Source organism: Pan troglodytes, chromosome 13, assembly GCF_028858775.2.
Source record: "Pan troglodytes isolate AG18354 chromosome 13, NHGRI_mPanTro3-v2.0_pri, whole genome shotgun sequence".
NCBI lineage: Eukaryota > Metazoa > Chordata > Mammalia > Primates > Hominidae > Pan > Pan troglodytes.
The window spans coordinates 117,523,280-117,811,637 of NC_072411.2; the positions used below are offsets into that span (position 1 = coordinate 117,523,280).

A 288,358-nucleotide genomic window follows, 5' to 3' on the forward strand; every position below is an offset into this window, starting at 1 on the left:
TTAAGGAAATACATCAAGTCTAAAAGGATAAATTACAACATTTTGAATTTAAGAGCTTACTTCTGGAATCATCTTCAAATATTTATAAAGTCTCCACACTACAAGATATATTATATTCTGAGCCCCTCTCTGGTGGAGATTTATCTAAGATGCTGATAGCATATTTTACACTTGTTATGCGAATATCTGGAAAAAAAATTTTGTCTTTCAAGTTATCTGTAGAACACCAGGTACACTCTGGGGAAAAAAAATAATATAGCATAAAGTGATCCTTAAATCCCAAGGATAAATAATGAAGATGTCAGGACTATGCCACGTGCTGCTAGCAAAATATTCTACAAATCTATTAATGGCCCGAGTGAAGAGAATCAAAATAATCAGACCAACTTATTTCACAGTCCATGTGAGATTATTTTGGATATACAGACATAAAATAACTATTATGAAAACTGACCAAAACACTTCTGTTGCCCCGCTTTCACAGCAGAACATTTTTAAAAATTCACCTGTTTTTAACATGTTTTAGTTGCTACTTAAAAAGAATTTTAATATGAGCCCTCCTTCCATCTAGAGAAGACCCCCAAAATATCATTGCAATTGAAAATGGACAATTTATGATAACTCTTCCTTACTCTATACTCCTTTGCCTTCAATTTCTTAAATGTATGGTTTCAGTAATCGGAAACTCTGACCAGTGAATAGAGGAGGCAGAGAGGAAATAATAAGAATAGGAAACTAGAGACAAGAAGTGAGCATTTGTATAATTTTATTCAACCCATGACAATAAAAGATCTCTCCCTAGCTCTGAAATATCATTCCCTCATTGCCAGATGACTGGCTGTTACTAACACCAGTTTGAAATTTAGGTGTGGTCTGAAATTACTAAAGAATTCAGCAATGGCCTATTAGAAGGCTTGAAACTCTTTGCTCTTTAAACCTGAACTGACAAAGCAATGACTTTCGATCTATGGACAGTCAATCCTTGTAAAAGGAGAGAGAGACTAATTGAAATCAAAAGGAAAATTTTGCTGAGTGACCAAAAAACAATTCTCCTTGTCAATTCACTAATCAAACATGAAGGTACTCTCTCTAACCTGGGATGTTGTATCTTTTAGCACAGGAATTTTCTCCTAGTTTGAAAAATACGGCATTTGTTTTTAAGGCATAATCACTATTTACATTAATTCTAAGATGGAAATTGTCTGCCTAATTATTATATTGATGTTTTCTTTGTCTAATTGGGTAGGTCAAGGCACTAATTTGATTCACAGCTGCAGTATGTTTTTATAGACTTTGGTGAACTTTAATTGCTTATAAATATTGGATTATAAGACCATGAGCCTTTACTAGAATCCTGTTTAGCTCCATATGCTTTCAAACTTGACAATATGTTGTCCATTTCCTGAGAATCTTTCATTCCAAATGGCCCCAAGGGTAAGAAAGCAAAGAATAACACATATGGTTCACATAGCTAAAGTCCATTAAGAATTTTGCTGTTGACAGACCTAATGAGTTATAGTCAGGAAAAAATATTGTCAGTTACTCCTTCCTTAATAATAAAATTGAAACACAAAGACAGCACAGCTCAAAGCCCTGTAGTCTTACTGTGAACGTTCCATTTTAATAATGTGCATGATTCCATACACTGCCCTACAGTAAATGCAAATGGAAACGTAGACAGGGCAGCAGCTTGGAGTGGTAGAGACTGACGCTAATGAAAATCTCCTGAACTATGTGGTCAAAGACCTAACCAGTCTCAGGCAGAAGCTGGTCACAGCCCTGTAGCCAGGCAAACCCTCCCAAGGTTGTGTCCTACCAATGGGGGCTTGTCACTGTCCTCTCAACTTCTCCAGTGCCATCCCCAGGTAGATAATGTCGGCCCTTAATGGGCTAGTTGAAACAGTGAAGGGTAATCGGAGGTGGGAAGGAGAACCACATTTCTGCTGCTGAGTTACAGCACGGGTTTCTGGAAGCCACTTATCACACCCCACCCCCAACAGGCACTCAGATGGCCCCAAAGACAGCCATGGTTGTCCTGAAAGTGTGTCTCATCCCACTTCCTGTACTTCATCCCACCAAAGCCATCCTGGACTCTTTGATGACTAGCACTAGGTCAGGTCAATGAGATTCCAATTCCTTCTTGTTGCTTGGGCCACTATTCTAACTCAGAGTCCTGACAGTCAAGAGCATAGATTCTTCGCTCACAAAGATGTAAGTTCAAACCCCACCTCTGCCTCTTAACACTGGTAATTGCATACAAAATAGAATTTCTACTAAACCAAGGGACACACATTCATGTAAAAATTTTAACATGAGGTATTTTGATACACATTTTATAACTAAATATTGACAGTTGAACAACTTGATAGGAAGAGACTTTTGCCTTGGTTCCAATAATTTCTCCTTTTTGGTGCTTGGCACATATAGACATTATACTTTAATTTTTAAAATATGACTCTGGTTGCTATGTGGGAATGAGCAGGAGTGGATGCAGAAAGTCAGTTAGGAGACCACTGCAACCACCCGGAAAAGAGATGACAGTGACTTGAGGGAGGCTTATAGATGGAGATGGATAGAACAGTGTTACCCATGGTTTAGAAACTATTTTCAAAGTGGAGTTGTGTTGATGGCATAGAAGTGAGAGTGAGGAAAAGTCAGTTAGCCACAATAGCCCCTGTAAGGCAGGAGTAGGAGCTGAGGCCCACAGAGCAGTGGACAGTAGCCATGCGAGATTGTTAAGAGCTGGTAAACCCCCAAAAGGCAGGCAGCAGCATAGACCTGCCAGGAGAATGGAAGAACTCAGGACTTCCTAGAAAGATTGAGGAAGGACAGGGTTGATGGTGGATGAGTAGGGCCTAGAGTTTTTATAGTAGGTGGAGTGAGGGCTCAACTCATTTTAACTAGACCCAGTGGTGAGCTGGAGCTGCCTCATATTGGCTCACAAGAGGAGATGGATAAATGTTCAGAAATTTTGCGAGTCCCATTGGCAGCTTGAAGTCACCCAGGGTTGAGAATATTTACACCACAGAAATTGGCAAATGCTACAAATCTGAGTTTTCCCTCCTCGCCATCCCCCACCAGTGCTGGTTGTTAAACATTTACCAGTACACCACTGACAAGGCTGGAAGGCCTAAGAGCTCCAGAAGATATTTAAGTTACACAATTAATTGACCAGTTCTCTCTTCCGGTGAGGCAAAGAACACTGCACACACTTCAAAATCTAGAAGTCTTTGGAAAATTATTTGAAATGCAAGCTCTATTTGTCCTACCAAACTTCCTAATTTCTAATTATATTTTTTTGAAGCTAATATTAAAATAATCATATTTTTGTGCACATATTGCATAGAAAATAAAACATCATAACTAGGCTATAAAAGAATATGCTCAGTATCCAAGGAATCAACAGTTGCCTTTATTTTAATATATTCTTCTGATAAAAGTTTTATAATATTTATGCGACCTAATCCTATTCGGATTGAATTACTAACAATAGTCTATCTTAATAATACAAAAAAAATAATTAAATGCTTTATTATAATTTCATCAAATCTTGTACTTTTATAAGAAATTTAAAAATGATCTATGACCTTGTGGAGAAGCAAAAACAACAAAGCATATTAAATCTAGAATTATAGCTCCCAGAGATAATCAATGTTTACAATGATAGAGCAGGGGTCTACAAACTACTATGTACCCCAGGGGCTGAATTCAGCTATGCCTATACTGTGGGCGATTATTTTTGTACTACAACTGAGCTGAGTAGTTGTAATAGGAACCATATAAAGCCTAAAATATTTACTATCTGGCTCTTCACAGAAAAAGCTTGTGGAACTCCAGTTATTCCTCAATTTATAGATATAATTTATAATAAAAATGGGGCGACATAATACATACTGCTTATCAACCTGCTTTCCTCTCCTACTTAGCTATGCAGTCATTAAATGTTGTGTTGCATCATTTTTCAGTTTTGCAGCATTCTTTTTTTTTTTTTTTTTTTTGAGACAGAGTTTCACTCTTGTTGCCCAGGCTGGAGTACAATGGTGCAATCTCAGGTCACTGCAACCTCCGCCTCCCAGGTTCCAGCCATTTTGCTGCCTCAGCCTCCCCAGCAGCTGGGATTACAGGCGCCTGCCACCGTGCCTGGCTAATTTTTTGTATTTATAGTAGAGACAGGGTTTTGCCATGTTGGCCAGGCTGGTCTTGAACTCCTGACCTCAAGTGATCCACCCGCCTCGGCCTCCTGAAGTGCTGGGATTACAGGCATGAGCCACTGTGCCTGGCCCATTTTCTTGATATAACAACATTTATTTAGGTTGTTTCCAATTTTTTTAGGTAACAAATACACTTCAGTCTAACTCTTTTCTCTCGATTTTTTAAAGGTAAATTTCTAGTTGTGGAATTGTTGGATCAAAGTTGGACATACAAAAGTTCAGATTTTGGTAACTTTTGCAAAGCTGACCTACAAAGAAGAATTTCCTATATATATATTACAACTGTCTTCCTATGAATTTTAAATGTAAAAGGATTGTATTTTCTGGGTGAAAATTCCCCAAGTTTCTTCCAAAATGTCAAGAATAAATATTTTTAAATATGTCTTTATAAAGTACCCTGTGTGAGAAAAAGTCAGAAAAAATTGTCAGTCTTCACATAGCTATGGTATGCTCCAAATTTTAGTCCCAAATGCACATTATGAAAATATATGCTTTGCGGAAATCTGTAATACTTACTATGCCAAAAAAGTAGTTTCAGCAAATAATTTCTCTAAGCTTCAGTTTTTGCACCTATAAAATGGGATCATACAAGCTCTTCCAATCTGAGAGACACATGCGTAAGAAGGAAGTATCAAATTTCGTAAAGTGCAAAAGGTCCGATGGTTTACATCATTTCAACATTTCTCTTTACTGCATTTTATTCTTAGATAGTAAAATTTAATTGATACTAAGATTTTTTTTTAAATAAAGCAAATCTGTGATTGATGCGGGGGAGGCAGTAGGAATGAGATAAATGTCCCCACCTGTTTTCTTTCAGAGGAAAATTTCCACAGTGCAAGGCCACTTTACCATGCTTCTGGGTGGAAGTTGCCTGAGGGTTGCAGAGTCTAGGCATGGAGCTTCACAGGCAGTTGCTGGCTCTTCTATCCATTCTCCTTTCTTTCTTCCTGAACACTAGACCCTCTTGGTCGTCCTGCTGCCTCACCGCTGATCCTTTCCTGTCTCCTTCACTGGTTCCCCCTCTTCACCTTGTCCTCTTAACATTAAGTGCTTGGGAGTAAGTATTCTCATGACGTCCAGTTGCATACCTAGAACACTGACGACTCTTGCACCTCATTCAGCCCAGTCTTCTCTCCTGAGCCCCAAACTCTCAAATCTCACTGCCTAATCAATTTCTTCACTTGCATGTCTAATAGCATCTTAAAGTTCATATATAAATCCACACTCGCCAGGCGTCGTGGCTCACACCTGTAATCCCAGCACTTTGGGAGGCCAACGTGGACAGGTCGCCTGAGGTCGGGAGTTCAAGACCAGCCTGGCCAGGATGGTGAAACCCCATCTGTACTAAAAATACAAAAATTAGCCAGGCATGGTAGCAGGTACCTGTAATCCCAGCTACTTGGGAAGACAAGGCAGAAGAATCTCTTGATTGAGGAAGCAGAGGTTGCAGTGAGCCAAGATTGTGCCTTTGCACTCCAGCCTGGGCAACAGAGCAAGACTCCATCTCAAAAAAAAAAAAAAAAAAAAAAGGGCCGGGCACAGTGGCTCACGCCTGTAATCCCAGCACTTTGGGAGGCTGAGGCTGAGGCAGGTGGATCACGAGGTCAGGAGATCGAGACCATCCTGGCTAACACGGTGAAACCCCGTCTCTACTAAAAAATACAAAAAAAAAAAATTAGCCGGGTGCGGTGGCGGGCACCTGTAGTCCCTGCTACTTGGGAGGCTGAGGCAGGAGAATGTCAGGAACCCGGGAGGCGGAGTTTGCAGTGAGCAGAGATCACGCCACTGCACTCCAGCCTGGGAGACAGAGCGAGACTCCGTCTCAAGAAAAAAAAAAAAAAAATCCAAACTCCTGGTCTGCACCCCACTGCCCCCAACCGCTCTACTCACGGCCTTCTCAGTTTCGGGCAACTCCATCATTCCAGTTGCTCAGGCCCAAAGCTTGGAGGCCATACTTACCTCTTCTCTTTCTCTCACACCACACGTTCAATCCATCAAGCAATTGAGTTGGCTCCACCTGGCAGCATATCTAGAAGCCGCCCGCTTCCCACCTCTCCAGCACCCTGGTCTGAGTGCCATCCCTCTTCCTCTGGATTGCTTTAATTATCAACTGCTTGTCTTCCTTGACACTTACCTCTCCCCCTACTCACATACACAGTCTATTCTCTGCAAGGCAACCAGAGTGATCCTGATAAAACATTTCTTCTAATAGTGTGCTTCCACTCTGGCCATCCGTTGAGCTCAGTAAAAACAAAAGTCCCCACAGAGGCCCATGAGTTCTCTTCATGAGCTGCCCTCACATGGCACCTCTCTGACTGCCTGCCCTGGTATTTTCCCCTCCATGGACTCCACCCCAGCCATCCTGGCCTCCTCCTTCATGGTCCTCTCCACACCAGCTTCCCTCTGACCTGAGGGCCAGTGTTCTAGCTGCTCTCCCTGCGTCCTCCCAGTAGAAGGCCCACCTAGTTAAAGCTGCAACCCCCATCCCTGACTCTGTATTCCTTATCCTGCTGTTTTTCTCTCTTTTTTTTCTTTTTCTTTTCTTTTTCTTTCTCTTTCTTTTTTCTTTTTCTCTTTCTTTTCTATATTTCCTCTCTTTCTTTCTTCTTTCTCTTTTTTTTTCTTTCTGCCTTCCTTTCTTTCTTTTCCTCTTTCTTTCTGCTGGTACTTACTTTCTATGACATAATATAATTTCCTTCTTTATTGTTTATTATGTGTCCTCCCTTCTCTAGAATGTAAGCTCCATGTAGATGGGGAATCCTTATTTTGTTCAATAGATTAAATAAATTAACAAATAGCTATATACTCACTTGGCAATCCTGAGACTGTATCAAGATCATGGTTAAGACAGAACTAGGCCAGGTGTGGTGGCTCATGCCTGTAACCCCAGTACTTTGGGAAGCCAGGGCAAGTGGATCACCTGAGGGTCAGGAGTTCGAGACCAGCCTGACCAATACGGTGAAACACCGTCTCTATTAACAGTACAAAAATTAGCCAGGTATGTTGGCACATGCCTGTAATCCCAGCTACTTGGGAGGTTGAGGCAGGATAATTGCTTGAGCCCAGGTGGCAGAGTTTATCGCACCACTGCACTCCAGCCTGACAGAGCGAGACTCCATCAAACAAAACAAAACAAAACAAAACAAAACACTAAAATTTAGGGGAATATAAAACAAAATAAAGAACATGAATTAAATATTTTTAAAGACCCCACACTATAGATTAAGCCCCCAAAAGAAATTTATTCAAAATGAGTAAAGAAGAAAATGGAAAAAGGGGTAGAAAAGACTCATAGTAAACTGGAAATCAGAAAACCATCAGAGAAGTCTCTACTCTGCCAATTCTTAACAACATTACCTAGTGGCAGCCAAAGTTATAAGTAGTCCACATCATGAAATACTTTAGAAGCATATGTTTTTTAATCCATAAATTAGAAATAACCATTTACTAACTTTCTTATCTCAAGGAGTTATTGTCAGGCTTGTAGGTAAACATTCCTTGTAAATTGTAAAGTGCTTTATAAATATGAGTTATTTTAATGTGCTGGTATTAAAACACTGGCTTAGGTTGGCCTTTTTTTTTTTTTTTTTTGGCTCTTAATTGGCAATTGGCAGTTAGCACATAAAAAGCCCTTGAGTAGTTTTCATTTAGGAGAAGGAAAATTGATCCCTTTCTACTTTAGCTCTCTCAGTAGACACAGAAAAGCAAGTCGGGGGTGGGAGGGGTCTCCCATGAAATAACTGCTTTCTGCCAGAGTCCCAGCAGCACAGCAAAATGCCTACAGCCTTTTTCTTAATTGGGAAAAGAAAAGCGTGAAACAGTCCCAAAGAGTGAATATGTACAACAGTTGCATAAACGATGACAAAGCATTTTTTAGTAAAGTCTTAAATGAAAAGCCTTTTTCTATGTTAACTCTTAAATCATGTTATCTATTTTTATTAATAAAGATATCAATTGACCAGCAGTTGATGTCTTAAATATTTAGCAATGACTAGATAAGGAGCAAGGATCTGCTGTAGTGTACTTCATTTATTTCAGGCTTGCTTTAAATTTGTTTTATGAGTCTGATAACATTAAAATAACTTGAACACGAACGTTTTAAAACATATTAAAAGCTCGATGAAGAAATCTGTAAACAGAGATAAATAAATATGTGAAGATCTTGTAAGCGGCTCCTCTGGCATTTATAGTTCTATACTCAAAAAAAAAGACACTCTTTGCAGTTGTGCCAGTGCCCTCTAGCGGTCAGTGTGGTCTCTACAGTTTTTTTAAGTCATTCCCGGCCTTCAAAACGTGCTGACCACCTCCCATTCTACCAGCCAGCCAAGAGGAAAAAAAAAAAAAAAATCAGCCAACCAATAGAATAATCAATTTTTTATAATGCTAGAGACTTAGAAAAAAACACGCAGAATAAAATAAAGAAAAATCATACATCATGGTTAGAAATACAGCTTTGTACATTAATGGAATCTCAAAATTTTGAAGAAAGAAGATTCCATCTCGTGGTTCTTTTCTTTTATGGTCAAAGATGGAGTTGAGAATTTTATAAAAGCTGTGGACTTTCTTCTCAGAAAAAAAAAATGTGCCACCTGTAATCTCAGCACTTTGGGAGGCTGAGGCACGAGGTGAGGAGTTTGAGACCAGCCTGACCAACATGGTGAAACCCCTTCTCTACTAAAAAATACAAAAATTAGCCGGGCATAGTGGTGCATGCCTGTAATCCCACCTACTCAGGAGGCTGAGGCAGGAGAATCGCTTGAACCCAGGAGGCAGAGGTTGCAGTGAGCTGAGATCGCACCACTGCACTCCAGCCTGGGCAACAAAGTGAGACTCCATCTCAAAAAAAAATAAAAAAAAGTGCATGTACCTATAATTTCAGGGGTTCATGTAACACCTAAAGGCCTTGCATCCTAAATTAAAGGCTTGGGGTTTTATATACCTCTACACATCCCAGGTTCCATAGGTTAAAAATCCTGTCTGAAATGGTGAGTCTAAAAATCAATTTGGAGAAGGACATGTACAGAATGACTGTATGCAAAATAATACTGTATAGTTTCTATGTATATATAGTAAAAATATGCAAACTATGGAATAATGAACATTGAATTCATGAGAGTTGTTACCCCTCAGAGCAAGAAAGGGTAATGAGATGGGGAAAAATGAAGGTGGCCTCAGTTATGCTTATACTGCATCATTTATTCAGAAACTATTGAAGCATATACAGCATATTATTTTAATAAAGCTTGGTGGCAGATGTATAATGAATTTTCATTATTTTATTTTCCATTCTTATCTATAAAGTTGGTATATACCCCAAAATTAAAAGGTTTCATTCAAAAAACTGAAATTATTATAAGATCTAATTCCATTGTCATGTAAAAAAGGTTATTTTTCCAAAACATCCAAATGTAAGTTCATGTTCTGAGAAACATATTTAATTCCCTCTTGTATAAAATCACCCAAGCTTATTTTCAAATACAAGCTAAAATGTTAATATTAAAAAGCAAACCATTGTTCTCTTCACAGAGTCCTCAAGTAGATAAGCCTTTATTTTTATGGCCATAATTTGATTTCTTGATAGGGAAAGAAGAAAAGGAGAAAATTCTTCTGAAACTAATGTTATATTGGAACAAAATTTATTATCGATCCATATTCATTCTACTACCAGATATAATGAAAGTTTGGATAAGGTATTATTCTTTCTGGGGATTTTATGTATAGCAAGGTCAGTGTGAAGCCGACTATGTCATTGCTTGAGAGTCTGAACCTAATCGCCACTTAATTGATTCATGCTTGTAGCTGCACTGCTGCATAGCATCCCAGAGTGCTCAGATGCTACCTGTCAGGTGCATCCCATCACAATGCAAAGCAGCAGGTCTTGTGCCTGCCTTGATTTAAACGGAATGCTGGAGGAATGAAGCAGCCCAGGCAATCTGGAAGGCTGGTAGGGAAGAGGATCAGCTTCTGTTTCACCTCCCCATTGATAAAACTGACAGATCCCAGGCAGGCCTGAGGAGGTAAATTATGACCATAACATTAGCTAACTGTGGGGTAATATACACTGCTGGCCTATGGGGTCAGATCAAAGCTCCAGTCCTCCCTGTCCTTGACACCTAAAGAGAAGCAACATTAATTTCTGAGGATCTTTTTTGGGCCACAGTGTTGAGGCAGAGAGTGGAACTTTTAATGTCATGGTAAGAAAAGGAGGCAGAAGCTTATTCTCTAGCTATGCTCTCCAGTTGGATTAGGGATTTTAGAGACTCTGTCATTTTGGACTTGTCTTATTAAAATGATGTCTCCACCAGCTGCCGCTCTAGCAATTAAGACAGGCCTGCTTTCCACCTAGTAATGAACTCCTCCAACGGCCTTTTCTCACCAACCACCCACACCCCACTTCCTATTGCCACAGGAAGGCCTGGCCTGGGGTAGAGTGTGTAGGTTTTGGGGGTGGGGAACCATCCCACCCATATTCTATTTTTCTTTGGATTTCTCTCTCTCTCTTTTTTTTTTTTTTTTTGCCACTAGAGTGAGATCTGGAGGAACTTCATTTAGGCCTCTGACAAAAGACACATAGGAATGTTTTCAGCCCTATGTAGTCCAGCACAATTCGCCAGGTCTAGGAATTCCAAAAAGGATTTTGGCACCAAACCCAAACAGTAATAAACAGTGTGCACAGCCCAGGCCTCACCATCAAGGCATGTATTGTGTCTCTTATGGGGAATCTAGTAGACATGGTTGTGACTGTAAGTGGTTTTTTAGGGATTTGGTGATCTTGAGTCCTGGCCTAATATCAACTCAGAAATGACTGGCATATACCCTTGGAACAGTGTAGAACTGGGGGAAAGATAATAGGCAAAATGAAGATGGAGACATCTTGTATGAATCACCATCTCACGGCGTGGAACTATCAACTTGGCTTTTCCAAATACATGATGTTTCTGAAACCTCTGAATTACATCTCTGAATATTTGGATATTTAAGCTATTTTGATGCCTTGCTTACATTTAAGCTACCTTCCCAAGCAAATTCTATCCATCCTAATTGCTTTCAAACCAATCTTGCCTTAAAAATATTCCTACAAATCAACTGGTGTTGAATATTGATATAAGTAAATACTCTCCTTTAGACTAGAAAACCAGCATGTTTCATCACCAAATTTTTAAAAAGCAATTAATCTTCTCTTACCCATATTGAATAAGAATTCACTTTAGAATTTCCTTCTCATGAGGCAGAGCTTGACATTTAACAATTCTCACGTTTCATTTTCAGAAGTAAATGAGTATGCTGCAGTTAACCTGAGAGTTGATTCATAGTTAGGAATACAGGGAGTAACGTGGGGGAAATACCTCCTTTCTTTAGCTCAGGGGAACACACTGAGTGGCTGTAAAGTTACCCACAGTGCTATCCATATCGACTAGATTGTTTGTAGTCAAGTAAGGGCATACGATCAAGGTGCCATCAGGACCTAAGCAATATTCATGATCTCTGACAATATGGATCATGCACTGAAATTCTACAATTGTCCTTAGAGAAAATCAAAAGTTTATAGCACCACTTTTACCATAGAACATTTTTTCTTTTGGAATGGGGACAAAAAAGAAAAAGAAAAAAAAAGATTCATGGAAAGGATTTGGTCTCTGAATGCAGGTGAACCTGAATTTGAATCCTAGTGTTTGTAAGCCCTGACTATGTAATTTTGCTTATGGCCTGGTGCCTAGCAGGTGCTCAACAAGTCTTTGTTTTCTCTGAAACAGATCTGCATTTGTATCCTTTTTTTTTTTTTTTTTTTTTTTTTTTGAGGTGGAGTCTCACTCTGTTGCCCAGGCTGGAGTGCAATGGCATGGTCTTGGCTCATTGCAACCTCTGCCTGCCTGGTTCAAGGGATTCTCCTGCCTCAGCCCCCCAAGTAGCTGGGATTACAGGTGTCTGCCACCACGCCTGGCTTTTTTAAAATTTTATACTTAGTAGAAACAGGGTTTTACCATGTTGGCCGGGCTGGTCTCGAACTCGTGACCTCAGGTGATCTGCCTGCCTCGGTCTCCCAAAGTGCTGGGATTACAGGTGTGAGCCACCGCACCTGGCCTATATTCAGCTCCTATTGTGGCTGTAACAAATTACCAAAAGCTTCAAGGCTTAAAACAACACAGATTTATTACATTTCTGAAGGTTAGAAGTCCTTCAGCGTCTTGAGCAAGGCTGTGTTTCCTCTGGGCTCTCCAGAGGAGAATGTTTCCTTGCCACGGCATGGCCCCACTACTATAGCATTTTGGACGCTATAAAAAGAAAAATCTCCTAGGCCAAATTGCCTCTACATTTCATTGTAGACACAATTAACTAAATTTATTCTTCTACAGCAGTGATTTTCAAACTTTTTGGTCTCGAAACCCCTTTATACTCTTAAAAAGTATTAAAGACTCCGAACGGCTGTAGTTTACGCAGGCTGTATCTGTCAATATTTATCATATTTGAAATTAAGATCGGTATTACAAGAATACACGAAGAGCACAGAAGCACACATTCCATTAAGCATCGGAACAGTGATATCATTACACGTTATGGAGCCACTGTAAACCCCATTCATGAAAGAATGGGAGTGAAAAAAGCAAATAACATTAGTACTACTATGAAAAGATCTTTTACCTTGCAGACCTCCTGAAATGGTTGTAGGAGTCTCTGGGCCACATTTTAAGAACTGTTGTTCAGCTGGTGTGAAAGAAGGCGCAACAGCTACAGAAATGCCAGTTCTAAATCTCTCAAAGCAATCATCATGCTGACTATGCCCAGAACAGCACAGCAGCCAGTGTGGCCTTCTGCTGATAGGAAAGACCGAGCAGTCAGACTCTATCCTTTCCCTAAAGACTCTGGCTGTGGGCAGCCTCCATTCCCTGTGGTGTTGGAATCAACCAATGAGGAGGGGCGAAAACGCTTAGAAATAGAGTTTGAACAAAACTCAGTGTCAGCAGTTATAGTTGGTTCTAACATATTTTTAAAACTGCATTGTTATGATTCTGATGATCATACACAGTGCGGGAACTACTAGCTATTTCACCTATATATGAGTAAAACATTTGGGGAAATTTCCCTCTGGTTCAGCTGGTTATGCTGTTCACGGAGGTCCTTGACATTTGCCCAGCGGAGTCATCACCTGAAACCACGGGCAGCTGAACCCTGGGAACTTGCCTCGGTGTTTATAAATACCTCAGTTGCATCAGGACCCTACAGGTGAAAGATCTTGATACCACACAGGTATAATTACAATCTCCAAACCTACTCAAGGGGAGTTGCAGGTGAAGATAAGGAAGTCAGCCTCATTCCATTCCCTAATCAGATTCTCAGCCAAAGACAAACAGCAACATATGGGACTTTAAGGTGAGCAGGGAGCCGACAGCAGCGCTACTCAAAATGTGGTCCGTGATCTGCATGGCTCTGAGAATTGTTTGTTATTGGTTCATGGCAAGTAAAGCACAGAAAATGAGAGTAAGGATTTAAAACATTTGGAAAAGTTTGACAATAGTTGTGTATCTGTTGAAACTAATCATTTATAAATGTGTTTCTATTTTGCATGACTTTTTCATTTTCCATTGTTTTGCTTCTTCAGTTTTATCAAAGTATTGGTCTGTAACAAATTGTGTGCGTTTTGTCGGGGACTGATCCATCAGTAATTTGTCAAGCACTGATCTAGAGGTTAAGGCCCTTTGGTCTGTTGGTTGAAATGTAATAACTAATTTTTTTAGACAAAAGAACTGATTTTACCTGGAAATGATCTTTCTTAAAGTTTATTTCAAGTTTGATTAATCTCAATGAAACTCTGAAGTCTAGATTTAATGTCAAGATTTAGATTTGGGCCGGGAGTGGTGGCTCACGTCTGTAATCCCAGCACTTTGGGAGGCTGAGGCGGGTGGATCATTTGAAGTCAGGAGTTCGAGACCAGCCTGGCCAACATGGTGAAATCCCATCATCTACCAAAAATACAAAAAATTAACCGAGCATGGTGACACACACCTGTAATCCCAGCTACTCAGGAGGCTGAGGCGGGAGAATTGCTCCAACCCGGGAGATGGCAGTTCCAGTGAGCCGAGATCGCACCAATGCATTCCAGCTTGGGAGACAGAGACTCTGTCCTCTATCAAAAAATATATATATATATACACACACACACACACACACACATATACATATATATACACATTTAACTGGGCATGGTGGTATACACTCGTAGTCCCAGCTACTCAGAAGGTTGAAGTGGGAGGATTGCTTAATACTGGAAGTTTGAAGCCGCAGTAAGCTATGATTGAGCGACTGCACTCCAGCATGGGTGACAGAGCAAGACCCTGTCTCAAAAAAAAAAAAAAAAGCACATTTAGGTTTGACAATTTCAGGGCTAAATAACAAATTAATTAGCAGTTATTATGTTCATCAGACATAAGGCTATTTAATATCATTTCTTTTGCCTGATTCAAGGTTTCCAGGCTTTCAGGAAGCAGTACTATTTAATCAAATACCAACGGCATACTTGTTTCATGCAATGTTATGTTCCATAGGCAATAATAAAAATGCTATCAAGGAAAAAGTCAAGAGAAGTGGCTGTGGTCTAGATAAAGGAAATACAATGTAATTAAGAATATGGATCAGAAAACTTAATTTTAAAAAAGCAATTTTCTCCTTTAGGTTTGTCCTATCTTTACAGTTCTATGTAAATTTTTAACATCCAGTACAGATCTCATAGTGTTATTATCGAAGCTCACAGTTGAAAGTGCTTGTTTACAAGTGTTTATCTTGCCAAACAGATAAACATTAAGGTGCCCTGTAATGGGTTTTTGTTTTGAGTTCATCCATTGATTTGTAAAATTCTGAGTGAGTAGATCCCCTGTGTAAAAGGCTTTTAAATTTGCAAGCACAGGAGTTCAATCAATTCCAATTGTTGGAGTGGGACCAACATCCTTAGGTGAAAGAAAACATTACTTGATAACTCCTTTTATCTTTTTTAAGCTGAGAAAAGCGGCAGTCTCATTCAAGTGCCAACTTCCCAATGAGAAACACACACTTTCTACTTTATCTCCAACATAAGGCAGAAAGAATAAGAGAATTCAGCAAGCAAGAGAATATTACTTTGTATGTATCTGAGTATCTGATAGCCATCATGTCAGAAACAGATCGCAAATTGAAGGTTTTGCACTTTGTTCATGGATACAGCAGTTATTAAATGGACTTATTTCTCTAATCATAAAAACCAAGTCTTTATATTTCCTCCCTCATATTATAAGTATTAAAGATTTCTGTTATCTTTTCCCTGATTATAAAAGTAATACATGTTCATTACAGAAATATGTAATAAGAAAGCAAAATCATTCATAATCATACCACATTTAAATATAAGCAATCCTAATATTTGTATATACTATTTCCCATTTTTTCTATGGGTATTCATATATGTTTATATTTCTTTTCTTTTTTTTTTTTTTTTTTGAGACGGAGTCTCACTGTGTTGCCCAGGCTGGAGTGCAGTGGCGCAATCTCAGCTCACTGCAAGCTCTGCCTCCTGGGTTCACACCATTCTCCTGCCTCAGCCTCCCGAGTAGCTGGGACTACAGGTGCCTGCCACCACGCCTGGCTAATTTTTTGTATTTTTAGTAGAGATGGGTTTTCACCATGTTAGCCAGGATGGTCTCGATCTCCTGACCTCGTGATCCACCTGCCTTGGCCTCCCAAAGTGCTGGGATTACAGGCATGAGCCACCGCACCCAGCTCATAAATGTTTATATTTCTACATAGCTGAGATAATAATGTATGCATTAGTGTGAATCTTATTTTTTTGTTTGTTTGCTTTTGAGACAGGGTCTCGCTCTGTCACCCAGGCTGGAGTTCACTGGCATGATCATGGCTCACTGCAGCCTCCATCTCCCGGACTCAGGTGATCCTCCCACCTCACCCTCTGGAATAGCTGGGACTTCAGGCATGTACCACTACGCCCAGCTAATTTTTTTTATTTCTTGTAGAGACGGAGCTTCACCATGTTGCCCAGGCTGGTCTTGAACATCTGGACTCAAGTTATCTGTCACCTTGGCCTCCCAAAGTGCTGGGATTACAGGCATGAGCCACAGCACCTTGCTTATTCTTTTGTTTGCTATTAAAATATAAGCATTTTCTAGTCAATAAAAATTAACCAAGAACATAATTTGCAATGGCTGCATAATATTCTGTTATATTGAAGTTATAATAGATGTGAGGAGTTTCCTATTGCTGAATATTTACTTTTTCTAGAGGTTAAGAAGAGCTTTTAGAGTCAGAAAGACTTGACTTGTTGACTCTAAAGTCCTGGCTGGTGGTGGGTGCAGTGACTCACGCCCGTAATCTCAACACTTTGGGAGGCCGAGGTGGGTGGATCACTTGAGGTCAGGAGTTTCAGACAAGCCTGGTCAACAGGGTGAAACCCTGTCTCTGCTAAAAATATAAAAATTCTGGGTGTGGTAGTGCATGCCTGTAGTCCTAGCTACTTGGGAGGCTGAGGTATGATAATTGCTTGAACCCAGGAGGCGGAGGTTGCAGTGAGGCAAGATTGCACCACTGCACTCCAGCCTGGGAGACAGAACGAGTCTTTGTCTTAAAAAAAAAAAAAAAAAAAAAAAAAATATATATATATATATATATATATATATATATATATATAAAGTCCTGGGCCAGGCGCGGTGGCTCATGCCTGTAATCCCAGTACTTTGGGAGGCTGAGGCAGGTGGGTCACTTGAGGTCGGGGTTTGAAACCAGCCTGACCAACATGGTAAAATCCTGTCTCTACTAAAAAAAAAAAAAAAAAAAAAAAAAAAAACATTAGCTGGGCGTGGTGGCATGTGTCTGTAATCCCAGTTACTCTGGAGGCTGAGGCAGGAGAATCGCTTGAACCTAGGAGACAGAGGTTGCAGTGAGCAGAGATTGTGCCACTGCACTCCAGTCTGGGCCACAGAGCAAGACCCTGTCTCAAACAAACAAACAAAAGAAAAAAAGTCCTGGCTGGCTCTGCCACTTATTAGCTATGTGACTTTAGTCAAGTTACGTACTTCTCTAAAGTGCAATTTTCTCATCTGTAAAAATTGGGTTTATTATACAAGCTACTTCATAGGGTGGTTGTGATAGTAAATAAAGATTATGCATATAAAACAGTGCATCACAGTGTCTGACTTTTCTCAGTAAATGTTAATTATTTTGATACTGTGATAAATATCTTAGCTCATACAGCTTTGGTCTAGTTTTATGAAATTATTTAATTTAGACAAATCCCAAGAAGACTTGAAATAAACATAGAGATCTATATTTTAAAGATTATTTTTCAGCTTTCAGTTTGACCAAGAGAATAACGACTGTTAGATTCCTGTAAGCAAACTATTAGGTTGCTGCAAAAGTAATTGCGGTTTTTGACCTTGAAAGTTATGGCACAAACCGCAATTACTTTTGCACCAACATAATAAGGCAGCCTGGAAAAGTTTGGATTTAAATGATGGAAGAACAAAAGCATTTTATGAATGTCTACTTCACTTGGAATTATTCATATTCCTCAGATGTGTTAAAAATTGAAAGATGAGGCCAGCGTGGGAGGCTCACGCCTGTAATCCCAGCACTTTGGGAGGCCGAAATGTGCGAATCACGAGGTCAGGAGATCGAGACCATCCTGGCTAACCCGGTGAAACGCCGTCTCTACTAAAAATACAAAAAAATTAGCCAGGCGTGTTGGCGGGCGCCTGTAGTCCCAGCTACTCGGGAGGCTGAAGCAGGAGAATGGCGTGAACCCAGGAGGTGGAGCTTGCAGTGAGCCAAGATCACGCCACTGCACTCCAGCCTGGGCGACAGAGCGAGACTCTGTCTCAAGAAAAAAAAAAAAAAAATTGAAAGATGACTGGTTCACTTGGTAAAAGATAGAAAAAAGGAAGGAGGGGAAGGAGGGAAGGAAAACGGGAGGAAGGGAGGGAAGGAAGGAAGGAGGGAAGAAGGGAGGGAGGGAAGGAAGGAGGGAAGGAGGGACGGAGGGAAGGAGGGAGGGAGGGGAGGGGAAGGGAAGGGAGGTGGAAAGGGAAGGGAGGAAAGGAAAGGAAAGGAGGAAGGAAAGGGAAGGAAGGAAGAAGCAAAGGGAAGGGAAGGAGGGAAGGAAGGAAGGAAAGGGAAGGGAGGGAGGAAGGAGGGAGGGAGGGAAGGAAAGAAGGAAGGAAGGGAAGGAAGGAGGGAAGGAAGGAAAAAAGAAAGGAAAGGAAAAGGAAGGAAGAAAGAAAGGGAAGGAAAGAAGGAAACACTTTGCACATGTCTTCCAAGAAATTAAACCTTTAGTATGCATTGCTCTGACCTGCCCAGGTTCACCATCCATTTTGACCTTTTCCCCTTTGTTCATCTGTTACTCCACAACTAACCTAGAAAAGTAGCTGCTGATGGCCAGTCTTCTGTAGAGGTGATGACTATACTGAAAAATACTTTCATATTCACAAATCTGTTTGTTCCTTATATCACCAAAGATGAGAGAGAGGAAAAGAGAGGAGAGGAGAACCTGAGACATGCTTATGCGTGCTATGGACTGAATCACGTCCCCTCAAAATCTCTATGTCGAAGCCCTAACCCCCAACATGACTATATTTAGAGACAGGGTTTTTAGAAGGTAATTAAGGCTAAAGGAGGTCATATAGGCTCCTAATCCCATAGAACTTATAGCTTTATAAGAAGAGAAAGAGAGAGGAAAGAGTTCTTATTTTCTCTCTTCATATATGTGCACCAAGGAAAGGCCAATGTGGGGCATAGCGAGAAGCTGGCTGGCTGCAAGCCAGGAAGAGAGTCCTCACCAAAACTCAGTCATGCTGGCATCCTGTTCTCAGACTTCCAGCTTTCAGAACTGTGAGAAAATAAATTTATGTTGTTTTAGGAACCTAGTCTGTGGTATTTTGTTATGGCAGCCCAAGCAGACTAAAACAACATATGCAACCAATTTTACAATCTTAAATACATGACTTCTGAAGTTCTAATCAATATTCTTATAAGTATATTTAAGAAGGCACTCCTTATATAGAGACAGGGGTAAAACAAACTATGATAATTATCCAAATCCATTTACTTTCAAAAACATCTGAAACACTAGTAAGCAATACAAGTTGCTGATCCTAAAATCAATTAATTACATTTTCCATTATTCCTAGTAATAAACTACTAAGAATTTATATGAATAAACTAGGAATAAACTAATAAATATTCCTAGGAGTAAACTAGGAATTTATTAATCCTAGTAATAAACCTAACACAAATATACATATGTGCACCCAAAAAAATGCACAAAAATATTGATAACCAAAAACAGAGAATGTATTCCATTAGAATACACATGTATTAAATGAATAATCTTTCTTCAAATTCATTCTTGATGGTAAAGAATTTTTAGGCTTGGTGCAGTGGCTCACGCCTATATTCTCAGCACTTTGGAAGGCTGAGGCGGGCAGATCACTTGAGGTTAGGAGTTTGAGACCAGCCTGGCCAACATGGTGAAACCTCGTCTCTACTAAAAATACAAAAATTAGCCAGGTGTGGTGGTATGCGCCTGTAATCCCAGCTACTTGGGAGGCTGAGGCAGGTGAATCGCTTGAACCCAGGAGGTAGAGGTTTCAGTGAGCCAGGATAGTGCCACTGCACTCTAGCCTGGCCAACAGACTGATTGAGACTGTCTCAAAAAACATAATTTTTAAAAAGTGTAATTTTCCTTCTATTTACATTTTTAAAAGAGCTTGGGCAATGAAATTTATAATGACAAGTGTAGCAGCTAATCCCCAAGATGGCCCTTGTGTAGTTTCCTTCCCATATTCAGTAAGGCTAACCTGTGTAGCCAATGGGATACTGGGAAAATGATGTAGTATGGCCTCTTAAGGCTAGGTCATAAAATGCATTGCAGCTGCTACCTTGCTTTCTCTTGGGCCACTCACTCTAGTGGATGCCAACCACCGTGTTGTGAGGACACTCAAGCAGCTCTGTGGAGAGGGCCATGTGGTAAGGAGCAGAGGCCTCCTGCCAACAGCCAGCATCAACTTACCAGCCATGTGAGTCGGCCATCTTGAAGCAAGTCCTCCAGCCCCTCTCAAATGTCCCAGCTGGCATCTTGACTGTTAACCTCATGAGAGATCCTGAGCCAGAATGACCTAACTAATGTGCCCCCAAATTCTTCACCTTCAGGAAATTTATGCTATCATAGATGTTTATTATTGTTTGAAGCCAGTAAGTTTTGGAGTAATTTGTTCTGTGTGCAGTGATAAATAGATAACTAAAACAACTGATGCTGGTACAGTTATAGCATAGTTCATCTCTCCCAAGTAAAACTTCACTTATTTCATGACGTATATGAAGAATTTAGAAAAATAAATTTAAAAAATCAACTTTGGGGTCAGGTAAGGATATTTAAAATCTAGCACTTCACAAGCACATCCCAAAAGAGGATATTCAAGTAGTATGTAAGTATATAAAAGGATACTCAACCTCATTAGCCATAGGGTATTCAAATTAAAACAACAATGAGGCTGGGCATGGTGGCTCACGCCTGTAATCCCAGCACTTTGGGAGGCCGAGGCAGGTGGATCACCTGAGGTCAGGAGTTCAAGACCAGCCAATGTGGTGAAACCCTGTCTCTACTAAAATACAAAAATTAGCTGGGCATGATGGTGGGTGCCTATAACCCCAGCTACTCGGGAGGCTGAGATGGGGGAATCACTTGAACCCAGGAGATGGTGGTTGCAGTGAGCCAAGATTGTGCCACTGCACTCCAGCCTGGGCAGCTGAGCGAGACTCTTGTCTCAAAAAAAAAAAGAAAAGAAAAAAAAAAAGAAAACAACAACGAGAAAAACTGTTCACCCACCAGAGGGCTAGAATAAAAAATAATGATAACATTTAGTGCTGGTAAGGATATGAGGCAAATGAAACTCTCATATACTGCTGAAGATTGTGTACAATCACTCTGGGGAATTATTTGGCAGTACAGGAGGTACTAAAGCTAAACTGCATACACCTTGTCACATAACCATTCCACTTCTAGTAATAAACCCAACAGAAATGTATACACATGTGCACCAAAAAAGTACAAAAATATTGATAGCCAAAAACAGAGAATGATCTGTATGTCCAATAGCAGTAGAAAGGATAAATTGGGATGTGTTCACACAAGAAATACTGTATAGCAATGAGAAATAAACAAATTACAGATATTTCCAGCAATAATAATAGATTTCACATATGTAATATTGAGTGGAAAAAAGCTGTTTTTTAAAACAAAAAGGGGGGGCCGGGTGCGGTGGCTCATGCCTGTAATCCCAGCACTTTGGGAGGCTGAGGCAGGCGGATCACCTGAGGTTGGAAGTTCAAGACCAGCCTGACCAACATGGAGAAACCCCATCTCTACTAAAAATACAAAATTAGCCGGGTGTGGTGGCGCATGCTTGTAATCCCAGCTACTCAGGAGGCTGAGGCAGGAGAATGGCTTGAACCCAGGAGACAAGCTGAGATGGTGTCATTGCACTGCAGCCTGGACAACAAGAGCGAAACGCCATCTAAAAAAAAAGGAGGGGGGGTACATAGTATGTAATTCCATTCATATAAAGTTCAAAAGCAGGCAACACTAATTTATGGTGATGGAAATCAGGATAATGGTCACCTTTGAAGAGGAGGAGGAAGCAACTAAGATATGACACAGGGTGGGGAGCTTTTGGATGTTGATAATAATCTATTTCCTCATTTGTCTGCTGGTTATGCAAGTGTGTTCACTTGCTGGATATTCCTTCAGATGTATACTTATGATTTGTGCACTTGTCTGTATGTATGTTATTCTCAGACAAAAAGTTTACAAAAAAAAAAAAACACCCAACATGGTAAGGAATAAACCCCAATTTTCTCATTTTCATGGTTGAACTCTCATTAGGTGGGAGAGTGCTCTTGTTGTTAGAAGCTACATACTGAATTGTCAAAAGGTAATAGGGCACGTTTGTAATTCTCAAATGGCTTAGGGGTAAAAATATAAAATATGTGTTATATATGAATATATAATATACATGATACATCTATGGAATGAATATGTGTGTGTGTGTGTGTGTGTAGAGAGAGAGAGAGAGAGAGAGTGCCAATGATGAAGCAAATATGTTTTTTTTTTTTTAATTGCCAGGAGCAGTGGCATGCACCTGTAATCTCAGCTACTTGGGAGGCTAAGGCAGGAGGATCACTTGAGTCCAGGAGTTTGAGACCAGCCTAGGCAACACAGTTAGATGCTGTCACACACACACACAAAAAACCCAAACAGGTCAGGTGCAGTGGCTCACACCTGTAACGCCTGTAATCCCAGCAATTTGGGAAGCTGAGGTAGGTGGATCACCTGAGGTCAGGAGTTCGAGACCAGCCTGGCCAATGTAAGGAAATGCTGTCTCTACTAAAAACACAAAAATTAACCAGGTGTGGTGGTGCGTGCCTGTAGTCCAGGTAACTGGGAGGCTGACGCACGAGAATCGCTTGAATCCAGGAGGCAGAGGTTGCAGTGAGCCAAGATCATGCCAATTTGATCGTTCCAAAACAATTGAGGAGTTTGAGTGAAGGGTATGTGAGAGTTTATTGTGTTTTTCTTGTAATTTTTCTGAAAATTTGAAACTCTTTCAAAATAATTAAAACGTATTTTAAAAACACCTGTTAGCTGGGTGTGGTGGCACACAACTGTAGTCTTAGCTACTCAGGAGGCTGAGGCAGGAGGATTTCTTGAGTCCAGAAGTTGGAGGGTTTAAAAAAAAATCCAACTGTTCCACTTACTAACTGTATTTCCATGGGCAAATGGTGAACTTCTCTATGTCTCAGAAGACTCTTCTCTTAAGTGGGGATATTAGATCAGGAATGCTGGCTCACACCTATAATCCGAGGACTTTGGGAGGCCAAGGTGGGACGATCACTTGAGCCCAGGAGTTTGACGTTACAATGAGCTATGGTTGCACCACTGCACTCCAACCTCAGTGACAGAGCAAGACCTCGTCTCCAAAAAAAAAAAAAAAAAGAGTGGGGATATTAATATCTACCTTTCAGGACTATTCTAATGATTTGACAAAATAATAGAAATAATAGGTAACAGTTATATAACTTGCCCTAGGTCACACACCTAGTTTTTTGTTGTTATTGTTAGTTAGTTAGATTTTGTTTTTGTTTTTGTTTTGAGACAGAGTCTTGCTGTGTTACCCAGGCTAGAGTGCAGTAGTGCGATCTCGGCTCACTGCAACCTCCCCCTTACCAGTCAAGTGACTCTCCTGCCTCACCCTTTTAAGTTGCTGGGACTACAGGCGTACACCACCATGCCCAGCTAATTTTTGTATTTTTAGTAGAGACAGGGTTTCGCCATGTTGGCCAGGCTGGTCTCGAACTCCTGACCTCAGGTGATTCACCCGCCTTGGCCTCCTAACGTGCTGAGATTACAATCGTGAGTCACCACGCCCGGCCCACAGACCTAGCTTTTATGAGCCAGGATTTAAACCCAGGAATTCTGACTCCAAAACCTACACTCTCATCTAATGCACAAATCAATCAAGTGAATGTCACATAGCAGGCCATTAGTGGTACCTAGAATGATGACAATGCTTGTATTAGTTTCCCAGGGTTGCTGTGACAAAATATCACAAACTGGCTGGCTTAAAACAATACTTCTGCAGGGCAGAAGTACAAAATCAAGGTGCTGCCCGTGGTATCCAGCCTTTGATGCTTCTTGGGAAGGATCTTTCCTTGCCTCCTACACCTATTGTAGTCTCAGGTGTGCCTTGGCTTGATGGCAACATAATTCCATTCTGTGCCTCTGCCTTGATGTGGCTTTCTTGTGTGTGTGTGTGTGTGTGTGTGTGTGTGTGTGTGTGTATCTCCATGTCTCTTCTCCCCTTCTTATAAGGACACCAGTCATATTGGGTTCTGGCCCTCTGTAATTCAGTATGACCTTGTCTTAATTTGAGTACATCTGCAAACACCTTATTTTTAAATAAAGTCACATTCACGGGTACTGGGGATTAGGACCTCAATATATCTTTTGGGGGAACACAATTCAACCAATAACAATGCTTACGAACTTTCTGCCCTTTTCTTGCCAAATAGAAATAAGTTTAACTGGAAGGACTCCCCGTGGGAAGAGAGGAGACGAAGCTTGGACATGAAAAAAAAAGAAAAAAGAAAAAAGAAATCGCTTCATGGCTCGTCCCTCTGCTTAAAGATGGGGAAATGAAGATGCTGCATTTTGTTCTCAGAAACATGGTCATTTCAAAGTTCATCCAGATCCTTCAGTGTTAAAGGGTACTGACCAAGGGCAGATGGCTCAACAGTGCTTGAAAAAGGCCCAGGTTAGAGGAATGATGAAGGGTTATCAATGACCACTCAGGGTAATAAATGTAAAGTGTCACATACACCTGAGCAGGGGACCCTGGAAAGTTATGTTATATCTAGGTAAAAGTTTCTCTTCCTCTCTGAAAAGTACCTTTGCTTGGGGGGAATATAAGTATCTATGTAAGTATTGGATTTGAGAGTTGGAAGTTTCTAATGAGAGAGTATATCGCCATTTAACATTGGAGCAGGGGTGGGAAAGACAGAATCAAGGAGATTTGACTTGGAGTCTAGTGTTCATCTTACACCATCATTTGGAAGCCCTCAGGGATGATATTCTACCTTCAATAACTTAGATTTTCAGAAATGTCATGTTGTGAATTATTATGTCTAGAGGAAGATCAGACACATCCCTGTGAAGAGGGAAGTGATTTTCCCAAAAGGGAATTCGAGGCTCAGTGTCGGTACGAGTAAGAAAGCAATTACTGAGAAATGCAGGATTGAGGGCAGGAGATCAAGGAAAGAAACTGAGTTTTATACATAAAGGGAATTATTCTCAAAGGTTCTAACTTTTGGGAGCTCTCCCTTTGGGCAATGGGAATAATGACATGTAGCATGCACTTTATTATTTTTTGCAAGTCATAATTCTGTTTACTCTCAGCATGGTAGGTGAATCAGATACATCTCTACAGTCTAGTGTGGGATGGGCATGGAATTAAAGGACGGAGTAACAAAGGGAAATGTGGTTGGATGTTGCTTCCTCTGCATCCAATCACGGGAAGCCTCTTTTCCGGGATAGGTAAGTATTGTTAGCATCAAAAAAAGCAGTGATCAGTCCCAAAGCAGAACAACACGAGATAGGGAAGAGCACAAGGCCAAGAAAGGCAACACTCACGGGGATTACCCAGGAGCTGGTGTAAAATAAACCCATTTCCTTAATATTCTATGAAAAAGTGATTTTAAGAGATCTATGTGTAGGGAAAGGGAGTTTGATGACATAAGTGTAAAAGCTTAGCCAAGAAAACCCCACCACTTCACCATTTACCGTTTCATAGCATATATTCACATTTTTATAACTTGTATTAAGAAAAATTACCAGGCCAGACACAATGGCTCATGCCTGTAATCCCAGCACTTTGGGAGGCTGGGGCAGGTGGATCACCTGAGGTCAGGAGTTCAAGATCAGCCTGACCAACATGGAGAAACCTCATCTCTCCTAAAAATACAAAATCAACTGGGCGTGGTGGCAGGTGGCTGTAATCCCAGCTACTTGGGAGGCTGAGGCAGGAGAATTGCTTGAATCCAGGAGGCGGAGGTTGCAGTGAGCCGAGATCACGCCATTGCACTCCAGCCTGGGCAACAGAGAGAGACTCCATCTCAAAAAAAGAAAGAAAAATTACCAGAAATTTTGAGAAAAGGAAAAACAATGATTCTGTTATTTTTAAATATTATGAAAATAAATTCACCTTGGGGCTATCTGACTTACTATTCACTACCAATTAGGATGTGAAATCTGTGAAGTTGGATGTTTAACTTGGAGAAACTGATAACTGCAAATGATTTGAAAGAAAGAAGAATCCACCTTTCTTTCCTTTCTTTATTCTTCAACTTTTCACTTCTCAAAGAAGAAGAGACAGACATATAATGTCTGTCCAAAAGAGAAACTAACTCTGAAGGTTATGGTTTATTGCCATGTAGAAACATTAATTAGATTTGCAAATAATTTAACAATCTAATTTCTGTTTTTATTTATTGTTTTATTTAACGTATATATCAGTCTGATATCCTTACTTGCACTGGTTTTGTTAACTTCCTGGTTAAATAAAAGTTTAATTCATGCTAACATCTTGTATACAAATTACACTTATATTTTGAAATTATACATTAATGCCTGCATAACTTGTAGAAAATCATATCAAAGGACATATGCTTTCCATTTTTAGCCTGGTTTGTTACAGATTGAGTGGGAAAAAGGAGAAGGGCAGGAAGAAAACATTTCAGGAAGTATATTTGTAGTTTGAAGAAGCAAACTTAATATTATAATATTTTAAATTTGACTGCCATGAATAAGCTTCATAGATGTACTTTAGCTGCTGGGAATATGTAGGTGATAGCAATGATTTTCAGTAGGAGCAGGAGAATTTTATGTTAATTAAAAAAGCAGTTATGGATTCAAAAAAATTGCAAAACATTCCTTTAGGAAATTGTTCAGTATTGTAAACCTGAAAGCATGATGCAATGTTCTGTTTATATTTGCTTTATTTTTAAAATGTAAATAAAACAAAATGTGCTTGCCACAAATTTACTTCAAGACTTTATCTTTTGGTGTACTATAAATGAGAATTTTGTAGTTACTGTGATGTGTGACCAATTAACTCAGCTTGTTATTTACTGTTCTAATGAGGCCAAAGCCTTGGATCTGATCCCCAAATGATCAAGCTAGTCATGCTGTGTCATAGTCATAAGAAGGACCTGATAAGTGAGAATCTCGATGAAATAGCACAAATCCATTGGCCCCAAAGCAACTGCAGTTGTATACCCCAAAGTTCACACGTTGATCACATTCTTTATCATGGTACGGCAGCTACGGAAACATGTTAAACCTGGAGCTGATGATAACCAATGATTTCTTTCTTGTGCTTTTTATTCTTTTTTAAAAAATGAATGAAAGATAAGAATGTTCATCATCAAATTTCATAGAATGCTTTAGTTTTAATAATCCATTCACCAGGATACAAGGAATCAGAGGTGTGTGAAAATTTAAAATAGGATGATCAGGCCCGGCACGGTGGCTCAAACCAGTAATCCCAGCACTTTGGGAGGCCAAGCGGGGGTGGATCACCTGAGGTCAGGAGTTCGAGCCCAGCCTGGCCAACATGGCGAAACCCTGCCTTTACTAAAAACACAAAATTAGCAGGGCATGGTGGCAAATGCCTGTAATTCCAGCTACTTGGGAGGCTGAGGCAAGAGAATTGCTTGAACCTGGAAGGTGGAGGTTGAGTGAGCCGAGATCACGCTACTGCACTCCAGTCTGGAAGACAGAGCGAGACTCCATCTCAAAAAAACAAAATAAAACGAAAAACAAACAAACAAACAAAAACAGAAATAGGGTGGTCAGAGCAGACATCGCCAAGAAAGTACCATTTAAAGAAAGCAAGTGAATTAGCCATACAACTGTCTGGAAAAAGCACTGTTTGACCAGAAGGGGCAGTCACTGTGTAGTTTTTAGGTGGGTGTGAGCACAGGGAGTCCATCTTTCTTTCTTTGTTTCTTTTTCTTTCTTTCTTTCTTCTTTCTTTCTCTCTCTCTCTTTCTTTCCTCCTTTCTTCCTTTCCTTTCTTTCTTTCTTTCCTTTCTTTTCCTTCCTTCCTTTCTCTCTCTCTTTCTTTCTCTTTTTTTGAGACGGAGTCTCGCTCTATCGCCCAGGCTGGAGTGCAGTGGCGCGATCTCGGCTTACTGCAAGCTCCGCCTCCCGGGTTTGCGCCATTCTCCTGCCTCAGCCTGCCTGCAATCCTGCCTTCCTTCCTTCGTTCCTTTCTTCTTCCTTTCTCTCTCTTTCTTTCCCTCCTTCCTTCTTTCTTTCTCTTTCTTTCTTTTCTTTCTTTCTTTCTTTCTCTTTCTTTCTTTCTTTCCTTCCTTCCTTCCTTCCTTTCTTTCTTCTTTCCTTTTCTTTCCAATGGAGTCTTGCTCTGTTGCCCACACTAGAGTGCATTGACATGATCTCAGCTCACTGACCTCATTCCTAACCTCAGGTTGTCCGCCCACCTCAGCCTCTCAAAGTGCTGGGATTACAGGTGTGAGCCACTGTGCCTGGCCTATAAATCTTAAATTGTCCTTTTTGTCCCTTTTTACTCATCTTTAGGAAGGTATAATTGACAAATAAACATTATATATACTTGTGGTATAAAATAAGTAAATAAAATTTGAAAAACAATTCACCAAAATATTAATTATTAATATCAGGTAAGCTAGATCTTCTCTTGTATAGAAAAATTGTTTGTGCTCTGTCACTTGTTATAAGTTGTAGCTTTATCTGACACTTACCTACCCTCAGGCTTCTTTTTAACTCACTCTGACTTATTTGTCTTATCCAGAGATTGTGGATTCCCTGTCATCAAAGCAGTCTAAAAGGTGTTAAAACACCTGCGGCCCTTATTTCTTTGCCATAGGCTTTAGGTGACTTAAAAAAAAATAGTACTGTCCTCTCACTGTCTAAGGACTACCTTCCTTAGTATCTTTACATAAGGAAGAAATTGGTTTTTCTGTTTTATCTGACAAAAGAGAGATATGAGGGAGAGACTGAATTCTTTCTTGAAACAGAAATATTCCTATCTCTTATCAAGTATTTTGATTGTTTAATTTCCTACACTAAGTCCAACAGGATTTTATACCAAAAGCAGTAGCTTCCCTAAAGTCTACTTGGTACTTGTTCTTTGCCAAAGTCTATTCTCTCTTAAAGAGATCATATTTTTTCAAGCAACATTTTATACACATTCAACTGAGAGAAGCTTCTCTCGGAGGCTTTGCGCATGTATCAGGCAATTTTCTCACTCATGATATGTGCTTCTGTGTGACACATGAAGCAAAATACTAATGTTATTCTTTTACTCTATTTTTTTGCAGTGCTTCCATGATTTTTATTTTTTTATTTCTTCTTTCTATAACTAGACTCAGATTCCAGAATGTCTATTTTTAAATTCATACTTGCTACATGCTTTCATGGTAGATTATTTGCATATCCCCAAGAAGATTTTGTCAAGGGATCATTTCAGTAATTTGTTTTAGAAGACAATAGGAATACTGCATTTAAAAAAATGTGTTGCCAAACTTCACCATCAGTACACCCACAGGATAAACACACTCTGTGTGAACTGGACATGCCCCTTGAAAATCTACACTCCAAATGAGTACATTACAACTATGGTGCAATGAGTGATTTTCCCCAAGGTACCATGCTCATTGGTTTCCACAGGACAGGCAACCTAGCAGGGCATTCCCTCCATGAGGTTATGAAAACACGCTGTGCTCCTGTAGACCCACACACAGCACCCTCCCCATTGTACTTATTGCCAAACACTGGGCTTCCTAATCACTTTGTGTTCAGTCAGAGATCCAGGAAATCCAAACCCAGCCAGAAAAATGCACAACAGCTCAGCAGAAGCAGCTTTAATAGGAGCTTAAGGAACCTTCCATTGCTCCCATCCTGGAAAAGCATGTGTTGTAGCAGAAAGAGCACAAGCTCTAGCAATGCACAGGCCTCAGGTCATATCCTGGATCTGGCTGGGTTGCTGGGTTACGTGCTGGGTTGTCTCAGATAAGGTCAAATCTGAGCTTCATTTCCATATTTTCTTCTCTTCATAAAATGGAAATTATCATCATACTATCTACAGTGGAACCCACTGGTCAAAAGCCATTGCCAGGTCTGCCAGTGTTAATTTCAAGTGGAAAGTCTGAAAGATTACTGCAGACAGTTTATGTACTGGAATCTTTTTGGCTTAAGCCACTTCCCCAGTGGTTATTAACATTATGCCCTATTTTCCTCTCTAGCTACAATCTAGAACCCAGGAACCTAGTTCTGCATCCTCTCCACCAAAGCATGTTGAGAATCCTTTTGTATTTAGCTGCTTGGATACTAGAAGAGGATCGAAATTCTAGCCCAGTAATTCTTTTCCTAGCTCTTCCTTCAATATCATCAAAGCGGATTCAACATGTAACGAATGTTCAACTCTGTTATTTTATTAGAGAAGATATAATAAGTTAAAATCACTTCACATATAAAATTTATAGTATGTCGGATGGTGATAAGGCTTTATATAGAGGAAATTGTGCAAGGAAGGGAAAGAAAATGCAGGAGAACGTAAAGTGGTTTTGCAAATACTTTAATAAGTAACTCTCTTCTTCAAGTCTTTCTTTAAATATCATCTTAATGAGGTCACCCTGATAACCAGATTTTTTTTTTTTTTTTTTTTTTTTTTTTGAGATGGAATCTTGCTCTTTCGCCCAGGCTGGAGTGTAGTGGCGCAATCTCGGCTCACTGCACCCTCTGCCTCCCGGGTTCAGGCCATTCTCCTGCCTCAGCCTCCCGAGTAGCTGGGACTACAGGCGCCCACCACCACGCCAGGCTAATTTTTTGTATTTTTAGTAGAGACAGGGTTTCACCGTGTTAGCCAGGATGGTCTCGATCTCCTGACCTCGTGATCCACCTGCCTCGGCCTCCCTAAGTGCTGGGATTACAGGTGTGAGCCACCACGCCCAGCCAACCAGATTTATATCAAAAACCATTACTTGCGCAGTGACTCACGCCTGTAATACCAGCACTTTAGGAGGCCGAGGTGGGTGAATCATTTGAGGTCAGGGGTTCAAGACCAGCCTGGCCAACATGGTGAAATACCGCCTCTACTAAAAATACAAAAATTAGCCAGGCATAGTGGAAAGTGCCTGTAATCCCAGCAACTTGGGAGGCTGAGGTGGAAGAATCGCTGGAACCTGGGAGGCAGCGGTTGCAGTGAGCCAAGCTCACGCCACTGCACTCCAGCCTGGGCAATTAAAAGAGACTCCATCCGTCTTAATAATAATAATAAAAGCATTACTTCTGGTCCTCCATAATGTGCTCTACTTTTTCTTTTCTCCTTATTACTTAGGGCCAAATTTATGTCTTTATGATGTTTATTGCCTATTCTCTGTCTCCACTTGCTCCATGAGGACAGGAATATTTGTCCGTTTATTCCTAAGTTTCTAGAATATTGCACGGCACAGAGTACTCAATAAATATATATGGAATGAGTGAAAAGTGTAGTCGAGGACAGCCTCTCTGAAAAGCTGACAGTGAGGAAAGATGTGAAGTTGGTGAGGGAGTCAGCCCTGAAGGAGGAAGCATGGCCAGGCTGTGCAGGCAGCAGAGAGTCTACTATGGTCGCAGTGGGACCAACAAGATGGTGACTCATAGAAGAGGGCAGTGTTCTGTAGGTTATTATCAATACAAGTACTTTGGCTTTACTGAGAATGAGAGGGGAAGTCACTGCAAGTTTTAGAGCAGAGGTGTATTATGATGGAATATGTTTTTAAAAGGCTCACACTGGCTTCTCTTTAAAATAGACTGTAGTGAGTAAGGATAGAAATAGAAAAGCCAGGCCAGGCACAGTGGCTCACGCCTGTCATCCCAGCGCTTTGAGAGGCCGAGGCAGGCAGACCACCTGAAGTCGGGAGTTAGAGACCAGCCTGACCAACATGGAGAAATCCCATCTGTACTAAAAATAGAAAATTAGCCAGGCGTGGTGGTGCATGCCTGTAATCCCAGCTACTCGGGAGGCTGAGGCAGGAGAATCGCTTGAACCCGGGAGGCGGAGGTTGTGGTGAGCCTAGATCGCACCATTGCACTCCAGCCTGGGCAACAAGAGCAAAACTCCATCTTGAAAAAAGAAAAGAAAAGAAATAGGAAAGCCATTTAAGAGGCCTTGCAATAATCCAGGAGGGAGATGCCAATTACTTGGCCAGGCTGATGGCAGTATATAGTGGCCAGAGTCTGTACACATGCTAAAGGTAGAGTTGATGAGATTTGCTGACAGATTAGACATGGAGTATGACAGAAAGATGTTTAGGGTGACTTCAAGGTATTTCACAGAAGCAGTGGTTGAATATAGGTCTCATCAACTAGATGTAATGGCTGTGGGAGGCATTCTTGAGGGAATAGAACTAAGTGTTGGGAATCAACACATTTCTTCCAAATTCCCCCAACACACACACACACACACACACACATCCCACATCACCTCTGTTGAGGAGTGAAGCTGCAAAGGTAAGGATTAAATTCTAGACCCCAATATTTAACCATCCTTTGAACTTAGGCTGCTTGGCAATAGCATTTCTCCACCTTTTTCTATGTGCTTGTTTCCCTAGACTGATAACATTGAGGACCTACAGCAGTAATAGATATTTCGAGCTAAATGACCCTTTATAAATCATTCTAGCATGATACTTACCACACAAAATTGAATTTCCACATCCAATCAAAGATGCCATTGATTGTAATATGCACCATTATTTTTTGCATTGCTAAGAAGGAAAAAGCAGCCATTTGAAATATGATTGATATTTTCTTATTTATCTGTGACTTACTTGGACATAGATTTTTAAAAATTCATATACTTTTATGCATACGTAAAAAAGAAAATATAAGCAAAGTAAATTAAAGTATTTCTAAAATGTTTTCCTTTATTAGGTTATTAATTACATTTTATTCAATGTTATAAAGTCCTCACTTACACAACTAGAGTTAGAACATTATGCCCCTAATTAGTATTTGTTCATCAATTTCATCAGTAAATTATAGGAAACATGGATTAGACAAACTAGTTCAACCATTGTGGAAGTCAGTGTGGCAATTCCTCAGGGATCTCGAACTAGAAATATCATTTGACCCAGCCATCCCATTACTGGGTATATACCCAAAGGATTATAAATCATGCTGCTATAAAGACACATGCACACGTATGTTTATTGTGGCAATATTCACAATAGCAAAGACTTGGAACCAAACCAAATGTCCAACAATGATAGACTGGATTAAGAAAATGTGGCACATATACACCATGGAATACTATGCAGCCGTAAAAAATGATGAGTTCATGTCCTTTGTAGGGACATGGATGAAACTGGAAACCATCATTCTCAGCAAACTATTGCAAGGACAAAAAACCAAACACCACATGTTCTCACTCATAGGTGGGAATTGAACAATGAGAACACTTGGACACAGGAAGGGGAACATCACACACTGGGGCCTGTTGTGGGGTGGGGGGAGGGGGGAGGGATAGCATTAGGAGATATACCTAATGTAAATGACGAGTTAACGGGTGCAGCACACCAACGTGGCACATGTATACATATGTAACCAACCTGCACCTTGTCCACATGTACCCTAAAACTTAAAGTATAATAAAAAAAAAGAAAAGAGAAAGTAGAAAATAGGCAAGAAATTGAGAGAAAATAGAAAACAGGTTTTGCCTCTCCTGCTACCAAATTATGTTTAAGTCTAAAACCTATTTTAGATCCACCATTAAAACTAGATAGACTAGCTTTAGTCAGTTTGGGTTGTAAATAAAGCATGCATAATTGTATGAAAGCCTTTGGGCCCTGCAACTTCCTTGTATTCAGAGTCCGACTCCTCTGAAACACATTTCGTTTCAAACCTATATTAGCTGTATAACAAAGTACTCTCAAGTTCAGAAGCTTAAAACCACAAACGTTGATTATCTATTTCTGTGGGTTCCAAGTCCAGGAGTGGTTTACCTGGCTGGTTCTGGCTGGGGGCCTCTCATGAGGCTGTGTCTCACTGTTAGCTGAGGGTGCAGTCTTCTGCAGGATTGACCAGGGTTGGGGAATCACCTTCCCAACTCACCCACGTAGCTGTTGGCCGGCCTCAGGTCCTTGCTGGCTATTGGCTGGAAACCAGTTCCTGGCTACTCGGGCTTCTTCAGAGGGCTGTTCACAAAATGACAGCTGGCTTCTCCTGAGCCAGCGATCCAAGAGAGAGGGAAAGTAAGTGAGAGCCTGAGATGGAAGCTGCCCCATCATTTTCACAGTATGTTACAGGGCCCACCAACCAACCCTGCTACAACATGAGATAGAACCACCCAAAGGTGAGAAGATGGAAGGTGAGCATTATTGGGGACTATTTTGAAGGCTGGCTCCCACAAATTTAGATTTTTCAATTTCCATGTTTCTCTGCACAATAACTCCCAGTGTGCCATCAAGAGAATTGACAATATGGGGGGCACGGTGGCTCGCACCTGTAATCCCAGCACCTTGCGAGGCTGAGGCAGGCGGTTCATGAGGTCAGGAGCTCAAGACCAGCCTGGCCAACATGGTGAAACCCCATCTCTACTAAAAAAAAAAAAAAAAAAAAAAAAAAAAATTAGCTGGGCATGGTGGCATGCATCTCTAATCCCAGCTACTCAGGAGGCTGAGACAGGAGAATTGCTTGAACCTGGGAGACAGAGGTTGCAGTGAGTGGAGATCACGCCACTGCACTTTAGCCTGGGCGACAGAGCAAGTCTCCACGTTGGAGAAAAAAGAAAAAAAAAGAGAGAGAGAGAATTGACAATGCAATATTTGCTAAAAGGGTGTTTCACTAATACTTCCTTCTGTAACGAAGCTGGGAGAAAGGATTTCTGCTAAGCTACTGACAGCCATTTTGCATTTAATGTTGGCACTGTCTTGATCTTGGCAGATATCATTGGAAAGTTTTTTTTTTTTTGTCTGAAAACTATTTATTTACCTTAATGTTCCCAGAGCCAATCTATGTGCAAGACACATGGTAGGTATTGTATAAATATTTGTTGAATGAATGAACTTTTTAGATGATCTAATCTAATTTCTTCATTTCAATATTAGCCCATGGTTTCTCAATCCTTCAAAAACCCTGGCTATCAAAGCAATCACAATTCCTACTTACTAGAATTGCCTGGTCATCATCAGCCGGGGGAAAAATATGTAAGGCAAGAAAGAGGTAGGCGTAAGGATGCAACATAATAAGGGTGGAGAACATATCCACCCCCATAGCATTATTGAAAGGTGTTGCAAAGTCCACCTCCACCTTAATATCTTCTCTTTTGATACCAACTACCACTACGACCTGATCTAAAAATGGACATTGCCTTTTTAAAAGGAATAAGGGAGAAGGGAAGGAAATGAAAGGATTCTACCCTAGCTTTGCTAATGAATCAGGAGTGATCTGACAAGCATCACTTTGAAATTTCGAATGAGTATTGGCCCTAGGGCAATGAGATTAAAATGAACACATTTCAATAAGAACCAAAAAGAGGGAGCATTAGGAAGACACAAGGCCAAGGATGACAGGAGCATAGACTCACGGTCCCACTGTGCTGCTTTCTCTAAAAGATTGTCAACACACGCTAAAAAAGGATATTTGAATGGTTTATAGATACTATATTCTGAAGTTTATAGCGTGTTTTTTATTTTTTATATTTCAATTTTCTAAAATTAGAGTGCACCTTAATGTGGAATGTAATACCTCTCAAAAATAAGAACGGAATACCTATCCTCAGCAACAACAAAGATAGAAAAGCAATGGCACACATTAGAATTCCAAAATTCAGTGGTTTCTCCTTTCCAGGCTGAAATTTATGCTCCAGGAGGGTGTCTTTTATTTATTTATTTATTTATTTATTTATTTAGTGACACAGTGTTGATCTGTTGCCCAGGCTGGAGTGCAGTGGTACGATCTAGGCTCACTGCAACCTCCACCCTGTGGGTTCAAGTGATTCTCATGCCTCAGCCTCCCAAATAGCTGAGATTACAGGCACGCGCCACCAGGTCCAGCTAATTTTTGTATTTTTAGTAGAGGTGGGGTTTTGCCACATTGGCCAGGCTGGTCTTGATCTCCTGAACTGAAGTGATCCTCCTGCCTTGGTCTCCCAAAGTGCTGAGATTATAGGCATGAGCCACCGCGCCCAGCCCAGGAGGGTGTCTTTTAATCATTAGTTCTCTATACTTAATTAGCCCAAGCATCAGACTTCAGAGTAAGAAAAAGCAGTTTCAACTCTACCATTTCCTGGCCCTGTGACCTTAGAGCTTCTTCAGGTCTTCATTTTCTGCATCTCAAAAATAGGAGTAGGAATAGAATGTCCGTCTTTGGGTTATAATGAAAATGATTGATAAGAGCACTTCATTAACTGGAAGTCATTGTGCAAATGTAGTTGGTTGTCCTTGTCTTTGAAATTCTGAGTTGCTACTGATGCCCCAGGGAACAACCTTTACCGCTCCCTAGTGGTGGTGTGTTCTCCTGGGAGCACAGCTCCTAGAAATAAATCAACCTCCTTCATTACCCATGAGGAGATGCTTCTCTGTGGATTCGCTTAATATTTCTTGTGGAACAACTGCATGAACGCATTGCATAAAGAATACGTGGAGGCCGGGCGCGGTGGCTCACGCCTGTAATCCCAGCACTTTGGGAGGCCGAGGCGGGCGGATCACGAGGTCAGGAGATCGAGACCATCCTGGCTAACACGGTGAAACCCCGTCTCTACTAAAAATACAAAATATTAGCTGGGCGAGGTGGCGGGCGCCTGTAGTCCCAGCTACGCGTGAGGCTGAGGCAGGAGAATGGCGTGAACCCCGGGGGGCAGAGCCTGCAGTGAGCTGAGATCGCGCCACTGCACTCCAGCCCGGGCGACAGAGCAAGACTCCGTCTCAAAAAAAAAAAAAAAAAAAAAAAAAAAAATTAGCCGGGCGTGGTGGCAGGCGCCTGTAGTCCCAGCTACTCGGGAGGCTGTGAGGCAGGAGGATGGCGTGAACGCGGGAGGCGGAGCTTGCAGTGAACGGAGATCGCGCCACTGTACTCCAGCCTGGGCGACAAGAGTGAAATTCCGTCTCAAAAAAAAAAAAAAAAAAAAAAGAATACATGGAGAATAATCTAAGCAAGGAAAGGTTGGAGTGTTCTTCCGTGCTTGCACCTCCTTAACCTTCTCCGTTTCTCCACCCTTGTTAAGCCTAAATGTCCTCAGTGCCCTCCTTGCCTCCATTTCCATTACCTTGTCTTTAACATCTTTGCAAACATAAAGTTTTGGTGAGAAGGAGCAAGTCTATAAATGAATTTGTGCTATGGACACTTGAATAACTCACATTTATGTTCTGTTAACTGTAGATCCTCTCTCCTTTCTAGCTTGCACCACCCTTAAAAATGAAAGTATTTTTTAAATACAAAACGTTTATTTAAATGTAGCTCTTTCTAGATTCCTTTCCCTTTAGTCAACACAAAAGTTTTTCCTGAGGGCAAGAATCATGTTTATTCTCTCTCTCTTTTTTTTTTTTTTTTTTTTTAGATAGGGTCTTGCTCTGTAGTCCAGGCTGAAGTGCAGTGGCTTACTGCAGCCTCAACCTGGGCTCAAGCAATGCCCCCACCTCAGCCACCTGAGTAACTGGGATTACAGGTGTGCACCCACCAAGCCCAGCTAATTTTTTTTTCCTTAGGGACAGGGTCTCACAGTGTTGCCCAGGCTGGTCTTGAACTCTTGGGCTCAAGGGATCCTCCCACCTCAGCCTCTCAAAGTACTAGGATTATAGGCCTGAGCCATGGTACCCTGCCTGTTTATTCTTTATTATGCTGATTTAAGAACCCAGTCCTTGCCCCTGTACTCCTGCTATTCATATCCATCTGCTATTCATATCCATGCTGAGTCAACTCCAAAAGCAAATAAAAGAAACACATTCTTAAACGCTGATTGAAAACCTAGCATTGGCCCGGTGCAGCGGCTCACGCCTGTAATCCCAGCATTTTGGGAGGCTGAGGCAGGCGGATCAACTGAGGTTGGGAGTTCGCGACCAGCCTGGAGAAACTACATCTCTACTAAAAATACAAAATTAGCCGGGTGTGGTGGTGCATGCCTGTAATCCCAGCTACTCAGGAGGCTGAGGCGGGGGAATCGCTTGAGCCCAGGAGGCGGAGGTTGTGGTGAGCCAAGATTATGCCATTGCACTTCAGCCTGGGCAACAAGAGCGAAACTCCATCTCAAAAAAAAAAAAAAAGAAAGAAAAGAAAAGAAAAGAAAACCTAGCATTAAAGAACTGAAGTAAATTATGTTTTATTCCTTCAGAGTAGATATGGGGAAATAAAAGAAAAAAAATATATTTTTTAAAAGTATAAAATTATGTTAGGGGTTTCACAATACTTGAACTTAAAATTTGTATTTATTTATGGTTGACATCCTTTAACATTTATTGATAAAAAAAGTGATAATAAATTATACTGATGCTATTCCCAAGTTTTGCTTCTGCTTGAAAGGTCTTCTGACATCCAGGTTTGATAACAAATAGATGCAATGTGTGGTCTCTTGGGTCTGATATTTAATCTTAATCCTAAACTAGATTGTTGAAAGTAAAGAAGATATATGACAGATGACAATTGTGTTTCATCTTATAATTGAGCATATAGAGTCTTTCTTCTTACTCCTGAAGGGTGACACATTTTCTGCCCCAAGAAAAACTTCCAAGTATTTTATTATGCTCTTATTGTTCCAAGTGATCCAAAATATTTTTCTTTTGCTATTGATTTTTATATGGAGCTTTTCCAGATATTCGATGGAAGATTTTAGTTTAACCTTTGTAGACTGAACTTTTCTTTTGAAATGCGTAGGATAGTGGTTCCAACTTCTGAAAATATGATGTATTATTAAGGGTTTCATTTTTCATAAATAAATTCTAAGAAAGTACATCTGATTAAATGAATTCATCTATGTAAAGTGTAGAGAACAGTGTGTGGCATGTGGTAGTGATATATAACTGTTAGCTATGTATTTATAATGAACATTGTCATAGCCATACATTTGTAATGGGCATATATACGTTGCTAGACATCAGTATATTTTATTCAATAAAGTTGTATAAATAAATCCATACAAATTATTTTCCTTAAAACTTAATGCAAATGAGGTCTTTTGAAAATCCTTAAAATGTGGAAATTTACTTTCCCAGGTATTCAGCCATGATATATACTTTTAAATCCATGTATATATTCAATTATTTTACTTTGAAAATTACAAAATCGACATATTGGCAAGGAACCCTAAGATAAAACAACACTTTCACGTGGTGATCACTTTTCAGCCCTCAAGCATGTGGGAAAGCACACAGTTTGCCCACCTCCTCAGAGTCCTTTATGGAAATACAAGGATAGTCTGTATCAGGCTGGAGGTTACTAAGGCTTTACTGCGGCCGCCATAGTTTACTAGGGCTGCCATAACGTAATACTATATACTGACTGGCTTAAACCAGAGGAATAATTTTCTCACAGTTCTGGAGGCTAGAATTTCAAAATGAAGGTAATGGAAGGTTTGGTTTCTTCTGGCTTCTCTCTCCTTGGCTGGCAGATGGCTGCCTTCCTGCTGTGTCCTCACATAACCTTTCCTCCGCGGGGGCGCATCCCCAGTGGCTCTCCCGTTTCTCATAAGGACACCAGTCATTTTGAATTAGGACCCACCCCCATGACCTCATTTAAACTTAAGTGTCTCTTTAAAGTCCCCATCTCTAAATATAGTCACATTATCTCTCCATATAGTACTGCGGGCTAGTATTCAACATGTGAATTTGGAGGGACACAATTTAGCCCATAACACAGGCCCTGTTCTACTTTTTTCTAATGTTATTTACACTTTTATTCTTTTGGGTCTTTTTAAATTACACTTTTTTTTTTTTTTTTTTTTTTTTTTTTTTTTTTTTTTTGAGACGGAGTCTCCCTCTGTTGCCCAGGCTGGAGTGCAGTGGCACAATCTCGGCTCACTGCAACCTCCACCTCCCAGGTTCAAGCGATTCTCCTGCCTCAGCCTCCCAAGTAGCTGGGATTACAGGCACCTGCCACCATGCCCAGCTAATTTTTATTTTTAGTAGGGATGGGGTTTCACCATGTTGGACAGGCTGGTCTCGAACTCTTGACCTTAGGTGATCCGCCCACCTCAGTCTCCCAAAGTGCTGGCATTACAGGCCTGAGCTACTGTGCCCGGCCAAATTACACTTTTAAAATCAAGTTTTAATTTGGCTTTTCTTGTTATTAGAAACATAGCCAATCATAGAACTCAAAATTTAGGATTTTTAGAATCAAAGGAACTTACATTTCTGATCTAAAGATCCCTGATTATTACTTAGTAACATTTTTCCCTGTATATTACTTGGTAACTTAGACACAGGAGTAAGATATGAAGAATATATCTATAAGGGTCTGGTACCAAAATCCTGAATTTATGCAAACTAGATTCTATATAATCAGTTCTAAGTCTCTGGATTTTTTTTATGAATTCTGGCAAAACCAAGTATATATTGGTTACCACTTTTTAAATTTCAGATAATTACCAAAATTTGTAACTTATAGTTGAATCATGCTATATAAATAATATTTTAAAAGTGTTAATGTAAACCTTTTCAAGAAATTCTATGTCTTATCTCAGCTAGCAACTGACAGACAATTCTTAGATTCCATCTAGATCAGTGGTGTCCACTAGAAATATAATGGGGATGACATATGTAATTTCATTTTATTATTTATTTATTTGAGACAGAGTCTACTCTGTCACCCAGGCTGGAGTGCAGTGGCACCATCTTGGCTCACTGCAACCTCCACCTCCTGGGTTCAAGTGATTCTCTTGTCTCAGCCTCCCGAGTATCTGGGATTTCAGGCATGTGCCACCATGCCAGGCTAATTTTTGTATTTTTAGTAGAGATGGGGTTTTACCACATTGGCCAGGCTGGTCTTGAACTCCTGACCTCAGGTGATCTGCCCGCCTCAGCTTCCCAAAGTGCTGGGATTACAGGCATGAGCCACCGCGCTTGGCCGACATATGTAATTTTAAATGTTCTAGTGGCCACATTTAAAAACTAAGGAGAAAAAAATAAATTAATTTTATTAATATATTGCATTTAACCCAATATAACTTAAATATTGTCATTTTAACATGTAATCAATTAAAATTATTAGAAATATTTTATATTATTACTGTTCTTGTCTAAGTCTTCAGAATGTGGTGTTTGTTTTATACTTACAGAACTTGTCAATTCAGGTTAGCCACGTTCCAAAGTACTCAATAATCACATGTGGCTCATGGCTACTATAATACAGTGCAGGTCTAGATAGTTGGTCTATCTGGTCAGCAACACATTACGTTAGGTGCAGGTCCATGCTATCCTTTGCTAGTGTGTTTCTGAAACAAGTATATTCATTTATTTTTAAAAATCTTTTAGGGTGTTTTAAGTTACTTCTATAGATTTCAAATCAACTGCCTTCCACAAAAATGACATTGCTTACTCAAATAATAATGTTTGAAAGTAGGACGGCCCAAGATTTGGTTAATTCAAAGCCTTCATAATGGCATAAAAAACTCCAGGCTCCTCTCAACTTTCTTAAACCTCAAGATTCTCTCTCTTGAGGTCTCTACTAAAAATACAAAAATAGTCAAAGGATGGCTGTGATGATTACTATAACCATTTCCATAGAGGAAAAGGCATTGCATTTTCCTTAAGCTTCTTTCTAAGAGATAGGAAAAATTTCCCCAAAATATCCACCTAATACAAAAAAAGACATTAAAGAAGAAACAGAGGAACAAAAAAATTAGACATATAGAAAACAAATAGCAAAATGGCATAATCAAATATATCAATAATAACATAAAATGTGGGCCAGGTACAGTGGCTCATGTCTGTAATTCCAGCCCTTTGGAAGGCTGAGGTGGGAAGACTGCTTGAGCCCAGGAGTTTGAGAATTAGCCTGGTCAACATACCAAGACCTTGTCTCTACAAAGAATAAAAAATTTAAAAATTAGCTAGGTTGAGGTGGGAGGATTGCTTAAGCCTAGGAATTCGAGTGTGCAGTAAGTTATGATTGTGCCACTGCACTCTAGCCTGAGTGACAGAGCGAGATCCTGTCTCAAAACACCACCACCACCAACAAAAACCATTAAATGTAAATGGACTAAACAATCAAACGAAGAGGCAGAGATTGTAAAATTTGTTCTGGTTTGGACAATAAATTATGGTTCACCTAAAAATAATATATTTTTATTTGGTTTTAATGTCATTAATAGGTAAAAACTCATATTGAAATTCTAATTATAACAACATAATTATAGGACTTTCTCAAGGATAGTTCTAAGGAATTAACACCCACACATTGGTATTGATGTAAAGTATTTAGGGTATCTTTCTCATTCTTGGAATCAGAGAATCGAAATGCAAGGATATTCAATGAGCCATTGATGGGGATATTGACCTTACCAAAATAATGTAGGAGTTGAAGTAGAACACAAACACTGTGAACCAGGTCCCCAAATCTCTGTGAATGAATGTCTGTGTCCATGAATTGGAGGTGATGGGTACTAAGAGTAGAGAGTAGTAGAGATAGATCTTTTAAGTGTTTATAGTTGGTCTGTTATCTACTAGTTATTTTATTAGGCACTCAGATAAGCACAGAGAAAAAAAATGTAGTCCCTGCCCATAAAGAGGGGTTCAGCGTGAAGGGGCAGACAGCTTAAAAAGAAATGAGTGTGATCCTTTTGCAGTTCATAAGCATGAAGTTTGGGTTTTCACATGCATCTGTGAGAAATACCTTCCTCAAACCCTGTTACAATGGTGGCTCACATCTGTAATCCCAACACTTTGGGAGGCCAAGATGGGTGGATTTCTTGAGGCCAGCAGTTCAAGACCAGCCTGGCCAACATAGCGAAACCCATCTCTACTAAAAATACAAAAATCAGCCAGCCATGGTGGCCTGCACCCACAATCCCAGCTACTTGGGAGGCTGAGGCACAAGAATCACTTGAACCCAGGAGACTGAGGTTGCAGTGAGCCGAGATTGCGTCACTGCACTCCAGTCTGGGCAACAGAGCAAGTCTCTGTCTCAAAAACAACAACAAACAAACAAAAAACAACCTTGTTACAACATCAGGACATTGGCACATTATCTGTTTAACATTAAAAAAAGAAAAAAAGGGGCTGGGTGCAGTGGCTCACGCCTGTAATCCCAGCACTTTGGGAGGTCGAGTTGGGTGGATCACGAGGTCAGGAGATCGAGACCATCCTGGCTAACATGGTGAAACCCCGTCTCTACTGAAAATACAAAAAATTAGCCTGGCGTGGTGGTGGGCGCCTGTAGTCCCAGCTACTCGGGAGGCTGAGGCAGGAGAATGACATGAACCCGGGAGGCGGAGCTTGCAGTGAGCCGAGATCGTGCTATTGCACTCCAGCCTGGGTGACAGAGCGAGACTCTGTCTCAAAAAAAAAAAAAAAAAAAAAGAAAGGAAGAAAGGAAACAGACAAATGAGTGAAATTCAATGCTACAGGTGTTACAATTAAATAAACTCCTGGATCAAAAAAGGGGAAACAATCAATCCACCACATGGAGGATACAGCAATCAAGAAAGCCTTTAGAGACAGAGGTAACATAAGATCTATTTGTTCTTGGATTCATTCTGACATTTTATTCGTAGAAACATTGGTAGTAGGAGTCCAGGTGCTGAGAAAGCTGTAACAACTATTAATGCTGATGGTGGCTATTCAGCCAAGTGTGAGATATGATAGAGACTGGAGTTAAGTGGTTGACATAAGTAATCTAAAATAAGAGGCAGAGGCCAGGTGCTGTGGCTCACACCTATAATCCCAGCACTTTGGGAGGCTGAGGTGGCTGGATCACTTGAGTCCAGGACTTCGAGACCAGCCTGGCCAACATGGATAAACTCTGTCTCTACTAAAAATACAAAAATTAGCTGGGTGTGATGGTGCACGTCTGTACTCCCCGCTACTTGGGAGGCTGAGGTGGGAGAATCGCTTGAACCCAGTAGGTGAAGGTTGCAGTGAGCTGAGGTCGCACCACTGCATCCAGCCTGGGCAACAGAGTGAAACTTTGTCTAAAAAAAGAAAAAATTATTTCCTTGAAGAAGCTTTTCCCTCCCCACCCACAGTCCCTAGGTAGATCCCTCTACAATAAGACTTGCTTCTGTCTTGCATTATCGGATTTCCCTCTTCACTACTGAATCGATCAGTGTTATGGACATACAAATGTGATTATTCTTTCAGATTAAGAAAAAACAAGGCTGAGTGTGGTGGCTCACACCTGTTATCCAAACATTTTGGGAGGCCGAAAGCAGGAGGCTCACCTAAGCCCAGAGTAACATAGTAAGACCTAGTCTTTACAAAAAATTAGCCAGATGTGATGGCGTGCATCTGTAGTTCCAACTACTTGCTAGGCTGAGGAAGGAGGATCTTGAGTCCAGGAGGTCGAGGCTGCAGTGAGCTGTGATGGTACCACTGCACTCCAGCCTGGGCAACAGAGTGAGACCCTATATCAAAAAAAACAAAAACAAAATGTCAATAAGCTCCCTGGACCCACTTGTACCACCAGCTACCACCCTATTCCTCTACTCTCCTTTTAGAGTAGTGGTTCTCATCTGGGGGCAATTTTTCCCACAGGAGACATTTGGCAATGTCTGGAGACACTTCTGGTTGTCACAACTGGAGTAGGGGTGCTACTGGTATCTAGTGGTAGAAGGCTTGGATACTACTAAACATCCTGAAATGCTCACGACACACCCCCAATTCCCTCCCCCCCCCCCCCACACAATAAAGCATTATCTGCTCCAAAATGTCTGTAGTTCTGAGGTTGACAAACCCTGTTTAAGGGCAAAACTCCTTAAAAGTGTCATCTTTATTCCACATCTCCAATTCCTTCCCTCTTTCTGTCTCATTTTTTTTTTTTTTGAGATAGAGTCTTGCTCTGTTGCCCAGGCTGGAGTGCAATGGATCACTGCAACCTCAGTCTTCCAGATGCAAGTGATTCTCGTGCCTCAGTCTCCCAAGTAACTGGGATTACAGGTGCGCCCCACCACACCCAGGTAATTTTTGTATTTTTAGTAGGGACGGGTTTCACCATGTTGGCTAGGCTGGTCTCAAACTCCTGACATCAATGATCCGCCCACCTCAGCCTCTCAAAGTGCTGGGATTACAGGTGTGAGCCACCATGCCCAGCCCCTTCATTCTCTCTTGAACCTACTCCAGCCAGACCCTCATCTCTACCACTTCCCCAAATGTGTCCTTGTCAGGATAATCCAACATCTAGTGGTTACTCTCAGTCCTCATCAGACTTGACCTGCTGGCAGTATTTGACACACAGTATCATAGGTATCCAGTGTCCTACACTTAACCCTGTTCTTCCCCCCAGGGCTACTACATTTGTATCCTTCCCAATTTCAGCTGATGTCAACTTTATTCTTCCAGTTGTACAAGCGATCGTCAATGCCCCTTCTCTTCCTCTCAAACTTGGCATCCAATTTGTCAACAAATCTTATTGGCTCTTCCTTCAAAATATATCTGGGATTTAATTACCTCCTCCAATGTCCACTGCTGCCACTCTGGGCCGTGCCACCCTCATCTTTCACCTAGTGTCAAGGTCCTGGATCATTGCGAGAGCTTTCGTAGGGATCCCCCTGCTTCCACCTTTGCTCTCATACAACCAGAGTGAGTGTGTGAAAGAGGTAAATTAGATGTCACTCCTTCCCAAAACTCTCCAAGGGCTTCCTTTCTCATTCAGAATAAAAGCCGAAGTCTTTACGATGTGCCCACACGGCCTTATCCAACCCGATTGCTGACATTGTGTCTTCCTTCTCCTAGTGAAGTTCCCTCTGTTGCTACCATACCACCCTTCCTGACATTCCTTAGACACTACAGCCACACTCCCTATGCACGGCCTTTGCACTTGTTCCCACTGCCTGGAACTTTCTCCTTCAAATACCCTGTGGCTTGTTATCCCCCACCCAGCCCTCCAGTCCTCACTCAAATGTACCTTGTCAGTAAGAAATTCTCTGCCAAGCCTTCCTAAAGTTGCAGCTACCTCTGCCCTGTCCCTCTTCTCTGCTTTATTTTATCCATAAGAATAAAGTGTCTCTTCACCTGTGGTCCACAGTGGCTCATGCCTGTAATACCAGTACTTTGGGAGGCCAAGATGGGTAGATCACTTGAGGTCAGGAGTTCAAGACCAGCCTGGCCAACATGGTGAAACCCCGTCTCTACTAAAAATACAAAAATTAGCCGAGCGTGGTGGCATGCACCTGTAATCCCAGCTACTCGGCAGGAGAATTGCTTGAACCCGGGAGGCAGAGGTTGCAGTGAGCCCAGATCGCGTCACTGTACTCCAGCCTAGGTGACAGAGCAAGACTCAGTCTCAAAAAACCAAAAAACATTAAATGCCTTCCTGAATGAATTTTCTTTCTTTAGCTTTTTTTTGTCGCTCAGGTTATCTACTAGACCTAATTAAGCAAGCTTATCTTCTTCCAGGCTTCAACTACTACTTGAATTTCATTAACTTTCCACTTATTTATCTTTAACCTCACTTTTATTCCTGAATTTCATTTGTATTTCCAACAATTTGCTGTATGATTTTAACTGTGTCCACCAATTATCTAGACTTTAAAATCAATATTTAGAAACTCAAACTTATTTACCCAACCACTCACACTGACCTTAAATTAAAATAAACACATGCCACAACTGTTCTTTCTATTACATATATTTTTATATTTTGAGTGTTGCCTCACCAGCTACTCATATGACGAAGCTAGAAATGATGGAATCATCCCTAGTTTTTTGTGTCTAATATTTCCTATATGTCACTGATCCCTGCATGCTGCTAATTTTACCTATTTTGAATCGTCTCACATAGATCACCTCTTTTCCACCTTCTTATGTGTGAGTGGATGCAAAACCTTCCTAACCAGTTTCTCTACTTCCTACCATTCCAATTCATTCTTTGTATTATTGTCAGCTTTATATTTCCAAACATCTCCAGGACTTTCAAGAAAAATGTTTGAATTTCATAATGGGTCATAAATTAGCTTAATGTTCTGAACTACAGTAGAGAGGAATTTTATACCAAGCTCCTGGGAATCCCTTTATATGATAAACTACATCCACTTGAGTGGACAAACCCTTGGAGCAAGTCAGCCCAAGATGATGCAGCTTTATTAATCGTTAGAGTCCAATAGGAGATCCAAGACTTGGAAGGGAGATGGAGGTTTTTCAAAGAAAGTGATGAGCTTGGCCAGGTGCGGTGACTCACGCCTGTAATCCCAGCACTTTGGGAGGCCGAAATGTGCGAATCACAAGGTCAGGAGATCAAGACCATCCTGGCTAACATGGTGAAACCCTGTCTCTACTAAAAATACAAAAAAATTAGCTGGACGTGGTGGTGGGTGCCTGTAGTCCCAGCTACTTGGGAGGCTGAGGCAGGAGAATGGCGTGAACCCAGGAGGCGGAGCTTGCAGTGAGCCAAGATTGCTTCACTGCACTCCAGCCTGGGTGACAGAGTGAGAGCGAGACTCCGTCTCAAAAAAAAAAAAAAAAAAAGTGATGAATTTACACAAGAAACAAACAACATAGGGGCAAAATCAGATTATAACACCTTCAAAGAACTGAAACAATTCATGTACAATAAATATTTTAAGGTATATTACTATGATTTTAGGGTCTTCAAGCTTCTCTTTGGAGGTATGTGAAGTAAGAAGAAAAGAAATGAAAATGTAATCATTATAGTGTATACATGCCCTTTCTGTCTTTCTGAAACAATAATCCTGCGATAAACCATTGGTAAAAGATGCATTCTCATCTTTATGAGAACATCTCCCTTTTCTAAGACACTAGCTTGCTGGTGACTAGATCTTTGAAGACATACCTTGGTGCCCAGAAAGATACCTGATTAGCCAGACCAAGGGAACCAAGAAGATTACACCTCTATTTTACTCTTCTTAGTCTCTTTGCAGTTTGTACTTTCAGTAGACTACCTGTACTTAATTTGCTTCTCAAAATATGATGAGGACTGCAGAAAAAATATTATGTCCATATTACAGGTAAAGCAACAAAGGTCCCCAAAAGATGGAGTGACTTGGCCAGGATCACAAAGCTAGTAAAAAACTCATTTACTCTTTTTGTCATTAACATATTAAGTCCTATCAAGTCGGGGTGCTAAAACTATGGGAGAATTAATCAGAGTAAATATCTTTATTTTTATTTTTTGAGACAGAGTCTCGCTCTATAGTGCAGGCTTGAGTGCAGTGGCACTATCTTGGCTCACTGCAACCTCTACCTCCTGGTTCAAGCGATTCTCCCACCTCAGCCTTTCGAGTAGCTGGGATTACAGGCACCGCCACCATGCCTGGCTATTTTTTTGTATTTTTTTAGTAGAGACGGTGTTTCACTATGTTGTCTAGGCTGGTCTTGAACTCCTGAGCTCAGGCAATCCACCCGCCTTGGCCTCCCAAAGTGTTAGGATTACAGACGTGAGCCACTGTACCCAACTTACTTTTTGTATTTTTAGTAGAGACGGGGTTTCACCTGTTGGCCAGGCTGGTCTCAAACTCCTAACCTCAAGTGATCCACCTGCTTCAGCTTGCCCAAGTGCTGGGATTACAGACGTGAGCCACCACTCCCAGCCTGTTATTTTATTTTTTTTTAATTTTATTTAAGAGACAGGGTCTTGCTCTGTAGCCCAGGCTGAAATGCAGCCGTGCAACCTTAGCTCACTGTAACCTCGAACTCCTCCCACCTCAGCCTCTCAAGTAGTTAGGACTGCAGGCATGCACTATGTTGCCCAGGTGGGTCTCAAACTCCTGGCCTCAAGTGATTCTCCTACCTCTGCCTCCCAAAGCACTGGGATTACAGGCATGAGACACCACACCAGGCCCCAGAGTAAACATCTGTAAATGGAAGAGTCTGTAATGAAAGAGGCTCTACAAAATCAGTTTAATGCCGTGTTTTCTCTATTATTATTATTTATTTATTTAATTTTTTCTTCTTTTTTTTTTTTTTGAGATAGAGTCTCGCTGTCGCCCAGACTGGAGTGCAGTGGCCCGATCTCGGCTTACTGCAGGCTCCGCCCCCCGGGGTTCATGCCATTCTCCTGCCTCAGCCTCCCAAATAGCTGGGACTACAGGCGCCCGCCACCTCGCCTGGCTAATTTTTTGTATTTTTAGCAGAGATGGGGTTTCACTGTGTTAACCAGGATGGTCTCGATCTCCTGACCTCATGATCTGCCCGCCTCGGCCTCCCAAAGTGCTGGGATTACAGGCGTGAGCCACCGCGCCCAGCCTATTTATTTAATTTTTTGAGACACAGAGTCTCGCTCTGTCGCCCAGGTTGGAGTGCACTGGCGCAATCTCGGTCACCGCAAGCTCCGCCTCCCGGGTTCACACCATTCTCCTGCCTCAGCCTGCCGAGTAGCTGGGACCACAGGCGCCCACCACCACGCCCGGCTAATTTTTTGTATTTTTAGTAGAGACAGGGTTTCACCGTGTTACCCAGGATGGTCTTGATCTCCTGACCTCGTGATCCGCCCGCCTCCACCTCCCAAAGTGCTGGGATTACAAGTGTGAGCCACCGCACCCGGCCTCTATTAATATTTTTTAGTTATACTTCATGTGTCTACATTTTCATTCCATCATGAGCTCCTTGAGGACAGTGCTTAGGTGATATTTATCTGTCTTCTGACACTGAGTTTCTGCCATCCAAGCAGAAAAGGCTCAATAAAAATGTATTGAATCGAATAAATATTTGTAATTCACATGACAGACAAATGCATAATGCCGAAGCAACTGTTTATTTCCCCTTATCAATAAATGTCAGCATTGTTTTCTCCTTTCCCTGCTTTCAATTTCCTGTAAAACCTGATGATGACTGGCCAAGGAAATTTCCTTTTTAAATTCAAATTTGGCAAACATACTGAAGACATACGATAATCTTAATATATTCCTCGTAGGAATGTGAGAAGTGTTCAGAGCAAAGGGTTAACATATTTAGAGGTCAAAAAATTGATTCTAGGCTGGACGCGGTGGCTCACGCCTGCAATCCCAGCCCTTTGGGAGGCCAAGGCAGGTGGATCACCTGAGGTCAGGAGTTCGAGACCAGCGTGGCCAACATGGCGAAACCCCATCTCTACTAAAAATACAAAAATTAGCCAGGCATGGTGGCACGCGCCTGTAGTGCCAGATACTCGGGAGGCTGAGGCAGGAGAATCGCTTGAACCTGGGAGGCAGAGGTTGCAGTGAGCCGAGATCGCGCTACTGCACTCCAGTGTGGGTGACAGAGCGAGACTCTGTCTCAAAAAAAAAAAAAAAAAAAAAAATTGATTCTAGTCAATAGGTATTTATTTTGGGGAGTAAAGAGATGGGAAGAATTAGAGAAAGGAAGAGGAAAAACAAAAATAAATAGCATGCAGATAATGAGAAAATAGACTCATTTTTACAGCTGTGAGCTCAGACTAAAAGATAAACAATGCTATTACTTTGGAATATAATTCTAATAAAGAACATAAAAAAGACTCATAGACCACAATATGTATTTATTTTGTGGCAAAGGTGTCATTTTTAGAAAGAAACAAATGTGTTCAATTTTGCTTTCTCTGTTTTTAATGAATTAAGAAAGGTCTTCTCTTACCCTCTTTTGACTGTCATCATTCCTCTCATCCAGACTTGGGGCAAAGTAATATTTACAGGTTTGCAAGAAGACACCATCTTTAAGTAGTTTTTAGGCACTTTTACAATACTGACTAAATTTTATAAAATAGTATTATAAATTAATATTTAAATTATAATTTTATAACGTGAAAATCAACAACGAATGTCAATTTCACTTCGTTTTGACTGTCATCTGTGGCCTCTGAGGTCCCTCACTTAAATCATTGGGCCTTGGTTTTATTTTTTAAGCCTATTAAAAAGGAGGATGGGGCCGGGCACGGTGGCTCACACCTGTAATCCCAGCACTTTGGGAGGCTGAGGTGGACGGATCATTTGAGGTCAGGAGTTGAAGACCGGCCTGGCCAACACCGTGAAACCCCATCTCTACTAAATATACCAAAAAAAAAAAAAAAAAAAAAAAAAAATACAACAACAACAAAAAATTAGACGGGTGTGGAGGCAGAGGCAGGAGAATTTCTTGAACCTGGGAGGCAGAGGTTGCAGTGAGCTGAGATGGTGCCACTGCTCTCCAGTCTGGGAGACAGAGCGAGACCCTGTCTCAAAACAAACAAGCAAACAAGCAAGCAAACAAACAAACAAAAAACAAGTTGGGCATGGTGGCTCACCCCTGTAATCCCAGCACTTTGGGAAGCCGAGGCAGGCGGATCACCTGAGGTCAGGAGTTTGAGACCAGCTTGGCCAACATGGCGAAACCCCATGTCTACTAAAAATACAAAAATTAGCCGGGCATCGTGGCGCCTGCCTATAATTCCAGCTACTCGGGAGGCTGAGGCAGGAGAAACTCTTGAACCCGGGATGCGGAGGTTGCAGGTTGCACGTGACATAGCCGAGATCGCGCCATTGCACTCCAGCCTGGGCAACAAAAGCGAAACTCCATCTCAAAAAAAAAAAAAAACAAAAAACCCCAGAAAAACAAAAAAACAACAAACAGAAAGGGAGGATGGTAGATAACTGTCCAGATACTTTCCAGCTTTGCCGCTATATGAACTATTCCTTTTGTTTAGTTTTCAGCATGGGTGCTTCTGGCACTTTTACGTACATTCCAGCTTCTGGGGACCGGCTGCCTAGAATAACAAGCATTTGCCCCAGAGGCCGTGGAGTGGCCTCACTTTGGGGTCGTGGGCAGATCGCTGGCTCCCACGCCTGGACTTTGGGATCGCAAGCAGGATCCCTTCCAGCCCAAGCACTCCGCCCAGGCGCGCCAGGCAGAGCCCCGCCCCATCCCGCCGTTCCCTTCAGCCCCGGGGCGCGGATCTTACATCTGAAACTGAGCAGAGCAGGGCGCCGGGCAGGGCCGGCGGGCCACGTGACAAGCCCGGAAACAGCTTCGCCCCCTCGCTTCCTGAGCCGCCACATCCCGGCAGCCCTCCTACCTGCGCACGTGGTGCCGCCGCTGCTGCCTCCCGCTCGCCCTGAACCCAGTGCCTGCAGCCATGGCTCCCGGCCAGCTCGGTGAGGCCCTAGCGGAGCGGCGCGGTCTGCGTCCTCGCCTGCGGCCCCCCACGCTCCCGCCTTGGTGGCGGCCGGCGGGACCCGGCACTGCAGGGGCGGTGCTGCGGGATTGAAAGCCAGCGTCCCCGCTCCCCGGCCGGGCCGCAGCCCGCGTGGGGCCCGTCTTAGAGCAGCTCGCGGGTGTAGGACCTGGGGAGGCCCGGACCAGGCCTGCGAACGCAGGGTCCAGGTGCTGGCCTTGCGATGCGAGAATCTCCTCCCCCAGACCCTCCCAAGGCCTTGCAGAACACAGTGCAATGTGCTGCGAGTCATGAGAAAAAATGTCTTCTCTTTCAGCCTTATTTAGTGTCTCTGACAAAACTGGCCTTGTGGAATTTGCAAGAAACCTGACCGCTCTTGGTTTGAATCTGGTCGCTTCCGGAGGGACTGCAAAAGCTCTCAGGGATGCTGGTCTGGCAGTCAGGTAAGGAATAGCTAGTTCCGTCAGAAAGGAGTGTGATCACATTAACCAGGAAGTATTGTATTCCAGGCACCAGCAGCAAAACGCCTTATTTACTCCTCCCAGTAGCGCTGTGAGGTTGGTGTAATACTTCCCCACTTTATGGGGAAAAAAAGTGAGGCTCAGAGAGATTTAGCAACTTTTAAGACCCTGGACGGCCGGGCTAGGTGGCTCACGCATGTAATCCCAGCACTTTGGGAGGCCGAGGTGGGCTGATCACTTACGGTCAAGAGTTCGAGACCAGCCTGGCCAACATGGTGAAACCCGTCTCTACTAAAAATACAAAAATTAGCCCATTATGGTGGCACACGCCTGTAATCCCAGCTACTGGGAAGGCTGAGGCAGGAGAATCGCTTGAACCTAGGAGGCGGAGGTTGTGGTGAGCCGAGATGGCACCACTGCACTCCATCCTGGGTGACAGAGAAGGACCCTGGACAACACACTGGACAGATTTAGCAACTTCTGCACAAGTTTAAACAGTTGAGTAAGGGAAAAGTAGGATTGGAACCCGTGCTGTTCCTGATTTTAGGACACTAGTCTTAGCCCCTTCCTTAAACAGATTAACTTAGGTGGGCCACTTGTTATGCAAGGAAAACTTCAGTTACTTTGACTGGTGATTTAATAAAACTCGACATCATGAAGATTCCAATTTACCTGCCTTCCCTTAGAATCTCTGGTAACCATATGAAGGTGCAAATCATTCATTCCCACGTTCACAAGCCCTTCATTAGCTGACTAGGCCATGGAAAGAAGGGACTTAGAAATGATTAACCAGGATGCCATTGCTGATGTCAAGGAGTGGCATTCTGGGAGGAGAGGGAGGAAGTCTACTGAAAGGTAGAAAAATGAAAGAAACTATAGGATAGCTATTTAATAAACGGCAGTGAGAGTTGGGAGGAACGAGATGACCACCCCTGAAACATATTTTAGAATGAAAGAGATGAAGGATATCTGTCTGCTTTGTGTTGCCATGTGGAAAATTTGCTTCTTGGTTTCTAGATCCGTGTAGAGGTAGGTTATTACCTTTTCTTTGTGCAGTTCTCAGCTATGTGAGCAGTACACAGCTTCCCTAAGTTTAACAAGTTCAGATGGTAAGAATGCCTTACTTTATTAACAAATACATAACTGTGTATTTTCGGATGTCTTTTTGCGTCTTGTCTCTGTGGTTTTCATGGGAAACCTGTGAGAATCGTGGCAGGCAAGTTGGCTCTTTGCTCATCAGCAACCGAATGAGAATTCAAAGTCCAGACCTGCGTGCTTTCCACTGGGCCAAGTTGGGTCCTCCTATGGTGATGGAACCTTCGTAAAGCAAAATCCTCATCTGTAGTCTCTTTTTTTCCCCACCAAACTTTGTATTATGGAAACATTTCAGACACAATCAAAAGTAGAAAAGTATAGTGATCCCTTGGGTCCTATATCTGTCACCCACTTTAGGTACTTATCAACTGATTAGTCTTATTTCTGTACCTATACCCACTCCTCACTTATCTTCATTATGGTCATATCTTCTTTAAAAACTGGAAATGTAAATGTGTTTCTCTTCTATGAAAGGATAAGAAGTTCACCATGAGTGATTTATTTAGACCCCAGCACAGTAAAGTTCACTGAATGAAGTGTAAACAACTTGGAGCAATTGTTTTTTCTGCAACAAAGGCCACATTCAGTTGCAGTGGTATTTTATTCAGTTGCAGTGGTATTTTATTCAGTTGCAGTGGTATTTTATTCAGCTGCAGTGGTATTTTACATATATAAACTCTTAAAGTCCTTATAACAACTTTTTAGTGTAGGTAGTGTTATCCTCATTTTATAGGTGAGGAAACTAAGCACAATGTAGTCAAGTAACTTGCTCGAGATTACACAGCTAGTTAAGAGGCCAATATATATTTTTTTTTTTCTCTGAGACAGAGTTTCACTCTTGTTGCTCAGGCTGGAGTGCAATGGCACTGTCTCAGCTCACTGCAACCTCTGCCTCCCAGGTTCAAACGATTCTCCTGCCTCAGCCTCCCAAGTAGCTAGGATTACAGGCGCCCGCCACCAGGCCTGGCTAATTTTTTTGTATTTTTGGTAGAGACAGAGTTTCACCATGTTGGCCAGGCTGATCTTGAACTCCTGACCTCAAGTGATCGCCCGCCTTAGCCTGCTGGGATTACAGGTGTGAGCCACCGCACCCGAGGCCAAGATTTTGTAGGGGTGGAAAGGTGTGATCCTTTGCTCTCCATCATAAACGTCACGGCCAATATTTTTATAAGAGAAGACAGGTTATAATAAGAAAAAAGCATAACAAATTTATTTAACAAAGTTTTACATGACATGAGAGCCTTCAGAATGAAGACCCAAAGACAGAGGAAAAACCATCCATTTTTATGTTTAGGTTCAACAAAGAATGGACAGAAAGGTGGAAGTATGATTGGACAGCAAGGATATGGTGTATGCTAGTAGACTGAGGTGGAGAAAGCCAGGAAAGCCTGTCTGTCCAGATTCTTCTTGGCTTCTCTAAAATTCTTTCTCCACCCCCTAAGGATCTCCTGACCTACTAATGGGCAAGGAGATGAGAGGATTTCTTTACGTCCAGCTCCTAGACAGAAAGCCAGTGGAAAGTTAGAATCATAAGTTTAATTCTTATGACTGGCTTTGGGGAAAAAGAGTTCTAGTTTCTGTAAACTGCCCTGGGGAAGAGAAATTCTCATTTCTGTGACTTCAGGGAAGAATGAAGGGTGAGAGGCAAGAGGGCAGGAGAAAGCTATATATATATATTTTTTGAGAGGGTTTTGCTCTGTCGCCCAGGCTGGAGTGCAGTGGCACAATCATGGCTAATTGCAGCCTTGATCTCCCAGGCTGAAGCAATCCTTCCACCTCAGCCTCCTGAGTATCTGGGACTACAGGTGCACACCAGCATGCCTGACTAATTTTTGTATTTTTCATAGAGATGGTTTCACCATGTTGTCTGTCTGGTCTTGAACTCTAGGGCTTAAGCAATTTTGCCTGCCTCGGCCTCCCAAAGTGCTGGGATTACAGGTGTGATCCACCATGCCTGGACAAGGTCTTGGTTCTGGCTGGGCGCAGTGGCTCACCCCTGTAATCCCAGCACTTTGGGAGGCTGAGGCTGGCGGATCATCTGAGGTCAGGAGTTTGAGCCCAGCCTGGCCAACATGGTGCAACTCCATCTCTGCTAAAAATACAAAAAAGAATCAGCCGGGTGTGGTGGCATGCACCTGTAATCCCAGCTACTCAGGAGGCTGAGGCAGGAGAATTGCTTGAACCCAGGAGGTGGAGGTTTCAGTGAGCCGAGATTCCACCACTACACTCCAGCCTGGGTGACAGAGAGAAACACTGTCTCAAAAAAAAAAAAAAAGATCTTGGTTCTGAGGCTGCTTCTGAGCGTATTTTTGGGTGTTGTTATCTGCAATAATTTTATCCCAGGAAGTTAACCATTACCTTGTCATGAGGTAAACTGATGGATTTTAATTAGTGAGTATACAGCAGTGAGCATACATAGAATTATTTCCGGAGACTACAGCCATTATGTATAAATTCTTCAGTTCAAAGGAGTAGCAAGCTTTTTAATTACCCCAAATGTTTAATTCTAGAAATAAATCCGCCTTCTCTAAGTTTTAAGTGACTGTCTTCATTTGGAGAAAATGGATTTTATTTCCTGAACCCCAGGAAAAGAAATTTTGAATTTGAAAACACTTATGTCACCAGTTTGTGGATGTTGGAACTGTGTGTGTCATTGGTCAAACACCAGTCATTTGCAAATGGCTCCCCTTAACAGGAGAATCTACCCAGGAAATTCCGTATCTTACTGGCAGAACTTGCTGCTTTAAAGTGTTTATTATAGTCTCAGCTACTTGGAGGATTACTTAATAAGCCCAGGAGTTCTAGGCTGCCATGCACTGTAATCCAGGCTGGGCAACACAGTGAGATCCCATCTCAAGAACTATATATGTTGATTGTAGAAAATTCGAAAATATGGACAACTATAAAGAAGGTAGTAAAAATGGATTGTAATTCTTAACATGCTAGTATATTTTTCTTCAAGCATTTTTATAAGCATGTACTTTATTTCATAGCGTACACAGAAGATAGATGCAGTTTTGCTTCCTGCTTTATTTATTTTTATTATTTATTTATTTTTTGAGACGGAGTTTTGCTGTTGTTGCCCAGGTTGAAATGCAGTGGCACGATCTTGGCTCACTGCAACCTCCGCCTCCCGGGTTCAAGCGATTCTCCTGCCTCAGCCTCCCAAGTAGCTGGGATTATAGGCATGCCCCACCATGCCTGGCTAATTTTGTATTTTTAGTAGAGACGGGGTTTCACCATGTTGGTCAGGCTGGTCTGGAACTCCCTTACCTCAGGTGATCCATTCGCCTTGGCCTCCCAAAGTGCTGGGATTACAGGTGTGAGCCACCCCACCTGGCCCCTGCTTTATTTTTTCTTATATATTGTGGGCATTTTTACACACCATTACAACTTATAAAGTCTGCCAGAGTGTTCGTGGTTACAACTTTCTAGGGGTCTGCTTTGTGATATGGATTAATATTTACTGTCCTTCACTTGCCCCTTTGTCACATTGTGTGATTATTTTTTCTAGTTTACTTTTTTTTTCCCATGTAAAACTTTTTATTTAACATTTCTGTAATCAGAACTCTCAATCTTTTGTTTAAAACTTGGAAAGCATTCCTCACATGTTTAATTTTGCTACATGCATGATTTTTTAAATGCTAAACCTTTGATTCATAAGGAATATATTTTTGTGTGGGTTTAACCAGTTATTCCAATAGCAACACCACTTTATTAAACAGTCTTTTATGTCTTCACTCACTTGATATGCCGTCTTCATGTGTTGTTGTTGTTGTTTTTTGAGATGGAGTCTTGCTCTGTCGCCCAGGCTGGAGTGCAGTGGCATGATCTCGGCTCACTGCGACCTCCATCTCTTGGGTTCAAGTGATTCTCCTGCCTCAGCCTCTCCAGTAGCTGGGATTACAGGTGCCCGCCATCACGCTCGGCTAATTTTTTGTATTTTTTTAGTAGAGCTGGGGTTTCATCATGTTGGCCAGGCTGGTCTCAAACTCCCCTCCTCAGGTGATCCACCTGCCTCAGCCTTCCAAAGTGCTGGGTTTACAGCCATGAGCCACCATGCCCGGCCAAGGATATTTTTAATGCTTTTTGTTACATACTGCCAAATTCTCAGTTGTATGTCTTAGTAATATTTAATGAGTATGGCTTATGATTCAGTTTCTGAATTCTGTGAAAGTTATAAAACCAGTGCTGTAATAGTTACCAATTATCCCTGAACATACACAACAGTTAGGAAATATATTAAATAAACTTTTTTTCGAAAGTAAATAGAATTTTACTTAAGAAATAAAATATAGTGAAATACTTTAAAAAATCAGAATTTTCTCATTGTTGAATTCAGGCTCAAAATCTCTTGAAATGAAAACAGTAGATGCTTTGAATAGTGAAAATTACAATTCAGCCACACCAGTAGTACCATTCTGTTTATCTGTTTTTCAGAGATGTCTCTGAGTTGACGGGATTTCCTGAAATGTTGGGGGGACGTGTGAAAACTTTGCATCCTGCAGTCCATGCTGGTAAGTGGTTGGTATCTTTAATGTAAAAACAGTCAGTGGTTTCCAGGAATATTTTAGTTGATAGCGTCCTAAAATAAAGGAAGAAAAAGGCTCAAGAGAAATTTACATATAAAGTTAATGTTATGAAGTTGCTGCCAGATTTCATAATACGTTAGAACTGGTTTAAAATCCGGCTTGTCTTACTACTTGATGAATTCAGATTGTTTTCCTCTGCTTGCTATTAGTCCTGACCTGATACCTAATTTAGAGTCTGGTGTTTCCTGCTCAAGTTGCTGAACATATTTAGATTTCATCGTATGAAAATACTTTTAAAATAGTTCAAACTTAGAAGAAAGCATCACAGCATAACTGACTTGCAAAGGAATTTTTTTTTTCAAAGTGCTTTACATTTGTTCGTTCACCTAAGAATGAATTGTATATAAACCAAAACGGCAAGAAACTGGTATCCTCCTAGTTTGTCAGTTGTGGTACAATTTGGTGAATAAAGCTGAATGGCTACAGATCATCAGACAAGCCATTGACTTACAGAAACGCATAGACTGTTCTGGAACTAGCAACAGTTTTGTAAAATTCCTTTTACCTTTTTTACATTTTATTGCTCAAGAAACTGGGATCAAGAACTGAAGAAAAAGATTTTTAAATATATCTGTTTTTTTTTTTTTTTTTTTTTTTTTGAGACAGGATTATATACTCTTGCCCAGGCTGGAGTGCAGTGGTGCGATCATGGCTCGCTGCAGCCTCTGTCTGCCCCCCAGGCTCAAGCAGTTCTCCCACCTCAGCCACCCAAGTAGCTGGGCCTATAGGCATGTGCCACCACACCCAGCTAATTTTTGTATTTTTTATAGAGACGGGGTCTCACCTTGTTGCCCAGGCTGGTCTCGAACACCTGGGCTCAAGCGATCCCCCACCTTAGCCCCCCAAAGTGCTGGTATTACAGACATGAGCCACTGTGGCCAGCCAAATATATCTGTTAATCCTAATTTTTTTGTTTGATAACTCCCCAACTACATGTTTGATATTCTTTAATTAAGAATATTATGCTGGGCATGGTGGCTCTTGCCTGTAGTCCCAGCACTTTGAGAGCTGAGACAGGAGAACTGCTTGAGCCCAGGAGTTTAAGATCACCCTGGGCAACATGGCAACACCCCCCTTCTCTTTAAAAAATTGAAAAGACCAGCTGGGTGTGGTGATGCATTCCTATAGTCCCAGCTACTTGGGAGGCTGAGGTAGGAGGATCACTTGAGCCCTGGAGGTCAGGGCTATAGTGAGTTGTGATTACGCCACTACAATCCAGCCTGGGCGATAGAGTGAGACCATCTCAAAAAAAAAAAATTTTTTTTTTAATCAATGGGATTTAATTTGATTGAAGACACTATGTTGAAAGAAATTCCTTAATCTGACTTGTTTTTTGAAGCTAATGACTTTGTTTAACTATTTTAAATTAGGAATCCTAGCTCGTAATATTCCAGAAGATAATGCTGACATGGCCAGACTTGATTTCAATCTTATAAGGTAAAAACCTGAAATTAAACTTTTAACACATTACGAACCAACGACAAAGACTATGCCAAACCTGGTGTCCCTGTGTTTTCTTACTCACTATAAACCTTTACTGCGTACCTTCTGTGTGACTTTGTATGTGTGTAAGCATTTTGGTTTGGCCAGATTTATATGCCAAAATACATACTTAAGTTTTTTAGGAAGTTACAATCTAAATCTTAGTATGTATAGGTTGAGTATCCCTTATCTGAAATGCTTGGGACCCAGAAGTGTCTTGGATTTCAGAGGTCTTCAGATTTTGGAGTATTTGCAGGTAACATGCCAGTTGAGCGTCCCTCAGAAATCCGAAATGCCTCAGTGAGCATTTCCTCCAAGTGTCATGTTGACACTCAGAAAGTTTCAGATTTTGGAGCATTTCAGATTTCAGGTTTTCATATTAGGAATTATCAACTTGCACAACTAACTGAGTTATTTGCATAAAGATACTGGCTGTTTCTCTTAAATATACGTAACAGCTTTATTGAGATCTAATCCACATACCATACAACTCACCAATTTAAAATGTACAAATCAGTGGTTCACAGAAGTTGTGCAACCATTACTGTGTTAGTCTGTTCTGCATTGCTATAAAGGAATACTAGAAGCTGGGTAATTTATGAAAATAGGTTTATTTTGGCTCGTGATTCTATAGACAGTACAAGAAGTGTGGTGCCAGCATCAGCTTCTGGTGAGGGCCTCAGGAAGTTTATAATCACAGTGGAAAGCAGAGGGGGAGCTAGCATATCCCATGAGAGAAGAAGCAAGAGAGAGGGAGAGGAGGAGTTGCCCAGCTCTTTTACTTTTTAACTTTTATTCTTAATGTAATTTAATTTTATTTTGAGACAGGGTCTCGCTCTGTTGCTCAGGTTGGAGTTCAGTGGCATGACCTTGGCTCACTGCAACCTCTGCCTCCTGTGTTCAGGTGATTCTCCTGCCTCAGCCTCCTGAGTAGCTGAGATTACAGGCGTTTGTCACCACGCCCAACTCATTTTTACTATTTTTAGTAGAGATGGGGTTTCACCATGTTGGTCAGGCTGGTCTTGGAACTCCTGACCTCAAATGATCCACCCACCTCGGCCTCCCAAAGTGCTGGGATTAGGTGTGAGCCACCATGCCCGGCCTGCCCGGCTCTGTTAAACAGCCAGCTCTACATGAACTCAGAGTGAGGACTCATTATGGGGAGGGCACCAAGCCATTCATAAGGGATCTCCCCTGTGACCCAATCATCTCCCACCAGGCCCCACCTCCAACATTGGGGATCACATTGCAAAATGAGATTTGGAGAGGACACACATCCAAACCATATTAATTGCCACATCCAATATTAAAACATATTCATCACCCCCACCCTAAACCCTATACCCATACGCATTCATTCTCCATTTCCCCAACGTCCTCCAGCCTCGGCAACCACCAATTGTTACGTGTCTGATTTGCCTGTAGTGGACATTTTCATATAAATAGAATCTAACAATATATGGTTTTTTTGTTCCTGGCTTCTTTCACTTAGCATGTTTTCAAGGTTTATCCATGTTATAGCATAGTATCAATAGTTCATTTCCTTTTTAGTGCTGAAAAATAATCCATTGTGTGGTCATACCCTGTTTTGTTTATCAGTTCATTTGTTGATGGACATTTGGGTTGTTTCTACTTTTTGAATATTATGAATAATGCAGCTATAAATATTTGTGTATAAGTTTTTGTGTGGACATACACATTCGTTTCATTGGGGTATATACCTAGGAGTGGAATTTCTTGGTCATATGGTAACTATGTTTAGCTTTTGAGGAACTGCGACCCTGTATTTCAGAGTGCTGCACCATTTTACATTTCCAGCAGCAGTGTGCTGGATGGGGCTCCAGTTTCTCCACATCCTCATCAACGTTACTATCTGTCTTTCTGATTCTAGTCATTCTAGGGGTTCTGAAGTGGCCTCTCATTGTGGTTATAATTTGCTTTCCAAATAATGTGGAACACCGTTGGACGTGCTTCCTAGCCAGTTGTGTACCTTCTTTGGAGAAATGTCTGTTGAGACCTCTTGTCCATTTTTAGTTGAGGTATTTATCTGTTTATTATTGAGTTGTAAGTTTATTTCCTCTCATTCTATGGATTGTGTTAGCCTTTCTTGATGGTTTCCTTTGATCATCACAAGTTTTTTCTTTTTTTTGAGACGGAGTCTTACTCTCGCCCAGGCTGGAGCACAGTGGCGTCATCTTGGCTCACTGCAACCTCCACCTCCCGGGTTCAAGCGATTCTGCCTCAGTCTCATGAGTAGCTGGGGTTACAGGCGCCCGCCACCACACTTGGCTAATTTTTTTGGATTTTTAATAGAGATAGGGTTTCACTATGTTGGCCAGGTTGGTCTTGAATTCCTGACCTCGGGTTATCTGCCCGCCTTGGCCTCCCAAAGTGCTGGGATTACAGGCTTGAGCCACCATGCCCGGCCCACAAAAGTTTTTAATTTTGATGATGTTGAATTTATTTTTTCTTTTGTTGCTTGTGTTAATGGTGTCATATCTAAGAAACCATTGCCTAATCCTCAGTGATGAAGATTTTTGTGTATATTTTCTTTCTTTTTTTTTTTTTTTGAGATGGAGTTTCGCTCTTGTTGCCCAGGCTGGAGTGCAGTGGCGTGATCTCTGTTCACTGCAACCTTCGCCTCCTGGGTTCAAGCGATTCTCATGCCTCAGCCTCGCAAGTAGCTGTGATTACAGGTGCCCGCCACCACGCCCAGCTAATTTTTTTGTGTTTTTAGTAGAGACGGGGTTTCTCCATGTTGGCCAGGCTGGTCTTGAACTCCTGACCTCAGGTGATCCACCTGCCTCGGCCTCCCAAAGTGCTGGGATTACAAGCGTGAGCCACCGCACCCGGCGTGTGTACATTTCTTTTAAGAGTTATTTTAGTGTTAGCTCTTATACTTCAGTCTTTGGTTCATTTTAAGTTAATTTTCATATACAGACATGAAATAGAAGTCTTATTTTATTTTGTATGTGGCTGTCTAGTTGTCTCAGCATCATTTGTTGAAAAGACTGTTCTTTGCCCAATCGAATGGTCTTGGCACCCTTGGTCCGTGTGCCTGCTGTTATGCCAGTACTACACTATTACTATAGGCTGGTAACAAATTTTGAAATCAGCAAGTGTGAGTCCTCCAACTTCATTTTTCTGTTTTTGTTTGTTTGTTTGTTTTGTTTTATTTTGTTTTTGAGACGGAGTCTGGCTCTGTTGCCCAGGCTGGAGTGCAGTGGCGCGATCTTGGCTCACTGCAAGCTCTGCCTCCCGGGTTCACGCCCTTCTCCTGCCTCAGCCTCCCGAGTAGCTGGGACTACAGGTGCCCGCTACCATGCGCAGCTAATTTTTTTGTATTTTTAGTAGAGACGGGGTTTCACCGTGTTCGCCAGGATGGTCTCGATCTCCTGACCTCGTGATCCGCCCGCCTCGGCCTCCCAAAGTGCTAGGATTACAGGCGTGAGCCACTGTGCCCGGCCCCAACTTCATTTTTCTTATTCAAGATGGCTTTGACTCTTCAGAGTCCCTTGCATTTCCACATGATTTTTAGAATCAGCTTGTCCATTTCTGCAAAACAACGCAGTTGGAATTTTCATAGGGATTCTGTTGAATCTGTAGATCAATTTGGGAAATGTTACCATCCTAAGAATATTAAATCTTCCAGTCTGTGAACGTGGGGTGTCTTTAATTTCTTTAACATTGTCTTGTGAAGTAGAATTGTTTTCTTAATTTTTTTCTCATTCACTGCTAATGTATATTTTAATACAATTGATTTTTATATATTGGTCATATATCCTGCGGCTTTGCTGAACTCATTTATTAGTGCTAAAAGGTTATTTTTGTGAATTTGGGATTTTCTGTATACTAGGTGGTATCATCTGCAAATAGATATAACTTCACTGCTTTCTTTCCAGTCCTGATGCCTTTTATTTTCTTTTCTTTGCTAATTGCTCTGGCTAGAACTTCTAGTACAGTGTTCAGTAGAAGTGGTAAGAATGGACATTATTGTTTTGTTTCTTTTTTTTAAGATGGCGTTTTGCTCTTGTTGCCCAAGCCGGAGTGCAGTTGCGTGATCTTGGCTCGCTGTGACCTCCGCCTCCCGGGTTCAAGTGATTTTCCTGCTTCAGCCTGGGGTTACAGGCATGTGCCACCTTGCCCGGCTAATTTTGTATTTTTAGTAGAGATGGGGTTTCTCCATGTTGGTCAGGCTGGTCTTGAACTTCCAACCTCAGGTGATCCATCCTCCTGAGCCTCCCAAAGTGCTGGGATTACAGGCGTGCGCCGCCTTGCCCGGCTAATTTTTGTATTTTTAGTAGAGATGGGGTTTTACCATATTGTCCAGGCTGGTCTCGAACTTCTGACCTCAGGTGATCTGCCTCGCTCAACCTCCCAAAGTGCTGGGATTATAGGTGTGAGCCACTGCGCCTGGCCTCTTGTCTTGTTTCTGAGTTTAGTAGACAAGTATTTTAGTCTTTCACCATCAAGTATGATGTTAGCTGTGGGTTTTTCTTACACTTTGTCACGTTCAGTAAGTTCCCTTCTATTTTTAATTTGCTGAGTGTTTCTATATGAATAGCCGTTGAATTGTGTCAGATCCTTTTTGTACATCTATTGAGATGATCAGGTGGTTTTTGCATTTTTCTGGATTCAGTTTGTTAGTGTTTTGTTGAGAGTTTTTGTGTGAAGATACCTAAGAGATACTGGTCTCTAGTTTTCTTGTGACATTTGTCTGGTTTTAGTAGGAGGGCAGTAGACTTAATAAAGATGAGCTGCAAAATGTTTCCCCTCCAATTCTGTTCTTCTGTTTTTTTTGTTTTTTTTGTTTTTTTTGTTTTTAATTAGTTTTCAGCAGTTAGGCTTGTTTGGAGCCTGCCTGTAGAGCTCCTCGAGCTACAGGCCTAGGAGTGGAACTGTACTTCACTGATTGTTAATTTTAGATTACTTCTGTATTTTAAATTATTCTTTTGGCATTCCTGTTACCATCATTTTTATGACCTCTCTGAAGGCAAAACAAATGTTTCACCCTTAGAATGCTCTGATATTTTTCATCATTGTGCCAATCCACTGAAAAAAGAATCTAAATTCTAATGTTCTGGATAATAGTGATCACATTCCAAAATGAGAATGTTATCTGTAATCTTGTACTTTATACTTCTATTAAATTTTTCATGGCTTGGTGGTTCTGGGTAGCTAAGGTTATGCAAGCAGCAGCGTTGCAGTGTGATGTGGAGAGAGTACTGTGTATTCAGATCCGGGGAGCACCTGCTGACTAAATTACCTCTGCTCAACCCCAGCAGGACACCCTGACTTTTTAACACACTCATTAGAATTCTAAAATGTCAGGCTCACAGTTTATATGTTAGTTCTCTATGGCTTTTGTTTATGTTAATAGTACTGACTTGTTTTTTTCCTAGATAGCTGTAAACCACATGAGTGGACTTTTTAATGACAGCCAGATTCGTCTTTGTTTCACAGAGTTGTTGCCTGCAATCTCTATCCCTTTGTGAAGACAGTGGCTTCTCCAGGTGTAACTGTTGAGGAGGCTGTGGAGCAAATTGACATTGGTAAGTCAGAAAAACCATTTTAGAAGACTCAGAGGAGAGGATTATTTAAATTTTAGTGAGATTTCATTTTGAATTTTATTACTGAGGAAATAGAAAATAGCTACTTCTGGATTGTGTTTTGGGATTACTATAATTCATTTATATTTTCTTTTTTTCATTTATATTTTCTAAGCTTTTTTTGTATGCAGAGATGCATCTGGGTTATTTTCCTGATTTATTTATTTATTTATTTATTTATTTTTTATTTTTTTGAGACGAAGTCTTGCTGTGTCACCCAGGCTGGAGTACAGTGGCACAGTTTTGGCTGACTGCAACCTCTGCCTCCTGGGCTCAAGTGATTCTCTTGCCTCAGCCTCCTGAGTAGCTGGGATTACAGGTGGACACCACCACGCCTGGCTAATTTTTTTTGTATTTTTTATAGAGATGGAATTTCGCCATGTTGGCCAGAGTGGTCTCGAACTCCGGACCTCAGGTGATCCACCTGCCTCAGCCTCCCAAAGTGCTGGGATTCCAGGCATGAGCCACTGCGCCCAGCTTATTTTCCTGATTTTTAAGTCAGGAATTAAAATGGAAGTACATGCACAATGACTTTATTTAAAAGCGGTTCATAAGCTGATAGGGACATACAAAAATCAATACGTCTTTTGTTCTTCAAAGGTGGAGTAACCTTACTGAGAGCTGCAGCCAAAAACCACGCTCGAGTGACAGTGGTGTGTGAACCAGAGGACTATGTGGTGGTGTCCACGGAGATGCAGAGCTCCGAGAGTAAGGACACCTCCTTGGAGACTAGACGCCAGTTAGCCTTAAAGGTGGGATGCACTTTCATGATATTGTAAGTTACATCCATGGAGTGCAGTGTTTGCCAGACCAAGCAGTATTCAATTCTTGGTAGATTGCATTACCTACCAAAGCTTTGCTTGGAGCTGCTATCCTTTTGTTAAAAATGGAGAAACCAGCTATTACAGAGGTGTTCTGTCAAAAGATTGAAAGAGAGCTGGGCGCGGTGGCTCATGCCCGTAATCCTAGCACTTTGGGAGGCCGAGGCGGGTGGATCACCTGAGGTCAGGAGTTTGAGACCAGCCTGGCCAATGTGGTGAAACCCTGTCTCTACTGAAAATACAAAAATTAGCCGAGTGTGGTGTGGTGTGGTACACCTGTAATCCCAGCTACTCGGGAGACTGAGGCAGGAGAATCGCTTGAACCCAGGAGGTGGAAGTTGCAGTGAGCCGAGATCACACCACTGCACTCTAGCCTGGGCAGCAGAGTGAGACTTTGTCTCAAAAAAAAAAAAAAAAGATTGAAAAAGAATTGGAAAGGGGTAATTTGTTGGGCCATTCAGTGCTTTGCTGTCATTCATGGTGTCATCGTGTTGTGCAGCCACCACATAGCACTGAATAGTGAGGAGATGTTGTTTGCTGTGGACGTAGAAAACCATCTTGTCCCCACTTTGGAAAGTGCTGCTAGTGTCTCACAAAACTTACGCTTTTTGTAGGCATTCACTCATACGGCACAATATGATGAAGCAATTTCAGATTATTTCAGGAAACAGTACAGCAAAGGCGTATCTCAGATGCCCTTGAGGTATGGAATGAACCCTCATCAGACCCCTGCCCAGCTGTACACACTGCAGCCCAAGCTTCCCATCACAGGTAAAGCCCGAGCGTTCTGTGGCATGGTTTGCTGTGCCTGGAGAGTGTGTGTTTCTCTGTATTGCATCTGATGTGGTTCACATTCAGAAGATGATAAATTCCATATTGCCTCTTGTAGCCATCTGATAACCATCTGGTTTGAGACGCCATTTGGACTGAAGAGCACAGAAGTTGAGTAGTCTGGAGTTCTGAAAAGATGTCATGGGGGAGATGGAGATTGGAATGTCTCTGCCACGTAGATCTTTTTGAAGACATGAGACAGGATGGGATGGCCTGGATTTTATAGAGAAGAGGGTCAAGAAAGCCTTGGGGTAAAGGCTTGGTAGGTGTACCGTGGAGGAACCAGCAGAAGAAAAGTTGTGAAATTCCAACCTTTTATAATGCATTTGAGAACAGAAAAGGGACTGTTTGTTTTGCAAATGTTGTAAGAAGCCGTTGCCTTGGAATATTGGATCTAGAAGCCCAATTGAAGTAGGCCAAAGCAGAAATGGATATTAAGAACTAACAATGATAAAGAGGTTTCTTGGAACAAGAAAGTAGGACTTCCCCTGGGTTTGTAGAGTTTAGAGAGGGTTTTTAAATGTGTGTCCTGTTCTGTTCCAAAGGTAGGCTGTGAGAGCCTGTCCTGCTCTGGTACAAGGGAGAGTAGGGGCAGGGACAGAGGTGAGAGTCCCAGGCATGGAGGCCTTGGAATCCCAAGCACTGCCAGGGCAGCTGGCCTTGGCTGAGAGCAAGGGCAGCCTCCTTCCTGCCTGGGGCGGTCAGCATTTGGTGAGGGGGTGCAGCCTGGGCTTCCTTTCCCTGTCATCAGCTGAGAGAGCGATGGGGAGGGGAGCAGCGTGCCAGGTGGGAGGAGAATCTGAAAGTTTCTTCATGTTTGCCGCGTTCTATTGTTCTGCCTCAGATAGATTTTTTTTTTTTTTTTTAATTAAGACAACGGAGTCTCGCTCTATCACCCAGGCTGGAGTGCAGTGGCGCAATCTCTGGTTCAAGCGACTCTCCTGCCTTAGCCTCCTGAGTAGCTGGGATTACAGGTGCGCACCACCATGCCTGGCTAGTTTTTCTGTTTTTAGTAGAGATGGGGTTTCACCATGTTGGCCAGGCTGGTCTCAAACTCCTGACCTCAAGTTATCTGCCTGTCTCAGCCTCCCAGAGTGCTGGGATTACAGGCGTGAGCCACCACACCTGGCCTCAGATCTCAGATACACTTTGACACTAACACTTCCCGAATCCCCACAGACACCCTGTGAAGTCCTCTAGGCTGAAGTAATCTAAGTGATTTGTTTTCTCTCGGCCTTTCTGGCCTTCACAGCACAGTAATCTTTTAAAAATGGAAATCAGATGATGTCAGACCCTACTTAAAGCCATTCCTTGGCTTTTCTTAAGCACCTTGCCCTGCCCCACAAACCCTGTGCTGCCTGCCTGCCTCCTATCTGTCCCCTCAGCAGCTCTCCCTGCCCCTGCTGCTAGCCCCTCCGCCCTGCGCCTCCAAGTGGGCCCAGCTCCTTCCACTCCAGCGCCTCTGGCTCCTTGTCCCCTTCACCCAGAATTCTTCCCTCTGCCCTTCACGATCCTGGTTTCTTGTTATTCAGGCCTCACCTCCTCAGAGAAGCCTTCCCTGACCGCTTAGAGCAAAGTAGCAGCCCATCATGCTTTCATCCCATCACCCTGTTTTGCTGCATGTGTTTCTATTCAATCTGTTCAAGTTGTCTTCCCCCATTAGGATGGCAGCTTCCTTTTTTTTTTTTTTTTTTGAGATGGAGTTTCACTCTTTTTGCCCAGGCTGGAGTGCAGTGGTGCGACCTTGGCTCACTGCAAACTCCACCTCCCGGGTTGAAGTGATTTTCCTGCCTCGGCCTCTCAAGTAGCTGGGACTACAGGCGCCTGCCACCACACCTGGCTAATTTTGTATTTTTAGTAGAGATAGGGTTTCACCACGTTGGCCAGGCTGGTTTTGAACTCCTGACCTCAGGTGATCTGCCTGCCTCGGCCTCCCAAAGTGCTGGGATTACAGGCATGAGCCACAGCGCCCAGCCAGGATGTCAGCTTTTGAGAGCAGAAGCTGCATCTGTTTTTGTTTGTCGCTGAATCCCCAGGGCTTAGAAGACTGCTTGGCACATTCCCTAAATGTTTACTGAATGAATAATTAGCAACCTGACATTTTGCACAAATTTTTCCTTGTAGGACTTCTTGAAACTGATTTGTCTGCTGTTATATCTGACCTATTTCCTGCTTATAGTTTATATTCTCCATTAAGATTCTGAGACAAAAAAATCCCCATGTACTGTCAGTTCTTACACTTTTCATTTTCCAAAGCATTTTCATTGGACTGTATAAAAGCCTTCGTTGTTCCTTAGACTGTGTGTGTTTCTTTTGAAGTTTAAAGTATTATTTGTGGTAAACATGGCAGAGGCGGCCCTGGACACGTAAATAAGCATTTCTTGTGCGAGATTCCCAGGATTTCTCCCCAACATGGGCTTATTTCCACAATAGAAAAGGCACTTTGCCTTTTCATGTGGTTTGAGTATTTGGCAGTGATGTTTTTACAAAGTGTCTGGTTGCGATTGTATCTAAAACAAAATTGAAGCAAGAACAAAGATGGGGTTGTGTGAGTGTGTGTATGTGTCTGAGATTTTAATGACTGGTTTGCTTATGATTGGAAACAAGAAAATTCCTATTTATTTCAGCTATTTACTAGATTAAGCAACTTTCAACATTTCTCTGGCACTTTCTATTTCAGTTATTAATGTCTTTGAAAATTTGATATTTGAAGGGGAACCGGATACTCTTTTTTTTTTGAGGCAGAGTCTTGCTCTGTCGCCCAGGCTGGAGTACAGTGGCATGATCTCGGCTCACCACAACCTCCACCTCCCAGGTTCAAGTGATTCTCCTGCCTCAGCCTCCTGAGTAGTTGGGATTACAAGCATGTACCACCACGCTCAGCTAATTTTTGTATTTTTAGTAGAGACAGGGTTTCACCATATTGGCCAGACCAGTCTCAAACTCCCAACCTCAGGTGATCCACCCATCTTGGCCTCCCAAAGTGTTGGGATTACAGGCATGAGCCACTGCACCCATCCAGATACTCTTAACTATGAGATGTTTCAGAAACCAAAAGTTTTCTCCCACTTATCAACCTTAGCCTAAACCATCTATGAGGAGTGGGAGGGAGATGGGGGAGTTGTACATATGGTGTTTTGTTTTATTATGCCTGTTGTATGCCTTAGGGGATATTTTACTTCTATTGTTTACTATTTATTGTCTAGTTTGTTTCTTCTGTGCCTCTCCCATAAATTTCATGAGGACAGTGATTTTATTTGACTTGATTTTTGGTTGGGGGAATTATTTTTTCAAGTTCTTTTTAAAACGGGCTTTATTTTTTTAGAGTAGTTACAGGTTTACAGAAAAAATACACGGTGATTATAGGGAATTTCCATATACCCCGCTTCCCCACAGTTTCTCCTATTAACATCATGCATTAGTGTGGTGTATTTGTTACAACTGATGAACCGATTTTGATTCATTATTAACCAAGGTTCATAGTTTAACATTCATTCTTTGTGTTGTACATTCTGTGTATTTGGAAAAATGCACAGTGGCATGTATCCCCCATTACAGTATCATGCAGAATAGTTTCAATGCCCTAAAACTCCCTTGTGCTCCTCCGCCTCATCCCTCCTTTCCCTTCTCCCCAACCCTTTGCAACCACTGTTATCTTTTTCTCTTTTCTTTTTTTTTTTTGGAATGGAGTCTTGCTATGTTGTCTGAGCTGGTTTTGATATCCTGGGACTCAAGCAATCCTTCCGCCTTGGCCTCTCAAGTAGCTGGGATTACAGGCATGCACCACCATGCCCAGCTATTTTTACTGACTCTGTACCCATTTCCAGAATGTCAGATAGTTGGGATCATACAGCATGGAGCCCTTTTAGGCAATTTCAGTTAACAACATGCATTAAGTTTCTTCCACATCTTTTTGTGGATTGGTAGCTTATTTCTTAATGCTGAATAATATTTCACTGTGTATGAATGTACCACAGTTTATCCATGGACATATTGAAGGGCATCAAAACTTCAAGGACAGTTTTTGGTAGTTTATGAACAAAATTGCTATAATCATTTGTGTGCAAGTTTTCAACTCATTTTGATAAATACCTAATATTTTCTTTTATTGTATACTATTTATTGCCTATTTTTTATTTGCCTCCCCAGTAAGCTCCATAAGGACAGTGACTTTTTTTAAGAGGGTTGCAGGGACGGTTTTTTTCACTGATGTATCCTGAATACCTAGAACAGTGCTTAACATCGTAGTAGGCACTCAGTAAATATTTGGCAAGGTCTTTAAAAACTATCTTAACCCATGAAGGACATGAAATTACACATTTTTGTTTTTTGGGTTTTTTTTGTTTTTTTGAGACGGAGTCTCGCTCTTGTTGGCCAGGCTGGAGTGCAGTGGCGCGGTTTCGGCTCACTACAACCTCCACCTTCCAGGTTCAAGCGATTCTCCTGCTTCAGCCTCCCTAGTAGCTGGGATTACATGCGCCCGCCACCACACCCAGCTAATTTTTGTGTTTTTAGTAGAGACGGGGGTTTCACCATGTTGACCAGGCTGATCTCGAACTCCTGACCTTGTGATCCACCTACCTCGGCCTCCCAAAGTGCTGGGGTTATGGGGGTGAGCCATTGTACCCGGCTCATTTTTGTTTTTAATTAGTGCTGGCCCACCATTTCTTTCTGTGTGCTGAGCTTCTTATGTTTATTCACAAGAGATACTAGCTCCTAAAAAAATCTGCCAATGTTAAGAAACTAGGTAATGGAAAACTCTGAAGTTGCAGCCTCCTTTTAACTACAGTTCTGCTTTAGGCAGAGTCTGTTGAGTTTGCCATCAAAGAAGAAAAAAAAAACCACATTATTTCTTCTCTTCTTCCACCCACAGCTGTTGCTTTAGCTTGTAATATAATTTCTTAAGTCGATAGGGTTTATAACTTTAATTTTGTACTGTCTCTGTGATTACCTCAATTGTTTAATCTTAGTTCTGTATTTACATGAATTCCTGACTGATCACTAGTCTTGTCATAGTTTCTCCCATCCCTAAATCTCTATTGTGGATTTATTTCTAGACTGGCTGGTTCTGGTCCTCCAGTCGTGTGTGTGGGGGGGGGGGGCGGGGGAGGGGGGGTGTACATTTTTTTTTTAAAGATGGGCTCAGGCTCAGTTGCTTTGTTCTTTATCATCAAGATTTTATGTTTGTGTGTATCTGTTTGGCTCTTAATTTTACTTAAAACATTTGTTTAGTCATGTTATTTTTTTGAGAAGTGTGCATACATCTGACCTTACTGATCCTGCTTAGTAATGTGCATGTATGTTTTTACATTTAGTTCTAAATGGAGCCCCTGGATTTATAAACTTGTGTGATGCTTTGAATGCCTGGCAGCTGGTGAAGGAACTCAAGGAGGCTTTAGGTATTCCAGCCGCTGCCTCTTTCAAACATGTCAGCCCAGCAGGTAAAGCTCTGTGCTCTGGAAAGCTCCAGAATTGTTCGAAAGGCATTTCTTCTTAAATTTTTTTGAATATTAACAAGTTCTAATGTGAATATAGACATGCTATGAAATCTGAAAGTCATCTGTTGATAACAATATCAATGTAATAATATAAAATCTGATACACAAACACACACAGAATTGTGTAATATTGTCAGGAAAATGAGGCAGGAATTTGTTTGTGGGGTGGAACCATAAAAGTTTAGAAAATAAAAGTGAAATGTCCTAATGCAATAGACTAAGTCTTGTCCCACATCTTTGAAAATGTAACGGAGTAAACATAAAGAAGTTCTTCTTTGGACTCTTTATCTGAAACTTCTTATAGTCGTTGTATGAGATACTTTGCTTCTGTGTTTAAATCATGAATTCCGCAATTGAGTTGTCTGTACACCACATCTTGCTGACAGTCCTCCAGCACATGATTTGTTCTCAGATGTTTATTGGATGTTAAAGTGATGTGAGTGGGGAAGAAATAAATGATGTGTGATATCAAAGTGATATCAAGCAGAACAGAGAGAAAGAGTGAGTCAGTAATGAAGTAAACCAGCTTCACCTACACGCTGGGTACTGTCAGGCTTCAGTGGCTCTGTGGTTTCGGAGGGCAGAGAGGAGATTTCCCTCACACTGCTCCCACAACCATATTTTTAGTGTTTAATTATCTGGCTTAATAGATTTCTGTTTAATTTAGCACAGGCACTAGAAAATGTGCTGCGTAGACTGGGTGTTAAGAAAACTGTCTTGATTTAGGAGTTGACAGGTAATAACTTTAGCTTTCTTTGTTTATGATTTTACTATTTTCTAACCAGGTGCTGCTGTTGGAATTCCACTCAGTGAAGATGAGGCCAAAGTCTGCATGGTTTATGATCTCTATAAAACCCTCACACCCATCTCAGCGGCATATGCAAGAGCAAGAGGTCAGACTCATAGGGCTTTTTGATTTGGGGGAGAAAGAAAAAGCAATATTTTATCCTAAATAGAATAAAGAGGATAGAATAAAGAAAAAATATATAGATATTCTGTATAAAATATAGATGAAATTAAGGACTTCTATCTCTATAAATATACAGTTATTCTATATATTATAGTTTGATTAAAGTAAAATACCCTTTGTTTCATTATAGGATTTCCTATTTGTTTTATTAATATTTGAGATTGATTCTGTGAGTACTTCAAAATAGATTTCTTTATAAAAGCGTACGTTAGTATTTTAGGCCGGGCGCAGTGTCTCACGCCTGTAGTAGCAGGACTTTGGGAGGCTGAGGCGGGCAGATCACGAGGTCAGGAGATCGAGACCATTGTGGCTAACACGGTGAAACCCCGTCTCTACTAAAAATACAAAAAATTAGCTGGGCGTGGTGGTGGGTACCTGTAGTCCCAGCTACTCAGGAGGCTGAGGCAGGAGAATGGTGTGAACCTGGCAGGCGGAACTTGCAGTGAGCCGAGATAGCGCCACTGCACTCCAGCCTAGGTGACAGAGTGATACTCCGTCTCAAAAAAAAAAAAAAGTATTTGTTAGTATTTTAGTGTAATAAATGGAAACACAATTGGAATTTGGTCAATGTAATTTTGCTAATTTAGGCTATTGAATGCATTTGTTATTGTTTAATATGTGACCAAAATTGAAATTACAAAAAGCTATTCTTTTTTTTTTTTTTTTTTTTTTTTTTTGAGACAGCTTCTTGCTCTGTTGCCCAGGCTGGAGTGCAGTGGCGCCATCTCAGCTCACTGCAACCTCCACCTCCTGGGTTCAAGCGATTCTCCTGCCTCAGCATCCTGAGTAGCTGGGATTACAGGTGCGTGCCACCACACCTGGCTAATTTTTTTGTATTTTTAGTAGAGACATGGTTTCACCATGTTGGCCAGGCTGGTCTTGAGCTCCTGACCTCAAGTGATTCACCTGCCTCAGCCTCCCAGGGGGCTGGGATTACAGGCGTGATTTGTGGCTCTTCTAACTTTACTACATTTGGTTAGAGTCATGTTTTATCAGAGACATTTACTTGTTGAATTTAATAACCCATGAATATTCCTTTAATATTTCTGAAAGTTCTTGAGAAACTATTACCATAGTTTATCATCTACAGCAGTGGTCAGCAACTTCAGCTGAATCCAGCCTGCCACCCTGTTTTTGTGAATATAGTATATATAAATTGGTCCTTCACAGAAAAAGTTTTCTGAGTGTCACTCTAGAGGGTAAAATTAAAGAATACTTTCTTACTGGTTACTTCAGTTAAATGACTTATTGATCTTTAAAATCTTACGTAAACAGTAAGATTAGCTTTAGAGAAATGAATTTTATATGACAGTGGAGAATTTTATTACTTTTTCTGTATCAGGATACTTTGTGATAAATACCTCATTTTAATTTTATTTACAGGGGCTGATAGGATGTCTTCATTTGGTGATTTTGTTGCATTGTCCGATGTTTGTGATGTACCAACTGCAAAAATTATTTCCAGAGAAGTTAGTGGACATTCATGTATCTTAATCTGTGTGTTGAATAAAGCTTTATTTGTTCATAATGTTAATTGAAACCATAACCTATAATATTTATATTTATAATATCTTTTAATTAGCTAAGTTTATCATTTAATGTTCATATTTTAAATAGAACATGTATCTTAAATTGTTAATTTTGAAATGTAGTGAATTATTGTTTCAGATGGATATTTGGCTGTTATGATGTTTTTTACTTATATATTTATTTTAAATTCTTTGTTGTCTTCATGCCAAAGTTATTGTTTCTGAAGAGCAGAAGTTGTAATTTTAGGTGGTGATGCGATATAATCCATCTTACTGCATAGTGGGTAAAAAACAGAAACTACATTAATAAACTTACCCCATCAGTTGAATACCAAACAGGTATTCCAGACAGGTGGGGGTACTGTTGGTAGTAGGAAGACAGGAAGAAAAGAGAAAAAGATTAAATAGCTCAGAAAGGGGAAAAAAATAAGCAGAGGTGAAGGCTGAAGGAGCATGTGGCTTGGCACTATTTTGTTGCTTTAGGATTCTTTCCATGGCCACTGCCATCCCTGGGTTACAGGTTACAGGAGGGCTGTGACAGTTGTATCTTTCGTCATGTTAAATCTCTGATTTAATCTGGTCTTGCTGTTAAGGAAAACGCCTTGCCAGAAGAGGTCATTTAACCATGTACTAGGAGAGTCAGGACTAGAATGTGCTCTTGCTCATTCAAAACACTCCCTGAAGAAATATTTCCTCCTGAGGTACATGTGTTAGAGCAAATCAGTCATATTTTCTTAGTTTAAACTGAAACGAACAAAAACTTGGAGAGGACAGAAAGTTAGGATCTGCTATACAGAAAGCTGTATTCTAATAGATTTCTCTTTTCAAGTATAGCGTTAGCATTGTTTGTTGGAGGCAGAAACCAGAATATGCTGCCACGTTATTTAAGACTGATAATTGCTGCTAGATTTTTTTTAAGAGGTGTTCTCTGATTTTTAAAAATAGAAATTAAAATTTAATATTTTTGCAGGTATCTGATGGTATAATTGCCCCAGGATATGAAGAAGAAGCCTTGACAATACTTTCCAAAAAGAAAAATGGAAACTATTGTGTCCTTCAGGTGAGTGCAATTCATGTTTGAAGCGGTAATTTGCTCTTTTATTCTGTGTCTCTTTCTCCCTTGTTTACTCTTTCCTTTATACTCATACCCTTCTAGTTTATCCTTATTATAGTTTATTTTCCCCAATCCTGCATTTAAAAAAATACTATTAACTTGGGGTTTTGAGATGAGAGTAGCTTTCTTACCCTCAATTTTAACTTTTTGCTGGTTGTGATGGCTCATGCCTATAATTTCAGCCACTTGAGAGGCTGATGTGGGAGGATGGCTTGAGGCCAAGAATTGGAGGCTGTATTGTGGTACTATGATGCCTGTGAATAACGACTGCACTCCAGCCTTGGCAGTGTAGTAAGACCATGTCTCTAAAATACTAATAATAATAACAATATTTAATGGAAAGTCTTTCCATCCTTCTGTTACCTTTTGAAAAGATAACTATTTTAAATTTCTTGCTTATCTTTCCTGAAATAGTCTATATATTCAGCAAATATTTGCATGTGCATTTCTTTTTCTATTTTCCTATTGACACAAGTGCACCCTGCTTCACCTTCTTGGAAGTTTATCCTGTATCTATGTATTTTAACTTACCTAGACAGTCACCAATCTTTAGCTACTACAAATACCCCTGCAGTGAATAACCTAGAAAAGTCCTGAGAGTGAAATTAAGGCTTAATAACAAGCTCTGTGTATATTGGTAATCTTAATTGATACTGCCCCTTTTAGATGTTGTAGGCAAATTCATTGTCCTAACTGAAATATATAAGGATGCCTGTTTCCCAACACTTTTGTCAGCATTGTGGTTTTATACTTTTAAAAAGTCTCTGCAGTTAGAAAATGGCATCTCAATGTAGTTTTAACATTGTGTGTGGTATGAGCATCTTTTCATGTTTGAATGTTTTTATTCCTTTTTATGAACTGTCTTTCCATATTCTTTGATGATTTTTCTACTAAGTTGTTGTTGCCTTTTTTTTTTTTAACTGATTTTTATGAGCTCTTCTGTATTGGGAAAACTAGCTCATGGTCTAAGATTATGCATTGATAAAGCAAAGAGTTATTTCAATTTAAAGTAAAAATTCCTAATGCTACTTTTCATAGTATTGATATCAGAACTCTGTGGAATCCTAATTCCTTACAAGGAAAGTTATTAAGTATATTCTTTTGATTGTAAAATACCAATAATTTTATAGTTCACCATAGATTCCATGTCAGCTATTTAAGGAAAGAAGAGGATACCACATTAAAGTTAATACTTATTTTTTTTAGCCACTTGACAGTCTGTTGCCCAGGCTAGAGTGCAGTGGTGCGATCTTGGCTCACTGCAACCTCTGTCTCCTGAGTTCAAGCGATTCTCCTGCCTCACCCTCCCAAGTACCTGGGACTACAGGCATGCACTACCAGGCCTGGCTGAGTTTTGTATTTTTAGTAGAGACAGGGTTTCACCATGTTGGCCAGGCTGGTCTCAAACTCCTGACCTCAAGGGATCCGCCCGCCTCGGCCTCCCAAAGTGTTGGGATTACAGGCGTGAGCCACCGCGCCTGGCCCCCAGTTTCTTAATCAAGTTTTTTTTTTGTTGTTGTTGTTAAGAGTGTTATGTACTTAACAACCGTTAGCATTTTCTTGTAGCATCATGGAAAATATTTTCCAAAACCTGAGTCATTGTCTTGATCTCTTTAACACCTGATAGTTGGAGAGTGTTAAAGGAATATCAGGACTTCATTGGTATTTTACTTATTTGAGATTTTGGCTTAGTTTGCACATTGGACGCATGATTATAAGCATGAGACAACTTATCCCTCTACCTGACTAATGATAAGTTTCTCCTAGCATCAGTTAATAGGAGAGCATATCAATTTTAGAAATTTTATAGTGCATAATACAAAGGAACATTTTAGAATTCAAGAAAATGTAGATTAAACAGAACTAATATTTACGGGGTCTTGCTTATAAATTATATGTCAGTGCTTTCTAAATCAAAGATCATCCAAAGCATAAAGAAGAAATAGTGTCAAGTTTAAAAAAATATCCAGGGAGAGAGTAGTGTTACACGTATTGTTCCACACACCTTAATGTTCTTTCGGCTCAAAATTTGGGAGAGGAAGATGGCAGTAAATGATACAAATTCCTTCCAAATAGCAAAGACACAGATTACAAATCCTGTTTTCTCACTTTTAGCTTTCAATTCATGGGTTAGCTGGGTATTTTGTAACAGATTTTTAGAAAGGAAAATTAGAATTTAATTTTTGTGCCATTGCTTATTTAATTAGCACATCTGTTTTACCGGCTGACCTTCCAAAAGAACCATATAGATAGTAACTTAACCAAAAATACACTCACTGGTATCATTGTTTTTTAACATGTTGTATATAGGTTGTAAAATCTATAAAATGCTATTGGGTAGTAAAACCTATAAAAGACTTTGGAGAAAAATATTAGCGCCTGGCTATTGTGTCATACCAGAATGTTGAATTGTATCATACCAGAATGATTTAACACATCATTTGTTGTGTGAGAAAAATTAGAAAATTAGAAAAATGTGTAAAAAATTAGAAACATGCATATAACTTTACTTACAATGAAATCTTCTGTATATAAATTAAATGAAAAATTTGAGGGAAGTGGAGAGATTAACTTTAACTTTTAAAATTTGTATTTTAGATGGACCAGTCTTACAAACCAGATGAAAATGAAGTTCGAACTCTCTTTGGTCTTCATTTAAGCCAGAAGAGAAATAATGGTGTTGTCGACAAGTCATTATTTAGCAATGTTGTTACCAAAAATAAAGATGTAAGTTGGGAAGTATCTGAACTGACTGCTAGTAACTTCCATTGGTCTGTTTTCAATACTTAATGAGCTTTACATTTATTAAGGTCTGGATTTGGAACTGGTCTGTATGCACACGGCTAGCTAGCTTATCTTTGAGTTGTCACATAAGCTTTGGAGTTTAAGAAATGAATCAAAGGCCATGTTAGAAGCTTCTGTGCGTATGTACATACTAGAGATAAGTAGCTTTAATCGTACATAAATGGGATCATGTCTTCCGTAATCTGGCTCCTGTAACTTGCCCTTTTTCTATGTGCTAGGCTACAAATGTGTTTTTATATCAATAAATATAGATGCTGGGTGCAGTAGCTGACATTTGTAATCCCAACACTTTGGTAGGCCAAGGGGCAGATCTCTTGAGGTCAGGAGTTTAAGACCAGCCTGGCCATGTAGTGAAACCTTGTCTCTAGAAAAAGTACAAAAATTAGCCTGGCGTGGTAGCTGCGCCTGTAGGTCCAGCTACTCGAGAGGCTGAGGTGAGAGGATTGCATGAGTCTGGGAGATCGAGGCTGCAGTGAGCCGTGTTTGTGCCACTGCACTCCTATCTGGGTGACAGAACAAGATCCTATCTCGAAAATAAATGCATATTCATATCTTTATCTGAAAGTCCATGTGGCAGTCAGTCCATGTGTAGATGTACTACGATGGATATTTATTTTTCTTATTTTTACCCTGATTGATTGATTTTTTTTTTTTATTTTATTTTTTCTGAGACAGAGTCTCACTCTGTCACCCAGGCTGGAGTGCAGTGGTGCGATCTCGGGTCACTGCAAGCTCCGCCTCCCGGGTTCACGCCATTCTCCTGCTTCAGCCTCCCAAGTAGCTGGGACTACAGGCGCCCGCCACAACGCCTGGCTAATTTTTTTTGTGTTTTTAGTAGAGACGGTGTTTCACTGTGTTAGCCAGGATGGTCTCGATCTCCTAACCTCGTGATCTGCCCACCTTGGCCTCCCAAAGTGCTGGGTTTACAGGCGTGAGCCACCATGCCCGGCCTTTATTATTTTTTTTTAAGAGACTTTTGAATGTTTTTATCCCTTTGAAGCTCGCTCTGTTTGAATGTTTTTATTCCTTTGAAGCTTGCTCTGTTGCCCAGGCTGGAGTGCAGTGGTGCGATCATAGCTCACTGCAACGTGGATCTTCTGATGGATATTTAGATTGCTTACATTTTCAGTGCTATGATCAATGTTTTTATATAGACAAGTTTTTGGGCTTGTGCTCTTTGTTATCTTGTAGTAAGGACACGTTCCTAGGATAATAATGGTGATTTTTTGTGTTTTGGATATATTATCTCATTTAACACTTAGGTCACTCTATGGGGGTGACTGCCATCGTGTCGATTGTGAAGATCACAAAATTGTACCATAAAGGACAATTAAGAAATTTGACCGGAGTTACACAATAAAGAATGGACAAGCTGACATTTATTTTTTGGAGTATCTTAATTGGGCCTTCAGTTTGAAGGATGTTTTTCCTAGGTCTAAAGTAGGCTGTGCTTGTTTTTCAGTACTTTGCAGGAATCATTCCATTGCTTTCTGGTCTGTCTGGCTGATAGCCTGGAATTTTTTATTGCGTGCTAGGCATTGGGTATGAAAAAACTGTAGCGATATTTTGAGGGCTGGATGGTGTTATTTTTCTCTCCAGAGTTGACTTGTCCTTCTTTTGGGCAGATAAGGTGTAGGAGGTATGTTCATTCTGTCAGGAATTGTTGAGCTTCCTAAAGGCTAAATGGGAATGTAGCCTTCAGTCTTTGTGAGGACTGGTCTGTTTATGGTTCATTCCTGCTCCTGAATCCCTAGGTATCTACTGCTGTACGCTGAACTCGGCTTTTGTCCCTTAGTCCTCTAAGACTGCCAAAAGTTGTGCTCAGCCAATTTACCTTTAGTTTATTGCATGCAACTTGGAAAATGCCTTGAGGAGAAAAGCATAGACTGTCAGGCCCATTTCTTACTGCTTCCATTTTCTCTGGGATCTTTGTCTGTTAGCACTTGCTGTCTGTCCGCTCTGCCCAGCATTTCTGTTTGTTACTAAAAGAGGATTGGTCTCTTAACAAGCTATTTGCTGTAACAGAAGGAGATGAGGGGCTGCAGCTTGCTCCCAGGTCTGAATCCTGAGGCCTTTTCAGTAGAATTGCTGGAAATAAGCCTTAAAATCTTTATCCAGAGAGTTCTGTCTGTTGATAAGCATACGGCGATTAACATATCTTTTTTGTTTGATTTAATGGATATTCTTTCATTTCTATCTTTGACAATTAATGGTGTCCTGAAGTAAAGAAACATGTAGGCATTATACATAGAAATATCTTTCAGCCCTTTGGAATCCACTCTGGTTGGTTCATGTACTTTGAAAAATACTGAATGGATATTGACCTAGATTCCATGGTACCATGTTGAGAATTGTGCCTAGCTACTGAGAGTCTTTTTTCTAAGGTTTGTAGATATTGGATTCATTAATAATTTAGTGATCTTGATAGGTTTTGTGCCTCTGGATATTTTTTATAAGAGTGGTAGGTATGATCTTAATCGTTTATCTAAACTCTCTCCTTGCTTCATATGAATTCTTAGTAGAAATTTGGAAACTTAAGGATGAGAGAATGATAGCTTTGTTCTCTTTCTGTTTTACCCCTGTCTTTTTAAGTGGATTTTTGTTAACATTCCAGCCTCAGAATTATTAGGTCTGGAACCATTTCAGTCCTGAGAGAGCCAGACAGGTGGATGGAATGTTTATTAATACTGAACATGTTTGAATTATTTCCTCTTCTCCCATTTTTCTTGAATAGTGCTTTAATTGTGTTAACTATTTGTAGCATGTTTCTAAGACTGGATTCCCTTACTCCCAGTCCACTGGCATTTCTCGTATGCCTTGATCCCAACCCAGGATGCCAAGTGTATTAGTTTTTATCACGCTGCTATGAAGAAATTCCTGAGACTGGGCAATTTATAAAGAAAAGAGGTTTAATTGACTCACAGTTCCACACGGTTGGGGAGGCCTCAGGAATCTTATAATCATGGCAGAAGGCACCTCTTCACAGGGTGGCAGGAGGGGGAATGAGTGCAAGCGAGAGAAATGCTAGACACTTACTGTCAGATCTCATGAGACTCACTCATTGTCATGAGAACTACCTGGGGGAAACTGCCCCCATGATCCAGTTACCTCCACCTAGTCCCGCCTGTTGACACATGGGGATTATTATAATTCAGGGTGAGATTTAGGTGGGGACACAGCCAAACCATATCACCAAGATTATCTTTGAAGGTCTAGACATCTATGAAGCTGGCTTTTGCTACTAAGTTTTCTGGGAACCAAAGGAATCAGATTTATAGTTGATGACTCAAATAGCAGATAAAGATAAAAGATATATAACATTAATAATACCTTAGAGTAATAAATTCTTAAGAAATCCTAATAGCTTTTTTAAATTAAACTTTTAATTTTGAGATAAAAGTTGTAGATTCACATACAGTTGTAAGAGTTCCCATGTAACCGTTACCCTATTTCTCCTAATGCTAGCATTTGTCACACTACAGTACAGTTCCACAACCATGCCATTGACATTGATAACAGTTAAAGACACAGGGCATTTCCAACACTGCAGTGATCCCTCATGTTCTTCTGTAGCCAGGCTCACTTGATACTGCTTCCACCCTCTCCTTACCCTTGGGCAACCACAAATCTGTTTTTCCTTTCTATAATTTTCATTCATCGTGCATTCATGTACAGTTTTTTTTTGTGTGTGTGAGCATAAGGTTTTTGTCTTTTGGGGAAACAGGGTCCAACTCTGTTGTCCAGGCTGGAGTGCAGTGGCACGGTCTTGGCTCACTGCAGTCTCCGCCTCCCGGGTTCAAGCGATTCTCCTGCCTCAGCCTCCCAGGGAGCTGGGATTACAGGCATGCGGCACCACACCTGGCTCATCTTTGTATTTTCAGTAGAGACGGGGTTTCACCATGTTGGTCAGGCTGGTCTTGAACTCCTGACTCAGGTGATCTACCTGCTTGGGATTACAGGCATGAGCCACTGTGCCCAGCCTAAACGTAAGTTTTTATTTCTCTTTGATAAATGCCCAGGGTTGTTAACTGCTTTGTGGTATGGTAGCTGCATGTTTAGTTTACTAAGAAACTGCTGAATTGTTTTCCAGAGTGGCTTGTACCATTTTGTATTCCCACCAGCAATGGATGAGTGATCCAGTGTCTCTGCATCCTTACTAGCTTTTGGTATTGCTACTTTTTTTTTTTTTTTTTTAAAGACATGAGATAGGTGTGTAGCAATCTCTCACTGATTTTAATTTGCATAATAGCTTATGATGTTGAACTTTTTTTGTGTACTTATTTGCTACATGTGTATCCTTTTTGGTGAAAATGTCTCTTTTGCCCATTTTCTAATTAAATTTTTGATTGTTACTGAGTTTTTTTGTTTTGTTTTGTTTTGAGATGAAGTCTCGCTCTGTCACCTAGACTGGAGTGCAGTGGCATGATCTTGTCTCACTGCAGCCTCCACCTCCCGGGTTCAAGTGTTTCTCCTGCCTCAGCTTCCCAAGTAGCTGGGATTACAGGAATGCACCACCACACCTGGCAAATTTTTATATTTTTAGTAGAGATGGGGGTTCACCATGTTGGTCAGGCTGGCCTGGAACTCCTGACCTCAGGTGGTCTGCCCCCCTTGGCCTCCCAAAGTGCTAGGATTACAGGCATGAACCACTGCGCCTATCCTGTTACTGAGTTTTTAAAGTTTTTTTATGTTTTAGGTGCTAGTTTGTTGTTGGATATGAGGTTTGTTAATAATTTTCTCCTAGTTTGTTGCTTGTCTTTTCATCCTCTTTATTGAGGAATCTTTTACAGAGTAAAAGCTCATAATTTTACTTAAGTCAAATTTATCAACTTATCTGTTGGCTGTAGCAAATATCCTCTGTCCATTTAGCATACAGACGTGGACTATCATCCTACTTTTCCATTTGTATTCATGCCTTATACTAAAGATAGTGATATTTTTGGCTGTTATTCTTGTTGTTCTATTTGGACTGGTAATTCCTAATGGTTTTTGAACAGTTTCAACTTAAATTATTCTAAACAAAAGAGAAAATGATCGTAATTTGATTTTTCCAAAGTCTTGGCTGTCTGTGTGCATCATAATGATTTGTGATGTCTATGAAACAATTCTCCGCATTGGTTCTGAACATAAATTTTACCATGTCTCCAGATATTTAAAAGTACTCTGGTCAAGAAAATATTGTTTGTCAGTTTTGGGATGGATATGGTAGTTCTTACCTCGTGTGATATAAAAAGGCTTAATCCACAATTGCTGCAAAATAACATGAGTTTGTGTCTATGGATGCATTGTGCTAAGTTCCACCACAAATGTGTTAAATATTTAAGTAAATCATGGTAGTGTGTAGGAGAACAGTTAATTTCCCTCTCTCATTTGAGTGGTATAACTATGTTGTAGGTCTTTTACATTAAATAGAACTAAGAAACTTAAAGTTGGCCAGGTGTGGTGGCTCACACCTGTTGTAATCCTGGCACTCTGGGAGGCCGAGGCACGTAGATGACTTGAGCTCAGGAGTTCGAGACCAGCCTGGCCAACATGGTGAAACCCCATCTCTACTAAAAATACAAAAATTAGCCAGGCATGGTGGTGCATGCGCCTGTAATTGAAGCATGAGAATCTCTTGCACCCGGGAGGTGGAGGTTACAGTGAGCCGAGATTGTGCCGTTGGAGATTGTCCCATTGTGCCTGGGAGACAGAGTGAGACTCTGACTCAAAAAAACCACAAAAAATAATATTTAAAAAAAGAAGCTTAAAGTTAAATGAGTTTAAAAGGCCCCATGCGATTTACCATTGTGTATGTGTTTCAGCTGCCAGAGTCTGCCCTCCGAGACCTCATCGTAGCCACCATTGCTGTCAAGTACACTCAGTCTAACTCTGTGTGCTACGCCAAGAACGGGCAGGTAAGTGGGCTGTTGGACTCGCTTTCGGGAGACTGTTGTTTTACGAAATGATATTTAAACATCCGTCTGCCTTAGATATTGGACAGCTTGAAAGGGAATATTTGCCAAGTGTTTCTCTTTTGTGTTTGTCAGTGTTTCCTCAGTACCCTGGTGGGCTGTTAAAACTAATGATGATCAGAAAATATCTTTGGAACCAGGTACTCAAATTAGTTGTGCTGCTTCTTGCCTTGAGTAGGTTGGCACATTTTGGATTAGTGAGACTCTAATAGCTGTTACAAAACTGGATTATTTCCTTTCCTTTTCCCCCATTGGTATTATTTCCAGGGAAGAGGAGGTAAGTTACGGTACTGCCACCCGCCGGCCTATATTTTTGCAGCCTGCAGGGTGTTTTCACATTATTTCTTATGTTGTCTTATCAAGAATCTGCTGAGTAGAAAGACTGCTAGACTAGGAGTTAACCTCATCTTTAAAAAGTCAGGTTCATTGAGGCATAATTTGTATACACTAGAATTCACCTTTTTAAAGTACAGTTTGACCAGTTTTCACAAATTTCACAGTATGTGACCACTGCCACAATTAAATACCAAACATTTCTCACTGTGTGATGTTAAGCAAGATATTACACTTCTTTCCTAGTGTCCCGAGCCTCAGAATACAAGATGGAGCTGGTTCATCTCTGAGGTCTCTGCTAGCCTTTCCTTCACACGGTGTCCTGAGCTTATCTCTTGGCATTTGTTAAATTATTTGGCCCACAAGTGACAGGGAGGTGGGTGGATATGAATTAGCCTATGGCCTGGAAGACCCCAGATTGCCAGTCTCTGTAGTAATAAACTCCTGGGAGATTGTGTCTACTGGTGTCAGGTTCTAAGAAGTTCTGTAAGTCCATGTAGAATGAGTGCTTCATTCCTGATGTTGAGGAGGCGGCGGCTGCCCAGGTATTTGTGGTCTCTTTTATTCTCTTGTAGCTGTGGGCAGGGTTGCCAGCAGCTGTGCTCAGAAAGAGATGGACTGTTGGGCAGACAGCTTAGGGGCTGTTCATTATAGGAACTAAAACCAGAAAACACACCTGTGCATTTAAGTCCTTGTTGCTTAGAATTCAACCCATAGAAATAGAGGAAGGAAGGAAGAACATTTGTACCCGGTAGAATTGTTTCTACTTTTAGCTACCCATGTCAGATCCTTATCTCAGTTTCTGAGAGTTGATAGTTTAACTGTAATTTATACACTGGGGCAAACAAAAGACTTTCAAGTAACCATAGTTATTTTTGTGGTCATTAGTTTTATTTATTTATTTATTTATTTATTTATTTATTTATTTATTATAGAGACAGGGTCTTGCTCTGTTGGCCAGGCCAGAGTACAGTGACATGATCATAGCTCACTGTAGCCTTCGACTCCTGGCCTCAAGTGGTCCTACCACTTCAGCCTCCTGAGTAGCTGGGACTACAGGTGTGTGCCACTACCCCTAGCTATTTTTTAATTCTTATTTTTTGTAGAGATGAGATGTTGCCATCTTGCCCAGGCTGGTCTCCTGAGCTCAAGCAATCCTTCTGTCCTAGCCTCACAAAGTGCTGGGATTACAGGCATGAGCCAGTGCACCCAGCATTGGTCATTTATTTTAACTTTTTTTTTTTTTGACCTCAAACCATCAGTTTTATTGAATTGTAGAATATTAATAGTCATATGTCACATATCACTGAAGAGGTATAAATAGTAGTTATAAACAAACCTCTTACTCCACCCCTTTTAATGACTTAAAAAGTACTTATATTTCTCTTATTTTGGCTTGATATGTTCTTCCACAAAACTAATAAATAGGTTTTGGAGAATGTGCACAAAAGATCCTTTTGAGAAGAAAGTGTCGTTGGAAGAGGTGTTCACTTTAATGTCTGTGTTGCTCAGGTTATCGGCATTGGAGCAGGACAGCAGTCTCGTATACACTGCACTCGCCTTGCAGGAGATAAGGCAAACTATTGGTGGCTTAGACACCATCCACAAGTGCTTTCGATGAAGTTTAAAACAGGAGTGAAGAGAGCAGAAATCTCCAATGCCATCGATCAATATGTGACTGGAACCATTGGCGAGGTGAAAGACTTGGCATTGGGTTCTGGGCTGTGTTAATATTCAGTTCATCCCTTTATGTGTAACAGATTTTAACTTCATCACCACACAGAGAAAAAGATACTTTCATTGAAATTCTATGTTGTCTAAAATTGATCATTGAAACTTCTTACACATTTCTCATGTTCTTCTGTCTCATGTAACTTTCTTCATTGTTTTTGACCCCTTTCTGAAACCACAGACCTCTGTCTTTTTAAATTGCAGCCTTGGTGTAGGTTTGTATATTTGTACTTCCCCTGTTGATTATAAGCTTTTGATGACAAGGACTGCTTTTCACCTACGTCGAGGTGCCTGCCACCACGTCATGCATGGTGCTTGCTGTCCGACGGGTCTGTATTCAACATTAAATACAAATTGCCTGACGGCAGGTAACCCTGGGGTCTTCTCCCACCACATTTTCTACATGTACCATTAATAACTTGATATATTTTGTTACATTTCATGTTCTTCTGTTTGAAGAAGGTATGTGGGAACATTACAATCGCAAATGTTAGGTAGGTAGCCTACCAGAAGAAAAGATCTAGCCCAGTTTCTGGACATATTGCATGCCTAACAAAATGCTGGATGGAAAACAGAAGCCTGCTAATCAAATACTAGATGGTCTTCTGAAGAGCCAATTGATTACCCTCAGTTTTTTATTCAGGAGCAGGAATCAACATAAGTGTCATTGAAGAGTGAGGCTGCAGAATGTAACTGAAGTCTTTAAGAAATCTTTTTTTTTTTTTTTTAACTTTGATACTTGGATTTTTCTGTTTGATATTACCAGTCAACCCCTGCTACTAGTCCTGAAAGAGTCCTGGAAGTGAACAAGAGTAAAAGTATGTCAAAGCTAAAACGTCACCCAAGATAGAAGCACCTTGTAAAATGATTAACTGTCTGTTTGTGCCACTATGACACAATACTGCAGGCTGGGTAACTTATAAACAATAGACATTTATTTTTCATAGTTCTGGAGGCTGTGAAGTCCCAGATCAAGGTACTGGTGGGCTGAGAGTCTGGGGAGGCCTACCCTCTGCTTCCCAGATGGCACAGCCCTCTCTGGAAAGGGCAAACATTGTGTCCTTACTTCACAGAAGGGGCATACTTCCCCTGAAGCCCTTTTATAAGTCTGTAATCCATTCATGAGGGCCCCACCCTCATCGCCTAATAACCTTCTAAAGGCCTTACTTCTTAATACTGTTGCATTGGGGATTAAGTTTCAACGTGAATTTTGGAGTGGATACACACACTCAAACCATGGCAAATATTATGAATTGTGTTTTGTCTACAACTGCTTTTATATTTAGAATTAATTTTTGTATAAATGTAGTTATAGAACATTCATCCTCATCTCTTTCCTAGATTGGATATAGAGGGTTTTTTTGAAAACCCTTGGAACACAATTTTTTATTTGCTTTCTTTGCTACAGTAGTACCAAAGTGGTAGATTTAAATTAGACGGTAGTCTAATAGACATAAAGTAGTAGATACGAAGTAGATTTAAATTAGAGATTTTAAAATGGTGCATTTTTATGTAAGTAGCTTAGCCAAAAATAAAAAAATTACATATGTACTTGGAATAAACTGATTTAGAAAGTAAAATGGTATTATTTTTATTTGGTAAACTTAGAATCACTTTTTTCCTTAATGAAAATATTTCTAAAAGCATCAAAGAGATTCTAGATATGTGAACTTCCATGTAAATAATTTATTTACAATTAAGAAATCCTGGCTGGGCGCGGTGGCTCATGCCTGTAATCCCAGCACTTTGGGAGGCCGAGGTGAGTGGATCACAAGGTCAAGAGATTGAGACCCTCCTGGCCAACATGGTGAAACTGTCTCCAAAAATACAAAAATTAGCTGGGTGTGGTGGTGTGCACTTGTAGTCCCAGGTACTTGGGAGGCTGAGGCAGGAGAATTGCTTGAACCTGGGAGGTGGAGGTTGCAGTGAGCCGAGATCGCACCACTGCACTCCAGCCTGGTGATAGTGCAAAACTCCGTCTAAAAATAATAGTAATAATAATAAAAAGAAGTCCTAAGAAAAATGCCCAGGTGCTTTCTGGCATGGTGATTTGCACCATATAGAACTAAAGACGATGTCAGACCAAGCTTCTTCCTTTCTCTCTCCCTGCATAGGATGAAGATTTGATAAAGTGGAAGGCACTGTTTGAGGAAGTCCCTGAGTTACTCACTGAGGCAGAGAAGAAGGAATGGGTTGAGAAACTGACTGAAGTTTCTATCAGCTCTGATGCCTTCTTCCCTTTCCGAGATAACGTAGACAGAGCTAAAAGGGTAAGTATGGAATTGGGTGCATTTGCTTAGAGTTGAGCATTATGTAGAAACTGTTTCAGAAATCCTGCTTTTGATTTTTAAAAGGTGTGGCAAAGTGATACAGATCAGTAATATTCAGAGAACCATTTGACTTCTCCATTAGGTGGATGGAGAACCCAAATCCTGTTGTTATTTTGCCTTTTTGACTGAGTGTATCTTTGTTAGCATATGCTTTTTAGAGGGGGATTTTGAGTTTTGCAGGTTTTTACATAAAATCGCGTTTTGAAAATCAATATACTTCCCCCAGAGTGGTGTGGCGTACATTGCGGCTCCCTCCGGTTCTGCTGCTGACAAAGTTGTGATTGAGGCCTGCGACGAACTGGGAATCATCCTCGCTCATACGAACCTTCGGCTCTTCCACCACTGATTTTACCACACACTGTTTTTTGGCTTGCTTATGTGTAGGTGAACAGTCACGCCTGAAACTTTGAGGATAACTTTTAAAAAAAATAAAACAGTATCTCTTAATCACTAAATCCATAGTTTTTGGTAGTTGTGTTTTATGTTAAAGATGCAGGCTCTTTGAACTGACACATGACATATAAATGAGGAATTCCAGAGCACCCCTGCCTACCGGAGCTCAGCCCATCCCACAGCGCTGCCCGTGTGAAACATAAACATTAACAGGAACCAAACGAGCTGAACAGCCAGAGGACATGGCACAAGTCACTGTGTACAGGCCACACGTAAGGACTGGGAGTTATACCCATCTTAAAGGTGGAGTATTGATGTAAATTACCTAGAATTCTTCTGCATGGCAGTTGTATGTTAAAGCTCCATGTTTCCTCCTAGGGGAGTCTTCTCATGCCATTTTTGTTTGTTTGTTTGTTTTTCATTTTTTTAATTTATTTTTTTGAGAGGGAGTCTCAAAAAAATAGCTCTGTCACTCAGGCTAGAGTCAGTGGCACCATCTTGGCTCACTGCAACCTCCGCCTCCCGCGTTCAAGCGATTCTCCTGCCTCAGCCTCCCGAGTAGCTGGGACTACAGGCGTGTGCCACCATGCCTGGCTAATTTTTGTATTTAGTAGAGACAGGGTGTCACCATGTTGGTCAGGCTGGTCTGGAACTCTTGACCTCGTGATCCACCCGCCCTGGCCTCCCAAAGTGCTGGGATTACGGGCGTGAGCCACCGTGCCCGGCCCTCATGCCATTTATTTTTAATCACACTTCTGAGAAGCTTGGTTGTCTGCTTTCCAAACAAACAGCAGATTGGCACCTGTGAACTGGAACCTTAGAGGGAATTGGTTTAAGTCTTGTTGACCCCCTGTATGGATAATCTGATGTATATTTTTCTCAGTGCTAAGTGAAATGTTTCCCAGAATTTCAGCAGCCCGAGATTCACCCTCTGGAGCTGCATAAAAATGTAGTCAATATTTTGTGCTCAGAAATTGTACCCAATATTCCAATTACAGGCTTAATCACTGCAGTGGGCACAGTGGGAGGGCAGTGCCTTCCTTCGTCAGGACAGACCTGTGCATCTGTGTGTCCTGCCTGTGTGCTCCTGACCATTCCCGTGCATTGCACCTGTGTTCAACTAAAACCCTTTGCCGTTGTTCACCTTTACCAATGAGTCCTACCCTCTTCCCAAGTCTTTAACTTATCCCCTTGCTAAATAAAAATTTCTGAAGTTTTTTCTTAATGGTCATCTTTCTAAGTTATTTCTGGTTCAGCTAATCTTCCAGCCCCGGCATAGGACCTGTCCACATTGAAACAAGGCTGACTTGTGTGATCAGTAAAATACTGCAGAAAAAATAAGACTTTTGAGGCTAGGTCCTAATACATTGCAACTTCAGCCTTAGTTTCCTGGATTACTTCCTCTGGGATAAGCCAAGACCACGTTGTAAGAGTTAAGCAGCCCTCCACAAGGAGAGAAGCCATCTTGCTTACACTAGTTGCCAGCCACATGAGTGAGCCACCTCAGAGGTGGATCCTCCAGCTTCAGTCCCAGGCAACATCTGGCTTCAACCTCTTCAGAGACCTGAGCCAGAACTGCCCAAAAGAGTTCTTGAATTCCTGACCCACAGATACAGAGAGATGCATTAAGCCACAAAGTTCTGGGGTAATTATGTAGCAGTAAATAGCTAATACAGATTTTGGCTTGTAAATTAAGTGTGCATTGTCTTTTTCATGGTTCTTTGGTTTGACCAAAGGTTAACATTAAGGGTATGATAATGGGAACAGGCTGGGCACTGTGTCTCCTGTCTATAATCCCAGCACTTTGGGAGGATTGCTTGAGGCCAGGAGTTCAAGACCAGCCTGGGCAACATAGCGACATCCTCATCTCTAAAAAAAGAGAAAATTTTAATTAGCTGGGCGTGGTGGCTCCTGTTTGTAGTATTCTTCACATAGATGAAGAATAAATAAGTGGAGAATATGCAACTCCCATGCAGAAGAATTCTAGGTAATTTACATCAATACTCTACTGATGGGTATAACTCCCAGTCCTTAAGTGTGGCCTGTACACAGTGACTTGCTTTCAAAGAGGAGAGTATAGAAATGGGAATAAAATAGTAACTACAGTGGAGAAAACTGACACTTTCTCAGCCAGATGATCAAGGTCAACATCGATAGTGTCATGTTGCTAGGAAATACCTCAAAATAGGAGAATGGCACTTTACCTTTTTGGTCTTCTTTCCAAAACCCTGTACTCTCAGCTTAATCATGAGAAAAACATCAGATATAACCTAGCCGAAGGACTTTACAAAATACCTTCCTACTGTCAAGATCATCAAAAAGAGAAACATGAGAAACTTTCATGCCTAGAAGGGCCTAAGGAGATGTGGTGACTAAATGCAGTGTGGTGTCCTGGATAGCATCCTGGAACAGAAAAAGGACATTAGGTAAAAACTAAGAAAATCTAAAGTGTTTGGTTAATATGTATCAATATTGGTTCACTAATTGTAATAAATGTACCATGCTAATGTAAAATACTAATAAAAGGGGAAATTAGATGTGATGTATCCTCACAATTTTTTCTATAAATCTAAAACTCAGAAAATAGGCCGGGCGTGGTGGTTCACGCCTGTAATCCCAGCACTTTGGGAGGCCGAGGTGGGTGGATCACTTGAGGTCAGGAGTTCGAGACCAGCCTGGCCAACATAGTGAAACCCTGTCTCTACTAAAATTACAAAAATTAGCCAGGTATGCTGGTGTGTGCCTGTAATTCCAGCTACTTGGGAGGCTGAGGCGGGAGAATTGCTTGAACCCAGAAGGCAGAGCTTGCAGTGAGCTGAGATCACTCCACTGCACTTCAGCCTGGGCAACAGAGCAAGACTCCATCTCAAGAAAAAAAAAAAATTAAACTATTAGAAAATAAAAAGCCTATTTTAAAAAGTATATAACCACATTCGAGTATCATACTAAAACGATAAGTCATTTTGAATATCAAATACCCAGTCACCTTTAGATCTCGCCCAATGGCTAATTTTTTTTTTTCTTTCAGTTTTTTGATTGTGCAGCCCACTCCTGGTACATCCATTGCATTTGATTGGCATGTCTCAAGTATCTTCAACACCAGGTTTCTCCTCTTTAGATTTTTTTCTTGCAGTCGATTGACTGAAGATTTTTGGTCTCATAGTTTCCCACATGCTGGGCTGTGCCATTGCATTCCTGTGATGTTTAATTTGTGCCTCTGCTCCTTTCTTACACATTGATAGCCGTAGTTATGTAAATTTTTTTAGTTTGATTTATTGAGAATTTAGAAAAAGGTTTTGAGACTTCCCTCCATGAGGATAAGTTTTCCAATTTCTTCCTGCAGGTTTATAAATGTTCACTTCCTGTATATTTGAGGCTAAAAACATGGACACATGTTTAAAGTTATTATTGCTTTTGGTTTTGAGTTTTCTTTAATGCATTTTGTGAACCTTTCCCTTTGCGCTCAGCCTATTTGTATTCAATTATTGATACATTTGAGGCCTATTTTTACTATCCTGTAAAGTTTGACCCACTTTTAATTCCTTCCTTGACATTGTTTTGAATGTACGGTTGTATTTCCCCCCTAATAAGCTAAAAGCTTTAACTCCCAGTTTCTCCCCCATCATCCCTACCTACCCCACCCCATTCCAAACTCCTGTTGATTCCTGGACTTGGGGTTACATTTTCACTTAGCCTGTTTTTTAAGACCAGACTTTCTAAGGTTTGTGTTTACCTTCACTTCATGTATCTATTGCAGTGCCTCCAGTTTATCCTCTTGAGTTAACTGTGTGCAGTGTCTGTGTGATGAAGCTTCTGAGATCTTATATGTCTAAGGTTTTGTTGTTGTTGTTGTTTTGTTTTTTGAGACAGATTTTCACTCATGTGGCCCAGGCTGGAGTGCAATGGCGCGCTCTCAGCTCACTGCAACCTCCACCTCCCAGGTTCAATTGATTCTCCTGCCTCAACCTCTTGAGTAGCTGGGATTATAGGTGCACGCCACCACACCCAGCTAATTTTTGTACTTTTAGTAGAGATGGGGTTTCAGAATGTTTGCCAGGCTGGTCTCGAACTCCTGACCTCAAGTGATCTGCCCGCCTCGGCCTTCCAAAGTGCTGGGATTACAGGCATGAGCCACTGCACCTGGCCAACTAAGGATATTTTTATCATGCTTGTATATTTGAATTCATTTTGGCTATGCTTACAATTCTGGGTTTTAAATTCTTTAATACTTTGAAAACACTGTTTGGTTTTTTATTGCATCCATTGTTTATTTAAAATCTGATGTCAATCTGGGTCTTGTTCCTTGTCAGGAAACTTTTTTTTTGAGACAGAGTCGTTCCCTGTTGCCAGTGCCCAGGCTGGAGTGCAGTGGTGTGATCTCCGCTCACCACAGCCTCTGCCTCCATGGTTCAGGCGATTCTCATGCCTCAGCCTCCTGAGTAGCAGGGACCACAGGTGTGCACCACCACACCCGGCCAATTTTTGTATTTTTAGTAGAGATGAGGGTTTCACCATGTTGTCCAGGCTGGTCTTGAACTCCTGGCCTCAGGTGATTTACCCGCCTCAGCCTCCCAAAGTGCTGGGATTACAGGTGTGAGCCACCATGCCTTCTCAGGAAACTTTAATTTTTTCCTGGGTATTTTCAAGCTTCTATAATGTGTCTAGGTGTGGGTGTTATTCGTATTTCCCTTTGTTGGCACTCTGGGTTTTTCATTCTAGGAAATTTATTTCTGTTCTTTGTGCTAATATTTCCTCTCTCCCATTTCTTCTGTTTTTTATCCAAATGTTAGCATTTCTAAGCAATTCCTATATCTCTTAGCCTTTCTTTTATATTTTATATTTCATTTTCTTTATTCGTCCCTCCAGGACATTTCTTTAGTCTGGTCTTCTAATTTTCTCATGAATTCCTACAATGTATCCATTCTGCTGTGTGTCCTGTCTATTGAGCCCTTTATTTCAGGAGTTTTATTTTTCCCTTCAAATATTTCTGGTTTTCTTTTCCAATTGTTGGTACCATCTTTCTAGCTTTGTTTTACTATTTCTACTTCTGTTAGAATCTGTAATCTAGTATGTTACTGTTCTTTTAAAGTCTCTTTACTCAAGTGTTGTGGTATGTTGGCCTGTGAGCTCATTTTCCCCGACTAACATTGGCTACCCAGCAGCGTGTGCTTGAGACAGCCCAGCTGATGCACTCCTCGCCAGCCCCAAGGGGTTTAGGAAGGACAGGATTGAATGAACCCTGGGGAGGAGCACCCGAGCAATAAGAGCAACCATTCTTCACTCTGGAAAACGACTCAGTTTAGGGCTGTCAACAGCTCCTTTCTCATTTTACTGTATTACTTCCCTGTGTTATGCCAAAAAAAGCGGTGTCCTGCCTTAAGCCAAAGTGCCACCCCTCACATGCAAGCTCACTCCTGGGTTCCTCATATTTTGCTCTGTGAGGTGGTGTTTTCCTTTATATGTACTCAAGTTAACCTTGGTGGAGGTAGCCAGTAACCAAGGAAGTTGAGCACTTTGGGAGGGTCTGGCACTGGAACCCCATTAACATATATATGTCCAGTATAATTCAATCATTCAAAACGTCAAGAGTGGAGTTTCACTGGTGTTTAAGTGAAATGCATAATGATCTTATGTCTGTTGTTTCCAGCAGAAGGACAGAAGATCCATAATGTAACAACGCCCTGACCAATACTGAGTGTATTTCTATTGGGGGATCCCCTGGGCACAGGGAGAAAACAGTCCATGAAAGGGATCCTCCATTCTTCCTCCCGTTGCCTTGCCCTTTGACACCTGCTTCTCTCCAGGCCACCTTTCTAAAGCCCAGCCTATGTCCCTTCCTCAGAGCACAGAACCCTGCAGGTCTTTAAGCTTGCAGTGCTTTCCATTCTTGGACATTTTTATACCTTATTTTTGCCAAACACTGTGCCAGGCACAAATTTATCTTTAAAAGAAATTGTAATGAAGTAGGCATATAGAAAAGTGCATGAAACTTTTACCATTTAAAGTATAATTTTTATGCAAACACCTGTGTCACCACCAACCAGGTCAAGAAGGAGATTTTGCTAGAAGGCCCCCACATTCCTGTGCTTGATTACGGCTCCATCTTTCCCTCGAGGAAATTGTCTTTGTGCCTCTTAGGATAATCAGTACCTTGTTTTGCCAGTCAGTAGGTGGGCAATCTTGGGCACACAGCTTAACCCTCTTGGAGTTTGATTCTTCTGTAAAATAGGGATGGATTCACTCCTCCAAAAGGCTGAATAGCTTCTGGCTGAAAGCACATATTCTGGTGCTAGTCTATCAGGTTCGAGTCCCACTTCTGCTACTTACAAGCTATGTGATGTTTAGTGATTCACATTGCCTTTCCCTCACTTTCAATTTGTAGAATGAGATGAGAACAATACTGACATCTTAGAGTTGCTCTGAAGAGCAAATGAGACAAAATATTGCGGGCACTTAAAATACCACCTGAGTCATGATAAATACTGTTTCAAAAAGATGCTGATTATTCTTTTCATAATGCTTTTGTGTATATGGAAGCATAGAAACTAGTGGAAGATAACCTATGGAAATTACTATGAAAAATGATGTCTAATTTATGGATGATTTTGTTTCAGGTTCCAAATTGGTAGCCACAAAGTTTCTGAGTTCCTTCAGCCTTCATCTACTCTTACCCCACATCTCTTCCTCATGAAGGAGCAAGAATTAGATTTTCTATAACTGAAGTGGCATTTTTTAAGATAAAATTTATGTAACGTAAAATTCACCATCTTAACCATTTTAAAGTGTATTGTTCAGCGGTTTTCAGTATATTCACAAAATTGTGCAACAATCACCATTATCTAGTTCCATAAAATTTTCATCACTCCAAAAGTTAACTCTTAGCCATCACTGTCCATATCCCCTTCGCCCCAGCCCCTGGCAACCATAAATCTACCTTTTGTTTCTATGGATTTGCCCATTCTGGACATTTTGCCTAAATTGGATCACATAATATGTGCTCTTTTGTGTCTGGCTTCAACTTAGCATAATATTTTAAAGGTTTATGTTGCAGCATGTACATTCCTTTTATGGTCAGATATTTCATTATATGGATATACCACATTTTGTTGATCCATTCGTTAGTCGATGGACATTGGGTTGTTTCCGTGTTTGGCTACTATGAATGATGCTGCTATGAACATCTGTGTGCAAGTTTTTGTGTGAACATATGTTTTCTGTTCTCTCGAGTATATATCTAGGAATGGAACTGTGAAGTCATATGGTGACTGTTTAACATTTTGAAGAGCTGCCAGGCTGTTTCCCACAGCAGCCGCACCGTTTTACATTTCCACCAGCGATGAATGAGGGTTCCAGTTGCTCCACCATCATCGTACGTTTTTGAGTCAAAAATAGCTTTCCAGCACTTGGCTCAGCATCTTACATCTGAAGCTGAATTACAGAGATGGGCAGGTTTCCTTGTAAAGTCTTGTCCAGCAGTCTCCAGGCAAAGGCAGTGCTTCATTCTAGAATGAAATGGCCATTTACAAAGTACCAAGTTGCAAAGGGCTCAATGGGAGACTCCTTGGCCTTTGATGTATCTTGCCTAAGGGAGCCTGCTCTGCTGGGTAGCTTCAGGGCACTTGACGCCAGCCCCAGTCCATCATTCTGGGCTGGCTGCCTCGTACAGCTTCAACTAATGCTAGTTTCAGTCCTTTGGGGGCTCCACACGAGCTATTTTAGAGATAAATTTGGCTCCTGAGATTGTCAAAACCTGTATGTCTCTAAAGAGTAAGTAAAAAGGAATTCAAGGAAATGTAAAACATGCTTTAATATCTCATACCTGACTCTACTGAGGAATGTTAAAAAAGGAATTTCCCATTTGGGACTTTCGGCTGAAGCCCTGTTTCTCTTGCTCTTTTATTACATCTTTTCTTCATTTGTAATTTATATAGGTTTCTGTTTGCAATTCAAATTGAATCTTTTATTTTAATGAGGATATGGAGTGAGACGATGTGATAATGAAAACAACGTGCATTTCAGGTATTTTGAAAAAACTTTCTTAGTTTCTGCAAGGTCATCTTTGTGTTTCTTCTGCTTTATCAGCCTTAATGGTAATCTTTAAATATTTCCAAACATGGGAAGTCCCAACAGCGGTCTTTTTTTTTTTTTTTTCTTGAGTTGAATTGTCTCCCTTGAAAATAGGATTTTTTAATTGTAACCTGCCACATTCCCTATCACAGTAATGGGAACTTACTAAATAGGAAGCAATTTGAGCACTTAAATGTGCTGATGTGATGTTTCTTAATCACTTTAATGAGTTTCATACCACTAGAAATGGAATAGAAGTTTCAATGGAAATATAATTAAACAGAAAAGTCTTTTCCTGTACTTGTAATTTCCCCCTGATCATTTCTTTATTCACCTCCAGAGAAAGGGTGCCCTACAGGTGTATAGTGATGTTATTATACAGACTTACTTGCATAATTCACTTAGATTATTAGAGCTGAAAACAATATAAAATGTAACAATACATTTTATTACAAATCAAGTGTAGCAAGGCAATGTAAAACTTTAAAACGATGATATTTCTTTTTAAAGTCTGATTAATATTTACTAGTTTTACCTAATTTTTCTTGCATTGTTGATTTCTTGCCTATAGATTTTTCTTTTAATAACGCCTTTTCAATCTTGCCCGCTTAAAACAATTCTCGGGGGAAGCAATAACCTGAATCAATAAAAATGGCAAAAGATCTTTGGAAATATTTGGTTCTCCTGTTTGAGATCAGGAGTAAACAAACTGTTTAGCTGGGAGCTTATCAAGCCATGCTAAAAGTGTCAGCTGACACAAAGTAAGACGTGTTAGATTGGGGTTATCATACAATGGGGTTTCCCCAAGACAAAACTCTATACTATGCTATTTGCTGAGAAATGGTCAGTACAAAAGAAAGTTTCATCATTCTTGCATTGTGATGCTAAAAGAAAAGGCCTTGTAAATGTGTTTAATTTGCTATTTGTTTACTTCATAAATTTAATGTATTACTTTGGAGAATCCAACAGACATGTTGGAAAAGGTGGCATTTTTCCTGACCTTAAGTGGGGAACTTGAGGTTTTTTACATTTCAACATAAAAGTAAAGGGGCTTGCTATCCATTTAGTTAATACAGTCCAACTGTATTTGCCTAAACTGCATTTTTTAAAATTTTTATTTTTGAGACGAAGTCTCACTCTGTCGCCCATGCTGGAGTGCAATAGCACAATCTTGACTCGCTGCAACCTCCGCCTCCTGGGTTCAAACGATTCTCCTGTCTCAGCCTCCTGAGTTATGGGGACCACAGGCATGTGCCACCATGCCTGGCTAATTGTTTTATTTTTTGTAGAGACGGGTCTCGCTATGTTACCCAGACTGGCCTTGAACTCCCGAGCTCAAGCAACCCTCCCACCTCGGCGCCTCAAAGTACTGGGATTACAGGTGTGAACCACCCTTCCCGGCCCTTACACTGCATTTTAGGGTAAATATTTTTAGGTTTGTAGTTAGGCAAGTGGTTTGAAGCATCATCAGTCTCAACCTAAAGCTGCTCTTTCCTTATGTTTTTAGATATCAAGGCTTTAAGCAAGATTCAGATGAAGGGCCTGCTTTACCAGCTCACCTATGAATATGGAAGCATCAGCTTACTTTTTGCAGCACATGTGTCTCAGGGGGTTGTCCCTTCCCACAGTGTGTAGATTGGCATCGAGATGACGTTCTCTCTCCAGGGTGCAGTGATGACCGACATATGTGAGACAGTCATTTAATATCACCTTTATTTTGTACTTTCTGTGATTTTTAAAACACATACAGAGCAGCTCTGTTTAGCAGCAGGGCTGATAAAGCTTAAAGATCAGTAATAAATAGAAGTCCAGGGGCTGGGTCTGTATTTCGCTAAGGAAACCTCATCTGAGCTTCATGCCCTGTAAAATTAAGCTCTAAAACCTCCCCTAAATGAGATAGCTAAATGTCAAAGCATTTTATACACTGTAAATCAATTCAAATGGGAGTATTTTTTTTTTCAAATGAAGATGGGGAAGTATCTTTCTGTATTTATTTTTAATATTCTTTGCCAGGTATTTATTGAAATACCTTCTTTCATTGTACAATAGTATATTTAAAAAGTGCTTTGCATGTCTTATTATGAACTACTAATTTTTTACTAATAATTACTTGCATTTCCACTATTTACTATTCTGAATGTCACATTTATTTATTTATTTATGGTTTTTGAGATGGAGTCTTGCTCTGTCCCCCATGCTGGAGTTCAGTGGCACAATCTCAGCTCACTGCAACCTCCGCCTTCTAGGTTCAAGCCATTCTCCTACCTCAGCCTTCTGAGTAGCTGGGACCAAAGGCGCCCACCGCCATGCCTGGTAACATTTGTATTTTTAATAGAGACAGGGTTTCGCCATGTTGGCCAGGCTGGTCTCAAACTCCTGACCTCAGGTGATCCATCTGCCTCAGCCTCCCAAAGTGCTGGGATTAGAGGTGTGAGCCACTGCACCTGGCCTGAATGTCAAATTTAATCCCAAAGTTTGTTTCCTCAATGTTAAATTGAAAAAGAAATGACCTTTACAGATCAGGAGTAAACAAACTGTTTAGCTGGGAGTTTATCAAGCCATGCCAAAAGTGTCAGCTGACCCAAAGTAAGACATGTTAGATGGGGGTTATCATACCATGGGGTTTCCCTAAGATAAAACTCCTCCATATTATACTATTCAAATACTTTTAATATCTTAGTCATTTTTATTTCCCTTGCAGGCAATCTCTTTGAACAGAGGTTTATTCAATAAAGGAAGGAAAGGTGGAGGGAGGAAGGCAAGAATTACAATGGTTAGAAAAGAGCAACTAAAGATTATTTCTATTATACTTCTGAAGGGTAAACTAGCAATTTTAATAAATATTTGGGTCCACTTAAATCTATTAAAGCAGAAAGTGTAAAGCTATCTCCATTAGTGAAGAGATGAAGTGACAAAAACCAATCAGTTTTTGTAGCAACTGACTTAGAAAATCTTGTACTGAAATCAACAATTAGAGAGACTTGCACATCATAGATTTTCAAATGTTTGCTGAATTGAAAAAGAACATTCACAGGAATTATTTCCCCCGAAGGTGTCTTATATCAAATAGATGAACTTCAAGTTGTGGAATGTAAATCTTTTATTAAAACAGTTGTCTTTCCACAGTAGTAAAGCTTTGGCACATACAGTATAAAAAATAATCACCCACCATAATTATACCAAATTCCTCTTATCAACTGCATACTAAGTGTTTTCAATACAATTTTTTCCGTATAAAAATACTGGGAAAAATTGATAAATAACAGGTAAGAGAAAGATATTTCTAGGCAATTACTAGGATCATTTGGAAAAAGTGAGTACTGTGGATATTTAAAATATCACAGTAACAAGATCATGCTTATTCCTACAGTATTGCAGGCCAGACACTTAAGTGAAAGCAGAAGTGTTTGGGTGACTTTCCTACTTAAAATTTTGGTCATATCATTTCAAAACATTTGCATCTTGGTTGGCTGCATATGCTTTCCTATTGATCCCAAACCAAATCTTAGAATCACTTCATTTAAAATACTGAGCGGTATTGAATACTTTGAAGCAGAACAGGCAATGTGCAGCCCTCATTTATGAGAAAACTCTCAGGAAACTCCCAGGGTGATGCTTGGAGAAGCTGTGAGTTGAGCTGAAGCTGGAGAACTTCCTCCAGAGCAAAGGGCTTAAGAAAGAAACAAGAACTCTAAGATGGGTCTGCTAACATCACTCCAGTTTAGATGGATCTTGGCAGAGAGACATGCTTGTTCCTCTGGATTGGAAAGATTTACTCTCGGGAATCTTCTCTGTCAGCCTGTACATCTAAAGGCATGAAGCACTCAATTGGGCAATTAACATTCTGTTAAAAAGGAAGAAGGAAAAAAAAATTAGTGGCAAATACTGTAAAGTGTACAGAAAAAAAAATGCGGGGAGGTGGGAACTCATGACAGCTGCTTATAGATAGGATAATATTTCTTCCTAGTTTCAAGAACCTAGCAGCATACTGGGCAATAGGAGATGTTCAAGAGTTACATAAATTATAACTTAAACTATATTATGGAATACAGTGTTTCACTTAAGTCATTTATGAGTTTTTTTTTTTTTTTAATTAATTAAAACACTTGGTTCATTCTGAAGAAAGATACCTGTAGAAAGAGACTGTCTAGTATGAGGGAACACACTTGTGCTGCTAATGCACTTACAGTGTTTGTTCTCTGATGGTATCTCTGAGAATACTGGTTGTAGGACTGGCCAGTAGTGCCTTCGGGACTGGGTTCACCCCCAGGTCTGCGGCAGTTGTCACAGCGCCAGCCCTGAGAGAGTAGAGGCATGAAGTCAAATGGGGTTTATGATAACCTGAGGACATCGTAATTTAGTGTTTGAGTTAAAGAAAAATGTCACATCATATGCACTGGCAAAATATAAGCAGTTAATCACTAAGCAAGCTTTGATGATGATTTCTTGCATTTATAACTCTTAGAATACATTTTGGCTTATTACCATGTCTTATACCTACATCTGTCTCTCTATGTTGTTTCTTTCTCCTGAAATGTCTCTTCTCTTCCTATTCAAACCTTGCCCATCTGCTGAGGCTCATTCCAATCCCAACTTCCTCAACAAGTTCTCTGCACTAGATGATAGAAAACGTTTTCAAAGAATCCTAGCGATTTTAAAAGGGACTTGAGATCACATGAAGAAACATTCTCATTTTATAGGTAAGGAAACAGAGACCCAGAGGAGAGGAGTGACTTGCTTAGAGGGAGCAGGGAAGTCACACAGTGGACCACTGGTGGAGTTGGGCCTGCCGCCCAGGAGGTGGGGTGACCTGGCCATGTTCTTTCTAATGCACCACTTTGCCACTCTCTTCCTAAACTTCCCTAGGCAGTGACATGGTAGCCTGTCACCTGGCCAGAGATGGCATGGGAGATGGAAACGGGACCAAGCTGAGCCAGTGAGGCTCCTGCCTGAAGTTTTTACTGGAAATGGGAGGACACACATGTTCTCTTTCACTACTGTTCTTAAGCTGGCAGGGGGTAAAGCAAGCTCATGGAGGTCAGTCATCAATGGCACCATCAGCAGAGACCCCGCTGAAGCACGAAGCCAGTGCATGGGAAGGCACGCGGAGCAAGAGGGAGTCCGGGCAATGGCACCATCAGCAGAGACCCCGCTGAAGCACGAAGCCAGTGCATGGGAAGGCACGCGGAGCAAGAGGGAGTCCGGGCGCCATTGCTGGAGCAGCCCCTGAAGCCGGTGGGTCCTGGGACTGTTCCATTGTGTGGGCCGTTTTTGCTTGAGTTGCACTTTTTTCTTACAACTAAAATGCAGCCCTAAATAATACAGTCACTTTTTTTATATTAGAATTTAAATATTTTAGACATATTTCTCTGTTTAAGCACATATGCCCCTTAATACCTAACACGATACCACTGACTACCTCCTTACAGAATCATTGAATCTTGCTTTCATATGAGAAAGTGAACAGTTTCCACTCCTGTCTTAAATGTTTCATTTAGCACTTGAGAATAGAATAAGTGTCACACATGAAAGGTTTCATGTGCATAAATAATGAGAAGATGCTGAAGTGAGACCAAAATCAACTTCCCAGCAAATTCATTCTCCACCACACAGTTTCATTCCAGAATGACTGAGTTCTAAGGTCATACAATCACAGTCGTTGTAAGTGTTAATGGGAGAGAGAGAGAGAGAGAGACAGAGAGAGAGAGATACTGAATTCAATCTAAATTCCAATCTCCAATTCTCCTCCATCAGAATTGGGAGCACCTCCCTCCCCATGTAATCACTGGGGGTGAAACAAGATCATAGTAGTTTCCATGGGCTGCCCCTGGTGGGGCCAAGACAGGCCCCTGAACACCCCTGCTGCCAGATTAATTTTCCTAAAGATTAATTTTCCCAAAGACTATTTTCCATCATGTTTCTTTGCATCTTGGATACCTGTAATTGGTTAATGCATTTGGCATTAACCAATGAGTCTCACCCTTGATGAAGCATGCCCCTCACCCACCAGGATTTGGGGAGTTGCTGAGAGGGCATGTCTTCGTTGAAAACAAAGCGCTGTCACATTCCATTGCTTTTATTTGAGTTACACATAATTTCATTTTGAAATTTGAAATCATATTAGAGAAAGGCTTATTATTTTTTGTTATACTGGGCATATTTTAGAAATGGTTGAGAAGTACTGGCTTAAATAATGGGTTGCCAAGGCCCTCCATAAGCCACTTCTTCCCATCTAATTTCTTACCAGAAGACAGCAGGCAGAGGGTTGGCTCACCAAAGCCCACCTGGGCCAGCTCCTTTCTATCCCAGGGGGCGTGTCTCTCTGCTTTCTCCCCTCCCAACTAAACCTTAGTCATCGTAAACCTCAGCCAGTTCATGCTTCTCCTTCTTGCTAATTCCAGCCTACCCAGAACTATATTTGTCAGACCCACTTAGAACTTAATTAGCTTGACTTTGAAATGTATGCTAATTTAACATCTTCAACTATATCATTAAGAGCCAAGCCATTTCTCATTTCCTCTGTTTTTCCTATACTACTTAGCACAGTGCTAGACCTATAACAAGCATCTGTTCTGAATCAAGAGAGAGGTTAAAAGAAGTGGCATTTTCTTACATCTGAGATATTATTCAAAATATTTAACAACGTTGCCATGGGGACACCTGTCCATCAGAATGGAGTTGGAGGCCTAGAGCTACACTGCACTTAACACTTTGCTGAAAAATAGAAGCAGCCTGAGAATAGTAGGGGAGGGGAGGGTCTCAGGCTGCCCAGGATGGGGAGAACCGGCTGAAATGAAACACATTCTATTTACCACTAATTAATTTGAATAGTATCTCTGCTTCACTTTTTTTCAGTGTAAATAGTATCTCTGACATGCTAGGGAGCTTAGGAAAATGATTCTAACATCATATAAATGACAGGTGTTGCTATTAAGAATGACTCAAGACTTGTGTTTTTGGTACTCTACATGCCATTCATTCTTTCTACTAAGAGTAATAGAAAGAATGAATGGCATGTAAGGTAGACATAGAGCTGCTCTAGAGCTCTATGTCAGCAGTTGTATGCCAACAGGAAATGTGGTATTTTAATACTTCCGAAGGGTCTCTGCCCCTCCTGTGTGTACGACACATCCTTGCAGGAGCCCACCCTTTATCTTATCTAACTTGCAGGGAGCCTGGCACATCCGGTCTTACCCGCTGGCCTCCAAAGCATGTGCAGGAGCAAATGGCACCGAGATATTCCTTCTGCCACTGTTCTCCTACGTGGTACGTCTTCCCATCATCATAACACGTTGCCTCATCTGCATATAGACACAAGACAGATGCACGCATAAGCTGAGAACAATACTGCAGACTTGATCTAGGGGTGGGTTCTATTTCTGTCCTAAATTTGTATCATCACAGCGCAAATACCACATATTGATGTGAATCATCCATAAGAGCAGTACTGCTATACAGATCTTAGGGTGGCATTTCCAAAAATTAGACCTAATACACTGGAAAGGGTCCAACGGGAAGATGGAAATCATTATTTTAAAAGTTGAATCTACAGACCAATAAAGCTTCTTTGTAGCATTTTACTGCAGATAATGGTCAAAATACTCAGGTTGGACAAGTGCTAAAGTGTCCTGTAATAACATTAAATCATGACTCATTTTTGAAGCTTGTCTCCACTTTCCCAAATCAAAAGATTAAGAAACCCACTGTTCACTCCTCAAGGAGACCTAAAGTCTCCAATCATTTCTGTGAATGAGAGTTACAGCCTGATAATGAAAGTGAGAATGCTTAATAAGGCACTAAAAATGATCTGTGATGACGTACGAGGGTCACACTTGAATTCTCCTTTTCCGTTCCCAAGACACGTGCAGCTCATCATCTGGCCATTTTCTCCCTGACGGTCCCACTTCTCTCCAATCTTGTAGTTCACACCATTGTCATGGCACCATCCTGTAGGGGTGGGGAAAGTCAGGACCAAAAAGTTATCTGTATATTCTGACTCACAAGACAGTAGGTGAACTGGGACGTGTCACAGGGTCTTCAGAACCATGATCTGGAAAAATAGCAAGTTAAAGATAAAAACCCCTATAATGGGCCATTTATTTTATTTATTTATTTACTTTTTATTTATTTATTTATTTTTTTTTTGAGACAAAGTCTTGCTCTGTCACCCAGGCTGGAGTGAAGTGGTGCAATCTCGGCTCACTGTAACCTCCATCTCCTGGGTTCATGCAGTTATCCTGCCTCAGCCTCCTGGGTAGCTGGGATTACAGGCACTCCCCACAGTGCTATTTTTTTTTTTTTTTTTTTTTTTTTGTATTTTTTGTAGAGATGGAGTTTTGCCATATTGGGTAGGCTGGTCTCAAACTCGTGAGCTCAGGTGATCCACCCGCCTCAGCTTCCCAAAGTGCTGGGATTACAGGTGTGAGCCACCACGCCTGGCCAATGGGCCATTTCTTTGGTTGAATTTTAAAATATTTTTTATCATTTACCATTTTCTAGGGCATTTTAAGACCCAATTTATTCTGCCACAATCATGTCATCAGAATAGTCAAATGAAATGACTTTCATTTGAATTCTCACTATTAAGATTTTAAATTGTGGAAAACTAAAGTGGGATTGGAGTAGACTGTTAGGAATAGATCCTAGATGAAAAATCACTTTTGGATTTGCAGAAACCCTGGATACAAAGTAGTTCAATTAACCATAAAACAAGGATCAGCTGATCTCTACACGCCACCACCTGTTTCATGTACATGGGAAGAGTAAAAAAATGAACCCGGATAAAATAAAACAAAAGCAAACAAAATGCTAAATCATTGGTTATTATCCACATCAAATAAGTCTGGTTCTGTGGAATATCTAAGTCACAGTTTTATGCCTTTAACTACTATACATAAGGGATGACTTTTTAACCTCCAGGGCTTATACAACAAAACACACCTCAGAAGCTTATATAACAATATACTACTTTTTCCATTTTATGAACAGTTCAGCCTGCCTTAAGCTACAAAGTAAAATAATTAGACAACTGTGACATCAAAACAAAGATTATGTAAGTTGAGCCAAAGAGTCACATAAATGAACTCGACATCCCCGCTCCCACAATTGCACCTAAGTGCTCAAACAGGTAATAAACATACAAACTTAAGCGTAGTTCGATTTCAGGAGTTAAAAACCATCTACTTGAAGTCAAATATTAAAATTTCCAGCTCCTAAACAGCATGTGATGTTTTTAGTGTTTTTCATTTTCAGATGGTCAAACATGGAAGTCTATATTGAAAACATTGGCTGGCTTTTACAACTTCAGTCTGGATTAAATGATTTCAAGTATACAAGTTAAGTAAAATACTTTGAAAATCTCTTTTACCAAGTCTTATATTCTAATTCCACAGGATATGATTTCTGTATGTCTATAGGAGGCTTATTTATAGGCATAACGGTCAACACCTATAAAAATGAACCAATTGTCAATAATCATCACATCTCCTAAACACAAAGAATAAATGAAAGGTTTATAAATTCTAATCCTAATCTCAAAGCATAATAGATATTTCCTAGGCACATTTTAACTTAAAAAATTTGAAAATTAAAACGTATTAGAATTTGAAAATCAAACATTTATCAATTCAAGTTGATTTTTAATGATCTAAAAGCAGATTATCTGTTTTTTCTTTTATATTTCTAGCAACATTCAAGCTACCTGGGCTATGTGTGTGATGCAAAAGTGTGTGCATGGGTACTATGATATGTGCATGTTTGGTTTATGTTGAAGGAGACTGTTTTTGAGTCTAAATGTTCACCTCTGATCTCATTCAACACTGAAGATTAAAAGAGATTTGAGGTTTTTCTGTGTCTCTAATACTCTTAAATAGACCTGGTTCCAAAAGTCTTTATCAATTTGTTTTCACAGAAAATTTCAAAAATCAAATTAGCACCATAATCTTATGTTTAATTAATAGTTGTATTGGCATATAACCCTTGAAATGAAGCAATGTCCAACAAGTAAAATTTCCCATCATTTTTCTATGATGCAAAATATTACTTTGAGTCAAACAGTATTCTCTTGTTTGCTTCATGTTTGGAAGAACCTGTGTCTTCCAAACATGCTTCCTTGGCACATGAGTGCATGCATGGAACTTGAGGAGATGAACACAGAAGTGGATGGACAAAGCAACTACTCACTAGATGAATCACATCTGAAATGACCACTTCCAAAGCCTAAGCACTGGCACAACAGTTTAAAGCCTGATTCAGACATTCGTTCCCACTCATCTCCAACAGCATAATGGGAAACTGTGTAGGGGTCAAAGCACGAGTCATCCGTAGGTTGGTTCAAGCCTTCGTTGACTATGAAGAAAAGGAAGAAAAAGCAAAAAGAGACATCTTATTAATCGATTTGGACCATAAGAAGAAAATCGAATGATTGTATACAATGACTTAATCTAAAACAAAAATTCCAGGAGGATTAAGAGGCATTCATCTGTTCTATCAAGGCATTAACTGCTCTAAAAAACCATGGTTAGATGTGACACCTGTCACAGGCACCCGACAGGAAGCCCATCTTTTATTTTTCCCTTGCTTCTAAAATAATTGCCATTTCTGTTGAAACTACTTCATAGAACATGGAACAGATCTTGAAGCAATTTAAGCTAGTGGAGAACTTTAGTGAGATGCAAAGACTAATGATGCCTCTCCATTGGTACCTGAGTGACCTTGGGCCAGCTATTTAACACCACTCTGCCTTGCTTCCCTCATCTGCAATACTAGCGTAATAATAAAAATATCTATACTTCCTGGGGAATCTTGTGAAGATTATATAAGGCCATGAATTCAAAACATTGACCCTTTTCCAAGACTTAGAAAATGTTCACTAAATAAAGAATAATTATTAAAGGCTGTCTTTTGCTTATAATGCAAAAGTCTTAGCATTTTAATATACCATTATAATGTAATTTTCACTTTTATTATTGTAATTTTTGCATAATAGTGCAGAAAGCCTAGATTTTGGACATTGTTATTATAGTGGTGAGACAGCTTTATCAGTGAGGTCAACTGTTCCAAATAAGAAAATGCCCTTGGAATACAGATGATTTAGGAATAAGTAAGGGAGTCTCTTCATGTTACCTAAGATCTTATCTATTTATGATTTGGAAAAGCTTATTTTAAAAAAATCTATGCAAACAAAGCATGCTTCAAATTATTCCCTAAAAATTAAATAAACTAATTTGACTTAAAATCCCACTGTGTATTTTTCTTTTTACAGTGCAAAACTCAAAAGCTCAAAAGCAGTAGATATTTGAGGTGCCTAATTTTTAAAAGGGGTCACCCTTAAAGAAAATAGCGTTTTGGAGAACTGGTAAGTCTGAGACATCTCAAAGCTGGGAGAACCTGGTTAGAATGTAGAATACTGCTGCTGGGAATAAGGAGTTTAAAAGAAAAATGGAAGGAACTTAAATTGTTACTAGGGGTTTCTATACTCAAAAGAGCCAGGAGTTCAAATTCCATCCTAACTAAAGTTAAAGAGATGGAATCTTTAAAAAAAAAAAAAAAATGACTTAGAAAAGCACAAAGACCTTTTTGCTCTTGAAAATTCTGTTCACGTGGCATTCTACTAGTAAAACCACAAAAGGCAAAGATAAGCATTACTGTGGATATGTAATACAACAAACACAAAATAATCTCCTCCCAACCTCTCTCCAGCCAAATGCTCAACTGCTTAATTCACAGGAATTTATACATGTAAAGTAGCACAGTCTTCTATCAGATGAGGGAAGAGGCTAAAATTAAACAACTGGCCTTAGGAATAAAATCTGTCACTTGGCATAGACAGGACTTAGCACTCTCTGTTGGTGTGGAGTAGAGAACTCTCCTGTTGGAAGATTCGGGATTCACGGTTTTGATTATCCCCTATCTCATGTGCCTTGGTGAATTTTCAGCTGCTGCAAATTGAGCAGCCAGGTGGCACGCTATTGATTTAAAAGGATTTCCCAGGTGCTACAAAGAGTAGTTAATGATCTTTTAACCTCTATAGAAGCTTTTGACCTGTATAGTCAGAAAAAAAAATGGAAATAACATTGGAAAAAAATGGAAATAACATTGGAAAAATGGATTAACATTGGAATAACATTCTCTGCAGACAGAAATGCACAATGTTGGTAGCATTTTATATCAGGAGCAAAAGCCAACTGTCCCCATGTCTGCAGAAGGGGTATTTTCTTTATAGGTAATCGTTTCAGTATTTAGTCACTCAAGAGGACAGCAGCATGGTGAGATGGAGAGGGTCTGGGAAAAGACATCAGGAAACCTGTGCCCTCTATCAACTCAGATACTCACAAGTAAGGACTCAGAGTGTTGTACTAAATAATATTTGAAATCCCTTCCAGATCTATAATCGTATCACCATTTGAGAGTCTGTCAATTACGTATGCATTTTGTGAAGACAACAGGATATGGCAGGAGGTGGGGGAGAGATTAATTTAATATAAAGTTGCTCATTTATTTTATGTTGATGTGTTGCATTAAATCCCAAAGATAAAAAGACAATGGCAGCAAAGGTACAGTCAACAGAAAAGCCCATCTCTGGTGTACAGCAGAGGGGAGCCTGTGTCTAAATAGTACGTGTTTACATACCAGAGTTGCCCACGGTAACAACCTCTTCCCGAACCTTATGCCTCTGCTGGTCTTTCAGTGCCTCCACTATGATGTTGTAGGTGGCACCTCTGGTGAGGCCTGTCAGAGTGGCACTGGTAGAAGTTCCAGGAACCCTGAACTGCAATTATCGGTACATCCAAAGCAGAGAGAAAGCATTATAGTGAGGAATGACACGGGCTCTCCTCTTACCAATAACCCTCACTGTTTAAACAAAGCAAAGGAAGACAAAAAAAAAAAAAAAAAAGAGGGAGGGTATAGTGGTCCTAACCAGCTGAGGAGAGAAATGGAACAAGGATAGGGGCTATTGTTCCTGCCAGATTTTCCTGCCAACAATCTACCTACGTGCTCCGTAGTTAACAGGAGCCCTCGACAATACTAGAGACGGCCTGCCATTGATCTTGCTTCAGTCGCAGGTCTGCATAAGCCCTCTGGAAGCCCTGGCCATGTTTGCTTCACATAAAACCTGGACACTGCGCTATATGGGAGACACGGTCATGCTCCTCCAGGTGACATCTGACCCCAGTGTGGAGTCCTTAAAACAGTTGGGTAAATCCTCAAACTCATGTTTCTAAGCTCATAAATTTCCTACAGTGTTGTCATTTTTTAAATTCTGCCACTTTCTAAAAGTAACAACACAATAAAAATTGATACTGTCAGTGGGCCGGGTGTAGTGGGTGGCTCATGCTTGTAGTCCCAGCACTTTGGGAGGCCAAAGCGGGTGGATCACGAGGTCAGGAGATCGAGACCATCCTGGCCAACATCGTGAAACCCCGTCTCTACTAAAAATACAAAAATTAGCTGGGTGTGGTGGCACATGCCTGTAATCCCAGCTATTTGGGAGGCTGAGGCAGGAGAATTGCTTGAACCTGGGAGGCAGAGGTTGCAGTGAGCCGAGATCACGCCACTGCACTCCAGCCAGGGCGATAGAGCAAGACTCCATCTCGGGGGGGTAAAAAAAAAAGGATACTGTCAACACAAATTAAATAATATATGTTTTAGAGAATCAATCACTTATCAGCTGCTATGCACAGCTTCGCCTGTTTTTTTTTTTTTCTTTAGATATGCTGTAGATAGTGGGGTTCTTCAAGGACAAATCATAAAGGTAGTGTTTTAGACTTCTGCACACAAATGGAAATTCAGGTAGAATATTTTTCTTTCTTTTCTAGAATCACTATCTTACTCAAAAAGGAACCTCAAATGTGTGAGAATAATAGAAATAGTTTCATTTTCTCTATGAAATAAAAGCTAGTGACTCTCTGGTATGTCCTCCAAAGTAGAGCCATATTGGGATTTAAAAAAAAAAAAAAGCAGGGCTTAAATGTGCCATCTTCTAAGAGGTTCTAGAAGTGGAGCCACTTTTTTTTTTTTTTTTTTTTCAAGAGACGAGGTTTCACCATGTTGGCCAGGCTGGTCTTGAACTCCTAACCTCAAATGATCCACCTGCCTCGGCCTCCCAAAGTGCTGGGATTACAGGCGTGAGCCATCACACCCGGCCATGAAGCCACTTTTTATTCGAGGGCTGGTCACTTCAGTTACCTAACTTATTCCTTTCTGTGCTGCCCCATGAGAAGTGAAGAGAACAATTAATTACCTGTAAGGGTTCTTCATCAGTGCCAACAGGATGACATGAAATGATGTACTCAGAAGTGTCCTGGAATGGGGCCCATGAGATGGTTGTCTGAGAGAGAGCTTCTTGTCCTGTAGAGGCATTTGGATTGAGTCCCGGACCGTGTGGGTACAGGTGATAGTCTACATCTTCCCTGGGGATGTGACCAATTTGGATTTCCTCACCTACATTCGGCGGGTATGGTCTTGGCCTATGCCTTATGGGGGTGGCCGTTGTGGGCGGTGTGGTCCGCCTAAAACCATGTTCCTCAAAGATCATTTGTTGACCAACACTGGGTTGCTGACCAGAAGTGCCAGGAAGCTGAATACCATTTCCAGTGTCATACCCAGGGTGGGTGACGAAAGGGGTCTTTTGAACTGTGGAAGGAACATCCAAGATCTCTGGTCCATGAAGATTGGGGTGTGGAAGGGTTACCAGTTGGGGAAGCTCGTCTAGCCGAGAGAGGTTAGAGCCAAAAAAGCAAAGCGCATTAAGCTCCAGGAAGTAGCAGCAATGATGATAATCGATTCAGGCAACAATGACTGTTCATCAATTTGATAAAAGCCACCAGAAAATGAGCAGTTCTGAGATCACAAAACACTTTTTCCAGAAAGAAATCTTTAGGATTTTTCTCAAAGGTTTCTTTATAGTTTAGAAAGAAAAAAGTGTTAGTATGAATTTATCATACACACAGCTTTAAACCGCTGAGCCCCGTAGAAGCTGCCTCTGCTCAAATTAAACCTAATGGAACTGAAATGTGCAGTCTTTCTCTTTCTCTCTTTCTTTTTTAAATTTGAGAAGCAAGTTGTAGGAAGTAGAATCCAGACTAATCATATCAGTGTCATAAGTATGAGAATTACAGAGGTTTGGCTCAACAGTTTTTCATGGTTTGAAATGGTAAAAATAGATAAAACACACATGTTCATTTTTGAAATTTTCCTATATCAGGAATACACATTTTCTTGAAATTAACTGAAACTGGATGCAAAAGTAAGACATTGTTTAGCTCTAAGTTGTAGAAACCAAATAAAGATAAATGTGAGAGGTTTCTCTCCTTCCTTTAAAAAAGGAAACATTTTAAAATTCAACAGAAGGTATAAAAGAAGAGCAATGATAGCACTTCTTTTACATTTTAACATCTTGTTTGAATTTTTAAAAGGTGAATAACAAGGCTTTATATTGAGTGGCTGTAGTAAAGAAAAAAAATAAAACCAAACTCTGCAGTGCATGTTAAATTATTTCTTCTATTAAAGAATACAATATATACACTATGCTGTTAGATAAAAAAAATCACAAGAAATGCATCAAAACATGGAGAACCTTTTCATATTGCAAGATTGCTCATTTGTTATTAGTTTTGTCCTAACTTTCTCCTTGTTACCTGCAAGATACTCTTACCTGTCTTTTTCCTTCCAATCAGGGGCTCACTCTTCTGATTATTCTTCAGGGCAATGACATAAATTGTATATTCGGTTCCCGGTTCCAGGCCTGAAGGGAGAATAGAACCATCACATTATGTCAATGGGCTCAGCTAGTCAAGTGGAAGTCGGTCTCACCAGCAGACGCTACTGGGAGCAGGCACTTCCTCTCCAGCTGGCTGTTGGCCTCTTGAAGGTAAAATCGACTTCACTTTTCCTCCATAAACACCCAAATATCCTGCATATAAAGTCCACATCGCAAATTAATTATCTTACTGTCATATCTGACGCCTGAATAGACATTTTTTGGCTAACTTTTCCAGGGTATTCTTTTTTTTTTTTTTTTTTTTTTTTTTGAGATGGAGTCTGGCTCTGTCACCCAGGCTGGAGTGCAGTGGTGCTATCTCGGCTCACTGCAAGCTCCGCTTCCCAGGTTCAGCCATTCTCCTGCCTCAGCCACCCGAGTAGCTGGGACTACAGGCACCCATCACCATGCCTGGCTAATTTTGTTTTTGTATTTTTAGTAGAGATGGGGTTTCACCATGTTAGCCAGGATGGTCTCGATCTCCTGACCTTGTGATCTGCCTGCCTCGGTCTCCCAAAGTGCTGGGATTACAGGCGTGAGCCACCGCGCCTGGCCTTTCCAGGGTATTCTTTTAACGTGGTCTTATTTGCCTTTTTGAATTTAAGAAAATCTATCAGCATCATATACCACCACTGGAATATAAATTTGAAAGAGAGTCCTGCAGATTATATACATGAATCTACTTAGGCCTAATAACCAAGCAGTCCTCAGTGGCAGATCAATGAAAAGTGAAACTAAAGGCAAGTGAAGGGTAGGAGAGATTGGCCAGTGTTTGTGCAGCCTCTGTGGGAAGTGTCTAGTTCAATTCCTTTCATGTCTGCTTCTATTTTCCTGTTCCCCCCAATTCTAAAAAGCCAGTGTCTCCTTCTAATGTCTGTATGTTCTGTGGGAATTTTAAAGTCCAGGTGATACTCTATACAGACTGATATGGTTTGGCTCTGTGTCTGCATCCAAATCTCATCTGGAATTGTAATCCCCATGTATTGAGGAGAGGAGGTGATTAGATCATGGGGTGGTTCCCCCAGGCTGTTCTCATGATAGTGAGTTCTCACAAGATCTGACAGTTTTGTAAGTATCTGGAAGTTCCTCCTTTGTGCTTCTCTCTCCTGCTGCCATGTAAGACATGCCTGCTTTCCCTTCCACCATGATTGTACATTTTCTGAGGCCTCCCCAGCCATGCGGAACTGTGAGTCAATTAAACCTCTTTATAGCAGTATGAAAACAGACTAATACAGATAGTTTAAATATTTCATCTCTTGGGCAAAAATAATACTAGAGGCTTATAGTCTTTCCCACCAAGGTAGACAACTCTTATTCCCCATTCCAGGCATTCTTCCAATGTGGGTGGTTGGGACTGCTCTGCCTCAAGAGCTGTCCTGTGATAGTGGTCAACAAGGTCAATGGCAGGTGGTGCACTGGCAAGTCCTGCAAGATTGCCATACCTATAGAGAGCTGAGTGTAATGACAGAATCACAATCAGCTAGTATGCTTTGAAAAATATCTTTTTCCAGGACTGAATTGACAGGTATCTGGCAAACTTGCAGCGAAAGGAAAACATGAGTCTAGTCATGCCATTAGTACAGTCTTGAAATTGCATTTTCCTTCACTCATGCCTTTTGGGATGTATTAGGCTCTACCACTCCTACACAGAGAATGCTTTTTGAGGTTATCAGGAACAGAGTTTCGCATTCTCATGACACAGTATCAAAGACGCTGTGGGAGTTTGCTAAGGACTTCTTGTGTCCTAGGTAGTAAGAAGGAAAATGACAGCATGGAAGCAGCAATACCAGTAATAGTAGCCTCTGTGACACCAGGGCGGGGCCGAGGGACCACTTCTCTGGGAGGAGACCGAGGCTTCTCATACTTGATGATGTAGCCGGTAATCCTGGCACGTGGCGGCTGCCATGATACCAGCAAGGAATTGGGTGTGGTGGCCAGGAAACGCAGGTTGGATGGTGCATCAATGGCTGAAAGAAAACAAAATTAAGTCTCTAAGAAGGCAAATAACCAAGAAAATTACTCCCACACTTTTCTCCCGAGCCGTTCTAAACACACTTAAAAGAATCTGAGAATACTGTAAACCGGAAACAAGATTCTCTGGAATCTATAATACAAAAATATCCGCCTCACATTTGTTTTTTGAGTTCCTGAGACTGATTGCATACAAGTCAATGGCATTTCCTCAGTAGAAGGTATAGTTACCAGTGGAGGCGTCGATGACCACAGGGGAGCTCCGAGCATTGTCGTTCAAGGTGTACAGGTAGATCTTGTAGTCAGTGCCTGGTTGTAAACCTGGGATTTGAGAAGAGATGATTTTTAACAGTTCTTGCTTTTTACTAGGAGAATTCTCAAGCTAGCCTGCAATTTTTCTGGGTTCTTCTATCATCCCATATTTATATAGACTACCAAAGTGGTCCACATTTGAACAGTAAAGTAGAGCATGCTATGGATGTTAACTGTTAACAAGAAACATATCTCGAAAGTGAATCACTGATGCAGACAAGGACACTGGCTAAAGTAAATTCTGGAATGCAAAAATGCTATGTTGGAAGAGGCCCTCTTGCAGAATGGGGGTCAGCCACTTATTGAGGTTTTCTCTTTACCGTAATCAGATGGTCAATAGTTGAGCCTTGGAATCACAATTTTAAAAAGCTAAAAAAGACCTCAGATATTGAATATTCTTTGGTCACAATTTTGGCCTTTATTAAGTGGTATTGTTTACTTTTATATTAACTATGCTTTTTAATGCTAAGATCTATACATCACTATTTTTTATTTCTTTTAGTTTTAAACCTTATGTTACAATTTTTTAAATAAGAAAGGGCACAATGATAGAAGATCAAACTTGTTGATTGACACTTATGCAATTTCCATGACAAATATTACACAAAATCAGGCATTCAAAGGACAAAACTATTTCTGATCATAGCATGAAAATAACGTTCTAAAACTGGGTTATGATGATAACACTGAAAATAAATTTTATCAGTGTCAGTCGTAGAACAATTAATAAGCCCGTTTACATTGTGGGTATTTGTTAACAAATGTGGTTAGTGCAATGAGTTCCCTGACCTGTGATGGTGTAGCTTCTGACATCTGGCTTGATGGTTCTCTGGATTGGAGTCTGGCCATTGGCTGGAACGGCATCAACTTGGAAGCCAGTGATCGTCTCAGTCTTGGTTCTCCAGCTAATGGTGATGGTGGTCTCAGTAGCATCTGTCACACGAGCCCTTCTTGGTGGGCTGACATCTGCACAGGAGCATAGCTAGAGATTAGTGCCTGCTTGGCTCATCCATGTAAGTTTTGGTATTTTAAAACGTTTCCTTGGTATATATCAAATTCATCCATTTCAAGAAATATATAACTAGTAATGTGTAGATTATCTCCTTTGGCATTCAGAGAGAAAGGTCAACTGTAATTAGAAAATAGGAAAATATCTACCTCTCAGACATTTTATTTTGAAGAGCTGAAAAGCTTTATAGATACTACCAGTGGTTCCCAGGGCTGGCTTTATAGTATCTACAAATACTTCAATAAATATTAAAATTATTAATGTATTATAATGTAAAAATATGTGTGGTAGGAGTTATAATAACATGGCCAGCTAACAATTTTGTGTGTGTGTGTGTGTGTGTGTGTATGTGTGTGTGAGAGAGTGTGTGTGTGTGTCTAATATTACGGCAAGTATTTTGTATTTTCTCTCAACAGGTACAATGCCATCCCTCTTTTATAAATGATAAAACTTTGACACTTTACCTGACTTTTGAAAAGGCATACATCAAGGTATTGATATAACAGAAGACTAGAATCTAAGCCTGATTTGGTCCAATGGTTACTGTGCTGTGATATAATTTGGATATTTGTCCCTGTCCAAATCTCTGTTGAGTTGTAATCTCCAATGCTGGAGGTGGGGCCTGGTGAGAGGTGTTTGGATCATGGGGGCAGATCCCTTGTGGCTTGGTGCCCTCTTTATGACAGTGAGTTCTCAAGACACTGGGTCATTTAAATGTATAAGGTCCTCCCCCCCAACTCTCTCTCTCTCTCGGTCTTGCTTTTGCCACAGCCATGTGATGTGCCTGCTCCCCCTTGGCCTTCCACCATGAGTAAGCTTCCCAAGGCCTCCCTAGAAGCCAAGAAGATACCAGCACCATGCTTCCTGTAAAGCCTGCTGGCCTGTGGGCCAATTAAGCCTCTTTTCTTTAGAAATTACCCAGTCTCCGGTATTTCTTTATAGTAATGCAAGAATGGCCTAATATGCATTGTTAAGATATAGCAGAAGCCAGTGGGGTCTCCCCAAGCTTAGCTCTATGAAAACAAATTCTAACAAGTAGAGCATAAACTAGATGTCAGTCACAGTCCATAATATCAACATTATAAGCTTATGAAGTGATTCCATTTTATGGGTCAGTAGACCCCTTTCTGAAGGAGTATAAAAGATGACAGTCATGCGTCAAAAAGGCAATCAAATTGATTTTCAAATTAGGACTCATTCCACTGTTAACATATAAATCTAAAAAATTATTTATTTTATTTATTTTAAGAGACAGGGCCTTGCTATTTGCCCGGGTAGGTCTCAAACTCCTGGCCTCAAGTGACGCTCCCGCCTCAGCTTCCCAAAGTGCTTGGATTTTAGACATGAGCCACTGAACCCCACTGATTTACCATTCTTTAATTTTTGTCTATACAGAAGGTTTGTCCATATGAAGACATTTTGTTACTTACTCTCCAGAGTGGTGACAACTCCCTGAGCTGGTCTGCTTGTCAAAGTGTCCTTAAGAGCATAGACACTCACTTCATATTTGGTGGCCACCTAGAGAAATAAGGGCATGGTGAGCTTTAGCAATGTCCTCAACTGAAACCCAAGGAGTTTCACTACAGCATTAGGTAAATGCAATGGTTAGAAAATAAAAAATAAACAAACCAGCAAAACCCACAACCTTGAAAATTCCTAGATTAATTTCATTCCTACAGTGCAGGTGATAAATGTATTTATCAATTTTAAAATGCTCTTAGCGGTTAAGCTTAAGTAAGCCATAGATTATATACTTAAACTAAGCTGGTAAAAAAAATGAGAAAAGTGGGTATTAGCGTATTTTTCTTTTTTATGATCTGACAGGTGTAAATCATAATTTTTTCCTTATCATAGAGAGGCAAAGAGAATGTTCCATTTTGTCTCTGAACCCTCTTTCTGTAGTTTCCCCTGAAATTGGCCTTATGTTAAGAGGTACATCAGTCCCCTAGGTTCCTAGAAGTTTTCTGCATGTATGTCTGGAAGGATTTTAACATGTTTTAATGAGGGTAGGCTCAAGGTAGACTGGTACAAACTGTAAAATATTCTTTATCAAGGTAACAGAGCTCAGAAAATGCATAACTAAGTCGATTTATGCATTCAACCAATGGATATGTAAATTGCCCCCCACAACCTTTTAAAATAAGCACAATACATCTAAAAGAGCTGCACAAAATCCAAAGCTATTTATAAAATTCTGTCCCAAGAGTCACCTGGAAAACTTAGGTCAACATAAAGGAATTCCGTTGATATAAAATTACAATAAGATTATTTGATGCAGAGGAAAAGAACAGTTAGATTTATTATGATATTATATTTTCACCACCTTAGAAACTATGTTAGAGATGATCTCCATCTTTATTCCAACGAACAACGGTCATGTCTTACCATAAGTCCTGATACAACCACGGATGAGCTGTCAGGAGCAAGGTTGATTTCTTTCATTGGTCCGGTCTTCTCCTTGGGGGTCACCCGCACTCGATATCCAGTGAGCTGAACATTGGGTGGTGTCCACTGGGCGCTCAGGCTTGTGGGTGTGACCTGAGTGAACTTCAGGTCAGTTGGTGCAGGAATAGCTGTCGAGATTGTCATTGGTTAGAGGTTATCTTATAGGAAATGGGGGAAAAGGAAAATAAAGTGAGTTCCAAGAAGTAGAATGGATTGTTCTTGTTGGGTTAGGTGGGTTCCCTGGTCAAGCAAAGATTCAGTACAAGAAAGTACAATAAGGGATGCAAAATGAAGAAAGTGTTTGCTGAGAAATGTGTTTTATATCCACCAGTTCTCAGAATCACTGAAAACATTTGGGTAAATGCCAAAACTCTAAGAGATTTTAGGTTTTACAAGTTTTGCTTTCCCTTAAAAAAAAAAGTTATATTGGCTTAGTGGCCATTATGATTTATTTTACTTTTGTATGGAAAAATAAGCAATGGCCCTTTCTCTTTCTTAAAAATTTTAATTAATTAATTTAGAAACGGTCTCTCTGTGTCATCCAGGCGGCAGTGCAGTGGAGTTATCATAGCTCACTGCAGCCTTGAACTCGTAGGCTCAAGTGATCCTCTACCTCAGCCTCTTGAGTAGCTGGGACTACAGGCATGTGTCACCACACCTCGCTAATTTTTTCATATTTTTTTGTAGAGACGGGGTCTCACTTCATTGCCCAGGCTGATCATGAACTCCTGGCCTCAATCATTGCTCCCGCCTTGGCCTCCCAAAGCACTAGGATTACATGTGTGAGCCACTGCACCCGGCCTCCTTTTTCTACATAAAGTATCTTTGTATGGATAACCATTTCATGCAGTATTCCATCCAAAAAAGAGAGAATAATGTTTTTATTGTCTCTTTATTTGGACCCTATGGCAGATATGGCTGCTAAATTTGACGGTCTCTCTGTAATGCGGCGTAAGAAGAAAACTGGCTCCCAACAGAAGCAGAAAAGAGAAGCGAAAAGCAATAATACAGACTGTCACCTCTAGGGTTTATGCTGTCACTAGGATACATCTTTAGCATTCTACTCTGCTTCAGAAATAAAGCACAAGAAGATAAAGTATTATGGAAAGCAACTGCCCTATTGATTATTTCCTAGGTGTCTAAATCACAATCATTTAAGCTAATTATACACCAGCATATGATATCTAACCAGAGAAGAAAGGTCTTACCCACGTGTGCTCAGAATCATGCTGCTATGAAATGCCCGAGTTTGGGTTCCTTTTTATAAGTAAGCTCTATAATGCCAAACTTCTTTTCTTTATACATAGTGAGGGTAATCACAGGGAGTCAGAGCTTAGGAAATAATCCACAACTTTAGTATCCTCTTCAAATGTCTTGCTTTATGGTCTTGTGTATAAGCCAGGATACTCCAAAATTTCTTTTTATCAGACTTGTTTCCTTAAATATCACCTAAGTTTTATTGTTTCTTACCATTCCTCTTTAAAGAGGATCTTTCCTAATAATTTTTTTTCACCCTTACACGGGAATCAATAGCCCAATGAAGCATAATTCATTCAGTAGGGCATAAAGCCGCTGCTCCCATGGGCACCTGGTGGTGCAATTAACCATATACCTGTGGACTGGGTTCCAATCAGGGGCTGGCTCTCCATATCATCGTGCAAGGCAACCACACTGACTGTGTACTCAGAACCCGGTCTGAGGCCTTGCAGCTCTGCAGTGTCTTCTTCACCATCAGGTGCAGGGAATAGCTCATGGATTCCATCCTCAGGGCTCGAGTAGGTCACCCTGTACCTGGAAACTTGCCCCTGTGGGCTTTCCCAAGCAATTTTGATGGAATCGACATCCACATCAGTGAATGCCAGTCCTTTAGGGCGATCAATGTCTGTTAGGCAAATTAATGGTAAGAGGTTATGTGAAAAGCAAGTTGTGAAATAAGCATTTTTATAACATGCAAAGCAGTTTTGCAGATACCATTTTCTTTGATGAAGTCCAATTAACCCACTATCAAAAGGAAAAATCACTTAAACACTTGCTTAATTTTTCTTGGTTTAGAAAATATGCAATGTTGCATCACTTATTAAAACATAGGTGTATGTGAGATAAGCAGATACCCTGCAAAATGTCCCCACAATGGGGATGTATTTATATTAATTTAAAGATATTCTACCACGATTTGATTTTTACAATGTGATGTTAGTCTCATAGACCTGGATTTTCTATACCTTGGAAGTGGTAAAGCTGATTTGCAATGTCAGATTCAAACTGTTATAGTTGTTTTGTTTTGTTTTTTTTTTGAGATGGAGTCTCACTCTATCACCTAGGCTGGGGTGCAGAGGCATGATCTTGGCTCACTGCAACTTCTGCCTCCTGGGTCCAAGTGATTCTTCTGCCTCAGCCTCCTGAGTAGCTGGGATTACAGGCACGTGCCACCACGACTGGCTAATTTTTGTATTTTTAGTAGAGATGGGGTTTCACCATGTTGGTCAGGCTGGTCTCGAACTCCTGACCTCGTGATCCGCCTGCCTCAGCCTCCCAAAATGCTGGGATTACAGGCGTGAGCCCAGCCCCATAATGGTTCTTACACTCTTCTTTTCCCCTCTCTATTAAGCATTTATATTACACTCTGGTCCAGCCATAGCCCTTCAAATGCCCCAAACATAAAGCTACATGAGGCACACTTCAATCAACTTTACCATCCAGTTGTAGAAAAGACGGTCTAGGAAAATTTTTTGTAGATTTGCTATAGGCAAATAAGATTTCGCTGAGGCCATTTGAGCAAAAGAAATTCAAAGCACAGCAACTAACTATGGTGGTTTCACAACTTCTTTCTCTGTAAATTCCTTGCTTGACACTGAGAAGGAGAAAAGATGTTCGTAAAGGGCTCAGCTCAAGACATAAACTAACCAACAAGTTCACTTTCCCTATGTGCAATTGCAAAAGACATGTGGTGGGCATTCAGACACCCAAGAACAAAATTTGACTTTGAAAATGGAAACCAAGCAGTGGTTACGTACTGGTTACTGCAGTCTGAACCAGAGGCTGACTCTCTCCGCTTGGATTCTGAGCATAGACACTAACCACATACTCCACTGTGGGCTGCAAGCCTTCAATAGTCATTTCTGTTTGATCTGCAAAGGGAGTGAAAAGCAAATGCAACATCCACGTCATCCACTATAAAGTCCTCAAGTGGCGTCTAGAGTTTGGTAGTAAACATATGGTGGCCTAGAATTTTTATTTGCAGAATTGTAACAAAAATATGGAGAGTCAGACTTTGATTTCCTCTTGGACAAACCTGTTCATTGCTAATACAAATTACCATATGGGAGTGAAGTCACACTCAAGGATAAGATCTAAAACTTAATATGATGCCCCCAACAATTAGTGATAGTGCTCTCAGAAAAAATGAAAATTAACTTGACTCTAATAAATTGCCTTAAGATCCTAATTTCACAAGTATTCTATTTAAAAACAAAGACAACATAGCTAAAAAGAGCTGAAAAAGTCAGTTAGGCCATTTATCTCTTCTTAGTGTGAATGATAAACAAAACCAGAAGGGTGAATCTAGTAATTTAAGATGTCCATATCACTAAATAGAACTATCCATGTAAAAACAGAAATGCACTTAAGACTTCTACTGTGAAAAGGGTTGATAATGATCTTGAGCCCTGAACTCATGAATGGGGACAATGATGACATAGGACAAAAAAATACATAGTACTCACAACAAGGTAGCCATTTATATAAAAAAGAATATTAGGTGGCCCTACCCCATCTATCCTGTTGTATATGAGATGCAGATTACTGTTTTTTTGTTTTTTTTTTTTCCTGAGATGGAGTGTCTCACTCTGTCACCCAGGCTGGAGTGCAGTGGGGCTATCTTGGCTCACTGCAACCTCTGCCTCCAGGCTTCAAGCCATTCTCCTGCCTCAGCCTCCTGAGTAGCTGGGATTACAGGCACGAGCCACCATGCCCAGCTAATTTTTTTGGATTTTTTAGTACGGACGGGGTTTCGCCATATTGGCCAGGCTGGTCTCGAACTCCTAACCTCAAGTGATCTGCCCGCATCAGCCTCCCAAAGTTCTGGGATTATAGGAGTGAGCCACCGCACCTGGCCGAGATGCAGATGATTCTTACCTGGACCTGCAGTTTTAGTTTTTGTTGGTCCTGGTCCATTTTTGGGAGTGGTGGTTACTCTGTAACCAGTAACAGGGGAACTTGAAGGCAGCCACTTGACACTAATGCTGTTGTCCTGAACATCGGTCACTTGCATCTGGGATGGTTTGTCAATTTCTACAAATAAAAGCAGGGAGAAACCAGTGAAGCCCCAGTCCTTGGAGACAAGATTGGACAAGTCCTCCTCTCTAGGTCTGGTACATATTCGAATGATCTCTTACATGAGAAAGGTATTTCTTCTTGAAAGAATACAGAGAGAGCTTTTAGAGGGATGGGGCAGGCATCTCAATACCATTTCCTATTTTTGAGATGGTTGCTTCATTCACAAAGAAACTACATTCCACAAGCAGGTGTCTGTCTTCCTACTTTATCAACTCATCCATTCTTTTCCAACGAATACTTACTGAACACTCTCTATGCCTGTCTTATTGCAGACATGCGGAATATATCGACAAAACTGACTGAACTTCCTGCCCTTGGGGTGCTTCCTTCTTTATCTGGCTCAAAACTCTGTTCGCTGCAGGTGCTAGCTGCAGGTTGTTGCTCATTAAAAAGGAAAATCTATTCTACAATTAGAAAAATACCTTGGGAGAACATTGCAAAAAACTATCTGAATAAATAAGCTGGTGTCACCCCAGAGTAGAAGTTTGTACCTGTTCGATAATTAATGGAAATTGGCTTGCTGCTCGCGGGGCTGTCTCCACGGCCAGTGACAGCATACACAGTGATGGTATAATCAACTCCAGGTTTCAGGCCACTGATGGTAGCTGTAGACTTGCTCCCAGGCACAGTGAACTCCTGGACAGGGCTATTTCCTCCTGTATGAAAAAGGGTTAGTTCAGAGTGTGAGGGGCTTAGAGCTACTTGGGTATTACTGATTAATTGAATTACCACATTTATAGCAGCATGTAAATCACATCTTCTTGCTTATTCCCTTTTAAAGAGCGCTATCTTGAACAGAAAGGGGTATTTATGCATGTAGCAAACCTTGGTAAGTGTATAAACACTGAGAGAAAATTACAGTTAGCGCTGTTTTAACATTTCAGCTTTAAAATGTCACTGAGTAGTAGAGTAGCATTAGAAGTGGGAGAAGGTAAGCCCTCAACCCAGGACTGCATGCATTGTGTCCTTTTTAAAACTTTTAACAGAATACATTCCTTTTAAATAAAATTTGGAAAATACAGAAAAGTAAAGAGAAGAAAAAATAAAAATCACTTATTTCCACCACTGATAATATGTTTGTGAATTTACAATCCTTTTATTTCCTCAGCTCTGCCGTTCCCCCTCTAGTTGTAGTATATAAACAACTTTTTATTTGGGTTTTAGAACAAATTATATCATCTATATCTTAGGTATTTTCTTGGAAAAAACAAGGGCTCCGTTGAATGGACTTGCCAAAGTTTCTTTAATTCTTTGTTCACTGTTGGGCTTTCAGGTTATCCACAACAGAAGCTGATTTAATCAGAGTGTAAAATAGCATTTTACTGCTGTACCTGTTTCTCCGTAAGTGATCCTGTAATATCTCACTGTGACAGCAGGAGCATCCCAGCTGATCAGTAGGCTGGTGGGGGTCGCAGCAACAACTTCCAGGTCCCTCGGAACATCAGAAACTAGAAAAAAAAGGGAAACTTTTCACATCCGTAATTTTCAAACAATATTCAGATTTACTGTTTGTTCATTTTCCAGATAATTGTCTTAATGATTCTTCCATACAATCATGTAAATACTATGTGTAATTAGCAGAATTTCATATTATGACGAATTCAAGATAAGGAGTTACAGAGCCCATTCAAATTGTGATAAAATGATTATTTCAAATTTGGGGAAGAGTTTTTTTTCCCTCAACATTTTATCTGGAAAAATTTCAAAACTACAGAAAAGTTAAAAAAAAAAAAAAAAAAAGTGATACAAGGCCGGGCGTGGTGGCTCACGCCTGTAATCCCAGCGCTTTGGGAGGCCGAGGCGGGTGGATCATTTGAGGTCAGGAGTTCAAAACCAGCCTGGCCAACATGGTAAAATCCCATCTCTACTAAAAATACAAAAATTAGCTGGGCGTGGTGGCGGGCACCTGTAATCCCAGCTACTTGGGAGGCTGAGGCAAGAGAATTGCTCGAGCCCGGGAGGCAGAGGTTGCAGTGAGCCAAGATCCCACCATTGCACTCCAGCCTGGGCGACAGAGCAAGACTCCATATCAGGGAAAAAAAAAAAAGTAATACAATGAACACCTATATACCCTTCCCTTAGGTATTTGTCTCTGGCTTGACGACTTGAGACTAAAATACAGATAACATGATGCTACTGTTCCCCTAAGTACTTCGGCCTCTATCTGCTAAGAACAATGACACTATTACCCTAAGATTATATTTTTAAAGGTACTTTGAAACAGTGTTCAGTTTTCCACCTTTTTTTTTTTTTTTTTTTTGAGACAGAGTCTCCCTCTGTCACCAGGCTTGAGTGCAGTGGCACAATCTCAGCTTACTGCAACCTCCGCCTCCTGGGTTCAAGCAATTCTCCTGCCTCAGCCTCCTGAGTAGCTGGGACTACAGGTGCATGCCACCACGCCCAGCTAATTTTTGTATTTTTAGTAGAGACGAGGTTTCATCATGTTGGCCAGGATGGTCTCGATCTCTTGACCTCGTGATCCACCCGCCTTGGCCTCCCAAAGTGCTGGGATTACAAGCGTGAGCCATTGCGCCTGGCCCTTTTTTTTTTTTTTTTTTTTTTTGAGACAGGGTCTTGCTCTGTCACCCAGGTTGGAGTGCAATGGCCTGATCTCAGCTCACTGCAACCTTCGCCTCCCAGGTTCAAAGATTCTCCTGCCTCAGCCTCCCGAGTAGCTGGGATTACAGGTGCATGCCACCACACCTTGCTAATTTTTGTATATTTAGTAGAGATGGGGTTTCACTATGTTGGCCAGGCTGGTCTTGAACTTCTGACCTCAAGTGATCTGCCCATTTCGGCCTCCCAAAGTGCTGAGATTACTGGCGTGAGCCACCCCGTCCAGCCAATTTTCTACATTTTCAACAAAACTTGTGTTATTAGAAATGCATAAATACCCAAATCAGGTGAGAAATTTCTTGAGAGGAAAAAAAATATCTTCTTTACTGCCACCACGCCCAGGCTTCTTTACCATATTCCAAGGAAGATGTTTCTCCACACATTTTCTCACTTCCCTCTCCATGTCCCATGACAATGATCTATTTTTTTTTTTTTTTTTTTTTTGAGAGCTGATGACAGACAACAGCAAGCTACTTTACAGAATCTACCAACTGGGTAGGAAAGTCTTCTGAGTTTCTTTGCAGACCAGAAAACAAGTTACCTGTTGATTGTTGGCCAATCAATGAGGGACTTTCCTCTCTGCCATTAAGAGCAACGATGCTGACCACATACTCTGTGCCTGGAGTGAGGTTGGTGAGGGTGATGGAATTCCGAGAAGGGGGCACCCGATCTTCTCGAGGTCTCCCACTGAGGTGCTCGGGATGATGGCGGATCCTGTAGCCAGTGATGGTGGCTCGAGGAGCAATCCAGTGCACAGTAAAAGAGTTGGCAGTAATATCAGAAAAGTCAATGCCAGTTGGGGAATCAAGACCTGTTTTTCCCACCCAGGGGAGGAAGAGAAAAAAAAAAGAAAAGACACCACCAGTTTAGGAAGTGAGGAAGGTGTAGGGGAAATTAACGTACATCCAACATTTCGTTCCTGTCTCATCAATACCATGATTTGCCATAAACCAAAGAGTAAGATGTACTGATTCTAAGCTACATATGCATTTTAAAATCTTAAATTGACTGAATTCAAAATAGCCAGCTCAAGCATTCATTTTTTTCTTTTGCTAGGTAATTCAAGCAAATTTTAGGGGTTATTACAGTAAGTTTCTGTGTCACATTTGGAGATAAGTGTTCAAGATCTTCTGAGAATTGACATTTTCAAATTCTTCAGTGTTCAAGTATTCTGTGTTTCTATCCTGTAAGTGTATCCTTCCAAGTAAAGCAAGATCTGCCCACTCTCAAAGTAAATGTTTGACTCTCAGAGAAGCCTCCTAAGCTCAAGAGGAAATTTATATGTCAACAGAGTGGTAATGATGCCAAAACTTTCTGAAACTAAAGACATTATCCCAGACTAATTACAATGCTGATAATTCCTCATGAATTGACAGTTTTGAAAAATGCATTTTTCAAAAATGCACAAAAATTCAGAGTTTGTTGCAAATTCAAATCACTTAGTCTCTGGGACTTCCAGCAAATTTCTGTTTCAGTTACAGCATTTACTAGTTCTTTTCAATAAGAAACCAAACTAAGATATCATAAGTCCTTTTGGGAGCAAGTAGACTATAAATAAATTAATGAATATACTAAAGTGTACCTTTTTAAAGAAAAAATTAAAAGAAGCATTCATATTTAAGTACATAATATTTATGAGATTCAATTCAACTTCCTTCTAGTAAATGCATATTTTATTAAGTAAAAAGAAAATGTAAACTTGCTGGCTTAGTAAAGGAAGAAAAATAGATGACAATGAGTGTTGGGTCAGCCATTAGACAGAGCTGCCTAATGAAAAGGAATGTCTGCTAAATCTAAATAACAAAGATCTTAGAAAATGTTTTTTAAAAGGACAGACAACAAATTTCTTAATTTGTTAGTGACTGAAAGTCTAGGTGACTGCTGAGTAAGGTATCTTTTAGTTTTTGAGACCAGCGATAAAATCATACTGTGATGACAAAGGTACACACACCACGACAACAAAAAATGGAGATGTATTTTTAGAAGTAGCATTTCATTTGTTATACAGAATTGATAGGCAAAAGCTACTGGATAGTCATACTGCCAACACCACTCACCTGTTTTCTGTCTTCCTCTAAGAGGTGTGCTCTCATGTTGTTCGTAGACACTGGAGACACTCACTACATATTCTGTACCAGGCAGGAGATCTGTAGGGGCAAATGGGGCTTATTTTAAAACTCTGCTCAAAAGCATGAGAAACTAAAGCACGCCCAGGACTATTTGAACTGATGAAATATCCAAATGTCCAGTCCTATAGCCTACTTACACCTAAGTGAACACTATGGCGAAGTGTTCAGTGAACAGACCTGGAGAAGGTCTGTAATTAGATGATAAGGAAGGGTCACCTTGCCCCATGGCCTCGCGAAGCCCTCCATTCCACCTGTGAGTGTGACTCAGCTGGATTTCGAGTGGGATGAAGTTGCTGCAACAACTGGATATTTCTCGCATCCACCTGAGAGTATGTCTCTGGAGGGCACATGATAATCCTTGCTGTGGTGCTGTGGATTGCCATTTATGCCTCACAACAACCCTGGAAGGTAGTTTGCTACTTTTAAAAGCAATTTCTTGTCATACAATGTACTGCATATCTTTAAAGTGATGGGTTTTTACATATGTGTGACTTGGGAGACCATCACCGCATTCAAGAAATGAACAAACCTATCACCTCTAAAAATTTGATTTACTACAATTATCTCCATTTTGTAAATGAAAAAACAAAAAACAAAACAAAAAAAACTGAGGCACAGAGAAGTTATCTTCTTTAATTTACTTGCCCAGGATCATACTGGGATTGACCCAGGCCAGGACTAGTGGTCTTAGCAATTAACCTTTACTGGAAAAAAGCCACACTTAGAAAGCAATTGGTTCTGCCATATTAAAATGACAGCAGAGTATTTTTTAAAAAATTAAATATACATCCCTGAGTATCTTGTTCCATTTATTTTTTATTTTTATTTTTATTTTTATTTTTGATGGGGTTTTACTCTGTTGCCCAGGCCGGAGTGCAGTGGTGTGATCTTGGCTCACTAAAACCTCTGCCTCCTGGGTTCAAGTGATTCTCCTGCCTCAGACTCCTGAGTAGCTGGGATTACAGGTGCCTGCCACCATGCCTGGCTAATTTTTGTATTTTTAATAGAGAGGGGGCTTCACCGTGTTGACCAGGCTTGGACTGGAAATCCTGACCTTGTGATCCACCCGCCTTGGCCTCTCAAAGTGCTGGGATTACAGGCATGAGCCACTGTGCCCAGCTTCTTCTTCCATTTTGATACACAGGCATAGCTTAATGGTGGAGATACACTTTGATAAGTGTGTGATTTGGTGATTTTATTGTGTAAGCATCATAGAGTGTACCTACACCTAGATGGGCTTGTAATCCCAGCACTTTGGGAGGCCGAGGAGGGTGGATCACTTGAGGTCAGGAGTTTGAAACCAGCCTGGCCAACATGGTGAAACCCCCCCCACCCTACTAAAAATACAAAAAAAATAGCTGGGCGTGGTGGCTCACGCCTGTAATCCCAGCTACTCAGGAGGCTGAGGCAGGAGAATCACTTGAGCCTTGGTGGTGGAGGTTGCAGTGAGCCCAGATCGTGCCACTGCACTCCATCCTGGGCAGCAGAGGGAGACTCCGTCTCAAAAACAAAACAAAACAAAACAAAAAACCTAGGTAGTAGAGCCTATAACACACCTAAGCTATAAGCTATGTGGTCTAGCCTATTGCTGCTAGGCTATGAGCCTGTGCAGCATGTTACTGTACTGAACACTAGAGGCAACTGTAATATATGGTAAATATTTGTATATCTAAAAGATACAGAGAGTGATGTTTCTAAATTTGGAACTCCTACTCACTAAACCCTCATTCCCCTGCACACCATTTGCCCTTCAGCGTTTCTATAAAGCCCCCTACAAAGTTTGGAAAAGTGCCAGACTGGAGGACCAGATGCCTGGATTCCATTTCCACCATACTAGCTGGCCAGTGGCAATTTACTTAACTGCTGGGGACCTCAACGGCTTCATGTTTATTTGTTTGTTTATTTTTTTGAGACAGGGTCTCACTCTGTCACCCAGGTTGGAGTGCAGTGGCACGATCATGGCTTGCTGCAGACTCAACCTCCCCAGGCTCAGGTGATCCTCCTACCTCAACTTCCTACATAGCTGAGACCACAGGTGTGCACCACCATGCCCGGCTAATTTTTGTATTTTTTGTAGAGACTTGGTCTCATTGTGTTGCCCAGGCTGGGCTCGAACTCCTGGGCTCAAGCAATTGGCCCACCTCAGCCTCCCAAAGTGCTGGGATTATACAGGCGAGAGCCACTGCACTGGCTTGCTTCATCTTTAAAAGAGGATAATAATGACTTTGCTAGGAGGGAGAGGGGCTACCTTGAGGTCATTTGTAGCATTAGGATTATAATAAGGTCTTAGAACACATGATTAACATGTGACAGGTCTACGGCTAAGGGACAGACATTGTGATGCAGGGGCTTGTATACTGGGTGATGCTGTAATTAGTGATTCCAGGGTGCTCTAGAACAGAAGCAACAGCCCTGGGGTGGTGGATATGCCAATATAAAGATATTCTTGCCCTCAGCCACAAAGTAAGAAACCAAGATTATGGTCACGCTGAGCTGCTCTTCTTTGTGTTTCATTATCTAAATTATGTTTGAAAGGTAGATGTTTTCAGACTAATACTTGGTAATGTACCTAAATGTAAGCTATTTTTCCCTTATGTAGAATGTTTTGCTGTTGTTATATATTTGACTATTACAGTGAAAATAATAAAAAGCACTGTTTATGTGAAACAGAGCACCATCTTGCAGCCTACTGTTTTATTCTTTAACAAAAGATGTCTATTTTATAATGGTTGGGACTAGAAAGAGACAATTTCCATAAATTGTTGTTATTTATTTAATGTCAGTTTTTTTTCTAAGCTCTCAGTCTTCTGAGAAATCCTTCTAACAGATTCTTTTTGAAGTACAAATTAAACTTCTGACTCTCTTCACAACAACATTCTAATCTAGACCAAACAATCAGTCACTTTTCTAAGTATTCGAATCCTAAATCAATCAACTGCTGACACTTTTTTTTATAAAAATGAGAATAAAGCACATATGGTGACACTATTTTCAGTTCTCATTTTTTTCTCTAAAGATTTAGATTTAGTCGTGTAATTTCTCTTGATATTCACTTATTTTTATGTGCTTATTTAGAAGCAGAATTTGTTTGAAGTCATGGAACTTTCCTGCAGGTGTTTTTCCACTATGATTTTTTAAAAGCTGTAGATATCAAAAGTATATTAAGATAGCAACAAACATTACATCTTTCAAAATTAATGGAGCTGTGCATTGAATTCAGAGTTTAGTTTGTAGCTTGGTTGCAGCTCTCTTGCTCTTAGCTCCTCCTACTTGAGAATTTAGAATTCATTTGCTATGCTCTAGGTTAATATTTATGGAACAGATACATTCAACTGCTTACTTGTTAAGACCACTGCATTGTCTGAAGGAGAAATTGACAACTCCGCAACATCTTCCTCATTTTTCACAGGTGAGTAACGCACCAGGAAGTTGGTCAAATCAATGGATGGGGGTGGAGCCCAGGTGACACGCATGGTGTCTGGACCAATGTTGGTGAATCGCAGGTCAGTGGGAGGAGGAACAGCTGGTTTCGAACAAGAAGGAAGACTCAGTTAATGTAATTTTAAAATTAAAGCTAACAAAGTAGCTGGAAAGGTAAAACCAATATTCCATGCATAAAGGAAACAGAATCATAATCATGCAAACAGTCTAATCTAAATCTATTTTAAGTTATAGTGTACTACTGTTAAAAATAAAACACTACACACAGTACTGTTAGGCCCCCTTTAACCTTTTTGCCATCTTCGATATATTAAAAAAATTTTTTAATCTACTTTCACATATGTTGACTTTATGTACATTATTAATACCACTGCAGATTATTTTATCCCAGGCCGAAGAGGCTTAAGTTGCCACACAGCAAAGAGAAACATAGCAGTACTTTACAAAGAAATACATGCACACAGACAAAAAGACAAGAGGGTCCTAAACTTCCCCCCATGTGAGATATCTAGAGCTACAGTTCCATTCAGTGAATTCTACTTACAAGTGAAAATGTTCATGCAAATTGGTTCTCAGCATGTTTCTTTTCCCATGCACAGCAGAGAACCTTTAAAATGTTGCATGCTTGTCCCCAGACTGTGGTTAAAGAGGTGTTTCTTTACCTAGTGACAGCAACAAAACCTAGAATGCTCCCAAGTTTACTTTTCTCCTACCTCAAAACAATGCCCATCCACTCTACCCTAAATTTTGATGGGTTTTTAGCTACAAAGAAGGAGCATGGTAGAGTTTATCAAAGGGTAGAAGGAAGAGCATGATGGTACATTTTGGTGATATATTTCTTATAATTAATTGGTACTTATGCAATTTGGTATTCGTGTTTGGTATTTAAGAAGAAAAATTCTAGGTCTCCAAATTGAATGAACATTTGCTATTTTATATTTAACGGGCAGACATCTGTATTTCTCTAGCTTTATATCTACTTGTGGTTTAAATGAGAGTGTACTGAAGAATACTTGCATGTGTTTTTCTCCAATCAGTTTAGCAGATGCATTTGATTCCTTATCCCCCCAATCCACCCTATCTGAATCTTTGGCCAATTGCTGACTTCCCCCATGAAACATCCATATTTAACCAGAGTAACTGGTGGCAGCATGCAACACCATCTATGTCTCAAACACAGAAGTTTTCAAAATTCACCCGTTTGTTGTGTCAGTGTAGTAGGGGCACTCTCGCCGCCATTAATGAGAGTGATAACGCTGATATCATAGTCAATGCCCGGCTCCAGCCCTGTGACTGTGTAGTATCCTACTGAGGAGTCCACAAAATCTTCAAAAATAGGGATACCTTCTCCTGCCGCAACTACTGTGATGCGGTACCCAATAATGGTGGAAGAGTTTAGCGGGGTCCACCTCAGGCCGATGCTTGAATCGGTTATATCAACAAAGCTTAGGTCAGTGAGTTGGGGCACCTCTATTGAGTTACAAAGCAAAGGGAGAGGGGGCAAAAGGAAAATAGAGGCAAAAAAAGAGGAAAAAATAAAGCAGTGTATATCAGGTTACTAGTAGTAAAATTGATGGAATGTTAAAGCAATGATGGTAATATGCAATCTGTTTTAAATTCTCTGAAAAGACTTCCTAAGCATCATGAACAGTTTGCTTCCCTAGAAGAATAAACAGGAATATTCTTTTAGGGAATATATATATATATATATATTTTTTTTTTGCATTTTGAAAACATCCTTAAAGGGTACAATTTGAACTGTTCAGATTCCTAAAAATCATATGGCTGTTTAGGATGTCGAAACCATTCTTACAGCCTAGACATAATATCTGAAGTATCAGCAATGCTTTTAATAATTCCAAAACTGTTTTAGTAGAAAATAAGCTTGCATGAAGAAGGTTAAAAAATAATAAATAGGTGATAAATTGATTTTTTTTCTCCCATACAAAACTCATGACAACATCATGGCCATAACGCTAATGCATTATGAATGTATGGTGTGAAATGTGCCATTCAAAAGCACATTCAGGCTGAGGAAAGACAGGCCTAAGGTCAAGGCCATCGCCACTATTTTAGTTCATTCATAATCAAAACATGTAATTAGCGTTAGTAAAAGCATTCTACTGAAGAGTCCAAAGGGGGACACGATCTGTCCAATGCTTTCATTATGTTATAACCCAATGGACAAACAAGCCTATCCTTAGACAGGCCTTTGCAATGTTGTCTTTCAAGCCACAAGAAAGAACACCCTGAAGGTGTGGCTTTTACTTCTTTTTTTTATAATCCAATTTTCAAAAAGAAGGATTTGAAACTGCAAGATGAAAAACTGGATGTGTCAACCAAATGCTGTTTCAGTGCTCACATACAGGGACAAAACTATTTTATAGGCAGCTGTTGGAAATTGATATGGATTGTAAAATCAGGCAGAAATGTACTGATGGGATGCATTTACCATATTACTTTGAGCCTATCAGTACTGAGTACAGACACGTGACAGTGTTTTAGTCATACTTCCATGTGAGCAGACAATACAGAGTTAAAGCCATGGCTGCCACTCCATTACATACTCGCTGCAACACACAGCATCCCAGTGAAGCACAGACAGTAAAGCAGTGTTAACAGCAAGCATTTGTCCAAATCGCTGCTTTGACTTCTTGGTTTTGGAAAGTGCAGCTGGGAGATCGGAATTAAATCCCAAATATAGTTGACAACCTTAACCATCTGGGGATTAAGATGCTAATCCCCACTCTTATTGGAAGTGTCACTCTCAGGATAGCAGCTTATTTTTCTATTACCTGGGATGATGGTATCAGAGATAGGGACACTTTCCTTGTCATCCTTGACAGTGTAAACACTGACATTGTACTCCAGGCCGGGACTCAGGTTATCAAAAGTGCAGGAGCTCTGATCAGCATGGACCACTTCTTCCAAAGAATATCCCTGCTGGCCGTTTGTAGGGGTTGTGGTAATTCTATAACCAGTAATGTCTGGAGAAAAAAGAAAAGAGGAAGTTATTGCACAGAGCATCTGTGAGCCAGAGCATATTTAACTAGACTCCAGTGAGGGACTCACAGGGCGGAATGCAGAAGGACTTGGCATTTACTGAGGACTCCACTGTCACTGTTATTCAATGCTTGCAACAATCCTTTCAGGCAGTACTAAGATCCTCACTTTATTTTTTTATTTTTATTTTTTGAGACAGTCTCCCTCTGTCACCCAGGCTGGAGTGCAGCGGTGTGATCTTGGCTCACTTCAACCTCCGCCAAGATCCTCACTTTAAAGGAAATCTTGAACCAGGGGAGTGATTCCCCAAAGCTTTCTTTGTTTCCAAATCTCATGGTCCTGCCACTGTACCCTGCTTTTCCTTAATGAATCATTTGAAGACAGCTGAGGAATATTCCTTTCTACCTGCCTAGTATAGAATCACTCTCAACCTTAAGCACATTCCCCAGAGAGCTCTCCTAATTTAAAAGGTCTGAAACTATGGGATTTATAGGAAGAGAACCAAGAAAGGAGAAAATGAGAAACAAAATTGGTGATACTTATTCTAGAAAGAGTATTGATTGGGAGGTTGAGGCAGGCAGATCACCTGAGGTTGGGAGTTCGAGACCAGCCTGGCCAACACGGTAAAACCCCCTCTCTACTAAAAATATAAAAAATAGCTGGGCTTGGTGGCGCATGTCTGTAGTTCCAGCTACTTGGGAGGCTGAGGCACGAGAATCGCTTGAGCCCAGGAGGCGGAGGTTGCAGTGAGTTGAGATGGCGCCACTGCACTCCAAGCCTGGGTGACAGAGCGAGACTCTGTCTCAAAAAAAAAAACAAAACAAACAAAAAAAGAGAGTATTGATTGTTGAAGTCTTCAGGAATCATAGAAATTGGGCAGTAAAAGAGTTGAGAGGGATGAGAGACATTCAAATAAAAACAGTGATGACTAGAGATCTGTGAGGCCAGATTAAAATGAGAAAGTATATTAAACTTTATAAAAGGCAAGGAGATGACAGAATATTTTGCCATTAGGAACAGGGTAAACACTAATGTGGCAAATACAAGGAAACCCAACTGAATGAGAAATAAATATTGAGATCATTACACTTGCTAGTGATCATCCATATGTGTGGGCTGGGCCATTGAGATGAGGTATTAATGATCCCGCTGCTAACAAGCACGAAGATTGTCAACTTAAAGTTTCAAATTCAGAGCAACTCAGCTGGAAATTGTATAGCTTTGGCTTAAACAATGTTTCCGCAGATAATGAAAACTTTACCAAAATCACTCTACTTCAGAGGGAGATTAAAAGAGATATTCTGAGCTAGTTTCATTCTGTGTGTTTGCATACATTAATCAGATTTAGAGATGATAGCCTTAGCTCTGTGCCCCGGCAAAGATAAGAACTATATAATACTTTTTTTTAAACAAAAATTTCACAAGAATTTAACAGTAAAATTAGAAATAGCTAAATAATAACCTAAACATATCCCTTAAATTAACAAGTATATGAGGTAAGAATGCAATCAACATTAATTGGAACTTTTATTTTTGTTTAAGATTTTTCTCCATAGGTTTGTTGAGACTTCCATGTGGTTTTGGCAAAAGTAATGGGTATCTAAAATTTCCTGTTATTGCTATAGTACATCATGCTATTTGAATATTGTTAACTATCTTTATACATTTTAGCATTTTATAAATAATTTTCAAATATATGTGAACAAGGAATTTAGACAAATGCTTCATTTAAAGCTTTAAAAATGGTCAGGGAACCCCTTAATCAGAATTTTCAGTTTGCATAGAATATAATTTTAAAAAAATTACATTCCAAATATGTGACATTGGGTGTGAGAAGGAGTCTATAAACTTAAGTTACAATCCCAGTTTTGTAACATTTAAAATGTGTGACTATGAGTAGGCCAATTTTTTCTAAGTCTCAGTTTTCTTATTCTGTAAAATGAAGGTATTTCTGCCTTTCATCACCCTTAAATATTTGTGGTGCAACTCATGACAAAACATTCATAAAACTTCAGGGAATAATAAACTTAGGCTCTGTAACAACTCACAAAAGGGAAATTACGTAATATGACTTCAGCCATTTGTTTGGCAATTTTTAATGCACTCAGCAAAAGGCACCTTCCACAGTGCTTTTCTTCAGCCCTACAGCTGTGTGAGGATCTGTCTTGTCCCCCTAGACTAGTGTAAGGTTGTTCTGTTTCCTGTGATTGAAGTCAACGTGCATTAAAGCATCCTGCAGGCTGCTCCATGATGTACGTCATGTACTGCTATAGTTTTTATGGAGAGCTAAGCATTTGTAATTTGAATCCCTTCTTTCTCTGAAAGAAACACAGTTTCTAAAATCTTTGTTTTGGGAAGGTATGGTGTATACTTGCCCTCTGATCCATCCCAAACTTACCTGGGGTGGTGCTCCTCTCCCAGGAGACTGTGAGCACTCCAGTGTCAGGGTTTGCCTCCAGATGCAAGTTTGTTGGTGGAGACAATGCTATGCAGAAAGAACATTTTAAAAGTTAAAGCTGACACAAAGCTCTTGACCTGTGTAATCTTTCCTCCTTCCCTACCTCCCTCTCTTCCATGCTTCTTCCCTCCCTCCCTCCCTCCCATAAAAATATAGGTTACATTATGAAAATATGATGGACAGCAGTAATTCTCTGACAAAGACTTTTTTTATGATTAATGATTTTGCAATACTATTGAAATTATTTTCATCTTGCCAGTTCATAAATATTCTTGACATGGAAAGAACATTTCTGATGCCATAAAATATAAAGCATGAATTGAACCTGCTACTCCAAATTCAGGAATAGCATTAATAATATAAGTAAGGATAAGATATCTCCCCTGTGCCATTCTCATAAGTAAAAAGTGATATTGACACTAGCTTTTTTCGAAAAGTAGAACAGTTTTAAAAACTAATAGAAAAGGGAAAAGGAATTCTTCTTACGTGTCACCACTTTGTTTACAATTGGCGCATCTCTTTCCTGTCCGTCTCTCAGGACTTGGATGGTGTAAACATATTCCACTCCTGGAGTCAAGCCAGATACAACGATGCTTCCTGAGTCTGAAGTCACTTCTCGTGGTGCCTCTCCTCCCTGGCTTGGTCGTACACCCAGCTAGAGGAAGGAATGCAAACTAAACACCAAGGACAAATATTTCCAGAGGCCTGTTACTGCTGTGAGGCTGTGATTATGCTTTAAATAGTGTAAACTCTTCAGAAACTGCACAGTGTACTTTTATTGGGAAATGATTTGGGGACTCCTTTATATACTTTAGCTGGAAATTCCCCCAGGTGGGGGAGGTATCTTCCAAACTGCATTAAATTGGCTTGTAATGGAAGGTTCCAGAGAAATGTCATTACATACTGTTTTGCTTGATAAAGAATCTCTTGTTACAAACCAGACGTACACAGGGACTGTGGGTCACATGGTAGTTCATTTCTATTTTTCTGTGTGTGTGCTAGAAGGAATGTCTGAGCTCTCCCTTTAACGAGTTATTCACATTCAATTCACCTTTTAGTTGCCATTTAAAGGCACCAGCCCCTGTAGCAACTGTATTGCAAAAACACACCTTTTGAAGAGATATGTTCATAGCTTCAACTGCAGGATGATACATTACAAGAGAAGAATTAGAATAACTATGCCCATAATTTAAAATCCTTTTAAGATTCTATTTCAAAAACTTAGGTAACACTGTTATCCAATAGTGTTCAACTCTAGAGAGATCCTTCACACATCATAAGGCTTCTGAAAGTCAGCATGACATTATTAAGGGAATTTAAAAGGTATACTGGCAATCTTCAGAAAGTTCTTCTATATTTGAGTAGCATAATCATAAATATGGCCATTTATAAACTTTATCTTTGGTGTATTTTTTTAAACAAGGGGATTGAGTCATGATTTCCAGCGATAACAAATATTTCTCTCTTCACACTAAATGCCAAAGAATGGAATTCTTTTAAACATATTCATTTGTATTCACTGCTTCCCTACTATCATTACTTTAAAGAAGATGAATCCAGATATCCACAGGGAAACCTTCATCTTAACTTCTATTAAGAGATTCACCCGCAGTGCTTTGAAACAGTTGGAGATGAAACTGATTGGATGAAAATGCGATTTTTAAGTGACTCTGAGTTTAATTGGTCTCCCTAAACTGGCTTTTGTGAACTTGTTCACACTCATTTAGAACAACACATCAAATAAAGTTTTCCCATGTTTTTTTGAAATGTAATTTCCTGCAGGAAAGTATAGAGAAAATAAGATAACAATAAGCAGCAGCTTCGTGCTAATGTTTTATCCTTTGCAAAACACTTTCGCAGCCTCCATCCACCCTTCCAGCAATTCAGTGAGGTAGGCAGGGAAGGACTGTTATGCCCTGACAACGTAGTCAAAGATGTATGGACAGAAGCAGGTGACAAAACCCAGGTCTCCTGACTCCTGAGCACCCTGTTTCCACTACATGGGAAACACAAGGACACCTCAGGGCTGTATCACAGAGATTAGGAACATGTGCAGTTTACCTTAAAACCAATTCTTGGAGCAGGCGTCCATGTGATCACAATGGTGGTCTCAGTCACCTCGGTGTTGTAAGGTGGAATAGAGCTCCCAGGCTGCACTGTGAGAGAGAATCAATGCACATATTCAAAACTCAAACTCACAGATGATTGCATAGCATATAGATAACAAGTATTTTTATGGAGAACCTCAGTTTAACCAAGCAGTGGATAGAGAATGTAACATATTTTTTCATTGGGTGAGAATTGGGAGAGGATCAGGCTTCTCAATCTTTAATGTGCCACACACATCATCTGGGGTCTGGCTAAAATGCAGATTCTGTTTCTGGAGGTCCAACAAAGAACTAGGGAGTTTGCATTTCTGACAAACACAGATAATACCAATTCTGCTGGCCCGTGAATGATACCTGAGTAACAAGGGGTTAGATGTTTGCTAAGGTGGTCCTTTCATTGAAATTATATAATCTAATTCATGTCTTTTTATGATTGTTGGGATTTGACTTTGATGACAATAAATTTCCCTATATCGTCAGTGTAAAATCCCTTATAAAATGTAAAACTGGCCACCACAAACTGATTATCATATTGTTTCTTAACCATTAATTTAAGAACAATGGTAAATTATAGAAGGTGATCTAAAAACAGCTTTATGCTGGGCGGGGATCGGTGGCTCATGCCTGTAATCCCAGCACTTTGGGAAGCCGAGGTGGGTGGATCACTTGAGGTCAGGAGTTCGAGACCAGGCGGGCAAACATGGTGAAACCCTGTCTCTATTAAAAATATGAAAAATTAGCTGTCATGGTGGCTCATGCCTGTAGTCCCAGCTTCTTGGGAGGCTGAGACACAAGAATTGCTTGAACCCTGGAGATAGAAGTTGCAGTGAGCCGAGATCATGCCATTGCACTCCAGCCTGGGTGACAGAATGAGACTCCATCTCAAAAAAAGAAAAAAAATAGCTTTATGCTGAATTATTCCACAATAATGGTCAGCTATTTTTGGTTGCAATAAAAGATGCTATATAAAAGTTAAACAAAATCTGCCACCATGGATGCACTTTGAAGTCTAAAGATTTGTACTTTAAATATGTGATTATTCTTTCAGAATAATAATACTGCAAAAATTTAGTATTTTATCACCAGAATCAGAAATTATAACAAATTTATTTTGCATTTTCTAGCATCCTGACATCACTGTTATTTTTCTTATTGAAAATATTACTTTGGCCAGGCGCAGTGGCTCATGCCTGTAATCCCAGCACTTTGGGAGGCTGATGTGGGTGAATCACTTGAGGCCAGGAGTTCAAGACCAACCCGGCCAACATGGTGAAACCTTGTCTCTGCTAAAAATATAAAAATTAGCCAGGTGTGGTGGTGGATGCCTGTAATCCTAGCTGCTTGGGAAGCTGAGGCAGGAGAATCACTTGAACCTGGGAGATGGAGGTTTCAGTGAGCCGAGATCACACCACTGCACTCCAGCCAGGGCGAGAGAGCAAGACTCCATCTCAAAAAAAAAAAAAAAAAAAAAAAAAGAAAGAAAATAAAATATTACTTAAACAATTTTTTTTTTGAGATGGACTCTTGCTCTGTCACCCAGGCTGGAGTGCAGTGGCGCAGTCTCATCTCACTGTAACCTCAGCCTCCTGGGTTCAAGTGATTCTCCTGCCTCAGACTCCCAAGTAGCTGGGACTACAGTTGCCCACCACCACACCCAGCTAATTTTTGTATTTTTAGTAAAGACGGGGTTTCACTATGTTGGCCAGGCCAGTCTCGAACTCCTGACCTCAGGTGATCTGCCCACCTTGGCCTTCCAAAGTGCTGGAATTACAGGCATGAGCCATCACACCTGGCCAAAAACAAAAACAAAAAATCTTATTTTTAAATAAAAGATTTGTTTTGGGTTTTAGCACCAAAAATAAAGAAAGAGAGAGAGAGAGAAAGAAAGGAAAGAAAGAAGGAAGGAAGGAAAGAAAGAAAGAAAGAGGAAGGAAGGAAGGAAAGGAAGAAAGAGAGAGGAAGGAAGGAAGGAAAAAGAAAAAGAAAGAAAGAAAAAGAAAGAAAGAGAAAGAAAGAAAAGAAAGGAAGGAAGGCAGGAAGGAAGGAAAGGAAAGGAAGAAAGAGAGAGGAAGGAAGGAAAGAAAGAAAGGGAAAGGAAAGGAAAGAAAAAGAAAGAAAGAAAGAGGCATGTATATATAAAGTTAAGATAGAGATTTCCAACAACCTTGCAAATCTTATTATAAATGTAGAAAGGTAAGATCATAGAAGGCCAGATATTTTGAGTGGGGTAAGTTTAAGTTCAAGGGTATCAAGTGTGTTAATAGCTCTGGTCACATGTTTGACATCTCCACAATTCTTCCTCTCTTTACATCTCAATCAAATTTTGTTCCCATTGGGAAAAAACCTCTGAATGCATTTATACTAAATTATGAATGGCTGGCAAGACAAAGAATTAGTCTCCAGAACTATACAAACAGGGATTAAAAAGTGTTCAGACTCCAGTCTCAACTCAACTCCAGTCAATATTTTTTTCTTTGCCATGTGGGAATTTAGAATCAACATCGCAATTCTCGCATTTTTTTTTTCAGTCTGGATTCTAAGGAGCCATTTTTTATTTTAAAAATATTGTGTGAGAAAAAGCCAAATATATGTGTGGGCCACTTCATAATGATAGCTCTAATGGCTGAATTGAGGTACTACTGGTTTAGTGGGCTGTTTCATCTATGTATGTTATTATTTTGATGGTGTTTGGTGGGGGGGTGGGGGGACATGACTGGGATGGGTGACCCCTGATGCCTTTTAGTACCTCTGAAATTATACACCACTTGGCTGCTGGTGACTCTGCCAAAATGCCATGGCCAGCCCTGTGTGACCATTCTTAATGGCCCACCAAAAACAATTCAGAGAACAGTCAGTTTCTTTCACTGAACATCTGTGAAAACCACAACTTTTTTTACAAATTATATTTGCCTCAACTGTCCTGGGCTTTAAGACTAGGTATTTTCTATTGCTTGTGCCAGCCACCTAGAGTCTTCCCAAGTTTAAGATGATGCTCTCTGCCTGGGAAGGCCATTATGGGAAAATCACCAAACCACAAACCCACAAACGATGTCAAACAAAGGATGTGATTCTAAGTGTGAGCTATGGGTTCTGGCAGGTCTTGTTAGGGAAGAACAGCCCAGCTGTTAAAGAAATAAAATTTGCCCTATCAATATAAGACTAAGCTGAATTTTCCCCAGAAACAGCTTTTTCCCCTAACTTTTCTCACATTTGCTCTTAAGAATTTAGCACAAGTTATAAAACTCAGAAAAGTTACTCCCAGAATTCAGCTTAGTAAGATAGTAAAAAACTATAGAAATTTAGTAATTTCAAAAACATGCAAGCCTTGTGGATGTTTACAGCCTTAGGAAGTGCTTAAAGTTCAAATGGAGTTGTAGAATACCCTGCTTAACATTAGTTTATTTAAATATAAGCTTCATTTAGCTGTTTTTGTTATTATTCCTTTTTCAATTATCTATTCACCAAATAGTTTTTGAAAGCATACAATGTTCCAGACACTATGTTAACCTTTATCTAATAAAATTAGTTTTGGCTATCAGTACTTCAATTAAAATCATTATATTTTATATGAATGTGTTATGCAAAGCATAAAATAATATATCCAATATATCAGTCTTCAGAAGTACTTGAAATATCTTGACCCACCACCTTCCCTTAATTATTGTTAGCATCATTAAAAATGCTTTTTCTTTTATAAGCACTGTGTTCAACAAAAGAAACTACATAAAATATGTCTTATGTTAAGGAATGAACAAGACAACTATAGAATTCTACATTTTAGTAAAAGACGACACCTACTGAAAGGGCGCATTCACTGAAATCTCCATTCTAATTCACTGAAGGACATTTATAAGAAATGAGTATTTACAAGAAATATAAAGACATTAATTTCATGAGAGTAGATCTTAGACTATCTTAGAACCGTGTAAAATTTTAGCCAAATTTTCAAGTAAGCTTATTTGCAAATTAAAAGTGAATTTTACTTGCTTACGATTAACTATTATTTAGGAAAAAGCCTTCATGAGCCAAACTTCATACAGTAAATTTAAATGGAAGTAAGTTTTTCTTAAAGTATGAATTCTTATGGGGAAAAGTTTGTATTTTCTTTGGGAAATCAATTCCATAGTTATTTACAAACTAGGCTTGTATGGACTTTTTGAATGCTTTTTAACATCCATACTTTTAAATTAGTCGAAGAGTAACATTTGTTGAAAGCTCTTAGAAAATTGCAAACTAGTCCATGGTTACAATATATGCTGAAGAAGTGCTTATGTTAGGTGCTTCTATAATTCAAAAATGTCAAGTTGAAAATAACAAGTGATGTTCAGCTAGAAATAAGGAGTCTCACAATTCTGGGTAATGCAAATGGAAATGTATTTAATAGAAATCAGTTTGTGAATAGAGGTCGTTATTGTGATGTAGATATGTGGGAGATTTAAGACCACTTCCTTTAAAATGTTGAGCAAAAGGATAGACATGACCAAAAATTATTGTTAGTATTTTTCTCCTCTGAGGAATTTCAAGAGTAATTTAAGAAAAGAGCGATTCTGTCTGCAAAAGTACTTTAATCTTCTGCAGCCAACACTCATAAAGAAATCATTTCCTTGGCTTCATGTTCAATTAGTTGGTTCCCATTCAATCCATAGATATTTTTATTCTGCATTTATAGTTACTATTCAATGCCCAAAGTAATAGAATGTAGACATAGGTGCTAATTTTTTCTTGCCTTAACTAGTGTTTGGTAAATTCATTTAATGTAATCGAATTTAATTTTTCTAATAACAGACTGCTTTAAACCCATGTTACTCAAAGTGCTGGCCCTAGAGGAAAGAGCGAGCTTGGCAATGTGTGCAAATTAACACACTGCTTCCTTCATCAAGAAAATCTGGCTTCAGAAAAATTCTCAGCTGTACTAAGCAGTGTGCTTTGTGATTTACATTCTGGCACAACCGTTTTTCTTGTTGCAGACTAGCAGCAAACAATTAACGGGCCAGCAGCCAGTCTATGGAGCACATTTGTAGTATCACGATTTAAATTATATACTAATTTTTTAATGTTTTTTTTTGTTTTTTTTTTGTTTTTTTTTAAAGCATGAAGAATAGAGAATGTAAATATAGTTAAGAAAAGGCATTTAATTTTCGGCTTACGTGTGGTAAAGACTCCAGTGGCTTTGGGGCTCTCTTGGTTGCCCTTTATGGCTACGAGGGATACGGTGTACTCAGATGCAGGCTGCAGATTCCTCAGTGGGTACTTGGAGACAGAGGGACCCACATTGTACTGCCTGGGCTGGCCTCTTCGGGTCAGGCCCACGGTCAGTCGGTATCCTGTTATCTGGGCCCGAGGTGGAGTCCATCTCACCAGGACAGTAGAATCAGTTTCATTGACAAACTGGAGGTTAGTGGGAGCATCCAGTTCTAGGAAAAAAGATGAAACATGCCAAGAAATATTTAGATCAGTAATGATCATAACTCAAGTCCTGAAACTTGATTGAATGTCTAAGTTTTCTCTCCTCAAGGTTGTAACTATGTGAAAGTCAAAACCCTGGAAAAACTGAGCCAGTAAGAGATTGAGTGCTACACAAAACTTTGCCAAAACTCTGCCAGTCATGAGAAATTGTGGAACCATTTTGCTTGACTGTGATCCTTTGGGAAGTCTAATTTTCCAGCAAGACTTTCGCATCAGTCTCAGAAATTATAGTTACATTAAAGCAATGGTATTTTTAAAAAGGCAAAACAAACACTTCTGAAGTTCACAGTTAGCTCTGAGCCAAACAGATTAAGGAAAAAGGGATATGCCTCCTAAAATGACAGCAAGAAGAAGGTCTCTATGGGTCAAAAGCAATATTCTGTGAATAGCCCTTTACTAGAGAAATAAAAGTTATTTTCACATGGTTCAGATTAGACAGTAATTACAGTAATGATAACGTATCCTCAGATTCATGGTAGGATACTGGTGAGTTTGCACTATCAGAATCACATAAGTTGTGGAGTTTATTCTTGAGAATAATAACCAGCAGTTTTCCCACCGAAATTTAAATTACCTTTCAAATAGAGGAAATCTTTAAGAGGCAGTCGAGTATAATAATTGAGAGCAAGGGCTTCGGACATAGGTTATGGAGCCAGCTCTATCCCTTCCTATCTCTGTGACCCTACAAGTTGCAGAACTTTTTTAAAGCCTCAGTTTCTTTAAGTATTCAATACGGATACTAGTAAGACCTTCCGGCTGGGCACGATGGCTCATGCCTGTAATCCCAGCACTTTGGGAGGCCAAAGTGGGTGGATCACTTGAGGTCAGGAGTTTCAGACCAGCTTGGCCAACATAGCGAAACCCATTTCTACTAAAAACACAAAAATTAGCAGGGCATGGTGGCACACGCCTGTAGTCCCAGCTACTCGGGAGGCTGAGGCAGGAGAATTGCTTGAACCCAGGTGGTGGAGGTTCCAGTGAGCTGAGATGGTGCCACTGCACTCCAGCCCTGGCGACAGAGCGAGACTCCATCTCAAAAAAATAAATAAATAAAATAATAATAATAAGACCTTCCTTCCTAAGGTCAAAACAAAGAGTAAATATGAGAATAATGCTTGTAAAAACTGAGCAGATAAGCTGGTGGCTAGTAATACTAGACACTTGACAATTGCTATTCTTAAATGAATTCTACTCTAAGTGTTATGATCCTGCATTTTAACTTTGATCTAGATATATTTAGTTACACGAAAAATGCACTCAAATTAGATTCTCTTCAGTTCTCCCCTCTTAGTACCCTTCAGCTGGTACATGTATTTTAGAAATGGGTTACCACTTAGCATCCATGGAGCTTGTCTGAGTTTTGTTTTCAAGTTTAATGTGCTTTGTGTTCACTATGCATTCCCTTGCCGGCTGGGTATTTCCCTCTCTCTAAGCCATACACCTCTGAGTGAATGGTTTACTGCACTTTCTCACAGGCTGCAAGTGAGGGTGGAGAATTTGGAGGGGAGGTAAAGATAGGAGAAGACATACTGGTTGTCTGTTGAGCAGTCAGAGGCTTGCTCTCCCTCCCATGGCTCACTGCAAAGACTTTGAAGTAATAGGTGACCCCAGGGGACAGTCCGGTGACTTCTGCAAAGGTATTCCTGCTGATGGGCAGCCTCTGCCCGTGCTCGCCAGGCAGGTTGACGGGGATCACATCCACACGGTAGCCAGTCACTGCACTCTCAGGCGGTGTCCACATGATGGTGACCTTCACGTCTGTCACTTCCACAAACTGCAGATCCCTGGGAGAGGGCACTGTATCTGACAGACAAGAGTCAGCTGGTCATTCACATTCTCTGCTGAAGATTACTTTTAAGAAGCCAGTTTCTTGGATATGTTAGGCAGTTCATTGAGCCTCTCATTCGAGAGTTTTGCTAAGTTTTGTCTCTTAATCAGATCACATTTTCATGGTCGAGTCATAGTGCTTAAATTATGACATTTGAACCTTTTATCTAAAATAGGTAATAAGTGAGTTACCAGCATATGAAGTGTCATATGGTGGTGGGGGGAGAGGGTTATAAGAAAAGATACTAAAAAATTTTTTAGAAAAAGCCTTTGAAATAACTGCAGAAAATAATGTAATGGTTTTTATTTTACTGAATCATTTTATAATACTTAAGAATCAAAAATGAAATGACTCTTAAGCTTCTGGGGGAAAATTTGTAGATGGACGTTATGGTGTCGGTTTTTAATCAGAAAGGCCAGTAGCCAGCTTTGATAAGTTACTTATGACATTTCAGCTAAATATCAGAAGTTTAGGGAAAAACTAATATATAAGATTTCTTGAATGTGAGAACTGTTGACAGAGACAAAACAACCCTCCTTCAGGAACAATCCTGATAAGATAACATAGGAAGTGTCTTCTTAAAAAAGTTACCTGAGCGTGGGGTGCCAGTGGTTTCTTGTTGAATGACAACAGGTGTACTTTCTTGATTTTCTTCCACAGCATAGATAGTGATGTTATACTGAACACCAGGTTGCAAGTCACTGAGGGTGACGGAGTTTGCAGTTTCAGGAAGGTTGAGTTCTGTGCTGCTACCTTCTACTGATGGTGAATAGACTATTCTGTACCCTGCAGATTCATGAGCAAAAGTAAGATGCACTATTTTCTTTGAGACAGAGGCTTAGAAACACCATAAATCCTCCCTTTTCTAATATCCCTTAGCATCTTGCTTGATTAGTGAAGAGCCAGTGATTCTTTTTGACTCTTTGAATATTGCCACTTCTTCTAATAATGACTATTCAGCACGAAGATAAAATAAGAACAGTCATGCGAACCTTTTTAATAATAAATGTCATCCTTGAAGACCTGACATCCTTAATAAATGTCAATTAGAGATGCCATTAGGTGAAAACATTCATGTTAAGCTGATTTTTCCTCTTTGAGCTCCAGACGAGGGAAGCAATTAATGAACCAGCCTGAGCAGAGTTGTCTAGCACTGTGTGTGTCTTTTTGGAACTTCAGTGATGAGGCAGTTCAATCACCTAATGAGCTAAGAAGACAGCTCAGCTTTCTCCTTAAGGATAAATCTTAGAGCAACGTTTTCAGGAAAATTACACCTCTTCAACCCTGGGAACACTTGCTTTAATAAGCCAATGAGCTGGCTTTACAGGTTGTGTGTATGCTGTGGTGTGTGTGTATAAGGGAGTTGGTAAAATGGTTTCAAGGGGAAATGTGCCATAGAAAATTACTCCCCCCGGCCACACACACACACACACACACACACACAAACCCCTCTCCCATAAATTATATTGGAGATTTAAAGTGATATGCAGGTCCGCAGTCAGAATCTGCGCCCTCCCTGCTGATGTCATTAAGATTAACATAGCAGCCAAAGAGGGGGAGGCTTAGCTGACCTGTGATGGGAGCCTGGGGTCTGCTCCAGCGAACAACAATTGAGGTGTCATCAACCTGGTCCACAGTCGGGTCAGGAGGGGCATCGGGCGCTAAGAAAGAAAGAAAGAAAGTGGGGCAAACAGTCAGGAAGTGCTACTACAGGCCTGTGTTTTACAGAAAAAGATTCTTTTAACACTATGTAGCACACATGTACCTGTTGTTTGTGAAGTAGACAGGATCAAACTCTGCTCCCCATCCTCAGATATCTGATAGACATTTACAATGTATTTTCGGCCAGGAAGCAGGTCAGGGATGTTCACAGAAGTGGCTGTGCTTGGAAGATCTTTGAAATGAAAAGAAAAGGTAACTAATCAGAGCAAACTAGTCCCTCAAATGACTCTACAGCTTATAAGAAGGATATTTTAAGAATTATATATTCATAGGGAAAAGCGACTAGAAGGTAATGTGCTAATAGCTAATCAGTGATTATTATTATTATTTTTACACAGAGTCTTGCTGTGTTGCCCAGGCTGGAGTGCAGTGGCACAATCTCGGCTCACTGAATCCTCTACCTTTCCGGTTCAAGCAATTCTTCTGCCTCGGCCTCCCGAGTAGCTGGGATTACAGGTGCACACCACCACACCCGGCTATTTTTTTTGCATTTTTATTAGAGATGGAGGTTCACCATGTTGGCCAGGCTGATCTCGAACTCCTGGCCTCAAGTGATCCACCAGCCTCAGCTTCCCGAAGTGCTGAGATTATAGGAGTGAGCCACTGCACCCCACCTAATCTGTGATTATTAATGTACTATGGGAAAACCCCACTTCTTGTCTTTCTCCTTTCTCCTCCTCCTCCTTCTTCCTTTCATTTTTCCAACTTTTTTTCTAAAGACGTATAATTTTTGTAATCGAATGCCAAATTTTTAAAAATAGCTCTCTGCAGTAAGAGTCAGGGTAGTGATTATTGGCGGAAGATGATGGGGTGAGGGTAGAGAGATGTTCTTTTTCTTGATCTGGGTGCTGGTCTTGTGGTGTGTTCACTTTATAAGAATTCAAATTCACTGAACTCAGTGCTTACCATGGCACACACTTGAGTGCCCCAATAAAGTTTTTTAAAGGCCCCTCACCATAACAATTTGAAAAGTATGAGTGACCATACTGTGCTCACATTGTCAGCTGCAGTCCTGGTAATTACTTCCACCAAGAACACAGCTTTTGCTGTAGGAACTTGTGCACAGGTAGGCGCATGATGCAGCTGGCATCAGGGACCAGGAACATGTGACGGTGGCTTGGGAAAAACCCGGCCACTTCTTAGAAAGAGTCAGTCCTTCCCTTCCTCATGCCAGAGGGTGGTTTGTTCAGTCTGAGCTGTCAACCAGTTCCAAACCACAGATACCACCTGCCTAGAGGCCACCCACCCCCACAAGGAGAGTTTTCCAGCAGCTGCCCTGAACCTGTCTTGAGCGACATATTGAGCTTACCCAGGTACTGTGGCTCATCTCCCTCCTCACTCAGCTCATATTCCACCCGGAATCCCGACACGGTGTCGGAAGCTGAGACCCAGGAGACCACAAAGCTACTGGCTGTGATTTCGGTCACAGATTCAGAAGTGGCCACAAGAGGAGAAAAGGGAGTCGTCTCTCCTGTCACGGTGTTGCCTAGAGAGTCACAGAAAGGGGAAAGTCAGCCTTCAGTCATCTAGAAAATTTACCGTCCTCGTCGCCAACATCATTTTAAAAAACGTTGGTGCCCCTCATGGAGGAATATGAATTGAGAAGGAAAGCATTGCCTCAGGAGAGCCTAGCTCTAGGAACCTCAGGGGTAGGAGGCATGAGGGTGGTTGTGTACATACTGGTCACAGGTGTGCTGGTGCTGGTGGTGGTGAAGTCAAAGCGAGTCACTTCTTGGTGGCCGTACTGCTGGATGCTGATGAGCTGGCCCTCGTATACCACACCAGGCTTCAGGCCTTTGATGGTGTAGGAGTTTAAGTGGCCTGGTATGGTAGCTTCCTTCCAACGGCCTACAGAATTTTTCTGAAAATTTAAATTAACACACACACACACACACACACACACGTGTTTACAAGGATGAACATTTGAAGATGATGTTCAGTAATCTTCAAAGAAAAATGACTTAGGCAGGACTTAGGCAGCTCCATTCTAGAGGAAAATCATGGAAAACTGGATTCCCAATGGTTATATCATTAGATATAGTTAGATATAATGCTAACTATTGTTAACATCAACAAACTGCTGCAGTTTACTTACTGATACCCATACTCTGTGCTGTTTACCTACATTCTCCCATTTAGTCTCCATATCCTTCTGATGATAAGGCAATGGCATTGTTGCTCCCGTTTTACAGACGGAAAAACAGAGTGATATGTGATATGCCCGGGGTGACATAGTTACAGACACTGGGCACCTTCACTTTTTTTTTTTTTTTTTTTTTTTTTGAGACAGAGTTTCGCTCTTGTTGCCCAGGCTAGAGTGCAGTGGCTCAATCTCAGCTCACTGCAACCTCCACCTCCCAGGTTTAAGCGCTTCTCCTGCCTCAGCCTCCCGAGTAGCTGGGATTAGAGGCGTGTGCCACCACACCTGGCTAATTTTATATTTTTAGTAGAGATGGGGTTTCTCCATGTTGGTCAGGCTGGTCTCGAACTCCCGACCTCAGGTGATCCACCTGCCTCGGACTCCCAAAGTGCTGGGATTACAAGCGTGAGCCACCACGCCCACCCACACCTTCACTTTTACCAAGTTAATTGTGTTATATCAGTAACATAATATGATGAACCTAAGCTTTGCCTCTCTCATTTATTTTTTATTCCTACCACAAACAGATATATTCCTCTCTGAAGTACAGAAATGCCAATGCCATATATTTTATCTTTTAACTCAGTGGGATACAATTCAAGTTTCTTGTCCTGAAAAAACAAAGGCAGAATGTTGCTTTGTGACTCATCATATACCAGGTTCAACGAGTCTGGTTTTGTGACTCATTCTTGGATATGAGCTACCCCATCAGAAGTGGTTACCCAATTTTGGACAAGACTACAGAAAAAATGCAATTTTGGTTTATTTAATCTTTTGCTTCCAGTTTATATTTCACATCCTGTTCAGCTTCATTAATATGCCATGGGTCACAAAACTCAGTGCAATAAAATGTGTATGAAAGAAACACCCTTACTTCAGAAAAGATGAGACACTTTCAAGTGTAAATATTCTAAACTAAGTCAAAATATATTTTTTATGCCCAGTGATTTTCAAAAATTACCCAGTCAACCAGTTCCTCAATAATTCAAATACTCAAGTGTCCATTTATTTTTTTGGAATAAGCGAGAGTGATCGTAGTACTCTTCACAGTGAAATTTTAACTCAAATACACTGTGGAAAATTTTGAAACCAGTCATTGCAATTAGCTCAAATTTAGTAATCATTTTTCAACATGAGCTTGTTTGGTTAGTTATTAGAAGAAAATAACAGAAAATAAAGTCTCAGGTGGCATCCATTAGAAAAAACCCTGAATTTTTGTAATTGTTAAAAATCTCAAAAAATTCATCACTGCTGCTCTTTGAAGACTTTCCAATTCAATGTACTTTTTTTTTTTTTTTTTTGAGATGGAGTTTCGCTCTTGTTGCCCAGGCTGGAGTGCAGTGGCGTGATCTTGGCTCACTGCAACCTCCGCCTTCTGGTTTTAAGCGATTCTCCTGCCTCAGCTTCCCGAGTAGCTGGGATTACAGGTATGCGCCACCATGCCCAGCTAATTTTTTTGTATTTTTAATAGAGACAGGGTTTCACCATGTTGGCCAGGATGCTCTCGATCTCTTGACCTCGTGATCTGCCCACCTTGGCCTCCCAAAGTGCTGGGATTACAGGCGTGAGCCACTGTGCCTGGCCCAAAGTATATTTTATACCACTTTTAAGTCTCCATTGCAATGGTCTCACATAATACTTTGGACATCCTTAATTTTAAAGTAAATAAAATTAATGATGTAATAAGAAAATGAGAGACTAGAAGATGTTGGATGCACTGATGCTGTTGATTTCAATCACTGGACATCAAGTTCTGCAAATGGCCAGATTATGGACATAGGGTGAAAGAAGAAGAAGAATGACTTTTCTTTTTTTTTTTCATTCACCATTTGTTAAGCAGTGTGCCAGGTGCTGAACCATTCTAGACTCTAGGGAGACTACATTGAGCCAATGAGAAAGACACAATTCCCCTCTTTAAGAAAATCTGTTTCCATTTTCTATTATTCTGGTCTTGCCTCCATGTAGACAACATGCTTACACCTCTATTTGTTTCATTTGTCAACAATAAGTCATATTTACAGACTCTTTAATATGAGACTTGATGATTTATTTATATATTTATTTATGTTGACACAGGGTCTTTCTCTGTCTCCCAGGCTGGAGGGCAGTAGTGCCATCTTGGCTCACTGCAGCTTCCACCTCTCAAGCTCAAGCGATCCTTCCGCCTCAGCCTCCCAAGTAGCTGGGACTACAGGTGCATGCTATCAGGCCTGGCTAATTTTTAGCCACTGTGCCCAGACAAAGTTGAGGATTTAGCTCAATAATACCACCCTTTCCTTCCAGAATCTTGGACATCCCCAGTGTCTGACATTTGTATCATTATATTTGTTCTTCTTGTGTTTATATTTGTAATTTAAAGTATTATATTATCTTTTTTTTTTTTAACTTCATCAGCTTTTGGTACCATCTCTCAATTCTCTATTTTGAAAGATAAAGCTGTTATCTCCTCTCTTCTCCACCTTCCATATCCACCATTTTTCATGTAAATGTTTACTTTTTATTTTGTCTTGAAGTTGCAACCAAGTTTCCATGACACATCTATAGACCGATCGCATCATGCATTAGAAATACATTCTTTTCAATGAGTCTAACATCATGACTGCTGGGTGGATCAAGGTTCAATGGAATTATTCCTCTCTTTGTTTTTATACCTTAATATTGCTGCATTTTAGTTTGCTTCGTATAGGAATTATTGCCTTATAATACACTTGGGGGTTTTTTGAAACAGAATCTCGCTCTGTTGCCCAGGCTAGGGTGCAATGGCGCAATCTTGGCTCAACTCCCTGCAACCTTTGCCTCCCGGGTTCAAGTGATTCTCCTACCTCAGCTCCTGAGGAGCTGGGACTACAGGCGTGCGCCCCCAAGCCTGGCTAATTTTTGTATTTTTAGTAGAGACGGGGTTTCGCCATGTTGGCCAAGCTGGTCTCGAACTCCTGACCTCAGGTAATCTGCCCGGCTTGACCTCCCAAAGTGCTGGGATTACAGGTGTGAGCCACTGCACCCAGCCACATTTGGGTTTATTATACATTCCTCCACCTGATTGTCATGTTGTTATTTTAACTGCATTATTTGCCCCTGTGATTAATTATCCACAAGCCTACTTTTTCTATGAAGTCCCTTTTTATTCTTGGAGACCTCAATCCCTGATCCCTCACAATCCCATCCTCATCTTTCTGTTCCATCTGTATTGGTTGTCCTCTAAGCCAGCTACGCAGTTGTTGCATTGCAAAGTTTTCCACCTCTATCAGGGGTCTGATTTGGAAGCACTGTTTGCTGGACCCCACAACTTCCTTCTTATTTCACTCTTGTTTTTCTGGAGTTTATCTACAAATACCCTTAAAGAAAAGGATATATGGAAGATAAACTGCCTAAAATCTGTCTGAAAATATTATTTTGCCCTCATATTTGATTGATAACCTGGCTGAGTATAGAAGACTTTAAAAGTTTCTTTTTATCCTTGGAACTCTGACACATCAAAGATGCATCTAGACGTGGTTCTTTCCACTAATTTTCTGGGCACCTAGGAGGCCCTTTTAAATCTGAAAAATGCTGTCCCTCCACTTTAGAAATTTAGAAAAAGAATAATTTTAACAGCTTAAATTTTTCCTGAAGAGTTTAAATTTAACTGCCTGGGTTGGTCAAATTTTGTTTGTTTGTTTCTTTGTAATTGTAGAATTCAATAGCTATGATTTAAAATGGACATTTTTTTCTCCTGTGTTTAAAACAGTGTTTCTCAAATTATGAGCCATGAACTTTGGAGTTAAACAGGGCAGGCTTGAGAGAGTAAGAGAAACTAAAGCTAAATTGACCAATATCCTCCTTATTTGGTTTCTTCAATTTCTAGTCACTTCTCATTAGGAAATCACAGGGCTATTGTTTAAATAAACCAACTGCCATCCTTCATCTAAACTTCCCTCCCATCATCTCTTTTCCTTCTATCTAAATAAATTCAGTGGGTCAAAAGTAAAGTTTTAAAAATGATCACTTAAAAAGTGAATCAAAAAAGAAATATATTAATTTGGCTTTTTTTTTTTCAAATTATGAAAATGATGCCAGTAATTTTCCTTTGATGAGGTTGCAAGACATATAAAAACCTTAGATTCTCTTCCCACATTGGGCAAGAACAATCTTAAGCATTATCATTTCTAAGTCCTTGCAAAAAAGATTTCTGTAACATAAAGAGCTAAATTCTTCCAAATACCAGCCCCCCCACCGCAAAAAAACAAAACCCAAAACCAAAACCAAAATCCCCTCAGTCTAAAAGTCAATTTAATTGACCACATATTGTTTGTTCACTAAACAAATATAGTAAATGCTATAGGAATAGTTAATCAGAGTTGTTGGCTCAAAAGCTGGGAAAAAAAGAAACCATCAGAACTGATAAGGTTAGGAGACTCAGTATCCAAGGCTTCTGGGTGGGATACTCACAGGTCTCCACCTGAGAATGTACTTGGAAATGTGAGATGGCTGTGGTGCATTCCACTGGATGGGGTGGGAGTTGGGCTGACTCGGAGTCTCAGTGATAAATACTTCGACAGGACCACTTGAGCCTGAAAATGAAAATGTAACATTTAATTATCTTGAATATTCACTCACTTCAACTTAAAACTGTGTACATGGACAGTCATCATTATAAACAGCTTTGCTTGTCGTTAAATGTGAGTATAATAAAATTATCTGGGATTAATCTTTTAAATATTTACATTGAAAATCAATGCAGCAAATCCATTTTTAGCTGATAATTATTATTATTCACATGAGAAATGCAAATTGTAGTTGTTTATAGCAAATAAAATATATTTTTTAAAAAAGTCTCTTGGCTTGCTTTTATTTTCTCTACTATCAAAGTAAGAATTGTGAGAAAATTGTGAAACGATCCTACAAAAATAATGTAATACAGAACACAAACTTCATTTACTTATTGTATTGAGCCTCTTTTAAAGCAAATTCTAATTCTGGAAGGTTTTCATCAAGAATGAATCTACTACCTAAGAAGGAAACAACATTCCAAAGGCCATATGAGATGATGTAAAACAAACACATTTCTAAATGGGGGTAGAATCTTAGACAAATAGCAAAGGTAATAATTAAAGACCTAGTTTTATTTCTCATCAGTCTAAGCAGTCTATCAGTTTGGAAAAAATATCGAGTTTTATTTTTATTCAAGAAGTTTACTCCCAAATCACACCATTGATCCATCAAATTATTAAGTGATTAAATTTATTTTTTTTCCAAAATCAGTTGTCAACAGAAATGACTTTATGAAGTGTATACTAAATTCAGTATTTCTACACCTTGATGTATATCACTGTTATCAACAAAATTTAAAGTATGGTTTTGGTTCTTTTGTTTAAAACAAAAGGAAAATAAGGGAAGTAGCATCAATTTCTAAATAGTGTTAACTCCATTTAAGATAATAATGAAATAGCTAGAAAATTTATGCTTGCAGAACAGAAAACTGTCTTTTCTTAAAACACTATCTTTATGATGTCAGTCAATGTTTAAATTACTAGAAATAAAAATTGTGGCTTATAGTAACCTTTTCAAGAATTTCTAACTGACACTCTGTCAAACAGAACAAAATTTTGCATGTGTAATAAAGCACTTCACCAGATTATTAACAGATTTAAGTTTTCTGAAAGCTTCTAGGAAAAAAAATACATTGATTTTCAAACTTTATTATCTAAGCCATTAAATTCTCTTTGAAAGCAAAGCTTTCTGTAGCAGAAAAAATGTATAACTTGGATATCCATGTAGATTCAGAAATTCTAAAACAATATGCTCACTTCCACACCAGTAACAATTCAAAGTTGGTTGAAGATTAGCAAATACTTTGAATCTTAATTCCATTTAGTGCACATATTTCCAAGCCACGTGAACACCAAAATTCATGCATAAAATTATGAGTTTTTCATTTTAAAGTTGTATGTATTTCACAGAACACACAGGATGTTTGTTTTAATCAATTGGCATAAGTCAATTCCATGCCCATCTTTGAATTACCCCTTCTGTTTATGAAGATCCTTACAAATGTAAACACATTTTTAAAGACAACTATTCAAGAAAAATTTTGGAGATGTGACTATTTAACGTACTTCCATGTAAATCAGGAAAGCTAGGAATATCATGTCCTTAATTATTTATGATAATTGGCATAGGGCTATTTAAATATTGATCCTTTAAAGAAATCCTACTACAATTTCCTCCATAAAGAGACACCTGATATACATTTTATTTAGTCTTGTCAATCATGATTTTGAGGGGGGACAAGCTTATGATGGTTAAATGTCTATTAAGTTTTGAAAAGATAACATAAATGACCTTTACTGTTCACCTCTAAGCCTAATCATATTTCTACGTCCACAAGGACACAAGGAGGAGGATAAAAATGGGCAGGGAAAGGAAAGAAAAAGGGTACAGCAGTGGTTTTTACTCAAGCCAAAGTGGAGTACAACTACAGAGGTCCCTTTTGCTTTCATAAGATTTTGAGCACTGGTCTGAAATTCCACGTTTTAAAATCTAGCCTTGTGGCATAGCCCACCTTTAAAGGAAATGGACTGAACAGCAATGGAATTTAGCATGTTTTTGTTCAGGAAGTAAAGAGACTTTGTGTCAGTTATTTCTTAGATCAATTAAATTCCTATATTCTAGCTTATACTACCTATCCTTTAAAGACAGAAAAGTTAAAAATTATGACATCTTTTACATTATTTAGATTTAAACTTTTGACAGTCCTTTTTCGCTACTGGTAGTTGGTATAACTTTTTAAATTAACTTACTTGGCATATACTAGCTATCGCCATTGTGAAATCTTTACTCCCTCTCTTATTCAATATGAATAAACTAACAATAAAATAGTTGAGATGATACCAAAAAAAGGAGATAGTACAATGTCTACACTTTTAAAATTAGTTTAAAATAAAGTCTAAATGAGTAATTTCCAATAGTAGTGTCCTTGGAGAAGTTAAACATTTATGATTTTTCGACTCAGTCCTTTTTTTCTCTATTTATTTTGCTGAGATCTGTGCTTTTCTAGTTGCTTATTGACAAACCAAATGCCTCTTATCTTTTGCTAGTTTGAACAACTCTACCAAGTTCTCTGTAGGAGGAACAAACAAGGCAGGACTCAGAGACAATCTGTTGGTAATCTGCTGTTCCCTTATTCTCACCACACTCTTAAAGCCCTATGTGCTAGGCCACGGAGCAAACCAGACATACAGATAAGCACCAAAGAGCGTATCTGAGGTCAAATTCCAATCTCTTCCCTCCGAAATCACCTCTATGCTCAGTGGGATCTTGCTGTTCTCCTTTTTAAAGAGTAGGAGTAAGGTCAACATGTAATACTCCAATATTCAAGGATTCCTTCCTTTCCAGATTTTATCTCCAACATGTCCACCTAAATGCTTCCAGCAAGCAGCTATGTGGACAGCCTTATGTTTAGAGAGACGAAGATCTCTCTCAATCATTCAGGAGGAAATCATTTTCAGCAAATTGCAACACCAATAACAATCATAAATATAGAAACCACAGAGCATTTTTTTTAGAAGTTTCTACCATTTAAGTATCATTTGCATCATATAAACAAACAAACCATTCATATACTTATAGTACTTCCACAATCAGATTTAAATATATATTAAGTTACAAAAAATTAAGTGATTCCTACACCTAAATCCTCCAAGAAATATAATTTAGGAGGTTGGTCAATCTGTGCTATAAGCCTTCAAAAGTGAAGTCACCTTCCCCAGCACTGACAGTGTCTGAGGGTTGGGAAAAGCAGAATCTTCCAAGTTCCTAGAAAAAGTGCATCTGGGTGTTGAGTATTTAGGATGGAACATTAAAAGTAATCAGCTACAATCTTCCCATATTACAGATGAGGAAATGGAGGAATGAGGCTTGGCTAACACTACCTTTGGCCAAGTTGTTCCCATAGCTTGTTCTCTGTCACAGTGAATCTTTTATCACGGAGTTAATCTTAATTTCTGTCACATGCAGATTCTGACATCCTGAAACTCTTTTATTTCTGAATGTAGGCCATATTTTCAGTCAAACGTTAGTGAAGACTTTGGAGACTTTGCACCTCAGCAGTTGCTCAAATAACTGATGCCTTTTAATTAGCCTTTCATGTTTTATTAACATGTTTTATTATAATCACTCAGTGAATATTTAAATGCAATTTTTCCCCCAAATGAACTAATTACACCTACAGCTAGGCATGATGTCTTTGTGACCTGGAAAAACCCAGCAATAAACATTTAAGAGTGTTTGAACTGTGTGGGCAGAGAGTTGACCAAGTTACTCAACCCTTGGCCCAACATACTGTGTTCCTGGTGGCAACTGATCAAACAAATGAAAAGTTTGATGCAAAGGGAGCTTAGATGACATGTTGAATGAACACGTACCTTATGCTGCATTTCATGCCATCTCTCTATGCAGCTTCTCTGTTAAGAATCATAATATAAAGCCCCAAACCTTTACTCCCAGCATAACTCACTTGGTGGTTTTTATTTCCATGTATGGATATAAGATGAAATTAGCCAGAGTGTCTTAACCTAACAGAATATTTTACAGAGTTAAGAAGTAAAATTATAAACAGGCACATTTTCATAGCCTTCTCTACCTTTTACTTGATAGAAGAAGAGAGAAAAATTATTTTAATCAAAAATTCAATTGATTATTAGATAATAACAAGAGAAAAGGGTGGGAAAGAGGGGAGACCCCCAACTTAGGCATGAGAGCATTAATAATCACTGCCCTGTTGTTATAACCCAATTGGCAGTTCTCAACTTGCAGTAATAGAGCTACTTACTTGGATAGGTCTGTAAAGGTTGGCAATGCCACTCCCCAATGCCACGGCCATAGCAGTAGCACTGGTATCTGACACCATGCACATACTTCTCCCATGAATCTCCAATTTGATAAAACGTCCCAGTCTCTGAATCCTGGCATTGGTCTAAAATACATGGAAGGAAAAGATAAACAGCCTTGAAGACTTATAACTACGAATTTAATTTCAGGGTGCTAGAGCATACATTTAGTTTAAATAGAAATTTGCAATTGTTCTTACAAATATATGCAGTTAAAAAATATTTTGTTCACATTCTTTACCTTACAGGACAGTTTGTAGTAAAAAAAAAACCAAAGTACCTATTAGGAGGAATATTTAGTTTTCTAAAAGGTAATATTTCTAAATAAAAATGTAAAGATTTAGATTTCAGTGTATATTGATAATCTACATATTAATTTTAAATATTAGTTATTATTTTTACCCATATTAATATAACTGGCTTAACATTTAAATAGCAAGAAAAAAATCTGCAATAATTTCATTTTCCTTACTTCTTCAAAATTTAAAGAAACTGTTTGACATTTAAATGAATGAACTAGACTTTACGAGTATACCTGCTGAGCAGCTTCTAAGAAAACCTCTCAGGCTTCTCTCTCAGTTCTGGTAATCTCACGTCAAACAAACGGATGTTATCAGTTTGTTTTCTCAGTGAGCAACCTGTCTCTTTTGGTAAAGAAATAGTAATGGATCACCTTAAACTTTGTAGTGCTGGTAACACAGCTCTTTTAAGGCTCAGCCTTCACTATTTGCTTAGTTCTATTTTGAAGGGCAGCCAAAAAAAAACCTAGAGTGTTTTGGTGGGTGATATTTACACCCTTTGCTCATGCTGTTACACAGCTGGTAAGGAAGTGAGTTTGAGACCAGCCTGACCCACATGGAGAAACCCCATCTCTACTAAAGATACAAAATTAGCTGGGCCTGGTGGTGCATGCCTGTAATCCCAGCTACTCAGGAGGCTGAGGCAGGAGAATTGCTTGAACCCAGGAAGCAGAGGTTGCAGTGAGCCGAGATTGTGCCATACACTCCAGCCTGGGCAACAAGAGCAAAACTCTCTCTCAAAAAAAAAAAACAAAAACAAACAAAAAAAAAAAAAAGGAAAGAATACTTTTAATAGCATGGATTATCCTTATGATTCTAAACCCAAGAATAAATTCCATTCAATTAAAATAAGCCTAAATTTGTCACCAAATTCAGCAAAAACCAGATGACTACCAATATTGAGATATTTTGGTCCAGTATTAGAGAGAAGACTTTGCAAAGTTCTTTGCAAGCAACTGATCAAAGTCTGGAGCCAACTTCAGTCATGTGATTTCACATAGCTTTTCTTATCTGCAACTTGCTAACCATTCCCCCTATGCAAACTCATCTAGGGAAATAGGGCTACTCACCGACGGGATCACACTTCCACCTGCCCCGACCCTGACCGAAGCATGTACAGTTCAGCATGTGCCCCTCTTCGTGACGCTTGTGGAATGTGTCGTTCACATTGTAAGTGATGTCATCAACAATGCACTGATCTGTTTAGGAAACAGGTGGGTGAGTGAGAAACTTTTTAAAGTTCCATTGATGAAAGAAAAAAGGTATGCTTCTCAAAGCATACAGCTACTTCCACTTAAGTATCAACACCTTCCACTAAAATAACTTTTCTACAAGCATAGAATAACATTTTTTTCAAAGCTTGGTCAGTAATACAATTTTTGCCAAAAAAATTTTTTTCTTCCCCAAATGTGTAACTTTTGCAGAGGTTACAGTATGCTCAAGTAAAGAATGTGGTAAAATACACTTTCCTGTGAGAAGCCAGTATTTGAACAAATACATGTCTTACTTTCTGAAAATTTCTTGCTTAGTTGATAATTTCCTTTAAATATCTGCTTGTTAGGATAAATAAGAAGATTAAAGATATTTATCTAACACCCAGCATGATGTGGTGGTGTGGTCTCTGGAATAGGGGGAAGGGGAGGAGATACTTAGATTTGGGAAATAAAATGTCAACAGTATTCACAACGCTAAAATAAATTAGGCCAACTCTGTTGCTCACTCTTTGAGAGATCCTGAGAAAATTACTTTTTCCTTTTTGGGTCTCAGCTCCTTGATCTATAGAGTGAGGTCTCTATGTGTTATTAAGGTCTCTTTCAGTTCTGCAACACCACATGTAATTATTACTCCCGGATGGTGTTACCCACTGGACACCACAAAAGGAGAACAAATTCAGACCAATATCTACGCACTAGCCACATAGATTATTAATAGCTCAGAGTTCTCCCGAAATATTACTTTTCATATCAAAGAAATGGAAAACTAAAACACTTTTAAAAAGTCAATACCTCCTCATATTATATAGCTGGGTACAAAGGAGAAAAACTAATCTGAACAAGGAAAGTTAGTCCCCTATGTATTTGTTTCCTGAAATCTGGATCTGTAAGGATCTGATTTTAGAATAGCAATTTCTTCATTTCTTTACAGAAATTATCCTATCTTTTCTAGACATGAATCCAGTGGCATAGCCTAAAGCTGAATGGATCAAATGTTTCATTCTTACTTTTGAAGCCATCTTTTTGGCTCAGCCTAAGTACTTACATCCTAGGAGCGTTTCAGAACATTAGCATTGCTATGCCGCTTGTCTTAGCAGGCTGCCTGCTAAGTAAGCCTTTCAGGCTTATCTTACCATGCACAGTAGACTAATGAATGACGTGGCATTCCATATTTCTTCCCCTGCTTTTGGCATAATGCAAGTTTTCATAAAAAAAGTGTCCCTTTCTGTACCTTTTGCCATCTCAAATGTTTTCGTTAATCAGCCAGCATACCTCGAAGCTGCGAGTAGGCAATGCATGTCCATTCCCCACGACCATTCCCAACACACGTGCACCTCATCATGTGACCCATGTCATGCTGCTTATCCCACTGATCTCCAATGCGGTACATGACCCCTTCATTGGTTGTGCAGATTTCCTCATGGGCTGTTTGGAAATGGATGAGAAATGCACTTGATAAATGATCACCAGGTCTAAACACGTATGTGTGCAATAGGATCAGTTCAGTTTGGTCGTCCTAAGAATTCTCACTCGGGAAGAAGCTTTGTGTGCGTCAAAGAAATCTAAGTGCTGTCAGGTGAAGGGGTAGAATTTTTGAGCCCTGGAGGCAGAAAACGTAGTCCAAACGTGTCATAGAAAATAGTTACAGGAAGGGTTAGGGGATGTTAAACTAAGATAATATCTACACATCCACACAAAGGGTTCTTGCTGTTCTAGAAGCCTGGATTTAACTACTGCTTCATAACTTTTCCCAGTTCCAGTTTATTCTGGATCAAATAAAAACTATGGGTTTGGATATAGAATTACAAGCAAAAGTGGGTTTTTTCTTCTAAACTCAGCATCTTCTTTTGTTGAAAGAAATAAAAGTATAAGCAGTTTCTTTGTCTCATAGTCACACTTGACAGTGCCTACCGCACAGGCTCTTGTTTCTACAACTGGAAAATTAAAGGGAATCTATGGGGTTCTTGAAATCTGAAAAGAAGTAAAAGGTATTGGTTTCCATTTCTTCGCCATCTATACAAACTGGGGACCTTTAAAAAGAGTGAGATTCCCTACCTGTTAGAAAACATTGAGTTTTAGTCACTTTGGCACTTATTAATAAGTGATAGAGCTTATGCCCATCAAACCACAACCATGTGTCAATATTGTAGCTCTGTGACTAAAGCCGTCATACATATATTAAATGTTGTAAGCTACTCAGTTGTGTGCTCTTTACAAAGACAAACCTGTGCAAATTCATATTTCCAGACTTACAAATAAGTAATTATATTTTTGACATTAAATCATGTCAATGAGGTTTAAAAATTATATAAATAATTATCTAATTATTTTTCCCAATCCTTATGTATATGATGTAACAACACACACACACACACACACACACACACACACACATACACTTCACATGAAGTTTTCTGTTGTCTCAAAATTGTGTTAATGAATGAAATGGGAGTAAACTGGACACTAGTCTTTAGTCTCTACTCCCTAAATAGTTGTCAAACAAGACAACCCACAAGGGCTTCATCTTACCAGCCATGGGGCAGAACCCAAACTTCTGGTCGGCATCATAGTTCTGTGTGGTCCCACACCACTTCATGTTGTCTCTTCTGCCCTCAGAAGTGCAATCAGTGTAATTGTGGTTGTTGTATAGGAAGGGGAAGTGGCACAGGGCACCATTGGAATTTCCTCCTCGAGTCTGAACCAAAACTGCCAGGAACAATACACAACAAGGAAGGAAAAGATTACTGCTGAGCTTTCCAATGTACACAGAATTACTGGTCTGAGAGAGCCAGGTTTCTGCAGCTCATTCACAGACAGTCTATCTCAGAATAAAAAATGTCTGATAATATAGTTCTAAGCTTCTTAGCATATTTACCTTCACACCTTCAAAACAGGTTTAAATCCCACTTTCACTGTCATTTCCCCAGCACCCCCCCACAAAAGATTAAATGATAGTTTTGAATAAAACATTGTTTTAACCAGAAAATAAGCTAAGGCACTAAAACATTCATCCTTTGTATTCCTCAGCCCTGTGGGATCATCTACTGATTCCAAAATACAAGTATCTTTAATCACATCATAATCCCAATGTGTTAAATCAAATGAACTAGAAGACTACTCCCTTGGTGTCATTTCCCAACAGTACTGGGGAAGATGGAAGAATCCTCAGCTGTTACGTGAGCGCCGCGATCTCTTGAGTCCAAACTGAACAAAAGTGATGCTTCTTGGGCGGGTTCAAAATAAATGGCTAGAATGCTGGCAAATAAAAATAGGGCATGGAAGTGAGTTTTTCTCACTTCTGTGGCTCCCCCTTGGGACACTCACCAGTGTGGTCTGTGCAGAAAGAATATTTCTGGTCCTGCTCATAATTCGAAGTTGTGCTGCACCAAAGATGTCCGTCCTGTCGCCCTTCTGTGGTGCAGGAGTAGAACGTCCTGCCATTGTAGGTGAATGGTAAGACACATGGCTCTCCATTTGAGTTGCCACCGTAAGTCTGGGTTACAGCTACAATCATAATCAAAAGAGTGTCAGTAAACAGAGATGCTTTATCTCCCAGCAGCAGCTGCTTATTTATGGCTTCAATGAGATACTGAGCTTGTGCCCTCAAAGGAAGAAGCTATGAGTATAGATGCTCATCTCGTTAATTTCAGTCAAAATGCATTACTCAGGAATCCACGTCTACTGCGGATAGAACGACACCGGAGTTCTTCTGCTGATGTCCTTCATGACCACTTCTGCTGCCATGCCTCAGTTTCTCTATTTGTAAAGCTATATTTATACAGGTCAATTAAGGATGCTGCTTAAGGATGTTGGGATAATATTTATGACTATATCTATGCCATAAAATTAATATATGAGACTATTCTGGGGGAGAATTGTGTAGCAATTGTTATTGCCATAGTGACTACCATGTTTGTAGTGCAGAATACATATATTAGGTTATTGGAAGATGTTTACATCACAAAGCTGCTGAAATTTGAGATTTAGAATATAAAACATTGATGATTATTCAGAAAGTAGCTCTCTTGTAACAACACTTTAGACAAATAAATACAATAAAATTTTTACCCATGATATCCATGACCAGAAAGAAAATACATAAATTAAAAAGATTGGAAGAAACTATTTCAAATGCCAACCCTAATTGTTATCACACGGTGGTAAGATTACAGGCTTCTCATTTGTTTTATTGTTTCACATTGAAAATGTATTGTCCTTCAAAAACTAAATAATAAAGTCATCAGTCCTATTCTTCAAAAAGATAATGCATACCTGTCTCTTGGCAGCTGACTCCGTTGCCCAGGCACGTGCAAAGCATTTGCTTATTTCCTTGTATCTTCAGCCACTGCATCCCCACAGAGTAGACCACACCACTGTCTGTGACACAGTGGCCATAGGGAGGAGGCTGGGGGTGAGGCTGCGGTTGGTAAACAGCTGCACGAACATCGGTGAAGGGGCCAGTTCCTAATGGCATGAGAAGGGAATGTCACAAAACTGGTTGAGAGAAGACAATTCACTACTTTCTGCAGTCAGGATCTTCAGGATCTCACAGAGATCACTCTGAAATCCATGTCGCTACTGGCCTGGGACTGGAAAAAAACGTCCCTTATTCAGCAGTAGCTTTTGCATTTAGCCTAGGAAAGAATCCACAAGTGTCTACCAAGTGGTCTCCATCCTCCAGCTCAGCTGGGGCTACTGGGATTATATTTCTTTTTGTTTGTTTTTTGGTTTTTTGGGTTGTTTTTGAGATGGGGTCTCACTCTGTTGCCCAGGCTGGAATGCAGTGGCGCGGTCTCGGCTCACTGCAACCTCTGCCTCCTGGGTTCAAGCTATTCTCCTGCCTCAACCTCCCAAGTAGCTGCAATTACAGGCACGCACCACCATGCCCAGCTGATTTTTTTTGTATTTTTTAGTAGAGACGGGGTTTTGCCATGTTGGCCAGGCTGTCTCAAACTCCTGACCTCAGGTGATCCACCCGCTTCGGCCTCCCAAAGTGCTGGGATTACAGGCATGAGCCACCTCGCCTGGCCCGGATTATATTTCTAAATCACAGACATCATCCTGCCACTCCATACAGCAGATGCCTTCAATACATCCTCACTCTTCTGTGTAACCGAGCTCATCAGAGGGTGCCTTCAGCAGCTGTCCTGGATCTTCTGGAGGTCACCTCCACCTTCCACATTTTATTTCTCCTCTGGATTATTTGTGATTCTATTGTGTTTTTTCTAAAACCAATCGATCCTCTTAAGACAGCTTTCCTTTCAGAATAACACAACAGGATGTGTTGATCTTTTCTTTTTTTTTTTTTTTTTTTTTGAGACGGAGTCTCACTCTGTCGCCCAGGCTGGAGTGCAGTGGTGCAATCTTGGCTCACTGCAAGCTCTGCCTCCCGGGTTCACGCCATTCTCCTGCCTCAGCCTCCCGAGTAGCTGGGACTACAGGTGCCCGTCACCACGCCTGGCTAATTTTTTGTATTTTTAGTAGAGACGGGGTTTCACCGTGTTAGCCAGGATGGTCTCGATCTCCTGACCTTGTGATCCACCCGCCTTGGCCTCCCAAAGTGCTGGGATTACAGACGTGAGCCACCGCGCCCGGCCGATCTTTTCTTTCAACTTTTAGATATCTGTTCTCTTGAAGGCCAGGGCCCACTGCAGAACAGAATCAGGGCTGAGGCTAGACCAAAGGTACAGTGAATTCAGTGCCTCCCTAAGTGCTGCTGAACACTAGAACCCAAAGATGTTCACAGACAAAGAATCCCAAGGTCAAACGTACTAGGGAGACATGGCGCCCATCCCCTACACTCTACCATGGAGAGTATGATGTAAAGGAACACACAGATTCTGCAGAGCAGGTTCCATTTTGTTTAACCCATTGCTTCTCAAACTTTTTTGAACAATGGAATCTTTTCAGTATTGGCAATATTCATATATAGCTAACATTTATTGAGTGTTTATCCCCATTTAATTCCCACCTACACTTTTAATCTATTTTGGTAGATTGACATTTATAATTTTTTTAAATTTAATTTTATTTTACTTTTTTGAGATGGGGTCTCGCTCTATCGCCCAGGCTAGAGTGCAGTGGTGCGATCTCAGGTCACTGCAAACTCCACCTCCCAGGTTCACGCCATTCTCCTGCCTCAGCCTCCCGAGTAGCTGGGACTACAGGCGCCCGCCACAATGCCTGGTTAATTTTTTGTATTTTTAGTAGAGACAGGGTTTCACTGTGTTAGCCAGGATGGTCTTGATCTCCTGACCTCGTGATCCGCCCGCCTCGGCCTCTCAAAGTGCTGGGATTACAGGCATGAGCCACCGCGCCCGGCCAACGTTTATAATTTTTTTTTGGCCAGTAGCAATTTTATGAATGATAATAACTCAAAGATATTATCAAATCTAATCTTGTTCACCTTCATAAGTGCTCAAAGCAAGACAAAAACTCATGAAAAGAAGAAAAATTAGAACAACTAATATTTTTAATTGAAGGATGGCTGAGACACTATGTAATGATGTTGGCACATCATATAGTAAAACGTTAATCAAAACATATTAAAAATAATGAGAGGAGTGCACGTCCTTGTTGGCCATATTTCTCTCTTCAGATTTTTATGAAACATTTATGATGTAAAAATCTTTTTCTCATGCCAAAAATGATTAAAACTTGTTTCTTAAAAAGAATGCTTAGATATCATGTCTTTCATGGCCATCTCTAAGTCCTCTCTGAATTTCTAAAATTTCGAATGCCAATACATGAAGAAAATAATTGTGCATTACTTTATAGAATGTAACAAAGTTTGCCAGAGCGTAGAAACCACACGTAAAGGATGGTTTCCACTACAAAAAGAGCTCAATGTCGGGACAGGGAAGTATATTTCATTCAAAAACAAACAAACAAAAAATCCAAATGCACTTTTTTTGTCCTTTCCTAGCAGAAGAACCAGGTAGTCATATAATTAATTATAACTCTCATTTCCTTTCAAATGAACTTTGGATATTCAAAATACGTGTGTGTGTGTGTGTGTGTGTGTGTGTGTGTGTTCTATCCACGGTAAGTTTTATGATGCTAGCATTCTTTAAAACTCAGTTTTATCTTTTGGAGATAAATCTGGCTTTTTTCCCTCTAAGGTTTATTTGTATGTCATTTTTCTTTTTTTCTGAAAAATTTAAAACTTGACATTAAAAAAAGTTTTAACAACCAATAATGTGTAAATTATCTTAGGTTATTAGCTGAAACACTGCAAATTATCCTCAAATGGCATGTCAAAGGAAAGATGGATTTGCGGAAATATTTCTTGACCTGCTTCCCCATTTCCCGCCCCTGCTCGTCCTGTGCCTCACCGCTCGATGTGGTCTGCACAGAGGTGTGCCTCTCACACTTCCACTCTCCTCGGCCGTTGCCTGTGCAGATGCACTGGAGCAGGTTTCCTCGATTATCCTTCTTGCTCCAGGTGTCTCCAATTCTATAGGATGTCCTTGTGTCCTGATCATTGCATCTATCTGTGTCACAAAGGAAGCACATACATACATCAGGTCGAGAGTTGCAAGTGGTCAATTCAAACTTAAAAAAGGAATGCTATCTATGCCTGGTAATCTATTTGTGGTAATATGTTCATATTCAGCTCTGGTGCTGCAAGGTATTACACTTCTGAAAGATGAAATTACATTTGTTACAGTGGAAAGGGAGCTGAATGGTTTAGTCTAGTTTCATCTCTCTGTCAAATAACATTTTCATTTATCTATTTATTTATTGTTTTCACACTGTTCCTTTGACTAACTTCATTCTCTGGCATTATATTTCATCTTTTTCCTTCTCAGGCTCTTCCAGGATTTTTCTTAGTCATCACTGTTTATGGCCTGCCTTTCAATAGGGACCTTGCTTTAGAAAACTAAAAACAGGCTAAGTGCGGTGGCTCATGCCTGTAATCCTAGTACTTTAGGAGGGTGGATCACCTGCAGTCAGGAGTTCAAGACCAGCCTGGGCAACATGCTGAAACCCCCGTCTCTACTAAAAATACCAAAAAAAAATTAGCCGGGTGTGGTGGCGGGCGGGCGCCTGTAATCCAAGCTACTCGGGAAGCTGAGGCAGGAGAATCGCTTGAACCCGGGAGGTGGAGGTTGCAATGAGCTGAGATCACACCATTGCACTCCAGCCTGGGCGACAGGGTGAGACTGACTCAAAAACAAAACAAAACAAAACAAAACAAAACAAAAACAAGCAAACAAAAAAAAGCTTATAACAATGGGGAGGCAAGCAGGTATCAAAGGGTCTTCACCAATGGCTACAAAGAAGCTATAAAAAGGTGGTAGTATCTCTTTCTTCATTTGTTATGTAAAAAATGTAGAGGATGCACAATTTCTTTGACTAAAATATTATTTTCCCTTCCCCTATACCCAAACATCTACAGTATTTAAAAATCACTAGCAAAATAGCCCCAAATTATTCAGTGTTAGCCCTCCAATGGAAGAGTGGGATCAACATAAAATGATAATTTATAACTAAATGACCATTAGTCTATGTGTTCATTTATCTGGTAAATAGATTATTTAAATTATAATCCAAATTTGCTCTGTGCCACGATGTGAGTATAGAGGATCTGATGTCTTTGTGAATTGGATATTGTTGCAACTCCTGGGTTAGAGAAAAAAAATTAATAGTTGATGTAGGTTCAAACAAATACACACCCACATCCATCTACCACAAGAACAGAAGTTTGCATGAAGGTATAATTACTGATTAGAGCTTTTTCCCAAATCCCCAGCTAAAAGTATTATCATCCCCTGAACCTCCATAGCACTACTTTCAGTATTTCTGTTGAAATCTTTAATACTGTGTTTTGCAGATGATAAATATGTATAAGACTTTCTCATCTCCCTGACCCCCTAAGTACTCTTTGAAGGCTGGGCTAATGTTCATTTCATATCTGCACCCCTATAATACCTTGAACAAAGTAAGTCCTTATAAAATTTTTTGGAATAAATGACTTCTCTTTGAGAAACTTTTCCCAACTTGCTATTTAAAGAGTTCTAAATAACAGATAAGGTTTGAATCAGACATCTAATTTGTCTTAAGCTAAAATACTGCCACAAAGATCTTGGAAGTCTGATGATCACAGTAACATTTTAAATGCAAAATATCTAATAAACCAGCAAGTTTCTGGGAAAGCTTTGGTCAAAATGGTTACCACTTTCCATGAGAGACCTATTTTTGTTAGCAAAGAATTTGAATTTGGATGATGGCTATGTTAAAGGTAGTTAAATGGTTTCAGCTAGATAAATAAAACAGGTTCAAATTATTTGGATTTGATTTTAAACTTATTTACAACACCAGTAGTTAATGGCTGTTTTACTTCAACAAACTCTCTAGCTGTTATTAGTTTACAATATCAAAAAAGGAGCCTTGAAACCCAAAGGCAACAATTAAGACCCCAAGACAATCTTAGAAGGAGCAGTAAAGACGCCAGAGGCCAGCTTCTTTACAGCACTAATCAAATGCGTTAGGTCAGAGACACTATCCCTAACTCCAGAGTAGATAAATCATTTTAATTTATGGGATAAATTCTTTTTAATTTTATCAATTTAGCCTGTGAATGTGCCCTATTTAAATTTCAAACATAGAAGGAAACCTAAACCTTTTGTTCAACTCTATGTCAGTGGCAGTGAGCTGAGATTGAACCTTATCAAAGTGATATGTTTTTCTATTTATGTAGTCTTCTCTGAAGATGCAGAATAAGTTGGTTATGAAAGTTTTCTTGACATCCAGAAGTTACCAAAGCATGCTGGTATACTGGATGTGTTCTGAGTAACATAGTACTACCCTTCTCTCTAGGAATCCAGAAAACAATACCTGGCTTAATCTTTAACATAAAGATGTAAAACATACTTCTAGAAGTGCAAGTGATGCGTCCGCTGCCTTCTCCCAGGCAAGTACAATCCACCATCATCCAGCCTTGGTAGGGCTTCTCCCACGTTTCTCCGACCACATAGGAAGTCCCAGCAGCATGATCAAAACACTTCTCAGCTGTAGGGAAATTTGGAAGAAAAACAGGAAAAAAAGGTTATTTTGAATTGTGCAAGCTCCCTGTAATTTAAAGTGTAGTGTGTAAGCAAAAATTCAGCCACATTTTTTTTAAGTGGCACTCTGTTCAGAAAGAATGACACACCCAGCATCTAAGCACACAGTAAGTAGCCAAGGCAAAAGAAAGCTCAAGCTGAGTTGGCAGGCAGAAATTCCATTCTCCTAATAAGTACATGGACTACATATTTTCAGCGAGCCCCAAACTTCCCAGCAGCATTTCCAGTAGCAAGGATCTATGTATGTACCTAGTCTGTGGGAGACTACATATGCAAAATTCCAATCTTAATTATAAATGACCAATTATGAATTTTGAGTGGCCTAAATACAATGACAAAAAAAGCTATTTTTAAATATTGGAAAGCAAAACAATACAAAACAAGACAAAAACCTCTAAATTAGAAGACAAGTAAACGGAGTAAAATTTATAGCCAGAAACTTTCAGGTTTGTACTTACAGAATTCAACTGAGGATTGAGACCCAAAGAAGCTCAACAACTTTTAATTTGAAAAGAAATGACCAGAGTGTGACAAGCACACACTATTTCATGTTTCGGTCCAGGACATTCCATATAGAAATGTGTCCAAAGTGTCATTTTTTTTTTCTTTTAAATAAATTATATCTTGACCAAGGAGGAATCTGAGATCAGCTATTAGGTAAAAGAAATGACTCCATTCTAAATCTTTCAATTCTACCTTATGCTTTTGAAGCAAAGTTAAGACTTCTATGTGTAGTCAGTACTTTTTGATCTGATTCCTGTAAGACGACTATGGATTATATAATAATTCATTATTTCAAATAAAATTCCCATTTCTTTATTGGTTTTCACTGGAATTCAGGTCTATGACCTATGTAGATGTGATTCTGGTCCAACCCCACATTAGAACTAAGCATCCCAGCTCTTGCTCAGCCCTAAGACTCACACACCTATGGGCTTGCAGGTCCATTCTCCTTTTCCATTACCAAGACACACACACTCTAACATGTAACCACCAGTCTCATGTGGTCTCCTCCAGGTGTCACCAATCTTGTAGGACTGACCCCCTTCATGGCAGCGGTCTGTTGAAGATACAACGAAAATGTTAGGAGAGGGCAGAACAGATTTTTTTTTTTGGTCTCATATTCCACCCATGGTAGGTACTTAGGTTGGCTAAAGTAGAGACACAGACAACAGCTTTCCCATCAGAGACAGGGGAAACGTTAACAGGTCTGGTCACTTGAAGTCAATTCAATTAAGTGTCTTGCTTAGAACACAATGGAAAACCACAGAGAAATCTGGATGGCAAGGAAGAGGTCATGAATCCTGCTTTCCCAGAGAGATCACAGGAAATTGGGTCCTAAGCAGAAAAGAAAGGCTGGGAGGCTTGGTCTTCACTCATACACAGCAGCCTAAGACTGAGACTAATTCAGTGAAAAGGCCACATCAGGCATAGCACTCCCGCTTTTGGGAGCATGGAGAGCCTGTATTTTACCCTAGGATAGAAATGTCATTTTGGTGGAAAGCAAACAGACATACGCATATAAAGTGTGGAAATCCTGGTAGTTTTCTAAGTTGTTAAGCCCAATGGCACATTCAAATGCTGAACTAGATTGTAAACACTATGGACCCTTGCCTCTTGCGATTTGCCTGTGAACTTGGATAAACCCTAACATGAAGTATGGGGAAAGTTGATTGGGCCTATTCACGCGGGACTTGTTCTTTTGAATAGATGTCTTTAAGATGACTTACATTTAAAGAATGGATTAAAAAACTTAAATACTATGTTAATAGAATCTATTGGTAACCCAGTGAATCATACTGGAAAGAGTGCCTTAGCTAAACTAGAGTTGAGAATCAGCCGGTTCCCAAAGTTCCTTAGCAAACCCTATTGGGTTAATAATTTTGTATTATCCCTAGGAATAGTGACATCTGCTTCCTGGGTATAACCTACTGGTCACCAAGAAACCAGACTGTTTCTGTGAGGTGCAAGAGGTCTCTGCATTGCAAACATGAAGACCAGACAACACACGGCTGGTTCACTCTTCATGAACACCTTCCCAGTCACTGCAGAAAAGTCTCATGATTTGTCTAGCTTGAAGATATCCAGGTGATTTAAAATGGGCAACTCCCCTAAGCATGTCTTACTGAAATGGAACCCAAGAGGTCTCTTGGTTCTACTATGTGCACAAACACACACACTCATAAATGCACACACACTCATAAATGCACACACATCAAACACTGATTCCATCTGTGCTCATACCCATCTTTAAGAAACACAGGAACCAGTTGGGTGACCACTTAAGAGTACCTGGTCACCAGGGGCAAACCTCAAAGTTAGGAATATCCAGTCATGGATAACAGAAAATGACAGTGATGGTAACAGAGAAATTCATATTTGATATTTTGGCATCATTTTACACAATCTCTTCCTTACTTGCGATGGTACAGCTTATTCTCCCTCGCCCAGCCCCGATGCAGGTACAGTCCCAGATCATGGAGTCTTTAGGACGCTCATAAGTGTCACCCACTCGGTAAGTGTTCCCAGTGTACTTGTCAAAGCAAGTCTCTTCAGCTGAGGGGAAAAGGAAAGGCCATGTGAGCCTCACTTAGGTACAAGCTTTTCTAGTTCACTAATCCCCTCTAAAGGAAAACCCACTTCTCTATTCCACAAGTAACATGGTACACCTCAAAGAATAAAATGAAGTGAGAGATACAGATTTTTATCCTAAGCTCTAATAAGGCCATGGTTTTTGACCTTGACATATTGTCAAATTTTCTGTAAATTATTCATATTGTAGAAAAATCTCAGGCTCTCAGGAAAAGGCCATATAAAGTACTAACTTATGACAGAGCTAGATTTGTGAAGGGTTTCACATTCCAATCTCTGACTCAGAAAGTCAAAGCAAGGTTCACATAAAAAGCAAACGATTGGCCGGGCACAGTGGCTCGCGCCTGTAATCCCAGCACTTTGGGAGGCTGAGGCGGGTGGATCACCTGAGGTCAGGAATTCGAGACCACCCTGACCAATACGGTGAAACCCCGTCTCTACTAAAAATATGAAAATTAGCTGGGTGTGGTGGCATGTGCCTGTAGTCCCAGCTACTCAGGAGGCTGAGGCAGGAGAATTGCTTGAGCCCGGGAGGCAGAGGTTGCAGTGAGCTGAGATAGCGCTACTGCACTCCAGCCTGGTGACAGAGCAAGACTCTGTCTCAAAAACAAAACAAAACAAAAACAAACAAACAATTCGAAGATCCCCACCTCCCACAAGGCCTTGACAGTTGTTAATCCTATGATTTCCATTTTCCCCTCATCAGTGCCTCTCTGACAGAGTTGCTATAATTTATGAGAAAAATATCATTGGTCCTGAAGGAATGAGAACTTTGAAGTGGCTAATAGTTTTGTGTTAACTGCCGCTGACAAATCATTTTACGATGTAAGTCCCCAATGTGTTTTCTGGCTCATAAACTAACAGTTTAAGATTTGAGACTGCTTTCTAATAAATTAAAATTTTATAAGCAATTTTTTTTTTGTCGGAGGACACACAAAATCTTTCATTTTTCTCATCAAAAACTTTGGGAGAGTAAAGCAAAAAGAAGACTCTAGGAACTAATTTGGGAAAGATTCGTTTCTTTGTTTTAAAGGTAAAAGCATGTGAAAAGCAAACATAAGCAGTTTTTAAACGTTTATTAAGAGGAAATGACAGGTAATTCTATTAGAAAAATGGTGTATGTATTTTTACTTACTAATGCAAAGTTTAACAATTACCACTTCATGTATTAAAAGATACTAACTATGGGGCTTGTTGTCACTTACCTTCAGGTTTACTCTCGCAGTTAAAACCTCGGCTTCCTCCATAACAAGTACAAACCAACGCATTGCCTAGGTAGGTCCGCTCCCACTGTTGATTTATCTGATAGTGTTTTCCATTGTCATAACAACCGGCTGCAAATAATTGAAGGAAAACGTTACCACATTTGCATTTCTCCTTTTCCCAAAATTATGGAATTTTCTTCATGTGAATCTTGAGGTACATATTTTTTTCCTTTTAACTTTGCTAAAAGTTATATACAATGATGTCATTTCCATCTGGCCAGAGGTCTACATTAAAAAGTTGGAAACATTTTGGAAGGCAGACAATTGAAGTCACATTTTTAAAACATGCAAGGAACTTAAATATTCTTTTGGAGTAATAGTCAAAAAGGACAACTTTAAGCAGCTGTCTCAAACCAAAAGGAGGGTGTGTCTTTGAAAAACGGAAAGAATTTCAACCTCTGTTCTTGGTGAAGTATCCTGAGCGGCCCTAAAGAGGTCGGAACCAATTACATCTCTTCCAAGTTAATTAGAAACAAGACAGCTATTTCAATATCCCCTTTCCACCTCCATGTTGAAAATATTTGACCAATTATTTAACAGAAGGAAATAAGTAGCAGTAAGGACCACACTAATCCCAGACGGAAAATTTATAGACATGCATCATTTTTCTCTTTAAAGGCAAGTTTTGGTTAATTCCTAGAAGGACAATCTGAACGTGCAGAATTTATTAGAACACGGGAAAGTCGCAGAGTCCTCGTCCTCCAATGCATGGTCTTATCATCCCAGGCCCTCAGAACCAGCCTGCTCAAAACTCGATCTTTTTGTGTGCACAGCTGGTTTCTCTCAGTAAAGCGCGCACACACTCGCACACACGCGCGCGCACAAAACTTCAGCCCCAACTTTGGTCGGCTTTAGGGTCCCATCCCTCAGGCAGCCTGTTTCAGCCCGCGGTCAGTACTCACGCTTGCTTTGACTGACAGCCACCGGGGACTGGGGCTGAACCATTTGCTGAGCCTGCCTCTTGCTCTTCGAGGCTCCCGTGGAGGGCACCGCTGTCCCCAGGCACAGGACGGCCAGCAGCAGCAGCCCGGGCCCCGGACCCCTGAGCATGTTGAGACGGTGGGGGAGAGACGCCCGCACCGGGAGGCAAGTTGCCACCAAGTTTGCTTCCCTTCGCAACCTGCGGGAAAAATCCCTTCTAATGCCTCCCGGGGGTTGTCGCCTCCAAGAAGGTGGGGGCCAGAGGGTGGGGAAGGGGACGGGTGGAGGGACAGAAGGGATGCAGAGGACCAGAGAAGTTGTGGCTGCAGGTCCCCTCTTCCCGCTCGCGCCTGGGGTTCCCTCTCCTCCCCCTGTGCAGCACAGCCGGCGCGGGCGTCCGAGTGCCGGGAGCCGGGGCTTATATGGGACGGTCCCCTCCCGCCCCTCTGGAGGCCCGGGGCGCGGGGGAGGAGAGACCCGCCGGGCTGTCCCCGCCCCGCCCGCCGCCGCAGCCGACCGCGCGCCGATTGGCCCGGGCTCCGGGTGACGTCACGGCGGACTGTGGGTTCGCAGCGAACAAAAGAGATGCTGATGGCCCGCCAGGACTGGGGCAAGACAACTTTTTTTTCGGTTTCCTTTGCGGTCATCAAACTTTTTAGGGGATGGGGGAAGGGATGGGAAGCGGCTGGGAGGAAAGGGAGTGGCTGGACTTGGGTGAAGCGAAGGGGTTGCAAGACGCTCCCCCTTCCCTTTTCTTTTTTATTGGGGGTGGTGGTAGTGTTTGAGGACATTGCGTCACCTCTCGTCGGGGTGGAGGGGGGGGAATCTCTGCTTATAGGAGTGTATTTTGTGAGGAAGAAAACCCATAAAATATCCACCACCTTGCAGCTGTTAAGAATCCAGATTTTCAGTCCCAGGGCGGGGCTGCCTTTCCCCCCATCCCGCTCCCTTTCTTTGGACTAAAGGGTACTGACTCGGGACTCCCTTATTTTGTCTTCACAGCTCCCTGTTCGGACTTCTTCCCTTCTCAGCGCTGTGCCTGTCTGGCTCTGAGAAAGGGCCAGCGGGCGAACGGGGAGCAAAGGGGAACAGAGACCTTTAATGAGCTTCTACTAAGTACCGGGAGTTCCGCGGGGCGCTTTGCAGATCCCGGGGAAGTTCAGAGAATGAAGTTTTCTTTTGCAAGGACAAAGTAACAGTACTTTTTTACATATGCAGGAAAGCCTTCCTTTCCTGGGGATGGGACGCCCGTTTCCACTGAAAGTGAAATCGCTGTGAACAACCTGAAAACTGGAAAGTTGGACCAGCTGTGGGGAGAGAAAGGTCTTCGTGTCCTTTCCCACGTTCACCGTGCCAGTTACACACAAAGCAGAGATTTTTTTGCTTGAATCATTAAAAGCCGGGTGGGTGGGGGGCACCCTATGTACTGTCTTGCCCTCCTTCTGCCCCTTTCTCACATTTATTTGCCATTTTCTTTTTGCTGACAAGTTCCATTACAGAATGCCCCCTCCATCCCCCGCCGCCAGATTTTTTATATTTCAATTGTTATTTACTCCAAGAGTGTGGAAAGTTCTCCTTTAAGATTCCCCCGCCTTGAACTCTAAACTCAGAGTGGAAAGGGAATCTGAAAAGTCTCTCATTTAGCAACTCATCACATCAGTCCTTTTTGTCAGATAAACACAAGCACAATTGCTTTTAAAGATCTTCAGAAGGAGGAGTCCACCACTTCCACAGTAGATCCAGAGAGACCCGAACTGAATGCTTTGCCTTCTCCTTGTGTTAGGAGTTCAGAGGTTCCATTTGCTTTAAAACACAAGAAGCTACTAATAAAATATATTTATTTCGGCAAGGTACCTATTTTCTCCAAAAGTTTCACCTTCAGTAATTGCCACAGGAGTAATTAGAACTCTGTGTTCTATAAAATGCCTGACACATTAAAGACACAAAATTAGCATTTGTTTTTAATCATGCAAGGATTTAAAACCAAACCAAAACAAAGCAAAACACCCAGCAAATATCAGTTTCCTACAAATAGTGTAAAAAAACCTCTTGAGGAATCTTTGTGACCCACACTCCAAATTGAAAGAGTGCCATGGATTTCCCCAAATTTAGAATCCTGTCTGGGTTAGAGGATTTTTTTGGAATTTCTCATCACTTGACAAAACAGTTTTCTCTTTTCAAATATAAAAGAGCTCCTTGTAAAATGCTTGGTAAATTTCTGGGAAGCCGAGTGTTTCTTCCAGAGGGAAGGATACCTGGAAATCCGGATGTAAGCAAGATAAACCTGTAGCTAAAGCTTTCTTAAAATTCATTGATTCTGGGGGAAGGAAATAAGTGATTAGAAAAGTATTTGGTCAACCAAAACCATGATAGTTTGATATATTTACTGCACTGAAAATACACTAGAATCATATGCATAGTGGAGCTTGAAGTGGAAAGCCCACCTTACATTTTGGAAGAAACTTTTATATTTCAATCCCATAGATATCTAATTTATTGAAGGAAACAGGATATCTCTGTCTCATAAGAAAAAAAAATCTGACTGATATTTATAGGAATGCTTGGGAGTTTACTCTTTTACTTGAAAGTTTTTTTTTTTTTTGCCTTTTTTTTTTAAACTTTAGAGACAGAGGCTTTTCTTAGTTAAGATAACAGGGCTTACTACAGTATTCTTTAATTATCAAGGTCCCTTGTAACTCTAAGTCTGTTATCTCTAACTGGAGAGATAATTAAATCTTAAAGACCACTCTGACTCTAATTCAACCAACGTGTGTGGTGTCCAGGATCGTTGGACTTCCTTAAGAATTCTATTTTATCCAGGTGGGTTCTTCCTCAGTAAATTGTATTCTCCTATTGGTGGGAAATACTCTTGGATTTCTTTTTCTTTCTTTCTTTCTTTCTTTCTCTTTCTTTTTTTCTTTCTTTCTCCTTCTTTCCTTCTTTCCTTCTAAAACTGTATTCAGAGAGGGAAATGTGACAAAAAAAGGGAAATCAATAGAGACAGAAAGTAGATTCACGGGTACCCAAGTTTATGGGCTGGGAACAGGAATTAACTGTAAAAGGGCACAGGGAATCTTATTGAGGTGATGGAAATCTGTGTTCTAAAACTACATTGCAGTGATGACTGTACAATTTGGTAAAAGATTCAAAATTCTGGGGATTATACACAAAATGAGTGAATTTTACGGTAGGTAAATTATGCTTCAATAAAGTTGTTTTTTTCAAAAGTTGATTTTAAAAATCAGTATTTGTTCTTTTTTACTCTTAACCATCTCCTGATTTTGGTTTCAAAGATTTGCTCTCAAGTAGCAGCAACATACACAAGGCGTCCTCATTTCTTCATTTTTCTAAGAGGAAGTTTGCCTTGAATATAGTAGTGGATTTCTTCTACACCAGTAACTCCTTCTGAAACCTACTATTTGTGTGAAGGCATATATGTGGTAGAGACAGAACAAATCTTCATTTAGGACTGTGCCTTGTTTCTTCTTGGAATTGCCATAGTGATAGAATTTTCCCAGAGCCTCAGGCAATTTAAACTTTTTGTAACAAAAAGAAGCACATATATTTTCGGGAACTAGGGGAGTGTGGGTGGCGGGGGGCAATGGTATTGGGAAATTTTATTATTCCAGAAGGTTAAGGAGGAGCATGAGCAATTATGGAAATCTGAATTAAATTGATTTCATTTGTTTTGAAGATTAGCAATGGAGACATTTGATTAAGCACAAAAAATAATTGATCAGATCCAGTCATTTAGAAGGACTGAAATAAAAACAGGCTAGGTGTGGGATTCATGCCTGTAATCCCAGCACTTTGGGAGGCCAGTGTGGAAGGGTCACTTAAGCCCAGGAGTTCAAGTCCAGCCTGGGCAATATAGTGAGACACTCTTAATAATAATAATAACCAGATATGGTGACAGGCACCTCTCGTCCCAGCTACTCAGGAGTCTGACATGAGTCCTGGGGGATGACTGGAGCCCAGAAGATCGAGAGATCAAAGCTGCAGTGAGCTGTGATCACACCACTGCACTCCAGACCCAGCCTAGATGACAGAGCAAGATCCTGTCTCAAAAATTTAACATTTAACATTGAAATGTTAAATGTTAAAGGTTACATTTAAATATGTCACATTTAGATGTTACATTTCAAATGTTACATTTAGGTGTAACATTTAATTGATGGGCTGTTTTTCCTGAAACCTTTGGCTTTTATCCTGTTATTAATTTCTTCCAGTTCTGCTAGAGAGGAGGCCATTGACTCTGGAGAGCTCGGACTTTCATTTCATCTTCTTCTATAGGTAGATTAGAGGGAGATAAATTAGGGTAGTTTTTTTTTTTTCTTATTTTGAATTTTTTTTTGGCATAAAATGCTTCCCTTCTTCCTTGAAAATGGCCAAGTTTACAAAAATGTTACTCATTAACCACAGGTGTGAGAAGTTAAAAATAAACTTCCCTGCGGGCAGCCCTCGTAAGTAGAATGTCTGAAAAGTTTGTCAAGAATTGACAGGGTGCCTGCAACCAGGGAGAAAATACTGGATAAGGGCTTTAAATTATGCCATGAAAGCTAACCAGTTTTCGCTTAATAGGCATTTTGTTTACATTTTAAGTGACTTTATTTTTTAGTCAGCACTTTTTAAAAGCCTTAATCTATGCTTTTTGCTTCTTAACAGGAATATTCTTTTCTCATTAGAGTGATGTAACTCCCAACAGGCATGGCAAAGGTGTTTAACTTATCCAGTAAAATGGGAACTAACTACTGTGTAGCTGGAACATGTAACCAAAACTGTCTTGGAGAACATTTCATCTTTCCAAGCAAAGTAGCAGCTTCTTGTAAAAATTTTAATTTTGTATGTTATTTCACGTTGCTGGCGTTAAAGAGTTTTTTGTTGTTGTTGAAAGGCTGAATTTAAAAAAAATTAGAAGGTTTGCCATATTTAAATTATTTTCTATCCTTTTTGCATTAACATACTTTAAACATCTCATATGCAGCTAATCACAAAAGTTAGTTGAGCCAAATGCTTAAAAATAACCACAAACATTATCTAGTAAATAACAATTTATGCCAACAATAGACTATTGTGATATGAGCAGTCAATATTTATGCCTACCTGTCTAATTAGTGAATTAATTAGTTAAAATAAATTAAGAATATATTCAATCGAATTGTAAAAATGCCATATACATGTTATTGTAAATTTATATTGAACTATTTTCTAGATAAGTTTGATATATTCTTTCATTAAGTATGACCATTTTACTGAGATAAAATGGACATTTAAAATCATTACTATTTTAAACATTAAAAACTAAGGCACTACTGGCCGGGCGTGGTGGTTCACGCCTGTAATCCCAGCACTTTGGGAGACCGAGGCGGGCGGATCACGAGGTCAGGAGATGGAGACCATCCTGGCTAACATGGTGAAACCCCGTCTCTACTAAAAAAATACAAAAAAAAAAAAAAATTAGCCGGGCATGGTGGCGGGCGCCTGTAGTCCCAGCTACTCAGGAGGCTGAGGCAGAAGAATGGCGTGAACCCGGGAGGCGGAGCTTGCAGTGATCCGAGATGGCCCCACTGCACTCCAGCCTGGGTGACAGAGCGAGACTCTGCCTAAAAAAAAAAAAAAAAAAAAAAAAACTGAGAAAACTAAGGCACTGCTTACATGCATGCACATTTAAGTAGTCACGAAGTCACAAAGATTTCAGCACCTAGATAGAAATAATTAAATAGCTACATTTTATTAAACACTCTAAACCAGATCCAGTACTAAGTGTTTCATATGAATTTTTTTCATCTAACCATCAACAAACTTTTAAGGTAAGCACTATCATCCTCTCCTCTTACAGATGAGGATATAAAGCTTAGAAAAACAATGTGCAAAAATGCTACTCATTAAGCACAGATGTGAAAAGGAAAAATAAAATGCCCTGAAGGCAGCTCGCATGAGTATAATGTCTGAGAAGTTTGTTGATAATTGACAAAGAATGAAGTTTTCTGAATCACAAGCCTTGTAGAAATCGTGGCGTCAAGTTGTGTCACTGTCAATACCAGGTGATTAGTCAAGTGATTACATAATGGTCTCCCTCAGAAACAAAGGTATGGGCAAGACAACTGGCTAAACAATTTTGTGGGTGACTTCTTTCACATGAGATTAATTTATCAAAAGATGTCACACAGGACTCTGCTAACTGACACGCTACCAGTTTCCATCTGTTGTAGCCAAGGCCATTCTTCTGGGAACCAATTTCCTTCAAACAGCCTGGCTGTGTTTCAGCATTTTGAATCAAGTGTGGAAGATCGTTACCACCCACCGACTCTCCACTGGGCTGGAAGTTTGCTGGGGGCAGAGGCTCTGTCTTGTTTCCTCTGTATGCCCAGCACTAGGTACCAGGCACCCTTGGATAAGTACTTGGCAAATGTCAAATGAATGAATGGAAGGAAAGAAGGGCAGATGACAAACACTGAGATTCACATTCAGTGACTATCCAGCCAGGCACAGTGCTAAGTGCTCTGCATATGCTATTTTATTTTATCTTCAAAGCTACTGCCAGAAGTATATATCAATAGTGCCATTTTACTCTCTGAAGCTCGGAGCTGAAAGATGGTCCTAGAGCTTATGCTGTAAGAAAGGGACAGAGCTGAAATTGAAATCACGGTCCTCCTGACACAAAATTCTTGCTCTTACCGAAGACATACATGGCTTTCCCCAAAGAGACTTTGCCCTATATGTTAAAAGAACGTTGGAAACACTCTCAGGCAGTTACTTTTTATCTTCCTCTAGATTCTTCTGCCTTGCTTCTGGGCCCTGGGCCTGACCCTGTGAACTGTGGGGCTGCTTCCTCTGTTTGCTGGAGGACAGAGGACGAGAGATGCGGGGCTGCTTCCTCTGTTTGCTGGAGGACAGAGGACGAGAGATGAAAGTTGTTCCTGCACACTCCCTCCTTGCTTCTGGCTTCAGTGCCAGAGTTCTGGTGGCAGCTGCCTTTCCCTAGGACCTGCATTATCAATGGGGCAACATTGCCCCAAGAGGGTAAAAGTGGGTTCTTGGGGTAGAAGGGGAGTGGTTAAAAAATTTCAACCCTACCTAATAAAAATTTTATTCCTTAGTTGTGAATTTAACACTTTTTTTTTTTTTGACAGAGTCTTGCTCTGTCACCCAGGCTGGAGTGCAGGGACAAGATTTTGGCTCACTGCAACCTCTGCCTCCCGGGTTCAAGCGATTCTCCTGCCTCAGCTTCCCAAGTAGCTGGAACTACATACATGAGCCACCATGCTGGGCTAATTTTTGTATTTTTAATAGAGACGGGGTTTCATTATGTTGGCCAGGCTGGTCTTGAACTCCTGACCTCAGGTGATCCGCCCGCCTCGGCCTCCCAAAGAGCTGGGATTACAGGCATGAGCCACCACGCCTGGCCATGAATTTATCATATTAGATAGACTTTAAATTTCATTTCTTTCCTGGAGGGTTGTATAAGGTAGGGCATTAATACATAAAAGAAAAAGGGAGAAACATTGCTCTAGGACAGCAGTCCTCCCCAGGCTTTGGTCCTCCGAGGCTCCAGCTGTCGCTGGCTCCTTCCCCATGATGGCAGCCGTAGGAGTGACAAACTGCCTACATTGCTAGTCCCTGGGAACCTCAGCATCCCTTTTTTATTCCTTGGTCATGCCCACACTGGGGTAACAGTGCTTTCACAAAATTCTCCCAGTGGAAATCATTTTAATTCAATTTTCTGCTAAAACCCTGGTGATCCAGATTCTTTTTTTTTTTTTTTTTTAAGATGGAGTTTCCCTCTTGTTCCCCAGGCTGGAGTGCAATGGCGTGACTTGGCTCACTGCAACTTCCACCTACCGGGTTCAAGCGATTCTCCTGCCTCAGCCTTACAGGTATGCGCCACCACGACTAGCTAATTTTTGTATTTTTAGTAGAGATGAGGTTTCACCACTTTAACCAGGCTGGTCTTGAACACCTGACCTCAGGTGATTCACCCGCCTCGGCCTCCCAAGGTGCTGGGATTACAGGCATGAGCCACCGTGCCCAGCGATGATCCAGATTCTAACTATCCAATGATGACATGAGCAGTCCACCCCATAGTTTTAAGTCTTAAATTATAGCAGAATAGACTTAGGACACATGAATTCTTTTCCAAACTTAGCAACTAGTATTAATCATGCTGTGATTTCTTTGTATTTCCCATGACTTACATGGTCTTATTTTTTTCTCTCTACTGAATGCATGCACTTTTAACACTCTATCTTTCCCAAAGTAAAACGCTCAGATGATAGAAGCAAATGACATAGTCATCATACAATGACGGAGAAAAGAAACCAGAATTTTATATTTAAATTTATGATATTTTAGACAGGGTCTCACTTTGTCGCCCAGATTGTAGTGCAGTGGCAAGATCTTGGCTCACTGCTAACTCCACCTCTCAGGCTCAGGCAATCCTCCTACCTCAGCCTCCTGAGTAGGTGGGATTATAGGAGGTGTACACCACCATGCCCAGCAAAGTTTTGGTATTTTTTGTAGAGATGGGGTTTCGCCATGTTGCACAGGATGGTCTCAAATTTCTGGGCTTGAGTGATCCTCCTGCCTTGGCCTCCCAAAGTGTTGGGATTACAGGTGTGAGCCACCACGCATGGTCATGTCGACGTCTTAACTGTCTTGGAAATAATTTGATTTTGTCCAGGTAATTTGGTTCACGCAAAGAAGTTGAGATCAGGGGCACATCAGAAAGAGATTCATCTTTTAAAGTGCTTCTTAAATTTACAAATGCAATATATGTAAAAGCTAAAGGTTTTTATATATTTTTCACACATGTAAAAATGCAAGTTTTGCCTTTAAATTCATTTTAGATATGAAATAATCTAGCTGAGAGCGTGTAAAGTCGAGGAAAGCTTATTCAGATCTGCTCTAGTTCAGCATGTGGTAAATTCCTAGGTGTTCACAATATTAGTGTACACAAATTCCTTCTCGAGAAAGAAAACCTTGGACAGACCTGGTAGACTAGTATCACTTATGCCTTATAGAGACTTTCTGTCAAAACCAAACAAAAATCTGTCATATCTTTATTCATAGAATAAAATGTGATATTAGGGAACACAACTGTTTCTGGAATGCATTGAAACTGATAGTATTCTATAGATTTTTCTACTTACATTACTTATTATTACTATTATTATTATCATTATTGTTGTTGTTGAGACTGAGACTCACTCTATCACCCAGGCTGGAGTGCAGTGGCATGATCTCAGCTCACTGCAGCCTGCACCTCCCGGGCTCAAGCAATTCTCCTGCCTCAGCCACCCCAGTAGCTGGGATTAAAGGTACCCACCCCAATGCCCAGCTAATTTTTGTATTTTTAGTAGAGATGGGTTTCACCATGTTGGCCAGGCTGGTCTCAAACTCCTGACCTAAGTGATCTGCCTGCCTTGGCCTCCGAAAGTGCTGGGATTACAAGTGTGAGCCACTGCACCTGGCCTCAACTTACATTACTTATTTTTCAAAAACTAGAGAATCCATTAATTTTGGCTTGTTTGAATTTAAAAGTGATTATAATGTTTTTGTTAGTTATATATGAGCAGTATTTCACTACAGCTCATCTTAAAGATATTTGATAATTTATCTTCTAATTTTACAGCTAAATGGTCACATTTTTGTCAGTTGAGAATAAATTCTTTTTTTTTTTTTTTTTTTTTTGTAGAGTTGGGGTTTCGCTATGTTTGGCCAGGCTGGTCTTGAACTCCTGGCCTCAAGTGACCCGCCCGGCTCAGCCTCTCAAAGTGCTGGGATTACAGATGTGAGCCACCACACCTGGCAGACAATAAATTCTTGAAAGATTCCTGATACTTTACCAACTTACACATTAAGTTAATCTTCCCATTTTCTTTGTCCAATTAAGTTTTAAAGCAAAATAATATAAATATTTATAGACCCAAATTGTAAACACATTTCAGTTTTGAAGAACAATATAAAGTAAATATACTATGGAATTACAATTAGAAAACCAAGTTTGCACTGATATTTTTAAAACTTCTCTGGGGAACTGAGTTTTTCAACTTAAGGACACAAAGTATTAAATTAGAAGGTATTTTCCTTCACTAATGAAAATTTTTGTTTTTTAATTATCTATTCTTGTCTTTCAAATTTAAGTTTTAATGGCGGACCGATTAATGTTGCTTAAAGTTACAACTTAGACAAACAGTTAAAGTAGCTTAGCAAATTGTGGTTCTGGTTGTTCTCCTATAGGTAATTAAGAGGGCAATGACTCAAGATTTAAAAAATTAAATAACATGTCCACACAATTTTCTCTGAAATGTTCCCTTCAGATTTTTAAAACAGGTTTATTGAGATATAATTGCCATCTCATAAGCCCCACATACCTGTATACAATTTGATAAGTATTGACATACTTTTGACAATTTTCTATTATGTACATTTTATCTTTTCTTTTTTCTTTTTTTTACACCACCCCTCTCCACTTATTACATATATTTTGACTGTTGTTTTAATATTTCCTTTTAGCTTATATAGCATTAAATCCTTTTCTATCAGTCTGAGCTTTGGAAACAAATTTTATTTTTTTGGAACAAGATATCAAAGAGTAAAATTGAAGAAAAGTTTAATCTCAAACTCATGGGGGAAAAGACATCACAGGAAATAAATGCTAAAACCATGGCTTTTTTATGTGTTGAATTAAATAGTTATTAAGTTAATTGGTAGATAATTATGAGATCTATTATCATTTAATATAATTAGTATGTAAATAAGGTGATATAAATTATGTTCTGTGAGAAGTTGTCACTGATGGTGATTGTTATCTGTGTAAAAGTGAGAAAACCAACAGAAAGATGATGATTATTAGTGGCAAGATTAATGATCATGGGCCTTTTCTAATTCTTATGGCCCAATCTGGTATTTTTCTTCTCCTCATTTTGACTTTACCTATACTTTTTTTTTTCCACACAGGCCAGCATATTATTATAGCTCCTTCAAAAATTTTATATTGATTCTTTTTTCCCCAACAGTACTGTAAACTCTTTGATTGTAGGCACTAAATTAATTCCTTTTAGAAAGACTTTTTTTTTTCTTTCTACCATTTGAAGTTTTTTAAGTTGTGTGGTGGAGACTGCTAGTTGCCCACACAGATCCATTCTCTTCTTTCACAGTTAGTCCCATTGTACACAGTTAGGCTAAATTTTACAGTCTCCCTTGTAGTTAGGCATGGCAATAGAAATAGTTCCTCATCAGTGGACTGTGAGAAGAAGCGATCTATCCCAACTCTGGTTCTGTGCCTTAGTTTAATAACGTCACTCCTCCAGATTCCCTTGTTCATTCCCACTAGCTGAAATACACAACACAGAGGACACCCAGCTTCTAACCATGTAGATGATCAAAATGTCTTGGAAAAATTTGGGACCTGAATTATCATGAAGAGCAGACCTTGACTATTGACATGAGCCATTCACTTTGAGACTGTTGCATGAGAAGTAGACACCCTCCTTTATTGTAGAAGGCCCTGTGTTACTAAGCAGCTTTGTTACAGCAGCCCAGCTTTCATAGTAACCAGTATGATGCACTACCTTCCTTACATGCCTAGTTGCTCAGCTGCTCTGTTCCTGCTGACTGCGTGTGATTTGTTTACTAGCTTTGCCCTGGTATTTGCAATTCTACTTTCAAGTTTCCTCTCTTTTCCTAGCTTTCCATAAACTCCACGCAGAATTTTAGCTTCTATGCTAAACTCCCATAATATTTTACCATTTGTTTTTAAATAATAAATTCAAGTCTTCCGTTAAATATTCTTGAGCACCTGCTAAGAGAACTGTTATGGTTTGAATGATGTCCCTCCCAAATTCAGTCTGGACCCCCAGTCTTTCAGAATGTAACCTGATTTGGAAATAGGATCTTTAAAGAGGTCATCAAGTTAAAACACGTACATCAGGGTGGATCCCAATCCAATATGACTGCTGTCCTATAAGAGGGGGAAACAGACACACGGGCAGGGAGAATGCCAGGAAAGATGAAGATAAAGATCAGGGTGAGGCATCTACAAGCCAAGGAGAAACGAAGATTTACCGCAAACCACCAGAAGCTGGACGAGAGGCATGGAATAGATTCTTCCTCACAACCTTCAGAAGGAACCCACCCTGCTGACATCTTGATTTTGGACTTCTGGTTTTGAGAAGTGTAAGACAATGCATTTCTGTGGTTTAAGGCCTCCATTCTATGGTACTTTGTATTACCCTAGCAAATGAATCCAAGCACCTGGAGTATTAATAATAACAAGAGAATGAGTGATAAATTTAGGTTCATAGATAGAACTCCAGAGGCATGACATAATATGCCCAAAGGCAAATGCCTGGTTAACTGAAGGGCTGAATTTGATTCTTGCCCTTTCTTACAGATGTTTTTGTGTCAATCATTGTGTGTAGGAGACGTTTATAGATAAGATGTAGGCTCTACTTTTAAGGAATGTAAAATGTACTAGTCAGTTGACAGAGATAAAAAGGTTGATTTTTGTACACTATTGGCAAGTGTGTCAGTTGGAAAAATGTATACATGTGCACAGATTTTTAGGTGTGAAAATTGAGGTAATCTTTTAAAAGGACATTTTGGCAATATTTAAAATGCACGAACCTAAGACACAGTAGACTGAACACAAGCATTTCCTCTACACCCTCCTGAAATCACACCTATAGTTCAGAGATGAAAACAATTTAAACCTACAAGAATAAAGAGAATAAGAAAGGAGACAGTAGATGAGAGACAACAACATTTTGGAAAAAGGAACACAGGTGGAGAAGTGATACCTAAGGTCACAGAATTAATGCCTGCAAGCCAAAAAAAGAAGCTGATTGACATTCAAGAAACCCGGAAAGCCTCAATCATGGGAGGCATCAGGTACCTCTGAAGGGAGGGATGGAAAGTGGGACTGAGAGGTGTTTGAAAGTCTCTGCATAAAGAATAACTGGACGCCCTCTTTACTCCTGCCCCTATTCTACCCAGCCATGGACTTATCCACTCCTCTTGCCCAAGTAGGACCCAGGAAATTTGCTGTGTAGATAGATTGAACCAGAAAAACCCCAAACTCAGTGGCAGGGAGGGTGATAGTGGTGAAGCACAGGGCTAAAAAAAATGGAGAGTTAAGTGAAGGTATACATGCTTACTCTCCATGTGGCAGATTGAAAATGTTCTCTCTGGACTTAGTCTCTTTGGAGACAATAATCTGTAGATCTGACACTGGGGAGTCCTGCAGTGAAATAGCCAGATTCTAACCCCATCACCTACAGTGTTGCCAATCAGTCACTAAGCTCCACTCCTCTGTGCAGTTTCCAATCAGATCTTTAGTGTCCCGATTCTAAACATGAATGGATGTCAAAGGATCAGTCACCAAACCTTTGAGAAAAGCCTCTGACACAAAAGGTTAAAGTGAATTTATAGATTACAAAACAAAAGAATAAGAGGCAATGCAAAAAATAGAAGAAAGTGAAAAATAAAAACAAACTAAAACCTAAAATCGTGGCTGTAGAAAGAGAAGATATTGTGAGAAGGAAACAAGAATAGTGATCTATACATGTATGAATATTTAGAGACCAAGACCCCGATCCTATAAGATTAGCATCCTTATTAGAAGAGACACCAGAGACATCTCCCCCACCCTGTACGCCTTCCTGACCCCAGGCAAGCACAGAGGAAAAGCAATGTAACAGGAAAAGAGCCTGCACCAGAAACGAACCCTGCCAGACCTTGATCTTGGACTACCAGCCTCCAGAACTGTGAGAAAATGAATTTCCATTATTTAAGCCCCCTAATTTGTGGTATCTGTTATGGCAGCCCAAGGAGACTAACATAATGTATCACATTTAATAAAATTAAATGAACACTAAAAACAGAATGCATTTGCCTTTTGAGGCAGCAATTCCAAATTTCTCTCTGTTCTTTAAGATATGTAACTTAACCTAGGAGTCAGCAAACCCAGGGGCCAAATCCAGCCTACCCTTTGTTTTTGTGCAGCCTGTGAGCTAAGATTGATTTTTAGAATTTATGCAGTTGAAAAATTTAAAAATAATATTTTATGACATGAGAATGTTATATGAGATTCAAATTTCAGTGTTCATAAATGAAGTTTAAAAATATATAGTCACATCTATTTTTAAAAATGTATTGTCCCTGGCTACTTTTCTGCTACAGTGGCACAGTTGAGCAGTTGTGACAGGGACCATATTGACTACAAAACAGAAAATATTTACTATGTGTTCATTTAGGAAAAAGTTTGCTGACTGCTGGTGTAGACCATCTGAGTGAAATTTCCTTCCAGATTCTTATAATATTTTCTCCAATCTTTTATAGTTGTCTTGCCCAAACTTAAAACAGCAATATTTTAAATATCTCAATTTTATTGAGTCTTTCCAAAGTAATTCAAATTGGTTTTCTTAGGAATTGCTCTCTTTCAACATTTTGATTTTAAAGATAATATGGTTTGGATATTCACCCCCTCCAAATCTCATGTTGAAATGTGATCCCCAATTGTATTAGTCCATTGTCATACTGATATGAAGAAATACCTGAGACTGAGTAATTTATAAAGAAAAAGAGACTTAATGGCTGGGAAGGCCTCACAGTCATGAAGGAAGGCGAAGGAGGAGCAAAGGCACATTTTACATGGTGGCAGGCAAGACAGCATGTACAGGGGAACTGCTGTTTATAAAACGATCAGATCTCGTGAGACTCACTCACTATCACAAGAACAGCACAGGAAAGCCCACCTCCATGATTCAATTACCTCGAACTTGGTCCCTCTCATGACACATGGGGATAATGGGAGCTACAATTCAAGATGAGATTTGGGTGGGGACACAGCCAAACCATGTCACCAATGTTGGAGGTGTGGTCTAGCGGAGGTGTTTGGGTAATAGGGCAGATCCCTCATCAGTAGCCTGGTGCCATCCTCATGGTTATGAGTGAGTTCTCACTCTATTAGTTCTTGGGAGAGTTGATTGTTAAAAGGAGTCTGGCACTTCCTCCCTTTTCTCTCTTTCCACCTTTCTCTCTCCCTGTGACATACCTGCTCCCCCTTCACCTTCTGCCATCAGTAAAAGCTTCCTGAGGCCTCCCCAGAAGCCAAGCTGATGCTGTATATTGCCATGCTTGTACAGCCTGCAGAACCGTGAGCCAAATAAACCTCTTTTCTTAACCAATTGCCCAGCCTCAAGTATTTCTTTATAGCAATGCAAAACAGACGAATACAAAAGACAAAAACAGCTTAATTACATAATTATCAAATCCATTACAATGGCAATAAACAGTTTGGTACCCAACAACTGACTTCTGTTAAACATATAACTCAAATTATAGGAGCACAAGAGCAGTGACCTGCTAGGGTGGAATCATGAGCTTTGAGTATACCTTGGACATCACCGGTACATTTTATGGAGGGAAAGCAGAGCACAGTTGGGAAGTGGGTTGCATGGAAGTTGCTTAAGAGATTTTATGTTGTAATTAGCCTAGTTATTTCAGGTATCTGATTTTCTCGTCCCAATTAAAGAATAAATCTCCTAAGAGCAGGGATAATATTTTGATTTCTTTTGTATTCTTCTTTCAAGCATGGAGCACCAAGTTGGGCACATGACAAATGTTCAATAAATCCCTCTTGAAAGGTTAGATGATGAAGCTTCTACATGCCAGAGATGACCATTCTTGGGGTAAGTCAGCTCTCAGCCACCTAGAAAGGTTTTCTCAACCGCTGATTTTAGACTCTCAATCTGTTTTGATTTGTGATGCTGTATTCTTCTTTGCCATTCTCCCAAATGACACGTCAGCTTTCATGATTCATTTTTATGTTTTCTTGTCTATCGCCTCAATATTGGATTTCTGCCTAAGCAGCAAAATTCAAAGAAATCTCTTCTGTTGGAATTGCTGATGTGAAAGAAGCCCATGAGGTTCAAATGACCTCATAGTGCATAAAACAATGTGAGTGAATATGGGGAGTACTATTTATTGTTCAAGACAAAAATGAGTATGTTGTGAAAAGCTTGCTCAGTTTATGGTAAGATGAAATTGCTGACTGAAGACTGCCTAAAACTCAAGTTCTGAAATGTCATTAATATTGACAATAAAAAGGAACTGTCTTAGAAAGTTAATTGTTACACATAATGTACATAATTCTGGAATAACTATTTTGATTTTTAGCTACCCAGCAGTATGATCAAGAATCTGTAGTAGTACAATCTAGTCTAAGCTGCCTTGTTAGTTCTAAGAGAAAAATTCTTTGGGGTTGAAAATTAGCCCATTTTGTAACACATCTCTGTGTACAATTACTGTTAAAAGTTGAATATGTGAAATCTGGTGGCATAGTAAGCACTGATAGAAATTAGGTTATTTATTAATTTATTATTGATTTGCCTTATGATTGTAGAAAGGGTATGTATTTGTATAATTTAATGACTTAATTACTCTCATTGTAAAAGCTGGATAAAATTATATCTGGTCTATTCACATCATTAGTATATTGCAAAGATGCTTGACAGTGGCACTGATGGCTTTGGGTGGTATGATATTTATCAATTACAATTTTTATATAATTTACATTCCAGTTCCTGTTCTGTCAGTATATATCTGTGTGAACTCGATTATACTTAAATCTTTGTGCCTCAGTTTCCCTATTTATAAAACAAATATGTTGAATTAGATTAATTCTTATTCCTTGGGTTCAAAAATTACATAACTGTAAAAAAGCTTTTGTCCATTATAATTTTTTAACTTCACCTAAAAATGCCCAAATATAAAATAATGATATATGTGCACTTCCTAAACATTCATGTGCACATTTTGCATATACCCAGAATATTGGAGCACACATCTTCGCAAGGAATATAGATTTATATCCTAAATTTGCTTTTGTTTCTAAGAGAAGAGATGAAGAGCTCATACCTTACCACCAGCAAGAATAAAAGCTTTGTTTCTCTTCTCTGTTTAAGTAATTAAAATATCTTTGCTCCTTTACTTTATGATTTCCCATTTTGAGGGTCCCTAGGGGTGAGAGGAGCGCTCATTAAACAGCTCATCTCTTTCCTGCCTGAATTCCACATAGAGAACTGATGGGGGCTAAGGTGAAGGAAGTGGCTCGGGAAGAGAGTGAAGGAGGCCTGCCTAGTGTACCCGGAGTTAGGGAGTCTCATCTATCCTCTGCAGTCCCTGCTGGCCAGGAGTGGCCCACACAGGGCACATTGCCGTTCCAGTAAAGCCAACTGCACGGACAAACAGAGGAGCAGCAAAGATCGCAGTGAGCGGCCTCCCTACCCAGGAGAGAAAAGGAGAGCAGAGTTGATCAGGCTGGTCTGGATATTTTCCCCAAATTTACAAAGCCAGTGCATCACTTCACTTCTCCAGAGGAGAAACAAAATGGGAAAATTGGCCCAGAGGAGCACCAAGACTGTGCTTACGGAAAATCACCAGGAAATGGGAAAATGTGTTCCCTCTAAACCTAGAATCATCATCACTAATAGCTGTGTTCTCTATAAATAAACTTTCGAAAATTAAAAAAGTATAAAATGCCAAGATATGTCGTGTAAAACAATTTAATGTAACTTTTCAAGTAGACTTGTCTGTAATGAGACCACTCTTGGTTTTAAATTTGCAGATGCTCTTTGCAAAGAAAGTAGCATGTGTTTAACATTTACCTTCAGTATTAACTGTGTTAATACTACCATTGCTTATTTTGACATTTTAGTTTTTAACATTTATATTTGGAGGAATTAAAAAACGACTTGACTTCAAAGGAGGTATAACTCATTTTCACAATCTGAGTTCATGTGAATGTTTTAGAAGAAATTTCAGAAATGGCTTTGAAGTTATCTGAGAAAATGTTTACAATTATGCCATTTGGGAATTACAATTCTATGTGTTGGAATTGTTTCTATGGAGATACAAATTGCTGTACAATGTAGAATGTAGTTTGATAGAATGAGAATGTTAGAATTTTCACAGTGCTTAAAGACTGGTAATTAAACTATAACTAGCAAGGTAAGAACAAAATAACCACATCTTAAGTACAGTTTGACTTTCATGACTAAAGATAGAAATTACAGGGAGGTAGGATTTTATTTCACTATAAAGATGAACTTCCTAACGGTAAGAGCTATCTAAGATTGAAATGGGCTGCCATAGTTAAACAAAAAACATAAAATTACTTGGGGATGGTATTTGAAGGGGAGTCACTCATGCTTGTATTGTACTGCATGCCTTCCAAGATCTCTTCCAATTCTAATACTTGTATTCTATAAGAGCAATGATGCAATGATGAAATGATGCAATGATCAATGCAATGATGAAAACCTTTTCACCAATTTTTTCTTTTGTATTAGTTAATAGACAATACTAAGAGTACACAGCATGCCTCTGCTTGCAATAATAGAAAAGAACCAAGAACATTTAAAATGGGCTATTGAAGGAGACCATTTGAAATAAATTTTTACAAATTAAGGTGTTAAATCATATCTATTTTCTAAGCAGATTTTAAAAAAGATCCTTGCAGGATCTTTTTTACTGCTAGTATTCCTTTGTTAGTTCTGAAAATAGATTCTGTGCATTACTCTGTAAATAGTACTGTATATTACTAAAATTTTATTGGTAAAATTATTTGGCTGATTCTAAAGTTTAGAAGAAAAACACTGAACAAAATTTCCCAAAGAACGGACTGTATCAATTTGAAAGCACAGTCCTGGGGAGTTCCCAAGTGGATGGGTTCTAGTGAACTGGCAACTATTCATCAATTAACCACAGCCACTTATTATCTGTATGAATGGAACAAAGTTGATACACAGACCTTGAGGCAACAATGATCAGGATACATGGCTAGTTTTCTTATTCCATCTCAGAGTTACACTTCAGAAACAAATTTCCTTAATATTTGATATTAAGTGTCATGCCCTCAATGACGACTAGGAGGAGCTGTTTGGTCTCGACTCTGCCTCAGAACTCTTTCCGTGGGATCAAACATTGCACCTTGTACTGAATTAACCTTTTGTGTCTTTTGACCACATACGTAAAAGGTAAATAAAAATATATGTATTTTAAGCTCTGTTAAAAAAAACACAATTGCTGGCCTCTTGGATAATTAAGAGTTTATAACAATGAAGATTGCTTTGTCCTTTGTTCTCAAGATGCCCTCATGGGCTGTTTTAGAAGGATGACCTGTTCAATTTTCACCTCGGTCATCATCTCTGAGTCCTGTTTTTGCACATGGGAACTTTCAGTGCTCCTTACCTCTTCTTTTAGTTTGAAAATAAAGGGTTTTAAAGTCTCAATCTAGGGTCTGCACTGAAAAACGTCTTTTCTCTCTAGTGGTTATGCTAATGCAAGTTCTCCAATGTTACTCTGCATAACTGAATCACTAACTCTGCATTTCAAAGTGCCAACACTGGTAAACCTGAAAATGTATTAATGTAACAAACATTGTGCTGGAAACAAAAATATGGTTTCTGATCTCAAACATTTTAAGATCACATTGGAGAAAAGACGCGAACTGTAATATCTTCACAATTGGTAATAGCAGCAGTTAGAAACAACAGGTTAGGCAGTAGAGGACATTTTCTCTGTCATAGAACTGAGAAATTGTCAACATATATACTTTTTTTGGTGTGTGCATTTTGGGGAGTAAAGAACATGGGGATGAGTAAAATTTATAAACCTTTATTTTTTTGTGTCTTCCTAAAATGTCAAGTCTTTAAGAACCCATCAGCAAATAATATTAGCTTGATCATCCTCAAATAATGTTAGATTGAGTCAAATGAAGTAATTATTTCTGTAGGTCACAATAGTCAATATTGGCAATTTCATATGGTTCACCTAATTTAAGAAAAGCATGCATTAGTTTTCTTTTTTTGAGACAGAGTCTCACTCTGTCACCCAGGCTGGAGTGCAACGGCACAATCTCGGCTCACTGCAACCTCTGCATCCTGGGTTCAAGTGATTCTCCTGTTTCAGCCTTCCGAGTAGCTGGGATTACAGGCGCACACCACCATGCTCGGCTAATTCTTGTAGTTTTAGTAGAGATGGGGTTTTGCCATGTTGGCCAGGCCTCTGCCACCATGTCTGGTTAATTTTTGTATTTTTGGTAGAGACGAGGGTTCACCATGTTGGCCAGGCTGGTCTCAAACTCCTCACCTCAGGTGATCCGCCCTCCTCACCCTACCAAAGTGCTGGGATTATAGGTGTGAGCCACTGCATCTGGCCTTGGGTTAGTTTTCTGCTGCTGTAGAACAAATGACCACAAATCTAGCCCATTAAAACAACCCTCATTTATTATCTCACAGTTCAGTAGGTCAGAAGTCTGGGTGGGCTTGACTGGGTTTTCTGCTTAGGGTATCATGAGGCTGAAATCAAGGCTGGGCTCTTATCTGAAGGCTCTAGAGAAGAGTCTGCCTCCAAACTCAGATGGATTGTTGGCAGAATTCAGTTCCTGGTGGTTGTTGCCAGTGGTTGTTCTCAGAAACTAGAAGCAGCTCTCCAGTCCTTGCACGTGTTCCCCCCCATCTTTAGGTAGCAGTGGCCTTGTGCTTTGAATCTCTCTGACATTTCCTCTGTCACCAGTCTGAGAAAGTTCTTTGCTTTTAAAAGGTTTATGTGATTAGATTAGGCCCACCAGATAATCTACTTTTAATTAACACAAAAATAACTAATTAATAACCTTAATTACATCTGCAAAATCCCTTTTGCCACGTAACATAACATAATCAAAAGTGCAGTGAGAGGTTGTGTAGTAAAGTGGCTAAGGGCATGGGCTTGAGAATCAGACTATCTGGGTTCAAAGTCATGCTCTATCACTAAATTAGGTGACACTGGACAAAGCTTTTTAGCTTCTCCGTGCTTCTGCAAAACAAACATCATCTTTAATAACCTACCTTGTTGGTTGGATTTTAAAGGGATCATTCTTAACAAATATTTAGCAGAGTGCCTGGCACATAATAGTTGCTCAATAAGTAACATTTAGTATTATTTGTTGGTTGGATTTTAAAGGGATCATTCTTAACAAATATTTAGCAGAGTGCCTGGCACATAATAGTTGCACAATAAGTAACATTTAGTATTATTATTGCAGAAAAAGAAAATGAGAAAGAAAAAGTGAGAGAAAAGAAAGAAGTGAAAGAAAATTGTTGTAGACAGAGTGATCAAGGAAGGATTTATAAAGGAGGTGAGGCTTGAGTTGGATTAAGGTTAACTGAATTTTTGTAAGCATGAAGAGGGGCAATGTATTCATTCTAAATTATAACAAATTTACCAATAAAAGGTTTGTATTTTGTAGAAATGAGAAACTGATTACATCTGCTTATTTGGACAGTGAATGGAACCACATATTCTGCCTGTTGGCAAACACCAAATCTGTATCATTTATTTTCTTCAAAGGTAAGTAATGAGAAAATTAACTGACAAGGCACACTGGATCAACAGGTTACTATGCTATATTTGATAAATAGGCTTATTCCTGATACCTCAGACTTACTCCAGGATTTTTTTGTTTTTTAATAGAGTCTCGCTCTGTCGCCCAGGCTGGAGTGCAGTGGCATGATCTGGGCTCACTGCAACCTCTGCCTTCCAGGTTTAAGTGGCTCTACTACTTCAGCCTCCCAGTAGCTGGGATTACAGGTGCCTGCTACCTCACGTGGCTAATTTTTGTATTTTTAGTAGAGACAGTGTTTTGCCATGTTGGCCAGACTGGTCTTGAACTTCTGACCTCAAGTGATCTTTCCGCCTCGGCTTCCCAAAGTGCTGAAATTACAGTCATGAACCACCGCACCTGGCCAGGAATTTGGTAAGCCATGTTTACATATACAGCGGACCAGGTAGGAACCCTAAATATGCTTTTCCTTGGATTGGTCCAAATGCCTTGATCATTCTCTCCCAGCATAATCCAAGCAAAGATAAACAATGACCAATGAATAAGGCTCAGTAGTCAATCGGTTGAATGGGAAAGCACCACAGCCACTTAGATCATAAAAAGCCCAAGTCTGTAGCCACTCAGTCAGTCCATTCTGCTAGCAACTTTCTGTTTATATATCTTCTCTCCAAGAAGGGGCTGTTCCAAAGCTGGCCCTAGATAGTTCCTCAGCCGATCGGTGAATTAATAGTCAATTAACTAAGTATTAGGTTGATGTGAAAGTAATCACGGTTTTGCCACTGAATATGTTACATTGAATATAAAGGCAAAAATTGCGATCACTTTCACACCAACCTAATATTATCACCTCTTTTTCTAATATGTGACCCTGTGATAAGAGAAAACACCCCGATTTTCCTCTAAAGACCCATTCATTCTCCACTTTCAGTGCATGCTTTTCAGGTCCTGCTGATCTCAGGGTGGGATTTTGATTCAGGTCCCAGTAATCAGAGCACTGCAGTACCTGATTACCAACAGCCTTTACTATTGGTTCATGGCTGGGCTTGCAGTCCAAACTAGGCCAATGGAAACCCTTCCTGAGAATTTTTAAAGAATTAATTAATAATCACACTTCCGTTTGGAATTGCTGAAGTGGTAGAATGTAGGTGTGATGCTACTGGTGATTACTCTGCCTCTGTGTGGGAACAGCCTTCCTGAGAACGAAGGCACCCCAAAGAAAAGTGAGCTCTGAGATGGAAGGGCTCAGCTCTGAAGATGTCATTTGAGCATCTATACGTTGCTGCATTGTACATATCATGCTTCTGGACTTCTAAGTTATTGAGCCAATAAGTTATTATATTTTGTTTAAGCACATTTGAGTTTGCATTTCTGTCATTGTCAACCAAGAGTTCTAACAGTCAGCTCACAGAGCCTCCGATGTAACATTCCCACTTTAAACATTCAGATTGATTAATTAATTTGAATCCCAGCTATAGAACCCTGATAGAGAGAATCTCTACCCTCTGCTCCAATCAGACAGGCTCACAGAGCACAAACATACCTGTTGTACTCTGGTGGGTGGGTGAGGGGGGATAGTGATCATGGAAGAGGAACAGAGATACATAACCAAAGCCATTTGGTTCAAATGTGTGTGACTTTTATAATCAGACAATAAGAATATTTATTCATTTTGAATAATCACTTAAAACAATTTAAGTAGATTTAAATAATCTATTAACAAATTTTTGCTCTTTTGTTACATTCAGTGGCTGCCAAGAGTTTTTAATCACTCAAGTGATTTTAATTAACAATTAATAATGAAAATCTAAGCAACAAAAATGCTCACTCTAAGTCATTTGACATAAGAGAACTAGTGCTCAGATGGTACACGGAGAACCCATTTTTCATTTCCACACTTCACAATCTCACACTCTTGCCAAATTCCTACAACCAGTCCTTAATGACCTAGTCTCAGTCTCAAAGTACCTCTCTCCCTAAGGCATCCTGTCTCCCCAGAAACAGGAATGTATTGCTAAGTGGACCTTACAGATTATTTAGGCCAGCTTTCATTTGAGATGAAAAGTTTCAAAGAAGTCAATAATAGTGAAACATTTTTTTAAAAGGTGGAGGAGGGGAATCTAATTTTATTAAAATCCCCCAAAGAACTTGATATTACAGGTGACATCAGTTCCAGCTCAGACTGTAGCTAGTTGAGTCCTCTGTTCCACAGATTTTATTCCTAAGTAGATCTTTGCCTTTAGAAGTGAGTGTCAAGCCTCATTCAGTAATTTCAAGCTGGAAGAGACCTTGGGAATTTTCTAGTCCATATCTGTCATTTTATTTTTATTTTTATTTTTTTTGAGACTGAGTCTTGCTCTGTCGCCCAGGTGGGAGTGCAGTGGTGCTATCTCGGTTCACTGCAACATCTGCCTCCTGGGTTCAAGGGATTCTCCTGCCTCAGCCTCCCGAGTAGCTGGGATTACAGGCATGTGCCACCACGCCTGACTGATTTTTGTATTTTTAGTAGAGATGGGTTTTCACTGTGTTGGTCAGGCTGGTCTCAACTCCTGACCTCTGGCGATCCACCTACCTTGGCTTCCCAAAGTGCTGGGATTACAGGCATGAGCCACTGCACCCGGTCCATACCCATTATTTTAAAGAGGAGGAAACTCAGGCTCAGAAAATATGGACCAATAATCAAAGCAGGGAGACGCGTACATCCCAGGAAGGAAAAATGGCTGGAACAAAGGCGCTGAGTCAAGAAAAGATATACTCAGGGACAAAATTTTGACAATGAATTTGGATGTGACTTTAGTTGCTTGAGGGGTTGACTGTAAACTTGAAAGGTAAATTATTAGGTCCAAATTATAGAAGGTTTTGAATGTTAAGGTGAAGGGTTGTTGCTTTGTTTTTAACTTTATAAACACATAAAAGTAGGGAAAGTTGAATAATGAAAGCCATGTGGTTACCACCCATTTTCTACAATGATCAACTCATGATCAGTTATATTCCTTCTATGACTCTACTTCCTGCCTCCTTCTCTTCTGTCTCCCAGATTATTTTGAAGCAAATCTTTGTCATAATATAGCTTTATAAATATTTCAACATATTTCAAGCCCCCAACTAAAGACTTAGAGGGTTTCTAAGTATTCTGTAGATAAGAAGAAGCCTTTGAATATTTTCAACCCAGGGAGCAACATGTTCAGAACTGCAGAAGGCTCTTCCGGCAGTTCCATATGGGATGGATTGGAGTAGGAAGTGGCAGGGTAGTGTAAGCACTTGATATGCCACATTGTCCTTGTCACATAAGCGTTGTTTCCTATTTTCCAAGTTTAACGTATGCTCTATAGTTTCCCTTGCTGGTATTTAAGGGTAGAAATAATTTATAGATTCTTGGCCAATGGAGATATTTCCGTTTTAGAGGTTTTGTCATTTTGACATTTCAGTTTCACGCTTTGTAGTTCTTTTATGCATTGAGGTGTATGGCAATAATGTAAGTGTGAATTTTTCTATTTCTCCTTATGTATTAAATATTCACCTTTTATTTTATTATATTGCTTAATGAGGACATTCTGTGTACTAGTTTGATGTTTATGGAAGAAAAACAAAAGCTTCCCTAGCTCTAAAAACTTGCCTTTTAAGTTCCTCATCTCTATAAGTAGCAAAACATAACACATAAATTATTCAGGCAATACAAAATGAAAATAAATACATTTCAATTGGCTATCTAAGAGATTATTTCTCTGTGCATTGAGTCTTCTTTTATGTAGTCACTGCAAAACCATGAAAGATTGAAATATTTTCTGAATGAGAAAACTTTCAACATGAAGCAGCACACACAGCACTGTGAGCAGAAACTAAAATAAACCCTGTCTGGCCTCAAGGTTCATGTTGCATATTTAGAGTTGGAAATACTCATTTCAGGGTACATTTTTCTTTAACCCAGTCATCCCAGAGTGGAACAACAACATAGAGAATAGATAAGAATGTCTGTCTGGCTAGCTGAACACACTGTCCTTCACACTGCTGAGAAATTTGCAGAGTATGGTAGAGGTTTTTAGATCTTGAAACTGTACAAGGCACTCTTCTGCTTTTAATTTATGCTTTGAAGATTTATACAAAATAGAAAGACCAAATAACTCACTTTCCATTTAAAGTGCTCACGTTTTCCATCTGGTACATTGTTATGAATAACATGTCTGCATGACATAATAGTAAATTTTTCATACCAGTGCGGGTCTGCCATCAATTTATAATCAGAAATGTCACATGACGTATTGAAAAGAAATCAGAATTACACATGGCTGCTGCATTTGCCTTCTTATATTTCTTACCAGAAGCCCTTTTCCTTCTTTTCAGCTGCCTCTGTGAATTGTGTGGAATCATTAGAGAAAAACCCAAGTAGAGAGCTAGCAATTTTACAAAACTGTAAAAAAGTTCTTTGAATAACCATAACAATGGTATATTTTCAGTGCTTTTCCTGTTATCTTTTTGGTTGCATTTTTAAATCAAAACACAAAATTGATAGATGACAGATAATAAAAAATTTTTATAACCAGATCTCTTCTAATGCTTGAAATTTCAGGCGAATCAGCAGAAAGCAATATGAGCATGATTTTGCTGCTATAATGGGTCAGACCAGTACCTCATGCTAACTAAATGTCTGTCTATGACTGTGGCAGTCATGTGTATTTTCTGAAAAAGAATTCTAGCTTCTCTACAGGATTTCAGACTTAGAAAGTCAGAGACCTGCCCAAAGCTTTCCCAAACTTCTAATTAACAGAGGGCCAAGGCAGAGAACTTGAGTTCTCATTACTGATCTTCCACTAATGGGATGTGCCACCTTAGGTGTATTGTTAATTTCTGTTTACAGTGTTTCACTTTCTTTATTTCCAGATAAGAAAGGATTCTAATTACAAAAACAATTTTAAAAGAGTCTACACATAGAAGATAATAATTGCTATTATTTTTACTTATCTAAATCTAGGGAATCATGATTGCCAACAATCACTCAGCACCAACAATTTATTGAATGTTTATCTGCCTGCATTCTTCTTGTGGCTGGAAATGTAGCAGTGAACCAGACCGAGACCCTGATCCTCTGGGTATATAGCTGGGGGAGTCAGACATTCATGAAAATGACTTCTAGTGCCACAGATATTTCAAAAGATGCAGTAAAGAGTTCTGTGGGTCTGAATGACAGGGTGTGCTAACCAAATATGGGAAGGTGGCGAAGGTCTCCTAGAAGAATTGGTGCAAAACTTGAGTCTCAAAGGATGAGCTGGGTGAGGAGCTGGGCACAGTATTCTGGGCAGTGGGAACATCATGGATAGAAGCCTGAATGCAGTGGAGAGACTGACTCACTTGTGGGCATGAAGGAGATCAGCATGACTGGATTGGAGCTCACTTCCTGGTGTTTTCACCTCATTGCATGTAAGCATCAATGGACCTACCCCTGCTTCTGGCCATATCAAACAGTTCAATAGTTTGGCATCTTTGTGATCAGCTTACAGAAGTGCTGTGGGCTTTGTCAAACCAGTTAGGAAGCTCTAGCTTACTGGTCGAGAGAACTTGGCATGAGAGGATGCTGACGAGTTAGACAGAGGTCTGATTGGAAGGGGTTGGGTGCTGAGCGGGAGTTGGGAAAGGAGGAGTTAGTGCAGGCAACACATTCAAGATCATTGAAGGTTAGTGATATGGTTTGGCTGTGTTCTTATGCAAATCTCATCTCAAATTATAATCCCCATAAACCCCACGTATCGAGGGAGAAACTTGGTGGGAGGTGACTGGATCATGGGGCTGGTTTCCCTCATGCAGTTCTCGTGAAAGTGAATAAATTCGGATGAGATCTGATGGTTTTATAAGTGTGTGACAGTTCCTCCTTCATGTGGTCTCTCTCTCTCTCTCTCTCACCTGCTGTGATATAAGTCGTGCCTGCTTCTCCTTCTGCCATGATTGTAAGTTTCCTGAGGCCTCCCAGCCATGTGGAATTGAGTCAATTAAACCTCTTTTCTTTATAAATTACCCAGTCTTGGGAGGTTCTTTAAAGAAGTGTGAGAACAGATTAATACAGTCAGAGAGGCCTTTCTGAGCATAAGTTCTTGACTATACTAAGGGCAATGGAGAGCCATGGAAAATATTTAAGCAGGAGAAAGGTTTGTCTGAGAAGGGTAGGAAGAGATCCGGAGGTGCCTTTAAGAAATCCACTTGTAGGGGCCAGGCGCGGTGGCTCACGCCTGTAATCCCAGCACTTTGGGAGGCCGAGGCAGAGGATCACGAGGTCAGGAGACCGAGACCATCCTGGCTAAAACAGTGAAACCCCGTCTCTACTAAAAATACAAAAAATTAGCCGGGCATGGTGGCAGGTGCCTGTAGTCCCAGCTACTCCGGAGGCTGAGGCAGGAGAACGGCGTGAATACGGGAGGCGGAGGTTGCAGTGAGCTGAGATTGTGCCACTGCACTCCAGTCTGGGCCACAGAGAGAGACTACATCTCAAAAAAAAAAAAAAAAGAAAGAAAGAAAAAGAAAAGAGAAAAGAAATCCACTTGTAGCCGCTAAGGTCTGGAGCTCAGAGAAGAGTCTGACTCCATGGCCAGTTCTCCAGAGTCATTTTGATTCTAAGAAACCCTGATATTCTTTCAATACATTCCTTTTTTTGTCCACCATAGCCCTGGTTGGTTTCTGTTGCTTGCAATGAAAGAACCCTAACAAATGCAATAATGCAGAAGTAACAATGAAGATGACACTGATTCACACAAGATTTAATTTGTTACATGAGTAAAAAAACAAAGCAAAATGAACAGAATTTACTATACTGCATCCCTGCTGGGAGTATGTTGAGTTTTCTGGCCTGGAAGGCCTTTGTGACCTGTTGAAAGAATATACATGGATTTACTTCAGGAGAAAAATAAATATAAAGTGTTATTTTAAAAATGGATCATGTTCATTGTAATTAAGAATAAAGGTTGTAAAAATTATGGATTGTGGCCGGGCGTGGTGCCTCACGCCTGTAATCCCAGCACTTTGGGAGGCCGAGGCAGGTGAATCACCTGAGGTCAGGAGTTCAAGACCAGCCTGACCAACATGGTGAAACCCCGTCTCTACTAAAAATACAAAAATTAGCTGGGCATGGTGGTGGGCACCTGTAATCCCAGCTACTTGGGAGGCTGAGGCAGGAGAATTGCTTGAACCTGGGAGGCAGAGGTTGCAGTGAGCCGAGATCACACCACTGCACTCCAGCCTGGGCAACAGAGGGAGACTTTGTCTCAAAGAATAATAATAAAAAAATTGTGGGTTGTATAGAAAAAAATTACAGTGGAAGCATTATATGTGAACTTCATTGGAGAAATATTTATTATGACATATAGAGTTATATATATGAGACATAAGGTTAAAAAGGTACCTTACTTTTTGTCATATTTGTATAGTCAGTGAAAGGTTTTTTTCTGTATACATTGGAAAACTAATTTTTAAATTTAATATTTAAAGCATGGCCGGGCACGGTGGCTCACACCTGTAATCCCAGCACTTTGGGAGGCCGTGGCAGGTGAATCACAAGGTCAGGAGATCAAGAACATCCTAGCTAACACGGTGAAACCCTGTCTCTACTAAAAATACAAAAAATTAGCCAGGCATGGTGGCAGGCGCCTGTGGTCCCAGCTACTCGGGAGGCTGAGGCAGGAGAATGGCGTGAACCCAGGAGGCGGAGCTTGCAGTAAGCCGAGATCAGGCCACCGCACTCCAGCCTGGGCGACAGAGCAAGACTCCGTCTCAAAAAAAAAAAATAAATAAATAAAATAAATAAAGCAGATAGCCGTTGATATATATGAATTGGGCACTAATTAGCTAGACTATCTTCCTAGGGCAAATAATGTCATTTTATTTGACTCCTTTTCTGTTTTAGCTGAGTTTTTTCCAGCTACTTTAATAAAGAATTAATGATAAATTTTTTCTCAACTTGTATTACTTCAGCAGATTAATTTTCCATTTTGTCCACGTAGAGATTAAGATGGTAGCATCCCTATACAAAATCTTATTACCCATATTCACTTGGAAAAATATCATGAAAAGGTTTTACTAAAATGAATGAGGTGAAGCCATTCAGTTTTGACTGTAAGTTTCAGAGGTTGTTTCATCAATGCATAAGTAGCCTAAAGACTTCACTGGAGTTTTATAAGAATGCAAAAGAGAAAAGCAAACCTACGAAGATGCATAAAAATTATGAACTCTGGGAGTTATCTAATTTACACATGGTTTCTTTTCATAAATTCAGGCAGAAGCGTAACCTATTTCTCACTCCTAGTTTTTGGAACTTCTTCTTGTTCCTATGCTTGGTTACGTGTGGATTCGGTCTAGATATACCATCCATTAAGCAACCAATTTCACAGTTAAGTGAGTTGTCTGTGTTTAGATTTCCTGTTGCCCTCTTAAACCCTATTGTCTTCATCCCTTGTGATCATCAAATTATATACATCATGGGTATCCTATTTCAGAGATATGACCCAGTGGCTCTCATCTTAGCTCTCATCTTAGTGGCATCTCATCTTCATTCGTGGTAGAATTCCCACCCTTTGCTGTTCCACATGATTTTCTTTTGCCCTAGAGCAATTGTCTCAATGTACAATTGAGCCTTGATAAGGAAGTCTTCAGGAAATTCTTTGATGATGACAGGCATGTTTGTATTCCTACCCATGTTAATGAGACAAACATGAAATCAGTTTCAAAACCTTAATGCTGTTAAATTTTAATTAATGTAACTTTTCTTCTGATGCCTCCTTCAAGGAAGCATAATTAATTCTTCTCTCACATTTCTTTCAGTTCTCATTAACCTCCTCCCCAAAAGAAGTGCCACTTTTTCTAAAATTTACAACTTCTACTGAAGTTATTGTTGTAAGAGATTTTTAAATCAAATATATATTGAAGTGTGAAGAAAATTAACTCGCTATCAAAAGCTCAGAAACAAGAGATAACATGATGTAGTCATCTACCAAGCAGCACTTCTCTTATTTGGGAAAGTAACATTCTATTCCTCAGTCACACCCATCCATCTTCTCCCTCCAGGTGTCTGACAAGAGCATCTCTAAAGGTAGTGGGGCTGGGAGGAGCTACTAACATTTTCTGAACCAGGCAACTAAAGTTATAACCTCATGCCAGTGGTTTACAACTTTTTTAACTTACATTTTATCTAATTGAGAAACAAATTAAAAAGCCAGATGTTTCTGTGACTGAGGTTCAAAAAATTAGCCCATCCCTAAACAATACTGGTCAAGTCTCTTTCAATTGCAAGCATCCAAAATCTCACTCTAACTGGCCTGAGCAAATGAGTTAACATGTTGGCTCCTATAATTGAAAAGTTCACAGGCATCAGACACAGCTGGATGCAGATGTTTAATATGTGTCATCAGAACTTGGACTCTTTTTCAATACTCCTGGCCCTGCCTTCTCCACATTGGCTTGTTTTCAGGCAGGACTCCTCCCATCCACAAATATACAGTGATAAGATGTCTAGCAGCAGTTCCAGGCTTTTATTCTCCTAATTTAGCAGAGGGAAGAATGCCTCTTTCTCCATTGATGCACTCTTTCAGAGACTCAGTAAACAGCATCTGTCTTTGCTGCCTAGATTTGGAACCACTGAGAAATAAGAAAATAAGGAGCCCAAATACCACCCTTATTACTGATAAAGTTGGCCTTAGATGTCAGTTGGCCTCAGATGGACTTCTTAATATGAACCATATAACCAGGCAGACTTTCTACTCAGTCCTGGACTGGGTCTCCCAAAGGGGCCTCTGTGAGCAAGCTGGCCTAGTGAACATGCCCCATTTATTCTTTTCAAATTTACCAATTAGATAAGTCATTCTTCCTTGAAGACTGGGAGGAGGGGTTGAGAAAGGCCAGAGCTGTTGCATCTAGCGAAGCTGGAGATGTCATGAATGTGGAGAAAGTTCTGACCTAGTATCTCCTGGCTCTTTTTTTTCTTAACCCACTGAATTAACTATTAAACCCATGAGCAGCCAGAAATGTGGCTGCCTCCCTCCAAGGACGGTTCTATTCCCTCCTTTATAGGGCCACCCCCAATAGTGAAAACCACTTCATCGAGGATCCCTCTGGATATTCAGTGGTCACCCAGAGCTCTTAAATGGGTTAGAGCAAAACGGGCATAACTCAGAGATATTGTGGGTTTAATTCTACACGACCCTAATAAAGCCAAGATTGCAACACAGCAAGTTGCACAAACTTTTTGGTTTCTCAGTGGATACAAAAATGATATTTCTACTACACCGTAGTCTTTTAAGTGCGCAATAGCATTCTGTCTAAAGAAACAATGTACATACCTTAGTTAAAAATGCCTTATTGCAGCCAGGCGTGGTGGCTCACGCCTGTGATCCCAGCACTATGGGAGGCCCAGGTGGGCGGATCACGAGGTGAGGAGTTCAAGACCAGCCTGACCAACATGGTGAAACCCCGCCTCTACTAAAAATACAAAAATTAGCCAGGCACGGTGGTGTGCACCTGTGATCCCAGCTACTCAGGAGGCTGACACAGGAGAATTGCTTGAACCCAGGAGGTGGAGGTTGCAGTGAGCCGAGACTGTGGCACTGCACTCCAGCCTGGGTGACAGAGGGAGACTCTGTCTCAAAAAACAAACAAAAAACCAAAAAAACCCAATCTTATTGTTAATAAATGCCAATGATGATCATCTGAGCCTTTAACATGTTGTAATATTTTTGCTGGTGGAGGGTCTTCCCTCCATGTTAATGACTGCTGACTGATCAGGGTGGTGGTTGCTGAAGTTTCTTAGAATAAGACATCAATGAAGTTTGCCACATCAATTGACTTTTCCTTTCACAAAAGTTTTCTCTGTAGCCTGTGATGCTGTTTGAAAGCATTTTACCCACAGTAGAACTTCTTTCAAAATTGGAATAAATCCTCTGAAACTCTACCACTGTTTTATCTGCTATGTTTATGGAATAGTCTAATGAAGTTGTCATTTCAACATGTTCACAGCATCTTCACAAGGTGTAGATTCCATCTCAAGAAACCACTTTCTTTGTTCTTCCATAAGAAGCAACTCCTCATCTGTTAAAGTTTGATTAAGAGATTGCAGCAATCCAGTTACATCTTCAGGATCCACTTCTAATTCTAGCTCCCTAGCTATTTCTACCATATCTGCAGTGACTTCCTTCACTGAAGCTTTGGATTCCTCAAAGTCATCCATGAAAATTAGAATAAATTTCTTCCAAACTTCTGTTAATGTTGAAAATGTGATCTCCTCCCATGAATCATGAATGCTCTTAATGGCATCTGGAATGGTAAAACCTTTCCAGGTTTTCAATGTACTTTGCCCAGATCCATCAGAGGAATCACTATCTATGGCAGCTATAGCCTTACCAAATGTATTTCTTTAACCATAAGACTTGAGACTGGGTGCCGTGGCTCACGCCTGTAATCCCAGCACTTTGGGAGGTCAGGAAATCAAGACCATCCTGGCTAACATTGTGAAACCCCGTCTCTACTAAAATACAAAAAATTAGCCAGGCATGGTGGCTTTCGCCTGTAGTCCCAGCTACTTGGGAGGCTGAGGCAGGAGAATCGCTTGAACCCGGGAGGTGGGGTTGCAGTGAGCCGAGATCGTGCCACTGCACTCCAGCCTGGAGACAGAGCAATACTCCATCTCAAAAAAAAAAAAAAACCAAAAAACGAAAAACAAAACTTGAAAGTCAAACTTAGTCCTTGATCCATTTGCTGCAGAATGAATGCTGTGTTAGCAAGCATGACAGTAACATTCATCTCCTTGTACATCACTAGAGCTCTTTGGTGACGAGGTGCATTGTTAATGAGCAGTAATATTTTGAAAAAAACAAACAAAAAAAACTTTTGCTTTGAGCAGTAGTTCTCAACAGTGCACTTAAAATAGTCAGTAAACCATGCCATGCTGTAAATAAATGTGCTGTCACCCAGGCCTTGTTGTCCTACAACCAGAGTAGATTTAGCATAATTCTTAAGGGCCCTAGGATTTTCAGAGTATAAATGAGCATTGGCTTCAACTTAAGTAATCAATTGCATTAGAACCTAACAAGAGAGTCAGCCTGCCCTTTGAAGCTTTGAAGCCAGGCATTGACTTCTCCTTTCTAGCTATGAAGGTCTTCAATGGCATCTTCTTCCAATAGAAGACTGCTTCATCCACATGGAAAATCTGTGGTTTACTGCAGCAACTTTTTTTTTTTTTTTTTTTTTTTTGTGAGACAGTCTCACTCTGTCACCTAGGCTAGAGTGCAGTGGCACCATCTCAGCTCACTGAAACCTCTGCCTCCTGGGTTCAAGCAATTCTCTTGCCTCAGCCTCCTGAGTAGCTGGGACTACAGGTGCTTGCAGCCATGCCCAGCTAATTTTTGTATTTTTAGTAGAGATGGGGTTTCGCTGTGTTGGCCAGGCTGGTCTCGAATTCCCGATCTCAGGTGATCCGCCCACCTCGGCCTCCCAAAGTGCTGGGATTACAGGTGTGAGCCACCATGCCCGGTCTACTGCAGTGACTTTATCAATTATCTTAGGTATAGATTTTTTCTGGATAATTTTCTACATCAGCACTTGCTGCTTCCTCTTGCTCTTTTATGTAATGAAGATGGCTTCTTTCCTTAAACCCCATGAACCAACCTCTGTTAGCTTCCAAGTTTTCTTCCACAGCTGCTTCACCTCTCTCAGCTTTCATAGAATTGAAGAGAGTTAGGACCTACTCTGGATTAGGCTTTGGCTTATGGGAATGTTGTAGCCGGTTTGATCTATCTAGATGGCTAAAACTTTATATCAGCAAGAAAGCAGTTTTGCCTTCTTATCATTCGTGTGTTCACTGGAGTAGCATTTTTCATTTCCTTTGAGAACTTTTCCATTGCTTTTACAACCTGGATAACTGGCATAGGAGGCCTAGCATTCAGCTTATCTTGGCTTTTTTCATGCCTTTCTCACCAAGCTTAATCATTTATAGCTTTTGATTTGAAGTGGGAGATGTGTAACTCTTTCTTCACTTGAACACTTAGAGGCCATTGTAGGGTTATAAATTGGCTTGATTTCAATATTGTTATGTCTCAGGGAATGGGAAGGCCCAAGAAAAGAGAGAGAGAGAGAGAGAAAGAAAGAAACAACTGGTCAGTGGAGCAGTCAGAACACATGACATTTATCAGGTTCTCCTCCATCTTGTATGGGCACAGTTTGTGTTGCTCCCAAATAGTTAGAATAGTAACATCAAAGATCACTGATCACAGATCACCATAAGAGATATAATAATAATAAAGTTTAAAATATGAGAATTGCCAAAATGTGACACAAAGACAAAAAGTGAGCACATACTGTTGATAAATAGTGCCAATAGATTTGTTCAATGCAGAGTTGCCACAAATCTGCAATTTGTAAAAAATGCAGTATCTGTGAAGTGCAATAAAACAAAGCACAATAAAACAAGTTATGGGCCGGGCACGGTGGCTCACGCCTGTAATCCCAGCACTTTGGGAGGCCAAGGCCGCCAGATCACCTGAGGTCGGGAGTTCAAGACCAGCCTGACCAACATGGAGAAACTCCATCTCTACTAAAAATACAAAATTAGCTGGGCATGGTGGCACATGCCTGTAATTCCAGCTACTCGGGAAGCTGAGGCAGGAGAACCGCTTGAACCCAGGAGGCGGAGGTTGTGGTGAGTCGAGATCATGCCATTGCACTCCAGCCTGGGCAATAAGAGCAAAACTCCGTCTCAAAAACAAACAAAAACAAAAACAAACAACCGCCCCCCCCCCCCAAAAAGCAAGTTATGCCTGGACATTAATTCAACCAACTTCAAAGCCAGTTTGTATCAAAGACTGAATATTCACTTCCTATTCTCTTTCCCATCCCACCTGATGTCCTGGGTCATCCATTACAGTCTTTCAGTGGTCAAATGAAATCATAAAAACACTCCACTAATGAAATGCATAGAAATTTCAGTCATACATTCCAACAATTTAGAGATCCCCCAAATGTAACCATAACAGTTTTTTAATGATCAAAGTCCTGGGAAGAAATTATAAAGTCCATAATAAAGCTCCCTTTTAAATTATAAGCCACAGATATTAAAGTCTAGAGAATATTATATTCTATAAATAAATGTCACCATTCTTGTGCACGGAAAGGTCAAAGTCCAAATGTCTGATGTTAAAATTAAAGTTCAAAAGCCATTCTCCAAAATGTACTATTCAGTAGCTCAGTCTTAGTGCGTGAGGCTGTGGGTATGTTGGAAGACGGAAGCGGGTGGTTCTTTCTGGACCTCAGAAATTATACTAGTTCCACACCAAATCTCTCACTTTCTAAAGAACCCAGAGAGTTAACAGGACACACAGATTTCTGTAGCACTGGCATCACACTCCTCATTTTTAGAAAACAAGTTAATACCCAACCTTCTAAAGCAGCCATCCTTAGCAAAATTATGTACCAAGAACTGAGTATTTTATGCTGCCAAAAAGCGTTACAGACATATGGAGGTGTTTGAAGAGAGGATAGTAGGTGAAAATCTTTTTTTTTTAATCTACCAATTTTTTTTTTTTTTTTTACAATTGGGGTCTCACAGCCTGGTGCGGTGGCTCACACCTGTAATCCCAGCACTTTGTGATGCTGAGGTGTGGATCACCTGAGGTCAGGAGTTCAAGACCAGCTTGGCCAACATGGTGAAACGCTGCCTCTACTAAAAATATAAAAATTAGCTGGATGTGGTGGTACACACCTGTAATCCCAGTGACTTGGGAGGCTGGGGCAGAAGAATCACTTGAACCCGGGAGGCAGAGATTGCAGTGAGCTGAGATCATGCCATTGCACTCCAGCCTGGGTGACAAGAGTAAAACTCCTTCTAAAAAAATAGTAATAATAATAATAATAAAATGGGGTCTTGCTATGTTGTCCAAGCTTGTTGTGAACTCCTGGGCTCAAGCAATCCTCCTGCTTCAGCCTCCCAAAATGCTGGGACTACAGGCATGGGCCACTGTGCCTGGCCTCCCCCAATGCTAGTTGCCTGGACTCCGTGGCCTATAAACAGATATTCAAGTAGAAGAAGATTCTCAGAAAGAAAGAAGTTCATTTTGGCACTTTGTATTTACCATAATTTGGGAGAAACATCCATTTCTGCCCACTCTCTCCATTCCTGGAGAGTGGCATTTGAGACATTGCTGTCTTCTTGCACAGTTTGCAAAGTGGCAACAACAGCCGCAGTCACTAAGTCTTGTTTAAGATTCCTGTTTTTCTTCTCATACTGGAAAACTCTTAATTGCTGTTTTCTCTTGATCCCTGTTTTTCTGGCACTCTGGGGCTGCCTTCAGGGTAGGTTCAGCCTAATGAGATAGAATCTACCCTTTCTGGGAACAGGTATATAGATTCCTGAGGAACAAGAAATCTGCCTTCTTAGAGAAATACTATTTCCAATTCAGAGCCAAATTTTGACTAGATTTTCAGGCGTGGGGTTGGGGACCATTGGGGGAAGGAGTTACGGATAGTTCTTGAGCCTGTGGATAAACCCTGCAAATTTTTCTCCCATCACTGCTCTCTCCCTGAAAAAGCAGAGTGGAATTTGCATTTGCGCACACCTAGCACACCAGACTTAGGCCCAAAGGAAACACATTAAATCTAAAACTCCCCAGGGCTCTGTAGTGCCTGAGACTGAGTTGCCTGGTGATTTAAAAGAAGACAAATATTATTTTGTCTATCAATGCTCAATGGTCCTTAAAGACACCTTTTCCCTGTCATCAATTCCTGGGATGAGTTGTTCCTACTTAGGAAAAGGTGCTTCCGCTTGCAGAATTGGTTCTGGATTTCCCATCAGCCTAGCAAGATTGGAACTTAGACCTGGTGTACATTAAATTATTCAGAAATTATGTCCTTACCTAATACAAAAAAAAAAAAAAGCAATCTTTAAATTTCTGGCCAAATATCAATTTCCTGAAGTCACATAACTCCAAATCTAAGGATCTCAAGTCTTCTAGTGAGAATTCCAAAATATGTTTCTTATAGATTAGAGGAAGTAAATCATCTTAGAATAACTGTCTCCCTTCCTCCCTCTCTCCCTGGTACCACATAGTCTTTTCTCCATTGCAAATAGAGGAAATGACAAAATGTGCTATGTTCTAATTTTTATGAAATCTGCCATGATGTATTTTATTTATTATGACCCTGAGTCCCAGGTTGGGTTTATGGTATTCTACTTTCTGCCTATGCAATTGACAAGTATTATGTTTCCTCTCTCTTTTGGAAAGTGATATGTTTTGGCTGTGTCCCCACCCAAATCTCATCTTGAATTGTAGTTCCTACAATCCCCACGTGTTGTGGAAGGGACCTGGTGGGAGGTAATTGAATCATGGGGGCAGGTTTTTCCCATACTGTTCTCGTGGTAGTGAATAAGTCTCAAAAGATCTGATGGTTTTATAAATGAGAGTTCCTCTGAACAAGTTCTCTTGCCTGATGCCATGTAAGATGTGACTTTACTCCCCCCTCATCTTCCACCATGACTGTGACGCCTCCCCAGCCATGTGGAACTGTGAGTCAATTAAACCTCTTTCTTTATAAATTACTCAGTCGCAGGTATATTTTTATTAGCAGCATGAGAATGAACTAATACATAAAGTTTGTAAGTAGCGCTATGTGCTATGTGGTCATTCTGCTCCAAGGCTCGTGGGTTTGTCATGAACCCTGCATGTTACACAATGCTAAAGAAGCAATTGTCTGCACAGGTATCTCTTAAATTAACTTAAGAATATCTGTCAAGCACCTATTTTGTGCAAAGTGGTAGGGATACAAAGACCACAGTCTCTAATTATCTTGAGCTTTTAGTCTAGTGAATATCTTCCCTCTTACTTTTAAGGTGCCAAGTGTCAGAACTTGTTGCTGTTTGATGATTTCCAAGAGGCAATGGAGAAAATGTAGGAATAAACTACATTTTCTTCTACATTTAAGATGTAAAGGGAACATTTTCTTAGTAGAAAATCCTTACTTTTCAGAAAATAACTTCTTAGGTAAAGCATATCATTTTAACCCTTTTTGCAGAAAAAAAAATACAATGCTTCTGGTTCAAGGTAGCAATTTGAGCACATATGTTGAAATCCTCCTCTTTCCCAAATAACCATGAAAATGCAGGAGACACTTTTTAGCATTGCTGAAACCACAACAGGGTGACATCCACATGTTCAAACTGAGTGGAATTCATGGAGGATATATGCAGATAGAAGAAGTTGAGTGATGGGCAAGACGACCAATAGTTTTCTGCACAAGAAGAAGCCAGTCAGAGGAGTAGGTGGAAGCACCTTCTACCCCAGAGAGGGAGCTGGAGGAAAGGGTGGGCTTTGGGAGGTCTTTGAGGTGCAAATTTCTGTGACACTGGTCATAGCTGACATAGAGAGCGATTGCTGCCACGGCTCTTAAATTATTTGAACTCACACATTATGTAGCTGGTCATTCCTAGGCAAAAAGCCAGGGCTTCCTTTGCTGAATCCTAATGAGGCAGTTATGCCAGGTAGGAAAGGGAAGTGCTGCCCCAGCTAGCTAGACGCCGCAACAGAGGAGGCAAGGAATTCCTCCAAAGAGAGAGGCACACTTGGGTGTGATGGCCTTTGGTTTGAAGCTGGAGTTCCTTCTTACTCCCCAAGTTCATGGGCCACCAGCCTGAGAAAGCAGTGAAAATGCTTTCCTTTGTCTGTTTTCTTGTTTTTGTTTTTATCAAAGATTTGAACAGGTACACTTGCAATTTCTGATGAAAGCATTTTAACCAACATAGATACACCTCTATCTGCCTTTGGAAGGGTGGGTAAATAGAGGTGAATGGCAGGACAGATAAGTGAGAACCCCCAGCTGTCAAAAGGAGAGGACCATTATGAGAAAAGGTGTTCTTGTGAGACAGTGATTATAAAAGAGGACTAAAATGTCTAAAAGCTCATCTTCCAAAATTGATTAAATAAAGTGCCTCATCGCCATAAAATGGCAGCCATTAGAATGATATGATTAGAAACATTTATTGCATGAAAGGATTTTCACAATATACTGCAAAGCTTAAAAAAAAGAGCAAGAAAACAAACAAAATAATAGCAGAATGAATGCATTGTGTGTATGGATGGGAGGAAGGCGGGAGTGAGGGTTGGCAATAATAGGAAGATCAATACTAAAAAATTATACACCAAAATAATAAGGCAAAAAGTTAATTTAAGTCTGGAATTTGATTTCAATGATTTTATAATCTTTTTGATGACGTATTTTTAATTTTTTCACACAAAATGAACATAAAGGGCTATGTTTTTCTTAAAGTAAATATTGTTTCTCAGAAAGCTTACTTCCCAGAAAGACACTAGACTGAAACAATACTATGGATGCATTCTTAACACTTAACAAAGAGAGGGGTAATTTCGATTCTATTTAAAATATTCTTCAATACAGGAAGAAATGGAAAGTATACCAATTCATTTTATGAAACTATCATATATCTGGATATCAAAGCCTAACAAAGGGAGCTGGAAAAAAATCAAGCAGGAGCCAATTTCAGTTGTGAATATGATGCAAATTTTTGAAGATGATAATAGAATTGCTTTTAGTATTTTGGTAAGCAATAATGCTATGGCCAAGTAGCGTTTCATCTCAAAGTGCGAACATATTTTAATACTAGCAAGCTTATTAACAAAATTGTTAAGCACATCAGAAAGATAAGCTAAGGCTCTAGAGATGCTTATATTTGTGACACACAAAGCAAGAGAAAATGGCTTTCATTTCAATCTGGCACTTTGCTGCGATGGTACATTCAACAGAGAAAGAGGACCCTGTCACAGCTGACCCCCAACAAGGATAGCCTTGCCAGTTACAGGTGGCAGGCTGGGAGGTTGCCACAACCTAGCGAGGAGAAGACTGATGGCTCGGAATGTCGTACTCACTCTCTATTGCAGAAGTTTGGTCCTCTAAAACGACTAAACAAACAAAGCAACAACAACAACTACCACCACCTAAGTTTTACCCCACTCTCCCCTTCGGACCCTGAAAGACTTGTGCAGGGATTTAAACCATCTCTGACAAAATCCCCTATCAAACAGACAATGAAGAAAACTTTAAAAAATAGGTCAATCATTTTATTCTTCAGTAATTATATAAATAGGTAATTCATTTTATTCTTCAGTAATAAAATGAATTACCTATTTATATAATTCAATAATAAATTACCTATTCAAAGAAACAGAAGCAAACTTAAAAAATAAGTAGTTCATTATATCACTGAAAATTGTGAGGACATTTGATTTAGATCAAGATGTGAGGTCAGGAAACGCTTCCTAGGGGTGAAAACAAGTTATTTAAAAAATGTGATGGAAGCAGTAAATTGCAGATTTAAGAGGCAGAAATAAAATCGGCAAATTGGAAGACAACTTGGAATTCTCCCAGCATTAAGAGAAAAATAAAAGAATCAATATGATGAGAAGAAACAACAGACATGAACGAGCGATCCTGATAGTTCAGTTTATGCCTGAAGACTTTTAGAAGATGACAGAAACAGATCTGAGTCAGTGAAGATGTGATCTTCTTAGCAAAAGGGCTAAGAAAATGCCAGGCACATTAACAAACACATTCCATACATAGTCATAAACATAAAATTTCTGAATTTCAGAGACAAAGGAGAATCTTTAAATGGAAAGTTAAAGGTATCCTGACATACAGCTGCAGAGACAGACACTGTATTGCCTCGGGGAGAACTCCAGCCCCAAAGGTGAGTAGGTGATGGAGAAGAAGCAGAGTTTGACATGTACAAAGCTGAAGTGAGTCTCTAAATATTTCAAATATTCCAGATATTCCTCTCTCTGTGAAAGAAACTAGATAGTGCTTTTCCAAAATATGACAAGGATCCAAAAGAATTACGTTTCATTACCAATAACAAGGGGTGAAATGAAAAGTAGTTTTTGGTACTGTCAATAATAAAAAACACATTTTGATCACTAGGCTATAGAAATTCTCTTACACGTCTCTGTATAGATAAAGGCATTACAAAATTTTTGTCATTTGGAGGGGTGATTAAAGAATATGCAACAAAAAATGTAGAAAAATATGTATAATATTGCAGAAGTATACCAGACAATTAATTAATATAAATGCTATATGGTTTTTCTGGACTTTCTGAGTTTTGTTGTATGTTCTGATATTTGAAGATTGTGTTGGCCAGGTGTGGTGGCTCGTGCATGTAATCCCAGGACTTTGGGAGGCCAAGGCAAGTGGATCCCTTGAGCTCAGGAGTTTGAGACCAGACTGGGCAACATGGTGAAACCTCATCTCTTTGAAAATAAAATAAAAATAAAATCCAAAGCTCATACTCCTTCTGCACACTCCATTGACACATAATATCTTGTATTTGGGAGGGGTACCCTTGAGGTTTTCAGGTTCAAGGGCTCAGTTGAATATCCCTCACAAGGGCCTAGTGCTCTTAGAACTTGGAAGTTTCAAAAACAAAAAATAAAAAAAGAAAGAAAATATTTTAAAAATTAGAAAAAAAAGAAATTAAAATAAATATTTAAAAAGATTGTATTTGTTGTTCTTTCTCATTTTAAATGCAAATTCATATTCATACCTAATTTTAAAATCAAAGTATTGTTTATATACAGTAAAATAAGTCATTATAATTGTTTATTTTTTTCTTAAATGTAACCCCTAAAATTGTCTAAGTTTCAGGCATCCAAAACCAGGATCCCTCTCTTGTACAAAACCCAGGTACCCTTTCTGCATTTCTTTATCCAACCAAGAAATAAATCAACATAAAGAAGTAAAACCTTGAAAAGGGGATTAAGAACTGAAAGGATTCTGGGTGATATCACAATTGGAAAATATTTTTAATGTCTACATAATTTTTTTTTTTTTCTGAGATGGAGTCTCGCTCTGTCTCCCAGGCTGGAGTCCAGTGGCCAATCTCGGCTCACTGCAAGCTCTGCCTCTTGGGTTCACGCCATTCTCCTGCCTCAGCCTCCAGAGTAGCTGGGACCACAGGTGCCCACCACCACGCCCGGCTAATTTTTTGTAGTTTTAGTAGAGATGGGGTTTCACCGTGTTAGCCAGGATGATCTCGATCTCCTGACCTCGTGATCCGCCCGCCTCGGCCTCCTAAAGTGCTGGGATTACAGAAGTGAGCCACCGTGCCTGGCCTACATAATTGTTAATATAGTTATAAAACCTAGTGTAAGTGCAAAAAGTAATTTTTGAAAGAGAAAAATAATATAAAAATTTATTATTATATATCTGAAATATTGGATCATTTTATAAGATGTGGTATGGAGTTGGGGGAGATATGAAGAGGATTATATTTCCCATAGTCCATAAGCTTTGTATTTAGAGTCTGTTGAGGATGGTATGTGGTTTTGTCGTTTAACCTAACATTGGTGTAATATTCTACATGTGATAACTTGTGTATCATGGGTATTCACAATCAGAATGGACATTGGTTGGAACAACCCACATAGCCATCCTAGAGCATACTGAAACAAAACATTATCTTAGATGTAAATAATCACTGGTAGAAAATTGCAATTCTAAATTATTAGATTTTTTTAAAAAAGCAAATTCTAAAATCTTCAATTAATATCCAGTTATTCTTCAGTGAGAATGTTGGATTTGGGAAAACAATAACTATTCAGTGGATCAAAATATTCCTATCTTATCCTTGACATCATTAAGCCAAGGCAAATAGAGATACAGGGACACATTAGCTCCTATACTAGATCGTTAGAATACCAGTGGTCAAAACATAACAGCTACAAAGCTTTTGGTGCCTTCAATGTTGGTTTCAAAGAGAGCAATTGCAGTAAATGTCTGTGAACTTTTGAAGGGCTGATCTCGCTTTCTTTTCTCCACTCCAGGAATGAAAGCAAAGCCCTTTTGAAAAAATGGTATTCATCATCTATCAGTGCCTTGACTTTGTTCTTCCCATTACAGGTTCATTGGTTTAAAAAGTATTTGCTAAAATAGGCAAAGGCCCTCTTTCCCCCTCAAAAGCAAATAAAAACCCCCAAACCCAAAACAACAATAAAATTTTCTGTGAAGTGCCAACTAATTTCTGCATTTGTTATATAGAAAATGTTGAAATTATAATTGGAAAAGTAGTGAAACTCAGACTTGGAACTTTGAAACAGTGATTCTTTCCTGTACAAGGTGGATATTTTTAATCTTTAGGACTTTTAAGTTCTATATAATATTTTTTGTTAGTTGTTATAGAAAACACAACTCTAGAAATACATCCTACCTTCCTCTTATCCTGAAATCTCAGGTCAATACTTGATCACTTGTGGGTTATGGCATAGAGATGGCATTCCAATTATTCATCCGCCTGAACATGGCAGGAGTATTGTTCCCACCCCCTTTTTTTTTACATTACTGTAAACTGTTGCTACTATGTTTCAATTCATTTGCTGGCTATAAATGTGTATGTGTGTGTGTATGTGTGTCCTATCTGTTCCTGTATACAAAATTTTCTAGTAACTCAAGATGTGATACCAAGGCAAATGTTTCCAGCATCAAAAATGAATATTTCATGGGCCTGTCATTTTTAATTTTTATTCTTTTGGCTTTTGTTTAGGAATAGTTTAGTTCAGTTGCTTGAGTACAGTTGATTGAATACAGTTGCAGCAACTAATTAAAATCTGTTATAAGTTAGGGGCACTTTAAATCTGTACTCTTTTGTCTCCACTATGACGCATTATTTTAAGCCCAGAGTTTAGCACCTGTACAAATTCCCTCTCAGTCTGAAGCTTTGATGAATGATGAAGAGGATGCGGTATTACTCACTTTGAACTGAAAAAAGTTTGTTAAAATATAATGTTCTATAAAAAGGTGGCAGAAACAGATTCTTTCTCTTTTCTTGTTGAAAATAGGTAAGGCTCCCTTGCCATTGGGTTTCCTGCTTAATGGCTGGGTTTTTCCAGTAAAGGTTTCTCCCTGCAGGAAGTCGGAGCTTCAGAGGAGTGCAAGGTCACGGTGTTTGTTATCCCACCTGCCTGTCTGTCAAGTCACTGAGGATTGGCTTTGTTCCTCTACCAAAGGCCACAGCCCCTGCCAGGGAACCTCTTGTCCAGCCTGCCATCTGGGTCTATTCTTTCCTCCCTGTATGTTTCCAGACCTAGGGCTGGCAGCAGCTCCCTTCTATTGGTACCCTCGAGGTACTGTGCCTGCCATGTCTTCTTGCTTCATCTAAACCCTGCACATTCCTTTGTAAAAAGTGGTTTTAATTAAACTCACCTCAAATTTTCCAGTGTAAGTGTGCCTTCTGTTTTGTTTCCAGGTCCTTGGGTAAGGCAGTCATTTAAATAAATTAGGCATTTTGGGCAATGTTTATGATAAGGGAGAGAGAATAGGGAGCCACAGGGTCCTGCATGACATTCCTGGGCAATTCCTTCCCTTTCAACTCCATTGATTGTCCTAATTGGCTCTTCCTTCTTCTGGCCCCCAGTTTCCTCATGTCTGACTAAAGCCTTTCATTTCCCTTCTCCATGGAATCATCTCTACTTCAGATTAAGTCCAGTACTCTAGATATAATGCTCTCTCTCATCTCCTGAACTTCTCATAAACTTTTTGTCTCCTATGCCTCATTCTCTTGAACACCGATGTCAATTAATTGTTAAGTAGGAAAGCAATTTTGACATACTAACCTATGTTAAGGCACAAAGGTCTACTAATGCCTTAATCATGTGTAGCACACCATGGAGTACTGACTTCTGAAGATAAAAATGACTTATCCCAGGTTACATAGCATAAACAAAAGAGTGACTCCCTAATGATGAAAATATCACCCGTAAAGGCAGGGAGTGTTATTAGAAAGATATTATGAAGCAACAAGCGCAACCTAAAGTCACACAATAGGAGTCTGTCAGCTCAACTTAAAAGTAAGGTTTGTATTGAGACCTCAGTGGTAAGTTTAATGTTCAAGACTATGCCAAAATGAGATCATTTCTCTTCCTAGTAATAAGAACAAAAGTAGAATGGATATTGGAAAACTTGATACAAGAAATGAGCACCTACTATAATAATTATGTCTAGATGTGAGCAATCTCCATTTAGATATGGGGTGGGTACAACTTAACGTGTTAAAACTTAAGTAGAAATCTGAAGAGTAAGGAATTGGACATACTTTGGATAAAGTTAAGAACTTCCACAGGATAAGGACCATTTTCAGAGCCATGTTGCTTTTTATTCCTCTGATATAAAAAGTTTGGGGTGTCATTAATACTTGTAGTCTAATTTCTGATGGTTTGCATTATTATGTATTTGACGCCATTAACGTCAGCACTCAGATATGCTTTACATACAATATCTTAAGAGCTTCTGTTGGTAGTGCCATCCAATGTAGCCCAGAAATGAATGAAAAAATCTCACTTTGTCATATGCACTTTATGCAGTTTGATTAGGGCATGCATGTATGTTGCATAGCAGGATTTTACTAAAATACTGCATATCAATTCATTTGCATGGGGGAGGCCAGTAATGTCCCTCCAGCATCTACATATGATTTCTAGCACCCCAAACTAGAAATCATTTGGCTCAGAAATAGAACTTGGAGAACAGCTAGGTTTCAACATCAGAGACAGAGACCTGGGGATAGGAGAGTGTGAACCAGAGGGAGATTTGCAGGAGAAAATCTTTTAGAAAGTTCAATCCTTTGAAAACTCTCCCTAAACCTTCCCTAAAGCCCTCATATACTGACCATTGAGGTTTCCATTGAATATTTTACACTGTTTATTTTACCATTCACCATTCATCCAGAAGATGCCTACCAAGCACCAGATGCCACTCTGGGTGCTGCGGATGCATTGGTGAGAAAAAAATAGATAAACTACTTCTACCTTGTAGGGAGTGAGGGGCAGGGAAATAGACCATAAGCAATACGTATAATAAATCATTAGGCCATATAGTGGGCTAGAAGATGATAAGTGTTGGCTAAAAAGAAATACAGCTGGGTAAGGGGGTCAGGAATTTGGGAAGTTATAATTTATCAAGTGACCTTATTGAGCAGATGACATTTGAGCCAAGACTTGAAGGAGGTAAGAAAATGAGCCACACAGCTACCTCTTTAACACTGACCATTAAATCAGCCTGTTAAAGCAGCTCTGGGCCTGGCACGGTGGCTCACGCCCGTAATCCCAGCACTTTGGGAGGCCGAGGCAGGTGGATTGCCTGAGCTCAGGAGTTTGTGACCAGCCTGGGCAACATGGTGAAACCCCATCTCTACCAAAATACAAAAAATTAGCCAGGTGTGGCGGTATACTCTTGTAGTCCCAGCTACTCGGGAGGCTGAGGCAGGAGAATCACTTGAACCCAGGAGGCGGAGGTTGCAGTGAGCTGAGATCACGCCATTGCACTCCAGCCTGGGTGACAGAGTGAGACTCCATTAAAAAAAAAAAAAAAAAAAGCAGCTCTGTCCGGTTGAAATAGAATGCAAATAGCATAGGTCATTTAAGATTTTACAGTAGTCACATTTTAAAAAGTAAAATGAAATAGGTAAATTTATTTTAACAAAATATTTTATCTAACCTATTCTATTCAAAATATTTCAGCATGAAATCAAAATTCTAGAAAAAAATTAGATTTTTGCATTTTGTTTTTCATACTAAGTCTTAGACACGTGATGTGTATTTTCCGATTACAGCACATCTCAATTTGGACTAGCCACATATCACATGCTCAGTAGCCACATATGGTCAGTGGCTACCATATTGGGTGGTATAGCTTTAAAGAGGGTTGAAAAAGTGTCGCTTTTGAAGAGCATACTCAAAGGAGTGAGTGGTCCCTCTGCTTTCCCATCCCTCCAGGCTAGGCAGGGGGTGTTTGTGGGCAGTGGAGAGGAGGCAAGCTTAATTTGGGGAAGGATGAATTTCCTGCAAACAAAGAATTAGGAAGTTTTCTTTCTATTTCAGATCAATAAGGGTAACTATCTCATATCATCCCCTTTGAATCAGCAGTGTGATATGAAGGGTCATGTTCAATTCTCAGGCCTTTGTCTACATCTTCCACCAAAGCCTTCCTCTCCTTTAGGAATTGTCTCACTGAGAGACTGGTTTGGCCGAATTATCCATTCAAGATCAAGCCTTTATTTGTGGTATTTTGTATGTTTGTTGGAGATGGAGACGATAGCCTTAAACTAGAGGTTAAGAATGTAAAATAGTGGCTTTGAAGGATGCAATTGTCCTGTGGATGCCAGGGTTCTAATATTACGACCGTTTATAAGGTATCAAGTTCAGCAAGAATGAGGAAGAAACAAACCATATATTATAGCCATTTTTGTAGTTCCTAGCAATCAACTATGAAAAACAGCTGTTATTAGTTTTTCCTTTCCCAACTAGATTATAAATCCACAAAAATAGGAGCCATGTATTCATGACTTTCTCTTTTCTTTTGTATCCTCCATAGAGGGTAGTGCTGAGTTGCTATTTAATAAATATTTATAGATCACTCCAGGTGTTGGCAAACCTTTTCTGTAAGGACCAGATAATAAATATTTCAGTCTTTGAGAACTATACTGTTTCTGTCACAACTACCCTACCTTGCTGTTGCAGCACAAAATCAAGCATAGATAATATATAACTGATGGGCATAGATGCACGCCAATAAAACTTTATTTATATATACAAGTTTAAACATCATGCAATTTTTACATGTTACAAGGTATTGTTCTGCTTTTGTTTTTTTCAATTGTTTAAAAATGCGAAAAAACACTGTTAGCTCAGCTGTGGGAAAACAGGCAATGAGCTGGATTAGGTCTAAGAGTTATCATGTACCAATGCCTGGTTTCCATTATTCTCATTTTTTGCTCAGCCATTTTTGTTTCTTTTTCTCCTGTGCCTCTTTATTACCTAATTCTCTCTCCCTCCTTTCTTTTTGACTTTCCTTCATCTCACTGCTGATTCTCCTATATCTTCCTTCTTTCCCATTCTTCCTTATCTTTTCTTCTTTCTTCAAACCCCATAGCCATTTTCTTCTATTTGCCTAAGCACTGTCATCTTAGGTGGAGCGGTTTCCAGAAACACAGCTTCATTTTCAGGAAGAAATAGATGGGATTAAAATAATATTTAAAACATGGAGTCCTAAAGTTATTATATTATGCCCTCCCATTTCCCTTGTTCTCCTCCTTCTCTTCTTTCTATTTCTCCATATACCAAGTACAATGGTAAAAGAATAAAAGTGACTTACATGTGTATATGGACAGAAGTCTCATTACTAACATGTGCATGTATGAGAGTGGGTAATGGTTATGTCAGTTGTGCTATTTGTTTTGTGTTAACTTGTAGTAATTGAGCCTTTTGGCTGTTCATGCTTTCACATTTTTCTGCAAAATCAGGCAGTTATTTGAGAAAATTTTCTTGACCCGCTAACATATTTAGTTTGGCTGAAAGTAATTTTTATTATTCCCAACCACTTTTAATTCATAGCTACTAATTATAAATACGACCTTATTCAAGTCTTTTTTTACAACACTTTCACAAGCAATTTGCCTCAAATCTATCAGGTTTGATAAATGGTCTTTATAATTCAGTTACCAGGGAATTTCTGAAAGTACAGATACACAAAGCAAAAAGCAAACAAAACAACCTCCACAAAAACAATAACAACAAAATCCCTTTGGTTCTTGTCAACACTGTTCAGAGCATGTCTCCTTTGAAACAAGACCGTTTCAGCAGTTAAAAAAAAAATACAGCAGATTTTCCCTTCTTGCTTTCCCCCCCTTTTTTTAAATAAAATTGCCAACTTAAAAATATTATAACATTTTACCATTGTCAGCAGTTATACAGAATTTTGCTCATAAATCCAAGATGGTTTTGCCTTTCCTTATTTTTTTTTAAGGACACACTGATTAGGTATTAGAATCAATACCCCCCTGCCTTTGATAGAATTCTTTTTTCTTTTACAAGTAATCTCTGAATTAAAGGTTAGGCAATCGATTTCTTCAGCTATTTTTACCATTGTCTTAGTCACAGAGATCTGATCTAAGACAGACCATAATTTTTCCCCTTAATTCAGAATATTCGATAGAATATGATAGTACAAATAGCATAATCTAGACTGAAGCAAATTGCTTACAAAAGGCATGAAAGCTTCATAATCATTCTGTCTTCAAATGAACACAGAGTATTGATTTGAAATATTGTTCCAGCTCCTGTCCTCTTGAGGAGTATACTGACAATTCACTGAATATTACAAAAGCATCTCAGTTGTGTGGATTGCAGAAAAATGCTGACTATGATAACATCTGTGATTTGTTATTACAAATTGAAAGATAATAAAATAATTATCTCTAGTTGCATACTTACTGTTTTTAGCATTGCAACCATATTGCACTTAATACCTTGATAATGTTTATAACATCCCACAGATGTGAGTGAAAAATACAAATACCAGTATTTTAGACAAGAAAGCATAGGTATTCAGCAAGTGTTTTGTAATAAAATTTGTACAGTATTATAAAGCTAATCATAAATATTAAAGTTTAGTTTACATACTGTTTACATTTCCTCATTTGTTCATTAACAAAAATTAATCTGAAGACTACAAACATAAAAAGGTTACTGTCTATAAAACACATAACTTTGCCATTCAGATGTCCTAAAGTCTTTCATATACTTTATATGTAGTTTTACCAATGTTAGAGCAAGAGAAAAAGACAACCTTCTCTTTAAATCCAGAAAAGCACAAGAAAAATAGTTTTGTGGGCATACTCAAAGAAACAGAGGCGGTAATTACGGCAGCCCACTCTAAGAGTGACATTTCTCTGTTTCAGCCCACTAAAAAAATGTGCAAAGAAACAAGTAGGCCATTGTGACTGTATTTTCTTTTTTCTTTTTTTTTTTTTTTGAGATGGAGTCTCACACTGTTGCTCAGGCTGGAGTGCGGTGGCACATTCTTGCAATCTCCACCTCCGGGGTTCAAGTGATTCTCCTGCCTCAACCTCCTGAGTAGCTGAGATTACAGGTGCACGCCACCACGCCCAGCTAATTTTTGTATCTTTAGTAGAGACAGGGTTTCACCATGTTGGCCAGGCTGGTCTCGAACTCCTGACCTCAAGTGATCCACCCGCCTTGGCATCCCAAAATGCTGAGATTACAGGTGTGAGCCACCGCGCCCAGCCTGTGGCTGTATTTTCTAAAGCTTGTTGCACCAATATATATCTCATTCCACATGCTCCTGTTACAGTGTTGCATCAACATGCCTCCTTGAGCTGTGGGGTCTGTTTTCTCCCCTTGAACCTGGGTGGAGCTTTCTAACAGCCTCAAGCAATAGAACGTGATGAATATGACATTACAGGACTTATGAGACTAGGACATAAAGGGACATATAATTTCTATCTGGTTCTTTCTTTCTCACTCAGGGCACTTGCCCCTTTGGAGTCAGCCACCATGTTATGAGGAAGTCTGGGACACATGAAGAGGCCACATGCACTTATTCTGTCTAAAAGCCCCAGCTAATTGCAAGGCTGACAGCCAGCAGCAACTATAATTTTTGTGAATAAATAAGTCTTCAGATGATTCCAAATCCCAGCCTTTGAGTCACCCCAGCTGATGTCAAGTAGAGCAAAGATGAGCTATCCTCACCGAACTCCATCTAAATTGCTGATTCCTGAGCAAAATAAATGTCATTGTTCTAAGTCTCTAAATCTTGGAGTCATTTATTATGTAGCCATAGATAACAGGAATGGCCTTCAACAGGATAGTTCTTTAACACTGTAAAAATTACCTTGCTCATGTAATAGGGGTTCCACTGGATCTCCAGAAACCAATGCTGAACCATATCAATTCCTAGCATACTTAACTCATTTCCCCATTTGTTGAGTATAGAGTTCCCTTTTGTGATTGCCTTGGGAATGGAAATAAGAGAGATCACTTCAGAACAGAAAGAGACCAGGGAATTACTTCTCTATGGTTTTTGTGAGTCCCCAGAGCTAGAAAAAAAATTAATTGGCTTACACTAAAATGCTTAACTTAGTTCTGTTCTTGGAGGAACACCTTTACGGCTAGCGACATGATAGACATTGCCACTCTTGTGTACTTATTATGAAACAAGAATGATCTATCTCCTTAATTGGAACAAAAATAACTTTTGAGATGCGGGTAAGTAAGCAGTAGGGACGGGCAGAGCAGTAACTAAGTTGTGTTCATAGGTATTGTGCAAGTTCTTAAGTAGGCTGGAAGCACATGGTTATGGCAAGTGTGGAGTTATTTCTCCATTTTTAACTCAGCAGGATGACTCCTGTTGTTGACCTAAGAATCACAGGATGAGATGAAGAAACCTGCCAAGGCATGTCGGCCAACTCCTCAGAGAAATACTACAGTTAACTTAGAGGTCAGTGTCACCATTTCAGCGTGGCTTTTTAAAATGTTGGCACCTTTCAAAGATTCCTGTCAACAAAACTCTTAAACTTTATTAACATAAGTTGTTTACAGCATCTATATGGAACAACTAGCTGATGTGGCTGAAAAGTTTATATTTGGGGTTAATTCCAGGTGTTTTGAGGACTCCATGTCAATAACATAGTTCTTCCCTGGATGTGATCCCAACAAATTCATATGGATTATTGGGCCAACATAATCTTTATAGAACAGCAAGAGGCTTGTATGCAGCCATGTAATATACTATGGTAACATCTGAATCAATTGCAGTTCAGTAGACAAAACTTCGAGTCAAAGCTTTATGCAAATATTCTTTAAAACTGCCATGATGAGGTGGCCAAGACAATATAAAATCCATTTCCTAGAAGAAGAAACAGGTAGAGAGTAGAGTATTTAATAGTATAGACTCTGGAGCCAGACTGTCTGGGTTCAAATTCTGTCTCTGACACTGGTTTCATGATCCTAGGTGGAGGTATGTAGTCTTTCTTAGCCTCAGTTCACTCATTTGCAAAATGAAAATGATGGAGTTGTAGGCAGAAAGAAATTGATTCATGCACAGAGCATACGACAGTGCTTGTTTTGCGGTAAGTGCTCAGTAATTGTTACCTATTATTATTATTTTGTGAGTGAAATATAGAGTATAGTGAATAACTCAAAAATGTCCCCTCTCTTCCCATTATGGAGTATTTTAGGGTTCTGGGCAGTTAATTATTCAGCTTCTTTGGCCAGGAAAAGATACACTCCAAGCACATTCTATAACATCGACCCTTTCTCTAGAAGTGGCTCAGTCTCTCTGGGAATCTGCTGTAATAGCCCTAAACACCAACATTAGATACTATTCTTTTAATTTCACCCTTGGTAAGTAGAGAGCACATCATGACCAGTGAGTGTGTGGTTTCAATGCTGCATAGTGAGATAATGAGAAAGCCTTGCAAAAAGAGAAAACAAGGCTTGTATTGTAGTTGTGAAAATTGAGAAAGGAGGTGGGAGACTCCTGGCTTCCAAAGGAATTCAGGCTATAGATGATATTCTTGAAGCACTTAATGTTTCCGAGCTAGCCATCATTATTTTTCTCACTATGTATAGCTCCCTTCCTATAAGCTTAAGAATAAATGGTAGGAAATTGTGGTTTATTCTCCCTGAATGCCCATCAAAGATCGACTGGATAAAGAAAATGTGGTACATATACACCATGGCACACTATGCAGCCATAAAAAAGAATGAGATCATGTCCTTTGCAGGAACATGGGTGGAGCTGGAGGCCATTATACTGAGCAAACTAATGCAGGAAGAGAAAACCAAATACCACGTTCTCACTTATAAGTGAGAGCTAAGTGGTGAGAACACATGGACACATAGAGGGGAATGACACACACGGGGGCCTATTGCAGGGTGGAGGCTGGAAGGAGGGAAACGATCAGGAAAAAATAACTAATGAGTACTAGATTTAATACGGGGAGAAAATAATTTGTACAACAAACCCCCACGACACAGTTTTACCTATATAACAAACTTGCACATGTACACTTGAACTAAAAAGTTAAAACAAAACAAACAAAAAATTTCATATTTTAATTGTTTGCTGCTGATCTGTGGAAATACAATTGATTTTTTAAAATAAAAACCCTACACTCAGAAAAAAATGTGGTTTATTCTCAACATAAGAAAGTCATTTTGACCGAGAAGCAAATGACCATGTAACATCCCGGAAAGTAATACTATGCTGAGATCAGCTCCATTGAATGGTTTTTCCAGTAAAATGTGAAGTAACCTGACAATGGCAGACTTTTGAGGCAGAAAAACAGTGGAAGTGCAGAGCCCCAAGATAGTTCAGTTTTCCTTAACTTTAGATCATATCCGGTGTTGCACATATGTATCTCAGTTGGCTAAAAGCTGATAGCAGAGATAGAGAAACCCAAGAAGGTGCCAGTGGAAGTTCTCATTCCAAAACTTCCCTCATCATTTGGATGCCCACTATATTCTACTTTTATGGGACTGTCAACTTTTTTTTTCCTTCCTTGAAAAGACATTAGTGTTTTACCATTATCAGCAGTTATGAGAAACTTTGTGAAGACACAATTTTTCCTCTCTCCATAGTTCTGAGTTTTTCTGTGAATTCAGCGTTTTTATGGATGCCATAATGAACAGATTGTTGAAGTATGAGCACTTTTTGTCAGTCACTTCTCAGTTTTGGTGTCAGATCCAGTCTCTGCCCTTCTCGATAATGGGAGAGCAACACTTCCCTGTTTCCCCTGCACTCTGACTTTTGGATCACTCTGACCAATAGAAGGCACAAGTGAGACACTGGAGGGCAGAAGGAGGGGAGAAGACAAACTAATTCTCTCTCTCTGCTTTGGTCAATAACTCTAACAGATGTGTCTCCTCTGTGGCTCCGGCCCCCATTGGGCAGATGGAAATGGTTCCACTCTGCATTGGGCTTGGGCTTTAGAACTTCTGTAACATCTACTTAACACATTTTCTATATTAAGGTACTTCTATGGAAAACATAGACTTATTTCTGTTTTCTGACAGGACTCTGACTGATACACACTTGTAGAATCTTTATGAATATCTCTGAAAGAAAACATTAGAATGCTGGAAAATTCTAAGATTGTAGGGGTAATAGAAATTCTAAATAAATAAATTCTGGATCATTGATGATGCTTTGGGTATCGACAATCATGCCATTAATGATCAGATATTATTAGGCATAGACAAGCTAATCTTTGTGAAGACCTTATCCTAGGTGAGGATAGTGAGAAGTTTATTAACTCTAAATACTACATATGGGGATCTCTTAAGGGCTTTCTTCAGAGTCTTTTTATAGTCTCTATGGAGTTTTAACAAAAGCATCAGTCACAGTATGATTAGCTTAGTCCTTAGCATGCGTAATTTATTCAATAGTACCTTAGTTGACTAGAAGCTAAAATATCTCCTATATATTTTTTCCTTAAATTAAAAAGCTTATTTCTGACTTGGAGCAAATTGCCGCAATAGCTGGATGTAGACAGAATGATATAGGCATTTCTTTCTGCAGTTTTAGGTTTACAGAATAATTAACCAAAAAGTATATATAACTTACATATACCCCCTCACTCTACCCCATTCCCCACACCTCAGTTTCCCCTAGTATTAACATCTTGCATTAGTGTGGTACATTTATTAGAATGGATGAGCCAATATTGATACATTATTATTAAGTAAAGTCTATAGTTTACATTGGGGTTCACTCTATGTGTGCACATTCTATGAGTTTTGACAAATATATGATGATACGTATTCACTATTACAATATTATAGAAAATAGTTCCACAGCCCCCCAAAATCCCATGCTCTACCTCCTCATCCCGCTGTGTTGAACCCCTGACAATAATAGCTCTACTGTCTGCAAATTTTTTCCTTTTCCAGAATGTCATATAGTTAGAATCACACAGTATGTGGCCTTTTTAGATTGGCTTCTTCCACTTAGAAATATGCATTTAAGTTTCCTCCATGTATTTTCAAGTTTTGATAATGTACTTCTTTTTATCACTGAATACCATTCAGTGATTTGGAATACCATTGTATGGATGTATCACATTTGTTTACCCATTAACCTGTTGCAAGACATCTTGTTTGCTTCCAGGTTTTGGCAATTATGAATAAAGCTGTTATAAGCATTTGTGTGCAGGTTCTTGTGTAGATGTAAGTCTTTAGCTCATTTGAATATATACCAAGGACCACATTGTAAGAGAATGTTTAGTTTTGTAAGAAATTGCTAAAGTGCCTTCAAAAGTGACTGTATCATGTTGCATGACCACTAGCAATGAACGAGATTCGTGTTGTTCCACATCCTGGCCAGCCTCCGGTGTTGTCAATGTTTTGGATTTTAGCCATTCTAATAGGTGTACAGTGGTACCACATTGTTGTTTTAATCTGTGATTCCCTAATGTGACATATAATGTTGAGTATCTTGTCATATACTTGTTTGCCATCTGTATAGCTTCTCTTCTGAGGTGTCTGTCATATCTTTTACCCACTTTTTCAAGGGACTGTTTGCTTTCTTACTGTTGAGTTTTAAGAGTTCTTTATATATTTTGTATATCAAACCATTATCAGATATGTGTTTTGCAAATATTTTCTCCCAGTAGTCTGTGGCTTGTCTTTTCATTCTCTTAACAGGAAGACTTTTTAGTGTAATTTTTCCCAATGTCTCTGGAAATTTATTACCATCTTGTTGAAGCTAGAGTATTTCTATGGTTTTGAATACCTGGGAAATTAATTCCTAAAGTTTTGAGATAGTAACTCCCCTCCAAGATATTTTTATGATCAGTGGAAATGTATTTTATAGCCCACAACATAACTTCTAGTATCAGTTGTGTGTGATCATTATAATCTTGAAGAATTATGATTAGTGGTCATAGCAGTGGTATGAAAGGGCTTGGAGAAAATATCACTGAATGGTCTCAATCATACTTTTAGACCATTTCTACAGTTCACTTCCCATTTACTCTGCAAGCAGTAAAGCAGTCTGGCTCCCAGCCCTCTACTCCCACCCTTTAACCTCTCTATTGGAAGTGTCTTGAGAAACCAATCAGTGACCTGTGATGTTAACTCCAATCCCTTTTTCTTGCAAATCTCTTTACTATAATCTTGGCCTTTGTAACACTACTTTATCCTAGAGACAGGTAGGTAGGAATTTTACTATCTTTTTTCCTGAACTTTGTAATGGCCTCCTAAGTTGTTTCATTGCCTCTTTCTTTTCCAATATATCCTTCACATTGTCACAGCACAGAAGGCAACATGGTACAATGAGAAGATCACAGCCCTTGAAGCCAATAAGACCTAGGTTTACATCTCAGCTCTGCCACATAAGTGACTGAATGCTGACCCTCAAGTTCAACATGACATCCCTTAACTATGGTAATTTATGACTGGAGTTGTTTTTGAAATCAAACATAATAATACCTATAAAGTGGCCTGAACATGGTATAAAGTCATTTCAATTTCTGAAGAACGAACCCAGTTATGAACACATCTCTCTTCCATTAGTTATACAATAAATTCCAGACTCCTCAGCCTGGTATGCCTGGCCCTGCACAGGTGACTGCTTCTTTTCAGTCTTAGCTTCTATGCCATCATACATGCTCTGAAAACACAGATGGGCTTGTTTTCTTCCACATGTGGCCTCTCAGCTATGCCTATGTGTGTGTATATAGTGCTCTCACTGTAATATATTCTGTCCTCCTGTTGGAATGGCAGACTTCCAATTTATTCTTCAGGGCCCTAATCTAATATTACCTCCCAGTCCTTTGCCCTCATTCTAATAGATTTTGAACAACTTATGCTATTGAAGTGATTTCCTATCCTTGATGATTTGGCCCTTCACATCCTGGAATTTGCCAACACGTGAATCTGTGGCTCCATTTCTCAAGAAGTAGATAAACTATAGGACCAGCTCACTTTCCTTAGGGGCTGTTTACCCTGCTTTCAAAAGCATGATATTTCATTTTAAGAACATAAACTTCAGTTAAAACTCATTGTGATAATTCTTGGTACTGGTGAAGATGTGGTCAGATAAGCATTCCATAGCACTTATGATGGAAATGCAAATTTTAGTATCTTTGGGGAATCCAGTCTGTCAATATATATCTGAGTAGATACTTAAAATACTTATACCTTTTGATCCAGTGATTTTATTTTTAAAAATAAACTTAAAGAAAATATATTTATATATAAACATGTTTATCATGTATAGTAAAAAAATTGAATGGAATTTAATAACCAAAACAGTTTTTTAGTTACATAAATTATATCCATACCATAGAATAATAAACAGTGATTAAAATATACATGTATAAAGAGTTTTTAATGACAGAAAAACCTTATGATATAATATTAAATACAAAATTCGAATACAAAGACAGACTTTCAATATGACCATTACTGTATTCAGTATGTACCTAGAAAAGAGACTGAAAAGAAATATACTGAAATGTTTGTGATTCTATTAGTCAGGGTTGACTACCTGCTTAATAAACAACCTCTGAGTCTCTGTGGCTTAACACTAAAGGTTAATTTCTTGTTCATGTCACAGTACAATGCAAGGTTGGAAGGTGGCTCTTCATGTAATTATCTGAGGACCTAGACTCCTTCCTTCTTTTAAAGACTGACTTACTTTATGTATTCACTGGGCAAGTGAAGGAAGGAGGTTTCAGAGGCAAGGCCTGGAATTGAGACACTTCACTTCCATCCACATACCACTGGGCAGCAGAGCTCAGTCACATGAACCCAACTAACTGCAAAATATTGAGAACTATATTCCCAACAGGAAGAAAAGGAACTTGAGTATTGACAGCACTAGCATTGTCTTCCTCATCTCTAAGACGAAATCTAATAATTACTGTTTCTTTTCATTTTTCTGCATTTTCCAATTTTTCCCCAGTACTATATATTACAAGAGAAAAATGTATATCTAGAAGCTCTCAAAGTTTTAAAAGAGGGAACTCCTTTAATTTCCACCATGTAAATTTACTCTGCCTAAAGTATTTCCTTGGACATTCAAAAGGTTAAATTTGGTTCAAGCAAGAGTTGCTGTTGTAAGATTTCACAACACCGCAAAAAGAAATTCAATGCAGTATGAACAGCCTTTTGATTCAGCTAATGATATTAAAATATGTAAATACATGGAGAAGTACATTGATTATCCCCACATTCATCAAATGTTTTTAATAAAATAGGGTGTTGTAAATCTAACTTTAAATTATGTTTTTAGTAGAAAGAGATGAGAGGTGGAGATGTCTGAGATCCAGATTGGTGGACGTTAAACTCTTCCCTGTCGGCACCCTTTCTATAGTTTATAGCTCTCAAATTGTCTTTATTGTTGATCACATCAGCACTCTTCTTGGTTGTGGATAGAGAATAAGTAGAGAGAGAGGATGTTGGAGACCTACATGGCCACTTTCTTCAGCCCTTTCCTTCAATGTCCTGAGGCCAGCATATGTTCTGGATAGTATTAAAAATCTTGTTGCCCAGACTATCAGGGTGCTGGCAATATTTATTTATTTATTTCCTTCCTTCCTTCCTTCCCTCCCTCTCTCCTTCCCTCTTTCCTTCCTTCCTCACTTCCTTCCTTCCTTCCCCCCAATCACCTATGCAAGAGACATTGATTAAAAATCTACACTGACCCAGGAACTACACAATATAACTCTATTTTTTGTTCTCTATTTTTATTTGCTACGTGATGAATGAAAGTCTTTCTCGATATGTATATCGGAGAGCCAGTATGGTGACAAAAATTCTTCCTATTTGCTCTAGAACAGCCACACTGGGGAAAGTTGCACTAAAAAGTTTGCCAGTTAAAAGAATGAAAAGATGAGCCACAGACTGGGAGAAAATATTTGCAAAACACATATCTGATAATGGTTTGATATACAAAATATATAAAGAACTCTTAAAACTCAACAGTAAGAAAGCAAACAGTCCCGTGAAAAAGTGGGTAAGAGATATGACCAGACACCCCACAAGAGAAGCTATACAGATGGCAAAAAAGTATATGACAAGATACTCAACATTATATGTCACATTAGGGAATCACAGATTAAAACAACAATGTGGTGCCACTGTACACCTATTAGAATGGCTAAAATCCAAAACATTGACAACACCAAAGGCTAGCCAGGATGTGGAACAACAGGAATCTCATTCATTGCTGGTGGGGATGCAAAACGGTACAGTCTCTTTTGAAGACACTTTAGCAATTTCTTACAAAACTAAACATTGTTGATCACATCAGCACTCTTCTGATCCTGCTCAGACTGCCGAGTGGAAGTAACATTCTTTTGCTTATTATTTTATAGTATTTGAGGATAGACCTACTCTGACAGATGGTTGCTTTCCCTTTTATGCACACATCTGCCTCAAACCTCTTATTCTCGGGGCTGAAAAAACTGTAGCATAATAGTTTTTTAAAAAATCAAGCTAAAAGTAGCAGGTCTAACACAAGGTAATTACTTCTCAAAACAACACACCTTGCAACTAGGAAGTCTCAGAAAGACTCTAAACAGCCATAGCCAGCCCATTACCCTCAATGTATTTGGGGATAAAAGAGCCTCGGTGAATACAGGGCGTATGAGCCATTGACTTTGCCATCCCACGCCTGTCAGGCTGGTGGAGTATTGACAGAGGAGCTGCAGCCAGTGATGTTGTTGTGCTAGCAGAAGAACTGGTCATGTCCTCATGCTGACCCAACCATGATCTTTCTACACTTATTAGAATCTGCTTTCACAGTAGTTCACAGGTATCCTTCAGTCCCAGATTGTTAAAGGAAAATGTGTCTAGAACAAAAGTCCTAAAGAAGAAATTGAATTAACAACTCATTTTATTCTATAATACTCCAGTTAAAATGAGGAAACTCTCATTTTTTTTGCCCTTCTCAGTTTATCACATTGAGAAATACAGATTGCTAGTCTATACCAACCATGGGTTATTAGCATTTCACAATCATTAACATTTCATTACCCTTTTTTCTTCTCAGTACAAAATGTCACTGGAAACATATGTGAAATATTTAGGAATCTTGTATAAAATATATAAAAGAACATGAAAAATATGAATATTTAAGGATAAGAGGAGCAAAGCACTTCTCAAAATGTCTTGTTAGTTTCCTATTTGAATTCTAAACTCTTGGTTAGATGCTTAAGTCAATCCTGCCTAACTGAATGTGATTTTCCACCTCTCCATCCCTGCCCAGTATTGCATATCTGCTATCTACATTCACATATTTATGTAGTTGGCTGTGTCTGCAGAACCCGGAGATTCTGGACATAGGATTTTATTATATGTGTTTGGGATTATTGGATCACCCACTCCACATTATATTAAAGTCAAGAACATTGGATTTTCTAAATTGGTTTTGAAATAGATAAAATTTTCTAGGTATTTCAATGACCCTCTCCTTTGTCTAGGAGACTCAGGGATTTGCTCACTAGTTATGCTGATGGCTTTATTGAGTGCACACAAGTTAAGTTATGCACTATATGAAAAAGTTACTTTAGATTCAGTCCCTGACCAGCAGTCTCATAGCCTTTATTTAATACTGGCACTTAAAAGCAAACAAAATTAACTGTACTTTTACTGAAATATAATTGCTATTGTATAATGGAAAGGAAATTAAGTTTTTTTTCCTTTTCTATCAGCATTGCTTGGTGGTGATAATTTTGACCATGCAGTGAGAGAAATAAAAGATGCCTATTTTATGAAAGCATTTTTCAGTAATACAAGTATGTCCATTTTAAGTGAGAAAGTGATTTTGGGGACTAGAATTAACCACATGATATTTGAGTTGAGTATCAATGCCCACTATTTGAGGCTACTGCTTTGTTGCAGGAAGTCAGGGACCCCAAATGGAGGGACCGGCTGAAGCCATGGCAGAAGAATATAAATTGTGAAGATTTCATGGACATTTATTAGATCCCCAAATTAATACTTTCATAATTTCTTACGCCTGTCTTTACTGTAATCTCTGAACATAAATTGTGAAGATTTCATGGACACTTATCACTTCCCCAGTCAATACCCTTGTGATTTCTTATGCCTGTCTTTACTTTAATCTCTTAATTCCATCATTTTCATAAGCTGAGGAGGATGTATGTTGCCTCAGGACCCTGTGATGATTGCGTTAATTGCACACATTGTTTGTAGAGCATGTGTGTTTGAACAATATGAAATCTGGGCACCTTGAAAAAAGAACAGGATAACAGCAACATTCAGGGAACAAGAGAGAGAACCTTAAACTCTGACCGCCGGTGAGCCAGGCAGAACAGAGCCATATTTCTCTTCTTTCAAAAGCAAATGGGAGAAATATCACTGAATTCTTTTTCTCAGCAAGGAACATCCCTGAGAGAGAGAATGCGTCCCTGAGGGTGGGCCTCTAAAATGGCCCCCATGGGTGCAGCCGTCTTTTATGGTTGAGCTGTAGGGATGAAATAAGCCCCAGTTTCCCATAGTGCTCCCAGGCTTATTAGGACGAGGAAATTCCCGCCTAATAAATTTTGGTCAGAACGGTTGTCTGCTCTCAAACCCTGTCTCCTGATAAGATGTTATCAATGACAATGTGTGCCCGAAACTTCATTAGCAATTTTAATTTCGTCCCGGTCCTGTGGTCCTGTGATCTCGCCCTGCCTCCATTTGCCTTGTGATATTCTATTACCTTGTGAAGCACGTGATCTCTGTGACCCACACCCTATTCGTACACTCCCTACCCTTTTGAAATCACTAATAAAAACTTGCTGGTTTTGCATCTTGTGGGGCATCACGGAACCTACCGACATGTCATATCTCCCCTGGATGCCCAGCTTTAAAATTTCTCTCTTTTGTACTCTGTCCCTTTATTTCTCAAACCGGCTGATGCTTAGGGAAAATAGAAAAGAACGTACGTGAAATATTGGGGGTGAATTTTGCCCGATATCTGGCTGAATTTCCCCAATACTGCTTCTCAGTGAGATTCAAGTTATGTGGGAGACCAATATCCAATCATTTACTCCAAAAAAGTCTCTGATCTGCTCATAGCATCATTTTCTAATAACAATGCGAGAGATAGATTTATAAACTGTTCAGGGAAGACTAACACGAGTGCCTGTTGGAGCTGAGAGACTGGGATAGGAATAACTGGCACTTTTTTTTTTTTTAAGCAATGTTTTAGGTTAAAGGGCAATATTAATCCTCCTTTAGAATCAGGTGGGTCATTTGAGGTCAGGAGTTCAAGACCAGCCTGGCCAACATGATGAAACCCTGTCTCTACTAAAAATACAAAAATTAGCCAGGTGTGGTGGCAGCCTGTAGTCCTAGCTATGTAGGAGGCTGAGGCATGAGAATCGCTGGAGCCTGGGAGTAAGAGGCTGCAGTGAGCTGAAATCGTGCCATTGCACTCCAGTCTGGGTGACAAAGTGAGATTCTGTCCAAAAAAAAATTATGCATTTTCTTATTTTCTCTGTATTCTCTTGAGACAACAGCTCCAGTCATTAGAAAATGTAAACTCAGCTTTCCTTTTTACCTTTGGTTAAAAAAAATAAAAAAGTATTCACAGTTCTCTTCACAACTAGGCTGGCTTACTTTGGCCTGTGTTTTTATTTGCTCTTTTCTCCCCTATGTTGCCTTCTTTGTGCCCTGTTTTTCCCTTTCTGCTTCTTCTGAGTCACATGTTGACGTAACTCAGTGTGAAGCCTGGGGTTTGAGAAGATGCGGACGCCAAGTCCAGGTACACAGAGATTTTTGTCTGATAACACCACATACACTCCGCCTGCAGACTTCCTACACTGGAAACATCGCATTTTCAAACGCCAATTTGCCAAGCAGGTTGGCTGTGAATGTGCCTGCCTGCTGCTGCTTGTCGATGTGAGGCTGACTCGCTCCATTCCTCTAACTCTTGGGCTTCATTTGTGATTTAGCCACACTGATAAATATAGCTTCTTTTTGAAGTAGAGAGTCTAGATTTTTTTTCTTTCAGGCTTTAAAAAAATGGATTGCTTTATTCCAAACTTTATTTTTGATGAAATACAACTCACAACTCATCTTGGAAAAAAAAGCTCTTCAAATTTTGAACTGTTGAAAGTTTGAGTCTGAGGTGATATGACATGTTTTTGATCATTCAATAACTTTATTTCCTTTCTTCTCAATTGCTTCACAAGTTGGAAGTTACATGCACCTAATACCACTGTTCCTATTTGATGTTCTCAGATGTGAACAGGGGTGATGCTTCAATCCTTAATTAAATCTCCTCTTGCCCAAGCTCACTTCTACATTTTTACTAAGTTCTTTTCTATTCTATTTATAGTTTATGTATGTCTGAATTACATAGAATGTATGAGAGGGAAAGAAACATAATAGAGAAAATAAAGAGATACAAAGGAAAGAATAAAGTGAATGAAAAGACAATTCAAAGGGGGTGAGAATCTGAGCAATGGGTAGGAAATTTTAAGAAGAAATGGAATAGGGTTTCTACCTAAGAATATGAAATATTTCACTAGGTGTAGTTAGACAACTTGGCTTCTTTCATGAAACAAAACATAAAACTGGTATGTTTTCATAAAGAAATGTTCCATATTTTAAGACTGCCAAAAGATGACACCCACACATGCCGGTGGAATTTGGTAACATTTAACTGTGTGAAAACAAGAGGTCTCAAAGATAATGATTCAGAGTCGGCAGAGTGTTTATTTATCTTTGATTTAGAAAAGACATTGTCTGTTATTTGGCTGTAGATATGTCTTAAGGACTCTTTTAGGTGTGGTCTTGCTGAAACCAAGAGCTTAAGGCAAAAACAGACATGCTTTCCCCTTTTTGATGTTCATGCTGCACCAAAATACACCTAACATCTATGGTCTATGCTGGGAGACCCTCCATGATCACTTAACTTTAAATAGACAGATGGATAAATAGATGGTACTTGCTCTTACTCAACACTGGTCAAATTTTTACAAGAATGTACTTTCCAGCTTGGAGCTCCACATCTTAAGAGAACTCTAACATTTGGGAAAGATTCAGAAGAGACTGTGAATGTTGATGAGAGGGTTGGAAAATGGAACTTATAAGAAAGAGTTAAAGAAATTGGAATTGCTTTTCTTGGAGAAGAGAAGTAACCTAGTAACAGTCTTCCCATTTTTGAAGTTACATAATATACATGATGATTGCCAAGTGTTTTCCTTCTCTATCAAAGAACATCAGAGGTCAAGTGCTCACACTGCATATATCACATATAAGGAAAACTTGTTGCTTGTGGTGGTGGTAGTGTTAAAAAGATAAACTGGTAACCATTGGCTTTGTAAAAACTTTTCTGGAATTACTTAAATATTGGATAGTTTTTTGGTCTCATATTTTCTGAGGATTGGAAGATAATACTTATGTCATAGTTCTTAATGCATCATGATTTATAAGTCTATAAGAACAAAAATGTATTTTAAAGAAATAAGTGTAGATAATGGCCCAAGATTCATAGAATCTATAATTTACTTTCCGTTAAATAAGTGAAACCAAGACAGGAGATGTGGTTTCCATAGTGACTTTAGGAGTAAACATTTTAGTGTGATACTCTGATTTCTTAAAAAAACACTGCTGCTAATTGACATAAGGAAAGGTAAAATCAAGTGTGTGTGTGTGTGTGTGTGTGTAAAATATGCAATAGATACTATGTATAATAATACAATATACAATAGATATATGTATGCTAAGTCATATGGGCACCTAAGAACCTCAGTTAGAATTTTATTTTTTAAAAAAAGAGAAAAACCCCAGAGCTCTTTCTTTTCTTTCTTTTTCTCTTTCTTGCTTTCTCTTTCTTTCTCTTTCTGTCTCTCTTCCTTCCTCTTCCTTCCTTTCTTTTTTCTCTGTCTTTCTTTTTCTTTCTTTCTCTCCTTTTTCCTTCCTTCCTTCCTGTCTTTCTTTCTTTCCTTCTTTCTTTCTTCCAACTAAGTTTATTCTTCTAGTGATCCCCAAGTAGATATGCTGCTATGCAAAACTCCTTGTGTGAACCAATATACTTTAAATATTCCTCATGTTCCCAGGTTGTAAAATAAGCTGATCAATTCAATAATAAAACAATTTGAATGTCTATCTACTCTATAGTCACTGGTGATATTGGTTATTTGGTTACCTCAATGAAGAAATAAAACTCATTGAATTCTTTGGCAAATTTCTACTTTTTGTAGTGCTAGGATCATAGAAACATAGTCTCATGATTCATCTGCATTTTAAACTCTAATAGAACACATCACATGATTTTAGGGGGAAAATCAATTTTCACCTAATGTTAGCAAAAATGAGATTAAATATTGCACTTATCAAAAACAGCATTATGTGTTTTCCATGATGCAGGGCTATATTTATGTTTTGGTTTTTAATCATACAAATGCATTGTATTCTGTTTTCAGTTCCACTCTTATCACTAGAAGCATTTCTTTGTGCTGAGTAGAACTACAAATATACACATAATTCTCTATGAGTAGGCACAAACAGCTTTGCTTTTAAAATTTAGGCAGCAAACAAATCATCTGCTATGAAAACATGGTTTAATAATTTCTGGTGGAAATATATTAATACCATAGGCTTTCAGATTAAGTCATAAAAAGAAAGGTTTAGATTTTTGTCTTTCACATTTTATTTTAGAAAAAAGACATACCACACAGGCTCACACCTGTAATCCCAACACTTTGGGAGGCCAAGGCAGGTGGATCACAAGGTCAGGAAATCGAGACTATCCTGGCCAACATGGTGAAACCCCGTCTGTACTAAAAATACAATAATTAGCTGGGCGTGGTGGCCTGCACCTGTGGTCCTAGCTACTTGGGAGGCTGAAGCAGGAGAATGGCGTGAACCCGGGAGGCAGAGCTTGCAGTGAGCCGAGATTGCACCACTGCACTCCAGCCTCGTGACAGAGCGAGACTCCATCTCACACACACACACACACAAAACAAAAAAAAAGACATACAGTGTTTAATATAGTGGTTTTGCTTAGATGCTCACTTTTGAAAGTTATTTAATTGGGGGGAATGAAAAATGTTTTAAAACTTTATTGTGGACATTTTCAAACATTCAGAAAAGCAGATAGGATGGTGTAATGAACTCTCATCACCCATCATTCAACATTTATCAACACTCTGCATTCCCACTTTACTTACCCCTACCTCTCTCCTTTAAAACAAACAAACATACAAACAAACAAACAATAACTTTACTGGAGCTTAAATGCACTTAAACTTCCTTTGGGAATTAGTGATATTTTTGTCAATGTCTAAAATGTAAGCATTTTTATTAGTCAATTTATTCATAATTTTATACTAACATTTTGCTACAGAATACTGAGTATATTAATTTCCTGTGACTGCTGTAACAAATGACCACAAACCTAGTTGCTTACACCACCACCAACTTATTATCTTATAGTTTTGGAGGTCAGAAGTCTGAAAAGCGTCTCAGTGGGCTAAAATCAAGGTGTCAACAGCAATGTGTTACCTTCTGGAGGCTCTAGGGAGAATCTCTTTTCTTGCCTTTTCTGGCTTGTAAAGGCTGCCTGAATTTCATGGTCTCCTCCATCTTCAAAACCAGCAATTGTCAGTTAAGTCCTTCTCACATAGCGTTACTTTAACTCTTCCTTTTCTGCCTTTCTTTTTCTCTTATAAAGACCCTTCTGATTACATTGGGCCCAACTGGAAAATCTCATCTTTAGGTCAGCTAATGAGCAACATTAATTCCATCTGTAACTACCATTTACTTTTGCCAAGTAACCTAACATAGTCATAGGTTCTGAGCATTAGGATACGGACATCTTTTGGGGCCATTATTTTGCCTACCACGTAGGGCATATTTTATATTGATTTGCAAATATACATTTATGTCTTTCATGTGAAATGTATAATATAGATTTAACAGTCATAGAGAAATAGCAAAGAAGTATTTTACCATATTCTTTGGGTTGGGTCCACATCTAATTATGTGGCCTGATTATTCTTTAACTCACTGTTCAATCTGAACACACACAGTAGTAATTGTCATCTCATATTTGGGAGAGTAAAGTAAAAAAACAGCAACAATAACAAAAATAGGCCAGGTGCGGTGGCTCACACCTGTAATCCCAGCACTTTGGGAGGCATGCGGATCACCTGAGGTCAGGAGTTTGAAACCAGACAGGCCAACATGGTGAAACGCTGTCTCTACTAAAAATACAAAAATTAGCCAGGTGTGGTGGTGCACACCTGTAATCCCAGCTACTCGGGAGGCTGAGGCAGGAGAATTGCTTGAACCCAGGAGGCGGCGGTTGCAATGAGCTGAGATGGCACCACTGCACTCCAGCCTGGAGGACAGAGTGAGACTGTCTCAAAAAAACAAAGCAAAACAAAACAAAACAAAACAAAAATGACCACGGAACAGATCAATTACAGTAGAATAGTTTACGCAGGTGGAAGGGCCTTCTGACCAGGAATCTTAACGTCACAATCTATACATTTATTTATCCTAGAGTATGTCTGTAGCTCTGTTACCTAGGATGCCTCAGCCAACTGAAATGATAGGTACTTTCTCTCCGGCTTCACAACTTTGTCTTCCACAGACTGCCTTAGGCCCCCATGCCATGCCCAGACACTTATTTTCCCTTCATTGTGTTCCCTAATATTATGGTCAGTGGGGAGGCCTCTTAGATTTGCCTTACAGTGAAGAGGGATGGTGTAATTTCACTGTTGCCACTAGCCATAAAGTTGCAGACAGAGAGGCTACAGATGTGGAGCAGATGTGCATAATGATCATTTAAAAAATTCTTTATATAGCTCTCATAAAAAAGTGACTGTGATAAATGTTTGTGTGTTTGGTGCTCACATTCTATTCTATTATTTAAACAGAATCATTAACTTATTTGTACTTTACCATCTATTTTTATTTGCACTAAAAACTATTTATTACTACATTATTTCTCTTGAGCTTGGGAGGATGACAGCTTTGCCCTCCCTCCCAATTTAGGATGAATTCATTTACCTTTTTCTTTTCCTGTTCTAGACGGAGTTGTTCCAAAGGATGGGGAAACACCTTCCTTGAAAGGAGCATACCTCATGGAGGCAGCATCAGCATTAGAACCAGGTGAAATCTGAGCCCAGCCACTCGATCTAGTTAATTTCTCTGAGCCTTCATTTCTTATTTGCAAAATGGGACTAACAATATAATCCATAAAGTTTCTGTGAGAAAATGCAGGGATAATTATAGAAAGCAGGTAGTGCTGTATCTGGTGGATTAAAGGTCTGTTCCCTTCCCTTTCCTATGGAGGAGGCCATGCCACTAGAAAAACACCTTTAGACCCACAAACTTTTGCTTTTAAATAAAATTAGTTTCCTATTTGTGGGTATCGTGAAAATTCTTAGATAGACTTCCACAAAATTTGGAAAGTATTGTTTAGGAAGATCTGATTTAGAATTTGGGTTATGCGGCATATGATAAGAATCACTTTAGGAGATCCTGGGAAGCCTCAAAGAAGTAGGCAGTCATCATACAGGAGCTGAAAGTAGGGTTGAACAAGGGGTATGAATAAACGTCATTTAGGAGAGGCCTGTCATATTCAGTAATATGCCCATAGATGGAACAAAATGGAACATTGGTTTCCAATAGGTCCTTAAATTGAAAGCCATAAGGGTAGGTGCTTTGCAAAGCAGGTATGATTTGGAACCAAATTACCTCTCACATGGGCACCTTGTGGATTTCTCTGGACAGAAGTGCAGCAGGAACCTACTTTTTAATGAATAATGGTTATTGAGTCATTCAAACATCCCAGAATAGCCAGTGGGACCTGGGTGTTCTCCCTTCAAGTTCTTCGCCACCCGTAAGTCACAGAGCCACAGCTGTGGTTCTTCTGCAGGGGCCACAGAGCCCTTCCTCTGCACTTGGGAAAAAATGTCATGTGCTGACTCCAAGAGTGAGTCTTCTGGGAGTAGAGGAGACACAGAAACAGAAACTTTCCAAGAAAAACACACTGACTAAACCAAATGACAGAGCAGAAAACATTTTCTGATAAGGCAAAGGGTAATAACTTGGTGAGAATTACACAGGTAATTAAATAGTTGTTTCCAAGGGCTAGGAAAAGACAGGCATTGTCTGTGTTGGACAGAAGGGGAGTTTTGGATTTATTAACATGGATATGAGGGTTTAGGGTTATTTGTGTTTGTGGTAAAGAGCTCAGAGAAGAAGTCTTTATTTACTGCCTAAAGATTTAGTAAGTCAATTTGTTCCCTGCCTTCTATCTCATCCACAGACAATATCTTCTTAAATAGGATACTAGATTGCATGCATGATGTTAAACAAACGTGGAGTAGGAAAATCACCTTATTGAAATAGCTCTTGAGGTGTCCTTAACTCACAAGAACATTGGGAAATTTTCAGACTTTCTCACCAACAGAGGACATAAATACCAAAGGCAAGATGTAAAGTTATGCAAACCTCTGTGGCTGGAATAAATATTTTGTACTTATGGAAAGTCCACTAGAAGACCACTTCTGAATTCAGATCTGTATCAATTAATGGAAGAAAAAAATGGGTTGGATGAGCCAAATGGGGAATGTTACAAGACGTATTAATGTATAATCAAAATTTAGAAATAGAGGTGGTTCTGAATTGGAATTGGCTTTAGATAAAATACAAAACAGGAAAGAATGGGAGTCCTCTGTTCAAGAAGGGTAGGCTGGCTACAATTGGGCGAATAAGACAATTTCATAAGAAAACGTTTTGAAAGAATATGAGAGGAAACTGCAAGAGCAGAAGAAAGTAATAAACTCATTGCACAAGAATTTCAGAAGAACTAGGGTCAAAAATACAGTCACAATCTGGCAGCTTTCAGGAGGAGGTGGGGAGTAGATAAGGACAAAGAGGTGGGAAGGGAGATAGGGCCAAGTCCAAGGTGCCTTTCAGACTCTCCCTGAGTCAGCAAACCTTGCTTCTTTTTACTTTTACTTTTTCTGTGGGCTCTGAATGGTTCTTTTAATCTATATTCAGGCAGAGTAACAGGCGTGATGAATTTATAATGTAAAAGGTACACTTTGGGAGGCTGAGGCGGGAGGATCACGAAGTCAGGAGATCGAGACCATCCTGGCTAACACGGTGAAACCCCGCCTCTACTAAAAATACAAAAAATTAGCCGGGCATGGTGGCAGGCGCCTGTAGTCCCAGCTACTCGGGAGGCTGAGGCAGGAGAATGGCGTGAACCCGGGAGGCGGAGGTTGCAGTGAGCCGAGATCACGCCACTGCACTCCAGCCTGGGCGACAGAGTGAGACTCCGCTTCAAAAAAAAAAAAAAAAAAAAAAAAAGCCAGAAACGCTCACTAGGCAAAAAAAAACTTCTCTTCGAGCAGCCTGGTAGGGCCTCTAGCTGGAGAATATTCAGTTGTGTTAAGGCATCTTAGTAGAGCACCAGTGGTATCTGGAAGAAGGTGCCCCCAAAAGCCTCTATCCCTCATCAGCAGGTTTACACAATTCATCGAACAGATTTAATAGTTACAGATTACTCTGTTAACTAGATTTTGAGAAAACAGTGCAGAGTGTTGGCAGAGCAAAGAGAGAAAATCAAATTCTGGAGTGTGGAATGTTTACCCAAAAGAAATGGCAGTAGCAGGAACTAGGAGCCTGAAGGGGGTGCCTTTGTGTAAAAATGTGTTTGATTTCTGATGCCTACAGCTGGATTTTTAATGTAGCTCAAGTCTGACAGAATGCAGGTAGGAAAAAGAAAGCAGCAATGAATTGTTTGCCTCTTCTTTAAACTCTGTTTCTGAAAATAAAATTTGTTAGTATTTTAAACTTAAAACCCTTCACGATTATTATATCCTTAGTTCTTATGTGTCGCTGATGTACTAAAATAGGTTGTGAATATGATAGAAAGTGGGATGAAAGAGAGAGAGCGTGGTAAGGCTGTGGATCTGTGAAACTCCAAGGCCAGATGCTGCTCACCTTATTATGGAACAGGTATGTTGATTCAAGCACAGGGTCAAAGGAATGGGCCAGGGTGACTCTTTTTGGAATAATAGTGAACATGTGTTACTCACTCATAGACTCAACCTGCTGATTAATATATGTTATCTCTTTAATTTGAGAATGAAGTTGTACAATTCCCATTTATAGTTGTGGAAGCTAAGGCTCGGAGATACACAGTAACTTGCTGTGTAGCCAGTTGTGGCAAAAAAAAAAAAAAAAAAAAAAAAGAATTTGTATTTATTTCTGTCTGATCCAAAACAGGTGTTTTCCAGGTATGCACCCTTCCTGCTCACATTTTGATTGGTTTTGAATTCTTGTGTATTATTGACTGTCTACTTCACTAACATCAAGTATAAAACAAAAAATGTATTGCAGCCTAATGTTTAGCTTCTCTACTCTTTTATATTGCCTATATTTCCAGTTCCTTAGATTTGCAAAAGTTATGAAGTTAAATATAAATCATAGCTGCAATTGCATTAGTATATTGGTATAGTGCCCTTTCATTGAGTTTGCAGGAAGTGAACTGTCTTTAGGAATATCCAGTTGTAGGAAGTTCCTCTTTTTCTTTTTTTGTTACTCTCAAAAAGTCTTTGGTCTTTCCTTATAGTAAATTACTAAGCACTCTAGTTCGGCTGATTTCTAGATTGAATATTAAAGAATTCTATGATAAAGCAAACTTTAAAAAATTACAAACACTGAATATTTTTAAAGTCAAAGAATAAAATCTGCAGAGGCTGTCCATTGGATGTGATTCAGCCACACGTGTTTTTGGTGCAGATTTTTCTCCCTTTCAGTGAACATGTCTTTCTATTTTCTTGACTTTGATCACTTTGGTGTCAGGGTGCTTTATACTCAGTGGTCATCTGTCAGCCTTTTCATAAGTCAGTTTCTTGCATCCATCTGGTGAATGGCAAAAGATTTTGGTTTAGGCAATTGCATGCATTACTCAAAAGACAGTGGAGACTTTGAGAAGGAAAGAAGGAAAATCTTCATTGCATACTTTTAACTTTTTTTTAAAATTAACTTCCCCATCAGAGTGTTTGAAAAAACATTTTGATATGGCATGTGAAATAAGAACAAGAGGAGGTGAGAGGCCTTTGATCTGTGTGCTCTCCTGAAATACGCATGACCAGCTCTAGGATAAAGAGGGTGAGAGGCTTGTGTTTCGCACCCACATCTCTCTTTCCATCAGTTCCTCCCACTCAGCTGCGTGGTCTTCTTGTTGCTCAGAGCCCTACCTTTTGGTCTGGCTGCCAGAGCTGCATTTCTTTTGGGTAAACGTTCCACACTCCAGAATTTGATTTTCTCTGTTTGCTCTGCCAACACATAACTGCCCTGTTCTCCCAAAATCTAATTAATGGAGTAATCTGTTAAACTATTCAATCTGTTCAGTGAATTGTGTAAACCTGCTAATGAGTGATAGAGGCTTTTGGGGGCTCCTTCTTCCGGATACCACTGTTGGTCTACTAAGATGCCCTCACACAGCTGAATATTCTCCAGCTAGAAGCCCCCACCCAGGCTGCTGGAAGAGAAGTTTTTTTTTGCATAGTGGTTGATTTTGGCAACTTTTACATCATACATTCCTCATGCCTGTTACTCTGCCTGAATATAGATTAAAACAACCATTCAGAGCCCACAGAAAAAGTAGACAAGCAACTCTGAAATTAGGGTATAGGGCTGGAATATGGAGGATACAAAAGAGTCTATCATTAGCCCCAAATCTGGCCATCACATGGGAGAGGCAGCTGACACAGATATCTAGAAAGCAAAGCAGAGGCTCATAATTCCTGCAGATTTGGGGAGTGTAGTCTGGCAGCCTGACTTCCAGGACCAGTTTATTCATTTACTCATTATTTTATTCTTTCATTCTTTCACATTTCTTGTACAACTATTATGGGTCAGTCATATGTGGTTAAATGCGCTAACAGTTCTGTCATTTTCCTGGTTGGAAAAGTAGAGTCAATTTACAAAAAAGAACAAAATTAGGGTTTCTGAAAAAAAGATTTGTAATTTGCTTTTTTCATGCAGGTGCAAATTATCTTAAACTGATATAAAAAAGAAGAAACAGAAATTTTAAAATATATGTTTTTTACAAATGTGTACCATCTAATTATCAGCTAGAAGTCTTATTCTCTGAAGAGCTAACACAGGTTCTAGTGTAATAATAATAATCAGCATAACATTTATTGAGTATTTACTATACATGCCAAACAACTGTGCTGTGTGTTTAACATGAATTTTTGCATTTAATCCTTAGGAAAAATTCTGTGAGACAGGTTTGTTACTACCTTCCTTTCCCAGATAAGCAAGCAGATCAAGAAATGTTGATTGCATAGCTGGAATTTAGAGCCTGAAATTGAACCCAGGCAGTCTGACTCCAGAGTCTGCAGTCTTTTGTTGATGTTACCTGTCTCTACTCCAGCCACAGGTGGTTCACGACCTATGATGGTTCAACTTAATGATTTTTTGACTTTACAATGGTACGAAAGCATTTGGTAGAAACTGTACATCAAGTACTCGTACAACCATTCTGTTTTTCACTTTCAGTATAGCATTCAATAAATTACATAAGATATTCAACACCTTATTATGACATAGGCTTTGTGTTAGATGATTTTGCCCAACTGTAGGCTAATAACATAGTTGTTCTGAGTATGTTTAAGGTAGACTAGGCTAAGCTATGGTGTTTTGGTAGGTTAGGTGTATTAAATGGATTTTTGACTTAGGATTTTTTCAACTTCCGATGGATTTATCAGGATGTAACCCCATCATAAGTTGAGGAGCATCTGTTATTTTAAACCCGTAGAATTAGCTGTGCCTGGTGGTAGGCACCTGTAATCCCAGCTCCTTGGGAGGCTAAGGCAGGAGAATTGCTTGAACCCGGGAGTTGGAGGTTGCAGTGAGCTGAGATCGTGCCACTGCACTCCAACCTGGGTGGCACAGCAAGACTCCGTCTCAAAAAAAAAATTTTTTTTTTTGAAAGAATAGTACAATGTATGTAAGAGTGAAGCGATAAAGATACATGCACATGCATGTTTATTGCAGTATATTCACAATAGCAAAGACTCAGAATCAACCCAAGTGCCCATCAATGATAGACTGGGTAAAGAAAATTTGGCACATATACACCATGGAATACTATGCAGCCATAAAAAAGAATGAGTTCATATTCTTTGCAGGAACATGGATGAAGCTGGAAACCATCATTCTCAGCAAACTAACACAGGAACAGAAAATCAAGCACCAGATGTTCTCACTCATAAGTGGGAGTTGAACAATGAGAACATATGGGCACAGGGAGGGGAACATCACACACTGGGGCCTGTCAAGGGGGCTGGAAGGCAAGGGGAGGGATAGCATTAGGAGAAATACCTAATGTAGATAATGGGTTGATAGGTGCAGCAAACCTCCATGGCACATGTATACCTGTGTAACAAACCTTCACTTTCTGCACATGTATTCTAGAACTTCAGTATAATAATAAAAAAAGAAAAGAATAGTACAATGAGCTCCTGCTCATCCTTTGCCTAAATTCACTGAATGTTAATATTTTCTCATGTTATCTTTCTATTTAGGTATACGTGTATCCCTATGTGTATGTGTGTGTGTCTAAAACAATTTGAAAGTACATTTTAGACAAACTGTATCTTTAAGAACACTTATATTCTTCTATCAAGGGACAGACACTGCATTTGTCATATTGCTTAATTCCTGTAATCTAGAAAAGTCCTCCTACCTTTTTTTTCTGTTATTTGTGACATTGATATTTTTGAAGAAATGAGGTCAGTGTTCTTAGAATATCATACAAGCTAGATTTGCCTGGTTGTTTCCTTATGATCAGATTCAGTTAAACTTTTTTTTTAATCAAGAATACTACAAAAATGATGGGCAATTCTCATTATTTCCTATTAAAAAACAATCTCAACTTGTCTGGCTAACCACAGGATCTCTCTATTATGAAGGTACCTTTTTCCTCTTTCTTTGATGTTCAAATTGCACTAAACAGTTAAACTTTTTTTTAAATCAAGAATACTACAAAAATGATGGGCAATTCTCATTATTTCCTATTAAAAAACAATCTCAACTTGTCTGGCTAACCACAGGATCTCTCTATTATGAAGGTACCTTTTTCCTCTTTCTTTGATGTTCAAATTGCACTAAACTTACCCAGTGAAAACTTCCAAGCCAGCCTCTGTATTCATTTGAAACATATTCTTTAGTGTTTGAGCATTTCTTTACTTTTTTTTTCTCAATAATTTTTTTGTACTTTTCCTGCCTTTGACCTGGAATCATTCATTTCTCAAAAAGCTTCGGTGCCTTTTAATCAGGAATGATATTTACAAACTAAAGGTCTGGGCACTAGTGTATTCACTGAAAAAGGATTTTCATTGTTTTGATTTATTTTGTTTTCCTACTTATTTATTATGGTAAAAAAAACACAACATAGAATTTACTGCCTTAACCATTTTGGAGTGTACAGTTAGGGCTGTTATTGCTTTTAGGCCTTTTGAAAGGGCCTAAAATACATACGAATAGAAACAGAAATATAAGTTCATGAGTGTTATTATTTCTATCACATTAAATTATAAGTTTATATGATATCACAGGGCTTTTTTTTACCTCCTCTCATTTCATATTTGTAACTTCCTTTTCCTATAATGTAAATCTATTTATTAATTGCTTTATTATACACAAAATAGTTTGTTAAACAACACCAATATCATTACCAATAAAAACCTACTCAGGTCAAGATTTCTTTGCATTTGTTTTATTTTTAGACTATATCTTACTGAGAATATATTGTCAGAGTACTGCATTATAAAGTTATTTGAATTACCTTTTCTGACTTATTATGAATTTCAGCTATTCATTTTCTTTGTTTTTAAATTTTATTTTCTGAACTGAAAAGTATTTGTTTGGTCCTTCCCACAGAACCTGTATTCTCGACCCACATTTTTTTCATTCATTCATTCATTCATTCATTCATTCATTCACCATAAGAACCTGGTTCAGTTTTAGGCATTGAAATATAACAGTGAGCTGGAAAGTGAAGTCTCTCACTCCTTAGGGAAATGAACAAATAAAGATAGTAATTTCAGTGGTTCATAAATTCTGTGGAGAAAACTTAAGTAAGACAAAGACTAAAAACGGGCAGAAAGAGCTACTTTGGATTGGAAAATCAGAGCTGGCCTTTTAGAGGTGGGGCTTGAACTGAGACCTCGGTACAGAGAAGAGAGTCAGTTGGCTGGCAGAGTGAGCCAGGCCCGAGGCACCGGCTGTGAATGAGAGGCATAGTACTGGGAGGTGAGAGCAGGGAGACCATTCTGACATCCAGAGAGGGACCCTCAGGCCGCAGTAAGGAGTTCTGATTTTATTCTAGGTTATAGGAGACTGGAGGGGTTTTACTAGCAGAGAATTGTGAGATCTGGCTTGTATTTTTCAGAGATCACTCTGGTTGCTGTGTGGAAACTGGGTCCCAGGTGGACACAGGTGAAAGTAATAGGTCCAAGTTCAACAGCAGGAGTCCACAAAACACACTGGTGAGAGGATCTGGCTGAGAGTGAAGCAGTAACAGAAGGGGTGAAAAAGAAGTGAGTCAATTCAGGATATGTCAAAAGGCATCCTAAAAAATTATTTTTGAAATTTTATCAGAGTGTTCTAGTTTTCATAAAATTAAATTTTCTTTTGTATGAAAATTCATGAGAGATAAATTGTTAAAAATTTTCTGACTTTAAATCAATCTTGAATTTACAGAAAAATTGTAAGTACACTACAAAGAACTCTTTTTTTTTTTTTTTTAACACCATTTTGGAATAAGTTGGTGGCAGGATTTTCTGTCCCATCCTAAACCTTATAGTGTACTTCTTCTTCTTCTTTTTTGAAACAGAGTTTTGCTGTGTCACCCAGGCTGGAGTACAGTGGCCCAATCTTGGCTCACTGCAACCTCCAGTTCAAGTGATTCTCCTGCCTTGGCCTACCAAGTAGCTGGGATTACAGGCATCTGCCACCCAGCACAGGCACGCCCAGCTAATTTTTGTATTTTTAGTAGAGATGGGGTTTCACCGTGTTGGCCAGGCTGGTCTTGAACTCCTGACCTCAAGTGATCTGCTGGACTTGGCCTCCCAAAGTGCTGGGATTACATGCATGAGCCCCTGCGCCCAGCCCTTACAGTGTATTTCTTACCAACAAAAGCATTCTCTTCTATGACTGCAGGGTAACCATCAAAATTAGGAAACTAATATTGCTTGATGACTATGCTTTGAATCTCAGATCCCACTGACGTTCTGCGAGTTGTCCCAATAATTTTCTGTATAGACAATTCAAGTCAGAATCACGTGTTGCATTTAATTGTCATGTCTCCATAGACCATGTCAAATCAGAACAGTTTCTTGGTCTTTCCTTGACTGCACGATCTAGACACGTTTGATGATGACAGATCAATTATTTTGTAAAATGTCCCTCAAAGGTTTGTCTGGAGTTTTCTCATGATTAGGTTTTCATTTTGCACATCTTTGGCAGTAGTATCATGGAAGAGATGCTGTGTTCTTATTGCATTGCATCAGGTGGCGCATGATTTTTATTTATTTTATATCTGATGCTGTTCACTTTAATCCTTTATTTAAGGTAGGGTCTGCCAGGCTTATATACTGTAAATGACTGCTTTTTACTTTGAAGCTAGTATGTATTTTGTTAGGAGGTACTTTGAAACTATATAAACATCTTGATCCATATCAAACTCTCCATTTATTAATTTCTGCATTTATATGAGTATGGATTCATGGTTTCCCATTTTATTAGGTAGATTATAACCCACTACTATCATTATTTATATTTATATAAATAATTCCAGATTTGGTCAGTAAAAGCCCCTTCAAGCTGGTTTCTGTGTTCTTTTGACATGTTTCCATCCTTACTTTCTGGCACAAAAAGATATTTCAAGCTCATCTTGTATTTTCATTGCTCCAGCCCTAAGATCAGCCATTTCTCCAGGGAGCTTTAGTTTATTTGGATGGAGAAAGGGAGTTAGAAATCAGGATCTAAGTGCTGGTTTGTTCATTATTATATTTATATAGTTTCAAAGTACTGCCCAACAAAATGCATACTAATTGCAAAGGGGAAAGAAAGCAGTAATTTACAATAAGTAAGCCCAGCAGATACCACCTTAACAATGTCATTGTTATCCACTCAGTGAATGAAGCCGGAGAAGATGTGTACGTGTGCACACACACATACATACACACATTTACATCTGTCTACCCACCTATCTGTCTACAAAACCACTGTTTTATACTGATACCTCCAATTCTATTCCAACATGACAGGATTCAGTCTAGCTTTTCTCCCTTTTTATATTTTCAACCACCTTCTCCAAAAGTGAGAAATCTGCCTTCAGTTATCTTTAATGTATTGATTTTCTCAATTGCCCTGTCTGTAACCAATCTGCTGCCTCCTACCCTATGGAGATAACCCCCTCAACCCACTTGGATTTGGTTCAGGCATCCCCTAACCCACCTCCCATCCCGTCTCATCACCAGGCTATGTAGGTGCCCTTTTCCTCATCTGGTTGGATTCCAATGCCCTGTAACAGGTTATCCTGTGTGGATACCAGCTCAGACTTAGGGAGTCCAGACCAAACCACTGCTGCAGGACCCTCACCACTCCCCCAACTGTGGCCACCATGTCTACCTTGTCCAGGCTCAAACGCTGAGTGCTGGTCATTCTTAGTCTCCAAACAGTGTAGATGCTCTCCTCACCTGGACCCCCATATTGGGCCAACTACTGCATGGACATCCTTTTGACTCAGCTCAAGCTTCAATACCTGACTCTAGGCCATCATTCCCCAAGAAAAATGTCAGGCATGAACACCCCACGGAGGACTCTCCACATGCACAGGTGCTCCTTATCCCATCCAGGGTTCATTACCCACAGTGAGCGGCTGTGTGTGCCCAAAATCCACTGTGAGTGGCTGTACGTGTTCATCACCCACTATGAGTGTACTTGTCCATTACCCACTATGAGTGGCTGTGCGTGTCCGTCACCTGCCGTGGGTGGCTGCGCGTGTCTGTCACCTGCCGTGGGTGGCTGTGCGTGTCTGTCACCTGCCATGGGTGGCTGTGCATGTTTTGTCCTCATCATCATCTTGGGCTTCAGCACTTTGCTCTGGGCCACGGTGTCTGACTCTTTCCCCAGAATATGTGGATACTTTGCTCAGCTTCACCTCATAGCATTCAGTCAGAAATGTTCATGAAGGGAAGAGGAGTAGAGGGAAGGGAAGAGGAGTAGAGGGAAGGGAAGGGGAAGAAGAAGAGGAAGAGGAAGGGGAAGAGAGAAGGAACTTAATAAAAGATCTGAGGCTAGATAAAATCATACAGAGAAAGGCAGTTTGAGAAATCATATTATACAACAACCAGATTGAACAATACTTTCAAGGCCAACAAAATAAAATAAAGCTTACAAAACTGAAGAGTACCACGATTTAACTGAGAAAAACCCTTAAAATTAAAACAAAATTTTTCAGAGAAAACATACCTACTGCTTTCAACTAAAGTTTAAAGAAATATTTTCCCTCCTGCTCTCTCTGTCTCAAAGGAATTTCATAGTTTTTAAAACACCATTTACAAAATCTTTCAAAATAGTGAATATTAAACATCGACCATCTTTATTTTCCAAGTAATGTGTTATGGTTTTAAGAAAAAGTAGGAACACTTTTGGGATAGTTGCATTTTTCTGGAGGAAATGTTAGAGGAAAATAAATGTCAGCCTAATATAAAAAACTAAGTAGTTTGGGCACTGTTGTGGAGAAAAACACCAACACCTATTACTTTTATTACCAATAAAATGAAACTTCATGTTCAGCATTAGAATTTTTCTCCCTCTTTTCATCAGAGTAAGCACCACTGTTTTCCTTGCTGTGTGCTCTGTGTTTGTACAAAGCCATTTGTAATGGCAGAAGGAGTCCTCTCCATCTGTCCCAACAGTTCCAAGCACAAGCATAACAGGATATATTTAAGAAAAGAACTTCTCCCTGTATTCCAGAGTTTTCTCTCATTCTGTGAAATGATTAAGATTTGGGATATGATGAAGGTATAAAAGTGAAGACAGGAGAAAAAAGTCATAATTTGAAAGTTATTTATCAGCTGACATAGAAAAGTTATATTAATAGTTATTACTTGGAAAACTCTTGTTTGATAATTAAACTCATATTCTTCAGGTCTTTTAGATTCTGAAAAAAACTCATTATACAAAAAACATTACCATAAATTTCAAAAGGTTCTTATTTCAGATCCATATAGCAATGTGAAGTGGCAAATGTAAGAAGTGATTTAAATAATTTAAAACACGTCTGCATCAGTTCTTTGGTATTTATTTAGAATACATTCAGGCCCCTTGATAATTAGTCTCACCATCTTCTTCACTTTGCCAGCATTAGAAATAACTCTGTTCCTCCAGATTTCTAGAACTCACAGGGCCTTCAGAACATGCAGGTACCTCAGGGCTCAAGGGCAACAGCCTCACTGGCACTAAGGGGCCTGTCCTTCCACCATATGTCTGTAAGATCATACTCTCATACTCTCAGCAAACTGGCATGAACCTCCTTACAGTGTTAGCTGAGAGATGGAAAGTTTTAATTAGTATCAGAGAAATGGATAATAATTTTTTTTTTTTAGACGAGGTCTTGCTCTGTCACCCAGGCTGGAGTGCAGTGGTGCAATCTTGGCTCACTGCAAACTCTGCCTCCCAGGTTCAAGTCATTCTCCTGCCTCAGCCTCCTAAGTAGCTGGGATTACAGGCATGCACCACCACACCTGGCTAATTTTTGTATTTTTAGTAGAGACAGGGTTTCACCATGTTGGCCAGGCTGGTCTCGAACTCCTGGCCTCAAGTGATCGGTCCGCCTTGGCCTCCCAAAGTGCTGGGATTACAGGTGTAAGGCACTGCACCCGGCCTAAAGGGACAATAATTTAGGGTAAAAGGTTGTCTTAGGACAACCTAGAAAAGAGCCTGAGGTGGGAATCCTTAAGCAAGGGATTTATGAAAGCCATGCTCTCAGGAGACATCTGTAAGGGAGTGAAGGAAGGAGGACAAGGAAGGGGGAAAACTAAGCAAAAATGTTGTGATGGTTAATACTAAGCGTCAACTTGATTAGATTGAAGGATACAAAGTTTTGATCCTGGATGTGCCTGTGAGGGTGTTGCCAAAGGAGATTAACATTTCAGTCAGTGGGCTGGGGAAGGCAGACCCACCCTTAATATGGGTGGGCACAATCTAATTAGCTGCCAGCATGGCTAGAATATAAGCAGGCAGAAAAATGTGAAAAAAGAGACTGGCCTAGCCTCTCAGCCTACATCTTTCTCCCGTGATGGATGCTTCCTGCTCTTGAACATCAGACTCCAAGTTCTTCAGTTTTGGCATTTGGACTGGCTCTCCTTGCTCCTCAGCCTGCGGACATGCAACAGCCTATTGTGGGACCCTGTGATTGTGTGAGGTAATACTTAATAAACTCATATATATATGATAATGTATATCTCAATATACTTATATATATAATCATATATATCTTAATAAACTCATATATATAATCTTATATATAACTTAATAAACTCATATATATATATATATATATATGTATTCCATTAGTTCTATCCCTCTAGAGAACGCTAATACAGAAGTGGTTTCAGGTTCATCCTCCTCCTGACCCGGAGAGGAGCTCTAGACTCCACTCCACAGTCTGTATCTCCATGCCATTCAGTTGTTGGCTCTGGGATGTCCAGGATGTGAAGATGTCACTTTCAGGTACTTCTCAGGAGGCTGTTCCCATCATCCAAGGGCAAATCTTAGGGAGGATTACAAGTGTAACTCATCAGTGGCAGTATTGCAGCAACTGGTAAAAGGGATACTGGGATCTGAATGGGGCATTAGCAGAATCTACGACAGTCCATTCTCTGTGTTGCTCAATTCTATTTGTTTCTTACTCCAACCTATTACAGCTTTTCAATGCTTCTGGACCTCTGGGAAAACTTGAAAGAAGGGTGTGTGTGGAATGGGCTAGTGTACCCAATGCTACAAATGGTTCATGGACTCTACAAATGTTCGTCATCTCCCTCCTTTACCACCCATTCTTGATTCATTTAACCCACAGTCTGCTGGTGACCTGCCTAGAGAGGAGAAGTTTTATTAATAATAATATTATTATTAATATCAGGGACAGGGACAATAATTTGGGGTAGAAGATTGTCTTAGTACAACCTAGAAAAAGAGCCTGAAATGAGGATCCTTATGCAGGAGAAATCTATAGAAGACCCAGAACCTCCTTCCTGCACGTCTTGAGCTTCTACCATGCCTTTGTGTGGTCACGGTCCTGGTGGCTAGCCAAAGAAAATTAAGCCCTGAGAGTAACAAAAGATGGCCTATGTCCGTCAAAATGCTGCACAAATTCCTGCTTGCCCCCATTACATACCAGCAGTCCTATCTCCTTATAATGGTCAGGGACAAGTTCTTCTGCCAGTGTGGGAACTCCTTTCTTTGCCTACTGATCTTCTAATGCAAGAAGTGACCAGGTGGTAGCCAAAACTTTAGGTGAGTGTGACTTTTACTGGAGGTGATGGTGAATGGGGTCATTTCTAGTTCTAGCCCTTGGGTACTAGATCCATATAGTCTAGCTACTGGGGACATAAGACCAATAAAATAGCCATTGGTAAAAATTCAGTACGGCATCCTAATGAATTGCTCCTTATCTTCAAAGCTGTGTCTTTAAGAGGTCATTCTAATTATTTGTCATGCCAGTAGCTTCTGGATGGTGTGGTATTTGTATGACCAGTAGATTGCATGGTCATGCGCCCATAGTTACACCTTTTTTGCCAGAAAGTGGGTCTCTTGATCCAAAGTAATGTTATGCAGGCTACTAAGTCAGTGGTGAATCAAACAGTGGGGCTGGCTGAGGCACTGTAAGAGCAGTAAAGGTGAACTCATCTCTACAAGACACATCAGTTCTGGTCAGGATAAGTGACTGCTCCCTCCAGGATGTGGGGATCCATCTTAGAATGCATTGCTGCTGGTTTTGCCTTGGGAAGTTAGCAAATTCTTAGGCACTTCCAAGCAAAGTGACTTCAATCGCCCAAGGACTGAAGGTAATGCCCCAGAAAAAGTTGCAGTGTGAACTGTTACCAGGAACACCTACAGCATTCAGTAAAAGGGATTTCCAAGCATCTGGCCTTTTTAGTTCTTCATACCATCTCAGGAGGAACAGGGACAATATTCTCAGATGGCCAGAGAGGCCAGCCTGGTAAAGTAATTGAGTGAAGCATGCCAAGTTGGAGCTATGGCCAGCTTGAGAGCTAACGCCCAGTCTAAAGGGAAGTACCAATTTATTATTGCCAGCATTGTCCGGTCTTACAATTTCTCATGAGACTCTGACAATCTAGATTTTTTTTCATGTAAACTCTCTCAATTTTTAAAATACTGACAAATATATTATCAGGTTTTTAAAAATAGAAAACAGATGAAATTCCCAAATTAGGATAGATGGAGGAGGAAGGACGGCAGAGAGTGGATCTGCAGGAGTAGATGGAAGATATCCAGCACAATGATCGATTCAGAGTTTTCAAAAACACTCTGGGCCAATAGCTTCCAGGCATTATATTAGTCTTCTTGGGCTGCCATAACAAAATACCATAGACTGGGGGGCTTAAACAGCAGAGATTTATTTTCTCCCAGTTCTGGGAGCTGGAAGTCCAAGATCAGGGTGCTAGCATGGTCAATTTCTGGCAAGAGCTGGTCTCCTGGCTTGCAGACAGCTGCCTTATTGCTGTATACTCACATCGCCTTGGCTCAGTGTGTGCTCATGGAGAGGAGAGAGAGCTCACTGGCATCTCTTCTTATAAGGATACTAGTCTGATCAGATCAGGGCCCCACCATAATGACCTCATTTCATCTTAATTACTTCCTTAGAAGCCCCATCTCCAAATACAGTCACATGAAGGTAAGGGCTTCAACATATGAATTCTGGGAGGACTTAAACACCCAGGCCCCTGCAGGCATCAGATAAAAAACCTTAGATAAAACAAAGGAGACGTGTCCCACAGATAGTATTAAAACACCAGTGTTTGACCTATGATACAAACAGCAACTACCTGCCTGCATATAAGTTTGACCCTATATAAATGTGCTGTATTTATGTGTCCCAAACTGTGACTTAGTTAGACAGTATTTGGGTCACAATATGTGATTTACTGTTTAATTGATTACCCTGAGTTTTCACCTGTAAAAAGGAATAATGAGAAATATAGAAAAATTATAGAACTAGAAAATATGTTGCTGAGATTTTCACTTGAGACGCATTGTCTGGTTCATCGAGTATTGACCTAGTAATGTAATTGTTCTTTTTGACTTCACACAGAGTTATGTAGTTTAAAGCAGTAGGCAGTGGAACAGAAAACTAAAAACAATGTAGAATTGAAAATGGAAATCAGGCACATTGTTACTCTTAGTGTCAGAGTAAATTTAGATGTCCCAGCTGATTATGAACTTTAATAGGACCTTCCATCAGAAACCAAAAAGGGCCTCAAGGAGCTTAAGACCATATTCCTCCGGCAACCAAAGTAATTGCTCTATATCTGTATTAACACCAAAGTGTAGTCACAAACAACTTCAGTACCACCTGAGAACTTGTTAGAAATGCAAAATTTTGAGCCCCACCCCAGATCCACTGAATCAGAAACTCTGGGAATGAAGCCCAACAACCCATTTTACCAGGCCCTCTGGGTGATTCTGGTGCATATTATGGTTTGAGAACCATTGCTGTATATAAGCAAGTTGATAGAAAGATGAACTCAGGAGAAGAAGGGGAAGGAGCTACCTTTTACCGAGCTTCTACAATGTCCCAGGCACCCTTTTAGGAGACTCATCAGCATCAGGGTATGAACCCAAATCTATCTAACTCTGAAGACCATGTGTTCATTCCATTTAGTCAAATTTCCTCACCTTCAAATATATATGAAGTATCTCAATTGGACCGAGTGCTTCTTATATGTTATCCTGTTTATTCTTTACACAGATATTAGGAAGTAGGCTACATTATTTCTATTTCACAGATGAAGAAGTTCAGATTTATAGAAGCTAAGTCACTTTCTCATGTGGCATAGACAGTAAGTAGCATAGCTGGGTTGATACAAAGCCCATGATCTCACCTTGCCTCCCTGCACCAAACCTTTCCCTCAATTTTTAAAATCTTCTACCTCTGGTTGCCATTCCCTGCCTACTGCTAATCTGTTTTCCATATTAGAGGATTTCATCTTTCTCATCTTGCATCCTTCACCTGAACCACAGAACACAGGAAGTGATTCAAATGACGATTCTCCCAGTTCTCCCATGGGTGGTTCTTAGCTAGTTCCAGGATAGCTGTGTGGTAGTGGGAGCTAATTCATTACACGCAGTGGAAGCCTTGGGCATCCGGGCTCAGCACTCTCACAGAACCCCCATCAGGAAAGCCTAGAAGACATATGAGAAACTCTTCTTATTCACCCATCTGGCAATTCACTTTGCTGTTTTCTTTCCAAGTTCCTCTTTGAATATCTTCCTTCAGTCAGAAAATTTGGCAAGAGAAAGCATGGTGTAACTGAGAAGACACTGAGCCAGGGCTCAGGAGATTTAAACCAAACACCTCTGCTAGGCAGATGTGCCTCACTTGATAATTCATTTTAATTTCCTGTTTTTTTCTCTTCACGGGGAAAATGTGGTCTGGATTAATGAATGTCGAGGGCCACTATGTCCAGCTCCAGCATGCTACTGTTTATGAAAAGAAATTAAGCACGGCTGTCAAATTCCCCTTCTTCATCCCAAAAAAGCATTGAAAAGGGAAATATACATAACTCATTATTGTGTGTATGTATGTCTTATTTGGGACCCTTTGAATATTACTCTATGTGGTTTTCTTGGTAGTCACAATTATTTCTTCAGATATGTATTTGGAGGGATCTTTGTTCACAAAGTATTTTCATTTAGGACTCAAGCTAGGATAAAGAGTAAGGCTTGTGGTTATCCTAACCATTCTTAAGAAGTCTTTCTGATGTCCCGAATCTAACCTACTGTGGCATGTAATTTTATTCATTCAATTCAATTCAACCAATTTTACTGTGCAGTATTTTATCATGGGCACACCCAGTAAACATTATATTAACTCAAAAGCTAGTTAGAAGTTCTATTCCAGTGGAAAAGGTTAATACCATGAGTGACTAGGCCTGCTAATTCATGTTTGTAGAGGTTATGGTAGAATATTCCCCAGTGATTTTTTCATTTTGGAGGAGTAGAGTCCATTTTTATTCTTGTCTGGAGTGTGTAATATGAAGATTTTCATATCTCTGAAGCTTTACATTAGCCATTTTGGGTTGGCTTTTTAAGAGACTCTCCTAGAAAGAGAACAGTAAAAACTCTTGCCTTTTATAATCATGCATCATCTTTCAGTCTATGTACATATATCAAGTTAAAAAAATTCATAAAGAAAACCTAAAATATACCACTCAAGAAAACTTAGACAAGTGTTGCATATTTTTGTAGAAAATCAAATTAGTCAAAATAAGATTTACAGAATGTTCCAAATCTCTATCAACTGGATTGTTTGTAGGTTAATCAGAGGAGATTTTAAATGACCAAAGGGAGGGATGGGGAAGAAAGACTCTCCTAACGCTTAACTGCTTGCAGCTGCTATTTTAGCCTCCAGCCAATAAAGATTTATAAACAATCCATTCTTTGTTTCATGCGGAGGTCCTTCAGTACACAGAAAAGAGGATGAAATTCAGCATGGTTACTTTTGGCATAGGACTACTGGGCCCAAATCTACAGTTTATGCAAAACAAAGAATGAGAAAATAGAAGTATGAGGAAATAATTGGTATCAAGAATTGAATGATATGATCACTTATAACCATCCCCAACCTAACCAGCTGTATTATTTACACACTAATAAATACTTCTGCTTAGGCATTTAATCTCTACAGATATTGGGTCAATAAGAGTGTAAGATTTTTGCAAATGTACAAATTTGCCAAAATCATCTAAAACTCTCCCAAATAAAATTAGTGTTCGTTGTCTTTTTAAGAATTGGGAGCTGTATACATGATTGACTAACTGTGAGAGTTAGACTATAAGACATGAATACAGGCTGGGCAGTGGATCATGCCTATCAACTCAGCACTCTGGGAGGCCAACGTGGGTGGCTCTCTTGAGTCCAGGAGTTCGATACCAGCCTGGGCAAAATGGCAAAACCCTGTCTCTACAAAAAATGCAAAAATCAGCCTGGTGTGATGGCACGCACCTTTAGTCTCAGCAACTTGGGAGCCTGAGGTGAGAGGATCACCTGAGCCTGGGGAGATTGAGGCTGCAGTGAGCTGTGATCACATCACTGCCCTCCAGCCTGGGTGACAGGGTGGAATCCTGCCCTCCTCACTCCCCAAAAAAGACAAGAATACTAAGCGTATGTATGTCATATGTATATAGAGTGTTCTATTGTGATTAGGTAAAATTAACAATGTTTGTCTTGCATGTTGAAAATTAAAGGTAGTTATACTTGGGCTAAAGATAGGTAGACATAATTACCTGTTAACATTAACATTAACCATTTTTGGTTTTTACTATTGCTATACATATAATCTATTTTTCAATATATTGTAAATAATTTTGACACTCATTCTTTTATTCATTAATTGATCCATTTAATAAGCATTTGTTGAATACTTACCATGTGCCATGCACCCTGATAGGCAAGGAGAATGCAAGTAATAGGACAGTTAGGATCCCTGACCACTGCATCTCAGTGGGTGAAAAAAACAGTAAACAAACAACTAAAACTAATGACATTAAAACTGAGACTCAAATGATAAGAAGGAGCCAGCCATATGACTCCTTCCGGGCAACCAGGAATGACAGGAGCTGGTGGGACTGGAGTTAGGTGAGGGAGGGAGGTGCAGCAAGGGAGGTGGGAGAGCCCTGGCCATGGGTGATTTGTATGATATGGGAAAATGTTTGGAATTTATTCTGATACAAAGGAAGTCATTAAAAGGTTTTTAATCAAGAGAGTAACATGAGATCACCTTTGTTTAAAAATAATCGTTGCGCTCGCGCCTCTAGTCCCAACACTTTGGGAGGCTGAGGTGAGAGGATGGCTTGAGGTCAGAAGTTTGAGACCAGCTTGGCCAACATGCTGAAACCCCATCTTTACAAAAATTGCAGAAATTAGCCAGACATGGTGGCACATACTTGTAATCCCAGCTACTTGGAAGGCTGAGACATGAGAATTGCTTGAACCTGCAAGGCAAAAGTTGCAGCGAGCCAAGTTTGCTCCAGTGCACTCCAGTCTGGGCAATAGAGTGAGACTTTGTCTAAAAAACAAAATAAAAAATAATCATGCTATGGTTTTCATCTGTTCTTCAAACTTTATGTGTTGGAAACTTGATCCCCGATGTGGCAGTGTTGGGACATTGGGCATAATGGAAGGTGTTTGAGTCATGGGGGCACTAACCTCAGGAATGGATTAATGACATAATTGCAGGAGTGGGTTTGTTATCATTTGAGTGGGCTCCACGTGAAAGTATGAGTTTGGCCCCCTTTTGCTCTCTCTTTGTCCTTCACCTTCCACCATAAGATGATGCAGCAAGAAGGCCCTAACCAGATGCTGGTGCCTTAATCTTGGACTTCCCATTCTCTGGAACTGTGAGAAAATAAATTTCTGTTCTTTATAAATTACCCAGTCTCAGGTATTATGTTATAGCAGCACAAAACATACTAAGACAATCACCCTAGAGAGTATGTAAAGAATGAATTTGAGGGGACCTCCAAATGAAGAAATAGGTATGCAGATTAGGTGAATATTTTAGTTTTCCAGGTGGAAAATGATGAACAAAGGTATATATTTTGTAGGTAGAATCATTGGTATTTACTCAGATGACTTCCAGGTTTCTGACTTTAGTAATTGAACAGAAAATGACAGTGTCATTTCCTAAGATAAAAACTATTGAGTGAAGTTCAGGTCTGTGGGAATGGGCATGGGGGTAATCGAGAGTTTCATTTTGAGGCCAGGTGCGGTGGCTCATGCCTGTAATCCCAACACTCTAGGAGGCCAAGGTGGGTGGATCACTTAAGGTCATGAGTTTGAGACCAGCCTGGCCAATATGGTGAAACCCTGTCTCTACTAAAAATAAAAAAATTAGCCAGGTGTGGTGGCAGGCACCTGTAATCCCAGCTACTCCAGAGGCTGAGACAGGAGAATTACTTGAACCTGGGAGGCAGAAGTTGCAGTGAGCTGATATCATGCGACTGTGCTCCAGACTGGGTGACAGAGTGAGACTGCATCTCAAAAAAAAAAAAAAAAAAAAAAAAAAGTTCCATTTTTTGATGAGTTATCCAACTGGGGATAACAGTAGGCCATTAGATATTCAAGTTTGAAGCTCAAAAGCAAAGTCTGGACTGGAGTTAAAAATTTAGGAATTGTCAGTATATAAATTATATTTAAATTCATGTAAATAGAAAATATCATCTAGGCTCTTATAACAAAGAGGGAAGAGGGACCAGAACAGAATCCTAAGAAATCCCAACATTTATAGGCTGAGAGAGGAGGAGCTAGGAAATTAGAGCAAGCAGGTGAGATAGAAGAAATATAGAACAGTAGGATTTGGGAAGAAGGTTTTAGGAAGGAGGGTGTTCACTTAATTAATATTAAACATGCTGAAAATTCTAATGTAGCAGATACAATTAGTACTGGCTAGGCCAAATAAAAAATTTAAGCTTTTTATTCCCACTTATCCATTAATTATAGTCAATATTAATGTTAATAGCGTTCTCTGTTTTTATAGACTAATAAATTACCTGTGTTGTCATCACACTTACCCACATTCCTGCATATTCACACAGATTCTGGATCTTGCAATAAGATTCCTGTTGCCTCCTCTTTACTTATCTTCTACAAATGACTAGTTCTCTGCTCTATTTGTGTGCCCTACCAGCCAATCTATTTCTTATTTCAACCATGACTCCAAGTTTTCAGAACCTGAACCCTGTGGTTGTAGATTGCTTGAGGAGGAAGATGTCATGGCCATTTTTGCTGACTGAAGAGACCTAGGAAGGTAAGAAACAGGGTAAGCTTTGGGAGGCCAAGTCGGGCAGATCACCTACAGTCAGGAGATCGAGACCAGCCTGGCCAACATGGCAAACCCCCGTCTCTACTAAAAATACAAAAATTAACTGGACGTGCTGGGTGCCTGTAATCCCAGCTACTCGGGAGGCTGAGGCATGAGAATCACTGGAACCCAGGAGGTGGAAGTTGCAGTGTGAGCCGAGATGGTGCCACTGGGGGATAGAGCAAGACTCTGTCTCCAAAGCAAAAAGAAAGAGGCTAAGGTGGGTGGCACAGAAAATGGACACAGGGTACAGAACTCAGAAGGGCTTTGTATTTCAAGCTCCTTAGTACAATGGGATGAGAGGGAAAAGACGTGAGTGAAGGAAAGGGGCTGGCTGAGTTTCCTAAAAATATTTAAAGTAGGGTTTATCTTTTTGAGCCAACTAAAACTAAAGCTTAGTAATCAAGCATAGTACACTGTGGACAAGAATCAGTTAAACAGCAACCCCCTAGAAAAACAGCACACCCAAACATTGCTAGGGAACAGCTGGAGAGAGACCACTTTAGGGAATATTTCGGTCTAGAAGTTGTTCTCTCCCCACCATGGGTTAGACAGGCCTGTAAGACTCCTTCCAGCACATCAGACAAGATAAAGAAAGCATTTTTACAGATGAGAAGATTGTGATACCTTCCGCTTTTGCAAGGATAAGTGAAGCAGCAAATGGATGGGGGGCGGGGGGTGGGGGCGACTGGTACTTATAGAAACACGGTTGATGAAATGTTGAATGTTTATGTCTGAAATCTGAACAGCTGGTTCCAGACTGAGAATTCATGTCTGTAACATGTCTGCTGCTGGACAGGAAAGTGATTATTCTTCCATGGATTAGCATGGGATGCAGAAGAAATCAAAAGATGCCACAGGCCTGGAATGACCTTGCAAGAAGATGAGCTGAATAGCAGTCAAACAGCCACACTGCCTTGACCGTACCCTGACAAGGGTTTCATCAGGTCCTCAGTGAGAAGGAATAGGCACTGGACTCCAAAAATGGTGGGAAAAGAGTTCTAAAAACGTAAGGCCCTGGAGCCTAAAGAATGGTGAATGAGGATGGAGGAGCAGACAGAGGAAGCTGAAGATGCAAATGACGAACTTCAAAATTTTCCTTCTTAACATAATTCTTATATGCTGTTGTTTTGTGCATTACCTTTGTTCTAGTCCCAAAGAGGTATGTAGGTCTTTTCAAATTTGAGGTAATACCTGCTGCATATTTGCTTCTCCCCCATATAACCTGTCCCATAAATCTTCCAAGGTCAAAGAAACCTGAGAAACTATGTCATGGAATTCTTGATTCGGGGAAAAAATATGATTTATCACTGCAGCTAGATGTTTATAATCCAGGCAGTCATGCTAATCAACAAATCATAATTTGTTGATACTGATGACCTGGCTGGAAGCTTCTTCTCTCCAAGTTTTTGTAGCCACCATTATGACTGTGCAGTGGACAGAGAATCCACGCTCTGGCTGGCTAGGGTGCCCTGTTTGAGTGTTCTCATGATTGGGTATTGGCTCCAGCTTATTAGCTGGTAGGATGTTGGCAATATTAAGCTACCCATGGGGTTCTTTATCAATCTTATTCCTTGAAACATGAATCAAAAACACATATACACTGGCCGGGCGTGGTGGCTCACGCCTGTAGTCCCAGCACTTTGGGAGGCCAAGGCGGGTGGATCACTTAAGGTCAGGAGTTCGAGACCAGCCTGGCCAACATGGTGAAATCCCATCTCTACTGAAAGTACAAAAATTAGCCAGGCATGGTGGTGTGTGCCTGTAATCTCAGCAATTGGCAAGGCTGAGGCAGGAGAAATTGCTTGAACCCCGGAGGTGGAGGTTGCAGTGAGCTGAGATCATGCCACTGTAGAGAGAGAGACTCCATCTCAAAAACAAAAAGGAAAACAAAACAAAACAAAAAAACCCAAAACCCCAAAACACATATACAGGAGAATGTGGGGACTCTGAAATGTGTGAATGAACCAAAGCTAAAACCCTCCCATTATGTCCCTGGTTCCACAGAAAGAAAGCAGCTGCCGTGTCTACATTGGAAACTAGACCAGTGCATGACTGAAAATAATGATGTGTTGGCATGAGGTTACATACTTAACCAAAGAAAGCTTTTCTTAAATAAAGGGTGAAGAATGACATCAACTATTTGGGTTATCTAGCCACATTGCTTCAAGTTGGGCTTGTTTCCTGAAATCTTTTCCAAATCCTTTTGGATTAATTTTTATTGTATTAATAAATATTCTACAACAAACCAGTTTAGTAAAACAATTTAGACCATTAGGACAAAAACAAACAAAAAACACGCTAATCTTTTTGTTAGCTACATAATTTTGTTGACATTCTTCTTGATTGTAGAAGGCTGTTAGTAATTGATAGCTTAGATCAAGTCTACACTGAAAAAAGGAAAACAGAATGAAAAAATGTCTTATGAAGTTTACCAGTGTAGATAGTTTAGATTTCAAAGAAAATTTCTTAATTGTGTGTCTATACTATCTGAATGCCTTGATTATTGACTAGATTTTTACCATGTTTTGTGATATTTGTGTGTCTGTGTATGTATGTGTCTATCCATCTAATCTATCCATTTCTATTATCTACAACATTTGAGTCAAAGTTCTTGCATTCTTTCTATATTTGCCAAAAGTATGAAAAGAGAAATGCCCTAAAAGTGTATATATTTTTATATATAAGTGGTTTTTTTTTCTTTCTTTCTAATGGCTCAAAAAGTATGTAGGTGGAGGATTTGGCTTTATCTTGAATGAATCATCTTTAGAATCAATACTGATTCAGGGTGAAAATGATCGTGGGGGATTGTTCTCATTTTTCCATGTTGAACATACCATTCCAGAAGTCCTGTGTCAATTCCCAGCTTAGCCGCTGACTCATTCAGCCATATTTCCCTCCACAGGATGTGAGGAGGTGGTATGTCTGGGGACCATAAACATCCCTAAGGCATCACCCCCACCTAACCCTGGGGCTTGACTGAGTTTTATGAAATACAGGGCCAGGCTCAGCCCTTGTGTTTCTACATTGTTTTCAGAAGCCTGAACAATAAACCATAAACCGTAGGAAAGATGGGTGTAATTAATTCCTTTTCTACACAGTTGTACACTCTGCTGCTAAGTATTCTAGTCCTCCTATCTTTTCTGCAATGTGAGTATTTCTAAACTTTTACATGTAGTGTGGAAAACATGTTGGAATTATGCACACATATAGATTGAGAAGCTTACAGTCCTTGAAACAGGTAAAAACCTGAACTGAAGAAAGTCTGTAAAAGATCTGTATCATGACTTTGTAGGGTAGTTGTTGTATGGTGGGCACAAATCGAATCTAACTGCTGTCCTCATTAGAAGAGAGAATTTGGATACACGAAGAGACACCAGGGATGCATGGACACAGAGAAAAGGCCAGGTGAGGACGCAATGAGAGTGTGGCCACTTGCAAGTGAAGGCAGGGGGGCTTCGGAGAAATTAAACCTGCCCGCACCTTGATCTTGGGCTGCCAGCCTCCAGAACTGTGAAAATAATTTCTATTGTTTAAACACCCTGTCTGTGGTATTTTGTTATGGCAACTCTAGCAAACTAATACAGTGGTGTAGTAGGAAAAGCTCAGTTTTGAAATACAGTCAGGAGTTGCTTAACAACGGGGCTATGTTCCAAGTTACGTGTTGTTAGGTGACTTTATCACTATGCAAACATTGTAATGTGTGCTTACATAAATCTAGATGGTATAGCCTACTACACACCTAGGCTACATGGTATAGCCTATTGCTCCTAGGCTACAAGCGTGCATAGTATGTTACTGTATTGAATACTGTGGGCAATTGTAACATAATGGTAAGTATTTGTGTATCTAAACATAGAAAAGGTGCAGAAAAAATATGGCATAAAAGATTAACAAGTGGAACATAAGACAGCTTCATTATAATCATGCAAGACCACCATTATATTTGTGGTCCACCATAGATTCAAATGTCCTTATGTGTAACCTGACTGTAGATGAATCTGAATACAGCTTGCAGCACTAGTGTAATCTTGGAAAAATTGTTTAAACACTCTGAACACCAGTTTCCCCATTTGTAAATTGAGGATAACAATAACTACCTATCAAGGTTATCTTAAGGAACAAATGAATCTATATAGGTAGTGTCTGATATAAAGTAGGTACTCAAGAAATATTTTAGAGACTTTACTCTCTGCTGGGGGAAAGGCATAGAATTTTGCAATTAATCAGATTTGGATTTGAATCCGCATTTCGTCACTTAGCCGAGTGACCTTGGGCACATAACTTAAAATCTGCGACCACCAATCCTACATATAAAACACTAGGAATATATTACGTTAGGTGCTCAGTACATCTTAGTTCTCCTTGGAGATTCTGGTTACAGACACAGTTCCAATTCTTTCTGAATATCAAAGTAATATATAAACAATGTGTTTGCTAGGGAGAGGTGTGTTCGCTAGGGAGGGTCTAACTGAGAGGATGAGGCTCTAATTACAATATTTATAGTACTTGTATTTTGATTGCTTATGCTTACTCACCACATGATGAGTAAATGGGATGGTCTTTCTGAAGGAAAAGCAACTATACAAAGGATTCAAAGAGAAAGCTTTACCATCAGGCTGACACAAAGGCTATTAATAATCCTGTCCTCGAAGTGCCATGTGAAATCTTGATTCCTAAATGAGAAAATAAGTACATGTAGAGCTGAAATAAGTAAAAATCTATTTATGCAAGAGAAAAGTCACCATTAATTTGCTAAAACATTCCAGACATTTGTAACTTTGTGTGTATTTATATTTATATAATTACTTTCTATGCACACCATTTGATAACTGCCTTTCCCCCCACTTCACAATAGTTTATGGACCTTTTTCCATATTTCCACATCATTAAATAGTCCACTCAGCATTATTTTAAATGACTGAAAGGCATTGCATTGTTAGAATGTACCAGGATTTTAAAACAAATCCTTTTTGTTGGACATTTAGGTTCAACAAACTTTGTTTTTAAAAATCAAGAGGTTAATTCTCTGGTTGCCCATCTGATTGATGACTTAGAGGTGCATAGAGTTGAGATAAACTGAGTGTGCGAATGTGAACTTGCAGGAGTGGGTGAAGACAGAATGCCTATCTCAGCACTGCAGAAAAAAAGTAGGGAAAGTGCAGCATCGTGAGAAATGCATTTCTGCCTTAAGTTTACTGGGAAAAATCAATTTTAGGGCCTAATAGAGCATCACTTATCTATATGTCACTTGGAATCAGTGTGTTTTCACCATCAACTAAGGACTACTATCTTGGACTGTGTCTCAAGAGAAATGGAGTAGAATCTCCAGATAGCCTTTTTCAGCCTTAGCAACAGGAAAGACAGAAATGACTTGGATATGTACAAACCTTCATAGATGATTGTGTGAAACTTGAGCTTTAAGAAAAAAGATGACAATTCTAAATATGCATTTTCTTGTGAAAGTCATAGAGATATTTTGAGGCGATTCATATTTTTAGATATAGTAGTTATTATTCCCTTCACAAAGAGATAAAATAGGCATTTCATTCCTCTCCCCTTTAGATTCATAAAACATAGGTGTCTTTCATGGAATCAACTACCCAGCTAGGAAAATGTGTCAGGCTTACCAGTCAAGCTCAAAAATATGAAAAAGGTGACGTCTGTTTAGTTTCTCACAATTTTTTCCTTTTCCCCGATCCCAGATCTGTGAGTCACCATTCTGTGTGAAAAATATTTAGAGTGAGAATTATTCCTTGACAAGTTATGTTGTTAGACGAACTTCCCTATCACTCAAAGAAATGACCCTTATCTCTTTCTTTACTTGAAGAATATCTTGCAAAAACATTTAATCTAGTCCAGAATAATTTCAGGGGTTGACAACACTGCTCTCAAGCCATTTTGTAAATACCACTGCCTCATTTTAAAGAAAAGAACTTCTGTTTTCTTTTCTTGGTTAGTGGATTCTGGTAAGTCCCACCAGTTTGGTTCTATAAACAGAGGCCCTGACAATTTTATTAAGAGCACTGGTTTAATATAATGATTCATGAAAAAAGCCTAGATTAGAATATTAAAATATTAAGTAAGTAGATAACATGCAATTCTACCAGGAGGTATAAGGATGGAAATATCACAATTGCATCTCTTGGATCTATTATGAACATTAAAACCATCAGCCTGAGCACTTACTAGATTTTTTAACTATGTGACGTGTAGGTTTTTCAAAAAATATTTTTACATAAATATGCCCTCCTGTGGCCACTCACCTTTCCCCATTCACATCGCCCTTTCCCTTACCTTCCAATAAGCAAATATATCTCAACTAACGTCAGGCCTTAAGAGACATTTGTATTGGCATTCTATTTGACTTTAAGGTAAAACTAGAAATTTTTAGGAGTCACTTGACTGGTGAAATCACTGTCACTCTTTTTTTATGATTTAATGTTTTTATTGTCACTGTTAACTAGCATGAGATGGGGAAATTTTATTATATATCTGATAAAGGATTAATATCCAGAATATATAGGGAATTCTAAAATTCTACAACAATTACAATAAACACCCTGATTCAAAAGTGGCAAAGGACTTGAAAAGACACTTCTCCAAATAAGTTATACAAATGGCCAATAGGCCTGTGAAAAATGTTCAAACTCACTAATCTTTAGGAAAATGCAAATGAAAACTACAATGACATCTCACCTCATATTTAGGATAACTATTGTTAAGTAAAAACAAAAACAAAAAATAACAAGTGTTGGTGAGGATGTGGAGAAACTGAAACCCTTCTGCACTGATGGTGAGAATGTAAAATGGCATGTCCACTATGGAAAACAGTATGGTTGTCCCTCAGAAATTTTAAAGTAGAATTACTATATGATTCATCAATTCTACTTCTAGATATATACCCCAAATAATTGAAAGCAGAGCCTTGAAATATCTTGAAATTCAATTGAAATATCTCAAAATGGAATTGAAAGCAGGATCTTGAAATATCTCTGGAAGAGATTTTGTGATAGGTTTGGCTCTGTGTCCCCACCGAAATCTCATGTTGAATTGTAATCCCCAGTGTTGCGGGAGGGACCTGGTGGGAGATGATTAGATCATATGGAGCAGGTTTCCCACTTGCTGTTCTCCTGATAGTGAGTGAGCTATTGCAAGATCTGGTTGTTTACATGTGTGTAGCACTTCCCCTTTGCTCTCTCACTTTCTCCCACTCCACTATTTGAAGAAGGTGCTTGCTTTCCCTTCTCTCTTTTGCCATGATTGAAAGTTTCCTGAAGCCTCCCCAGCTATGCTTCCTGTACAACCTGTGGAACTGTGAGTCAATTAAACCTCTTTTCTTCATATACTACCCAGTCTTGTGTAGTTTTTGATAGCAGTATGAGAATAAACCAATACAGAAAATTGGTACCAGAGAAGTGGAGCATTGCTATAAAGATATCTGAGAATGTGAAAGTGACTTTGGGACTGGGTAATGGGCAGAGGTTGGAAAAGTTTGGGAGGTTAAGAAGAAGACAGGAAGATGAGGGAAGGTTTGGAACTTCCTAGAGACTTGAATGGTTTTGACTAAAATGCTGATAGTAATATGGACAATGAAGTCCAGGCTGAGGTGGTCTCAGATGGAGATGAGAAACTTCTTGGGAACTGGAGCCAAGGTCACTCTTGCTATGCATTAGGAAAGAGACTGGAAGCATTGTGCCCCTGCTCAGGATCTTTGGAACTTTGAACTTGAGGGAGATGATTTAGGGTACCTGGTAGAAGAAATTTCTAAGCAGAAAATCATTCAAGAAATGACCTGGCTGCTTCTAAAAGCCTATGCTCATTTGCATAAGCAAAGAGAATATTTTAAAGAGAAGCAGAGCATAAATGTTTTAAAAATTTGTAGCCTGACTATGTGGCATAAAAGAAAAAAATATTTTCTGGGGAGAAATTCAAGCTGGTTGCAGAAATTTGCATAAATAAAGAGGAGCTGAATGTTAATAGCCAAGACAATGGGGAAAATACCCTCCAGGGCACTTCAGAGACCTTCACCGCAGCCCCTCCCATCACAAGCCTGGAGGCCTAGGAGGGAAAAATGGTTTTGTGAGCCAGGGCCAGGGCCCTGCTACTTTATGCAGCCTCAGGACATGGCACCCTGCATCCCAGCCACTCCAGCTCCAGCCATGGCTAAAAGGGGTGAATGTACAACTTGGGCCATTCCTTCAGTGGGTGCAAGCCCCAAGCCTTGGTGGCTTCCATGTGGTGTTGAGCTCACAGGTGCACAGAAGGCAAGAGTTGAGGTTTGCGAGCCTCTGCCTACATTTAAGAGGATGTATAGAAACACTTGGATGTTCAGGCAGAAGTCTGATGCAGGGGCAGAGCCCTCATGGAGAACCTCTACTAGGGCAATGCAGAGGGGAAATGTGGGTTTGAAGCCCACACACAGAGTTCTAACTGAGGCACTGTCTAGTGTAGCTATGAGAAGAGGGCTACCATCCTTCAGACCCCAGAATGGTAGATCCACCAACAGTTTGCACTGTGCACCTGGAAAAGCTGCAGGCACTCAACATCAGCCTGTGAAAGCAGCCTTGGGGGCTGTACCCTGCAGAGCCACAGGGGCAGAGCTGCCCAAGGCCTTGGAAGTCCACCCCTTGCTTGCATCAGTGTGGCTTGGATGTGAGACATAGAGTCAAAGGAGATGATTTTGGATCTTTAAGGATTAATGACTGCCCTGCTGGGTTTCAGACTGGCATGGTGCCTGTAGCCTCTTTGTTTTGGCCAATTTCTCCCTTGTGGAATGGGAGCATTTACCCACTGTTTTTACCCCCATTGTATCTTGGAAATAACTAACTTGTTTTTAGTTTTACAGACTCATAGGCAGAAGGGACTTACCTTGTTTCAGATGAGATTTTGGACTTGGACTTTTTGGAATAAGTTAAGACTTTGGGGGACTATTGGAAAGGCATGATTGGTTTTGAAATGTGAGGAGGACATGAGATTTGGGAGAGGCCAAGGGCTGAATGATATGGTTTGGCTCTGTATTTCCTCTCAAATCTCATGTTGAATTGTAATCCCAGGTGTTGGGGGAGGAATCTGATGGGAGGTGATTGGATCATGAGGGTAGATTTCCCCCTTGCTGTTCTTGTGATAGTGAGTGAGTTCTCATGAGATCTGGTTGTTTTAAAGTGTGTAGCACTTCCCCTTTGCTCTGTCTCTTCCTCCTGCCCTGCATGTGAAGAAGGTGTTTGCTTCCCCTTCACTCTTCCACCATGATTGTAAGTTTCCTGAGGCTTCTCCAACTATGCTTCCTGTGCAGCCTGCAGAACTATGAGTCAAGTAAACCTCTTTTCTTTATAAATTACTCAGTCTCAGGTAGTTCTTTATAGCAGTGTGAGAACAAACAGTATCCAAAATAGCTAAAAGATGGAAGCAACCCAAGTGTCCATAGACTAGACGAAAGGATATGCAAAATGTGTGTAAAATAAGTCAGTCATTAAAAAGAAAAATACTGTGTGTTTCCACTTATATGAGGTACCTAGAGTAGACCAAGATTACAGAGATAGGAAGTAGAATGTGGTTGCCAGGGACTACATGGAGAGAGGAATGAAGAGTTATTGCAGTTTTACAAGATGAAAAGAATCCTGGAGATGGATGGTGATGATGATTGCACAACAACATGAATGTACTTAATGCTACAGAACTGTATACTTAAAAATGATTAAGATAGTAAATGTTATATGTATTTTACTAAGATTTAAAATTTTAAATTAGAAAAAATGAGGGATTTTATACTCTTTTTAAGCAACATTTTTGTTCAGTTTCTGTTAATGTTAATAGTAGTTGTTGTTTTTCATTTGACCTGACTTATCCAGTAGATGCATTTGATAGTTGCTTTGCATTATGTAACATTTCAGTAATAAATCTCTAGAGGAAAATATTTCATTTTCATGATGTTTACTTATGATGGGGTGATGATAAAATTATCATAGCTGCTCCTAGAATCTGTTAACAATGTTTCATTGATAAGTGTGGGCAAACTAGACCTGGAGTCCTCTAATTAGCTATGATGACTAGTTAACAAGCAGACAAGGTCAGGCAAATAAACATTTATGTCCACATGCTTGCATGAGGAAGTGGCTGAAGGGTGGAGTGTGTATTTTGGTCAAAAGAATGTTTAGTGATGTTTTCTTTTCCATGTTGGTTATAATTCAGCCGTCTCAGAAATCTAAATATATTCAAGTTCAGAAGCATTGTTGGCTTTGAAAACACTGATTATTTTTGTTCATATATCTAATACACATTACATGGCCCTTCTTGTCTATAGAAAAAAATCTAACTTTGCCAAAAAAGAGCCCTAACTGGAATGATTTATATGCACTCAATATCAGGAATAAAAGCTTTATTAGTTTTAGTTGGTAAAATAATTTTGTGTTGTGGGAATCATTTTTCAAAATGCTTTATTTTCTAAACACATTACCCAAAAATACTGGGGATGGGTTATTGAAATTTCAATAATTATCATTGTATTTTTCTATTTTGGCTAAATAGAAACAAAGGCAATACATAAAAACCTATAGTGGAGCTTGAGAATTTAAAACCAATTCCTACAGTTCATGATGCTTTAATTTTAGGTATAGTGCTAAAAACACCTCTGCCACTTCACCGAAAATTTGCTCTCGAGTCCTATAGAATGTCTTTACGTGAATTGATGCACACCCCTCAGTTGATAATTCCCTCAATGACTACCTGAAATCGCTGATTTTCAGATAGTCACGTAATGCACAGACATCTCCACATTCCACAGAACAATTAGAAGAATCCTCAGGGGACATAGCTGAAGGGGAAAAATAATTCTTCCTTTTAGATGACACATATGAAAGCATTGCCAATCCTAGTGTCATTATGCTTTAAGAGGAAAAAACAGACACAGACTGCTTTGTTGTTTTACAAAGTTATAAAGATAATAGATGTTTATAAATTCAAACAATTAGAAATCGAAAGTAGAAAGTGCAAGTCCTCTTTGATCAATCTCATGCTCTAAAAGTAATCACTTTAAGAGTTTGGCAAGGGCTGGAAGCAGTGGCTCAGGTCTGTAATTCCAGCACTTTGGGAGGCTGAGGTGGGCAGATCACCTGAGGTTGGGAGTTTGAGACCAGCCTGACCAACATGGAGAAACCCCGTCTCTACTAAAAATACAAAATTAGCCGGGCATGGTGGCGCATGCCTGTAATGCCAGCTACTCGGGAGGCTGAGGCAGGAGAATAGCTTGAACCCAGGAGGGAGAGGTTGTGGTGAGCCAAGATCGCACCACTGCACTCCAGCGTGGGCAACAAGGCAAAACTCCATCTCAAAAGAAAAAAAAAAAGAGTTTGGCATATATATTTTTCTAAATATTTTGTTTGGCTTCTGAAAAAAAGTATATGTATTTATATAGTTTTTACAAAAATAGAATTAAAAACTCATACTTTTCTGTAACTTACTCTTTACTTACTTTTTATCATTTAATAATGATACAAAGAAACCTGCACAGATCTGCATCATTCATTTTCATGTATGCATGATAATTCATTTTAATGAATGTCCTACAATGTGTATAACTCATTCCTTCTTGATGGATATTGAATAACATGCTGGTTATTGTCTGCTTGCCTGCTTCACAGCTTATTCTCTGCTTTAATCTATAGTTCTTTATGCTCTAGGATGCTGAACCTTGGCCTCTGGTCGGGTTTAGCCAATAGAAAGCATGGCGGATTTGGGGTTGGGGGAAAGAGGTCATGATATTTCTTCCATTTCCTTCCTCACTGAGCTGCATTTTCTGGAAGTGACGGAGCTGTTCTAAATATAATTCCTTCACCATGCCTCCATTCTGGTTCTGTTAACATAGTTCCTTTCTTTGCCTAGAGGTGGTGATGGCTTCCAGCTGTTGCTAATCTGCATGACTTACTGTCTCTTACGAAGTCCTATAACCAGTAAATGTTTAGGATTTGGCAATTTCTGTGGGTATAAATACTTTTGCAGTTTCTGATTTCAAGATACCAACTTGAGGTCACCAAATGTAACGATGGGAAGAATTATGCACCAGAACACCACCACCTTATCCATGTTAGCACCTCATAAATTAGTCACTTTATTAACTTGAACTGAGTTGTTTCCTGTCAGAATTCTGATTGCCATAAATGATTTCCTTTTCCCCTTCCTTCCTTCCTTCTACCTTCCTTCCTTCCCTCCCTCCCTCCTCTGTCTGTCTTTCTTTCCTATTACAAGTAATAGTAAAGCAGCAAGCTTCCTTATGAAAAAGTATTGCTAGAGGTTAAATTCTGAGAACTGGGCGAAAGGTATGTCAATTCAATTTTTTCATAAATATCACCTAATTGCTTAATAAAAAGTTGTATCAATTTACAGGTCCTCAAAAAGTTCCAAAAATGCATCTTTCTGCATAACCTCATCAACAACAGATATTTTTAACTTTTAAAAATTATTAATAGATTAGTAAAAATGATACCTTATTTGTATTTACTTGTACAATATTATTGTTGTGGCTGAAAATCATTGTATAATTTTGCATTAAATAAATTTTTGCTGTGCATATGTGAATTGGGGGATACAATAGTCAGGTGTCTGAATTCTCTTGGATATTTAATGAAGGGCCAGTGGCTGCTCCGCTGTCAGGAGTAAAGGAGAGATGGTCATTAGTTTGTTTAGGAAATGGCTGTATGAGTGTTTCCCATTGCTGTGGTCTGAATTGGTGTTCCCCCCAAATTAATATGTCGAAGCCCTAATTCCTAGTGTAGCTGGAGACAGGGTCTGTAGGATGCAAGGTTAAATGAAGTCATAAGAGTGGGCCCTTAATCCAACAGGACTGTGGTCTTGTAAAGAAAAGAAATCTCTCTCTCTCTCTCTCTCTCTCTCTCTCTCTCTCTCTGTCTGTCATGCTGTCATGTGAGGACACAGAGAGAAAGCAATCATCCAGCAAGGAAGACAAGTCCTCACTAGAACCCAACTGTGCTGACACCTGAAGAAGGAAGTGACAATTCAGGGATAGGAAGCTCCCAGTAATGAGCGCTCTTCAAAGAATCCATGAAAGTACCCAAAGAAGAGTCAGTTGCAAACATCTTTTATGTCTAGAAAAGCACAAAGATATCTTACGATGGTAGTGGTCCATGTTTTCATCTACAGATGGAGAACTTCACTCACCGCATATATTTTGGTGGGACAGTGGAAGACCAAATTAGCACTTTAATTCCATGGCATAGGTCCAAAATGCTCAGATGAGTGACTCCCAAATGGAACTCCCTAGACCAGAGTTTCTTGTGAATTCCTCACCCACCATTTTGAAGCCTAGGCTTCCTACCTCTCTTCTCACTGTTTAAGATGTTTCAAAACGCAAACATTTAACATCAGAATTAACTTTCCCTATTCCCCTTCAACCAAGCTCCCATCAAAGTTGAAGAAAGAGAACTCTTTTCATGCTGTTGCTTATTTCATAAACTTGGGAGCCAGAGTCATCTTTGTGCTTTCTTCTCACTTACCTCCTCTCCACCCCCAAATAAGTTCTATGAATAAATATACTTCACACCACCCACTTCTCTTTATCATCCCTGAGTCCCAGCCACCTTTATCTTCTGTCTGGTCTATTGCATTAACATATTTACTGGTCTCCTGCGTAGTCTTTGGCTCCTTCAAGTTTATTCTCTTACATAGTGGCCAGAGTGATCACAAAATAACAATCTGGTCATGCCTCCTCCTTAAAGCCCTTCATTGTTTCTAAATTGGTCTTGAGATAAAGATCCAAATCCTGAACATCATCTGTGAAGCCCTTAATATCTGATGCTTGCCAACATTGCCAGCACCACTTTCCCATTTTCCCATCACTTACCACCCAATGGCCTTCAGTTTAAACTTAATTTCTTTCCTGATTCCCCAAATCAAACTACATTCCTCTTCTATGCTCTCTACTAGTATTTTATTTCCCCTCCTTTTTTTTTTTTTTTTTTTTGAGACAGAGTCTCGCTCTGTTGCCCAGGCTAGAGTGCAGTGGTGAGATCTCAGCTCACTGCAAGCTCCGCCTCCTGGGTTCACGCCATTCTCCTGCCTCAGCCTCCCAAGTAGCTGGGACTACAGGTGCCCGCCACCACGCCTGGCTAATTTTTTGTATTTTTTAGTAGAGATGGGGCATTTCCCCTACTTTTATAACCATTTTGTAATTGTAATTAAATAGATATTTATGTAATTATTTGTTTATTTAATGTTAAGTATATATTTATGTAATTATTTCTTTAATGTTTAATGTTAGTCTCTGTCACTACACTATAAGCTCCATGAAGGCAGGGATGATACTTATCTGTTTTCCACTGTATCTCCAACACCCATTTGAGTACCTGGCACATAGAAGGGACTCAGTAAATATTTGTCACATAATTGACAAGGAAAAATCTGATACTAAAGTCATATCAGAGGAGGTTCAGGGAGTATATTCCTAAGCCATGGGCATAAAAGGTACTCAACTTCTGTGCCTCATGTGTTTCCTGAAAGAGCCAATTTAACGTTGAGCCTATATGTCTATCCTAAGAGTTAGGACTCAGATATTAATAGGGTATCCAAATAGAGATAGAATTATTTCCACCATTAACTCAATATAAGCAAAAGGATGCCCATCTTCACCTAAGATCCAGTGTAGATCTTGGGTCACTTCTGCTAAGAACATCAATGAGGGATGGGGTTGGGGGAAGGCAACATACAGATTTTAACATCATCAGTTTTTTTTTTTTAAGTCTCTTAACTCTAATAGATGAGGACATTAAAATTAACTTCATGTGTGGCATCCAAAACATGGTGACTTAACTTTGTATAAAGAGAAAAAAATTTTTGCTTCAACTTTTCACTTTTCTAGAAGCTTATATTAGAACCACTTCAGTCCTTGCCCAAATATGGTGACATAACACTGTAGATTGAAGAAATTGGCTTGAATATATAGTTTGAAATCCAGACTGGATGTAACAAGACCCCAGTGAGTCAGTATGTGATTGTTCCAAAAGTTTGGATGAAGGCCAATCATTCATAGCTTGCCATTTCCAATGAGATTTCAAAACATGAATACTTTTAGAATCATTATTAAATAACAACAATCAAAATATCTGAAATAACAGTAGCAAATTCTAGTAAAAGATGTAAAATATACGCTCAGATTGCTTAAAATAGCCATTATAATACCATTTACATCTACCAAGATTATTTCTAATAGCAAAGCCCCATATTCTAAGTTTGACAAGAAAGACAGGGATTTAAAAGAAAGTGTTGACTGTTCAGTATAGGATATAGAGTCAAAGAAATTTGTCAACACACTCAAAATTAGAATTTCTATAGTCACCATTTATTTTTGGACTTTTTCTCAAATGCCAGGCCAATATTTATAGAACCTGGGCTGAGCCGAGTGGTAGCCAGCATCATGTGGCATGTGGCTACCTTGGATGGTGTTTCCTGGATGATCTCCACCCTCCTCCATCCCTCCCAGCCAAAAGTATCCTTTATACCTGCACAGGTTCTGGAACTTTACCATTTGACATCTTGAAATTTCTTAGGGTTAGAGCATCCTGCCTTCCATGAAAATTCAGACATGGCTGGGAAAGGTAAGTAATACGTTATCATCACTGCCAACTTATCTAGAAATAAAAGGCCAGACCATTATCCATTATCAATATGTTAATTCATGCTTACCTCTTCATATTAAATTGTTGGTTATTTTAAAATAAGTATCTGATTTAGCCTCCTTGAGGCTGCACAAACTGCAAAGGTCCTTTTAAAGTGACTTGTAGTTTGTAAAGCACTTTTGTACACACTGTCTCCTGATACAAAACACAGGAGTATTCTGAATGAAAGGACAGAGGCTTGGAAAGAGCTGGCAGCAGTGAGGAACTGAATATATTAGTCTGTTCTCACACAGAAAATAAATACATACCCAAGACTGGGTAATTTATAAAGGAGAGAGGTTTAATGGACTCCCCAGTTCCACCTGGCTAGGGAGACCTCACAATCATGGTGGAAGGCAAAGGAGAAGCAAAGACATATCTTACATGGTGGCAGGCCACAGAGGTTACACAGGCGAACTCACATTTTTAAACCATCAGATCTTATGCGACTTATTCACTACCATGAGAACAGTATGGGGGAAACCACCCCCATGATTTGATTATCTCTACCTGGCCCTGCCCTAGACACGTGGGGATTATTACAATTCACGGTGAGATTTGGGTGGGGACATAGCCAAACCATATCACTGAACATGAGGACCTTGTGTGGCAGTCGGGTGGGACCAGAGAGTCAAGAAGAGAATAAGAAAGGAGTGCGGGTATAGAGGCCCTGAAGTGACCTTTGTTCACATTTAGTTCTTCCCAAGAATGGTCCTGATGTTGGGTTTGCATATACTTATTGGTTCGACAGAAATAGAATTAAAGTGATTTTGAAGGGCTAGGGGAAAAATCTACCTTTCAGGGCTCTCTCTAAATGATACCACTGGAACCAAAAGAAAAGAAGTCAAAAGTTGAGAAACCAATTAAAAGGCCCATACCATATTTCTAAAGTCAAATAAAATAAAACAAAACCCATTCCTGTTTTTCATGTTTGAATCGATAGAAGTTGTGGCTTCTTCTCACAACCAATATATTCAGCTTTAATCAGAAAGCCTTAGTACCAAACTGTAGTTTTCAAGGGTTTGCGTTATTTAACAGAGTGTACAAAAATTTCACCAAGATACTCATTAGAGATTGGCCAGTTTAATCATTCCTCAGTTAGCGTATGCTCCCCTTAATGACTGGCAGTATTTTTACTTTGAATTATCCTTGCGCAAAATAAAAGTAATATATCTGCTTTTTTTTCTAATAATGTTTTGGTCCAACACATCTATATTTTGATCATGCAGCAATTTTCTAAATTAAAGTTGACAACCCTCTTTAGTTTCTGCTTATAAACTTTTATGTGATAGATCTGAAAAAAATCTTATGCAATGATGTCATGGTGTCTGTCTGGTTGAATAATGCATTGTCTCATGTGGTGCTGCTTTTTGACATTTCCTACCTGATGTGGGCAGCTCCTTAGAGTAGTAGATCTAAAGACATTCACATCATGAAGCTGGATGACACCAGGCCATTTTGGTAAACTCTAGAAAATTTTATTTGTGGTAAAATAATTTAGTTATTAATGTGATGAACAGGTTTATGCTATGTAACTGAAAAATATCATTAAGAATCAAAGCAGTTAAAGTTGTATTATTATATAAGCTCAACTTTATTCAACTTTTTAAACATTATAACATCAGTAATGTAGTCATTCACTTTACCTATTTTGATGGCACATATGATTTGCAGCCTATACTACAGCTTTTCTACTTAAAGATTTTTTTTCTTTTACATGCAGAGTTGAGTTAATCATGATGGCTTACTGTTGTCAACAATCTGTCAACTTTCTTCCCTTATTTTGTTGGTATTACCGTTTTTCTTTTTTTCCGAATCTCTACTCCATTGTTCCTCTCTTACTCCAAAGGCCCCTACTTTAGTGTGTTTGGTTTATAAATCAGTATCCCTATATGTTTTTGAAAAAAAAATGCAGTGCTGTTTTTATGATGCATTTTAAATTACACAAATAGTATTACATCATAGAATGTGTTCAGTTTCTTACTTTTTGCACTCAACACAGTGTTTTTGAGATCTATCCATGTTGCATGTAGCTGTCATTCATGGCTTTTGAGGCTGTGTAGTAGTCCACAGTATAGTAGTGCCATATTTAACCTAGCGATTGGCATATGGGTTGCCTCCGATCCCCAGGTCTCCAGCATGGATCACTAGGTGGATGGGAGTGTCATTCTTTACACAGGAAGTCCAAAAGGAGGAGTAGGCATTATGGGAAAGAGAGTGGTTTGTTTTAGTGCCCAGTTTAAGTTGCCTATAGATCATCTCAGTGGGTGTATAGAGGAGGCATTTGGCTCTATGTGTGCACCTATAGGCAAATAGCCCAGCTCTCAAGAGACTGTTTGTAGAGAGCATGATTTAGAGTCATCAGCATACATGCTCACATAGATGAGATTACTGGAAGAAGGCATGGTGTGTGAAGAATCAAGGGCTGCTGACAGAGATCTAGGCCACATCGACATGTAAGGGAGGGTAGAGGCAAGCACTTCTAAGGCATGTGAGTTGTGGTCATTCATAGAAATGATGCTCTAGGCCAAGGGTCAGTGAATAATACTCTCATGTGAGCCAACTCTGGCCAGCTACTGTTTTCTGTACTAATAAAAATGTTTTTTATTAGAATACAACCTCACTCATCTGTTTAGGTATTACCTGTGGCTGCTTTTGTGCCACAGTGGCAGAGTTATCTAGTATTAAAAAAGATTGTATGATCTACAGAGCAGAAAATGTTTACCATCTGCCTTTCTGCCTTTTCTACAGAAAATGCTCGCTGACCCCTAACTAGACAATGAAATTAAAGTGTAAAGCGAATGACTCTGGGATTCTTAATATTTCATCTTTGTACCACAAACAGGTTATATAATCATAAGTGTATCCTGTATGCTTGATAAGCACACATATTGTAATTCTATAAAAATGTTTTGTGTTCCCTTATTTCTTTTGAATGTATCAGTTTCCCAATATAAATCCACGGGAGTCAGATTTGCTTTTCTGTGGAAAACATAACTTTACTTCTGTTTGCCTGTTATTCTCTGCATGGTGTGATTAAGGTTGAAGAGCTTCTGTGTTTATGTATTTCAGTTCTTCTGGGCATGATTACCCATGATTTTATGCAGTGTAAATGCATTAGTAAGAAGGAAAGCTCTTTTTTTATTATGTATTTTAAAAATGCATCTTAAATGCGACAGAAGCCTCAGTAGAAGTGTTGGAAAGTAGATATGTCAACCTCAGATGAACAACTGTTGCTTTCTATTTCAAGTTTGAGAATCTATTCTCATATAAGCTGATTACTCTCTGCTTTCTTTTACATTCTTCGGAAGGAACTTTTACACGATAGCACTCAGCTTTTGGAGACCCTCCTTTGAAGCTAATCTGTATCAGAAACAAGTTGCAAATATATGAGACTATAAAATTGTGTTTCTATTAACATGTTTTTATTTCTCCTCTTTTAATACTGACCTTTACTAAAAAAAAATCATATGTTCAGCAAGCCACCATCATCAAGATAAAGCATCGTCAACTTTTGTCAATATTCAATTCCAAGAAAAGAAACATTTTGTTTAGTCATTTTCTTTGCCTGAACGAGTATATAATTTTTTTATGTGTTCAGTGGATTAAAGAGTATTTGATGCACAGGTGTTTATGTAACCAGATCTTCAACTGAATTCCCAAACTTAATAAAGATGTTAAAATAAGATGCGTACACACACACACACACACATAGATGTTCTGAACCCTGACTACACATTGCAATCACTTAGGAGCTCTAAATGAGAAAAAAAAAAAAAAAAATACCGATGCCCGGATTCCATCTCCAGACATTTGTATTTAGTTACTCTGGCGTACCTTTCAGTCATTGGACTTTAAAAACAAAAGCTCCTAGGCTGGGCGCGGTGGCTCACGCCTGTAATCCCAGCACTTTGGGAGGCCGAGGCAGGCGGATCACGAGGTCAGGAGATCGAGACCATTCTGGATAACACGGTGAAACCCTGTCTCTACTAAAAATACAAAAAAATTAGCCAGGCAAGATGGCGGGCGCCTGCGGTCCCAGCTACTCGGGAGGCTGAGGCAGGAGAATGGCGTGAACCCGGGAGGCGGAGCTTGCAGTGAGCCGAGATCGCGCCACTGCACTCCAGCCTGGGCGACGGAGCGAGACTCCGTCTCAAAAAAAAAAAAAAAGAAAAAAAAAAAGCTCCTCTAGGTGATTACAGTATGATGCCCAAATTGAGAACCATTGTTGTAAATAATTAGTTAATGAAATCAATGGGAGGTGTAATAAGAGAAAGTTTAGAGACCATAATAGGAATGTTAATCAATGAATTTGTTACTGAAAAGAAGATAATAAAATTATTTTGAATTGGAGGAGGGCAATTATTATCAGGGCTAGTTATGAAATACGGAATGTGTGGAGTCTTTGAGCTCAGCAAAGTACCTACATGTCATGAAAATCTTGCGCAGAAACGAAGTAGAGAGAAACAGAATGTTTACATTTTGCAACCTTTAAGATCCAAAAGCGACTGGACTGTGAGCGCCTCTAGATGACCTGGGGAGTGGGCCCCGCCCGCGATGCTACTTACAGAATGAGAAAATCCTAAATGCAAATGAAGCAAATTGTTATTCAGGTGAGAGCAATACATGCAGTACTGTCGAGCACTGTCGTTCTTCAACTTTAGCAAATATCAGAATCACCTGGCGGTCTTGATGAAACACAAGCTGCTGAGCTTTACTCCAGAATTTCTGGTTCAGTAGGTCTGCAGTAGGACCTGAAATTTTATATTTCTAACAAGTTTTCAGGAGCTGCTGATGCCGCTAGTACAGGGCTCACATTTTGAGAACCTCTGGTCTAGCAAGTTGCCACCAAGAATGAAGATTGGGCCAGAGAACAAGGTAAGAGTTTTTTTTGTTTGTTTGTTTGTTTTTTTGCGGGGCGGTGAGTGGGGAGGTGGTGGATGGTAAAATGCTAGCATATACGTTGTATTGCCTGTCGATGACAATATGATGAACTTGTTGGTTCATTCTGGGTTTGCATACAGCAGTGAAGTGCTAGTTTGCGTCTGTTATCATCTCAACATGTTAAGGTCGTGTTCTTACCTTTGAATAAGCATTTTGATAGTTGTAAGGGCCTTTCCATTTTCATATTGTAACACAAATTCTAAGTACTTTTCCTTTGTTGTATGAGAAAAGAAGTGACATTTGACTCAATCATTTCATTCTCTCTCAGCTGAATTAACAAACCACCTAAAGGCATTTTCTTGGTTTTAGATAATGACTACCAACCAGTACTTGGTAATTTAGCTGTGACAGCTATCTTCATACTTGTAAAGCTCCTTTTGCCAAGTTTCACACCTGATTGGGAGGCAGAGATGTGCTAATATAACTAAGACTCTGTCCACACTTTCAGAAAAGTGTTAGCTAAGACTGGCACCCATTCTATGTATAGACTTTTGGAAAAAGGAGATTTTCTCATTCCAAGCATTCGTGGGGCTAGAAAAGTACACAGTTCCATCAAGGCTGCGTCTCCTACAAAGAAAGCTCTTGTGAGAGTCCTCAGAATCGTTTCCTCAAGGGAGACTTTTAGAAAATTCCAATGGGTTTGACAGATATTGGTAAGACATAGTTCAAAACTATAAATTTTACAAAAGGTTATACTGTATTTTTTTTTAATGTGGAGATAAACAGTAACGTTTAAGCCTTCTCTAAGTACAATAGACATTTGGATGAATGTGGCTTTGAGGTTCATTTTTTGCCACTGCTTTTGAAATATATAACACAACATGTTACTCTAAGATAAAGAATTCATTAAAATGTAAAGAGTTCTCCTATGCAATCGGAATCAATTGCTTCATTTAAGATTTGAGAAGGTAAAAATTGTTTTAGCCTTTAAATGAGGGAAAGTATGATGGATGAAAACAACCTTTTCAAAAAAACAAAACAAAACAAAAACAGACATGCTGTTGAAATATAGCAAAACAAGTAAATGGGAATGGAATACTGCATTGAATTTACTTTCTATAAAGCCGTCCGTGCTGGAAATTCACTGCTAGCACGTTGGAACAAGGTGTTACTTGACTTGGTTTGGCTAATAACCAGCATTTTCGGGAGCACAAATTGTAAGCAATATGGTTTTTTTTTAAAACCCCCATCTTTCGTAATTCAAATTCAGTAAATGAAACACTTTCCCCCTCTCCAGATGTCTAACAAAACGAGTCAACATTTTGCCTATTACAGCTACCTGATTATGAAGTATCTAGTTCACAATCTGACAAAAATAAACAAAAGCACCAAATTAGAAAAAGAAGCTCAGAGACAAAATTAGTAGGCCATTTAAATGAATCCGATGTGCCTAGAAAACAGGTGAGAATGGTCCTTCAGTCATGCTTGCAGCAATTCTGGGGAAAGTGTTCCAGCTGGGAACGCAATGATTAATTAGAGGTGTGCTTTTCACATCAAACATACACACTTGGCACTGAACAATTCGTCCCAGGTGCTGCGTGAATGATGAGACAAATTCCATGTCTGTCCCCAAAGACTGAGAATTCTAGAATCTCAAGCATAGCTTTTTCTTAGAACTCATGCTATCTTAAAGTAAAATAGATGAATAGAAGTAACACACTGTGAAATCAAGTCTACAATGCATTCAGCGTTGAGTGAAGTCTTGTCTTTCTCTGACGGCATTTGCCTTCGAATTGTGGGCACCAAATAACATTTGGGACTCTAAGT

The 288,358-nt window shown here is 39.7% G+C and overlaps 2 protein-coding genes, 2 long non-coding RNA genes and 1 other non-coding gene across 27 annotated transcripts; 4 read left to right on the top strand and 1 right to left on the bottom strand.

Moving 5' to 3' along the window:
* The first annotated feature begins 13,429 nt into the window (after positions 1-13,429).
* Positions 13,430-16,386, top strand: LOC129143256 (uncharacterized). Its single transcript, XR_008546538.1, has 3 exons — positions 13,430-13,580; positions 16,047-16,122; positions 16,208-16,386. It is a non-coding gene; the product is annotated as an uncharacterized LOC129143256 (long non-coding RNA).
* Positions 16,387-42,583: 26,197 nt separating this feature from the next.
* Positions 42,584-42,682, top strand: LOC112208533 (small nucleolar RNA U13). Its single transcript, XR_002943006.1, has one exon. It is a non-coding gene; the product is annotated as a small nucleolar RNA U13 (small nucleolar RNA).
* Positions 42,683-51,658: 8,976 nt separating this feature from the next.
* Positions 51,659-100,799, top strand: ATIC (5-aminoimidazole-4-carboxamide ribonucleotide formyltransferase/IMP cyclohydrolase). 4 transcript variants are annotated; one of them, XR_008546689.2, is made up of 17 exons: positions 51,830-52,003; positions 52,340-52,466; positions 58,020-58,096; positions 59,542-59,608; positions 65,117-65,205; positions 65,863-66,014; positions 66,698-66,854; positions 72,230-72,355; positions 73,198-73,305; positions 74,766-74,851; positions 75,882-75,971; positions 78,624-78,752; positions 84,635-84,727; positions 86,630-86,812; positions 88,963-89,118; positions 98,928-99,019; positions 99,146-100,799. XR_008546689.2 is itself a non-coding variant. In XM_001150761.8 (16 exons), exons 1-16 carry the CDS (start codon positions 51,985-51,987, stop codon positions 89,522-89,524), a joined length of 1,779 nt encoding a protein of 592 aa, XP_001150761.2. In that variant the 5' UTR covers positions 51,659-51,984; the 3' UTR covers positions 89,525-89,633. The 4 variants fall into 4 exon arrangements, 2 of the variants coding, with proteins under 2 accessions (XP_001150761.2, XP_016805940.2); XR_008546690.2 differs by having other exon boundaries at positions 98,928-99,059; positions 99,146-100,135; XM_001150761.8 differs by lacking the exons at positions 98,928-99,019; positions 99,146-100,799 and adding an exon at positions 89,405-89,633 and having other exon boundaries at positions 51,659-52,003.
* On the bottom strand, positions 100,721-176,048 carry FN1 (fibronectin 1). 20 transcript variants are annotated; one of them, XM_009444226.4, is made up of 47 exons: positions 175,588-176,048; positions 174,626-174,754; positions 173,247-173,384; positions 171,757-171,888; positions 170,638-170,775; positions 168,096-168,254; positions 165,034-165,225; positions 164,086-164,265; positions 163,291-163,467; positions 162,034-162,186; positions 160,618-160,746; positions 159,191-159,334; positions 154,810-154,931; positions 149,922-150,102; positions 149,551-149,727; positions 148,285-148,413; positions 148,091-148,180; positions 147,111-147,305; positions 146,222-146,494; positions 144,373-144,639; positions 139,179-139,273; positions 137,604-137,772; positions 137,058-137,144; positions 134,452-134,643; positions 132,854-133,126; positions 131,556-131,738; positions 128,144-128,233; positions 126,628-126,897; positions 124,802-124,918; positions 123,962-124,126; positions 123,270-123,425; positions 122,150-122,263; positions 120,748-121,017; positions 119,076-119,263; positions 118,121-118,208; positions 116,471-116,647; positions 115,601-115,690; positions 115,186-115,365; positions 113,294-113,383; positions 112,081-112,272; positions 111,881-111,987; positions 110,269-110,407; positions 107,821-107,985; positions 105,460-105,585; positions 104,833-104,939; positions 101,826-101,936; positions 100,721-101,482 (listed from the first exon to the last, which is right to left on the bottom strand). In XM_009444226.4, exons 1-47 carry the CDS (start codon positions 175,733-175,735, stop codon positions 101,411-101,413), a joined length of 7,266 nt encoding a protein of 2,421 aa, XP_009442501.1. In that variant the 5' UTR covers positions 175,736-176,048; the 3' UTR covers positions 100,721-101,410. The 20 variants fall into 20 exon arrangements, with proteins under 20 accessions (XP_009442501.1, XP_009442499.1, XP_009442508.1 ...); XM_009444224.3 differs by having other exon boundaries at positions 112,081-112,347; XM_009444233.3 differs by lacking the exon at positions 132,854-133,126.
* Positions 176,049-193,505: 17,457 nt separating this feature from the next.
* Positions 193,506-203,903, top strand: LOC104005371 (uncharacterized). The gene is made up of 4 exons (XR_678640.2): positions 193,506-193,618; positions 196,899-196,999; positions 201,958-202,403; positions 203,639-203,903. It is a non-coding gene; the product is annotated as an uncharacterized LOC104005371 (long non-coding RNA).
* Positions 203,904-288,358: the final 84,455 nt, after the last annotated feature.

What these genes read in the sequence shown, in the direction of transcription:
- ATIC (XM_016950451.4), top strand. An exon ending in TGTGGAGCAAATTGACATTG is followed by an intron (nt 65,206 to 65,862) that starts GTAAGTCAGAAA and finishes TGTTCTTCAAAG; the next exon opens with GTGGAGTAACCTTACTGAGA. An exon ending in CAAACATGTCAGCCCAGCAG is followed by an intron (nt 72,356 to 73,197) that starts GTAAAGCTCTGT and finishes TTTTCTAACCAG; the next exon opens with GTGCTGCTGTTGGAATTCCA.
- FN1 (XM_516072.8), bottom strand. Translation starts at nt 175,735, where the DNA reads ATGCTCAGGGGTCCGGGGCCCGGGCTGCTGCTGCTGGCCGTCCTGTGC. An exon ending in CTGCGAGAGTAAACCTGAAG is followed by an intron (nt 173,385 to 174,625) that starts GTAAGTGACAAC and finishes TTTTCCCCTCAG; the next exon opens with CTGAAGAGACTTGCTTTGAC. An exon ending in CATGCTTTGGAGGCCAGCGG is followed by an intron (nt 101,937 to 104,832) that starts GTAAGACCGGAT and finishes CTACTCTCTCAG; the next exon opens with GGCTGGCGCTGTGACAACTG.